A 263,101-nucleotide genomic window follows, 5' to 3' on the forward strand; every position below is an offset into this window, starting at 1 on the left:
GACACGTTTAGATGCCTTGTCAGCCACTGGATGGCTTCCATTTGCAGGATCTGCCATTGCGGCTGAAATGGGTATGTCAATCAGACGCTTACAATCACTATTGCATGTTGTAACACATGAACTGGATATAGCTATAACAGCATTACAAGAGGAAATTGATGATACAGCGAGATATGCAATGCACACACGCATGGCGGTGGATTTCATGTTAGCCCAATCTGGAGGAGTGTGCAGCATAGTGAATGATACATCGTGTTGTTCACTTATTAGAAATCAATCAATAATTGTGAAAAATGCAATGCAGCGCATCCTTTCACTGGCAAGAATTGAAGTGAGTGATTATAGGGGAATTTTAGACACATCTTGGTGGGATTCAATAACCGGATGGTTTGGATCCCTGAGCCCATGGTTAAAGGGTCTTGTTTCAGTTACAATGGTCTTCATAGTTGTAATACTGTTGTTGCTTTGTCTTATCCCATGCTGTATGAAACTATGTGGGAACATGATGACAAAGATAACAAATACTACTATGATAACACATAGGGAACATGTTAACATATATCCAGGACATGGACAGACAAAGGAAAGAATGGCATGTAATAAAATCTATTCAAAGATTAACCATGAATAACACTTGACAGAAACTGTATGCTAGCTATGACGGCCTCTAGAAAGGGAGTAATGAGAAATACTACATCCCTATAGAGCTCAAACATGCTAGACATACTATAGTGTTTGCCTAAATATGTGAACGCTGCATACAGCGTTCAAGGGAGGATTGTATATATTAAAACTGACAAAATGGAGTCACAAATATAAAATGGACTCCAGAAGTGCAGCTGGAATAGCTGACACTGAAAATCTGACATTATAATAACCTTTATTAAGAATGTGCTGAGAGTCCTGAGAAAGAAGGGAGTAGAGTAACAGGATGTCTACAGCATGACCATGAGATGAAAGTAAGAACAGAGGTTGGCAAGACATGTGAAACTTGTGTTCGATAGTGCAGCATGAAGAAAAAAAAGGGGAGAGAAAGTTAGACGCCAGAAGGTTTGAGATAGACTAGTAATGAAGCCAAATAATATACAAAGGATGTGTGATGATGCCAGAATTATGTGTATATAAGAAAGGAGACATTTGTATTAGTAAGCAACTCCTAAACAGGCAACTTCATCTCTGTATTTGATGAGATTGTTCCTATACTTGCTTCCTATGTAATATTCTTGCATAGCTCTGTCATCCAAATGGCAGTTGAATAAAAAGAAAAATTATACAGATTTTTTGCTTTCATTTCTTTATTTTATTCTTTATTCTTTTTGGTGAAGATACTCAGTAAAAAGTTTAAACGAGGAGGTTTAAACATTACATGTTTTGCTTAATCAGTCATTTACATATGTTATGGTCAAATTTAAGATATGGGATAATGTAACTATATTTATCATTTTTCCCTTTTAAGTATGTATGTATGTGGTTTATGTTGATGCAGAGCAGTTACTGGGCAGAGCAATCCATCATCAAGTGCATTCTAAGGCATTATTTTGTAGTATCCCAAGAAACACTACTCATACCTATATGCATAGTGCTAGTGCCCACCCATATTAGCTCTGGGCCCACCCAAAAATTCAGGTCTGGCTACACCACTGGCCGGACGGGATCCACCCCAGAATACTGAGGGAGCTCAGAGAGGTTCTGGCGGGTCCTCTTAAAGATTTGTTTAATAAATCCTTGGAGACGGGAGAGGTTCCGAGGGATTGGAGAACGGCGGAGGTGGTCCCTCTTCACAAAAGTGGGGATAGGGAAGAAGCTGGAAACTACAGGCCGGTAAGCCTCACTTCGGTTATTGGAAAAGTAATGGAAGCCATGCTGAAGGAAAGGATAGTGAATTTCCTGGAAGCCAATAAGTTGCAAGATCCGAGACAACATGGTTTCACCAAAGGGAAATCGTGCCAAACGAATCTCATTGAATTCTTTGACTGGGTGACAGAAGAATTAAATCAAGGACGTGCTATGGACGTCATCTACTTAGATTTCAGCAAGGCTTTTGACACGGTTCCCCACAGGAGGCTCTTGAATAAACTAGAAGGGCTGAAGATAGGACCCGAAGTGGTGAACTGGATTAGGAACTGGTTGACGGGCAGACGCCAGAGGGTGGTGGTAAATGGAGTTCGCTCGGAGGAGGGAAAGGTGAGTAGTGGAGTGCCTCAGGGATCGGTGCTGGGGCCCATTCTGTTCAATATATTTGTGAGTGACATTGCCGAAGGGTTACAAGGTAAAGTTTGCCTTTTTGCGGATGACACCAAGATTTGCAACAGAGTGGACACCCCGGAGGGAGTGGAAAACATGAAAAAAGATCTGAAGAAGCTGGAAGAATGGTCTAACGTTTGGCAATTAAAATTCAATGCGAAGAAATGCAAAGTGATGCACTTAGGGAGTAGAAATCCAAGGGAGGCGTATGTGTTAGGTGGGGAGACCCTGATAGACACGGATGGGGAGAGGGATCTTGGGGTGATAGTATCTGAGGACCTGAAGGCGATGAAACAGTGCAACAAGGCGGTGGCCGTAGCGAGAAGGTTGCTAGGCTGTATAGAGAGAGGTGTGACCAGCAGAAGAAAGGAGGTTTTAATGCCCCTGTATAAGACGTTGGTGAGGCCCCACCTAGAGTATTGTGTTCAGTTTTGGAGGCCGTACCTTGCAAAGGATGTTAAAAAAATGGAAGCGGTGCAAAGAAAAGCTACGAGGATGGTATGGGAGTTGTGTTCCAAGACGTATGAAGAGAACTGTTACTCTGGAGGAAAGGAGGAACAGGGGTGATATGATACAGACGTTCAAATATTTGAAAGGTATTAATCCGCAAACGAATCTTTTCCGGAGATGGGAAGGCGGTAGAACGAGAGGACATGAAATGAGATTGAAGGGGGGCAGACTCAGGAAAGATGTCAGGAAGTATTTCTTCACGGAGAGGGTGGTGAACGCTTGGAATGCCCTCCCACGGGAGGTGGTGGAGATGAAAACGGTAACGGAATTCAAACATGCGTGGGATAGGCATAAAGGAATCCTGTGCAGAAGGAATGGATCCACAGAAGCTTAGCTGAAATTGGGTGGCGGGGTGAAGAGGGGTTGTTGGTTGAGAGGCTAGGATAGGGGAGGGCAGACTTATACGGGGTCTGTGCCGGAGCCGGTGATGGGAGGCGGGACTGGTGGTTGGGAGGCGGGAAATACTGCTGGACAGACTTATACGGTCTGTGCCCTGAAAAAGACAGGTACAAATCAAGGTAAGGTATACACATATGAGTTTATCGTGGGCAGACTAGATGGACCGTGCTGGTCTTTTTCTGCCGTCATCTACTATGTTACTATGAATAACTTTGTGTCGTCAGCAAATTAATTACCTCACTAGCTATTCCCATCTCTAGATCATTTATAAATATGCTTAAAAGCAGAGGCCCCAGCAAGGACCCCTGGGGAACCTCACTATCTACCCTTCTCTATTGAGAATAGTGACCATTTAACCCTACTTTATGTGTTCTATCTTTTAACCAATTTTTAATCCATAATAGGACACTACCTCCTATCCCATGACTCTCCAATTTCCTCTGGAGTCTTTCATGAGGTACTTTGTCAAACACCTTTTGAAAACACAATATCAACCGGCTCACCTTTATCCACATGTTTGTTCATCCCTTCAAGGAAATGTAATAGATTTAGTGAAGGGAAATCTTGCCTCACCAATCCATGTTAGCTTTCAGGGGCATTTTCGAAAGAAAAGGGTGTCCAAAAAGCAACACAAAAGGCACATGGGTGTCCCCGTGAAAGAAGGTCGCCCAAATCCAATAATCAAAACTGGGCCGTAAGGGCGTCCTCAGCGTGAGGACACCCATCTATGGTGGTCCCCACAGGGGGCGTGTTAGGGGCAGCATTACGAGATGGGCGTCCCCAGTGTATAACGGCTTACAAAATGGTTTCGCATGGCTCGGAACATGGGCGTCCTTAGTTAGACCTGAAATAAAAGCGACCAGGCTAAGGGGGGAAGTCGTCTTTAGACGCATTCGCAATTTTGTGTTGTTGGGAGAGAAAGCTGAGAGTTTGTTGAGTACCTGTTACCTTTGTCTGTATGCCGTAGTCGGAACGTTTTCACCCTCACCTGCCTCATATGTGTTTTACCTTTTCAGCTTTCCCTACTCCTTCTAGCCCCCAAACCCAGACACCACTACTCCTTCCTCTATCTCCCCATCCCCTCCCCCTATCCCTCTCCATTCACTGTCCCCAAGTTCATATTTCATTCCCTTACCTGTTTGTAGTCTCTGTTTGTCTTTGTCCTGTGTACTGCTGCAACCTGTTTGTGAAGACTGTCGTTTGCTGCTTGGAGAGTGAGTGGCTAGAGGATGTGGCAGGAGAGTTTGTAGTTGGTCAGAGTGCGCTTGCAGTGTGTCTCTGCTGTGTGTGACCACATTGTTTGTCGGAGTTGGGAAAGTGAGTAGCAGCTTCTGTTTGTTGATGCTGTGTTTCACCAAGTTGGTAAGGAGAGGTGAGCACTGGTGGAACTGCATTGCACCTGTAGTGTGGGGAAATGGAGGCACTAAATGCACAGGTGGCTTACATGTTGGAGGAAAAGGGGAGGCACCTCAGGAGGTACTCACGCCCCAGAGTTTTCAGGCCCCGTAGCAGTTTCCTCGACCTCACTGACCTGCAGTGTCTCACTAGGTACCGCTTTGATAGGGCTGCCATTCAGCACCTTTGTGACCAGCTCCAACCCCTCCTGCAGCCCAGGACCCGTAGGAACAACCCCATCCCTGTGCACCTAAAGATCACTGCTTCTCCATCTTTTCAGGCCACTGGGAGTTTCCAATCTGTCCTATCTGTGAACAGGGACCTCAGTTCCTTGATGCCTTCCTTACCCACACCTCTTGAGTACATCACCTTCCCCACCACCCCCCAGGCCCTGCAGAACAACATGGCTGACTTCTACGCTTCCCCGCACACATGTCGCACTCAGACCCCCTCTCCCCCCCCCGTGTACGAGAGGTCACTTATAGTAAGAGGAAAGCATTCCACTCACTCAATATGCAAGTTGTGTGTGACGCCCATGGGGAGATTCTAGATGTGTGTGCCTGATACCCAGGTTCCACCCATGATGCCTATATATTGCAGCACTCAGGAATCTTCCGCAGGTTTGAGCGAAGGGAGATAACCGGTGGATGGCTCCTAGGTAAGTGCAGCATGGATCTGACCAAACTATACCTCCTCCACCGGGCAGCCCTCAGCACTGTGTCCCTCCAGCTCACTCCACAACCCACTATTCCAACCCCCCACCTCCACAAGGTACCCGCTCCAAACAATACTCATCTTTCTCATCCTGCTTCTCCCCAAAGGTGACAGAGGCTACCCACAGTGGAGTTGGCTCATGACCCCCATAGTGCACCCACAAACAGGGTCAGAGGAGAACTACAACAGTAGACATCGGACCACCCGTGGCATCATTGAGCGCACCTTCGGACAACTTAAGAACAGGTTCCGATGTCTGGACCGTTCTGGAGGGGAGCTCCTGTACAGCCCCTAAAAGGTGGCAAAGATATTCCTGGCCTGCTGCATGCTACATAATTTGGCAAAGCGCAGAGGACAGGCCCTCCCAGAAGAGCCACAGCCACCACAGCAGCAGGCCCCAGATGAAGAGGATGAGGAGCCCCCTCCACCTCCCGCCCACAGAGCAGAGCAGAGTGCACACCAGCTGGGGGTCAGAGCCAGGCAAAGACTGATCGACAAGTTTTGTGTGAGAGGAAGTTGACATTTATTTCTATCACTGTGTATTTACACACCAACACCACCACCCCCTCCCACCACCATCACCCGCTCTGTGCATATTCCCCTCCCTCCAACCCTCACCCCCCCCCCCCCCCCCCCCCAGCATGTCTCATCACTTTCCCCGCCCCCTCCCCTGGCCCCGTCCCCTCTTACCCCTCCCACCATGTTCCTTTGCAGCTAGTGCTGCAGGGGAACTCTGTTGAGAGTCCTCTGATGAGCTCCCACTCTCCTCCTCTGTGTCCACAAGGCAGCCTGCTGCCTCACCTGCCCTGTGGAAGTCTGGCTACCTTGCGCTCTGTGGCTTGCCCTGCAACCTGGGCACAGGACCCAGAAGGGGAGCTGGTGTGGTGGCTGCTGGACCAGTGGCTGGGGAGGCTGAGGATCTCAAGCTCCTCTTCTTAACGAATGGTTGCTGTGCAGTGGTGGAAGTAGACGCCAGTTGTTGTTGCTGCATCAGGGCTGTGTACTAGGTGCTTTCAGGTCACAGCATTGGCCCTCGATGCTGTGCTTCAGCCATTGGAGCTGCTGTACTACATCACGTTGGGCCTGTACCACTTCCCGTTGCACCTGGAGCGCTTCCCTTTGCACGTGGAGTGCTTCCCATTCCAGCTCCAATTTCTGGCGCTGGTAGTCTTCCATCTGCACTTTCTGGCCCAGCAGTTGTGTGGTGAGGCGCAGTAGCTGCCTCCTCTGGCTGGATGGCCTCTGCTGAGGAGGTGCCCCCGCTTCTGCAGCTTCTTCTTCTTCTTTGCCACCATCGGCAAAGACTAAGGGTGTTGGAGGGAGAGCCTCTGCTGCAGGTGGTGGAGGGAGTGCCTTTGCTTTGGGTGGTGGAGGGAGAGCCTCTGCTGCAGGTAGTGGAGGGAAAGCCGGCGCTGCTGCTATTGGGTCCTGTGGTTCCACCCCATGGTCCTGTGTGGTTTCTTGTACAGGCCCACTTGTTTGCTGCTGTGTGTGCTGGGGCTGGTGGCCACTAGGGCCTGCTTCTTCCTCAGACTGGCAGTCATCACCTGCATACAAAAGGGAAGGAAGTGTGTTGGTCAAAATAACCCACTTTTGTTTTTCAGCATTCATATACATATCCCCGCAGGCAAAGACCCAGCAAAGAGATGGTGAGGAATGGGATTGGCAGGCAAGCCACAGATGTCATTGTACATGGTACAGAGCTGGAGACAAAAAGTGCAGTGTACTACAGAGACTGATGTGCAAGAGAGCCACATAGGCAGGTGGCTAAACATAGAACTGTGGAAGGAATGCAGAGGACAGAGTGGCTACAGCACAGAGATGTGGGAAGGAGATATACAAAGTTTGGTGATGGGGAAGGCCCCCAAAGCTGTGAAACAGTGGTAACCTACACACACATTGCTGGAAACCCTCCCCCTGCTACTCCCTGTCTCATGATCTGTAATGAATAGTGATTTGCATTGCATGTGGTGTTCTCCCCCCTTTCCCTACTGAGGAGCACCACACTGTCCCCCCACTTGTGTAAAACAGAGTGTAGTAGAGCACAACAGATACCCCAGCTTCCTAATGGTCAACCTACCTGAACCCTCAGGCTGTGCTGATGTGTCAAGGGACCCAATGCCATGGATCCCCTTCTGGGGCAAGAGCCCATGAATGATTCTCAATGTCATCTGCTGGGGGGTTGGCACCAGCCTTCCTCCTGACATCACGCCTCAGCCGGTGCCACTTTCATTTGCAGTCTTCCACATCCCTGCCACAGTGGAATACCGCGTTGAGCCGGCCCCTTACTTGCTCCCATTCTCTTTGCTTAGTTGTAGCAGTTAGCCTGTGGCCCGTGGGAGCAAAGAGATGCATGGGGTGGTATTTTAGCTTCAGTTATAGTAAACCTTGTTTTTGCCACTGTATGCTTTTGTACACCTGTTTGTTTTTTTTGGGGGGGGGGTTGTCTCATCTGCTGGGTGGTTGACGCCAGCCTTCCTCCTGACAACACCGCCACTTCCGTTTGCAGTCTTCCACATCCCTGCCACAATGGAAGGCCGGTTGAGCTGGTCCCTTACTGCCTCCCTTTCTTTCTGCTTCATTGTAGCAGCCAGCCTCTGGCCCGTAGGAGTAAAGAGATGCATGTGCATCCTCTGGATTTCCTGAACCAGCAGTTCAGTTTCAGGGTCGCTGAAATCAGTGGCGTTCCTAGGGGGGCGGACACCTGGGGCGGCGCCCCGCCCCCCCCCCCCCCCCGATGCAGCGCAGACCCCCCCCCGGCGAAAGACCCACCCCCGCAAAAGAGCCCCCCCCCCCGGGTGCATGCCGCTGGGGGGGGGGGTGCCACAGCGCGCGCCTGCTGCGAGTTTACTAGCTTTGCTCGTTCGCTGCAGCTCCCTCTGCCCCGGAACAGGAAGTAACCTGTTCCGGGGCAGAGGGAGCTGCAGCGAACGAGAGCGAACTCTCGCAGCAGGCGCGTGCCGCGGCACCCCCCCAGCGGCGTGCACCCGGGGCGGACCGCCCCCCCTTGGTACGCCACTGGCTGAAATTACCCTTGCCAGTGGGTGGTTGCTTTGGTGCCATTGTACCACAACTTCAAGGTAAGCTCATACCTCTCAGCCACCTCTTCCCTTTCTGCTATGTAGGTGCTAAACAAACACTTCTTGCATCTTGCAGGACAGCTGGTCAAATAATACACTGCACTCTGAGAGCCATGATTGTTTCTACCCAATTCATTGTACAGATGTCTTGTTCTCTGTTGGACACACTCAGTTGTGGCTGCCTGTGGGGTGGGGGAGGGGGAGAGGCCCTGAGAATGGATGTATGCATCCCTCATGGTCAAGGGCTCCCCATTCTCTATATGTTCTCTGCATTCAAATCTTACCTCTATTTTCAACAAGTTCACGGGCATCCGCAGCAGGTAGTTTTTCTCCTGCTTTCCACCTCATGTGTCTCCCTGCTAGGTTCCATCCTTCTTTATGTGGTGAACCCCAGTCCCCTTTTATGAAGTGCCCACCCATTCTCAAGGTTGCTGGGGGTGGGGAAGGGGGGAGCATATATGCACTGAATGTCTTTTCCACATTATTCAACACAGTCCATAGTTATGGAATAACAACATTTCTAAGTTCTATCCTGCAAACTATTTTCAAGGTGGCCACAGGTGCGTGCCTACCACGGCCTTGAGCCCTTAAGTCATGGTGAGGGAGAGGGGTTCTGGTTACAGTTCCTATTCTAAATTACCTGCAGGTGGCTACAGCCCGCTGCCTATAATTCCCCTAGCCTGTGCCCTTCTGCACCTGATGTATTATATTGCAATTGTGATGAAGTAAACATCCATCTAATGCTTTTACCATTGTTTTCCCTTTTCTCCTCAGCACTATATACCATTGCTGATACATTCAATGTGACAAAGATGACCCAGCTGTTTGTAGCTCCTTCCTGGCCCTCACCAATGTGGTTTGGTTGTGGGTAAGGGTGTCTGCTGATCAGAGAGCAAACATCATCTATGCGCTACCTATGGTTATCTCCAAGTTTGTACTTGGCAGATCACTAGTGCTAGACAACATACCTATTATTTACACAACTCTGTGCTGTGGGGTTCTATGGTAAGGGGGGAGGGGGAGAGTCTGGATGGGCATTTATGTTCCTCAACAGAAATGCCCACCCAGCTTCCCCCCTCTTACCGTACAGCCATGCAGTTTGGAAGGAACAGGTGGCCTTCTGTATGGCCACACTTATCACACATATGTACCAAAGTTTCTCTGTCACAGTTCACCTGTCATGCAACCCAGATTGCTGCCTCCTCTCAAATCAACCCCAGCATTTGATAATATGTAGTGCACAAAGTAGAAACACACACACTGTTATATCAAAAATATGAAACATATTTAACAAAACAAAAAATAGAACTATGTACAATTTGTTTTTACAGTGTTTCTCAAGGGAGGCCATGTCCTCCTCCCTGCATGGCCCTCTGCAGCAGGCTAACGAGCAGCACCAGGAGCAGCCTCTGCACCCTGAAGTGCTGTTCGTTAGCCTGCCACATTGCTGACATCTCCAGCCTGATCGCTGACACCTCCTGCAGCAACTGGGTTTGGCTATTCACCAGTTGCTGCAGGAGGCGCAGTGCTGGGGTTGGGGATGGGGATGGGGATGGGCTGGAGAGGGCGGGTGGTATTGGGCCCTCATCCCCCTCAAGGGGAGGCATGTCATGCCAGGGGTCTGGCCCTTCTGTTGTTGTTGCTGCCGCCTCTGCCTCCTCCTCCTCCTCCTCCTCTTCCACCACTGGTGCTTCCTCCTCCTCTTACACCACTGGTGCTGCCTCAGATTCCTCCTCTTCCTCCTGCTGGTGCCCTGTGTATGTAAAAGGATTGTCCTTGAAATCAGCACATTCAACATGGCTTACATAGTGCAGGAGCTGGCTGGCTGGCATAAGGCAGGAATGGGGAAAGGTGGGGTCAGTGGTGAGCCCTAGGCTAGACACATGAGGTGTGAGATGCATGAGATGACATGACAAGGATCCCTGGAAGCTGATCTGAAAAAGGAATACACTATAAGGTGTGTTGGCAGGGAACACTCATTCCTCATCAGCATGTTAGCATTGGGGGGGGGGGGGGGAGCACTATTTCTTTACATTACTTTCAAATCATGCTATGACATCCACTAGGAGCAGGACATCAGGCAAGAATACCATGAAACCATATCCACCCCAGAAAGGGGGATACAGAAGTGAGGCATGTCATCTCATTCCTCTCAGAGGAGGTTACTTGGAAGTTACAGCCACACTCATGGGAGGGTAGCTGCAACCTCAGGCCTTGATCTGGGACAGAGGTGTTATGACTTACTAGTTGCCTATTAGCCACATAGAAACTGATATTGTACATGACATTTGCATTATTAAATAAATACATTTACAAATGAGTACAGGTGCCCTGTTTATAATACTTACATCGAGCCCTGAGGCGCCGTCTCAGTGCCCTGATCATGTCAGGGCTCTCCCTCTTGATTCGGCGGAACCTCCGCTGGAGGGACTGAGGTCCCTCCGAATGCCAAATCTTCTGCAAGATGTAAGTTTGTACACCAGGAGTCAGGGGATGGCCCTTCTTGCCTTCAGCACACAAATTCATTTGGAAATCAAATAGGAGAAACTTTGGGGGGGGGGGGGGGAACATTACATTGGTACAGATGATGTCATTGAGGTGGACATGAGGACAGAGAGCACAGTTTGTGTGCAGTATTGTAGGGATGTGGGAATGTTTTTCCTTTCTAGTACATAGATTCTATTAATAAACTAGTAAAAAAAGGCCCATTTCTGAGCACAATGAAACGGACGCTAGCAAGGTTTTCCTTGGAGTGTGTACGTTTGAGAGAGTGTGTGTGAGAGTGACCTTGTGAGAAAGAGAGAGAGTGAATGTGCGAGTGTGTGTGTGTGACTGAGAGAGACTGAGACTGGGTGCGAGTGTGTTGGTGAGAATGTGAGTGTGTGTGAGAATGAGTGTGTGGCAGGTTCCCCACTCCCCCCTTCCTCCTTTCTCCCGTCCAGTGCCAGCCCCCTGTCCTGCTGCCCTCGCTGCAACGCCATGCCCCCCCATGTTGCCGCCGCCGCTGCTCACCCCTCCACCATCCCTGAGGTCGCCACTTCCTCCCCCCCAAGGTGATCCAACAGCCCCCCCCCCAAACTGCCTGGAGGTATCTCCCTCCTCCGAGTGTCAGGGTCCCCCTCCCTTCCTCCTAGATCCCCGATTTTCAGGGTCTTCCTTCCACTTCCAGTATCCCCCCCTGTCTCCTCTGTCCCCTGCCCCCCTCCAGCCACTCAGTGATTCTTCTCTCTCCCCTGCTCCCCCTTCATGCACCCAGTGATTCTCCTCTGTCCCCTGCCCCCCCTCCAGCGATTCTCCTTTCTCCCCTGCCCCTTCTGTAGTCACCCAGGGATTCTCCTCTGTCCTCTGCCCCCCCTCTCCAGCCATCCACCGATTCTCCTCTCTCCCCGCCCCTGCCGCCACGCCTCCGCAGAGGTCACCACCGCTCCCCCCAACCTCCCCCCCGATGTCACTGCAGCTACTGCACCCCCCTTCCAGCCCCACCCAGGTCGCCGCCGCCGCCGCTCCCCCCTCTGCGTCCGCCCACCCACCCAACAGACCTGCCCAAGTCTCCAGGCAGTGCAAGCTCCGATTTCTGGCCACTGCTGCTTCTCCTATTCAGCAGCAGCGGCCACTACAAAAACACCAATAGCTGATTTTAGGAAGCAAGAGGGCACCACAGGCAGCCAGCAGACATTGGGTGTTGGCTTTGCAGCTGCTCCTCTCACCTCTCATGTTGCTGCGCTCATCCAGGGTCATCCTCCAGGGGCAGTGACGTGACAGGCAAGAGGAGCGGCTGCAGAGCCAACACGCTTGCTTCCTGAAATCAGCTGTTGGTGTTTTTGTAGCAGCCGCTGCTGCTGAATAGGAGAAGCAGCAGAGGCCAGAAATCAGAGCTGGCGCCGCCTGTGACGCTGGAGACTTGGGCAGGTCTGTAGGTGCCATTACCATTTCAGTCTTCTTGATAACGGGCGGCGACGTTGGGCACGTACTGATGCTGGTGGGCGTGGCGTAAGATATTCTTCGATTCCGTTGTGTTTTGTGGTGCTTTGTTCTGGTTGGTCACAGCTGCTTGTGACGTACAAGGAAGTACTGACGTCAGTCCATGGGATGTATAGCACGAATGCCTCAAGGTTAGTGCCACGCAGTCAGCTTCAGAACGTTGGCGGTGCTTTTTATTATATAGGACTAGTAAAAAAGGCCCGTTTCTGACACAAATGAAACGGGCGCTAGCAAGGTTTTCCTCGGAGTGTGTATGTTTGGGAGAGTGTATGTGAGAGTGACTGTGTGAGAGTCAGAGTGAAAGTGTGAGTGAGTGTGTGTGTGTGAGAGAGAGAGTGAGTCTGGGTGTGAGTGTGTTTGTGAGAGTGTGTGTGTGAGAATGAGAGTGTGTGCAAGTGTGTATGTGAGACACAGTGTGAGAGTGTGTGTGTGTGTGCGAGAGAGAGAGTGTGTGTGAGACACAGATTCTCTGTGAGAGTGAGTGTATGAGACCAAGCGAGTGTGTGAGTGACTGTGTGGCACATAGAGAGTGAATGTGATACATTGTGAGACAGAGTGTGTGAGAGTGAGAGTCAGAAAGACATTGTATATGAGAGAGAGAGTGTGAGCCTTGCCCTCCCAATCCATGCCCATCTGTCCCCTGCCCCTTCCATTCATCCTTTTCCAGCAATTCCCCTCTCGCCCTGAGCCCTGCCATCTCAATCCATGCCCATCCATGCTTCTCTGTCCCCTGCCCCCTCCATTCATCCTTTTCCAGCAATTCCCCTCTGTCCCTGAGCCCTGCCATCTCAATCCATGCCCATCCATGCTTCTCTGTCCCCTGCCCCCTCCATTCATCCTTTTCCAGCAATTTCCCTCTCTCCCTGAGCCCTGCCATCTCAATCCATGCCCATCCATGCTTCTCTGTCCCCTGCCCCCTCCATTCATCATTTTCCAGCAATTGCCTTCTCTCCCTGAGCCCTGCCATCTCAATCCATGCCCATCCATGCTTCTCTGTCCCCTGCCCCCTCCATTCATCCTTTTTACAGCAATTCCCCTCTCACCCTGAGCCCTGCCATCTCAATCCATGCCCATCCATGCTTCTCTGTCCCCTGCCCCCTCCATTCATCCTTTTCCATCAATTCCCCTCTCACCCTGAGCCCTGCCATCTCAATCCATGCCTATCCATGCTTCTCTGTCCCCTGCCCCCTCCATTCATCATTTTCCATCAATTCCCCTCTCTCCCTGAGCCCTGCCATCTCAATCCATGCCCATCCATGCTTCTCTGTCCCCTGCCCCCTCCATTCATCCTTTTCCATCAATTCCCCTCTCACCCTGAGCCCTGCCATCTCAATCCATGCCCATCCATGCTTCTCTGTCCCCTGCCCCCTCCATTCATCCTTTTCCAGCAATTCCCCTCTCACCCTGAGCCCTGCCATCTCAATCCATGCCCATCCATGCTTCTCTGTCCCCTGCCCCCTCCATTCATCCTTTTCCAGCAATTCCCCTCTCTCCCTTCCATGACCCCCCTCGCATCCATGCTCTTCTGTCTCCCATGTCCCAGCATGTCCCGCCCCCTTCTTCCCCCCCTCCTTCGCATCCTTGCTGTCGTTTCTCCTCTGCTCTCCCGCTCCCATTGTTCAACTGCCCACCCTCTTCTCTTCCCCCTACATCCCTTTTTTTTTTTTTAAATTTACCTCCGTGGCGGCGGTTCCAGCAGCGCAGCGTCAGGGAAGGAGGCGGCGCTCCCGACGTCTAGCCTTCCCTTCGTTGTGTTCCGCCTTCTTCTGACGTCATCCTTGACGTCAGAAGAAGGCGGAACACGGCGAAGGGAAGGCTAGAGACGTCGGGAGCGCCGCCTCCTTCCCTGAAGCTGCGTTTTGTTTTGGGGTTTTTTTGTGCCGTCGACGTCATGACGTTTGCCCTGGACGTCATGACGTTTGACGCGAGGGCGGGGCAGAGACGGCTGGCAGCCTGGCTGGCTTCACACCACGAACGCCACGAACCCTTCAGGGAGTGTTTTAGTGACTTCAGAATGTTGTCCTCATTAGAACGTTCACGGTGCGTTTTATTATATTAGATGTGCATGTGCACATATCACTGATTACCCTTGAATGTAGACTACAGTTTGTGCTTACATTATTGAGGGAGCTCTTATATGTGTAGCTACAGGAGGGGGGGGGGGGGGAAGCAAACGCTTACCTTTCCAACCTATCACACCAGGCTTGGATGGAGACAGTCCTGGGGGGCAGGTGGTGTTGGTGGTGGCAAAAAAAATGTGCCGGTGCTTCATGCACGGGTGCACTAGGCACAAAGTTTCAGCCTCGCTGAAATTTGGCTCGCGCCTTAAAGCCATGTTTCTCAGTGAATAACCGTTGGAAAACGTTCATCGCCTTATATGGACGCCCATGCGTGATGGACGTCCTTACGTGCACAGTTCCATATATGGACGGGTCAGCACGTGAACATCCTGGCCCCATATATGATGGGTCAGCACGTGGACGACCATGAGGTGCATGGACCATCGTCAAGCGTGCGGGGCTTTATTTGTATGAGTACGTGTTCACACGTGCGGAGTCTTTCTTATAGTGTGCGAACCTCTTCATATATATGTAACCCTAAGGGGTTAAAATAATCTTACCTTGGCTCCTCCAGAGGAAAAAAAATAAGGGTTCTAAAGTGACATCACTATGGGACAACAGCTGAGCAAGCTGAGTCCCTGTTAACAGCTTGCTGTTCAGATAAAAGTTGGGCAGAGAAGAAGCAGACGAGGGAGAGGTTGTGTGCTGCAGTGTGAGTGAGACTGACTGGCCCTTGTAGGAGTGTTTAAGTCACTAATTGACAGTAAGAGGAGTTTGGAGTGAGGGAAAGGAGTTGTGGTGAGAGCCTGAATTCCAGTTTCCTGAGAGCTTGAGTGTATTTTTTTGTTTTGAATTGAAAACTAGGAATATTGGGTTATGTATGTATGAGTGGTAGCAGGGTAAGAATGGTAGAAGGGAATGGATGTGATTTAGTGGGGGATTAATTATGAGGGACCTTAATCTGGTCTCCAGTGTATTTAAAGGTTAAAGCAGTGTTAAAGTGCTTGTGTAAAGGGAGGGGGACTGTAATAGAATGTTATGAGAGCAGGAATGTATAGGGAGAATGCTGAAACAGAAAGAGTGTGAATGCGCTTCAGACCTGCTTCTGTAAGAATAGGGTAACTAAGTGAGATTAGGATTTACAAGCAAGGGTACTTGATTTGGTTTTTTTCATTAGCAAGAGGCCACAGTGTTTGATTAAATAAATGTAATGTCACATGCAGGGAAACGCTATTTTAAGATAGGGAGTGAGGGTATTGCCTCCTGTTCATTTTATTAAGATAGGTTTAGGAAGAAGAAAGGAGTTCTGCAGTGCTGTCATCTGGAGAGGCTCTGGGCCCTCACGCAAGAAAGGTTTTCACCTACACCAACAAAGAGACTGAGTTCTCCGCAGCTAAGTAACATCTGCCTCACCACTAAAAAGAAAGAGAAAGAAGGAATACTTACCTGATACTCTGGTTGGGGAATACATTCCTGATGTCCGAAGTGTATGGTTCTGTAAGACAAAAGTGATTGCCAAGGAATCAAATTCTTGGTGTAGTTACAAAGAAAAAAAACAATTGCAGAATTTGCTGACAGTAAGGGGTTACAAAGTGGGGAGGTTGCATAAGAGAAACAAAAATATGTATCTGATGCTAGTTGTATCTTTCAGCTGGTAAAGCGATCCTGTGTAGAAACAAAGAAACAAATGTTAATAGTCACAGTGTTTATTCTTGAAAAGGTTAAGAGTTGTTAATAGAAACAAAATTGCATTGAGAAATAAACATAGTAGCTTAAGTGACGTTTACAATTTTAAGCATAGAGAACAAGCAGTGAAATACCATTTAGTGTGTATGTTATAAATTATTGAAATGTTGGGTTAGTAATTGTCCTAAATAATAAAAAAAAAAACCTTAAAATCAGCTCCATTTCTCTAGCTTTCTTTTTATTTTCTCTCTCCTTCCAGTGGCGTAGCCACAGGTGGGCCTGGGTGGGCCAGGGCACACCCAATTAGGGCTCAGGCCCACCCAACAGCAGCACATGTATTAGCGGTAGCAGGTGGGGATCCCAAGCTCCGCCAGCAGAAGACGTCCCCCTGATGGTAATGAAAACGCTATTCTCCAGGATACCAGCACCTGCGCATGCTCACTTTTCAGCTTCAGCGCGTGCCTACTGCAGACTGCTAAGGTGGAAAGAAGCGTTTTCTCGCCAGCTGAGATTTTTTTTGGTGGTGAGTGAAGGGGAGAACACTTGGTGCCCACCCACTTCTTGCCTAGGCCCACCCAAAATCTGTTGTCTGGCTACGCCCCTGTCTCCTTCTGGGTAAGGTGTTCGTGGTACTCAGCATACACTATTTCCAACAATTCAACCACAACACATTGGTACGTTCAGCTTAACCCAGGAGTGGGGGTGGGGCCTACAAATACACAATAAAATATGCATGTTCCTTATGTTTCCCATAGCTGCTGAAGGACGTCCTTCTTTCAGGCCTGCTGTCCTTCGGTGGGGCTTGCAAGATGGACATCCTTCGGCAGTTCTCTGAAACACACGTCCTTTATATTTTCCATATCTGGATGTCCGCAACTACATGCACTGTACTTACGGAACAACCAGGTTCATCAAAGAAGTCCAAAGTATAGTAATAAGGACGTCTTTCTCATAGAACCGCCGAAGGACGTCCCTGTTACAGGGTCGCTGTCCTTAGGTGGGCCTAGTAAGATGAACATCCTTCGGCAGTTCCGTGAGAAACACGTCCTTGTTACTGTACTTTATACTTACTATATTTTATACATTTAATGTTTTAAGGACGTCTTTGCAGTATTTTTCCTATAATTTGGGCGTCCATGTGTAATGGTATCAGTTTATTACTGAAATATGTAGCATGATATTTTGCTGGATCATATATAGCAATACAAATATACAGCTTTAAAAATATATTTGAAGATGCAACTGGCTTTCATTCCAAAGCCCTCTTCCCCCTCCCTTTGGGGAACTTTTAAAAGACATTTAAAAGACAAAAGGTACTGCTGACCTCACCCCCTTTCCCCCCCCCCCCCCCTCTTTAACAAAAGACTTCTCGAGTAAGAGACTGCCTCAAGGTTAAATTGACTCTCTTCCTTTGATCAAAAAGCCTGGCTGATCAACACAACAAATATCAAAGGTATCCAGTAGAGGCAAGGAGACAGGCAGGTGGGAAAGGTGTGAAATACAGCTACTAAAAACAAAGGACACCTGCTGGCCGCCCCAGACAAATCTTATCAGAATATTTATCACAGAGATTCAAGCAGGGAAAACCCTGCACTACAATAAACCATTTGTCAGCAAAATCCAGACAGCAAGTCTTGTGATGTCATAAGACATGAGACCAAAATACCACAATGCTTTGCAACTACTCCGGGTTGTGTGCAAACCAGGAAACCAAGACAAAGATTCACATGACATGTCTTCCTGCAGCTTGCAAGAGTATAAAAGATAGAAGCTGTTCCAGACAAGCAGATGCTTCCCTTCAACTGCAACACAGATTCTTCTCTACAGATTCTCTCTTCCTGGGACCTGTAGCCCACCTGCCTGCTATGAGGACCTCTTCTGCAAACATGTGCTTACCTCATGCTGTTCATACTATGTAACAAGGACTTGTAAATAACATAACTTTTGATCTAGACCTGCTACTTTACTTTACTTAAGTACAGATTATCTGTAAAGATCTCTTAAAAGAACTATCTCTCGTTTGTGCTAGCCTTATATGATTGCATTAATCATATTGTAACTTAATAAACCTTTTTGAAACTAAAAATATAGTCTCTTTGTGTTCTGAGTATATGATATCTGTTAAGGTTATACTGATAGCGCATGGACACTTTTAAACTTAGTGCCATGCTCTGAGTACATGCTTTCAAATCTTGCAGTACAGAATACTGCATTTCAACAGAGATATATACTTAATTTATTTAATTATTGCAGTTATCACCTTTGGTGATTGGTGGAGAAATTAATATCCTAAAACTTATAAATACAGCGCCTGCTCTTAAATTATAAACAGTAGTGAGTGCTTTAGAGTAGGCGTTTTCAACGGCAATAATGGAATGTCTAAGGACGTCCATACTATTTTTCCATTATACCTACCTGATTTTGGCCGACTTTGTGAGGGCGTCCTCATTCATACTTGGATGACCTTTCAAAAATGCCCCTCCACGTCTCTTTAATCCACGCTTTTAATATGCTCTGTAATTTTGTTCTTTATAATAGTCTCTACTATTTTGCCCAGCACTGACGTCAGGCTCATCGGTCTATAATTTCCCAGATCTCCTCTGGAATATTTTTTTTTAAATCAGCGTTACATTGGCCACCCTCCAATCTTCTGGTACCATGCTTGATTTTAAAGATAAATTACATATTACTAACAATAGTTCCACAAGTTCATTTTTCAATTTTATCAGTACTTAGGGATGAATACCATCAAGTCTAGGAGATTTGCTACTCTTCAATTTGTCAAATTGTGCCACTACACCCTCCAGGTTTATAGAGATTTCATTCAGTTTCTCTGACTCATCAGTTTTGAATACCATTTCTGGCACCGGTATATCTCCCAAATCTTCTTCGGTGAAGACCAAAGCAAAGAATTAATTTAATCTCTCCGCTATGACTTTGTCTTCCCTGATTGCCCCTTTTACTCCTCGGTCATCCAGTGGTCCAACCGATTCTTTTGCCGGCATCTTGTTTTTAATATACCTTTAAAAAATTTTATTATGTGTTTTTGCCTCCAACACAATCTTTTTTTCAAAGTCCATCTTTGCCTTCCTTATCAGCGCTTTGCATTTGACTTGACATTCCTTATGCTGTTTCTTTGTATTTTCAGTCAGTTCCTTCTTCCATTTTCTGAACAATTTTCAGTCAGTTCCTTCTTCCATTTTCTGAAGGATTTTCTTTTAGCTCTAATAGCTTCCTTCACCTCACTTTTTAACCATGCCAGCTGTCATAGAGGGGCATAATCGAACGTCGCCGGCCAAATAGATCACCGGCGATCTATGTTGGCGGCGGCGCTACAGCTGGCCAGAACCGTATTATCGAAAAAGAGGCCGGCCATCTTTTTTTTCGATAATACGGTTTAGCCCGGCCAAATGCCGTGGAGTTCGCCAGGTTTGAGATGGCCGGGTTTGTTTTTCAGCGATAATGGAAAGTTATGTCGGCCATCTCAAACCCCGGCCAAATTCAAGGCATTTGGCCGTGGGAGGAGCCAGCATTTTTAGTGCACTGGCCCCCCTGACATGCCAGGACACCAACCAGCCACCCTAGGGGTCACTGCGGTGGACTTCAGAACAGCTCCCACGTGCATAGCTCCCTTACTTTGGGAGCTGAGCCCCACAACCCCCCCCCCCCCAAACCCACTACCCACGAATGTACTGCACCCACTAAAATTGCTCCAGGGACCTGCATACAGCCTCTAGGACTTATTGGCACAGCAGTTCACACCTGAAGACTAATCTCTCTGAAAAAGTTGTTTCTTGAAATAAGCACGTTTACTCACAGTTAACTGCAGATCAGAGGTTGTGCCCCACTGGCAAAGAGTCCCCTGGTACTAAGATTAGCAGTAGGTCAGAGCTGGCACAATGGTGTACAATGCCCTCTTTCAGCACCATTCAAGGTAAGAACTACGTTCTCTAACGTGGGTAACACAGGAAAGGGAACTAAAACTGGCTTACAAAAATGGCCATTACCGCATGGACTACAACAGGAAACAAAACAGGGCACACTCTGACCCAGTTAGCAGGGGGGAAAAGCACCATGGGAGTACAGCCCAGTACCCTACACCCACCACAATGCATTGCTAATGTGACTCTGCAGGGCACCTAACAGAAAAGGTGTCACACTCACCCGAGAGCCACATCGCAACCAGGGAAAGGCTGTTGGAGGATACAACACATTCTGCTGTCATGGAGGTGGGTACGGCATTTGAGGCTGGCATACCGGCTGGCAAAAAAGGTTTTTAGTTTTATTTTTTTAGTTTGGAAGGGGATTGGTGACCACTGGGGGAGTATGGGGAGGTCATCCCCCATTCCCTCCAGTGGTCATCTGGTCAGTTGGGGCACCTTTTTGAGGCTTGGTCGTGAAAATAAAAGGACCAAGTAAAGCCGGCGAAATACTGCTTAACGCCGCTTTTTTGTTTCCATTATCGGTGAAAGCCGGCCATCTGGTAGCCACTCCCATGCCTGCCCATGTCCCGCCTTCGCTAATCTACCAACACGCCCCCTTGAACTTTCGCCAGCGAAGCAACGGGAAAGCGGCGATGCTGTCAAAAATCCCGCTTTTGATTATACTGATTTCGCCGCTTTTAAGAAATCGCCGGCCATCTCCCGATTTGTGTTGGAAGATGGCCGGCGATCACTTTCGATTATAAGCTGGATAGTAACATAGTAGATGACAGTAGATAAAGACCTGTACAGTCCATCCAGTCTGCCCAACAAAGAGATGCAAACTAAAAACAAAAATATTATAATCCCTCTGTTTCGGTCCATGCTGTGAGCTCACCTTGATTACTGCACTCAATTCTGGTCACCGTATCTCAAAAAAGATATAGTGGAATTAGATAAGGTTCAAAGAGCGATCAAAATGATAAAGGGGATGGAACTCCTCTCCAGGGCCGCCGAGAGACTGGGCCGGGCCCGGGACAAGGCCGTTGTTGCCCCCCCCCCCCCCCCCGCTGAGGGGGCCCGGCCCCACAGTCCCACCCGCCTCCGCCACTGGGCCGGGCCCCTTCCACCCGAACCCCCGCCAGCAGAAGTGCAGTCTTCTGACCTGACTCCGGCGTGCGCGGCCCACACAGACGCTCCTCTCAGCTGATCTTCGCTGTACTCTGCAGGGCTTCTGTGCGTCTGACGTCCTGCACGTCAGACGCACAGGCGCACAGAAGCCCTGCAGAGTACAGTGAAGATCAGCTGAGAGGAGTGCGTCTGTGTGGGCCTCGCACGCCGGAGTCAGAACAGAAGACAGCACTTCTGGTGGGGGTTCGGGTGGAAGGGGCCCGGTGGCGGGTGGGACTGCGGCGCCGGGCCCCCCTGGAGGCCCGGGCCCCGGGAATTTGGCCCCCCTGTCCCCCCCTCTCGGCGGCCCTGCTCCTCTCACTTCCTACTATTCCATGGCACTTTCCCTGAAAATAAAGTTTCTATTAACCTAACACCAATATAAAAAAACAATTCAATCACCATAATTGATGTAACAAACTAAAATCCAGTAGCCTCCATTCCTTTCATGATAAAGGTGATGGAAGGAATAGTAGCAACACAAACTATGGACTACCTTTCACATTTCTCCCTACTACACAAATCACAATCAGGTTCAGACCATGCTATAGCACTGAGACTGTCCTTACTACCCTAGTATCAAATCTCAGAAAAGAAATTAGCATAGGGTCTAAGATCTTAATAATGCAGTTTGATATTAGATGTAGTAAATCATAATATTCTACTAAACATACTATGCAACTTTGGTATATGTTGCACAGTCCACAAATAGTTTCAAGGATTCCTGAAATCAAGATCTTACAAAGTGAAAATGAAAGGAACCTTATCCTCTCCTTGGTCACTGGACTGTGGCATCTCTCAGGGTTCTCCATTATCGCCCATTCTGTTTAATGTAATGATGTCACCACTAGGCAACAGACTAGAAACAGCAGGATTCAAAACATTCATACAGTATATGCTGACGATGTTACCATATACATAACCTTCAAAAAGAACATTAAAGACAAAAGGCAAAACTTGGCTTAAATTTGATGGAAACCTGGGCCTCAAAATCCAAACTAAAGCTAAATAAAGAAATTCATGGTCATTACCAACCTATTTGACCAAAACAACTACAACAGTTTCACAATTGACAACACTTCATTCCCCATTGACAATAATCTGAAAATTCTAGGTATAATTATAGATAAACATTTGATACTCAAGTTTCCTCAGTAATCACAAAATCTTTCAGGTCTCTTTGGAAACTAAAAAGGATCAGATCCTATTTCTCATCAGAAACATTCAGACTATTGGTACAATCATTAACATTATCCCAGTTTGATTATTGTAATGCCATATATGCTGGCTTTAAGGAGTACCTGTTGAAAAAGCTCCAAACAGCACAAAACACTGCACCAGGTTCATATATAAGTGCCATTTGGTCTTCCTTGCTCCTTTTTAAATACACGGAATATATTTGGCCTTTGCTTCCAGGATGGTATTTTTGAACAGCATCCACACCTGATGTAAATTTTTCACTTTTGCAGCTGCTCCTCTAAGTTTTTTTTCACCATTCTTCTCATTTAATCAAAGTCTCCTTTTTTAAGTTAAATCCTAACGGATTGGATTTCCTATGTGTACTTACTCCAAAGCCGATATCAAATCTGATCATATTATGATAAACTGTTATTAAGCAGCCCCAGCACCATTACCTCCTGCACCAGATCATGCATTCCACTAAGGACTAGGTCTAGAATTTTTCCTTCTCTTGTTGGCTCCTATACTAGCTGCTCCATAAATCAGTCCTTGATTTTGTCAAGGAATTTTACCTCCCTAGCATGCCCTGATGTTACATTCACCCAGTCAATATCGAGGTAGTTGAAATCACCCATTATTATTGTGTTGCCCAATTTGTTAGCCTCTCTAATTTCTGATAACTTTTCTACATCTGTCTGTTCATCCTGGCCAGGTGGATGGTAGTACAATCCTATCACTATCCTTTTCCCCTTTACACATTCCCTTTACACATGGAATTTCAATCCATAGGGATTCCAAGATGTGTTTTGTTTCCTGCAGAATTTTTAGTCTATTTAATTCAAGGCCCTCTTTAACATACAATGCTACCCCTCCACCAATTCGATCCACCCTATCACTATGATATAATTTGTACTACTACTACTACTACTACTACTACTTCTCTGCTCATATCCAGCAGACCGCCAAGACCTGTCGTTTCTTTCTTTACAACATCCGTAAAATCCGCCCCTTTCTTTCCGAGCACTCTACCAAAACCCTCATCCACACCCTTGTCACCTCTCGTTTAGACTACTGCAATCTGCTTCTTGCTGGCCTCCCACTTAGTCACCTCTCCCCTCTCCAGTCGGTTCAAAACTCTGCTGCCCGTCTCATCTTCCGCCAGGGTCGCTTTACTCATACTACCCCTCTCCTCAAGACCCTTCACTGGCTCCCTATCCGTTTTCGCATCCTGTTCAAACTTCTTCTACTAACCTATAAATGTATTCACTCTGCTGCTCCCCAGTATCTCTCCACACTCGTCCTTCCCTACACCCCTTCCCGTGCACTCCGCTCCATGGATAAATCCTTCTTATCTGTTCCCTTCTCCACTACTGCCAACTCCAGACTTCGCGCCTTCTATCTCGCTGCACCCTACGCCTGGAATAAACTTCCTGAGCCCCTACGTCTTGCCCCATCCTTGGCCACCTTTAAATCTAGACTGAAAACCCACCTCTTTAACATTGCTTTTGACTCGTAACCACTTGTAACCACTCGCCTCCACCTACCCTCCTCTCTTCCTTCCCGTTCACATTAATTTGATTTGATTTGCTTACTTTATTTATTTTTTGTCTATTAGATTGTAAGCTCTTTGAGCAGGGACTGTCTTTCTTCTATGTTTGTACAGCGCTGCGTATGCCTTGTAGCGCTATAGAAATGCTAAATAGTAGTAGTAGTAGTACTACTATGGTCTCTTTTGCAACCTCACTATCAGGATACCCTATCTTCCCTGTTTTGGTGATGTGTTTGAAAGATGCCTTGTTCCGAACCATGCGCTTGGTGCTCATTTTTTTCACTGCCCATATGTGGGTGCCATTTATAGAATCTGGCCCATACTCTATATACGTTATTCAGTACCTATATATGTAACATATGTTTAGCCCAGATGCTTCAAGTTATATCTGGTTTTGCTCATCCAGGTCAAACATATAAGCTACACATACAGGTGCTGAATATCACTACCTACATGTGTAAAGTGTATGTGTACTTGGAGCCACCTTGGAACATCCCTTCCTTGCCCTATTATCCTGACATATGAAACTATATGTGCATTTTCACTAACAACGGTTACCCAAAGATACTTGGATATTTGGCACCATGCCAAACATCCAAGTGCCTTTTGAAAATTGATCCCAGTGTAACCTGGGAATATGTTGCTTTCTTTTTTCTTGGGAAAACCAGCTGCCCAGTGTTGAGTGATCTGCAACTGGGTCTCAATAACTGTGTGGCTCAGGGCACCTCAACCCTTTGAGCCAGACCTGCAAATGCCACCATGTAAAATGAATCTTAAACTTAGAAAATGAGCTCCCATGTCTTAGAGATTTTGGAGTAGCATTCCTAAAAAGTTGAGCCAAGATATAAAACACAGAGGTGCATGTGTCCTCCATGAGCAGGTGATGGAATAGTCAACAATCGATCATGCTGCAACCATAGAGAGGAACTAGCCAGCCAACATTTAAAACCATTTAACCAGCCAGGAACAGCACCCAGCCAGTTAAATGATACTTAACTGGCTATCCAGCGATACTCAGCGGGAGAGAGCTGGCTATTTCCCACTGAATATGGCCAGCTATATCTTAGCAGATAGCTGGTTATATTGCAAGATATAACCAGCTATCCGCTGATATTTAGCACATTGCCGACTAAATTTGGCTGCCAAAATAACAGGTATATCTCTGGCTGGTTTAAACAATTGGATTCTAAAGTGAACTGATAAACAGTGATTTTCAATAAGTGATGGTGTAACCTTAACAACTAGATTAGAAGGGACTGCTGGAAATATTGGATTGTTAATAATGTAAGTTCTGCCCCTTGAGAGCCAGCCACACCTTACTTTTACCCTTAATCAGTAGTTGATTGCAGATACCTCAGGTGCAACTCTCCCTTAAAAGGACGATGACTTCCTAGAAAAGGGGATAATGGGAAGGAAATGAGTAAGGAAAAATAGGAAAGTTCAAGGAAGAATAAGATACATTTTACTGTTCTTACTTTAAACACTTAAGTAATACTCAGTGACATAAAATACTCAGTGTTTTGGAAAACAAAAGAGAAACAACAAAAACAAGAAAAGAAAACCTATACTACGAGAGGCAAAATAGACCCTCTAACATTCTGGCAACAAATATATACTGAGGAATGGACCACAACTACAGAATCACCCCAATTTCTACAAGAATGGGACAACAGATGCAGAACAGTGCTAGACAAAATAGCACCGCTCCAAACGAGAACCTCACACAGGAACAACTCAATCCCATGGTTTAACGAAGAACTGAAAGAACTAAAAACACAGGTCAGAAGACTAGAAAGGGCATGGAGCAAAAAAAAAGATGATCACACACTCAAAGAGTTGAGACAGGCACAAAGAAAATACAAATACAAAATCAGACATACCAAAAGAATGCACTACAAAACTATAATAGGACCAAACTACAAGGACACGCACAAACTCTTTTCACTTGTAAACAACCTCCTATACACCACACGGGTCACCTCGAATAGCACAGACACCCCATCAGCCACCAACTTAGCGAACTATTTCAATGAAAAAAATCACAAAGCTCTGACGCATGATACCAAGCAATACCATTGAGTATACAAGCATCCTGGAATGCCTAGACCCAAATCCTGGGGAATACCCAGCTGATCGATCATGGACCAATTTTGACCTGATTTCAATAAATGAACTCACACACTGGCTCAGTAAATATGCCAAATCTCAATGCAAACTTGACATTTGCCCTACCAGCCTAATAAGATCCGCACCTAAACAATTCAAACAAGACCTCACAAACCAAGTAAACTATAGACTCATAAATGGACTCTTCCCCACGGAAAATGGAAATATCCTACTCACTCCACTGCCTAAAGATGCCAAGAAAAGCACAATGGACTTAACCAACTACCGACCAGTCGCTTCTATCCCACTCACAACAAAATTGATGGAAGGCATAGTGACGAAACAACTCACGGAATACCTGACCAAACACTCAATTCTACATGAGTCTCAATCAGGATTTCGATCAAATCATAGTACTGAAACTGTACTAGTGTTGGCAATGAATACATTCAAAAAAACGATCGCAACCGGCAAGAACATACTCATACTACAATTCAACATGTTTAGTGCCTTCAACATGGTGGATCATGAAATACTATTACACCTACTAGAGTACTTCGGAATCGGAGGCCCAGTTCTCAAATGGTTTGAAGGATTCCTCACCACCAGATCCTACCAAGTAATAACGAGCACGGACAGATCGCCACCCTGGAGACCAGAATGCAGTGTTCCTCAAGGATCCCCCCTCTCACCAACTAACTTCAACCTAATGATGATACCATTAGCCAAACTCCTAGCCAATCAAAACCTCAACCCTTACATATATGCCGTTTCTCCCCATCCATATCCAGCATTTCTCCTCACTCACTTCCCCTCCATCCATGTGCATCTACTTCCTCTGCCTTCTCTCCCCTCCATCCATGTCCAGCATTTCTCCTCTCTGCCTTCCCCTCCATCCGTGTGCATCTCCTTCCTTTGTCTTTCCTTCCCTCCATCCTTGTCCAAAATTTCTCCTCTTTTAACTGCCCTCCACTCCATGGAGTGGAGGAGTGGCCTAGTGGTTAGGGTGGTGGACTCGGGACTCTGGTCCTGGGGAACTGAGTTTGATTCCCACTTCAGGCACAGGCAGCTCCTTGTGACTCTGGGCAAGTCACTTAACCCTCCATTGCCCCAGGTACAAATAAGTACCTAAGCCACATTGAGCCTGCCACGAGTGTGAAAGCGCAGGGTATAAAAAAGAACAACAACAATCCATGTCCAGCATTTTTCCTCTCTTCCCTCTCCTCCATCCATGTGCATCTCCTTCTTGACTTCCCTCCCCTCCATCTATCCATGTCCAGCAACTCTCCATTCTCCCCTGCCCTCTCCTCCATCCACCCATATCCAGCAAATTTTCTCTCCCCTGCCCCCTCCATTCATCCATCCATGTCCAGCAATTCTCCTTTCTCCCCTGCCCTCTCCTCCATCCACCCATATCCAGCAAAATTCCTCTCTCCCCTGCCCCATCTCATCCATCCATGTCCAGTAATTCTCCTCTCCCCTGCCCTCCCCTCCATCCATCCATGTCCATCAATTCTCTTCCCTCCCCTCCATCCATCCATGTCCAGCAACTCTCTATTCTCCCCTGCTCTCTCCTCCATCCACCCATATCCAGCAAAATTCCTCTCTGCCCTGCCCCCATTCATCCATCCATGTCCAGCAATTCTCCTCTCCCCTGCCCTCCCCTCCATCCATCCATGTCCAGCAACTCTCCATTCTCCCCTGCTCTCTCCTCCATCCACCCATATCCAGCAAAATTCCTCTCTGCCCTGCCCCCATTCATTCATCCATCCATGTCCAACAATTCTCCTCTCCCCTGCCCTCTCCTCCATCCATCCATGTCCAGCAATTCTCCTCTCTCTCCTTCCCTCTCCTCCATCCACCCATATCCAGCAAAATTCTTCTCTGCCCTGCCCCAATTCATCCATCCATGTCCAGCAATTCTTCTCTCCCCTGCCCTTCCCTCCATCCATCCATGTCCATCAATTCTCCTCTCTCCCCTGCCCTCCATCCATCCATGTCCATCAATTCTCCTCTCTCCCCTGCCCTCCATCCATCCATGTCCAGCAACTCTCCTCTCTCCTGCCCTCTCCTCTATCCATCCATGTTCAGCAAATTTCCTCTCTCCCCTGACCTCATTCATCCATCCATCCATGTCCATCAATTCTCCTCTCTCCCCTCCCTCCCCTCCATCCATCCATGTCCAGCAACTGTTCATTCTCCACTGCCCTCTCCTCCATCCACCCATACCCAGCAAAATTCCTCTCTCCCCTGCCCCCATTCATCCATCCATGTCTAGCAATTCTCCTCTCCCCTGCCGTCCCCTTCATCCATCCATGTCCAGCAACTCTCCTTTCTCCCCTGCCCTCTCCCCCATCCACCTATATCCAGCAAAATTCCTCTCTCCCCTGTCCCCCTCCATCCATCCATGTCCAGCAATTCTCCTCTCTCCCCTGCCCTCCCCTCCATCCATCCATGTCCAGCAACTCTCCATTCTCCCCTGCCCTCTCCCCCATCCACCCATATCCAGCAATTCTCCTCTCTCCCCTGCCCTCCTCTCCTCTCCATGTCCAGCGATCTCTTCTCTCCCCCTGCCCTCCCCTCCATGTCCAGTGATCCCTTCTCTCCATGTCCAGCGATCTCTTCTCTCCCCCTGCCCTCCTTTCCTCTCCATATCCAGCGATCTCTCTCCCTCTGCCCTCCCCTCCTCTCCATGGCCAGCGATTTCTTCTCCCCCCTGCCCTCCCCTCCTCTCATGTCCAGTGATCTCTTGTCTCCCCCTGCCCTCCCCTCCCATCGATGTCCAACGATTTTCCCTGCCCTCCTTCAGCTCCCCGACAGCCCTCCTCTTCGTTTCTTCCCCCCTCCCCCCCCCCCCCCCCGGGCACATTTAACCTTTTTATTTTCAGTGGCAGCGACAGCAGGGAAGAAGAAAGCACTGCAAGCTCGCCTCCAGCTTCTCCCTTCCCTCACAGTGTCCCGCCTTCTGCGATGATGCATTTCCTGTTTCCATGAGGGCGAGACACTGTGTGAGGGAAGGTAGAAGCTGGAGGTGAGCCCGCAGTGCTTTCTTCTTCACTGCCGTTGCTGCCACTGAAAATAAAAGCCCTTTGTCTTCATGCTGGGACAGAAACTTGCTGCGTGCCCTTTTGATTTCAACAGCAGGGTCCTGCACCCCATTCAGGGGGTCTTCCTTTTGACAGCCTTCCTTGGATGTGGTTTTGAGATCAATGGGGGGGGGGGGAAAGGAACACATTTTATAGCCATTTGTGATGTCTGTCATGTTCCTATTGTTTTGTTTCGGGGTTCTGTCTGGTACTGGAGCTCAGCTGTCCAGTGGCACAGAGAACCCCCAAGAAGGCTAGATTGACCTTCAAATCTGACTCCATCTCTAAATAGTACTAGTACTGAGGTAATCAAGAGGTTGTGAAGTTCTAAAAGGAATTGCCACTGAGAGAGACGTTAGTCCGCCTCTCAGCATTGGCAAGGAAAAGATACCAGCCTTATGACAAACTGGATTTAGGCTACAGGTTATACAATGCGGCGAAAGAAAGCCTGGTAAAGCAGAAGCATTTATACTTACAGCCTTTGATCATTAAGTGAAGCCCACAGAAAATCATTTGGGATGAGCAGTTTATTTGCCAAGATACAAGTCAAATCAGTGATTGACAACAACAGGCATGTACAATCAATTAGTTATAGGAATATAATAATCCAGCTGCAAACAGGTGCTATCTGAATCTTAGTCTTTTATAATTTCTTTTTACCAATCAAAAGGTTTTTTTCATGGGAAAGCAATTAGGCAATTTGTCAATTCTGCTGGTCACATTGGTTTCCCCTGGAGAGAGTGAGTGGCAACCCTTCTCTCTAGCTTAAACCAGGAAATACACTAACTTTTATAGGTTCATAGAGGATATCAGTAATATGACAGTAAGCCCATCTGATTGGATCTAATTTATGTCATGGTTGTCACTGATTGGCTTATGCTAATGAGTAGCTTCATCTCGTGAACATGTTCTCATCTTTAGCTTGCTTAACCACAAACTTAAGCACGACCTTACACCTAGTTTGAGGAGCCATCTGTATCCTGTTTATGAGGTTTCTGCACCCTAACTTCTTCCTCATTCTGCTGCATGGTCCTTCCCCATTTAGCTCAGGAGCATGCTGGAACTTCAGAGTTCAAATTTCGGCTAAAGGCCTGTACTTTTCTTGTCATTTTTAGAGCCTGAACTTCCAAATAATTATACACTATGTATTGTTTTTTCAGGTTCAGCTGTATGACATCAGTTCCGGTGAAAGTCTTAGGGGATGGTTTTTTGATAAGGGGTGACAGGAAGCAGAGTGGGGAAGGGTTAGTGGTTGGAAAGAGAGGTGTGTCTGAATGGTGAGAAGTCAGTTGGTATATTTGTGGAGCATTCTGGGGGGTTTTCTGATGGGGTACTGAGAGAGTAAGAGCGGTGGAATGCATTGATCCCAGTACACATTGTCCTTTTGCCTACTGCTCGTTTACTGCTCTTCTCTTCGGTGTAACTGCTTATAGAGTACTTCTTTTGGTGTCTCGCCCTAAGCCTGCTTGCACCTTGTTACATGAGGGGTCCTTCTGGGAGGCCTCTCAGATGCAATACACCTAACAGAAATTTCTGCTGTTTTATCATCTCCCAAAGTTGGGGATTGGTTAGCCTAAAACTTTTATCCCTCAATGTAGATGGAGTACACTCACCTGTAAAGTGCACTAAGGTCTTGCAGATGCTCAAAAGGTAGCGTACTGACATAGCTGTACCTCAAGAAACTCATTTGGGGAAAGCTGAACAACTTAAATTGAAAAGAGATGGGGTGGGAGATGTCTGCATTGCAGCCTACAATCATAGACAGCGAGGAGTATCTATACTGATATGGCATAATCCTGCTTATTTTCGAACGAGAAGGCCGGCCATCTTCTGACACAAATTGGGAGACGGCCAGCCATATCATGAAGCCGGCCAAATCGGTATAATCAAAAGCTGATTTTGGCCGGCTTCAACTGCTTTCCGTCACAGGGCCGACCAAAGTTAAAGGGGGCGTTTCGGCAGAGTATGGAAGGCGGGATGGGGGCATGGTTTCGAGATGGCCGGCTTCGGCCGATAATGGAAAAAAGAAGGCCGGCTCTGACGAGCACTTGGCCGGCTTCACTTGTTCTATTTAATTTTAGGACCAAGCCTCCAAAAAGTACCCCAAATGACCAGATGACCACCAAAGGGAATCGAGGATGACCTCCCCTTACTCTCCCAGTGGTCACCAACACCCTCCCACCCCCACCCCCAAAAAAAATTAAAATTCATTTTTTTGCCAGCCTCTATGCCAGCCTGAAATGTCATACCCAGCTCCATGACAGCAGTATGCAGGTCCCTGGTGTAGTTTTTAGTGGATGCAGTGCACTTCAGGCAGGTGAACAAAGGCCCATCCCCCCCTACCTGTTACACTTGTGGTGGTAAATGGGAGCCTTCCAAACCCCCCCCCCCAAAACCCACTGTACCCACATGTAGGTGCCCCCCTTCACACCTAAGGGCTATGGTAGTGGTGTACAGTTGTGGGGAGTGGGTTTTGGGGGGGATTTGGGGGAGTCAGCACACAAGGTAAGGGAGGTATGCACCTGGGAGCTATTTTTGAAGTCCACTGCAGTGGCCCCTAGGGTGCCTGGTTGGTGTCCTGGCATGTGAGGGGGACCAGTGCACTACAAATGCTGGCTTCTCCCACGACCAAATGCCTTGGATTTGGCCGGGTCTGAGATGGCCGCCATTAGTTTCCATTATCGCTGAAAACCAATGCCGGCCTTCTCTAAAGCAGGCCTAAATGTTGAGATTTGGCCGGCTCTGACCGTATTATCAAAACAAAGGTTGGCCGGCCATCTTGTTTCGATAATACAGTCGGGACACTGCTTTACAGGGTCGGCCTTGAAGATGGCCGCCCATATAGATGGCCAGCCCCGTTCAATTATGGCCCTCAATGTCACTTTCTTCATGCATAGATTATACCAGGACCCAGATGGCTGCTTTTGGTGGTGTCGGGGCTTTTGCAAGGGGTCAAGTAGCCCTCTATAGTATATATACACCCAACATTTACTCACACAAATTTTTCATACTCTTAGCAGCCCGCTTGACAACTTTTGATGACTATCCTTTTGGGTGGGTGGGTGGTTGGGGGGAATTTCAACATTACCAGCGACCCCCTGGTGGACTGTAAGCCCCCCCAAGAAACCTACCAGAGATCATCAAGGGACGGGTATTAACCTGCTTATAAAGGACTCAGAGATCATAGATGTTTGGTGACTCCTCCATGTGAATATGCATGATTATACTTTTTTTTTTCTCATCCAAATGGGCTCCACGTACTTTTAGATGATATTCTCTTATCTCACACCTTGGTCCGCAAATTAGAGCCGACTAGTATTGGAGTGGCAGACATTTTGCACCATTTGCTGGTGTGGATGGAACTCCAGGGGGGGGGAGGGGGAGATTCCTGGTACCTCTAGATGGCGCATGAGCCTTGCCCTGTATCAAAACAGGGACTTTCACATGTATCTTTGCCAGGTCTGGCTGGATTACGAGGCTGAGATTTACTGGGAAGTGGCTAAGGCTGTTATTCAGGATAAGCTCATTGCTGTTAAGGTTCTGGGTGGCTGTCTCAATAGTGAGCCCTTGGGCTGTCATTGGTTCTGAAGCCAGGAGGTAGGGGAACTCCAAGGATGGCAGACAGTCACCTCCAGACTAGACTGGATACAGGATATCCAGAAGAAGCACCACAGAGATGAAGGCTGGAAATCAGGAGGCTGGAACACAGGAACAGAGCTGCGCACTGGAACTCAGGAACAGAGCTGAAGACTGGAACTCAGGAACAAGGCTTTGCAGGAATCAGGAATAGCGTAGGGGCCAAGCAACTCACAGCAGAAGAACAACTGTTGCAAAGGCAAAGTATGAATGTCCCAAGGTTGGTTTATTTATTTAGGTATGCATTCTTGTATCCCACTGTTATCCGAAAACAGGTTTTGGTTCAAAGTGGCTTACAGATTACATTTAGGTGAAATTACATTTACATTTATTGTGTAGGGAGATCATCAATAGCTAAGATGGCTAGCGCTGCGTACGTCTAGTAGCGCTTTAGAAATGATAAGTAGTAGTAGTAGTTAAAGAGGATACGTTTTTAGTTCTTTTCTGAACTGTAGATAGTTGGTGATACTGTTATGGTTTTTGGTATTGAGTTCCACCATTTGGAACCCAGGTAGCTAAATCCTGCTGTGTAGATGGTTTTGTGCATTATATTTCTGTAGTTGGGTAGGTGGTTTCTGGGTTTACATTTCTTGGAGTTAATTCAATCATGGTTCCTTATAAAGGCCCTCGCTGATGATGTCACAGTCTCTGGTGCCCGGGAATGAGGCTTGAACCACACAGAAAGAGGCAGCAGGGCACCAGAAAGAGGCTAGACTGCTGAAACACCAGAGTGAGGATTGAATAGTTTCTGGAATGAGGCTAGAATGCTAAGGCATCAAAGTAAGGCTTAGAACACAGGAGAACTGGCAGCAGAGGCATCAGTGCAGGGAGGAGGCAGACTGGAGAAGCCATGGAGCCTGATCACTGGAAGGAAAGGTGTGTCTGGATGCTGGGGCACAGCCACATCTGTAACAATTGTGTACACAGCATCTTTAAATAAATGCAGAGACAAAGACCTTTTAGACATGGTGGCCAGACTTGAGGAGTTTACTTATTCTTCATCCTTCAAAGCAAATGCATAGGGCCCATTTTGAGGTTAAAAAACAGATACAGGCACTGCTTGATGCCCGAGCCTCATATAGTGTCAAATTGTAAAAATACCACATGCATCAATGGGGCAATAAGATGGGCAAACTGCTGGCTTCCTTGGTGAAGCAGAGATTGGCTAAAAGATCTCTCTATATAAAACGCACCACCAACGTTCTGAAGCCTCACTTTTCCAACGTTCTAAATGTGAGGCGCCAGTGATCAATTTTTCATCCATGACTGTCTGCCCCGCCCACACGTCAAACGTGATGACCTTGTGGGCGGAGCAATGACACTCACAGACCGTGTAGCACGTCTGATTGGCTGAGTTGGGTGAAGCCAAGGATGACGTCGCCAGCACAGCTGCTCCACAAAAAACCAAGGAAAGGGGGAGGAGTAGGGAAACACGTGTAGCGTGTTTCCCTACTCCTCCCCCTGCCTAGGAATTCATGCAACTCAGCACCCCCCCTTCCGATACAAACACAAAACAAAACTCCCCCCCCCCCCCAATGCATCTCATTTTACAACTACAGTCAACGCGCAAACACGAAGATCAGCCTCCTTTCCTTTCCAGGGTCACAGTTCAAATTCCTCAACTCCACCCATGGATCTCATTTCTCATCTACAGGCAAAGCACGAGCACGAAGATCCGCCTCCTTTCCATCCCAGTGTCAGAGTTCAAATTCCTACAGCTCACCCACAACCCCCCCTTCCGATACCACAACTACTACTTATCATTTCTATAGCGCTACTACACGTACGCAGCGCTGTACACTTGAAACCCCTCCCCCCCATGCATCTCACTTTACATCTACAGGCAACGCATGAGAACGAACATCCGCCTCCTTTAAGTTATGACAGCAAGGAATCACCCTGACAGCAACAAATCACCCACTCCTTTTCCTAGCAACCAGGAAGAGATTTTGCAGCCAATCAACGATGGTCTTATTGTTGGTGCTCCTGCGCTTGGGGCTGACTACTACTCTGTGCTCTGAAGAATTGTTTTCGCGAGGCAGGGTTACAAATGACACAGCTTCCCCGTAGCAGATTGGGAAACACTTAACATGATCCTAAAAGAAGCAACTCCTCCTCCCCTCTTCCAACAGCAAGCAAACCAGCCGAGCAAGCTCGCTCCTGAATTGTTAACGTTGATGTGGCAATAAAAGGGTTAAGGGCTGCAGTCGCTGACACGGTACCATTGTGCTTCTGAGGGGGAGACAGGACAGAAAACACAGATTTCTTTTACATTCAATGTGTATTTCCCATGTTAACATGAAAAATACTGAGGGTTTGGTTGGCTTTTTAGTTTTCCACTTTGCAATTCACTTTGCTGTGGTTCTGCTTCCTTGGGAAGTACTGTGCATGGTAAAGCACTTTCAGCACTGCTTTTGCACTAAACCTGCAGTTCACAAAACAACATTTTTGAAAGCTTTCTTGCCTTTTACCAAATGCTTACAAACATTTAATTACTTGAAAGTAGTATTGACAATTCTTTTACCAGCATTTCATTCCTGAAATACCTCAGTCAGTAATCTCTTTTCTTCACACACACTCACTATCGGTCTCACACAGTCTGTCTCTCTGTCTTACACACACAAACACTCTGTCAAAAAGGACCGCACCTGTGGTCCTACACAGGGCCTCCTCCTTCCTCATTATACACCCTTCACTATTACTCCATCTCATTACAATACTTTAATATTAAATATTTGGTTAACAAAAAACAACTAATCAATATAACCTTGCTAGCACCCGTTTCATTTGTGTCAGAAACGGGCCTTTTTTACTAGTATATTAGTAAAATTAAGAATAGCACGGGGGCTTCTCACACTCCATTAGAGGCAATCAAATGGGAGTTCACTCAGTTTTACTCCTTTCTCTATGACAAAGGTTCCTTTTCTATCAGTCAATGCAGTGATTTCTTTACCACCTTAGATTTGCCCTCGCTATCACAGGAGCAGTTGGAACAGCTAAATGCTCCTCTACAAGATACAGAAGTGCAAAATGTTATCAAAAAGCTGAAACTGGCTAAGGCTCCTGGGCCAGAAGGGCTGGGTAAATTTTTTCGGGATTCGACATTTGGATTAAAGCCTGGTTCTTCTTCTTCTCAAGGAAGGACCACAATTGTTCAGGTTCAAAGAATATATATTTTTCCTCCTTGAATATCAACATGCATTTACACGGAAATCGTAGCTGGAAAACCGCCCCAGTAGCAAGAGATTCCTGTTTCATGTCCATCTTGCAATATCTGGAAATATAGAGACCTTGCTTCCTTTAAAATCCGGATGAATGTTTTTAAAATAAAGTCTCATTAAAGATTCTTTATCTTGTAAGAAAACAAATGTTACAATCAAGGTTGCTCTAGTCTCTGTATTGTCCATTGATTGCTCCAGTAAATTAGTTAAGTCCAGCTTCTCAGGTGAATTAGCTTTAGAAATATCCTGTTGTGGGGTAGTTTTCATTTCCAGATAATGAATTTTTTGTAATGGGGGTAAAGATTGCTCTGGGTATTTAAATACCTCTTTCAAGAATTTTGCAAACATATCCTTGGGAGTGACAAATTTAGACTTTGGAAAATTTAGCAGTCTTACATTCAGGTTTCTTGATTGATTTTCAAGGTTTTCTAGTTTCCTAGTGCCGCCAATATTCTTAAAAGTTAGCTGCATCCTTCAGGAGGGGAGCAGGCAATCAGGGGATGTGATTCTGGCCAATCTGGATACAGAGAAAGCATTTGACAAAGTAGTATGGGAGTATCTGTTCTGGGTCTTGCATCAGTCTAGTATTAGGGGACCTTTTTTGGAATTGATCAAGGTTCTTTACAGCAACCCCACAGCACAAATAATTATTAATGGCACCCTTACAGACAACATATATCTGGGCAGAGGGACACGGCAAGGTTGGCCCCTTCCCCCCTTTTGTTTGTCCTCACATTAGAACCTCTGTCCACCAAAATCCAACATAACTCCTTTTTAGCTGGTATCATGATTGGGGGATGAGAATATCACATAAATCTCTTTGCAAATGATATGCTTTTGCTTATCGATAATGCTTCTCGTACTCTTGCATGGGTATTGACTATTATTCAAGATTTGGGGTCATATGCTTGTTTGAGTATTAATTTGGGGAAATCCGAGACCTTGCCTATAACATCTGTGCACTTGTACTAATATGAGCACATTCCCCTTGTCTTGGCATAAAATATGTAGGGGTCTACCTCAGTGTTGATCTTGACTGGGTTTACCGGAAGAAAGTGATAGAGAAGTTGGATGCTGTAAGGCAGTTGTGTGCTAGATGGGCTGATCTCCCTGTAACTTTTTTGGGAAGTGTGGTGCTGATTAAGATGGTTATTCTGCCAAAGTTGATCTACCCACTACAGATACTTCCACTTTGGGTGGCTAGACAGGAGGAAGGGTTGTACAGGAGTATAGTTAGTTCTTTTATATGGCATTCTAAGAGACCCAGAATTTCTTTTACCAAGTTGACTCATAACAAGGTTCACAGAGGAGTTCGATTGCCAGAGCTGCGGTTATATAATGTGGTCGTGCTCTTCAGATGGATTGAAGTTACTCCAACCTGTCTGCCCTGCTTCAGGTAAAATAAACACAGTTCTATACAGATGCTAACAGTGTCCACCACTGCAGCAAATAGAATGCTTTATAAATTACTAAAAGAAGGAAAGTCAGACACAGAAGGCTATTATTAATATGAGAATAAGCATTTTATTAAACTTATCAATTAAGGGTACACTGGCATATGAATATTTCAGATTAGACAGTACATCAAATCAGAATAAATCAATCAAGACAGTCCACAAGCTTTTCTCATATGAAAGTGGTAAACTGGCCGCAAAGTGCGAATCCACAGTATTACTTCTCTAACTTCTAATTATTACAGCTGTCAGTTATATATCCTTTTAATCACATGCTTTTGCGTCATACATATTTCTGTTTTCATGCTTCTTGTGTAATTACTAATTTACTTAGTATCAGCATTAGTGAATTTCCATAGAATCAGCAATTAGTTACCGAAACTTACTTAATCTTATATTTACAGTAATTTCACCTATCATCAGGGTCATTCGCACTTGCAACATAAATGTCTCTTAAACCACAGGTTCTGTTTACCTGTTGGACTACCTCAAAATTCCCCTAAATCAGCAGAGTCTATAAACCATTTTATAATGAAATCATATTTCAGTTCCTTAGCAAACTGCTAGCAAACCACATTCACTTCCTTGTTAGCCTGTGTTGCAAGGTCCTCAAGAGAACATCTGTCATGTAAGCATTTCAGTGAATGTACAATTGCAAGCATTTTACTGATTGTGCTTTTAACCTTTTGAGGCCTAGCTCAACACACAATCATGCAGGCTATTATTCAGCCTGTGCTATGGTCCTATGGTCATGTCCAGCATGTCCCATATGTTCCGTATTAACATGATCCATGAGCTTCACTCAGGTGCTTGTGTCTTTGCTCCCATTGAGCTTTGGCGAAGCTGATATGTTCCATATGGCATGTTTACCATTCTAGAAGTAAAGTTTTGGGTTTGTGGGATGATGATCTATATGTGAAATGTAAGTTGTTTTCTGGCTCTTTTCTTCACTTCTTTTTGGAATGTCCTACTTTGTCCACTCTGTGGTCTCAGGCACTCTAGGTTATTGAATCTATCCTGCAATGTCATATTGAGTGGTCTTATTCAGTTTTACTGTTGGGGAGTGCGGCTTCGTTGCACAGGGAGGACTTTACTGAAGTACAATGTAAGTTGTCTTATTGGCCACTTTTTTACTTAAGAAGTGTATTTTGCAGTCTTGGACTGCTACCTTGGATTCACACTTGGTACAACCTTACGCGAGAAATGGTGGGCCTCAATACCACTACTGACCAAAACAATGGAGAGCCTTGTAGCCCAGCAACTAATGGAATACATGACACAATTCTTTATCCTTCACAACTCCCAATCAGGCTTCAGACAACAACATAGCACTGAGATGGTCATAACCACCCTGATAACGAAGTACAGACGCTTAATATGCCAAGGATAAAACATACTACTATTACAATTTGATATGTCAAGTGCGTTTGACCTAGTAGATCACACAACACGTATGACCCTGCTTGACAACTTGGGTATCAGCGGAGCAGTAGCAGCATGGTTCAATGGCTTCCTAAGGACCAGATCGTACATTGTAAAAATGTCTAACCAGATATCAGCCTCATGGATCTCTGAGTGTGAAGTAACACAGGGCTCTCGAATTTCACCAATACTGTTCAATGTAATGATGGTGCCACTAGAAAAAAAATTGGAATCAATGGTCCGCCCATTCATATATGCAGATGATGTCACCATTTACATACCCTTTCACAACAGTATCACAGAAATAATGGAGAAAATTAAAGAAGGCTTGGACCTCATGGAGAATTGAGCAATTAAAACTAAACAGAGAGAAACCCAAATTCCTGGTTTTATCCAGCCCACACAACCCAACATCTTACCAAAACTTTACAATAAACCATCAGCATACCAAATTGAAACACAACTAAAAATACTAAGAATTATTCTCGATAAACATCCATCACTAGACAGTCAAATATCAGCACTAACATCCAAAACACTATGGAAACTGAGAATGATAAGAGACCATCTGCCCAGACAATCATTCCGGATAATGGTACAATCAACAATACTATCACAACTAGACTACTGCAATACAGTATACGTAGGATGCAAAGAAACCACACTAAAATTGCTGCAAACAGTCCAAAACACGGCAGCAAGACTAATATTCAAGAAGCGGAAATATGAAAGGGCAACTCCACTATTCAAAATACTGCACTGGTTGCCAATCAAGGCAAGACTACTATACAAAATGAGTACCCTCATTTTCAAAATACTATTTGGAATAGCACCTGAATATATGCTAGACCTGTTCTATCCCCGAGAAACGCAAGTCCAGAAACCAAAGGCTATCTATCTCTTCACCTATCCAACTGCAGAAACTTAACCTGTAAATCTATCTACACAGCAGGATTCAGCTACCAGGGCTCCAAATGGTGGAACTCAATACCTAAAGCCACAAGAAGCATCATGAACTATCTTCAATTCAGAAAAGAAATTAAAACATACCTCTTCACAACATTTTATAGCTAACCAGAAAACCAATGTCCCACCCCTACAAATATACCTTATCAAAACTCATCAGACAACCACACAAACTATCATCACACCTCTATCAAGCCAAATCTCTATCAACATCGCACCTCTACAAATCACTTCATCAATACCCTTCAGACAACCACATAAATCACTGGCCTACCTCCTCAAAAATCAATGTCCCACCTCTACAAATCACCTCAGCAATACCCATCAAATGACTACATAAATCAGTACCCTAAACACCTCAAAAATATCTTTTCGAAAATCCTACAAACAAAACACAGACTACCTGCTTGAAAATTCTATAGACATATATACAGACTATCAATGTACTCTTCATATAAAAATGGAAATACTATTGTGATCCTCATCTAATATGTAAATTGTAAGTCACTTTGAACCGAAACTTGTTTTTGGATAGCAGTGTGATACAAGAATTCATAAATAAATAAAATAAATATCTGTGACACTGAAGGGACATCAGGTAAGCATTTTCAGTGCAACTGTACTTTTCCCAGTGTTAACACCAGGCATAAGAAATGACAAGTGTTATTAGTCTGTCATGTACTTTTGACACAAGATATTAGCTGTGATATAAGGCTGGCTCTGAGACACAACAGTGAAACTGTAATAAGCAGGGCCTTGGATCACCAGATCTTCCACAGATGCAGGAATGGCCACAAAACCGTGGATGCTGTTCAAAAACACCATCCTGGAAGCCCAGGCCAAATATATTCCCCTTATTAAAAAAAGAAGACGGAAGACCAAACTACAGCCGGCATGGTTAAAAAGTGAGGTGAAAATCCTTCAGAAAATGGAAGAATGAACCAACTGAAAATAATAAGAAACAGCGTAAGGAATGTCAAGTCAAATGCAAAGTGCTGATAAGGAAGGCTAAGAGGGACTTCGAAAAAAGATTGCGTTGGAGGCAAAAACATGTGGAGGGGCATAATTGAAAGGGGCACCCGAGTTTTCCTGAGGGGGCGGGGAAACCCATATTATCGAAACAAGACAGACGTCCATCTTTCATTTCGATAATATGGTTGGGGATGCCCAAATCATGAAATTTAGGTCGACCTTAAAGATGGTCGTCCTTAGAGATGGTCGTCCCCGATTTTCGGCGATAATGGAAACCGAGGACGCCCATCTCAGAAACGACCAAATCCAAGCCATTTGGTAGTGGGAGGAGCCAGCATTCGTAGTGCACTGGTCCCCCTCACATGCCAGGATACCAACCGGGCACCCTAGGGGGCACTGCAGTGGACTTCATAAATTGCTCCCAGGTGCATAGCTCCCTTACCTTGTGTTCTAAGCCCCCCAAGCCCCCCCCCAAAAAAAAACCCACTCCCCACAACTGTATACCACTACCATAGCCCTAAGGGGTGAAGGGGGGCACCTACATGTGGGTACAGTGGGTTTCTGGTGGGTTTTGAAGGACTCACATTTACCACCACAAGTGTAACAGGTAGGGGGGGATGGGCATGGCTCCGCCTGCCTGAAGTGCACTGCAGTACCCACTAAAACTGCTCCAGGGACCTGCATACTGCTGTGATGGAGCTGGGTATGACATTTGAGGGTGGCATAGAGGCTGGAAAAAATATTTAAAATGGGGGTTTTTTAGGGTGGGAGGGGGTTGGTGACCACTGGGGGAGTAAGGGGAGGTCATCCCCATTTCCCTCCGGTGGTCATCTGGTCAGTTCAGGCACCTTTTGAGGCTTGGTTGTAACAAAAAATGGACCAAGTAAAGTCATCCAAGTGCTCGTCAGAGACGCCCTTCTTTTTTCCATTATCGGTCGAGGATGCCCATGTGTTAGGCACACTCCATTCCCGCCTTCACTATGCTTCCGACATGCCCCTGTGAACTTTGGTCATCCCTGCAATGGAAAGCAGTTGAGGACGTTCAAAATCGGCTTTCGATTATGCCGATTTGGGCGACCCTGGGAGAAGGACGCCCATCTCCCAATTTGTGTCGAAAGATGGGCGCCCTTCTCTTTCGATAATAAGCCTGATGGTAACACTTTTTTTAAGGAATATTAAAAGCAGGAAGCCGGCAAAAGAATCGGTTGGACCGCTAGATGACCGAGGAGTAGAAGGGGCAATCAGGGAAGACAAAGCCATAGCGGAGAGATTAAATGAATTCTTTGCTTATTAAATGGACTTGGGAAAATGTTTTCTACTTTTTTGGGATCTTGCCAGGTATTTGTGACCTAGATTGACCACTGTTGGAAACAGGATGCAGGGCTTGATGGACCTTTGGGCTGTCCCAGTATGGCAATACTTATGTATGTAACCACCCCTTCCCACAGAATTTGAAAACAGCATGGAAAAATCAGGGTCCAAGTCAGGTCAGGAAGGCATCTCTCCTGTGCTACTCTGCAATTCCCATCCCCTCATGCTGATCTTGGTAAACAAGAGAGCAGTGTGGTAGGAGCTGTTAATTCCTTCCTGTGGTAGGCCTGTTACTAAGGCCTACCATAGGTCACACAACAGTGCATGGTTCGGGATAAGGTATCTTGCAAGGGTACCTCACAAACAGGGAAGTTAGGGTTTCTGGATAGTGAGGTTACACAAGAGACCGTGGTAGACCAGGTGCCCTTAAATACAACTAAAGATCAGACAAAAGATGGAAAATCAATAGTGTCAAGCACTAAGCATCATGCAAATAGGAACAACAAACATACTCTGAAATGTCTAAATGCAAATGCTAGGAGTCTAAAAAATAAGATGGGAGAGTTGGAATATATTACACTAAATGAAAAACTGGACATAATAGGCATTACTGAGACCTGGTGGAAGGAGGATAACCAGTGGGACACTGTCATACCGGGGTACAAAGTATATCGTAGTGATAGGTTGGACCGGACTGGTGGAGGGGTAGCATTGTATATTAACGAGAGCCTTGACTCAGATAGATTACAAATTCAGCAGGACACAAATCACACCTTTGAATCATTGTGGGTTGAAATTCCACGTATAAAAGGGAAAAGGACAGTGATAGGAGTGTACTACCGTCTGCCTCGCCAGGATGAGCAGGTAGACGTAGAAATGATAAAAGAAATCAGAAACACAAACAAAATGGGCAATGCGATAATAATGGGTGACTTCAATTACCCAAATATAGACTGGGTAAATGTAACATCGGGACACGCTAGAGAGGTACAATTCCTTGATGAAATCAAGAACAGCTTTATGGAGCAGCTGGTGCAGGAGCCGACGAGAGAAGGAAAAATTCTAGACTTGGTCCTTAGTGGAGCGTATGATCTAGTGAGGGACTTTATAGTACTGGGGCCACTTGATAACAGTGATCATAATATGATCAGTTTTGTTATCAACCTTGAAATAACTATACATAGGAAGTCAAATACGTTAGCGTTTAACTTTAAAAAAGGAGACTATGATAAAATGAGAAGAACGGTTAAAAAAAACTTAGAGGTACAACTGAGAGGGTAAAAACTGTACAACAGGCATGGATGCTGTTCAAAAGTACCATCCTAGAGGCCCAAGCCAAACATATTCCGCCAATTACAAAAGAAAGACGGAAGTCCAAAAGACAGCTGGCGTGGTTGAAAAGTGAGGTGAAGGAAGCTATTAGGGCTAAAAGAAATGCCTTCAGAAAATGGAAGAAGGAACCGTCTGAAAAAAACAAGAAGCAACATGAGTCTCAAAGCAAATGCAAGGTGCAGATAAAGAAGGCCAAGAGGCATTACAAAAAAAAAGATAGCATTAGAGGCAAAAAAAAACATAGTAAAAATTTTTTTGATATATTAAAAGCAGGAAGCCGGCAAGAGAATCGGTTGGGCCGCTGGACGACCGTAAAGGGGCGATCAAGGATGACAAAGACGTAGCGGAGAGATTGAATGAATTCTTTGCTTCAGTCTTTACTGAGGAAGATTTGGGTGAGATACCGGTGTCGGAAATGGTATTTCAAGCGGACGAGTCAGAGAAACTTACTGAATTCACAGTAAACCTGGAGGACTTAATGGGGCAGTTCAGCAGACTGAAGAGTAGCAAATCTCCTGGACCAGATGGTATACATCCTAGAGTACTGATAGAACTGAAAAATGAGCTTGCAGAGCTTCTGTTAGTGATATGCAATTTATCCTTAAAATCGGGTGTGGTACCGAAAGATTGGAGGGTGGCCAACGTAACGCCGATTTTTAAAAAAGGTTCCAGGGGAGATCCGGGAAATTATAGACCGGTGAGTCTGACGTCGGTGCCGGGGAAAATGGTAGAGGCTATTATTAAAAACAAAATTACAGAGCACATCTGTCACGGTCGTGCCCTGGTTTCAGGCTCTCAGTCATCTCGCCCTCTGGTGGCCAGGCCTGGTGGCTGCATTGGATTGTCTGTGTGCTGTTTCCCGTTCCAGAGTTCAGCCCAGTCCACTCCGGATCTTCCGGCCTGCCAGACTTGCTTGTCTTGTTTGAGCTTGCACAGCACCCGTAGCTGCCTGGTGATTGCTGGAGCTGAATCGCAGCTGCTGCTGGGCTTATTAGCCATTTGGAAAATCTCTGCTTTGCCTTTGCATCTGCCACGCTTCTCCACATATCTTGAACAGTGAGCCCTTGGACCACTACCGACAGCCGGCAGTGGCAGGAGAACCCCTTAAACAGACAGCAAGACACAGACCGGAACTGGAGCAGCTGGCCAGGAGTAGCAGCAGAGGCAACGAACTGGACCAGGCCAAGCAGGAACCCAAGTCTTCACCTGCATTTAGCCGCAATTCACCAGGAGTTGAGCCCCTGGCTGCAGGTGGCTGGCAGGACTTACCGGACAGGGCCGGATTGGACTGGAACAGAAGCACAGGCAGTGAGCAGGAGCAAAGTCCACGAAACAAACAAGGTCTGGGGCAGGCAGCAGCAGAAGAATAAGCCAGTGCACAAGCCGGGTCCTGGACAGGCCGCAGGCAGAAGCAAAGCCAGTAAGCAAGCCGGGTCTGGGGCGGGCAGCAAGCAGAAGAATCATCCAGAAAACAGGCAGGGTTTGGCTGACACGAAAAGTAGCAAGGCAGCACTGCAACAAAACTCTCACAGAACAAGACTCCTCTGAGGACCTCTGTTGCAAGGCAAAGTGGAAAGCCTCTAGGTGGCAAATAAAGGCAAACCACAAGGGAGGTCACCCGGTACGGGTACTGATTAGTTCCAAAAAGTCCCAAGACAGACTGGAGGGCAGGGGCATATCTGCGTGGGGCCACAGGGGCCTGGGCCCCCGCAGATTTCGTCCTGGACCCCCCCTACCGCTGTCAACCCTCCCCCGCTGCCGTTGTTTACCCTTGCTGGCGGGAACCCCAACCCCCCGCCAGCCGAGGTCTGCTTGCTGCCTTTAAAGATATTTCTTCAGCTGGCGGGGGACCCCAACCCCCGCAGCCGACCTGACGTCTTTAAAGTTCTTCTTCGGCCTCCGTGGCTGTGCTGTAGTTGATAGCTGTTCAATCCAGTTCAGAGTCTGAAGTCCTAGCATGTTGTACATGCAGGACAACGTGCTGGGACGTCAGACTCCGAACTGGATTGAACAGCTATCAACTACAGCACGGCCACGGAGGCCAAAGAAGAACTTTAAAGATGTCGGGTCGGCTGGCGGGGGTTGGGGTCCCCCACCAGCTGAAGAAATATCTTTAAAGGCGGCAAGCGGACCTCGGCTGGCGGGGGGTGGGGTCTCCCGCCAGCAAAGGTAAGCAACGGCAGCGGGGGAGATTTGGCGGCGGGGGGGAGGGTGGAGAGTCGTTGGTGGGAGGATCTGGCAATGGCGGGGGGGTTCTGGCAATGGCGGCGGCGGGGGGGGGTCGTTGGGGGGGCTAAAATGTGCCCCCTCCCTCTGGCTGTGGCCCCCCTACTGCCGGAGTCCAGATACGCCCCTGCTGGAGGGCTGGAAGATCCGGACCGGACTGGAGTAACTTCTGGAGCATGGGAACGGCAAGCAGTCAGTCCACAGCACCCACCTGGTCTAGCCAGCAGGTGGCAATATGAATGAGAGCAGGAAACATAGGCAATATCGTAACAGCATCACCTAAGGCCCTGGTTTGTTGGTGCTTGTTGCCTAGCTTGGTTTTTATTCTAGTTCCTTGTCTGATGCTAGTTAGTCTGTGTGTAGTTTAGCTTAGGGTTATTGTTTGTTTCCTAGACTTGTTCCTTGTTTGTCTTTTGTGTTTAGTTTCTGTTTGTCTGTGTTTCTTGTTCAGTAGCTGCCTGGCAGCTTTCAGTTCCGTTTCGTGTTTGTCAGTGGTTGTTCCCTGTTTTAGTGGCTGCTTCCAGCTTCCAGTTCCTACCCTGTCCTGTAAGTCCTGTCGGCCGCTTGCAGCCATGGGCTCAACTCCTGGGGAAGGGCAGCTAGTGCAGGTGAAGTCTTGCTGTTCCTATCTGAGTTCGGTCTTGTTCCTGGTGTGGGGTGGTTTTGCCTGCCACTGCCGCTCTCAGCAGTGGCCCAAGGGCTCACTAACCTAGTTCCTGCTTTTGAAAGCATGACAGAATGCAAAGGCCATGAGCTCGGCACGATCACCCTACCTGCTGGGTCTCCGGCCTATGACTTTTTCCTTTGTTGGCACTCCGGGGTTCTGGCCAAGGGCAGCTCCTAGTTCCAGTTCGGATTCCGGTCTCGCCTCAGTTTCTGACCTTTATTGTGGGATAACACTCCAGGATTACCGTGATAGACTTTGTTCTGACCCGGCCTTGAAAAATACTCCTGAAGCTGCTGCTGAGAGGGAATGCCTCGGGGGGCTTGGTTTCCGGAGAAACCCAGTTTCTGCCATTGATCCTAAGACCTCGCTCTTCAAGTACCGTAACCTACTTATCTCCGATCCAGGCTTGAGAGATACTCCAGAAGCTACCGTTGAAAGAAGACGTCTGAGAAGTCCCGGGTTTTTGACTCGCCTGCCGCCTTTTTGGAGGCCCAGTTTAGCTTCTGTTCTGAGTCTCGGCCAAGATGCTGAGTCCACTCCGAGTTTGAGTTCCAGCTAAGATGATGCTGGGTCCGCTCCGAGTTTGAGTTCCAGCCAAGATGATGCTGAGTCCGCTCCGAGTTTGAGTTCCAGCCAAGATGATGCTGGGTCCACTCCAAGATTCAGTTCCAGCCAAGATGATGCTGGGTCCACTCCGAGTCTGAAGTCCAGCCAAGACGATGCTGAGTCCACTCCGAGTGAGTTCCAGCCAAGATGATGCTGAGCCCACTCTGAATTGCAGTTCCATCCAAGATGCTGAGTCCCAGCCAAGTTCCGGCTCCAGTCAAGATGCTCAGCCGAGTTCCAGCTCCGGTCAAGATGCTGAGTCCCAGCCGAGTTCCAGCTCCGGCCGAGATGCTGAGTCCAGACCGAGTCACAGTTCTAGCCTAGATGCTGAGCCTAAGCCAAGTTCCAGCTCCAGTCAAGCAGCTGAGTCCAGGCCGAGTTCCAGTTCTAGCCAAGATGCTGAGTCCAGACCGAGTCACAGTTCCAGCCTTGATGCTGCGCCTAAGCCGAGTTCCAGTTCCAGACAAGATGTGGAGTCCAAGTCCAGTTTCAGTTCCAGCCAAGTTGCTCAGTCCCAGCCGAGTTCAAGCTCCAGCCCAGCTGCCTCTGGTCAGGTTTTGAAGCTCCTCCGCAGGTTTCACCATTGTTACCCATGGAGACCCGAATTCCCTGTGGAAGTCGGGGGGGCCTTGAGGAGGAGGTACTGTCAAGGTTGTGCCCTGGTTTCAGGCTCTCAGTCATCTCACCCCCTGGTGGCCAGGCCTGGTGTCTGCATTGGATTGTCTGTGTGCTGTTTCCCGTTCCAGACTTCATCCCAGTCCAGTCCGGATCTTCCGGCCTGCCAGACTTACTTTTCTTGTTTGAGCCTGTGTAAACAAAAAGGTGGGAATATGAGCCAGGCTATCCAATAATTGGACCTGAAGTTAAGTTTAAAATAAACAAAATTTAATAATATTCAAACAAATAATAATAACAAAATTCCACATTACGTGCCGTGGGATCTATTGAGTTCTCCACGTACGTGGATTCTCTTTAGACCTTGTTTGAGCCTGCACAGCACCCGTAGCTGCCTGGTGATTGCTGGAGCTGAATCTCAGCTGCTGCTGGGCTTATTAGCCATTTGGAAACTCTCTGCTTTGCCTTTGCATCGCCTAAGGTCCTGGTTTGTTGGTGCTTGTTGCACTTCTGCCTAGCTTGGTTTTTATTCTAGTTCCTTGTCTGATGCTAGTTAGTCTGTGTGTAGTTTAGCTTAGGGTTATTGTTTGTTTCCTAGACTTGTTCCTTGTTTGTCTTTTGTGTTTAGTTTCTGTTTGTCTGTGTTTCTTGTTCAGTGGCTGCCTGGCAGCTTTCAGTTCTGTTTCGTGTTTGTCAGTGGTTGTTCCCTGTTTTAGTGGCTGCTTGTAGCTTCCAGTTCCTACCCTGTCCTGTAAGTCCTTTTGGCCACCTGCAGCCAGGGGCTCAACTCCTGGGGAAGGGCGGCTAGTGCAGGTGAAGTCTTGCTGTTCCTATCTGAGTTCGGTCTTGTTCCTGGTGTGGGGTTGTTTTGCCTGCCACTACCGCTCCTCGGCAGTGGCCCAAGGGCTCACTAACCTAGTTCCTGCTTTTGAAAGCATGACAACATCCAAGGACATGGATCACTGAGACCAAGTCAGCACGGCTTTAGTGTGGGGAAATCTTGCCTGACCAATTTACTTCAATTCTTTGAAGGAGTAAACAAACATGTGGACAAAGGGGAGCCGGTTCATACTGTGTATCTGAATTTTCAAAAGGCGTTTGATAAGGTTCCTCATGAAAGGCTACAGAGGAAATTGGAGGGTCATGGGATAGGAGGAAATGTCCTATTGTGGATTAAAAACTGGTTGAAGGATAGGAAACAGAGAGTGGGATTAAATAGGCAGTATTCACAATGGAGAAGGGTAGTTATTGGGGTTCCTCAGGGGTCAGTGCTAGGACCGCTGCTTTTTAATATATTTATAAATGATTTAGAGATGGGAGTAACCAGCAAGGTAATTAAATTTGCTGATGACACAAAGTTATTCAAAGTCGTTAACTCGCGAGAGGATTGTGAAAAATTACAGAAGGACCTTACGAGACTGGGAGACTGGGCGGCTAAATGGCAGATAACGTTTAATGTGAACAAGTGCAAGGTGATGCATGTGGGAAAAAAGAACCCGAATTATAGCTACGTCATGCAAGGTTCCACGTTAGGAGTTACGGACCAAGAAAGGGATCTGGGTGTCATTGTTGATAATACACTGAAACCTTCTGCTCAGTGTGCTGCTGCAGCTAGGAAAGCGAATAGAATGTTGGGTATTATTAGGACAGGTATGGAGAACAGATGTGAGGAAGTTATAATGCCATTGTATTGCTCCATGGTGCGACCACACCTTGAGTATTGTGTTCAATTCTGGTCGCCACATCTCAAGAAAGATATAGTAGAACTGGAAAAGGTGCAGCGAAGGGTGACAAAAATGATAGCGGGGATGGAACGACTTCCCTATGAAGAAAAACTAAGGAGGCTAGGGCTTTTCAGCTTGGAGAAGAGACGGCTGAGAGGAGACATGTTAGAGGTATATAAAATAATGAGTGGAGTGGAACAGGTGGATGTGAAGCGTTTGTTCACACTTTCCATAAATACTAGGACTAGGGGGCATGCGATGAAACTACAGTGTAGTGCATTTAAAACAAATAGGAGAAAATGTTTCTTCACCCAACGCATAATTAAACTCTGGAATTCGTTGCTGGAGAACATAGTGAAGGCAGTTAGCTTGGCAGAGTTTAAAAAGGGGTTGGACGGTTTCCTAAAGGACAAGTCCATAGACCGCTACTAAATGGACTTGGGAAAAATCCACAATTTCGGGAATAACTTGTGTAAAATGTTTGTACGTTTGGGTAGCTTGCCAGGTGCCCTTGACCTGGATTGGCCGCTGTCAGGGACAGGATGCTGGGCTCAATGAACCTTTGGTCTTTTCCCAGTATGGCATTACTTATGTACTTATGTAAGGCCTACACCCGACATTGCTCCGTTTGGTTCTCACATGTTGGCCTACTAACTCAGCATCTTGTGTAACAATCAGTGCTTTCTCAGGAGCTGAGAACAGACACTTCACAGATGCACATTTGGCTGCAGCTGAGTGTGTCTTTCATATAAGGTGGATGTAACCTTGGAACGTGCTGAAAGACTTTATAGTGAGCCTAAGATGTCCAGAATGTTTCATTTGTGGGGAGACAGAGCGAGGACACAAGGTTATTATTCTATTTATTTTTTTGGTTTGTGACTATCTGCACGCTATACAGATAAGTAATTAGCCAATGGCCACCAAGTATGCATGTGCACACAACGTCAGGAGAGACTGATATACCCATATATGGCATAGGCTACCTAATGATTCTAGTTTAGGAGAAATCACATGATTTGGGAGAAACGCAACTTACTATGGGTATATATGTGATAGCTGAGAGAGGTGTTAGCTGAGCAGTCTTTGTTAGCCAGTTTTTGCATCTTGTTTGTCTGTGTGACAACCTGCTCCAGAGAGAGAGAACAATTTATTTTGTATCTGACTTAGTGATATACCAATAAAGATTTATTTCTGGTTGCACCAAAACACCTAAGTCTGCTTCTCTCTCTCTTATTTTTCTTTACAGCCCACGAGGCTGAGGTGTTTCCCTCCCTCCCAAGGGACAAGGGAGGGAGGGAATAATACACAGAGCATTCAGTTGCATCCTCCCATCTGATATCAAATAGCCAATAGCTGCTTTGAACTGTTCAGGTGCAGTTCAAATCATCATCAGTCAAGCCATGACCATCAAGATGCAGTCTGAGATGCTGTCATTGCTGTCCGGATGACTCATATTAGCATGGAAGATGAGATCAGAAGACTAAAATTAGATGAATGAGAGTGGTATGTCAGAAGGAATAGAGGATAGCAGTTTGGGGGAAGGAGGGTTGAAATATGGACTAGACTGTAGATGTATACAAGAGAGGACCTGGAAGTCTTGAGAAAGAAGGGCTGAGGAATTGGTGTGTATATGAAAGGTAGGCTGGGTGAATTGTAAGAAAAAAGGTCTCCAGTATGTAAAAGAGGAGCTTGGAGTATATGAAAGACAGACTGGGGACTTGGAGAGAGTATGAAAGGAGCTTCTGGATGGGATGTATAAAAGAGGAACTGGGGAATGCAGGTGTGTGAAAGAAACTAGGGAAGCACAGATGTGAGTAAAAGGGGCTGAAGGATCAGGGACTATGTGACAAAGGAGAAAAAGGAGAGCATTTCTGGCCTGCACACCCATTCTTCTCATTCCCTCTATATAGGCTGATACAATAGGGAAGAAGATCAGTATGCTTTGCCACAGTGAATCATCTTTTGTTCTTTCCTTCCCCTGTAATTACATATACATGTACACATTTTAAAATATTATTCCTAGTGATCCAGACCTATCTCCTGGCTACTGTGCTTGACTTCGCAGAACCCTTTAGGTCCTGCTATTCCTTGAATCTCTGGCCATCCAAGGGTGGGTTTATGAACTGGTCAAGGAAATAAAATTATCGGGTAAGTGTAATTTTGCATTCCTTAGTATAACCAGTGTGTTAAAAATACTTATATTTTTTAAATTACCTACAGTGGAGGTAATGATATCGGCTTGGGCCAGGCTGATGTTGGGCTCAAGCATAAAATGAGCAGCCAAAAACCTTAGAGAGGCAGAAACAGGAAGAGCTGCGTTTTTGGACCAAATTTCTTAAAGAGACTGGGTCTGATATTTGAAACTGTTTAATAGGGCAGAAGAGGCTCCTGTATAAGTCATGCTGGGTAATCCCTGGTTTTTTAGCAGCACATTACCAGATAGTGCCATCTGATTTGTGCAGGGGCAGTCCAAGAGTGCTGAGATTTACCTAGTTAGTGGCAATTTTCAGTCTGCTAACCCGGGAAAAGATGCAGTATACCTTGCGATAGAGCCATAGTTCTACTACAAAATACCACACAAAAAACTACCATGGCATGCTATAATCAATGAGTATGCAAATTACTGCCATGTTAAAATTGCTACAGTAATGCTCAGCTCATTGATGAATGCCAGCTTTCCTGTCAGTGTCTGAGCAGTGTTTGGCTCAGGAACTGACAGGAAGGATGGCATTTTAAAAAAAAAAAAAAAACCCTGAAACCTATCAGCATCTCCCTCCCCCTCTTCTGAACATAATCCTGTGTAGGCTGGGGCTCCCTCTGGTAGTCTAGTGGCCCATCCATTCCCTGCCTCCCTCCCCCTTATTCAATTTAAAAAAGAAAATAAATCCTTGGTGACTAGTGGTACCCTTCCACCTTGGCGCCTACCCTATCCCACTCAAGCCCACCTCACTATACCTTACAGGAGGGGTAGGAGTGATGCTCACATATTCCTGCCTCCAGCACCGCCATCTTGGAAAATGGCGGCACCCTGTCCTGCACAGTACATTCTACGGATACACCAGGTGGGGCATGCTACCATATAAAAGAATTAATGCCCACACTGAAACCCTTTCTACATTGCTATCCCACAGTAAAATTTGAGTTAACCACACAGGAAGCTCTCTGCATTGGCCCCAAGGTAAATGTATATATTGGTACGTGGGATGAGAAGATAAAGGGAGAGAAAGAGGACTAGGCTGTGGAGAGGGAGATAGAGGAGGCTAGGAACTGGGGATGATAATGTGACAGGAATTAGGTCTGGAATCACAGAAGGGATGCTTTACTATGATCTCTCAGACCCACCAAAATCCTAGAACCAACCTCTTCCCTTTCTGGATCCTCACCTTCAAGTTCCCAAAACCAGTCTTTTCAGATTTCAGTATAGCCATATCTCTCATCCCAGAACCTCCCCCTCCCCTCTTCAAAGCTCCCCAAGATCTCAGAAACTCCCATTCCTCTAATGTATATTTCCAGAATATGTTCCTGATCTTACCTTTATTGCCAATGTTATGAAGAATCTTAGGGCCAAACAATATAGCCTATAATAATAATTACTGTAATTATCTGATCCAAATGCGCCTACAAACCAGTAAGACTCTTTAAGGTCCATACAAAGGGTGCTCAGTTTATTTGTAAGGAACCCTTGACCTATGTGGAGCTATGTCAAAGACATTTCTGAAGTCCAAGTATATCACATCTAGCGCTCTTCCCTGAGCTACAGATGTAGGAGTGCTTGCAACTTCTAACTCTTAATTGGAATACACCAGCTGCATCAGCAGCCTTCCAAAGTTCAAAAGAAGCCCATGGAAGTTAACCCTGTCACAGCTGGTTTAGGCAGAGTTGGGCCGATATTCAGACCGCAGGCGGCAGCCTGGCTAACTCCCACAGTTGGTGGTGAGGCCGGATATTCAATGTCAGGCCATTTCTGGTGACCGGCATTGAATATCCGGTTTATTTTTGGCCAGTTTAAAATGCCGGCCAGATAAGTTTATAGTGGTCAATAATAGGCCTGCTATTTAGGTGGCCCGATTTGGCTGCCAAACTTAGCCAGGCTACATATTTCACTATAGCCGGTTAGCTGCTATGCGCTGGCCGTACATATTCAGTGGGAGATAGCCGGCTATCCCTCATTGAATATTCTCGGATAACCAGTTAGATAGAGCTGAATATTGTAGGGAATGAGTTTAGCGATTTCTTGTGAGTTCCACTGGCGTGGTTTAAAGGAATCCACTCCAGGTTTTTGTCCTTAGCTGTCTTAGGCTGTGCTTGAATCCCAAAACAGGCAGCACTCTGCAATCAGGAAAGAAAACTCCATAAATTGCTAAAATTAATACTCAGTTCTTTATAAATTTAAGGGGACTGTAACTTTTTTTTATACTGAGAAACCCTTCCCCCCCCCCCCCCGACACCTAGTGCACAAAGGCAACAGCAACCAAAATATATTACCTTAAAGATCACTAATCAAGAATCCCCTGAAATGTATTTAACTGCTCTGTTTTTACAGATGACCAACAACTTATATAAATTAATCCCTTCCTCAATTTATCTAGCTCTTCCATTCTAAGGACAAAGGATCTATTCACACTAATCCATGTACCTGTTCTTAAGCCCTTCACGTTTGCAACTATCTTCTTAGCTAATCACACTCTGAAATCCAGCACCTTCAGCTGATTGAAAACAAAGCTGTGAAACTCCTTTATAGCACAGAGAAATTTGATCATGTCACCCCTTTTCTATCCTGTTTGCCTGTTTAAGATTCTCATGCTAGCCCACACATCTTGGACCTTTGCTTTCCTAGGCAGTTCTTGAATTTATTTATCCCTATTCCTAGATCCTTCCAAAGCTATTTCCTCTTGATATTTATGTTTGCATTTATTTGGTACTTGATATACCACCTTTTAAACTCAACATGGTTTATAAAACTAATATTCAAAAGGAAATGGATAGAGAACTCTAATTGAAAAATAGCACAGAAAAGGAGGAGGAAGAGGAGTGGATAAAGGGAAAGAAGCAGACCATGCCTGTGCCAGCCTCCCCCAAAGTCTGAGGATGCGTGGATGCTCTGGGATAAGATTGTTTAGAACAGAGAACAACAGGAGAGGCATTCTATAAGCTAGGGGCAATGGAAAAGAAAGCTGAATCATGAGTTGACTCAAGATGAGAGCGAGAAACAGGGGGAATAACAGGATGATTTTCCATGGCACAGCATAAGGCCTAGGAGAAGATATACGGGGGAGTCATGGGGGACAAGTAAGAATGAGAGCATGGGTAGAGGGCCTTGTGGGCAAGAGTGAGGATCTTGTGCTTGATCTTGCATGGTATAGGAAGCCAATGATGTTTAGCCAGGAGGCATGATCATAGTGACACATGTGTGTTAAAAACCTAATTGAAATATTCTAGAGACAGATTGGAGCCTTTTAAAGAAGGTGAGCAGGAAGGCCTGAGTAAATCATGTTGCAGTTGTCGAGGCGGGTGGTCACAAGTGCATAAAGGAGGCTCACTCAGATTACTACAAACCAAATCTAATCAAAAGGAAAGCAGTAGAATAGAACCAGATAACAAAAGAAATCAGTGGCTCTAAAATGATCCCTCAGCCTACCAGGACCAGATTTGAGCACGCATGCATTAGTGCCTTTTGATAACTAGTTCTGTCCTTCTTGAACTCCTTGCCCAATGAGTTAGGTCCAGGAGCTGCTACCCCAGGTTTACATCTAGAGTTAAGACCTAGCTATTCTTAGGGGCCTGTGGCAGTGGATGAACCTGTTTCCAGAATTAGCTTGGCAGCCACTTACTTTATTGAGACTGTTACTTATTCTCATAAGTACATAAGTATTGTCATACAGACCAAAGGTCCATCAAGCCCAGCATCCTGTTTCCAACAATGGCCAATCCAGGTCACAAATACCTGGCAAGATCCCAAAAAAGTAGAAAACATTTTGTACTGCTTATCCCAGAAATAGTGGATTTTCCGCAAGTCCATTTAATAATGGTTTATGGAATTTTCCATTAGGAAGCTGTCCAAACCTTTTTTAAACTCCGCTAAGCTAACCGCCTTTACCACATTCTCTGGCAACGAATTCCAGAGTTTAATTACACGTTGAGTGAAGAAAGATTTTCTCCGATTCGTTTTAAATTGACTACATTGTAGCTTCATCGCATGCCCCCTAGTCCTAGTATTTTTGGAAAGCGAAAACAGACGCTTCACTTCTACCCATTCAACTCTACTCATTATTTTATAGACCTCTATCATATCTCCCCTCAGCTGCCTTTTCTCCAAGCTGAAGAGCCCTTGCCACTTTAGCCTTTCCTCATAGGGAAGTCGTCCCATCCCCTTTATCATTTTCGTCGCCCTTCTCTGCACTTTTTCTAATTCCACTATATCTTTTTTGAGATGCGGCAACCATAATTGAACACAATAATCGAGGTACGGTCACACCATGGACCATGGAGTGAAACAAAGGCATTAGAATATCCTCATTTTTGTTTTCCATTCCTTTCCTAATAATACCTAATATTCAATTTGCTTTCTTAGCTGCAGCAGCACACTGAGCATATGGTTTCAACATATCATCAACGACGTCACCTAGATCCCTTTCTTGGTCCGTGACTCCTAACGTGGAACCTTGCATGACGTAGCTATAATTCAGGTTCCTCTTTCCCACATGCATCACTTTGCACTTGCTCACATTAAACGTCATTGCCATTTAGATGCCCAGTCTCGTAAGGTCCTCTTGTAATTTTTCACAATCCTCCAGCGATTTAATGACTTTGAATAACTTTGTGTCATCAGCAAATTTAATTACCTCACTAATTACTCCTGTCTCTAGGTCATTTATAAATATGTTAAAAAGCAGCGGTCCCAGCATAGACCCCTGGGGAACCCCACTAACTACCCTTCTCCATTGAGAATACTGACCATTTAACCCTACTCTCTGTTTTCTTTTAACCAGTTTTTAATCCACAATAGAACACTACCTCCTATCCCATGACTCTCCAATTTCCTCTGCAGTCTTTCATGAGGTACTTTGTCAAATGCCTTCTGAAAATCCAGATACACAATATCAACTGGCTCACCTTTATCCACATGTTTGTTCACCCCTTCAAAGAAATGTAGTAGATTGGTGAGGCAAGAGTTCCTTTCACTAAATCCATGTTGAATTTGTCTCATTAATCCATACTTTTGAATATGCTCTGTAATTTTGTTCACAAACCTTCCTCTGTTTCTTTTATGATAGATTGAAACCTCCAATCCCTAAATCTGTCTTTACTCTATGGTCTCTACTATTGTGTTGCCTATGTTCACAATGCTTGCGTTTTTATTTCTAATGAACACCCTTCTTGGATACCTCATTGTGTAAATTGTTATGACAAATATCACTAAACTAAATTAATTTCTTGTTTTTCCCCTTCCAACCAAAGCTAAATAATTCTATGTAATTCAATATAGTAATGTAACCCTGAGGGGTTAAAATAAAATATAAAATGTAATTACCTGGCTGGTTCTGGGTCTGGGATCACAGAGGTGGGATCTGGTCGGTGGAGGTAGTGTCGTCAGGGTGGTGTTTGCAGTGGATGGAGTTCAGCTGTGGGAGTGTTGAGCTCGGGAGAGGCTGCAGTGTTCAGGGTTGTGCTGGAGTTGGGGGGGGGGGGGGGCAGCGTTCTTGCAGAGACTATGGGTTTCTTGTGAGAGGCCGAATTTGGGTTCAGTCAGGTTTTGCTGGGTTGTGGGGGAAATAGTGGTGCTGGAGAAAGGAGCATTGATCAGAGGGGAGGCAAGTGGTTTTAGACACATGCACTATTAAATGACGCTGATACTGTGTGCCACTGATATCATTCAGTTGGCACATGGCAGGAAGTTTTGTAGAAATAGGTAAAAAGTGGGATGTTTGACCACGGAAATACAAATCCTGGAGACAATATCATAAAAGCTTCTTTATTGAAGAAAAGACTCGACACAGCTGTTGTGTTTCGGCCTGCAGGCCTGCATCAGGAGTCTATAAAAACATAAATCAAATAAATCTTTCAAACAAGTACATATACAGAATCAAATAATCAAATAAAACATTCAAATAAGTAATAAATATACAATAACAGGTCAACATATAATAAAATACAACAATTAAAAAAATTGATAATAAATAATGATGAACGTAGTCTCTAAGTGACGTATACACAGATTATGCATATGTGGGATGTTATAATATCACCAAAAAATTACCAAAAAATTACACAAAATGGTCATGTAAATAAATAAATAATTGTAAGAGGGACTAATTATAGGAAGGACTAAACATTCAAAACATGTAAAAATAGATCATACTATCTTAAAATACATGCATATATGAAGGACAATAGATAAAATATCCATGAGGCATTATATGGAAACCTATATATACTAAAGCATATCATAAAAGCAGCATCGTACAAATACGCGCACAGCTTATGTTGAAACAAGGAAGACATACAGAAGTAAAACATACTGTCTTCAAAATGCAAATATAAAAGACTTTGAATAAAAAAACAAGTAAAAATCATACAACCCAACATCATGTATACAGGAGAAAACGTAAGACCAACATCATATATAAACAAAAGAAGGAAAAGCAAATAAAATATGCATGAAAAAGGAACGTGGTGTCAACTAGTGTATGCATGTGGTGGTGCCTATACCTGTGCGCACCATATACAGCCAATTGAGAAAAATATACTGTTGCCATGGCTATTTGAAAGACGTTGGACAAAAAAAGGAAAAAACCATGCAACATAAGAAAATATATAAAAATGTATATATGTGCCAAAAATATATATAAGAATATATATGAAAAATGTATATGGTAAACGAAAGAAAAATAAAAATAAAAAGGGGGTAGAGTGAAGGGAAGAAAAGGAAAAAGCGGGATCACCAAAAAAAGGCGTGGTAAGGATGTAGAAGATATGTGCCCAAATTGTACCTTACAGCTGTGATGGAGCAAGAAGCACATGAAATGGACAGAAAGTTAAGAAAGCAAACTGCCTGCCTCCCGTGAATACCGTAGAAAATGAATCAGAGTTTGTACATAAAGTGTATGGTATACACATATTATGCCTTACAGTTTTGATGAGACAAGGATTGCGCGAATTATATTTAAAATGTATTTAAATAGACGGAGCAAGTACCCACCTCCCGCTATGACGTAGCGTATATGAATCTGTTGAAACAGAAAAGCAAAACACAACAAAATCATTGTTAGAAGGGGTGGAACAGGACGCTAAATTAAGAGCAAAGGAAAAGAAATGGAAGGTGTAAAAATTGAAAAAACTAACCTGAAATGCCTGAAACACGATTTGGTCCATGTGACGAACCAAACGTAAATTGATTGGCAGTGGCTTACCAAGGGGGGGGGGGGCGGTGGGGGCGGTCCGCTCCGGGTGCCAGTGGGTGGGGGGTGCTCCGCTCCCGCCGCCTCCCGTGGCCGTTCCCGCGGTGCCGCACATTTAAAAAACCGGCGAAGCAGCGTCGCAGGCAGTGCCTCATGCCCTGCTTGTAAAAAAAAAAAATCAAATCTCCTTCCTTCTCCTCCTCGTCTTGACGTCGACTCGGGCCTTCCAATCAATTGATTGGAAGGCCCGAGTCGACGTCAAGACGTCAAGACGAGGAGAAGGAAGGAGATTTGATTTTTTTTTTTACAAGCAGGGCATGAGGCGCTGCCTGCGACGCTGCTTCGCCGGTTTTAACGGGACTGAGGTGGGGAAGGAGAGGGGCGAAAGGGACTCGGGTGGGGCTGTTCAGAGGGGAGAAGGGGACTGGGGTGGGGATCTCAGAGGGGAGAAGGGAAGGGGAGGGGAGAAGGGGACTGGGGTGGGGGTGTTCAGAGGGGAAAAGGGGAGGGGAGAAGGGGACTGGGGTGGGGAGAAGGGGACTGGGGTGGGGTCTCAGACGGGGGAAGGGGAGGGGAGAAGGGGACTGGGGTGGGGATCTCAGACAGGGGAGGGGGAGGGGAGAAGGGGACTGGGGTGGGGATCTCAGAGGGGAGAAGGGGATTGGGGTGGGGGTGTTCAGAGGGGAAAAGGGGAGGGGAGAAGGGGACTGGGGTGGGGATCTCAGACAGGGGAGGGGAGAAGGGGACTGGAGTGGGGATCTCAGAGGGGAGAAGGGAAGGGGAGGGGAGAAGGGGACTGGGGTGGGGGTGTTCAGAGGAGAGAAGGAGACTGGGGTGGGGGTCTCAGAGGGGAGGGGAGAAGGGGACTGTGGTGGGGGTCTCAGACAGGAGAAGGGGAGGGGAGAAGGGGACTGGGGTGGGGGTGTTCAGAGGGGAGAAGGGGACTGGGGTGGGGTCTCAGACGGGGGAAGGGGATGGGAGAAGGGGACTGGGGTGGGGGTGTTCAGAGGGGAGAAGGGGACTGGGGTGGGGATCTCAGACAGGGGAGGGGGAGGGGAGAAGGGGACTGGGGTGGGGATCTCAGAGGGGAGAAGGGGAATGGGGTGGGGGTGTTCAGAGGGGAAAAGGGGAGGGGAGAAGGGGACTGGGGTGGGGTGTTCAGAGGGGAAAAGGGGAGGGGAGAAGGGGACTGGGGTGGGGATCTCAGAGGGGAGAAGGGAAGGGGAGGGGAGAAGGGGACTGGGGTGGGGGTGTTCAGAGGAGAGAAGGAGACTGGGGTGGGGTCTCAGACAGGGGAGGGGAGAAGGGGACTGTGGTGGGGGTCTCAGACAGGAGAAGGGGAGGGGAGAAGGGGACTGGGGTGGGGGTGTTCAGAGGGGAGAAGGGGACTGGGGTGGGGTGTTCAGAGGAGAGAAGGGGACTGTGTTGGGGGTCTCAGACAGGAGAAGGGGAGGGGAGAAAGGGACTGGGGTGGGGGTGTTCAGAGGAGAGAAGGGGACTGTGGTGGGGGTCTCAGACAGGAGAAGGGGAGGGGAGAAGGGGACTGGGGTGGGGTGTTCAGAGGGGAGAAGGGGGCTGGAACTGGGGGCTGAAAAAAGGGGCAGAGAGAGAGAGGGGACAGATCCTAGATGGAAGGGGGAGCGAGAGGGAGGGCAGATCCTGGATGGATGGGAGAGGGAGGGCAAATGGTGGATTGAAGGGGCAGAGAGAAAGGGCAGGCAGTGGATGGAAGGGACGGCAGAGAGGGCAGACACTGGATGGCAGAGAGAGAGAGAGAGTGAAGACAGATGCTGGATGGAAGGAAGATGGTGAAAAGAAGATGAGGAAAGCAGAAACCAGAGACAACAAACTGTAAATAAAATATATATTTTTATTTTTTTTACTTTAGGATAAAGTATTGTAGATGTGTTAAATGTTTATAATAGAACATGTAAATAAGGTAATCTTTTTATTGGACTAATTTTAATACATTTTGACTAACTTTCGGAGAACAAAACCCCCTTCCTCAGGTCAGGATAGGATACACTAACAGCATTATACTGTACTGACCCGAGGACGGAGGTTTTGGCCTCTGAAAGCTAAATGTATTAGTCCAATAAAATGGTATTATTTTACTTTCTATATTTGTTTTATTTCTATTTGTTAATTTGTAAAGTGGTGATTGGTACTTGTTAGTTTTTTTCAAATTTACATCTGCTGTCTTTATATTTTGCACAGTACTAGAGGACAGTTTCTGTTTCTGTGGTGTTGCATTGTATGCAGAGTCTGGCATTGGGGGTTCAGTTTAATTTTTGTCTAAATAGAAAGTTTATGATTACTTATTCTATAGTGGATTAGGGTGTATCTGTGTTTGTGAAAAAGACATGGCTTTCAGTTGGCATTGACTGTGCAGGATCTACGATCTGTACTATTCTGTCTGGTTTCGTTTTACAATAGGTGAATTGATGTTCTAGTGCTCACTGTAGTGTTTAAGATGCTTTCCTTTTCCTTGTGTGACTCGTAGAAATGACTGCTTATGGTATGGTAGAATTGCTCTATAGGTCCTGAGTGTTTTGTATTCTCGGCATGCCTAGTACTGGATTTGGGGGGGGGGGGGGTGTTAAAAAATGACCGGCCCCGGGTGTCAACTACCCTAGGTACGCCACTGGTGATTGGCTATATTACAAAAGTGGTCTGCAACAAAAAAATATATATATAAAAAAGCAGCATTAATGAAAAATAGAGGGGAAAGAAAAGGAAACTCTTTAAATACAGCGAAGCATGAGAACCAAATGAATAACAAGGTAAACTATGAAATACCTTGAAAAAGACCTTTCGTGGTAAGCTTGTCCGTAGCAGGTCACTAGGAGCGCAGCATGGAACGTGAAAAAAATTTTCAGACTGATTGTGTGTTTTAAAAAGGAAAAAATGGCACCAAGAAGTTCTCCGCTTGATTGCGGATTTTTTTTGAAGGAAGTTTTGTAGGCCAGAGGCCCCTCATGAAGGAGCACTGGAGCGATGCTGGGCCAGTGCGCTGGGTCCAGAGAGTTGGGAGAAGAGCTAGAACAGCTCGGGACAGTGTTGCTGGGAGCAGGAAGCCTGAATGGGGAAATTTTAAAGAGTGGCAGAATTTGGGCCGGTCTTGCTGTGTGTGCATGTGCACCAAAAGTGTAACAGAGCTGCTTGCACAAGCCTGATGCCGGCTTAGCACATAAGCACATAAGCACTGCCACGCTGGGAAAAGACCAAAGGTCCATCAAGCCCAGCACTCTGTCTCCGACAGCGGCCATGCAGCGGGCTTATGTGCTGATGTAAATAAAAGCAGAAATAATGATTCAATGGAAGAAAATAAAGGTATGAAAGAACATAAATGTATTTAAAGTTGTTTAATCATTTATAATGTGAAAGTGGTTTATGTATTATAATGCTGTAAAGTTGGATTTTTTAACAGCTGATCAGAAACCACAACTACATGTCTGTTCAGCTTCACAACCTACCTCCCAACTGCCAACTGTAAAGTTTAGAACTCAGTGACATCTCTCCGCCCCAGCTTGAGCCATACACACGAGCCTAACACTCTAAAACCCCCAGTACACAATTACAGCATTTTTAAATTAAAATGGACACTTTCTACGGTTTGCCTTTTTGCGGATGACACCAAGATTTCCAACAGAATGGACACCCCAGAGGGAGTGGAAAACATGAAAAAAGATCTGAAGAAGCTAGAAGAATGGTCTAACGTTTGGCAATTAAAATTCAATGCGAAGAAATGCAAAGTGATGCACTTAGGGAGTAGAAATCCAAGGGAGACGTATGTGTTAGGCGGGGAGAGTCTGATAAGCACGGACGGGGAGAGGGATCTTGGGGTGATAGTATCTGAGGACCTGAAGGCGACGAAACAGTGCGACAAGGCGGTGGCCGTAGCTAGAAGATTGCTAGGCTGTATAGAGAGAGGAGTGACCAGCAGAAGAAAGGAGGTTTTAATTCCCCTGTATAAGACGTTGGTGAGGCCCCACCTGGAGTATTGTGTTCAGTTTTGGAGGCCGTATCTTGCGAAGGATGTTAAAAAAATGGAAGCGGTGCAAAGAAAAGCTACGAAAATGGTATGGGATTTACGTTCCAAGACGTATGAAGAGAGGCTTGCTGACCTGAACATGTACACCCTGGAGGAAAGGAGGAACAGGGGTGATATGATACAGACGTTCAAATATTTGAAAGGTATTAATCCGCAAACAAATCTTTTCCGGAGATGGGAAGGCGGTAGAACGAGAGGACATGAAATGAGATTGAAGGGGGGCAGACTCAGGAAAGATGTCAGGAAGTATTTTTTCATGGAGAGGGTGGTGGACGCTTGGAATGCCCTCCCGCGGGAGGTGGTGGAGATGAAAACGGTAACGGAGTTCAAACATGCGTGGGATATGCATAGAGGAATCCTGTGCAGGAGGAATGGATCCTCAGAAGCTTAGCTGAAATTGGGTGGCGGAGCAGGTGGGGGGAAGAGGGGGTGGTGGTTGGGAGGCGAGGATAGGGGAGGGCAGACTTATACAGTCTGTACCAGAGCCGGTGATGGGAGGCGGGACTGGTGGTTGGGAGGCGGGAAATACTGCTGGGCAGACTTATATGGTCTGTGCCCTGAAAAGGACAGGTACAAATTCAAGATAAGGTATACACATATGAGTTTGTCTTGGGCAGACTGGATGGACCATGCAGGTCTTTTTCTGCCGTCATCTACTATGTTACTATGTTACACGTATTCAAATAAACAGCTTTTTAAATTTATATGGGAAAGAGTACCTTTGTGTCCTAGAGCCCAAAAATCTTCTTTTTCTCTTCTGGCACGAGCCTCCTGCCTAGCTCCGTCACGAGCCGGCTGCTGGCTAGTGTCCACCTTTTGCACCCGGCTCCTCACTCCTCATCGGAATTGGCCGTCTTATTTAAAAACAAAAACTCTAGGGGAGTGAACCGGAGCACTTTCCCCAGCCTCCCCGGTCCCATGCCAGTCTTCTATCACCTTCAGTACCCGCTCTATTCATTTACAAGAGCCAGTTCCCTTAAGAAAAGGGAATCCTCAGGCCCTGCGTCGGAAACAAGCATCTGACGTCACCACCAATCAGAGCTCAGACTCCTCCCAGGCTTTCTCTGGCTGTCACGTCTGTGGCTGTGACCACCCTCAGACTTACCTTATTTCTGGGGGTCAGCTTCTAAGCTGGCTTCTGCCTATCCTTTCTGGAGTAGTTTTCCTTCTGTGTGCTGGCTGCTTCCAGCATGGCTCGAATTACTCCACTCTACTGCACCTGGGGGTGCTGCCTGAGTTAGCTCTACCTCTGTCTCCAGCCTGGCTCTGTTTGCTCCTCTGTGCTGCTCCTAGGTATTCTGAGTCTCTCTATGTTCTGTGTGCGCTCTGCCTGCTCCTTGGTTTGTGCTCCTCCCGCTGGTGGCCAGAGCCAGTGGCTGCCATAGTTTGTTTTGCTGTTCCTACCCATTCCAGACTTTAGCCCAGTCCGGTCCGGTTCTTCCGGGCTGCTGGACTTGTCTCTCTTGTTTTTGCCTGGACAGCTTCCATAGTTGCTTACTGATGGCTGCAGCTGCTCCTCAGGTATTGAAGGACTTTATTAATCACTTAGAGACTGCAGCCTTTGCATCGTCTAAGGTCCCTGGTAGGTTAGAGTGCTCTGTGCACTGCTACCTTGTCCAGTTCAGTGTGAGTTTCTAGCTTGTTACTAGTAGCTTGGGCATAGCTTTTCTTGTTGGCTTGTATACAGCTTTACTAGTTCTCCTGTGTGTTGTGTTTTGTGAGTTCCTAGCGTGTGACTAGTTAGCTTGGATATAGCTTTGCTTGTTAGCTTGTGTACAGCTTTACTAGTTTTCTTGTGTTTAGCTTTCTGGTTTTCCCCGTGTTTGTTTTCCTTTGCTTCTGGAGCTTCAGCCCTAGTCCTGTCCGCTGCCAGTACTCCTTGCTACTGGAGCTCCAGCCATAGTCTTGCTACTTGACCTGACCATTGCCTGAATCTGACTACTCTCTGCCTGCTGCCTGACCCGACTACTGCCTGAACCCGGATATTCTCTGCCTGTGGCCAGACCTGACTATTGCCGGAACCCGGACATTCCCTGCCTGTCTGCCTTGCTTTCACCTAGGTGCCTGGGGGCACTTCTGTATCCTGATTCCTGTTGTTCCTGCTTGCTAGTTCCAGTTCCGGTTTTCCTGTAAGCCCTGCCGGCTGCCCGAACCTGAGGGCTCAACCCTCAGGGAACGGTGGCTAAGCGTAGGTGAAGCCTAGGTCCAGTGTGTTCCTGTCCAGCGGGTTCCGGTCCCGTGTGTTCCAGTCCAGTGGGTTCCAGTCCAGTGCGCACCCGTCCGGTGTGTTCCAGTCCTGTGTATTCCAGTGCAGAACTCCAATCCAGGGTTCCAGTCCAGCCTTGCCTCGTCTCTGCTTTGAAGGTGACCTTGCCTGCCACTGCAAACCAAATGGGGATAATAAACCTCTCAAACCATCAATTATCACAGCATGAGGTCTCTGTGCTCTCCAAAGGGCTCTCATTCTGCCCATCGAGGAAACTAGATGAAATCCAACTATACTCAGACCTAGAAGAATTCTTTAGAAAAATGTGCCTTAAAACACATTTCTATAATAAAGGGACACCAAACAGACCGGAATACAGTCTTAAACAAAAGAACACTTATTTCATCCCACAGGAGGGACAAAACTACAAGCTGGATAATTACATAGAAAGTTTCAGACATAGGGTGAAATCCCAACTTTCCAACAAACAAAAGAGAATCCTGTACAATCTTACCCCACCAGAAAGAGCGGCCATAAGAACCCTACAAACTAACGAACGCATTATCATCAAACCCGCAGACAAAGGAGGCACAGTGGTAATTATGGACATACAAAAATACATTGAAGAGGGGCACAGACAGCTCTCAGACAATAAATACTACAGGAAACTAACTGAGGACCCCACACAGGATTACACAAAACAGCTGAAAGACCTTATCAAAACATTTCCTACACAAGCGCAACCTCACCTGAAGAAACTCATACCAAACCAGCCTGCTGTGGGCACATTCTACATGCTACCCAAGATCCACAAACCGGGAAACCCTGGCAGACCAATCATATCAGGTATTGGCATACTCACGGAAGAAATATCTGGATTCATAGAGGGAATTCTGAAACCTCTCGTACACAAAACTAACAGCTTCACACAAGACACCACAGACTTTCTGAATAAATTGAAAAATATCAAGCAACTACCACCTAACACCCTTCTGGTCACGATGGATGTAGAATCACTATACAGCAACATTCCACATGCGGATGGCATAGCTGCATGTGGAAGACTCCTAAAAAAATCCACACTGGACCATCAATACTCACCAGAAACTATTACAAAATTAATCAAATTCATTTTAACTCACAACTACTTCCGCTTTAACAATGATATCTATCTACAAATAATAGGCACTGCGATGGGCACCAGGACAGCACCCCAATATGCCAACCTTTTTATGGCTGAGCTGGAAGAGACATTTCTGAATACACACCAGACCAAACCTCTAAAATACTACCGGTACATCGATGACATTTTTATGATTTGGACGGAGGGTGAAGAAACTCTGAAACAATTTTATTCTGCCTTCAATACATACCATCCTACAATCAGATTCAAAATTGACTACTCCCCAGAAAAAGTCAATTTTTTGGACACCACGGTCTCAATCAGTGATGGCTGTATACAAACATCTATATACAAGAAACCCACAGACAGATGCAGCTACCTCCACAACTCCAGCTTCCATCCTTCACATACAAAAAGATCCATCATTTACAGCCAAGCCACAAGATACCACTGTATCTGCTCTGACCCAGGGGACAGAGACAGACACCTTAAAAGCCTGACTGCATCCTTCAAACAGAAAGGCTACAACCCCAAAATAATCTCCAAGAATATTGCCTCCTCCCTCAAAACACCCAGGGAGAATCTGCTACAGTACAAGGAGAAAAAATCCACAGACAGAATCCCCCTTGTAGTGACATACAATCCAGAGCTGGAAAAACTGAGGAAAATCATAAGAGATCTACAACCTATACTCCAGGAGGATGAATTACTGAAAGAGATATTCCCATCCCCACCAGTACTGGCCTTCCGACAGCCACCCAACTTAAAACACAAGCTAATCAGAAGGTAAACTTCCATCACAGACTGAAAAGGAACAGAAGGGCACACTTCCCTGTAATTTATCCAGTTGCAAACTATGCCAAAATATTTCACAGGACCCCAAAGTCATCCACAAAGGAAAGATATTCAACATAAAGGGATCTTTCACTTGCTCATCTTCCAATGTGGTATATATCATTCAGTGTAAAAAATGTAACGAAGGATGCTATATTGGAGAAACAGGCCAGATGCGTAAGACAAGATTCAATTACATAGACATCACATGAACAATACTGGTGCCAGTAGGGTTCCCACACCTGTTGGTCAGCATTTTACAGGACCAGGACACTGTACCAGTGACTTCACAGTGAGAATCCTGAAAGGGAACTTTAAAACCATACAAGAACGTAAGACCTTTGAAGTCAGAATGATTGAATATTTTAACACCCAACAGAAAGGACTTAACAAGGATCTGGTGTTCCTAGCCCATTATAAACCATAAAGCTGTATGTCTCTGTTGATCACCCCACCCCTCACCTATCCACACCCATCCTGTTAGAATATCAATGATATGCTTTGATGTCCCCATTCATACCTCCTACCCACCCCCATCCTCCCACCCTGTCAGACTGTCATAGTAATGCTTGAATGTTTTCACTTATATACACTGTCAGCTAGCACATTTGCTTATTTCCGATCTGACGAAAAAGGGCAACCTTCGAAAGCTAATCAAGAAATGTATTAAGTTATGTCCAATAAAAAAGGTATCATCTTATTTTCTTTTCCATGTTTTATTTTGTTTGATTTCTATTGATAGCCAAAAAAAAAAAGAGTGGCATTGCTTGGTGCTTTGTATGTTTAAGTAGCATATTTTCTAAAACTGTGGATGTTATTTTAGAAGCCTTGTATGGCATTTCCAAGTGTAAATGTCATTCACAAGTAAACAGTAATTCTGCAACCAGCACTAGTGTAAATCATAAAGGCCATGAAAAGGTGCAAACTATACATATTTCTAGTTTTTATTATAAGCTATTTTGCTGTTCTTGAGCTGGGAACAGATCTGGAATTGCAAGGCTGCATTTTTTCTGGTAACTGCTTTCTAAGGCTCCTCTGTTTTGGACATCTTGCATTTGGATATCTTTGTGTTTGAAAATGGCCAAAAATCAAAGACGTCCAAATTCAAGGACATCCATGGCATTTTTGAAAACAAAGATGGACGTCCATCTTTTTTTGAAAACCACCTTTTTTCCATGCCTCTGAATTTGGACATTTTACAAAGACATCCAAATTCCAACTTAGACATTTCTTTCGAAAATGCTCCTCATGGTAACCTATAGATATTAACATAGAGAAAAATTAATTTAAGAACTGTTGGTACTACTCTAAATATGTATTACTATTTGCTTCTAAAGAGAAGAATTCTGTTTATAGTGATTCTGTGTTTAATGGATTTGCCGTTATCTATAAAATGTTTATTGAACAGGGATGCTTTGATGTTCTTGTGAAAATGCAAATAGTTTGTGATTTTTCTTTTCAAAATTTTCTTTTAATTTTCTTTTTAATTTTCTCAGTAGTCTCTCATGAGGAACTTTGTCAAAAACTTTCTGAAAATCTAGAAACGCTACATCAACCAGCTCACCTTTATCCACATGTTTATTCATGCCTTCAAAGAAATTAAGCAAATTGGTGAGGCAAGATGTCCCTTCATTGATCCTATGCTAACTGTCCTATTAAACCACATTTGTCTATGTGATCCATAAATGTATTCTTTATAGTAGTCCCCACTGTTTTGCCTGGCTAACTGGTCTGTAATTTCCCAAATCACTCCTGGAACCCTTTTTATGTTTCAACGTTTTTATTGATGACACTTAAACACAGTGGTGTGCTGGAGCCGGCTCGCACCGGCTCGCAAGAGCCGGTTGTTAACTTTGCTCGGCTCTTGCGAGCTGGTTGTTGAATTGCGTGAGCCGGCTCTCTTCCTCCCTCCCAATCCAGTCCCTTACGTCAGTGACTACATGAATTCTTCGGGGTCGCTGCAAGCGCTGACTCTCCCACGCTGGCGCTGCAGGTTCGCATTTTAAAAATGGCCACCGAGACTTCCAGAGGCGGCCTCGCGAGACTTCTGCCGAAGTCTTGGAGGCCGCCCTTGTAAGTCTCAGTGGCCATTTTGAATTGCGAACCTGCAGCGCCAGCGGGGGAGAGTCAGCACTTGCAGCGACCCCGAAGAATTTGTGAAGTCGCTGACGTAAGGGACCGGATTCGTAGGGAGGGAGGAGGGAGGGAGTTGAATTCGCCGAACTCGGGAGGGGGTGGAAGGGGAGAGAAGGGAGTCACTGGGCATTTGTGAATGGAGGGGAGGGGAGAGAAGGGTCACTGCTGGACATAGGTGGATGGAGGGCAGGGGACAGGAGGGTCACTGCTGGACATGGATGGATGGAGGGCAGGGGAGAGGAGGGTCACTGGACATAGGTGGATGGAGGGCAGGGGAGAGGAGGGTCACTGCTGGACATGGGTGCATGCAGGGCAGGGGACAGGAGGGTCACTGCTGGACATGGGTGCAGGGCAGGGGACAGGAGGGTCACTGGACATGGGTGGATGGAGGGCAGGGGTCACTGCTGGACATAGGTGGATGGAGGGCAGGGGACAGGAGGGTCACTGCTGGACATGGGTGCAGGGCAGGGGACAGGAGGGTCACTGGACATGCAGGTTCGCAATTCAAAATGGCCACTGAGACTTACAAGGGTGGTTGGAGGGCAGGGGAGAGAAGGGTCGCTGCTGGACATAGGTGGATGGAGGGCAGGCAGGGGACAGGAGGGTCACTGCTGGACATGGATGGAGGGCAGGGGACAGGAGGGTCACTGGACATGGGTGGATGGAGGGCAGGGGAGAGGAGGGTCACTGCTGGACATGGGTGCATGCAGGGCAGGGGACAGGAGGGTCACTGCTGGATGGGTGCAGGGCAGGGGACAGGAGGGTCACTGGACATGGGTGGATGGAGGGCAGGGGAGAGGAGGGTCACTGTTGGACATGGGTGCATGCAGGGCAGCGGGCAGGAGGATCGCTGGGTATAGGTGCATGCAGGGCAGGGGACAGGAGGGTCACTGGACATGGGTGGATGGAGGGCAGGGGAGAGGAGGGGAGAGAGAAGAAATGCTGGACATGAATGGAGGGGAGAGAAGAGTGAGGAAGGAGATGAGATGAGGGAAAAGGAAGAGAGGAGAAAAACTGCACATGGATGAAGAAAATAGGCAGAAGCTGAAGACCAGAAAAGAAGAAGAAAGGAAGAAAGAAATAAATGGAAAGGAAGCCCTGGAAATGGAGTTAAGAGGACAGATAGCAGCAGAATCGGATACTGGGCCAGCATGATCAGAAAAACAGTCACCAGACAACAAAGGTAGAAAAAAAAAGTCATTTTATTTTCATTATAGTGTTTGGAATATGTTCACTTTGAAAATCAGGTGCTCAACATTAAAAGTTTATATTTATTTACTTATTTATGGCATTGTATCCCACATTAAACATGAATTAGATTGGAACCTGGGATCATTTAATTTTTTTTTCCTGGAGACAGTAATGCATTGCCCCCCCCCCCCCCCCCCCGGCTATAGCCAGCTCTGCAATTTTGGGGGGCGCAGAGGTGGACGGGGGGCGCAGAGGTGGATGGGGGGGGCGCAGAGGTGGACGGGGGGGGCGCCAAGGTGGACCGCGGAGAGAGCCTGTTGTTAAAAATTTACCAGCACACCACTGCTTAAACACAAAGTAACATTTCACCTTTTAAAATATACAGACTCGGTTCTGAACAGTTAAACTGAAACCCAGATATTTCTTTTAGTCATCAACCTTTTATCGTTTTATCCCCCCTTCCCCCCCTCCTTCATTATATCAACCCTATGACCTTTATTGTCCCACAAAATTTCTGATGTTACAGCAACTATCGGTGGTTATCCAGCTTATAATCGAAAGTGATCGCCGGCCATCTTCCGACACAAATCGGTAAATGGCCGGCGATTTCTTAAAAGCGGCGAAATCGGTATAATCAAAAGCGGGCATTTTTGGCAGCATCGCGCTTTCCCGTCGCTTTGCAGGCGAAAGTTCAAGGGGGCGTGTCGGTAGATTAGCGAAGGCGGGACATGGGCGGGCATGGGCGTGGCTACCAGATGGCCGGCTTTCGCCGATAAAGGGAAAAAAAGCGGCGTTAAGCAGTATTTCGCCGGCTTTACTTGGCCCTTTTATTTTCACGACCAAGCCTCAAAAAGGTGCCCCAACTAACCAAATGACCACTGCAGGGAATGGGGTATGACCTCCCCATACTCCCCCAGTGGTCACCAATCCCCTTCCAAACTAAAAAAATAAAACTAAAAAACTTTTACCTTGAATGGTGCTGAAAGAGGGCATTGTACACCATTGTGCCAGCTCTGACCTACTGCTAATCTTAGTACCAGGGGACTCTTTGCCAGAGGGGCACAACCTCTGATCTGCAGTTAACTGTGAGTAAACGTGGTTATTTCAAGAAAAGACTTTTTCAGAGAGATTAGTCTTCAGGTGTGAACTGATGTGCCAAAGTTATACAGCAGCAATGTCCTACAAGCTGTATGCAGGTCCCTGGAGCAATTTTAGTGGGTGCAGTACATTTGTGGGTAGTGGGTTTGGGGGGAGGGTTTGAGGGGCTCAGCTCCCAAAGTAAGGGAGCTATATGCACGTGGGAGCTTTTTCTGAAGTCCACCGCAGTGACCCCTAGGGTGGCTGGTTGGTGTCCTGGCATATCAGGGGAGCCAGTGCACTAAAAATGCTGGCTACTCCCACGGCCAAATGCATTGAATTTGGCCGGGGTTTGAGATAGCCGACATAACTTTCCATTATCGCTGAAAAACAAACCCGGCCATCTCAAACCTGGTGAACTCCACGGCATTTGGCATTTGGCCGGGCTAAACCGTAGTATCAAAAAAAAAGATGGCCGGCCATCTTTTTCGATAATATGGTTCCGGCCAGCTGTAGTGCCGCCGCCAACATAGATCGCCAGCGATCTATTTGGCCGGCAACGTTCGATTATGCCCCTCTATATGGTCCTGGAACCCTTTTTAAAACTTAGCATTATTTTGGCCACCCTCCAATCCTCAGGTACTACAGATGATTTTAACAACAGGTTATAGGTCAATTAACTACATATCAGCAATTTCATATTTGAGCTCTTTCAGTACCTTGAGGCAGTGGCGTAGCTACGTGGGGCCTGAGGGGGCCGGGGCCCCCGCAGATTCACCCCAGGACCCCCCTCCCGGCGAACCCACCCCCCGCCGCCGCCTACCTTTACTTTTGCTGGCGGGGGATCCCACTCCCCGCCAGCCGACGTCTTCTCAGCCCTTCCTGCTCTTCAATTTGTTTGCTGACGTCCTGCACGTAATTGTACGTGCAGGACGTCAGACTCAGAGAACATCTCTGAGTCTGACGTCCTGCACGTACAACGTGCAGGACGTCAGCAAACAAATTGAAGAGCAGCAGGAAGCAACTGAGTAGAAGACGTCGGCTGGCGGGGAGTGGGATCCCCCGCCAGTAAAAGTAAAGGTAGGCTGCGACGGCGGCGGCGGGTTCGCGGCGGGAGGGGGGGCGGCAATGTCGGCGGTGGGGGGGCGGCGCCGGGGGGAGGGCTAAAATGTGCCCCCTCCCCCCGGGCTCTGGCCCCCTCCCCCACGGAAGGCTGGCTACGCCCCTGCCTTGAGGTGTATACCATCTGGTCTAGGTGATTTATTACTCTTTAACTTGTCGATTTGGCTCAGTATGTCTTCCAGGTTCAGCAAGATTTTTTTCAGTTCCTCCACATCATAACCCTTGAAAACCATTTCTGGTACAAGTTGAAGAGTTATGCTAGCCCTTGCTCTCAGTAAAATACAGGCCAATGGCTCATAATAAGAGCTAGGCTTCTTAAAATCAAAATCATCTCTGTTTCTCAGGCAGTATATAAGAATTACTGGCAACAAATCTGAATACCACATGAGCAAGCTTCTCTATCTAATGTCATTCCAGATCAGTGTATCATCTGCTGTATACCTGTACCTACTGGTCACTTGTGCAAGGGCCAGGCCTATACTGATTTTACAGATATGCAGATACCTGTGACAGATAAAAGGTACCTGCTTGTCTGCATAGATGCTTTCTAAAAAATTTTTTAACAAAATAATAATAATAAATAGAAGCTTATCCTTGCATTAAAAAGATTATTCCTATATTTGGCAATCCCTGCAAAATTACTACAGACAATGGTTTTCATTTTTGATGAGTTCCTAAAGTATTTTATTCCTGTACTAAGTATTTCACATCATACTATTTGTATTTACGAACCTACTGGCAATGGCCTAGTTGAGCACTACAATGCACTTTAAAAAAACTAAATTAATACAACTTCTGGTAAATTGAATTAACAATTGGCTCAATGCTCTGCCGCTTGCCTTGTTAGCTCTTCAAGCCACCCCATCTGCCTTTTTAAAGCCAATCCTGATAACAACTTGCCTGCCAATATTCTGTTTATTATCATTACTTTTTCTGTCTTTGATTTTCACAGGAAATCTCAGTCAGAAGAGGGGAGGGGTAATGATAGCCCTTCCCCTGCCACCGGTTATCCAAAAGCTCTCAAAGTTGGAGATTTGGTTCACCGGAAGTACTACATCCCTATTTACGTAGAACCCTTCCAAATTAGTCACACAAGACCACACATCCTGGGTCCACCTAAAAGATATCCTCATCTACAAGGCTCCTGATTCAGTCCCTTTCAAGCCATCCCCACCAGCTCAGTAGTTACCACTGGTTCTGCAGCCTCCGCCACCACTTCAAGTTGATGGACTAAAAGAACATTTTCCAAGCATCTGACAACTACAGACATTATCACCTTACCTGAACGGAACATTGCACATCAAAGAGAGCCTACTACTGCACTTGCCATTTTTCCAGTGGAACCGGGTGATGCAAGTCCAACTACCCAGAAGAGGACACTGTACTCTGTACTCCAACAACTGTATTGGGACTTGTTGTACTTATATTATTCCTAATTTTGTTTCCAGGACTAATCTATTATACATTTGAAAAGACTCACAGGTTTTTTCAGTATACATAGTAATAATCACAAAAATCCACCCTAGGTACCCCAACAGTTGATTTACCCAGTGGCGTACCTAGGGTAGTTGACACCAGGGGCCGGTCACTTTTTAACACCCCCCCCCCCCCAAAAAAAAATCCAGTACTAGGCATGCCGAGAATACAAAACACTCAGGACCTATAGAGCAATTCTACCATACCTTAAGCAGTCATTTCTACGAGTCACACAAGGAAAAGGAAAGCATCTTAAACACTACAGTGAGCACTAGAACATCAATTCACCTATTGTAAAACGAAACCAGACAGAATAGTACAGATCATAGATCCTGCACAGTCAATGCCAACTGAAAGCCATGTCTTTTTCACAAACACAGATACACCATAATCCACTATAGAATAAGTACCGTATTTTTCGGACTATAAGACGCACTTTTTTCCCCCAAAATTTGGGAGGAAAATGGGGGGTGCGTCTTATAGTCCGAAGGTAGCGAGTTTTGGATCGCCGTCCCCTACTTACGCGATGCCATGTTCCCTGGTGGTCTAATGACGTCGGGGCAGGAAAGAGCCCCCTCTTTCCTGCCCATCGCGCTGCTCTCCGTGCTCCTGACTGCTTCCTGACGGTCTCGGCGATATTCAAAATGGCCGCTGAGATTCTCGGCGGCCATTTTGAATCTCGCCGAGACCGTCAGGAAGCAGTCAGGAGCACGGAGAGCAGCGCGATGGGCAGGAAAGAGGGGGCTCTTTCCTGCCCCGACGTCACTAGACCACCAGAGAACATGGCATCGCGTAAGTAGGAGACGGCGATCCAAAACTCGGACAAGACGCACCGGAGCACCTAGGTTTTAGAGGAGGGAAAATGGAAAAAAAAAATTTTCCTATTTCCCTCCTCTAAAACCTAGGTGCGTCTTATGGTCCGGTGCGTCTTATAGTCCGAAAAATACGGTAATCATAAACTTTCTATTTAGACAAAAATTAAACTGAACCCCCAATGCCAGACTCTGCATACAATGCAACACCACAGAAACAGAAACTGTCCCCTAGTACTGTGCAAAATATAAAGACAGCAGATGTAAATTTGAAAAAAACTAACAAGTACCAATCACCACTTTACAAATTAACAAATAGAAATAAAACAAATATAGAAAGTAAAATAATACCATTTTATTGGACTAATACATTTAGCTTTCAGAGGCCAAAACCTCCGTCCTCGGGTCAGTACAGTATAGTGCTGTTACAGTATCCTATCCTGACCTGAGGAAGGGGTTTTTTTCTCCGAAAGTTAGTCAAAATGTATTAAAATTAGTCCAATAAAAAGATTACCTTGTTTACATGTTCTATTATAAACATTTATTAACACAGCTACAATACTACTTTATCCTAAAGCAAAAAACAAAAATATATATTTTATTTACAGTTTGTTGTCTCTGGTTTCTGCTTTCCTCATCTTCTTTTCACCATCTTCCTTCCATCCAGCATCTGTCTTCGTTCTCTGCCATCCAGTGTCAGCCCTCTCTGCTGTCTCCTCCATCCAATGTCTGCCCTCTCTCCCTGCCCCTTCCATCCACATCTGCCCTCTATCTCTGCCCCTTCCATTCACTGTCTGCCCTTTCCCTTCCATCCACTCCACTGTCTGCCCTTTCTCTCTGCCCCTTCAATCCACCATTTGCCCTCTCTCTCCCATCCATCCAGGGTCTGCCCTCCCTCTCGCTCCCCCTTCCATCTAGGATCTGTCCCCTCTCTCTCTGCCCCTTTTTTCAGCCCCCAGTTCCATCCCCCTTCTCCCCTCTGAACACCCCCACCCCAGTCCTCTTCTCCCCTCTGAACACCCCCACCCCAGTCCCCTTCTCCCCTCCCCTTCTCCTGTCTGAGACCCCCACCTCAGTCCCCTTCTCCCCTCCCCCTCCCCTGTCTGAGACCCCCACCCCAGTCCCCTTCTCCCCTCCCCGTTTCCCATCTGAGATCCCCACCCCAGTTCCCTTCTCCTCTCCTCCTCCCCTGTCTGAGATCCCCACCCCAGTCCCCTTCTCCCCTCCCCTTTTCCCCTCTGAACACCCCCACCCCAGTCCCCTTCTCCACTCCCCTTTTCCCCTCTGAACACCCCCACCCCAGTCCCCTTCTCCCCTCCCCTTCTGTCTGAGACCCCCACCCCAGTCCCCTTCTCCCCTCCCCCTCCCCTGTCTGAGACCCCCACCCCAGTCCCCTTCTCCCCTCCCCTTTCCCCTCTGAACACCCCCACCCCAGTCCCCTTCTCCCCTCCCCTTCTCCCGTCTGAGATCCCCACTCCAGTCCCCTTCTCCCCTCCTCCTCCCCTGTCTGAGACCCCCACCCCAGTCCCCTTCTCCCCTCCCCATCTCCCATCTGAGATCCCCAACCCAGTCCCCTTCTCCCCTCCCCCTGCCTGAGATCCCCACCCCAGTCCCCTTCTCCCCTCCCCTTTTCCCCTCTGAACACCCCACCCCAGTCCCCTTCTCCCCTCCCCTTCTCTTCTCCCGTCTGAAACCCCCACCCCAGTCCCCTTCTCCCCTCCCCCTCCCCTGTCTGAGACCCCCACCACAGTCCCCTTCTCCCCTCCCCTTTTCCCCTCTGAACACCCCCACCCCAGTCCCCTTCTCCCCTCCCCTTCCCTTCTCCCGTCTGAGATCTCCACTCCAGTCCCCTTCTCCCCTCCCCTGTCTGAGACCCCCACCCCAGTCCCCTTCTCCCCTCCCCTGTCTGAGATCCCCACCCCAGTCCCCTTCTCCCCTCCCCTTTTCCCCTCTGAACTGTTGGATTATTTGTAGTAAATAATTAGCAGAATTTTATACACACAGCTTCAGCTTTAGAAATGTTAATTTCTTTTCTTCATCTCTCTCACATACACCCCAGAATAATTCACTGCTGAGTCACTTTAAAGTTGAAGTAACAAAACATCTGTTTACTCACAGTTTGTAGTTAGATTATATTCAGACAGGCTTATATATACATAATACTATACATTTGGATTATCAGCTCTTTCCATGTGCTTAGATGGTAATGGATGCTCATACCATAGATCCTCAGGTTAGAGAGACCATTAGAGCTCCATGTGCTGTGCCTAACCCCTGCTTGCTTCCACAAGGTGATTTCTGCTTGTGTAAGTGAGGACGTGAGGGTAGAAGAGAAGTCGGAGGTTAGGGATTCAGAGGTTACAGGAGGAGTAGGCTCGTTCTGAGGACACTGCGGTACTGGAGATAAGGGAGGTGTAATGATGGGAGGAGTATGAAAAAGGGGTGGGGTATTTGGAGAGGAGGAATCAGATTGTGTGGAATCGGAAGGAGTTGAAGGAGGCGTGTCAAGAAGTGGTGCTTCGGACACAATGACCGGAAGTGCCGCATCGGCAGCGGTTCCGGAAGGAAGACTGGAAAGGGAAGTAACCTCACGGGCTAGTTCATCAGCAGCATGGTTGCCGTTGATGGCGAAAGAAAAGACTGTCTCCTGATGTGCCTTTATCCAGGAGATACTGGTGCGGAGGCCTTTTTGATGACGCTGCTGCAGCGCGTCAAAAAGAGCAGTCCACAACGGTAAGTGACTTAGGGGTTGTCCAGTTGAGGAAATCATACCCCTCTGGTTCCATTTGCGAACATGGGAGTGCAAGGAAGCAAAAACATAGTCTGAGTCAGTGACAATGCTCAAATCTGAGTGTAGTGCTTTGAATAGTAGAACGTACAAAACAGCAGCAAGTTCAGCAGTTTGGGCGGTGAATGCCTCTGGCAGTCTAAATTGTACAGGATCGAGTATATGTGCTTCGGGTGTGTAGCGTAGGGCGGCAAAACCAGCTACCCCGTTTTGCTGAGAACCATCTGTAAACCAAATCTCGCCACTCTGCAAGATTTCTGAATGTACATGGAGAGATTCGGGTACAGATAATTGGGTAGTGCACTCATGGGGAAAGATAGCATTCTGTGCTGTCTCTGTTACAGTGAGCAGTGGATCCAGACGTTGAAGGTCAGTTAAGGTTAATGGGTGAATGGAGTGCACTACACTAAACAAAAGTACTTGATACTTTTGCAAACGGCAGACAGTCATGTGACTAATCTGTTTGTCTAATAGATATTTAACATCATGGGACGTGTGAAGGATCACCGGAAGGTGAGGAATGTAGCTGTATAGTTTGGTAACAGCAGTACTGGCGGCAACAAGACCTTTCTCACAAGTTGCAAATGCTCTTTCAACGGGTGAAAAAGTTCCTGAAAGGTAACCACATGCGAGATCATCGTGTTCTTGTGTGATTAGGCAAGACCAAGTATCCTCAGTATGCACAACCCAAAGGTGCACATCCTGAGAAACATCAATAGTTGCCAATGGTGAGGAAAGCATAACATCTTTCACAAGGGCCATAAGATCAGCTGTTTCCTGAGCTGTAAAGTGTAAGGGTTCATGTTTCACTTTCTGTTTACCTTGTAGTTTCATGTAAAATGGCTGAGTCCGGGCGGAATAATTGGGTATCCAAAGGCGACAGAAGTTTAGCATGCCAAGGACACCTCTGAGATCAGAAACTGTTGTGGGCATACGCAAAGAAGAAACGTGTTGCAGGGTATCGGGACCCAGGCCCTTCTGACGGGGGCCAATGTGATGGCCAAGGAAGGTAACATGTGTCTGAGCAACTTTTAATTTCTTTCTGTTAACTTTGTAGCCTTTCGTAGCAAGAAAGCCTAGAAAGTCACAGGTGACTTGAACACAAGTGTCAAAGTCAGGGCATGTAATAAGCATGTCATCCACATACTGAACAATAGAAGTATGTGGTGGGAGAACATACCTATCACGTTTAAATTCCTGTATGTGTTCTGCTAGAGTTTGGGAAAAGATGGTAGGACTGTCTGTGAATCCCTGGGGAAGACGAGTCCACTGATATGTTGTGTTATTGAATTGGAAGGCCGTTAGCGGACGGCTTACAGGGTCGAGAGTGATGGAAAAGAAGGCGTTGGATAAATCAATAGTGGAATGGTATGTCTGCAAGGAGATGCTATTGAGGAGAGTAGTCGGGTTTTCCACATTTGGGAAAGTAGCGTACGTGAGGTCATTTAGCGCTCGTAAGTCCTGCACTATACGGAAGGTTCCAGGATCCTTCTTTGGGACAGGGAACAATGGAGTGTTGTATGGTGAATTACATTTTTCAATAATACCCTGCTGTAACAAGGAATCAATTTGTTCCTGGGCTCCAGCAATAACTTCAGGCTTCAGTGGATATTGGGCAATTTTGGGGCCTGTACAGCCAGGTAAGAGCTGGATACGATGGGGAGGACCTGTTACTTGACCATAGGGCTTATCAGGTGTGGCCCAAAGGAAACCCGGCAAATAATTCAGCGCTACCTCTATTTGTTTCTCAACCATAGAAGTGACAGCCATCATGAGTGAAGTGCTTTCATTAGGGGAAGGATCAAAATGAATTTCAAAGTGAAACAATGTCAACAGATCTCTTCCCAGTAAATTGACAGGACATAGTGGAGCATACAAAAAAGGAGCCGAAAGTTGTAGATCGGCATATTTAGTGGGCAGGGGTTCAAGCAGTGGTGTGTCCGTTGGGACACCATCAAATCCTGTGGTGGTAATGTTGTCTGGAGAAACTTTGAGAAACTTCTGCAGTTTGTGCGGAACATGGGCAAGCACAGAGCGAGAAGCGCCTGTGTCAATTAAAAAGGGAACGGGAACATCACAGATTAGCAAGGTGATCATAGGATCGTCCAATCCTGCTGTAGTGTGGACCACGCCTAGTCACTGTGGTCGGCGTTGATCTGGGTTCCATAGAGGGAAAGACTGGCGTTCTTGCCGCTCTTGCCGTACTACATGTCGGGGTCTGTTTTGTAATGGTTGTGGACATTCACGTGCATAATGACCGTATTCCTGACAGCGGAAGCACAGGACATCTGGAAAGCGATCAGGACTAGGCCGGGAACGGTAGTCTCTGGGTCGTCTATTGGAATCAGGCGGACCCCTTGGGGGGCCTCTTTGAGGTTGAAAGCGGCGACCACGTTCTTCAGGGTAATCAGTTCTACGGTCTGGACGGTAGGGTCGTGGGCCCTGATTTCGGGTGTTATTGTCATAGCGTTGGTCAGCATACATAACAATAACAGGGGGAGAGGTCTCGGGGGTATTGGGGTCTGTGTCAGAGCTCTTGGAGGCTCTTTTCTCTTTGAGATCTTCAGTTTGTAGCACTTCTAAGTTAGTGCGTACTGTCTTACGATGTTGAGCTTCATCTTGTTTGCTTTTAATAAGCCGTCTGCAATGATGAAGGATGTGTTCACGAATCTTTGGCCATTTTTCTAGTTGGAGACCAACTGTGTTTTCTAATTTATTTTTAATCTCTGCAGGTAAGGTTCCCTTAAGTAAATGGTAGAACACTGGAAGGGCATTATCAGAGTCAAATTTTTCCTCCGTCTCTTCTTTAAAGAGGTCTTGGAGTCTGAGCAAGTAAGCCTCAATAGGCTCTGAATCCATTTCCCATCTTTGGGAAGTGATAACTGAAAAATCTTTAAGAGCCGGATACATGGTCCGGATTTCCTGAAATACTTTGGTCTGAATCTCAGTTAAAGGGTTGCCATCATACTGGGTATCGGTTACAAATTTGGCATAACCTGATTGAGTGAATATGTCAGTGACACTGGCGTGTGGGGTTCTGCCCAAAAGCGCTTTCATATCACCGACTGACAGGGTGGTACCCAGTGTAATGTCCTGTAATTTCTTTAACCATCGGTTGCCTCCCATTGCAATATCTGGTAGTTGTAGTATGAGGCTATTCAGTTCAACAGCTGAAAGTGGGGTGTACTCCGTATGAGGGACACCACCTGACATTTTATTTAACAAGGGAAAAAGTTTGACATTAGGCTGAGTGACAGGTCCGGTAGTGACAGTTGGAGGAAATTGATTCTCATACTTTTTCCAAACCTGAAGACCCTGGATTAGGTAAAGGGTTGTTTGCTGATCCCAATGGGGGTCAGGGTGGTCATAAATAAGATCTCGCACCAGCGAGAGCTTGTCGGACCGCAAGGATCCTTCACGTGGGAAGAGGGCAGACTGGGGCTGGAGAGCCTCAGACCATCCTGCAAGGTTATCAATCCATGGCTGAACATAATACCATGAGTTCTCATGTAATGCCACATATTGGGCGGGTGTACCAGGCGGACTAGATAAGATAGGTTCTGCACTGATATTTAGACCTGTAGGGTGACGGGGACTGCCAATGACTGCAAGGCAGCGGCTGGATCCCTCATTAGTAAGATAACTTCGAGGGTGGCGCTGTCTGGTATGATGAGAAATAACATCATGTTGTTGGGGTAGTTGTTGGGGTAATTCGGATTTTGGTGCAACAGATGCAACAGTGTCCGGGATATCAGGGCGCGGTTGTGTTGACAGGGACCTGCGTAAGGAACGAAGTCCCTCTGAAACAAACGCGAGGCCATCTCCCATACTGGCCAATGCACGACCATATTGTGGCATAGGTCTTTCTCCTGAGGGGACTGGGGTAGTAAGGGGAAGAGCCTTAGGTAAGGTGAGACGAGGTGAATCGTCTGCAAAGGAAGGGATCGCTTCACTATCTTGAAGAGAGGAAAAATCGAGCATCGGAGGAGGCTCGTTTCGAATGTCCTCCATATCAGATTGGGTTGGGAGTTGTTGTTTTAAAACTTCCCATGCTTCTTCTAATGGGGAGGGTCTTACCTTTGGTTGCCCCTCTTTAGCCGGTATCTGAACCTTTGGCCGTGCACCTAACGTGTCCCATCTAGGGGGAGTAGAACATTCAGGTGCAAGAATGGGCATGGATGGATTATCCGAGTCAGGGGGTAATTTTACATAACCCTGATCGTATAATTCCTGACAAATTGCTCGTGCCTGTGTGGCAGGACTGCATGGAACAAAACCCATCTGTCGTAACTGAGACAGAGTAGGGCATGGCAATGATGGCGGGGGCAGGGGACCAGTTTGGGCAGAGGAGTCCAAATGTGGTGGTGGGGGTGATGTCTGAGTTGTATGTCCCATATATGGGTAAGTAGTCGTTTGGGTGGTCATGTGTGAGGCCTGACCTTTACCCAGTTCGGGGTAGGCAGTTGTCTGGACCGCGGTATCTAATCCTCTATTACTTGGGGGATGGGTAATGACCGGAACCGTCGGGTTCTGGACACAAGGATAGTGTTCAATAATGGGGGGGGGGGGGGGTATCTCAATCTCATAACCGTCGATAGTACGATAGACATGACGTGTCTGGGGAGTAAGGGTCTGGGTCTGGGTAGTTGCTTGCATCGTTGGAGCAGTAGCGACAGTGGGCGACTGAGTGATAGTCTGAGTCACTGGTATTGTTGCAGGGGTTACGGGCGGCTGAGTTGGTTCCGACCCTAGGGACATGGGGAGAGGGTTCTTTTGAGATGAAAGAGGAGATATATCGACAACACCAGCAATATGCACAGTGGTAGGTGGGTCGAAAATCGCAGGAGCTAGCGAAGGTGTCACTGTTTGAGAGCCCTGGGATGAGGAGGTCCCCGTCTGAGATCCCCGGGAATTCTGTAGCAGAGGATCGGTGATAGGTTTATCACAATATCCTGGGGGTATAGGGGTATATCCCACTGCACATGGTAGCAGCTTAGTAGTGCTTGCGGCAGCAGCTGCGTCATAAGGTGGTGGGGCAGTAGGTGTGACTGGATCTTGGTAAGGGGCTTGATCGGTATCAGACTTACCTAAACTCCTATCGTGTTGGTTTCGTGCAATAAGTATAAACTTATTAATAGCAGCTAAATGTTTATCCCTAGATTTTCCTGTTTTGTTGGACTCATTGTAACAGACCAAGGCTTGGAGTTTGCCCTGATCAAATGAGCCCTTTGATGGCCATTCCAGTCCTTGATCCTTAGCGGACCAAGCGGTATGCCAGGTTTGACATAAACGGGTAAGTTCTTTTCTATCCGCGGGAAAGAAATTAAGGACTCTTTCCAGGGGACTGGGGGATGAGGAGGGGGACATAGTGGGATCTGAAATAGGGGGAAGACAATCCACATAGGAACTCATAGAAGAGTGTATTCAATATAATGCAATATCTATAAGTGAGATGGTTCAAGTCAAATTTCTGAGATATATATTAGGGGCAACTAAAGTATACAAACAACAGCGTGCAAGGGAAAATTATCTAAACAAAAAAACATGCATCATGCGTATACAAAACACTTTTATACTCACGCGTCTTCAAGAGCGTCCCGGTGGCGGAACCTAGAACAGAGATTACTAATTGGCGGAAAGCTCAATGCTTTTGCCGCAGGTTACATGAACAGAGAAATGGAAGTAACAGGATAAAAGCAGTGTTTAAGAAAATAGTGCTAATGTGAATAGTGTCAGCTTTTATATATTTATACTACTCTACCCCTAATTAATGAAAACTACTCTCCAGAGTGTGCTTCTAAAAACAGGAATAAATCTCGGTTTCTACTGCCTGCCAAGAATTTTCTCGGTTACAATCGGCCATGGGCTAGAACCCATGATAGAGCCCCTAAGGAGGGACGTTGCAACCACTCCCAAAAAGAACCCATAAAACCCGCGAATAAGGTCTTCTGAGTCGAAGAGCAGCGGTCCAATGGATTTCCGCAGATTAGGAATCTTCTCTTTTACAACTAACCCCTCCAATGGACCTACAGTGGTTTGGAATGTTTCTCGTTTACAACAAAACACTGACAAATTTATGGTGAGGAATTTTCCCTGTTACCACTAACCCAACTAAAACATTGGAAGACTAGGAATTTTCTCTGTTACCACTAACCTTTCAAAAATATTTGAAGGCCCTAGTCAACTAGTCCAAACTCGCAACGAAAAGCGTCAGACGTCTCTATATTGCTCCCACGCTCATCTGTACTAGGTAACTCATACGTGGGCAATAACGCCGAATCCGCAGGCCACTCCGAAAATGGAATGGAAGTCTGCTCAAAATCTACTAATTAAGATACCGTCATCCATTGGAGGGTCCTCTCCAATGGGTGTAAGCCCCAGGCATCGGTATCAAACCCAATGGTTATAGCGTGACACTGGTAAGAGAAATATTAAAAAAAAGGAAAAGGAAAAAGAGAGAAATAAAATAAAAAAGATATATGGCATGTTCCTAGAAAGAATCCCTGAAACCTATTCCAGCGATAGCAAGTAAAAAGAAAAAATAAAAAAAAACATGTAAGCTCTTCGGGTAAGGTACATTCACTATACACTAGATAATACACTTGCCACACATCAGACAATGAAAGGAAGACTGCGAAGCAATAGAGCGAAACAACTGACAGTAAGGGAGGTTGAGCAAGCAGTACGAAATCAATCATGCAAAACGAGCAAAGCAGAAGAAGTCTGAGAGATACTTGACATTCACTGAAGCGGGGCTTAGAGCTTGATGGACAGGCATTGTAGATCATTAAGCAAGCAGCATAAAATTTTCTCGTATGGCTGACATCCTTTGTATCGGGAAGAAAATTAAAGGTAAATATATAGACTGATTTTATTAAAGTAAAACGAGTTGTAGATGAGTGCTATGAAAATGTAAAGTTTATAGGTGTGCAGTGAAGCAGCGCTGCCATCATGAAAGTAAAACTTAAGAGTATTCGAGCACAAATGTTTTTGCAAGAAAGAGCTTGTGTCTATTAAAACTAAAGAACATACTGCATAGAGAGAAATATAGCAGGGAACTAGGTTGAATGCATGGCTTGGAAACAATGCTATACACCCTTTTTCATAGAACACCAGCACAATATGATAGCATTTAAAAAGGAGAAAAACAGCAGCTTAAAGGCAAAATAAAACATGTGGTAAAATATGCAGCGGGCATCCTAAAATACTATCGGTTAATCGTTCAACCGGAAATAAATGCGTATCCAGCATACTGCGGATTAGTAAGACATGTATCTCTACAGGGCAAAAGAAATGTAACAAATCCAAAAAGGCCCACTTTAGAGTCGGTAGAGCATCAGAGATGAGGGCAGGGGGGGGGGGGGTGTTTCAAAGTCTAGGGATTCAGAAATATGGGCACCGCAAGCTCTCAAAGTATGAGAAGTACTTGCAAAGTAAAGACACGGGCTGACAATACTTAGAACTAGTAACAGACCTGTCACAGGGTATCAAAGAAGATGATAGGGCAGAAGAATCAGTGACAGAGACAAGAACATAACTTTGCTAACATGAGAGCAGGAAATATAGCATAAAAGAAAAGGGATATTCCGTCGCAGGAACCAACGGAGGTCAATACTGAGTAGAAGCAGGATTTAATAATAGATTCCAAACATAGAGATTAGCAGAAACTAGACTGTGCATAGAAGAGGAAGAGAGACAGCTGCACATTACACATTACGCCCTTATAAATTATAAATTAAATTATAATTATAAATTAAGAAAGCATGGCACATGGGGTTTTCTTTTGTGCAAGGATAGAATATAGAAAAAAATGAGAAATCACATTAACAAAACACTGGCAACCTCTAAATAGCCGGTGAGAGGAACCAGGTGCTTCCTACAGTTACTAAGATGAGAAATAAGAAAAGCAGAGGTGGAACAGCTTACAGTAGTCTCACTGAAGAAGGAAAAAAGTACAAATGAGACGGTGTTTAAGAGACATATAGAAAGATGCAAGAGGGAGCGGAGACGCCCACGGACAACAAGATGGGCACATACCGTAACAGTAGTTAAAAAGGGGAAATAAGAATTACTACGCAGTTTTTTATTAAAGACCAGGAAATGTGTGTATCAGCTGAAAAGATTGCAAAGAAGCATAAGATTGAAAGTCTAAATCTTTCACAGAAGCACTGCAATATTGTTGCAAACTGGCATGAGGAGAAAACCACAGTGAAGGTTTCAGTGCAGCGCAAAGAAAATGAGCCGACGTATTTTTAGAGTAGGAAGGAGGGGGGGCTGTGGGCTGTTTAGAAGGCACACAAACCAGAATGATTCGTTAGGAGATATAAGATTTCAGGGAACAGCCGTGAACAAGGGTTCAGGCAAAAGCACAAACATGTGATCAACAGATAGGGATAGCAGAGAACTTAAGGAACATAAACTTAGCCTAGAAAGACAAAGGGAGGGCAGAGACTTAAGACACGAAATGTCAAGGCGTTAGGCAAAGAATAGCCAGCATAAGACCGCTAATGACAATCGTGGTGAAATAAGAAAAAACAGCCAGCATCTGCTAGGCGTGGTCTCCCAGCCTAGAAACTAGATGCCATTCGTACCCTTACACACACCAAACACTCAAAAGGGACAGTGTATAGGTAATGAAGAACAGAAAAGATATGACAGTTATCAAATGGACAGAATCAGAAAAGGACAGGAACAGAGAAACAGGTGTGTCAGTCCAGCGCAATAAATAAGGCGTGCAGGGGACAGAAGAAGAAGGCAGAAAAATAGAAAGGGAACAGAGGAGGAAGATAGAAAGATAGAAGAGTAGTGGCGGGAGGGGTGAGAAAAAGAACGGTCAGAATAGCAGTGCCCAGTACCCCTCAAATGGGCAATGTCCGTGAGAGGCAGGAAAAGAAAAATAAGGAAAGGCAGAGAAAGAACATCATAGGGATATTAGAAAAAAAAGGACAGGGACGTGGTCCAAGTAATAGGTGGAAGAGGGAGGTCAGGGAGATAAAAAAGGGGGGGGGAATATGAGAGAAAAAGAGAAAGAAATATTGAGTGACAGAAAGAAAGCATTGAACGCACAGATTAAGGTATCCCCTCTTGCATTCAAATGACGGGCGGGAAGGTAAGCGGTAAATCAGCGTTCGGGAGTCACCAAATGTAAATTTTAAAGGCCCTCATTGCGCCCCAGGAATACCGTTCTCCAGGGACAAAGGGTCTGCGCTTCCACTATGTGTTGGGCTGCCTGCCTAAATCCTTTTGATATTCCATCCCAGTGATATCTGTGTTGTGTAGATACCAGAAGGCGTAAGTCTAGGATAATGTCCATGACCATGGCCTTCTGTCTATCAGGATCTAAGTGAATCCTTGGTCATCTATGTAGTTGCATGTATTCTATTAAAATGCCACAGTAATTTATATAGACATAGAGTGTTAGTTATGTGTGTGGCTTAGTTTGTAGTATCAATGAAAGATGAAGAATACTTGAAAATAAAGACAGAGATAGATTTCAGAGAGAAAGCTTTATTCTTACCAAGTTTTTCAAAGTACAGACATCAAACAGATGCTGGGTTCAACAGCACAGGGCCCTGCCGTCCGAGAAGAAGCGTTGGGGAGGACTCCAACTTTCTCTCAAAATCTTATCCCTTTTATAGCCCCAAGTCCCAATACAAGTCTATTGTGAGGTACATTTTTTTTCCTAATATTTCTCAATTTCTGAGATCATACTTTCGTATCCGGCCAGATGTACATCTGTACCCAACTCTCTTTCGTTCTATCTATTTCTAGAGTTTCCACACTTCCGTAGATGTCAACATGTTTTCGAACATTTTGTTTTTCTCGTTTACTAAAATATCTTTATCAGTTTCACATCTTCCTCTTGTAATACCTTTCATAACATCTTATGATCTCTGTGCCATCTGATGGAAAATAAGTCCCACTTTAAAAACCTCATTTTATTCCTTTTACCCATTATTATTATTATTTCATTATAGGTGCTATATTCAATTAGAAAGTTGTACCTGGTTGTGTTAAGACCCATTGTTCTGACCTGCTTTTTGCAGATTCTCAAATATGATATCATTAGCTTGTTATTTGGCCTAGTCAGTACTTTTCCAGTTGCTCTAGCCTGTGTAGCTTAGCCCACCACTATTCCAGTGGTAGGTCTGAAGCCAGGCCACATATTAACACCTTCTTATCTAATGTAGATACACTAAGCATATTGCAAACTGCTTGGGGAATATACAAGACATCACTTACAGGAATTTCTTTAACTTCATTAGACACTTTGCATTTTAAGAATCCAATGCCTTTTGCTTGGATCTGAGTAGTCCCTGCGTTTGCAGTATGAAGAATTCCTTCTTCTGGACTCACTTCCTGAAAGAAATCCTTACAATTGGTTAAATGGCATGTGCTCCCCGAATCCAAAATCCAAGTACTTTCATTTGAATTATTATTTACCATAGTCAAAGATTTTTCTGCCATTAGAAAGCTCTTATGTTTATCATTGTCTTTTGTACATGTCCTGCTTGGAAAATTCTTTTGTTCCATTGGCTTAGGTGAGCTAGAGGGAGTGTTTTGTGTTTCCTTACACCATTTAGATACATGTCCCTCCTTTCCACATGAATAGCAAATCAGCTTGCCCTTGGGTGGAGTTTTCCCATAGCTCCGCCTTCCTCTATTCTTTGCCAAGAAATTTGTTTCATTTCTCTCTGACTTGCTTTGAGAACACATCTCCTCAGAATCATTAATTATGCATTCCTGCCTCAGTTTTGATGCTGCCTGTTCAAAAGATTGCCCTTCAATGGCTTCATTTACAGACCTAAAAACATCAAACTTCTTTGATAGTGAGGTAAAAAGAAATGCTCTTTTCAATGCATCACACATGGGAATTCCAGAAAGTTCTAACTTTTGAAATGAAGACATAAGATGCATAATGTGATCATTACAATTACTTTTATCCCTTAATTTGGTCTCATTCAACTCTGCTAACCAAATTGGTTGCTGTTTTGCATATGTAGTTGCATACATAGTTCTCAGTTTATATAAAATTTCGTTTGCTGTATCTTTTGCCTCCACCAATATGGCTTGTTTCTCTGAGAGAGCTTCAAAAAACATGCACTTCACATAATAGTTTGCATTGTCCCATTCAGCCATATTTTCAGCTGTTCTGTTTTGGTCTAAACATATACTTAATTTCTTTGCTTGAAGGAAACATCTGAATCTTAGTTCCCACTGCTGATAATTAAATGCAGTTAATTTAGGCACCTTGAGAGAGTGGAAAAATGGTGAATTTCCTCCCTCAGCCATTTCTTAGCCTTGCCTTCTGTTTAGTGTGTGGGGGGGGGAGAGAGAGACAGACTGAATCTTTCTTTTAAAACTTAAGAGAAAAAATTTGGCTTTTTCTCTGCCTGGTAATATTTCTCTTCTTCCTTTTTCAATTCCTGGGCTGGGCCCATAACCCTTTTTGTTGGATTATTTGTAGTAAATAATTAGCAGAATTTTATACACACAGCTTCAGCTTTAGAAATGTTAATTTCTTTTCTTCATCTCTCTCACATACACCCCAGAATAATTCACTGCTGAGTCACTTTAAAGTTGAAGTAACAAAACATCTGTTTACTCACAGTTTGTAGTTAGATTATATTCAGACAGGCTTATATATACATAATACTATACATTTGGATTATCAGCTCTTTCCATGTGCTTAGATGGTAATGGATGCTCACACCATAGATCCTCAGGTTAGAGAGACCATTAGAGCTCCATGTGCTGTGCCTAACCCCCACAGGAAGTTGCATGGGTGTGACCTCTCTAGGTAATTCACATCAGAGGTCACAGAGTAATCACAGAGAAAAAATTGGTGACAGGCAATGCATGTAAAATACAATACATTATTCCAACATGAACACCCCCACCCGAGTCCCTTTCGCCCCTCTCCTTCCCCACCTCAGTCCCGTTCTCACTACTGTCTGAATTGGCGAAGCAGCATCGCAGGCAGTGCCTCGTCTGCCCTGCTGCTTGTGAAAAAAATCAAATCTCTCCTTCTCCTCATCTTGACATCGACTCGGGCCTTCCAATCAATCACTATGTCTCGCCCTCCTCTAAGGTAACTTCCGCGAGGGCGGGCGCCGGGCGGGACATAGTGATTGATTGGAAGGCCCGAGTCGACGTCAAGACGAGGAGAAGGAGAGATTTGATTTTTTCACAAGCAGCAGGGCAGACGAGGCACTGCCTGCGATGCTGCTTTGCCGATTTTTGTTTAAAGGAGGAGGCGGCGGGAGCGGAGCACCCCCCACCCACTGGCACCCGGGGCGGACCGCCCCCACCGCCCCCCCTTGGTACGCCACTGGATTTACCCTGTTTTAATTGAAACCCTATATCTAATCATTACTTGCCCTTTTTAATTCTATTTAATTCTATTATTCCTGACAATGCGAATCATCATTTGTTTTGTTTGATAACTTTGAAATTTTTCAGGGATGTGGACAAATTAAAATTAACAGATTACACATCCAACAATCAGACCCTCTATCAGAGAACCTGTATATTTTTGGTATGCCACTTATAACATTGATTAAAGTGGGTGGCATCCTTGATTTTTCATCCTCTATTGTCACTATCAAGAGGGGTACTTGATCAATTTAAAGCCAGAAATCATTTTTGTACTTACATTCCCAGTAATACTAACACTGATGATTCCATTATAAAGGCATTATAAGACCTTTTTTGCCTTAGCCTACAAAATTAACTACTAAATCAGGTGTTGATACTGTTATCTGGTGCATTATTCCCTATGTTCAGAGGTTTGTCTTAAGCCTCCTTGTTATTACTCTCAGTACAAGACAAACTACATTTCCACCATAAATGTAGGACCACTGCTATTTATTTTTCCTATTTTTACTTTAATGCCTGTAACGCAAGTGTACCTCTTTTATTAAGGAAGATATTTATTCTGCTTATGCTGTTTAATCGAACTATCATATGTTTCTTTCTAGTTTGTTACATTTTGCTAATTTGTATAGACAGGTTTAGATTGTTTTCTCTCCATTTTTTAAACTGTTAGACCTTTCATCACTATACCTCAAATAGTAACTAAGCAGACTGTTTTCTACTGTTGATGATTTCTTATTCATCAAGAGAAAGTGAAGCAGATCAATTCATTTCTTTAACACATATTTGCTTCATATTCTGTATAAAGGAACAAGAAGATTATGTTCCTATGTATTTTCCAAAAACACTATAACTCAATAGTGCCTTCATATATGATCTAGATCCATTACACCTAGCAGTAAGATAATGACAAAACTATTATCTTGCTCATAATTACAAAACTATTATCCTGCTCATAATTATAAGACTACTGCAGGTTAAGCAGCAGGCCCTTCATATATAATGTAGGCCTATGACACCCATAGCTCTTACCCATTGCAATACTTGTAATTATAATGCGCATGAGTTTGCAGTAGTTATTCATTATTTGGCCAATATTAATCCTTTTTAAATGCTAAAATGAAATATTTGTTCCCTATTAACACCAGTTTTAGCTATATTTACACATTCAAAGTTTGACTAATGATAAACTTTGATTGAAAATTTTCTTTCTCCTGCCTTCCAACATCAGCTTTGTAATCATGATATATTAATCAATCACAATCATATGCACTTGACCTTATTGATTCCATTGTATGGTACCTAGACTTAATTGACTTCACATGTTTCCAAGTCTAGCTCCGCCCTAGAGGGGTGGGTGTAAGATAGTTAGGCCCCTTGGTTATGATAAAAGGGGAAACCTAAAGCTGCATTTCATCCAGCATATAATTATATATCCACATACTGACTCTTGCTATGGCCTTGTCCCTTATTGTGCCAGAGCACCCCTGTCACCTCAATCCTATACATTCCCCCCCACAGAACTCTAAGAGCCCTCTGGAAAGGACGGCCACACCCACTAGTAGTCATGTGTGCCAGCCCCCTCTGAGGGGCCTGGCAAGAGGGGAATGAAGAGTTATGCTAGCCCTTGCTCTCAGTAAAATACAGGCCAATGGCTCATAATAAGAGCTAGGCTTCTTAAAATCAAAATCATCTCTGATACAAAAGAGAGCTAGCTTGTAAAAATCAGAGATCACCTTTGACACAGTTACATTTCACTGTGGCAAGTACTGAAATGAGGTAATTGAGAACTGGCAAGGGTGGGGGCAATCTACTCTATAAACATGCCTGGGACTGGCATCAGTGAAGAGTCATGAAAGATGTTTTGGGCTAATGAAAGTAGATAAGGGGGTAGATGTAGGTAGTTAGAGAGTACTCAGAGGGAGGGGGAGCTGAGAAGAGCTGAGAAGAGCAGAATGACCGATGAAGTCATCTCGCCACCTGTGCTTTGCACCCCTTTTGTGTATAGTTGGAACCTGGGACCTAATGAAGTCACCCTTATCGGTTCCTTATCAACTGATAAGGCATAGCAAGTTCTGCTGACAAAGCTGGATCCCATTGGAATCCATTGGGTTGAGACAGTATAAAGGAAGCACCCCGAGAAGTGTAAGATGCAGAAGGAGAGACAGAGAGAGAGAGACAGACGCAGATGCTGATGGAGGAGAGAGACAGAGTACCACCGAGAGCTGATGTGTCGTGTGATTCTGTTCCACTGTATGATTGACTGAATTGCTGGTATCCTCATTATTGGGTAATGTATCAATGCTAATTAATACTAATAAACTATCCAGCTTATAATCGAACGAGAAAAACGCCCAAGTTCCGACCTAAATCGGGAGATGGGCGTTTTTCTCACAAAAACAAATAAAGCGGTATAATCGTAAGCCAAACTTTGGACGCTTTCAACTGCACTCCGTCGCGGATGCGGACAAAGTTGACGGGGGCGTGTCGGAGGCGTGGTGAAGGCGGGACTGGGGCGTGGTTATCACCCGAACAGAGATGGGCGCCTTTCGCCGATAATGGATGCGTTTGTAGCTAGAATTTAGGGCACTTTTCCTGGACCCTGTTTTTTCACGAATAAGGCCCCAAAAAGTGCCCTAAATGACCAGATGACCCCCAGAGGGAGTCGGGGATGACCTCCCCTGACTCCCCCAGTGGTCACTAACCCCCTCCCACCACAAAAATATGATGTTTCACAACTTTTTATTTTCACCCTCAAATGTCATACCCTCCTCCCAAGCAGCAGTATGCAGGTCCCTGGAGCAGTTGTTAGGGGGTGCAGTGGACGTCAGGCAGGTGGACCCAGGCCCATCCCCCCCCTACCTGTTACAATTGTGCTGCTTAATGCTACTAGTCGTCCAACCCCCCCAAACCCACTGTACCCACATGTAGGTGCCCCCCCTTCACCTCTTAGGGCTATAGTAATGGTGTAGACTTGTGGGCAGTGGGTTTTGAGGGGGATTTGGGGGGCTCAACACACAAGGGAAGGGTGCTATGCACCTGGGAGCTCTTTTACCTTTTTTTTTGTTTTTGTAAAAGTGCCCCCTAGGGTGCCCGGTTGGTGTCCTGGCATGTGAGGGGGACCAGTGCACTATGAATCCTGGCCCCTCCCACGAACAAATGCCTTGGATTTATTCGTTTTTGAGCTGGGCGATTTCATTTTCCATTATCGGTGAAAAGCAAAAACGCCCAGCTCACACCTTGGCGAATAAAACATGGGCGTCTATTTTCTTTTGAACATACGGTTCACTCCGCCCCTTCACGGACCCGTTCTCGGAGATAAACGCCCATGGAGATAGGCGTTTCTGTTCGATTATGCCCCTCCACATCTCTTTAACTAATTAAAACTGGGTTCCTCTTTAATTACAGTCTTAGCTACGGCTGAGCCTGTACTGAACTGCCATGAGCAGATTCAAGGTTGGGAAAGCTAGATATTTGGAGGGCATATGTAACTTTGCCCAGAGAGATGAGACGGGCCACTGCTTCCGCTGCCTGATTAGCAAAGGCAGATTCTGAGAAAATAAACAAAGTAAATCTCTTCTTCTGTAAAGATCGAAGCAAAGAATTAATTCAGTCTCTCTGTTATTGTCATGTCTCCTACCTCAATGCAAGCGGCGTCCTCGAGCTGCACAGGGTCCCGTCGACATGCACACTTGACTGGCACAGCCCTGAGCCATGTGTGTGTAGTTCTTCTCTGGCTGCAGGCTCCTTGGTTCCTTTGCTTCCATCGGGGCCGTGCAAACCCGGTAAGCAGGGTAAGCACGGCAGGGGGGCGCTTGCCTTCAAGGGCGCCGCGCTGTCTGCACCAATTGTATAAAAAATAACATACCGCATTGGCGCGTCGGCGCCTATACGCATGCGCTGCTGCAGCCTTCCCGCGCACAACGCTAGCTGTTTGGCACGCCCAGCTCTTCCCACTGTTCTGAGAATTTTGAGAGGTGCTTTTTGAAGAGGGGCTGATACTAGAAGTCTTTAGATATAGGAGGATAAAAGACAGGATCGGCTTAGCCTGTTCTGGTGAGCTGGAGTTAGTTGTAAAATTAATGGCAGTATTCTGAGTGTCTCCCAGTTGAATTTGTCAGTGCTGGGGGATCTCCAGTGACCACTGGTGCATCTTAAGCAGTTAGAGGTAAGAGCAAGTAACTTTTCTTTCGGTTGTAAAACAAATAGATAACATTAATACTAAACAGAGACCATTGCGTCATGGAGCAGAAGTCTCTCCACTTTTGCAACAGTTTCTTTCTGGAGTGTTATGTTGAACTTCTCAAGGCTTTAAAGGGTCCTAGATTTTGTTTGTTTTTGAAAGTGTCCCATAGGGAGGACAAATTTGAACTTAGTCAAGTTTTTTTTCTATATTTTTAAAAATGCCCTTCGCTTAAAATAGAACATGGAAGACTGTGAGAATTCTTTGCATATCCAGCACTGACTGAGCAAATGGAAACAGCATTTGGAGCACAAACCAAACTCTTCCCTTTTTTATTTTTTTGCATTGTTTGGAATGATGTCATGATGAAATAGGATGGCTCATTATCCGCTGGGTTGTCCAATCAGACTTTAGGCTGCTTTTTCATTGTTTTGCCTGGTTCAACGATAACAAGCAATGCCATCTTAAACACAGAGGAAAGGAATGCAGTTTGTTTTGTAAGAAGAGAGTTGTGTCTTGTACAGCACAGTCATTTTTTAAAATCATTTCTGGTAATATGTTACGTTAAGCATCACATCATTGGCACTTCCTTGGGGTTTCTTTGGAAAGAACTACAGAGTAGTATGTTGAAATCTGCTTTTATTCTTGTAGACAACGATAGCCCTAAAGGAAGTTTGTTCTGGTAATGTAAACAGCCAATGCATTGCATCAGAAAATTCTGTTCTATATTCAGGTTCTAGACCTGGGAAAGTCAGTGTGGCAAGTGGTGAGCGATCATTTTCACGGTTAAAAATCATAAAAAATTATTTGCGATCAAGTATTTCACAAGGAAGGCTTGAAAGCCTTGCCATGATTGCTATTGAGAATGATATATGTGCCCAGTTAGATATCAAAGATTTAATTACTAATTTTGTGAACATGAAAGCACGAAAAGCTAAGTGGTTATAAACCCTCTATTTGTTCAGCAATCCCACAAAGATGCACTCCATCTTTCAGCTCCTATTTCCTTTGCATCTTGTGCCACACGGGGGGGGGGGGGGGGGGGCAACTGATAGCCCTGGCTTCCTTGCACCTGGCTCTGCTCTCTCTCTCTCTCTCTCTGCCTGGCTTCCAGGCTCCTTGATTGCTTTGCTTCCCTTGCTTCTCTCCTATTGGTCTTCTGGTTCCTCCTTCCCCTGCTCTTGTCATATGTCTGTGCCCCTTCTCACTGCTGATGTCAGACGCCAGCACTTTATCAGCTGAGCTCTCCCTAGACTCCTTGCTTCTACTTTGGTAGGTGTTACTTGCTCAGTAGTGTGCTTCTCCCCTACTTTGTTCTTCGTTGCTGACTTAGCCTGTACCTGGATTAGTCTTGTGTATGCTGCCTGCCTACTGACTCTGCCTGTACCTGGATTACTCCTATGTCTGCTGCCTGCCTACTGACCTTGCCTGTACCTGGATTACTCCTATGTCTGCTGCCTGCCTCCTGACCTTGCCTGTACCTGGATTACTTGTGTCTGCTGCCTGCCTCCTGACCTTGCCTGTACCTGAATTACTCTCTTGACCTGCTGCCTGCCTACTGACTCTGCCTGTACCTGGATCACTCTCTTGCCTGCTGCCTGTCTGGCCGTCACGTTCATCACCCCACTTCCTGCTCCATCTCGTAAGCCCTGCAGGGCGCCTGCACCTAGGGGCTCAACCTCTGGGGAACAGCTGTCAGCGCAGGTGAAACCTGGGGTTGTCCAGCCGCCAAGCAGAACCTGTTCTGAGAACCGGGCTCGGCAGCGCTCTACTTGGTACAAGAACTCACAGGTCTGACAGTTATTGCCTTGTCCTCCCTGAGTACCCCTTATGCTCCTTGCTGATCTAACGGTCCCATGGATTCCCTCACAAGCTTTCTGCTTCTGATGTACCTGAAAAAGTTGTTACTATGAGTTTTTGCCTCTTTGGCAAGTTTCTCTTCATTTACACTTTTAGCTTTCTTTATAAATGCTTTGTATCTAGCTTGCCAATGCTTATGTTGTTTCTTATTTTCTTCATTCAGATACTTTTTCCATTCTTTGAAGGATGTTCTTTGGCTCTAACAGCCGCTTTCACTTCACCTTTTAACCATGCTGGCTATTGTTCGCTCTTCTTTCCACCATTGTTACACTTCAAGCCTTTGAAGCACCAGAGTAGTTCATCTCACCCCCTTTAGTCAAAGCTAATTTGCATATTTTTGACAGGTGGCAATGCCCACTTCTGGTCCCAGCAGAAAATCAGAAGCAAGAACATATCCAAGCCCCACCTACTTCTTGTCTAAGCACCACCCACTCCCTGCCCACTTCCTGTCCCTCTGATATCACCAGATGTGATGCCACAGCCCTGTTCCTTTTGCATAACCCCGCCCCTAACCCATTTTATTTCGATAGCCCTGCCCCAAACTCCATCTTTTTGCATAACCCTGCCCCAAACCCCACCCCTTTTAGTGACATCAGAGCCATGTTCCTCTTATGAGATAGCAGCCACCACAGGACACACTACATCACTTTCTGTTTCTACTGCTGGTCACCATCTTGGATGGGGGTCACGTGATGGGAAGTGATGTCAAAAAACCCCAACACCACCCCCTACAGCTATGGAGGAATATGCACAGCTTAGCCTTTTTTTTTTCTCACAGGAAAGAAAAAATAGGCATGTGTTTTCTTTTTCTTATATTTTTCTTTCAAAAGGATACCTTGTGTTAATTTTTAAGCTGGATTGAGTTAGGTCCGTCTGTTTCTTAAGAATGACAGGTTGCTGAATGACAGCCATTTTAGCTTTTAAAACAAGAGGATCGACCCCTCCTCCTCCTGCTTCTCCTCTTTGCTTTAAAGGGCATCTATAGACAAAAGCTAAGCTGTTTTAAGATTAACATACACAAGAAATCATAGGGGGTCATGGCTTGTTAGGCTTTCACATCTGTTCACACAGGCAGAAGAACCCTGTGAGCTGTGCCTGCAGCCAGCTTGAATGGAAAAAAAAAAAGCAAACTGTGTTGAATATTTAAAACAAATCTACAATATATTATTTAGCAAAGCCATTTTTTGGAGTTGTGTCCTATTTTATATAAGAGAATCCACAAATCCTCCCCACACACCCCTCCCCTTTTTCCTATAGACAGCTGTTTGTACAGGACAGAGCCTCCCAATATGCACATCTACCCCTCCCACACACCCCTCCTGTTTTCAAGATATCTATGTAAGATCGTGCCCTACAGAGCTGGTTTCTGTAGCCAGTTCTGTGACATCTGACAGTAAATGAGACTCCCCTACAAACACACACAGAGCCATATCCTAATCTGTGACTTTTAGGATACAGGGAGAGTAAAACCAGCAGCCCAACCAGCTGTAGTCAGACAGAAAATGTTTTTTTGTTTTGTTTTTTAATACAGGGGTTGTTTTGCATTCCAGATAAGCAAACTTACAGGGATCTCTCTGCTTTTTTTAAGAGACCATAATGGCACTGTGTGAGGTGTTTAAAAAAAAAACCAGCATCTGGTTTAAGCTGTTTTGCGTTACAGATAACCAAACGTTTTTTTTCCGTTTTAAATGTTTTATTTTGCTGTAGCAGTGTTAACTTTTTTAAAAGCTTGTTTGATTCTTGGATTAAGTACAGCACCAGTACAAGAAATAGCTATGGAAAAATGCCAGAACAAATACATTATACAGGGGATTGCTTTACCCTAACAGTATTCATTTAGAAAGCATACAATGTTTTAAAAAAGTTAAGTAAAGCATATGGAAAGAGTAGCCATAAGGCAAAGTGTTAAAATTTTGAATCACAACCTGTTTATCATATACGACCCTTTGAATTTCTTTAAGTACATGAGATTCAAAGGGGTGGATATTTTAGTTTGTTCATTTGGTGGCACCCTTGGATTGTAATCCATAACTATCTCCTTTAGACTGCAAAAAAATTTATTTTTTTGCTCTTTCATAAAATGATATACATTCTGAGCAGAGCAGCGTTACCTAAACCTTTAGATCAACTGGACCACATGGTATAAACCCCAGGGTACTGAAAAAGCTCAAATATGAAATTGCTGATCTGTTAATTGATCTATAACCTGTTGTCAAAATCATCTGTAGCACCTGAAGATTGGAGGGTGGCCAATGAAACTCTAATTTTTAAAAAGGGTTCCAGGGGTGATTGGGAAATTACAGACCAGTAAGCCTGACGTCAGTGCCAGGCAAAAAAGTGGAAACTAAAATAAAGAATAAAATTATGTAACACTTAGACAATCATGGTTTAATGGGACAGGTCAGCATGGGATCAGTGAAGGCAAGTTTTGCCTCAATAATGTGCTTCATTTCTTTGAAGGTTTGAATAAACATGTGGATAAAGGTGAGCTGGTAGATGTAGTGTATTGTCAGCTGGTCCCTCATCCAAGGTCTGGCCTAAGTCAGCGCTGCTTAGCTTCCTCAGATGCAGTGCCAACTACACAGGTCTGCCACACTCTGGTCCTTGCTTAATTCTTTCTTCAGCTCCAGTCCTTTCTGCAAGAATTGCTGCTCTTTCTATCTTCACGACTATCCTCTCCACAAATGCACACCAACTGCAAGACTTCTTATAAATAGAATAGTATTTAGTCAATCCATTCTGGTACTGCTTACAACTTCACAGTAGAACTTCTTTCTCATCTCAGTCCTGCACACAGCTGGAGGAAGCTTTACTGTGCCTTTCCTTTTCAGACACTATTTTCAAAACTCTCAGTAGTTAATGTGCTTCTCAGTGCTTTTTTTGTGCCGGTACGCAATGGTACGGCGTACCGGCACCTTTTTTTTTGTCCTGCATCGCGCCATGGTTACCGCCACTTATCTTCCCGCCCTGGCGCCCTCTTCTCCCCCCAAGGATCCTTTTTCTTTTATTTTAAATTTACCTAACCTCCGTCCGAGTCCGACCGCAGGGGCAGCAGCGTCACTAAAAGCGCTCCTCTCCCGAGTCCCGACGTCTGTAGCAGAAGCTTCCTGATTCATTCATTCTCAGTGTCCCTCCCTCGAGGGCAGGACACTGAGAATGAATGAATCAGGAAGCTTCTGCTACAGACGTCGGGACTCGGGAGGGGAGCGCTTTCAGTGACGCTGCTGCCCCTGCGGTCGGACTCAGAGGTCAGGTAAATTTAAAATAAAAGAAAAAGGATCCTTGGGGGGAGAAGAGGGCGCCAGGGCAGGCAGGCAGGCAGTTGGACATGGGAGCGGGAGGGCAAGGGAGAGAAGACCATCTGGACATGGATGGCAGGGCTCAGGGAGAGAGGGGAATTGCTGGATAGGGATGAATGGAGGGGGCAGGGGACAGAGGAGCATGGGAGGGCAGGGCTCAGGGAGAGAGGGGAATTGCTGGATAGGGATGAATGGAGGGGGCAGGGGACAGAGGAGCATGGATGGGAGGGCAGGGCTCAGGGAGAGAGGGGATGGATGCCTGGAGGGGGGCAGGGGAGCCAAGGGAATCGCTGGGTGGGTATGGATGGCTGGAGGGGGGGCAGGGGAGCCAAGGGAATCGCTGGGTGGGTATGGATGGCTGGGGGGGCAGAGGAGCCAAGGGAATCCCTGGGTGGGTATGGATGCCTGGAGGGGGGCAGGGGAGCCAAGGGAATCACTGGGTGGGTATGGATGCCTGGAGGGGGGCAGGGGAGAGAAGAGAGTTGCAGGACATGGATGGAGGAGAGGGAAGGGAGAGAGAAGAAATGCTGGACATGGATAGTGGGGAGGGAAGAGTGAGGAATGAGATGAGATGAGGGAAAAGGAAGAGAGGAGAAAAACTGCACATGGATGAAGAAAATAGGCAGAAGCTGAATCCAGTGGACAGCTTTTACTTACGGATGTAGAACAAGAAATGAAGAAAAAAGGCGGAAAGTAAAGAAATAAATGGAAAGGAAGCCCTGGAGTTAAGGGAACAGATACAGAGCAGCAGAATCAGAGACTGGGACCAATATGGAAAGAAAAACAAAGTCACCAGACAACAAAGATGGAAAAAATCATTTCATTTTCATTTTAGTGTTTGAAATATGTCCAATTTGAGAACTTACATCTGCCGTCTTATTTTGCACTAGGTATACTGGAGCTGTAACAGCTTACAGAAATTATTATAATGAAAAAAATCACGTTATTTTGTTCTCCTATACTAGTATAACGTTTTCAAGTTTATATGCGCCCATAGCTGGTATAAGGGGTGTGGCTAATGTGGGTGTGGTTATCATAGGGGTGGAGCCATATGTGGTGACCCGCCCATAATGAGTACCGGCACCTTTTTTTCTACAAAAAAGCACTGGTGCTTCTACACCTTTACAACATCAGTATATTTCTTCACATAGTCACAGTTCATCAAACAAACAAATCTCTTTCATTTCTGCTACTCCGGTGCTTAATCTCTGCAACACCCCTTTCTATTCTCTGAGGCCAGGTAGCACATCTTTCCCACAGGTTTTTCCCCATTGCCTCAACCTTCTTTCTCCAGTCTTCCACAACTGGCTGAGCGTGGCCACCAGGAAACCTCTCACTGCATTCTCTTTAGTTTGAGCCAGAGCTGCAATCTCCATACCTTCCTCCCCCAGCTCCTCAGCACCTCCATTTTATCATAATCCCTAGTCCCCTCCTCCCGCTGGCTCTCCCACCTGTTCCTCATCACTTTCATCAGAAATCATTTCCCAATCCCCGCCTCCCAGCTCCTGTGTGACTTGTCTAGGAAGAGAGGGTTCTTGGGACTGGTAGTTCCTTCCCCTCTTCAATACTCGGGCTGGTCTCTCGGTCACTAGGGGGCGAACCCTCGGTGTACTGGGAACTTGATACTGAAACTTTCTCTTTCTGTAACCTCCTACCTGCTTGAGTCCCTGTTCCCGTATTCTTTTGCTCCAATTATTCCCTGCCCCCTTACAGTATCTAGATTTTCAGAAAGCTTTTGACAAAGTTCCTCATGGAACTTAGGAGAGACTCCTAATAAAATTAAAACGTCATGTGATAGGAGGCAATGTTCTGTTGTGGATTAGGACTTGGTTATTGGACAGAAAACAGTGGGTAGGGTTAAATGGGAAGGGAAATGGGACTTGATATACCGCCTTTCTGAGGTTTTTGCAACTATGGTTTACATACATTTTACATACATACAAAAGCGGTTTACATACATTCAGGTACTTATTTTGTACCATGGGCAATGGAGGGTTAAGTGATTGCCCACAGTCACAAGGAGCTGCAGTGGGAATCAAACTCAGTTTCCCAGGATCAAAGTCCACTGCACTAACCACTAGGCTACTCCTCCACTCCCGGCCATTTTTCTGAATGGAAAAGGGTGAATAGTGGAGTGTCGCAGGGATCTGTACTGGAACTGGTGCTATTTAACATATTTATAAATGATCTGGAAATCGGAATGACAAGTGAGGTGATTAAATTTGCAGATGACACCAAACTATTCAAAGTCGTCAAAACACATGCGGACTGTGAAAAATTGCAGGAAGACCTTAGGAAACTGGAAGACTGGGCTCCAAATAGCAGGTGGAACTTAATGTGGACAAATGCAAAGTGATGCACGTTGGGAAGAATAATCCAAATCATAGTAACCTGATGCTAAGGTCCACCTTAGGAGTCAGCACCTCTCTATCGCTCCATGGTGCAACCTCACCTTGAGTAATGCGTTCAATTCTGGTCGCTGTATCTCAGGAAAGATATAACAGAATTAGAAAAGGCTCAAAGAACCTTTGATTCCACTGGGATGATGCCTACCAATGCTCCTGATTTAGGACAGTGCTGGGGTTGAGACAGGCACTGGTAGTAATAGCTGTTAATTTGAGACATCCAGGCACAGTGGTAGAGAGACAGGTTGTACAGAAAGTATTGGGTTAATCATTTTTTACATATACAGCTTCTGACCTTGTGTGTTACCAGAAGAACTGAAGGTTCATAAAACTGCTTTAAGCCTAACTTGGTATTGTGGTGTTCGTGAGTATCATTGTTAAAATTCTTTTAACACAGGTGTTCCTAATGATCCCAGGGACGCAGAAGCAGGAGCTGGCAGTGTTGAGGTCTTGCTATTTGCTTGTTCATGAGATTATTGACATATCACCTTTCTGTGATACAAGCAAAGCGGTTTACATATTACATACAGGTGCAGAAGATATTTTCCTGTCCCTGGGGCAATGGATGGTTAAGTGGCTTGACCAAGGTCACACGATGCCACAGTGGAAATCAAAACCAGTTCCCCTGGTTCTCAGCCCACTGTGATAACCATTAGGCTACTCCTCCACTGCAATGTTAGTGAGGGATCGTCTGCCTTGAGCTCTTTCTTCTCTTCCCCTAGGACTGTTATCTCCTGAGAGACGGTCTATATGCTGTGGACTAGCTTCTGAGTAAGCTCCAGCTGCCTCTCCTGCATCGCCAGCTTACATTCATGTTGCTAGCAAACTCTCATTCTGGTCAAGGAGCTAGGTGGTCATTATTTCATGCAGCTGATGTTCTGATGCATGTGGCTTCTCTGCAGCCTCTGGCTTTTCCAAGCAGAAGGATGGTGATGGTACTAGTTCCTCTGGGTCCCCCACATACACATCCCTTGCTGGCCTATGTGCCTCTGCTCCAGTAGCCTGATGGTCTTTGTCCTCCAGGAAGAACACTGGTCTCTTATTATCACTGGTCTCTTATTTCCTCATGTGCTCTGCAACACCCTAAGGTCCATTATGTATGTCACCAAAAGCCCAGACTGCAGAAGTGCACTGCAGGTGCAGAACCTGACTGACAGTTTTATAAGCAATAGGCTCACCCAGCTTAGTAGAGGGACAAGACAGAGAGACATATCCGCTCATAAGGCCACATAACATCTAATCTTATCATTCTCACTCATCTAATCTTATCATTCTCACTCTCAGACCTCATATCCTGTCCCACCAGTTTTTCCTCTCTCCCCCTCCCCTATCCAGTCATCACCAACTTTATCTTCCTCCCCTCAACCCAGTATCTCTTTTCCATACAAAATTTGTTTAGGAATCTTAAAGTTCCTGCTTGCCTGGACAGATCCACAATCACATTAATGCCTATTAAACCTCAGTACAAGATACTTTTTAAAAGTCACTGCATTTAACTTATGGTATAGTCTTCAATTATTAAAGGACTATAGTCTCTCATATACTTCAGCTGTTTAGTAAATGCTTGAAAGGTGAAGGAATCAGGGAACAGCAGTGCACAGTTTCCTTTTTTTTAGTGTGAATATTAGGTTTGATTACCTGTCTTCCCAAATCCAAGCTGAAGATGCATTAAGTACAGTTCAGTTGGTAGGTTCCTTCCCCAGAGGGCTTACAGTGAAATAGTAATTTGTAGGTCTGTCTGTATATGGCAATCCAGTTTAGGCTAGGCTGGAAAGGGCTTTAATGGCAACTTCAGTAGCTGGAACCAAGGACAGTGCTGGGCAGACTTTTACGCTCTGGGTCCAGCAAATGACAAGACAGATTTGGAGAGGCTGGAGTGAGCTTTGATGGCAACTCCAGTAGGTGGAACATAAGGACAGAGCCGGGCAGACTTCTACGGTCTATGTCCCTGAAATGCCAAAGAAAGACTCATGATAAAGTAAATAATATCACATTCATTGTTGATTTAATCATGAATCATTAATGAGAGAGACTGTTGGGCAGACTGGATGGACATTCAAGTCTTTATCTGTAATCATTTAGTATGTTACTATGTTTTAACACAGGATGCCTGAGCACACCCTGCAATATGGTATGCTTTGCTGTGATAAGACTTGTAAAGGGGCTCCTTATTTTGAACCCAGAGCAATGGAGGGTTACGTGAATTGCCCAAGATCAGAAGGAGCTTCAGTGGGATTTAAATCATGGCTTCCCTGGTTTTCAGCTCATTGTAGTGCCAGTCAATCAGGCTATCTCAAGCACATTTTTGCCCATCTTGAAGAGGTATATCCTAGTGGTTAGAGCAGTGGGCTAAGACACATAGAAGCCAGAGTTCATATCTCACTTATGTTCTTTGTGATCTTGGGCAAGTCACTTAACTCCTCATTGCTTTGGGTAGAAACTTAAATTACAAACCTCCTGGAGACAAGGAGATACCTATTATACCCACATGTAAAACATGCTTTGAGTACTACTGACATACAATGCACTTCTGTTTGACTTGATTAAACTGATACCACCAAAAAAACCTTGGCTGGGTTGAGAGGTTTGTGGGAGCTGCCAGTGGCTCACAGATGTTGAAATAATCATGCCTAGCCTCCATTGTTCCTTCGTTTACCCCCATTTACAGGGGCCCCCAGCTCTCCATTGCTACTGGTACTAGGTTTCCACTATTTCCCTGCCTTAAAATGTGTCCCTCAGCAGATCTTTCCCCTTTCTCAAACCCAACCCACCACATCTTCCCTCCTCAAACCTATTTTAACCACAGCTGTACCCAATGGCTTTAAGAGTCAAATGAAGCACATGGAAGGTACTGGCTTTTACTGAGCCATGGAGCATTTGTAGTACTTTTTTTTTTCTTTTCTTTTCTCATATGACATCAGGAGTTGTCTTCTGTCCTTTCTTTTAAAAATCCCCTGACTGCTTTCTTCTGTATCAATTCTGTGGCCTGGGGGAGGCCAGAAGACTAGCAGTCCACTTCACATAAGAAGTAATATTAAAGCCAGAGGAGGAGGGAGAGGGGAAGTTCTCCCCCTTCTCAAGTAGAGGGATGTGGTAGCCGTGTTAGTCCACTTTTAAAGGTAATAAATAGAAATAAAACAAAATAAAACATGGAAAAGAAACTAAGATGATACTTTTTTTATTGGACATAACTTAATACATTTTTTGATTAGCTTTGGAAGGTAGCCCTTATTTCCGATCCCCTTCTCAGTGTCTAAGTGTCATTTTGAGTAGCAGCAGATCTTTTCTCCTTCCCAACAGGGGTCATGTAGCAGAGGCAATTTATTTTAGTCTGTCCTTATGCCAGCCCTGCAACCAGAACCTTTTTACATTGGGTGAATCTCTTCATAAAGGCGGTTATTAATACATTCCAATAAATAAATAAAATTGTTAGTGCATTGGCTATTTCCTTCCCCCCCCCACACACACAATTTTTTTTTAGATAGTCACCCTTACATAGTTCTTTTGTGTAGTGTAAAAGAAAAATCACCTTCTTATCCCAGCAGCAGGAGAGAAGCATTCTATGAGATGAAAGGGAAGGAAGGAAGGAAGGGCGGGAGTTAAATATGCAGACTCTCCCTATCAGCTGCTTGTCCTGGCTCCCCGTCGGTAACCAATGTTGCAGAGTGCATAAGATCTTAAATGAAAGGTAAGAAAAAGAACGGAAATCGTTGTTTTTTTTCTGCGCTGAATGTTTTATTTTCCTGTCTGCTTTCTGGACAATATGGCTGAAAATAAAGCGAGGTTAATTTTTTTTAGGCTTTCCAACCGAACACAAACGGGAAAGATTTAGGCTTTAGCGGTTAAGACCGGTGCCAGCCTCAGCGTATCTCTTACCCTGAGAAAGCCTTCAGCCGTAAACACCTGTACCCGAGACCTGAGGCCCTCCCCGGCTATGTCCAGCATCTCTTCTTCACCCCACCCACCAGGTGTCCAGCGGCTTTTCCTCGAGGTGTTTGGAATCTCCCGTCACTCCTTCCCCTCTGGTATTTAATACTTCTCAGCGGGTTGTCTTTCCTGAACCCCCCTCGCCCGGCCCCCAACTCTCCCCGAGCAGCGTCAGCGAGACAGTCACTGTTCCCAGAGCCAGGCCATGCTACTTACGCAGGAGGGGTTAGTCGCTCCCCCAAATAAACAGACTATTTGGAGGGGGGTGCGAGTGCGACCCAGCAGTCCTTAAACATGCACAGATGCGTAAGGTCTCCCTCCCTTAGCAGCGAGTCCACGTCCACTCCAAACCTGCTGCTCTACTTTTCCATTCGGTAGATAGTAACGAGTAACGTAGCAAATGAAGGCAGAGAAAAACCATAAGAACAGCCAGACTGGGTTATACCAATGGTCCATCTTGCCCAGGCCAGTATCCTGCTTCCAACAGTGGCAATGTCTGGTCACAAGTAGGTGGCAGAAACCCAAATAGTAGCAACATTCTATACTACCGATCCCAGGGTAAGCAGTGGCTTCCCCCATATCTATCTCAACAGCAGACTTCCAGGAACTTGTCCAAACCTTTTTAAAATCCATATATGCTAATCACAGTTACCACATCCTCTGGCAACAAGTTCCAGAGCTTAACAATTCTATCAGTGAAAAAATATTGCCTCCTATTTGTTTTAAAAGTATATCCATGTAATTTCATTGAGTGTTCCCTAGTCTTTGTACTTTTTGAAAGAGTAAAAAATTGATCCACTTTTGCCCATTTTACACCACTCAAGATTTTGTAGACCTCCTTAATATCCCTCCTCAGCCATCTCTTTTCCAAGCTGAAGAGCCCTAACCTCTTTAGCCTTTCTACATATGAGAGGATTTCTGTCACCTTTGCAATTTTGGTCACTCTTCTTTGAACCTTTTCTAATTCTGCTATATCTGTTTTGAGATTTGATGACCAGAACTGAACACAGTACTCAAGGCGAGGTCACACCATGGAGCGATACAGCTGCATTGTGATATTCATAGTCTTATTTTCCAACCCTTTCCTAATAATTCCTAGCCAACTGTTTGTTTTTTGTCTGCTGCTGCACACCGGGAAGAAGATTTCAGTGAATTCTCTATAGTGACTCCTAGATCTTTTTCTTGGGTGCTGACTCCTAAAATGGACCCTAGCATCAGGTAACCATGATTTGGATTATTCTTCCCAATGTAAATCACTTAGCATCTCTCCACATTAAATTTCTTCTGCCATTTGGATGCCTAGTTATCCAGTTTCCTAAGGTCTTCCTGCAAAGTTTCACAGTCTGCATGTGTTTTAACAACTTTGAATAGTTTTGTCTCATCTGCAAATGTAGGGTCTCTTTTACTACACTGAGTGGTCCTTTTACTAAGGTGCGTTGAAAAATGGCTTACGGTAGTTGGGTGCACGCTGATCCATTTTTCAGCGCACCTGTAAAAAGGCCTTTATTGCCGCGTGTCCATTTTGTGTCTGAAACCTTACCATCAGCCATTGACCTAGTGGTAAAGAATCCGGGCATCTGAGAATAAAAAAAAGTTTTCAGACGCGTGCCAAAAATGAAATTACCACAAGAGCCATGCGGTAGTCGGGTGGTAACTCCATTTTGGCGTGCGTTGGGCACGCGTAGATGCTTACTTGGCTTAGTAAAAGGGCCCCTAAGTTAGTGATTCCTCGTGCTGTGTCGCATTTGCTGCACAAGAATCAGCATGATTTAGTAAAAGAGGCCCTTAATCGCCTCACTTGTTCCAATTTCTAGATCATTTATAAATATGTTAAATAGCACTGTTCACAGTACAGATCCCTGCGTCACTTCACTATTCACCCTCCTCCATTGAGAAAAATGGTCATTTAACTCTACCCTTTGTTTTCTGTCCAATAACTAATTCTAAATCCACAGAAGGACATTGCCTCCTAGCCCATGACTTTTAAATTTTCTTAGGAGTCTCTCATGAGGGACTTTGTCAAAAGCTTTCTGAAAATCTAGAACACTACATCAACTGGCTCACCTTTATCCACGTGTTTATTCACGCCTTCAAAGAAATGAAGCACATTGTTAGGCAAGACTTCCCTTGGCTGAACCCATGCTGACTCTGTCCCATTGAACCACATTTGTCTATGTGTTGTTCTGTAATTTTATTCTTTATAATAGTTTCCACTATTTTGCCTGGTATTGAAATCAGGCTTCCCAGTCTGTAATTTCCCGGATCACCCCAGAAACCTTTTTAAAAATCGGTGTTATATTGGCCACCCTCTAATCTTCAGGTACTACAGATGATTTTAACAATAAATTACAGATCACTAACAGCAGATCAGCAATTTCATATTTCAGCTCTTTCAATACCCATATGATCCATTGAGTTTGTCCAGTAGTTGTACCTGCCATGCAGTGCAGGTTGTTTTCCTCATGCTTGTATTGTCAGAGTTGATGCACAGTGCAGGTTACTTCTGCAGGAGGGCATTCCAGCCATCCACTTTTGCTTTGACTCTACCTCCTGGTAGCTTCATATGCAGTCTACTTAGGCCGTTTTAAGTCTATTTTCAAAAAATTGCAGACTGTTCAGAATGTAGCAGCCAGACTGAGGGGTTGAGTATAAGCTCTGTAATATACACTGGGCTGACTTGAAGAGAGTCGCTGAATATTCTGGAGCATGGAGGCAGAAAATGGGATAGAGATGAGGGAAGGGGTACTACTGCAGGCTAAGGACAAAAAAGCTGTTGCCTAAGGACAAAAATGCTGTTGCCAACTGCAAGAACTCTATTTGATAACACGCAGAAAGCATATGCAGAAAGCTGCTGTGCCCTGCAATGGCAAATGGAAGCAAGTGCCTATTTTTACTGAAGCACATTGCAGGGCAGTACTGTGTGCTGCAGCAAGTGGTTAACGAGCAGTCTACATGCTTGTTATGGGCTGCAGGATGCAGGAAGGGTCTCAGTGCTGAAGTTGACTCACATTGTAGACATTGGCGCACAGCATGTTAAAATATATGGTAAGGAGACTTTTTTTTTTAGTAATCTGTAGCAATGTAAAAGCTGGTGTTGTTTGCTGTGCCAGCACAATTCTAAAAAAAAATACCTCCAGGTCTGAGGCAGCATGGGGGACTCATTTGAGTCCAACAGTACTGTAACTTTCCATATCAGCCCCCACCACATCTGCTTGACCTGACCCTCCCCCCCAACCCAAATAACCCTAGTCAAAGGTGGTCAACCCAACTTGTTCCCTCCCCTCCCAATAATTCCTGGTAGTCTAGTGGCCCCTGACCCATCCCACCTCGATCCTGACATTAGAAGAAGGTGTGTCTAGTGTGCCCACTTCCCTTCCAGGAACCTCCCCAGATCCACCACATGCACCTCAAGACTGGAAAGGCAAGAATGATGACAGCTCCTTATCCCTACTGATGCATTATGACATAGGGTGTCAGCCTACCAAATATGGCATTGCTAGATAAAACATTAATGTTTCATACACAGTGAGGTCCTTGATCGGATGTGATTTTGTTTTAAAATTGAGACTAGCTAGGTTACATGATCTTCTTACGCAAAAATTATAGAATGGTGATTCAAAATACAATAATGCCTCACTTTGATTATTGTAACGGCTTGTACTTAGGCCAAGTAGCATAAAGTTCTACAGCTAGTCTGGTTTCCAAATGTTCAAAGTGAGAACATATTACACCTATCTTGTTGGAACATATATTTGCTTCCAATAATTTGGAGGAGTGTGGTAGCCATGTTAGTCCACTCTTAAGGTTATCAATAGAAATCAAACAAAATAAAACATGGAAAAGAAAATAAGATGATACCTTTTTTATTGGACATAACTTAATACATTTCTTGATTAGCTTTCGAAGGTTGCCCTTCTTCGTCAGATCGGAAATAAGCAAATGTGCTAGCTGACAGTGTATATAAGTGAAAACATTCAAGCATTACTATGACAGTCTGACAGGGTGGGAGGATGGGGGTGGGTAGGAGGTATGCATGGGGACATCAAAGCATATCATTGATATTCTAACAGGATGGGTGTGGATAGGTGAGGGGTGGGGTGATCAACAGAGACATACAGCTTTATGGTTTATAATGGGCTAGGAACCCCAGATCCTTCCCACACCTGTTGGTCAACATTTTACAGGACCAGGACACTGTACCAGTGACTTCACAGTGAGAATCCTGAAAGGTAACTTTAAAACCATACAAGAACGTAAGACCCTTGAAGTCAGAATGATTGAATATTTTAACACCCAACAGAAAGGACTTAGCAAGGATCTGGGGTTCCTAGCCCATTATAAACCATAAAGCTGTATGTTGGAATAGTTTCTTCAAGTCTTTGTAATCCGGTCCTATTTTAGTTTTGTAATAAGACCTTTTGGTCTGTCTTATTGCATATTTGTATTTTCTTTGTATTTGTTTCCATGCATTGAGTGTATGTTCATCTTTTATTTTTTTCCATGCTCGTTCGAGTTTCCTGGATTGTGTTTTGAGTTTTTTCAGTTCATCATTGAACCATGGTATCGAGTTTTGTCTTCTTGATATTCTTGTTCTTAAGGGTGCTATTTCGTCTAGTACGCTTCTGCATCTTTCGTCCCAGTCAGAGAGGTAGTGTATGGAGTCCGGTCGTGCTTTTTGGTCTTTTTGGCCTCTTGTGTTGTACGTTGTGTGTTCTTGTATACGGTATGATCCCTTCTTCTGCCAGTTTAGGGATAGGTTTAGTTTGTACTGATTGGTCCAAGGTGTTTCTGTCCATTTGATATCTGTTATTAGTAGGTTGTGGTCTGGGGACAATTTATGTGAGAAGAGATCCAGTGTGTGCCCTTTGACGTGGGTAGCTTGCATGTGTGGCCATTTGAGATCCCTTGAGTGGAGGAATTCCTTACATTCTCATGCATTGGTGGAGTTTGCGTCTTCTAGGTGAAGGTTTATGTCACCTAGTATTAATATGTTGGAGTTGGTTACACAAGTGTTTGAGATGAAGTCCGTGAAATTAGACTGGCTTTCATTCCAATTACTGGGTGTTCTGTAAAACAAGACTCAGTTCAGATGATCAAGCAGGGATTTGTTGTGGATTCTGATTGAGGCAATTTCAAGTTGGGTTGTTATGGACTTGGTAGTGGTTTCGGTGGTGAAGTGGGAGCGGTAGATTAGTGCTGTACCTCCGCCTCTTTTTTTCCTTTCTGGTCCAGTGAGTGATTTTGTATCCTGGAGAGCATAGGTCAAGGATTATGGGATCCTTTTGGTCATGGATCCAAGTTTCAGTGAGGAAGAGTAGGTGGAGGTTTTCTGACATGATCCAGTCTGTTAGTATTGCTGTTTTATTTACAGCGGATCTGGCGTTGACGTAGCCCACTTGGATTGTTTGGAATGGGTCTTCTGCATTTGGTGTTAAGTGGACTTTTGTTAGTTGTCGTTTCTTTGTTGAGGTAAGTTTGTTTGGGCCCTTCTTTCCCTTCTGTTGTGGTTGTTCGCATGTAAATGTTTTTCCTTTATTTAGGTTGTTATCAGTTTGGTGAGGTGTGGTGTATTTGATCAATCTATGATGATTGTGTAGTATGGGTATGATGTTGTTTTCTGCAAGTGGGGTGGTTAGTGTTAAGTGGATCAGTGTTAAGGAGTAGATTATTAGGAGTAGTTTGAGGGTATTCATTATGATATATATTTCCTGTGGTTACTATTAAGACCGTGTTGCCCCAATCTGCTCTCTTCACAAGCCTACCTTCTCCGGTTGGTCAAATGCAGTGCAAAAGGCTCCTTCTTAGGCACGCCCGTCCTGCTGAAGGTGTCTTCAGTTCACTAGCAATTATTGAGGGGTAGATGCACTAACAAAAACGTTAAAGCCCTTCCCTTACCGATTCCTTAGCGAATCAGTAAGAAACGGGCATGCATCAAGGAAATCGCATGCACATGAGCTGCTCGCTGCTAGCTCATTTGCATGTGATTTCCTTCCAAGCCAGTCTGCCAGCTCTCGAGGCAGGAGTGCGCGTTCCGGTGTAGCTTGGGCTGGAGGACACGCAGCAGGACGCTGTGTTCCCCATGGCCAGTGCTCGCTACCTCCCTTGCCAGCGCAGGGAACCGGAATAATCCAACAAGGACACCAAAATAAAAATAAAGACTAACAACCATCTCCGTCTCCAGCAGCAGCGGCAGCAGCAGCACACAAAGGAAGGCGAGGGAGCGCAGAGCCGTGCCTGCAATCAGAGCCTCCCGTGGGGGATCGGGCGTTGTCTGAGCCGGCAGGCATCAGGCGGAGGGGGGCACCGGGAGCTTCCTCCCCTCCTGGGTTAGTGCTGGCCGGGACACATGTCCTGACCCGTGCGCCGCCTCCCTAGCAGTGGCTGCGCACAGACAGCCGCATTCTCGCCACCTGCTTCCGGGGCTTTGCAGCTGCTGCTGGGTTCGCCTTGTCTTCCTTCTTCTCTGATTCTTTGCTCTTTCCTAGTGCACAGCAAAGCTTATCAACAGCAGCCCGGGTGCTGGATTTCAAAAAGGTTCCAGTTCAAGGGGGAGGTAACATCTGCGAGGGGCCACCGAGCTCAGCGCAGGGCAGGCTAAACTGTCCCCCTCCCCAAACCCTACCATGGATAGGGGACGATCACCCCGGGGCCTGGGAAACAGGCAAATCAAACGTAAGTGCCGAGCAGATCAGGGTATCTCTTTTTTTTTTTTTCCTTCCTAGTCCCTCACAGCAGCCTCAACTAGAGGTGCAGACCTCCCGTTAGGTTTTCCACGGTAAGGGGATCGGAAAACAGTAGTGCATCTCATTGTAATACGAATTATACACATCCTATATAATAATTCTCACCTCCAACGTTCTGTGCTTGGAACCATGGCTCCCTGGAGGTGGTCTGCTAGGCAGACACGCACTGACGTCACTGACGTCATGACAGCTGATTCCAAGGCAAGGGGAGGAGTGTTTCCCTACTCCTCCGCCTGCCTAGGAATCATCTGTCATCCCCCGCGCTACGGCCCCCTCGACCCCCCCCTCCCGCGAACCTGTCGACCCCCCCCCCCCCGGCCCGCCAAAAACCGCCCTCCACCGCCGTTGTGGACTACCTGTGCCCTTTGCATTGCTTCCTTAATCATCTTCTCTGCAAGTTTCTCTGCGTGCATCTGATGTCAGACGCACGCAGAGGAACTTCCAGAGAAGATGATTGAGGAAGCAATGCGAACTTCGTGAAGGGCACAACAGCACTTCGGCTGTCGGGGGTTTGGGCCCCCATCAGCACAGGTAGTCCACAACGGCGGCGGGGGGCGGTTTTCACCGGCACGGGGGAGGTCGAGGGGGCCGTAGCGCAGGGGGGGGAATTGCCTGCCTAGGGCCCGTTTCCTTGCCTTCAGAAACGGGCCTTTTTTACTAGTTATTATACTAATTTGCTCATCTGCATTCCGTTTTCGTTAGCTGCTACCGTGACAGGACAATTCCCTTTTGTGCATGTCCTGGTTTACTACTTGCACGTTAAACTGGCTAGAACCAGTTTAAAACCCACATTACTGGCTCGTTTATTTTAGTGCATCTAGCCCTGAGTTTTTACTTTGGTTTTTACTGTCAGGCCTTTCAAGCCTTGTCAGTTGTAAAGTCTCAATATCTTGAAATATAATAGGCACTTTACTCACGGTCTGGTGATCGGACGCATTGCCCAGGGCACAGAAACTCCACAACCCTGGCAGCTGTGTCTATGTTGGATGAGTTTTACTGTAAGTTTGCCATAAATCTATGAAAGTGAAATCCTTGGTCATAGGTGTGGCAGAACTTGATACTGCTCAAATCCAGATGGTACCAATAATTAAGCAGTTGTATAAATACTAATTAAGCAGTTGTACAAACCAGTTCAAGTAGGGTAAGAATGTTAGAGAGTTGCAGGAAGGACACTGCCAAAGAGACAGGAGATACAGAAAAAGATCCCTGTCTGACTTTATTTTTGTTCAGATCTTTCATGCAGATATTGTAGCTCTTCGGGAGGAGTTGAAGGCAAGTTCTCAGAGTTTCTACATGCTGTTCTATTGCAGGAGGTTGAGATCATCCCTCCTTTGTTTGGTTATTACTCCGGTTCTGGGGCACTTGTTCACTGTGAGGAAAGTTTACGTTATTTTACCTTTCTTTCTCACTCTGCTTTGGAAGTTTCATATACTGAAGGCAGAAGGGGCTAGCCGTCAAAGGTCACTGTGGTTTTCAGTGTTCTCTATCTCCACCTGCTGGTAGGCAGATACAACCCAACAGTTAATGGATTCATCTGCTGTGACTAAAGGAAAGAAAATTACCAAGGTAAGAACCTAATTTTCCCTTTTTAATCCACAATAGGACACTACCTCCTATCCCATGACTTTCCAATTTCCTCTGGAGTCTTTCATGAGGTACTTTGTCAAACGTCTTTTGAAAATCCAGATACACTATTGGGCTCATTTTTGAAAGAGAAGGATGTCCATCTTTCGACATAAATCGGAAGATGGACGTCCTTCTTCCAGAGACGTCCAAATCGGTATAATCTAAACCCAATTTTGGACGTCTTCAACTGCAGTCTGTCGCAAGGACGTCCAAATTTCAAGGGGGTGTGTTGGAGGCACAGCGAAGGCGGGACTTGGGCGTGCCTAACACTTGGACGTCTTTGACCCATAATCGAAAAAAGGAAGGACGTCCCTGACGAGCACATGGACGTTTTCACCCGGACGTGGTTTTCTTATGAATAAGGCACAAAAAGGTACCCGAAACGATGAAATGACCACCGGAGAGAATCGGGGTTGACCTCCCATTACTCCTCCAGTGGTCACTAACCCCCTTCCACCCTCAAAAAACATCTTTAAAAATATGTCATGCCAGCTTCTATGCCAGCCTCAGATGTCGTACTCAGGTCCATAACAGTGCATGAAGGTCCCAGGAGCAGTTTTAGTGGGTACTGCAGTGCACTTCAGACAGGCGGACCCAGGTGTACAGTTGTGGGTAGTGGGTTTTGGGGGGCTCCGCACACAAGGTAAGGGAACTATGTTCCTGGGAGCATTTTATGAAGTCCACTGCAATGCCCCCTAGGGTGCCCGGTTGGTGTCCTGGCATGTCAGGGGGACCAGTGCACTACAAATATTGGCTCCTCCCACATCCAAATGGCTTGCATTAAGACGTTTTTGACATGGACATCTTTGGTTTCGAAAATCGCCGAAAGTCAGAAACGTCCATGTCTAGGGATGTCCAAATTTAAGGATTTGGACGTCTCTGACAGTATTTTCGAAACAAAAGATGGACGTCCATCTTTTTTCATAAATACAGGTTTACCTGCTCCTGGATTTCGACATTTTGCAAAGACGTGCAAATCGCAACTTGGACGGTTCTTTCAAAAATGCCCCTCTATATCAACCAGCTCACCATTATCCACATGTTTATTCACCCCTCCAAAGAAATGTAATAGATTGGAGAGGCAAGATTTCCCTTCACTAAATCCATGTTGGCTTTGTCTCATTATTCCATATTATTATTCCATATTGCAGGCCACTTCAAATATTTCAACCTGATTTCTGATGTCCTTGCCTTTACTCAGCAACCTCTACAAAGTACCTCTACAAAACTTTTAATAGATAATCTTACTGTTTTTGATAAATTCCCTAGACCTCCTTTTTGTTAAACACCATTCATTAAAACTAACTGTTTAAAAGCGCTGATCATCAATGACAAACAGGAGTCCTCGTTTGAAGCTTCTAGGAAATTGTTACCTATTCCAGTTCCAATAACTATGCCTGTGAATTCTCTTGTAACGTCTGTTGTTCCTGTGGTTTCAGATCAAGTTACTTTGAAGGATATTTAGACTCTACGCTCCAGTAGCAATTAGTTGCTGAAGGGTTCGACTGGACCAGACTGTGAAATTTTCTAATGGAATAGCTGAGAAAATGTGTGAAGTAGATGGTAGACTTAATAAGATTGAAGACACCTGTGATGTTTTTCCCTCTCAATTGTTTCCCTTATAATCTCTAGGAGCAGCAAGAGTTAAGGATAACGTTATTCTTCACAGGCATGTAGTATTAATTTGTTTATTAATTTTAAACTTCTAACAAGAGTACACTTGTCATTTGCAATACAGCCAAATACATATCAGAAAGAAAGGAAAATTACTAAAATTTAAGAGAAATATTCTCATCAGAAAATTACACTGAAAGAAAAATTTGCTTTTCACTTTATAACATATTGTTCTGCTTTCTTAGACCACAATCTCTTGGGGGTGATAATTAATTAGAGAAGATTACAATGAATAACAGTTATAGCTTAACAAGGCTTTGTGTCCCCCCTTTAACAGTTATTTCAGTTGTTTCAAATCCAGAAAAGATTTCAGCTGATCAGGAAGATAGAAAACATATTTCGTCTGACCTAACCTTACAATACATTTACAAGGATAAGCGAGAAAAAAAAGTTCCTCCCACTTCCATCGTCCTTGTTTTCATAGCCAAAAAGGCTTTTCTCTTCTGTTGAGTCATCTTTGTTACATCAGGGTATATCCATATTTTCTCACCTCCAAAGTGAGAATTTGCATTTTTGAAGTAATTTCTCAAAACAGAATTAAGATCTTGTTCATAAACAAAGGAGACTTAAGAGTGATACCCACTGTGTTACATTATCTAAAGACTGTTCCAATATAGCAGATATGTTATTAACATCAAGGTTCACATTTTCTGCGTTTCTTATTTCTCCTTCTCCCCCTTTGGGGCTAATAGGTAGATTGAAAATCTTGTTTATTGGAGGAATAGCTTCAAGTGGTATTTTTAAGTTTTCTGTTAAGTATCTTTTAAATAATTCAAGTGGACTAGTCCCTGGGAGTTTAGGGAAGTTCAGAAGACGCAAGTTCAATCGTCTATTAAAATTTTCTATCTGCTCAATTTTTCTATGAATATCCATATTGTCTTTAGCAGCAACAACTTTAAACTCTTGAAATTGTTCAACATCTTTCTGTAGATTTGTAACTCACGTAGCGAGTACTTGTTTAACTAAATCAACTGTATTTTTTAAATCTTCAAATTTAACATAAAGAGCATTTACTTCATCTGAAGATTTCTGCAAGGTTGAGTCCATTTTAATTAGAATCAGCCAAATCTTCTCAAGATTAACCTCCGAATTTTTCCCTGAGGTCCCAGGAAATTCCTGGGTCTCGGTTCTCAGCGACTTCTGCAGCAACTGTAGTCCCCCATTAGGTATCTCTACCGTCACACTTCCGGTGTCATTCTGAGTTCCCTCTAGGGCAGCTGCCGATGCTGGACACGGAGGAAACAGTGATGATGACGGAGGGGAGAGGGATGTTTCATCTCCCCGTGGGGGCTCCGCTTCACCGGACACCTCTACTATGGGACTCGCTCCCCTCAATACCTGGGAGGTACCGGCGAAGAAACGCTCCAAACTTGGCTGAATCGGAGAAGAAGTTGAGGTAGGAGGGGGCACTGTCCTCAGTATCCCCTTTCGCTTAGTATGAGGCATAATTACAGGAAAAAAACTATTCTCAGAGCCTAGTAGGATTGTCTCACAATCCGTCCGGTCACGCTGTCTTCACAGGCATGTAAAAGGTTTGGAGAATTCACTAAGGTGAAATCTTAGGTTACTGAATTTTCCAAAAACCCATCTTTTGACACCAAAGATACAGTTTAGGAATTATCTTAAGCCAACCCTTTAGTAAATGGGCCCCTGTGTTTTTAATGACCCTTCTCAACTGAAAGCTTTTCTCATGAATAAGTAAATACAGTTTCTCCTTTTCTATTTTCTTGGGGGGGGGAGGGGGAGGGCGATATACATTAACCTAATTTGTTTTGGAATTTTCTCTCCTTTTTCTGTGTTAGAGTTGGCTTCTGTAATGTGGTGAATTGAATAATTTTTTTTCCTTCCATTATGGTTATAATGGTACGTTTAATTGTAATGTGATTTTTTTATTGTATAGTATTTTCAAAATTTAATAAAATAAAATTTTTAAAAAAGTGTTGATCATGGGATCTATTAGACCAGAAGAAGCCCAAGTGGAAATATGTTTAATGATGGTCTTATCTGATGGCTTTATCTGTCACAGCCTTTTTTTATCACAGAAAACACTTTGGGCCCTGTTTACTAAGCAGCGATAACATAGTAACATAGTAAGTTGCTCATAGGAATATATGGGTGACTCTAATGTTTAGCACGCAGTAAAAGCACTAGTGCAGCTTAGTAAATAGGGCCCTTTAAGCTAAAATGATCTAATAAATCCCTCAAAATGTATATGAAATTGGAATACATCAAAGAAAGTTGCTGGAAGAAAAGATAACCCATGAGCTAATAACTGTTCTTCACCACACGTCAATAATCTGTACGAAAGATTAATTTTACTGACTTGTCTTCTTTTGGGACCTTACCACTAGAGGAACCATCGCTTGAAGATAAATATTCAATAGTCATCTGTTAATACTGTTATCATGTGGATAATCGTTCCTCAACTGATATTTCTTGTATATCCAGGGATGAACCTTATTATTTAAGTAATCCTTGTCACCCCTATGAAACTTTTTAAAATACTCTTATATTAATTGTGTCTAGTTTGATGTTCTTTCTCAAATTCCTCAAGCGTGGATTCTGGTTGGACCCATTCTTTTGTTCCGTTCTATGTAAAGTGTCTTTTCTTTCTTGCACTTTTGCTCTTCCTTTCTAATTTGTCTCTGATATCACCCAGAGATCTCTCTCTTTGGTTTTGTAAGCCACATTGAGCCTGCATGTTTGTGGGGATAATGTGAGGTATAAATACATTGATAAATAAATAAATGTTATCTTTAAATTTTTGGTCTATAAAGAAAGTAGGACAGGACAGGTCCAATACAAGAGGTTTATTGATAAAACACCACAATATTGAACAGACCAGACATGGAGTCATGTTTCAGCGAAGGTCACCTGCCTCAGGGATCACAGAATCTACATATCAATAAATAAAAAATGAAAACAGACATATCATCCAATAAATAAATAAATAAATTAAAATGGTTAAAAATGTTATAATTCTATAATGACAACAAAATAATGAATGAATAAATAAAGAATTAGAAAATGATTCAAAAACCATATGATAAGATGTAAAAAAAACAACCTAAAATAAACATAACATTGACGCTAATACAATTACATGTCTAAATGATAAGATGAAAACATCAAAAAGCTCTAAAAAACAAAACAAGAATTCTAACAAAATAAAACTAAAAAATGACTATGGTGTGGAGAAGGTACCTACGTAAATGTATCCCTATATGTTGATTGTTAAGCATAACGTACAACCTGAAATAGTTCCATCATTAGATGGAACAAAAATATAAAGTGGATCAAAGATATTATTGACTAAATTGTGAACTAAGATGCTGTTTAAACACAGGACATGGGTAGATTCTAATAGGATAGTACCAGGTATATAATAGTTTGAGCAAAATGAAGTAATACTGCAAAGAGGCGAATGATTGTAATATATAACAAAAGTATTAAAAAGCACATATTCTAAATGTACATGAAAAGTATGCATAAAACATTAACCTACCCTTTAATATACTGTACATCTTCAAATATAAAAGCCAAAAATATAATATCTAGTGGCATTACTTGATCTTAATTTTGAAAAAACAGCATTTTGTCACTATATGTGTATATATATATATACATATATATATATGCATATATATACATATGTATCTGTGTATATGTATATCTATATATTATAGCATAAACAGGGCTTCTATTATCTTTTGAAGCTCTGGGTATATTTATTTGGTTATCTGCCAATTGCAATTAATTATGTAAACTTTATTTGTAACTGCTATAATGGTATTTTAGCTAATGACAAAATACCTTAAAAATTTGCATTTATTTTATTATCTACCAGTCACAATTAATTATACAAATGGCATCTTGAATAGTGGCAAAGGATTAACAGGGCTTTAATTCACATATATATGTTTCTCACATCAGCATTCATTTAATAAAATGTCTTCAATATATCTTTTAAAACATAGCAAAGATGATTTTCATAAACAATAAAATACTGACTTTCATTTTAACTCAAGTGTCAAAAGAAAAAAATCTGTATACCTCAAACTATATTGCCAAACAGAAGGGTTTCAATGAGTATAACAAACCATAATGCCACAGACATTACCAAAAAGATTGTGCAATTGATAAAAGTTGTTAAATCATGAGGCAGCAAATACTATAGTGCCTAACTTAGAAACTTCCTACAATTTATTGTCATGACAAAAAACTTACCCCCACGTCTCACGTAGCAAAAGTTATAAAGCACCAAGGCACCTTCACTTTCTGTATCCAAATGGATGAAAAGCTGTGCTCTCAAAAGGCTCTGCTTTTAATACCACGTCACACAGGGTGGAGACATTTTTTGATTAACTTAAGTGAAAACACCTAATCTTCACAAAGCATTAACCTTTATCCTATCAAATGAATTTAGGTGGTTACTGGGTCTAAAAGCCTGCCAGATATGCAGGAATCATTTACTGGGTCCTAAAGCCTACATTATTAAAATGGCCATTTGTTTAAAATATATATAAAATAACAGGATATTGAGTAATTATCAAAACAATTAACTAACTATATTGCAATTTTAATCTATTTAGCAAATCTATAAATTGTATCTTCAATTAACTCTTTATATTCCAATTTGTTATCTACTCTTAAAATGAATATTTATCAAATATTAAATGACCAAATTTAAAAAGATTTTCTGAACAAATATGAACTTACCATACCCCAATTTTAATTTACTAACCTGCTTATAATCGAACGAGAATAACGCCCAAGTTCCGACCTAAATCGGGAGATGGGCGTTCTTCTCACAAAACCGAGTAAATCCATATAATCGAAAGCAATGTTTCAGTGCGTCCGTGTCGCTCGTACGTGGACGTAAAAACGCCCAAATAAGAGGCGTGTCGGGGGCGTGTTAGGGGCGGTGATACGACGTGGACGGGTACAACGTATAACGAATAGCGAAATGGCTCTGGTTGAGCGGGAAGATGGGCGTAATCTGATGGACCCGAAATAAAAGCGACCAGAGCAAGGGGGAAAGCGTCTTTAGACTCATTAGCGATTGTGTGTAGTTGGAGAGTGGCGATATTGTTGGTGGAAGAGCTGAAGTGGTGGTTGCAGAGAGAAAGCCGAGCGTGTTGAGTACCTGTGACGGTCGTCTGTGTGCCCTGCCTCTTTTTGTGTCTTACCCTTTCACCGTTCCTTACTCCTACTCCTTTGCTCCATCGCCCCCTTCCCCCTCCCCCTATCCTTCCCCATTCACTCTTCCCACGTGTGTACTCTATTCCCTGACCTCCGTTTGTCTCTGTGTGCCTGTACTGTTTGGCGAGTGAGTGGCCAGAGGGCGTGGTGGCTGGAAGTGACAGATCTGTGTGTGTTGCTGTTTGACTACTAATCCTAATACTTGCACTGGTGGTGGGGATATGGATGCACTTAATGCACTTGTGGCATTCATGCTACACGAAGAGGCCACCCACCGCAGGAGGTATTCACGGCCCCGAGTGTTTAGGCCCCGCACCACCTTCCTACAACTCACTGACCAGCAGTGTCTAACAAGGTTCAGGTTTGATAGGGCCACCATTCGTCAGCTGTGTGAGCAGCTGAAACCCCTCCTTCAGCCCCAGACACGTAGGAATAACCCCATCCCTGCCCACCTCAAAATCACTTCCGCTCTCTCTGTCCTGGCCACTGGCAGTTTTCAATCCGTATTAGCTGCTAACACAGGCCTCACCCAGGCTTCTATTTCACACTGTCTCACCCAGTTCCTGGATGCCTTCATAACTCACACCTCACACTACATCACTTTCCCCACCACCCCCCAGGCTCTGCACAACAACATGGCCGCCTTCTATGCTGTTGCTAGATTCCCCTCGGTCATCGGTGTGATAGACTGCACACACGTAGCCCTCAGACCCCCCCGGGCACACGAAGCCACCTACAGAAATAGGAAGGCATTTCATTCTATGAACATGCAAGTTGTATGTGATGCCCAGGGGGAGATATTAGACGTGTGTGCCAGGTACCCCGGCTCCAGCCACGATGCCTACATCCTACAGCACTCGGGCATCTTCCGCAGGTTCGAGCAAGGGGAGTTCACTGGTGGATGGCTACTAGGTAAGTGCAACATGCATGTACCACCCATACTAGACCTCCTCCACTGGGCAACCCTCCGCCCTGGCTTCCTCCACCACAACCCACTATCCAAATCCCCCCGCCCCCCCTGTACCTGCTCCAAGCGATACACACTCATCTATCTCATTCTGCTTTTCTGCAAAGGTGACCGAGGCTACCCGCAGAGGACATGGCTTATGACCCCCCTGATCCACCCACAACCAGGGCCAGAAGAAACCTACAACAGGAAACATCGCAGCACCCGGGGGATCATTGAGCGCACCTTTGGTTTATTGAAAAACCGCTTCCGCTGTCTGGACCGGTCTGGAGGAGAGCTGCTCTACAGTCCAGAAAAGGTGGCCAAGATCTTTGTGGCGTGCTGTATGTTACACAATTTGGCCCAGCGCAGAGGACAGCCTCTCCCAGAGGAGCCACAGCCACCACCAGAAGAGGCCCCAGATGAGCTGGAAGAGGAGCCCCCTCCACCCCAGCCCACAGAGCAGAGCTCAATGCCTACCAGCTTGGTGTAAGAGCAAGACAAAGACTCATTGAAACAAGTTTTAGGTGAATGTAAGTGAGCATTTATTATTTACATACAGTGCATATGTGTTTGGTCAACCCCACCACCACCACCACCACCCCCCTCCCTCCCACACCCACCCCCCTCCCACCAACCCTCACCCTACAGCATGTCCCATCATTTTCCCCTTCCCTTCCCCCGTCCCCTCCTACCCCTCCCACGCCCTTCCTTTGCAGCTGGTGCTGCACGGGAAGTCTCTTCCCCCTCTTCGGAGCTGCTGCTCCCAGTGTCCTCCTCCCTATCCCCACGGCAGCCTGCGGCTTCGGCTGCACCGTGGAAATCGGGCCACCTTCTTGGTTGTAGTGGTCTGGCCACAGGACCCAGAATGGGAGCAGCAGGAGTGGGTGCAGAGGCTGAGGAGCGCAATGCCCACCTCTTAGCTGGTGGTGGTTGCTGGTGGTCAGTGGAGGAGGAGGTTGATGGCAGGGGCTGCTCCAGCAGCACGGGGGCTGGAGTAGGCGCGGTGCCCTGAGGGTGCAGGTGTTGGATGCTCTGCTCCAGCCGTCTCAGTTGCTGGAGCACCTCCTGGTGGCCTTCACGTTGCGCCTGGAGGAGTTCTTGGTGTGCTCGCTGCTGTGCCTCCAGTGCTTGGCGCTGCAGCTCCAGTTTCTGCTGCCGGTACTCCTCCAAGCGCACGTTGTGGCGGAGTAGTTCCGTGGCCAGCCGCAGGAGTTGCCTCCTTTGGGCGGATGGCCTCTGGCGGGGAGCTGGGCCCTCCTCCTCCTCACCAAAGTCCTCCGGTGCTGGAGGTGCGGCCTCTGCTGGTGCAGGTGGTGGTGGTGGTGGCAGAGCCTGGACAGCTGGTGCAGGTGGTGGTGGTGGTGGTGGTGGCAGAGGCTGGACAGCCGGTGCAGGTGGTGGTGGTGGTGCTGGCAGAGGCTGGACAGCCGGTGCAGGTGGTGGTGGTGGTGCTGGCAGAGGCTGGACAGCTGGTGGTGGTAGAGGCTGGACAGCTGGTGCAGGTGGTGGTGGACGCGGAGGATGCACAGCTGGTGCAGGTGGTGGCGGCTGGACTGCTGGTGCTGCAGGCTGTGGAGGTTGAGGCTGGACAGATGGTGTAGGGTGTTGGCCTTGCAGGCCACTAGGGCCAGCCTCCTCTGAGTCTTCACCTGTATAGCACAAGAGTGAGGAATAGTGTTGGTGCAAATAACCCACTTTTGTCTTTCAGCATTCATATACATTGGTATGTCCCCCAACCTGATGACCCAGCAAAGAGATGGTGAGGAGAAATGGAATTGACACGGGTACGAAAGAGAGAGGCCCGCAGGCAGCTGGGTAGAGGTGGTGGATGAGCAGCCAAGAGAAGGACACCACTCACAACGTTGTGCACAAGCTGTTAGTTGTATAATTGTTAAATTGAACAACATTGCAGCATGTGTTGTGTTACTACTGACTTGCTAAACTGCATAGAACTGCTTTATGACCCCCATTACAGGCTCCTTCAGTTGAATGCATGTGGCCCACACTCAGTAGAGCACAGAGGTCACAGGAGGAACTAGGCATAGTTTGGTAATGGGAAAATAGGAGGGAGTAGTAGGGAAGGACGGCCCCCAGAGTTCTGCCACAGTAGTAACCTACACACACCCATAGGAGCCAACTGGAAAGTAGTATTGGGGGTGCTAAGCCCAGTGACCAACACTCCTCCCTGCACAGCTACATGATCTTTCCTCAATATTGGGGGTGCTCTCACACACACACAGCACCCACCCTGTCTGCTTGCTCCTATAACACACATGACCACTACCACTACTCAAATAGAGCTTACAATTAATTCTATAAATATGGGCACACAGGACAAGTAAGAGGAAACCCAATGACAACGGTAGGGATAGGGAGTAAGGGTAGAGAGCTAGTGAGTAGGGGTTACCAGGTCACAACAGCATCATAAAGGTGGCCTGTTAATATACAGAAAGACAGCCAGAGATACTCCCCCCCCACCCCCACCCACACCCACACCCACCTCCCTCCTCCTGCCCCCCACTCCTCACCTCCCTCCCCCTGACCCCAACTTCTATAACACAAGTGTACTGCAGCACAACAGATACCCCAACTGCATAATGAAACACCTACCTGAGTCCTCAGCCTGGCCCGAGGTGTCCATGGAGCCAATCCCGTGGATGCCCTCCTGGGGTAGGAGGGAGTACACCATCAGCTCCATTGGTGTAAGGTTGGCAGTGTCATTGCCTGGGGGATTGGCCCCTGCCTTCCTCCGAACATCCCTCCTCAGCTTCCGCCACTTCCTCTTGCAGTCCTCCACGTCTCTCCCAGCATGGAAGACAGCATTCAGGCTGTCCCGTACTGCCTCCCATTCCCGCTGCTTTACTGTTGCTGCCAGCCTCTGCCCTGTGGGAGCAAACAGACTCCGGTGCCGCTGTACAATTTCTTGTACCAGGAGCTCCACCTCTGCCTCGAGAAAATTACCCTTCCGGGTCGGCGGCATGCGTGGTGGCATTGTACCAATGGTGTTTTCGAAAATACGGAGTGGGCGTTTATATAGGCGCCAAGAACGCCCATTGAGACGGGGGAATAGGCGTTTCTGATTTGGGCGCTACTTTTTCAATTATACACATAATTCCTAAGCGTGCCCAGCTCAGATAGCGATTAGGAACACATGGTTTTGATTATGAGTAGATAAGTATGGGCGTCTCCACCTGCCTTCCCTTTCTTCATTGCCATTTTACCTGCCATTTCCTGCACTGAGACCTTGCCGGTTGTTCGTAATAATCATTTACAGGGTTTTACCCTCACTTAGCATGCTTGGGTACACCTGTGTATTTAGGGGGTGGGGGGGAAATAATTGTTGGCCCTCAGCCACCACGCCTTCCGTTTCCTGTCTTCCACATCGCCTGATGCTCCCTTCCTTTCTCCCATTCTCTCTGCCTGGTTGTAGCAGGCAGTGTGTGGGGGCCACGAATTTGCTACACTCACCCCAAATCAAGCACCCCTCGGTAAGGGTCATTTCAATCAGGGAGATGTGCAGCTAATGTTCCAGAAGATAAAAGGCGCACTACACAGTCTTGAAACAGACGTTCATGGTAAGCTCTCGTTTGTCTGCCACCTCTTCTCTTTGTGCTCATAGTCAAGGAGTGTGCATTCACTGTATGTATGTAGTCTGGAGTCAGATGTTAGGTAGCTCTGTTTTCACCAGGTTCCTGTGCACTGTACTGTGGGGTTGGCAGGTCCTCAGTGGTGTGGGCCAGCTGTTGGAGGTGCTGTATTGGTTCCCGGTAGCTTCCATCTTCCTTGTTTATGTGGTGTACCCCAGTCCCCATTTATGAAGTGGCCACCCATTCTCAAGGTCCATAGGCGGGGGAGGGGAGAATGATTAATGCAATGGATGTGTATAGCACTTTATGCAACACCTTCCTAAATTGCTCCATAGGTAGTAGGGTAGGGAACATGCACATTACATTGTTTTTAATCGGTAGCCTGGACAAAATGATCGAGGTGGCTACAGGTAGTGCCACTGAGGCCTATGACGTGGTGGTGAGGGAAAGGGGTGTGTGTACAGGTACCAACCCAAAGTAACTGGTGGTGGATAAAGCCTGGTGGCTGCTGTGGCCTAGTGGTTAGAGCACCAGCCTTATAATCATAAGGTTGCTGGTTCAAATCCCACCTAAGGCAAGTCACTTCAGAGACAAAGTTGGACACAAACCCAGAATACTTGAATGTAACACACCTTGGTTCACTACTGGAGAAAGTGTGATCACACCTGCAAATAATGAGCACCATTGTTATTTGTGCCCTTCCCTAACACAAGTATTACATTGCAACTGTGATGAAGTAACCATCCATCTATTGGGTTTCCCATTGTTTCCCTTTTGCTCCTCAGCATTATATACCATAGCTGATGTATTCAATGTGAAAATATGAGCCAGCTGTTTGTAGGTCCTTCTTGGGCCCCCCCCCCCACCCCACCAATGTGGCTTGTGGGTAAAGATATGTGTCCATCAGACAGCAAACACTGTGTATGTGGTACCTGGAGTTATGTGGAAGGGTGTACCTGGCAGATCACACGTGGTACAATATTCATCTCTTATTGATGGCACTCTGTATTGTGGGTCAGTATGGTGGAGGGGAGGGAGGAAGGGAGAGAGAGATGCTGGCTGGCCATTTTTATTCATGAACACAAATATCCAGCCAGCCTCCCCGGCCCAACCCCCCTGCACATATATAGCCATGCAGGTTGGAATGAACAGGTGGCGTTCTGTCTGGCCAACATTCTCAGACATACATCACCTTCTCATTCACACAGCACATTTAATGCTATGCATATTGCTGCCTCCTTCCTCTCAACTCAACAGCACCATTTGGTGATATGTAATGCACAAGGGAGACAAACACACACACACACACCCTGATAGTTATATTATAACAAACATTTATTTGCCCCCCACCCCCACCCCCACCCCCACCCCTACAAAATAACCCCAACAATGCCCTCCTCCCCCCCCACAACTCCCCACACACCCCAACAATTCCCTCCCCCACCCCCCACAGAACCCCCAACATTTCCCTCCCCCCACACACACAACCCCAACATTTCCCTCCCCCCACACACACAACCCCAACAATTCCCTCCCTCCCCCCACACACACAACCTCAACATTTCCCTCCCCCCACACACAACCCCAACATTTCCCTCCCTCCCTCCCTCCCTCCCCCCACACACACATCACCAACAGGCCCCCCTATTTAAATTAAGGGTGGCCACGCCCTCTTAGTAAGGCCCTCTGTAGCAGGGCAATGAGCAGCCCCAGCAGTACCCTTAGTGGGCCCTGGAGCTGCTCATTGCCCTGCCGTAGGGCTCTCACCTCCTGCAGCAGCTGGTGCTGGCCAACTATAATCTGCTGCTGGCCATCTACCAGCTGCTGCAGGAGGCGCACTACAGTCACCGGCCCAAAGGCTGGAGGTGGCCCAGGGGACACGGACGATGGCCCAGGGGATGGAGGTGGGCCAGGGGACATTGAAGATGATGGCCCAGGAGATGGAGGTGGGCCAGGCGATGGCGCTGGCTGAGGCGATGGAGGTGCCTCAGGGGATGGAGATGGCTGAGGGGAGGGAGATGCCTCATATGGAGGTGCAGGTGGGGAGGGGTCCTGATGTATGTCCTCATCCTCATCAATGATGAGGACCCCCTCCTCCGAGTCCTCCTCCTCCTCCTCCTCCTGGTGGCCCGCCTCCTGGCCTGGCTGCTCCTCCTCCTCCTCATCCAGGTGCCCCTCCTCTTGCTGTTCCTCCTCCTCCTGCTCCTGCTCCTCCTCCTCCTCCTCCTCCTCCTGGAGGTGGTGGCCCTCCTCATCTTGGCGCTCGGCTTCCTGCTGGTGGAGCCCTGTGTATGTAAAAGGAGTGTGATTGAGATCAGTGCATACAACATGGCTTGCATAGTGCAGTAGCTGGGTGGCGTGAGGCAGGGGATGGGGCAGGGTGTGGTAAGGCGTAGCCTATGCCCATGGGGAATGAGCTGCATCAGATGACATGACACAGAACCCTGGACCCTCCTCTGATACACACCACGCAGGACATGTTGCCATACCAAATTCATTGCTGACCAGCATGTTTGCATTGTGAGATGCAACGAGGGGTTGATGGGCAGTTGTTGTAGGAGTTATTGGGGGGGGGGGGGGCAGTGGGAAGGGTGTTGAGCACAATTCTTTTATGTGAGTTAGGCCATAACATGCAGTAAAAGTAGGGCCTCAGGCAACTGTACCAGGACACACTAATCAGCCACCACAGTAAGGGGAATAGTAAAGTGTGGCATATCATCTCATTCATCTCGGGGGGATGGTGGGACGTTGCAAGCACGCTCATGGGAGAACCCCTGCAACCTGCATCCTTGATCTGGGACAGATATGGTATTACTAGGTGGCTATTAGGCACATGGGAAGTGATATTGTACAACACATTTGCTTTATTCATGAAATGTATGTAGTAATCTGTACAGGTGTCCTGTTTTTGAATACTTACGGCGAGCCCTGAGGTGCCTTCGCACCGCCCGGATGAGGTCGGGCCTCTCCCGCCTCACCCTGCGGAACCGCCTCCGCAGGGACTCCAGGTCCCGGTGGACTCCAAAGCGTCTGTAAGATATAAGTTTGGAGAGCAGGGGTCAGGGGTGTTGGTCCTTTTTGTCCTCTGCACACATTCATTTGCTATTCACATACCAGAGAGAGAGGGTCTACAGTGTTGGGGGGGGGGGGGGGCACCTCCATTGGTAGTGAATCATAGGAGCCACCTTTTTTCCATTTTGGGGGGTGGAACCCCCAGTGGAGATGACCCCTCCCTCCATACATATTTGATATTGGGGGTGGGGTGGTGAAGCACCCACAGCAGCCACCGAGTTGGTTCCTATGCAGATGATGCCAGAGAGGTGGCCATGAGGCCAGACAGTACCGTTTGTATACATTATAATGTATGCTTGTTAAACTACTTTATATGTGTTATCATGACCATGTTATAAAGTATGGTATAGGTTTCATTGGTCTCATGCTTCCACTATTCGGAGGCTCCAAAGAGGGGTTGGAAAATGTGGCCTTCACATAACTAACGAAATTGTCACATAACACTAATATAATAGTCACATACCTAACCTAACGAAATACATTCTTGTAGGGATGTGGGAATGGTGGTCGTTTCAATAACATACAAATTATTGGTGATTGTGCATGTTCCTATATTACTCATGATCCTTGCATGGACACTCCAGTTACTGCTGGTAACATTGATGACGGAGCTGTTATATGTGTAGGTACAGGAGGGGAGGGGGGTTGGGCCATAACCTTACCTCTCTAACCGTTCCCGGATGCGGGACCAGGCTCGCATGGCCTGCAGCCTGGGGGGCAGATGGTGGTGCTGGATAAATAGGCGATGTCGGTGCCTTAGGCACAGCCGGACGAGCATCAAGCTCTCCTCCTGGCCAAAATTGGGCTCTCGCCGTTGTGCCATTTTTCCACGTGTTGGAAAAGAAGTGCCTTATATAGACGACCTTGCGTGAGGGACGTCGTTTCATGCACAGCTCCATATATGGATGACCATTCCATATATGGCCCCTATCAGCACGTGGACGCCCTCGTAAGCATAGACGTCTTTGACGTGCACATGCCTGCAGGAGTGTGAAACGTGCCTTCTATAGATGTGTATGACGCACCCCACCCGACCCTTTTCACATATACACAATATACATTTACTGCATGTTCAGTAGGTGTACAGTGCATGCAGATCCGCACATTCAGATGGGCACATATGATGAATGTATGGGTGGAGCAGCATGATATGTCTGTAGTTGACACATATATGCGTTCGTCATATATTTCCGTACCTGGATGGCCTGAACAACATGTACTGTACTTGCGATACACCTATGTACATTATTTTACACACCACGTGATTTGGTCGTTTGCACCTGCAATAGTCGACCGTGTTAGGGCGCCCAATTTAGTCACGCTTATGCGCTCGTCATTTGATTGTTTTCTTACAGGGATAATCGATTGTCGAAAAACGCCCACACTATTTTTCCATTATACAGGTCTATTTTTGGACGTTATCGTAAGAACGCCCTAATTCGTACTTGGACGATCTTTCCATTTTGCCCCTCCATGTCTATTAATTATATTTTAAATTTAACTGTTCATATACTATTTTATTATGTCATTAAAAAAGCTTGTAAATGCTAAAATTGAGTTTAAACAGCACTTCATTCTTATAATTGTATGTTTATATTGTGCCATTATTATCTACCTTGTGAGTCTATAAATTACATTTATAATTAATTATTAAATTCTAAATATAAACTTAAATAATATTACAAACATATGGTTTTATCATTAAATGTACCAATATATTCTAATGTATTTACTATATAAAATGATTATTAAAAAATGAATTAAAATTAATTAAAAAATTAATGAAAAACATTTTTTGAAACCTTAAAAACTAGAATGAAACGTGAGTGGCATTACAAATCTGTAGTTTTATCATAATGTTATGTTGAATATACCCATGCAATCAGATGTTAAACTTAAATAAGTACATGTGTGAATCATTTGTTCATAAATACATGACATCAAACAATCAAAAATATGCTTTAAACCAAGCATATCATACATCCATTAGTCACATATATAAATGTTCCTTAAAGTGAACTGCAAAGAACATCCTTCCAATGTTTGAAAGGAAAGAAAACAACATAGTTTAAATATTCATTGAAAAACAGACAAGTCTATCTCTAGATTAAGTCCTGCAGGAGTTACTGTATTGAATTCAAAAATAGTTCTTTGTTCTCGTTGTAACAAAAGCAGATCAAGGTCACCACCACGCCACGGCTTTTTAACCACTTGATAGACAAAAAAACAGAGATCAGACGGGGTATGCGATTGTTCCATATAATGTTGCACAAGTGGGGCAGTAAGATTACCCCGATTGATATTACTCCTATGCTCAATTATGCGCGTCTTGATTTTTCTCTTTGTTTTACCCACGTAAAGTAATGAGCAAGGGCACATAATAACATATACGACATGTGTGGTATTGCAGTTAGTGTGGTTCAGCAGTTTATAAATTTTGCCAGTCTGCGGATGTTCAAAGGATACAATATCCATTGACAACTGACATACCGAACAACTCTTGCATGGATGATGGCCAATAGCAAAATGATCCAGTTCTAATCGTTGATCATTGTTAGTTTGAGGCAGTGATGATGGGGCAATAATTTCTTTTAAATTCCTTCCTCTAGTGTGTGCGATTGTGACTTTTTTATCTTGAAAGCAACTGTGTTCTTCAAGGATATGCCAGTTGTTATATATAATTTTCTGAATGTCTCTTGAATAGTTTGAGAACTGTAGGCTGCAAACAATATCTGGTGTTTTTCTATCATCTCGTGGTTTGAGTAATTTTTCTCTGTCAGATGTTCTAGCCTGTTGAAAGCCTTTAGTAATACATTTTGAAGGATAACCTCGATCCTGGAATTTTTTCTGTAGAGGTTTGGATTGTTCTTCAAAATCATTTATTTGGCTACACAGTCTCCGGAGCCGTAGGAACTGTGATCGTGGAAGATTCTCCTTGAGACTTCTACTATGGAAACTGTCAAAGTGCAAAAACTGGTTTTTGTCAATCGGTTTCTTAAAAATTGTTGTATCAAACCTGTCCATATTTTTAATGATATTTATATCCAAAAAAGCAATAGAATTCTGATGGAGTTGCATTGTAAATCTGAGATTAGGATCTAGGGAATTGAGCCAGGTATAAAAGGTTTGCAATCTTTCAAGATCTCCCTTCCAAAACATCAAAATATCATCGATATAGCGTTTCCACAGTTTAATTTCATCTTGAAATGGATTTGTTTCCAAAAATTCTTTTTCAAATTGCGCTACATAGAGAATAGCGATGTCTGGGGCCATAGTTGCACCCATTGCAGTTCCCTTTATCTGTTTGTAGAATTTTCCTTGAAAGCATAAAATTTTTTTTTTTTTTTTTTTAATGCTAGTGTTGCTAATTCAATAATAAAGGATGTTGGAATCCGCATGTTGTCTGTGCGATTATCAAGAATATCCTTTAAAATATTAAGGGCCTTATCCTGAGGGATATTTGTATACAGACTTTCAATGTCAAAGGTCACTAATATAATGTTTTCATCATAACCTTCAAACTCGTCCAGAAGTTGAATCACATGTGCAGAATCTCTTATATACGATTTAACATATGGAATAAAAGGTCTCAAAAAAACATCTACAAATTTAGACAGAGGTTCTAAAAGTGATCCAATAGCAGCAACAATCGGTCTCCCAGGAGGATTAAGAAGTGTTTTATGCACCTTAGGTAACATATAAATTGTTGGTGTAATCGGATATGGCACACTTAAAAAATCTTTCTCTTTATTTGTTAAAAAACCAGACTCAAAACCAAATTTTATCCAGAAATCTATCTCTGCTTTTAATTCCATAGTGGGATCATTTTCTAGAAGTTTATAGAAATTAGTGTCAGACAATTGTCGTATTACTTCTTTTATATAGTCTGTCGAGTTTTGAATAACAACACCTCCTCCCTTGTCTGCAGGCTTAATGACAATTTCACTGTTGGATCTTAGAGATTGTAACGCCTCTTTCTCATTCTTTGTTAAGTTGTAAAAAAGTCTTTTCTTTTTCTTCTCTAATACTGTCAAATCACGCATCACACAACTCTGGAAGGCTTGTATTAATGGATCAGTGATACCTGGTGGAGTCCATCGTGATTTATTTTTGATGACACTGTTGTCTTGATAATCAACCGATTGTTCTTGAAAGTAATGCATGATCTTTAATTTCCTTTCAAACCGGTATAAGTCAACTCTTGTCTGAAACGGGTCATAATGATTCGTTGGTACAAACTTAAGACCTTTTTGTAAAACATGTGCTTGATCAGTGGTCAAAGTGTAGTCTGATAAATTGATCACCGGAATGTCGGTGGTCTGTTGTGCTACTGATTGAAGCTGGACGTTCTCTGTCCTCGGCCCCTCCATATTCCTCCTCTCCCTCTGCCTCGTCCCCTTCCACGGTAGGGATAAGTCGGATACTGATATTTTCTGTTGTTTGTTGTTGAATATCGGTTCTCTCTGTTGTTCTTCACAGGTTGGTTCATGTCCCAAATCTTGTCTAAAAAATGATCTTGCTGACTCTCCTCAATTCTTCTGTTAATAACAGTTGAATTCTGTCTTGGAGTTGAACAAGGAGATGTAAATAGTTCGTCTGAGTCATTTCTAATTCTTTTCCTTGATTTTTCTGGGGGCATCCTGGAAGTCCCTTCATCAGCTTGTATGTTATCTTGATGTGATGTCAGATCCACCCTGTGACTCAGTTTACGTCTATTGGCTTTACTAGTGTATTTAGGAACAGCCCACGGGTATATATTACCACTCTTGTAATCGTTCTCGTCACGTTTAAATTTGTCATATTTGTGACGTTTAATATCTTTTCGAAAAGTGTCAATCTTCTTTTGTAAAGAAGACATGTGTTGATCGAAGTTTGAATCTTCAACAGACAACACATCAGTTCTAATTTGAATTTCCTTTTTCAAAATGTCAACTCTTTCTTTGGATGTTTCTATAAGTAAAATCATTAGATCTAGCGAACATTTATTCAAAATTGCACACCACCATTACCATTTTTGTTTTGATTAATTATCCATTTATTTTCAAATTACTATATAATAATATATGAGAATGTTAAATTATTAAATGCAATGTTAAAATATTAAATGCTTTAGGTGTTTATATAGGCTTATATATGTATGCTTGATGAGTCTAAATATTATTTTTAATTCTTGGTTTTATTCATTATATGTTAACAATTTTTAAAAATATATTATTTCTATGTTTTGTATTTTATGTAGACCCCTGACGCAGGTGCTAGTCACCGAAACACGGCCCGTGTCGGGTCAAGGCTCATTCATTAAAGAACTTTGTTCCATTTTAAAGGCCCGTGGTGCTGTTTTTTTGTTAAGAGAGATAGTGAGTCAGAAGGAATGACAGTGGACATGGAGAGAAAAAAGTCAAATAGGAAGTAAGCAGAAGATGGGTATGGATGACGAACAGAGAGAGGAGAAATAAAGATGGGGGGGGGGAGATACTGGAATGCATATGTAAAAAGAAAAGAGGAAGACACAGGCAGAAGGGAAAGAAAGGGCAGGCAGTGGATGGAAGGGGCAGAGAAAGCAGACAGATGCTGGATAAAAGGGAGAGAGAAGAGAAGAAGAGGAAAGCAGAAACCAGAGACGACAAAGGTAGAAAAAAAGATTTATTTATTTGCTTAGTATTGTAGCTGTGGTGATAAATAGAAATGAAAATAAGGTGATCTTTTGTTGGACTAATTTTAATACAGTTTTAATACAGTTTTGACCAACTTTCAGAGACCAAAACCTTCATCCTTAGGTCAGCACAGGACCGTAACAGCAGTACTGACCTGAGGAAGGAGGTTTTGGCCTCTGAATGCTAATTGAAAAAGTATTAGTCCAATAAAATGGTATTAACTTATTTTCTCTGTTTTGTTTTATTTCTATTTTTTAATTTGAAAAGTGGTGATTGGTATTTGTCAGTTTTTTCAAATTTATGTCTGCTATCTTTATATTTTGCACAGTACTAGGGATATGCATCACTGTTTCTGTGGTGTTGCATTGAATGTGGAATCTGGCCTCTTGGGGGTTCAGTTTAATTTTTGTCTATATATTTCTATTTTAGTTTGTGGTTACTTATTCTATACTTGGTGAGGATGTATCTGTGTTCTATGTGTTTTTGATGACTTATTCTGTGCCAAAATAGAAATTTGAAAACTGGTCGTTAATAAAAGGAGCTCATTGTGAATACCATCCACCCTAAAATGATGTTTTGTGGCTGTACATGAGAATTGTGATATGATTCCTTGTTTCATATTGTTGACGGTCTGCATTTTCCATATGGGTGGTATATTGGTGTATTAGGTTCTGCCCAGTGTAATATTTATGGTACAGTAAGGTTCTGAGTGTGTTTTTGGACAAAGTTGTGCATAGTGTTTTGCAGTTGAGCGATTGTGGTTAGGATATACTTTGAGCAACCACTTTATTCTTTGACATATGATACATATCTAATATCTAAATTTAATAAAAGGTATTAATTGTGACTTTTATTTTTACTTTTAGCCTCCCCAAACAGTTGGGCCACCGACCGCCTATGATAACAGATAGCTGTTACAGAAATACTCCTAAAAAATATAAAAATCAAATATGTTTAAAAATGTGAGACTGAGAATAATGAAAAGTTGTGTGATTATAAAGCATGAAAGAAAGAGAGGAACATAAAGTACGAAGGAAAGAGAGGAACAATAGGATCCACGGGAGAGGACATAAGGTGAAAATAAGAAAGGTAAAAACATCAAAAAGTACAATAAACAAAGAACAGAATGGGAGAAGAGGGAAATACTATAGCAAAAGAAGAATGAAGTTAATGTAGCCAAAGGTGAAATAAAGTATTACGTATATTGTGAATCTTCACTGAAATGTTACTGTCTTTGGTATTTATCCTGAGAACTGTTCAGTCTATTCTTGTGTGAACCGCCTAGAACTAGCTTGGTAATGGTGGGGAGGGGGGGGGGGGGTGGAGTATAAATGCAATTTGTAATGTAATGTGATTTCACAAACTGCAAGACAGAATATGTCATTTATGTGGTACAGGGTCCATGTCCTCTACTGCATGTTGATCTTTGAGGACAAGAATGACTGAGCATATATCAAATTTGAGACACCACAAGGTGAATGTGCCTATGGTGTCACATTGTGTAATGTTCTCATAGATTTGACAGTTTTTGAAATGCATTGCAATTATGAGCCAGCTAGCAAGTGAGGCAGAGATCGGATGAAGAGACTGCAACAATGAGAAGCATGGTGGATATATAAATCGAACTTATTAGAACCCAGTGGATTAAATAACTTTATAGACTGGAATATGTTCCTTTGATAGAGTGGCATTTGTCATCATATGCCACAGAAGTTTATAATCTGACAACAATTCTGGAAGTGACGTCACTGAATAATATGTCCATTATTGGATATTATGCAACAACAGAAGACAGGGTCAAAGTACGCACAACAATGAAGATATAAAAAAGCACCAAGGGCCATTCAAACATGGGATAGTCAAGTCCTTTATTAGACTGACACTGGCCGTGTTTTGGCAACAAGCACCTACATCAGGGGTCAATAGAATCAATCTATTTAAAATAATCAGCTAAAAGCCCATAAAATCAGCAGACCAAAGCAAGTTAAAAGTGTAATAGCCACAGAGAATCAAAATGCATCATAGCACTCTGGCATGCTAGGTTTGGCGCCAACTTCAGGATTCCAGAGTGCTATGACAAACTTTGACTTTCCGTAGATATTACACTTTTAAAGTGCTTTGGTCTGCTAATTTTATGGGCTTTGAGCTCATTATTTTAAGTGGATTGATTCTGCTAACCCCTGACACAGGTGCTTGTCACAGAAACGCAGCCCATGTTGGATCTAATAAAGGACTGTTGACTATCCCATGCTCGAACGGCCCTTGGTGTGTTTTTTTTTGTATCTTCACTATTGGATGTTCTGTCCCCTGACAGCCTGGCACTAGTTATAATGTGACCCTGAAATGTGTTAATGTCTTCACTGCTAGGATATGTGTGTGAGCAATGCATTGTGTGTAATGTAGTTCACAGACAACGCAACCCCACTTGCTTGTCTGTATAAGATCCGTTACTACTGGTTGTGATGCTGCTTAGATCACTCCTCTGTCTCAGCCAAGCTTGGCTTCTTTGTTTACGTGCCAGCACTTCCTGGCCATTCTTACTATCTCTGTCCTGGGAGGTCAGCCAGCTATGACCATTTCCTCCAATCAGGGGCTGCCCCCTAGAGCTGCCCTTGCCACTCGAGGGCAGGCTTTGTCCCTATTGACCTTTCTACTCTTTCTTCTCTGAGTCTGTATGAGCTTCTAGCTCCCCCCCCCCCCCCTGTCCATGAGGAGGACAGGATCCATTTTGCTCCAGGACAAAGCAATGATCCTGTTGTAGCTCTGGAAAAGCACTAGTCATTTCACCCCGAAAATACCTTCCTAGAAGAGGGTACTACACTCCCAAACACCTAACTCTGAGCTGCCTCTATCTGTGGAACTACTTTTCTTATGTCTGCAACTGATACAGCTCATGAAACTACAGGGTTCCTTTATGCTTATGAACATCTAACTGTAAGTAATCATCTATGTTATTCAATAAAGGAACTTCAGAAAAGAACAAGAGATTTAGGTGTGTTGATGTGCTAGGGGTTTATACTTCAAGATATTGAGACTTATAGCTAAATAACTCTTAAGAAACAGCTATACAAGTCTCGAGAGACTTGACAGTGAAAAGACTAATATAACAGCCAGAGTTGCAGCAGGATAAAAATGTGCAGCAGCTAATCAAACAGGAAAGTTAAGCTTGTGGAGAGGCTAAATGTGTGAGCTAAGCTAGCCAGAAAAAGGAAACCTGTTTGTAGTACTATGGACACTAATCTGGATGCAGAGGAAACTAGCTGAAAAAGGCAACTTTGAATCTGTTGAAACTATTAGAAGCACTGAATCTGGGAAGAAAGCATAAGATAAATAGAGGTTTAAAACCAGTGACTGTCTGCCTTCCCTGTACAACCACATTTGCAAGGAGCAATTAAGTGAGAAGTACCCTTCTATTGTTCGTCAAGCACCTTTCCCCATCTCAAGAGCAAGCTCCCCTTCCCCTCTGCTTCCAGCCAGAGCCAGTAATTGGAGCCCTAAAGTTTCTCAGGACAAGAAGGGTGGGAAGCAATTAGTTGCTAAGAGACAGATCAAAGCTATACCCTGACTTGAGCCACTCCTCTCCCCCCCCCCCCCCCCCTCACCCTCAGCAACTCTGCTCATTAACTTATAACTGAAATTGGATACAGTCCTGGTGTGAACAGCTCAAGAAAAAGATCTCCCTCTTTTGAGTCAGTGAACAGAGGGAGGCAAGTTTAAAGGAGCAAGCAGGCACAGCTTCACTCAGAGTGAGCCCCCACACATCTAGCCCCCCCCCCTACACAAAGAAGATAATGGCAGACCTTAATGCTTCACAGACTACCCCAGAGGCAGCAGCCCTTGAGCCAGACACACAAGGGCGGCCAGAGAGACAGGCGGAATCAGCAGACCTCCTTCCTCCTCAGGCCCAACAGGAAGTAACAAGAGCCATAGAGGAAACAGCGAATGCAAGCGTAGATATACGAGACAACACCTCCCTGTGCTCCCACTCTTCGAAGCACACATCCAAGAGCTCAAGATCCTCCAGGTCACGCGCATCAACCCGCTCCAATCTGTCGGCAGCTGGCTCAGCAGGGCATCAGGCACGGATTGCAGCGGCGATGGCCAAGTCTCACCGTCACCACATTGAACAAGAGGTTGCCCTGAAGCTAGAATTGGCTGACCTAGAGGCGGAAGATGCCCGCAGGAGGGCCGAGGCGACACGCGAGAGGGCTGCAATGGCGGCTGAAGTGGCAAGAAGAAGGGCCAAGCTGAACATTAGGCTGGAGGCACTCCAGCAAGACAGAGAAATTGCTAGGTTGGAAGCGAAAGCCAATGCCTTCGGAGAAGCGGTGGAATTGAGTGTCGCAGCGGAGCGACTCAGCCACCTCTCCGCTGAAGACCCTGCTCGAAGAACTAAAGCTTATGTGATAGTACACACTCCAGCACCTAGCAGAGCAGCGATACATTCAGAGCCAGAGGAGCCCTCCAATCTTGAAGAACCAAACTTACCCTCAGCACTGGGAATGTGAACCCAAGAAAGAAAGCCCGAGGTGCGACACATCACGGAAGCTGACTCTCAGCGCACCGACGCGCATGTATATATACGCTCTGATGCACCACCACCACCTCCAGGGGCATCATTTCAACACTCCGTAGGCAATCAAGAAACAGCAAAGTGGTCACATCCCACGTATATCCCTACAGAGGGCCAGACCAATCCACCAGCAGCGGCCACCACTGCTCAACCCAAAACCTCAACAGGAGACGAGCTAGTGAGATATCTGGTGCGCAAGGATCTGGGAGGCTCGGGACTTACCCAATTCGACGGCCGCCCCGAGCATTACCGGGCATGGAAGTCAGACTTCAAGGACGCCATCGCGAACATGAGGCTCTCTCCCAAGCAAGAGATGAACATGATGCTACACTGGCTGGGGAAGGAAACAGCTGTACGCCTAGAGGAATTGAAGCACTCCTATCTGAGCGACCCATCTAAAGGGTTAGAAGAGATGTGGGAAAGACTTGAGGAGTACTACGGGAGCCCAGAAGCCATAGAGAATTCGTTGTTCAACAAGTTGGATAGATTCCCAACGATATCCATTAGAGACCACTACAAGTTGCAAGAACTGGGAAACCTCCTTCACGAGCTGGAAGCAGTCAAGGCCGAGAACGGATTTCCAAACCTCAGCCAGCTAGACACGCCTCAGGGCACCAAGAGCATCTTAGGGAAGTTACCATACGACATAAGGGAGAAGTGGTCAGTAGTCGGCACACGATACAAGGCAGAGAACCAAGGGAAGTATCCTCCTTTCAGTATCTTCACAAGTTTCATAAGGGACATAGCCAAAAGGAGAAACGACCCCTGGTTCATGGTAGAACCATCTGAATCGGGACCGTCCTGGGAAGGGAATCCGTCCAGAACATACAGGAAACCCATTTCTGTGCATAAGACGGAAGTATCATCCTCAACGCCTGACACTCTTCTCAAAATGGAGAATGCAGAGGTCCCCAACGAGCAGTGTCCGATACACAAGGTGCCCCATCCGCTCAGAGAGTGTCGGTGGTTCTTGAGGGTGCCTTTGAAAGAGCGCATGGAGCTGCTTACGAGGTACAGATTCTGCTACAGGTGCTGTTCTTCCTCAGACCATCTCGCCAGAGACTGCAGAGCCCCTGTCCGGAGCGCAGAGTGTGGCAGTAACCAACATATCTGTGCTCTACATCCCAGTGGAGCAAAGCCGTGTATCAACCCCGAAACAGATCACGGCGGGGAGACGGAAGAAAGGGAGGTGACGACGCTCCAGTCACACCAAAGTGGATGAGGGTGTATGGGAAGACCTGCGAAGGGAGGTCTTGCACCAAGATATGCCTAGCCAAGGTGTATCCCGAAGGGCGACCCGAGGAAGCATTAAAAATGTACGCTATCATAGACGAACAGAGCAACCGGTCCCTTGCAAGATCAGAGTTTTTCGACCTGTTCAAGCTCCATCAAGCCTGTTCCTCTTACAGCATTAGGACGTGTACAGGAATCATGCAAATGTCGGGAAGAGTGGCGAGCGGTTACGTGATAGAGGCAATAGATGGAAGCGCCAAGTCACGGTTGCCCACACTGATCGAATGTGACCAGATACCAGATGACAAGGATGAAATTCCAGCACCAGAGGCGGCATGGGACCACCCACATCTAAGACCCATAGCCAACCAGCTCAGGCCTGTGGATCCAGACACTGAAATCTTACTCTTGCTGGGCCGGGACGCGCCAGAACTCTTGTGCATCCATGAATACCCTTCACACAGGGTATGGGCAAAAGAGACTGGAGCAGTCGCTCTCAAGCAGGATATTGGTTGAACTCCCTTGGTCTAAATCAGAGGGAGCCGGACAGCCACACTCCACATCAGGCGTCGGAAAGGCGCAAGCCAACCAACCGGCAGCGACGTCAGCTGCTCGACTTGAAGCCACAGCAAGAGATGAGCCAGTAGAGTATCTGACCAGCAAAGATCTGGGGAGCACGGAGCTTACCCAGTCCAGCGATCGCCCTGAGCGCTACAGGACGGAGAAATCCAATTCCGAGAAGGCCATAGCAAGTATGAAGCTTACTCCTAAGCAAGAGAAGTACACAATGCTGCACGGGCTGAGAAAGGAAACAGCCGCACGTGTAGAAGAATTGAATCCAGATCATCCCGCCAAAGACGGCGAAGTACCTATCAAGGGTACAGAACATGGTCCCTCCGAATGCCAAATCTTCTGCAAGATATAAGTTTGTACACCAGGAGTCAGGGGATGGCCCTTCTTGCCTTCAGCACACAAATTCATTTGGAAATCAAATAGGAGAGACTCACAACACTGATTGGAGGGGGGGGGGGAGGACATTACATTGGTACAGATGATGTCATTGAGGTGGACATGAGGACAGAGAGTACCGTTTGTGTGCAGTATTGTAGGGATGTGGGAATGTTTTGCCTTTCTAGGACATAGATTCTATTAATGAATGTGCATGTGCACATATCACTGATTACCCTTGAATGCAGACTACAGTTTCTGCTTACACTGCTGAGGAAGCTCTTATATATGTAGCTACAGGAGGGGGCCCTGATAGCCTGGGGGGGGGGGGGGAGCAAACACTTAACTCTCCAACCTGTCCCTTATCTCACACCAGGCTTGGATGGAGACAGTCCTGGGGGCAGGTGGTGGTCTTGCCGAAAAAGAATGCGCCTTTTCTTCAAGCACAGGTGCACTAGGCACAAAGTTTCCTGCTCACTAAAGTTTGGCACCCGTCTGAGAGCCATGTTTCTCAGTGAATAACCGTTGGAAAACGTGCATCGTCTTATAGGGACGCCCATGCGTGATGGACGTCCTTACATGCACAGGTCCATATATGGACGATCATCCCATATATGGACTGGTCAGTACTTGCACATCCTGGCATATATAATTTATTTTATTTATTTGTACATTTGTACCCCACATTTTCCCACCTATTTGCAGGCTCAATGTGGCTTACATAGTACCGTAATGGCATTCGCCATGTCGGTTGATAACAAATACAAGGTTATATTGTGGTCTGATGAGGTAGGTGTGTGTCAGGCACCATGAGGGTCGTAGGGAATGTAAATTGTTTATTGTTCCGTACGATCATTGGTTATGCTGTGTTGCTGGGTATGGTGATTTACGGTGGATAGGTGGGGTAAGCCTTTTTGAAGAGGTTGGTTTTTAGTGATTTCATGAAGTTTAGATGGTCATGGATTGCTTTCACAGGTTTGGGGAGTCCATTCCATAGTTGTGCGCTTATGTAGGAGAAACAGAGGAGTGTGGTAGCCATGTTAGTCCACTCTTAAGGTTATCAATAGAAATCAAACAAAATAAAACATGGAAAAGAAAATAAGATGATACCTTTTTTATTGGACATAACTTTATACATTTCTTGATTAGCTTTCGAAGGTTGCCAATGATATGCTTTGATGTCCCCATGCATACCTCCGACCCACCCCCATCCTCCCACCCTGTCAGACTGTCATAGTAATGCTTGAATGTTTTCACTTATATACACTGTCAGCTATCACATTTGCTTATTTCCGATCAAACGTAGGAGAAGCAGGATGCGTAAGTTGTTTTGTATTTAAGTCCTTTGCAATTTGGGTAATGTAGGTTTAGATATGATCGTGATAATCCGATTCTGTTTCTGGTTGGTAGATCTATGAGGTCTGTCATGTAAGCTGGGACTACGCCGTACATAATTTTGTGGACCAGGGTGCAGATTTTGAAGAGGATCCTTTCTTTGATTGGGAGCCATTGCAGTTTTTCTTGGAGGGGTTTGGTACTTTCAAATCGTGTTTTACCAAATATTAGCCTGGCTGCTGTGTTTTGGGTGGTCTGGAGTTTTTTTTGTGAGTTGTTCTTTGCATCCTGTGTAGATTCCGTTGCAGCAATCTGCATGGCTTAGGACCATTGATTGTATTAGGTTTCGAAAAATTTCTCTCGGGAAGAAAGGCTTTAATCGTTTGAGTTTCCACATTGAGTAGAACATTTTCTTTATTACGGAGTTTACTTGGCTCTCAAGGGTAAGGTTGCGGTCGATTGTGACTCCGAGTATTTTTAGGCTCTCTGAGATAGGGAGGGTGTGTTCTGGGGTGTTTATGGTTGTGGGTTTGTACTTGTTATGCTGGGATGAGAGGATGAGGCAGTGTGTTTTTTCAGTGTTCAGTTTCAGTTGGAATGAATTTGCCCAAGAGTCCATGATGTTCAGGCCATCATTGATCTCATTGGTTATTTCTGTTAAGTCCTGTCTGAAGGAAATGAAGATTGTTATATCATCTGCATAGGTGTATGGGTTAAGGCCTTGATTGGATAGGGACCTTGCCAGTGGGATCATCATTATGTTGAAGAGTATTGGTGATAGTGGTGATCCTTGGGGTATTCCGCAGGCTGCTTTCCACAGTGGTGATATGTTTGAATTTGATTTTACTTGGTATGTTCTGGTGGTTTAGAAAACCCTTAATCCAGTTAAGTACGTTTCCATCGATCCCAAAGTGGCCAAGAAGTCTTAGTAGAAGTATACTGTGGTTTATCATGTCGAATGCGCGCAACATGCCGAATTGGAGAAGTATGCTTTTACCTGTGGCTATTTCCTGTTTGAATTTCACCAGGAGAGTGACTAGGACAGTTTCAGTACTGTGGTGGGGGTGGAATCCTGATTGTGAGTCGTGTAGTATTGAGAACTTGTCCATGTATTCCGTAAGCTGTTTGGTCACCAAGCTCTCCATCAGTTTACTAGTGGGATAGACGCCACTGGGCAGTAATTGGCTCCACACATGGACAGCCATCACGCATCACGTCATGCGCGCGGGGCCTTATCTGGATGAGTACGTATTCACACGTGCAGAGCCTTCCTTATATGGATCATTATCAAGTGTGCGAACTTCATATATACACAATAAAATATGTATGTTCCTTATATTTCCCATAGCTGCATGTTCCGGAAGTACAGTGCATGTAGTTGCGGATATGCAGGTACGGGGAAAATATAAGAAACACTGAGAAGTACAGTAACAAGGACGTGTTTCTCACAGAACTGCCGAAGGACGTCCCTGTTACAGGGCCACCGTCCTTAGGCCGGCCTAGTAAAATGGACGTCCTTCAGCAGTTCTGTGAGAAACGCGTCCTTATTACTGTACTAAGGACATCTTTGCAGTATTTTTCCTATACATTGGGTGTTTTCAACTGCGATAATGGAATGTCTAAGGACGTCCATACTATTTTTCCATTATGCCTACCTGATTTTGGCCGACTTCGTGAGGGCGTCCTCATTCATATTTGGACGACCTTTTGAAAATGCCCCTCTTTGTATGCACATCAAGTTCATACATATTCATTGTGGATATCCTGAAAACCTGACTGGCAAGGGATAGACTTGGGAAACGCTGAGCTACAGCACCCTTTCAAGTGTGGATGAATAGCTTAATGACTAAACCACAAAGTATTTCTGTCTCTGGGGCAGCTGTTTCTATTGTGTTTGCCTGCTCCTATCCATCTGCTCCAGCGTGTTCCATCTGCTCCAGCGTGTTCCATCTGCTCCAGTGTGTTCCAGCTTCTTCCAGTCCTCCTATCCATCTGATCCCAGCTCGTTCCAGTCCACTGATCCAGCCTTCCCCCTGCCGTCCAGTCCACAGATCCAGCCTTCACCCTGCGTGTTCCAGTCCATCGACTCCAGTGTGTTCCAGTCCGCAGACCCAGCTTTCCTCCTGCGTGTTCCAGTCCATCGGCTCCAGTGTGGTCCAGTCCGCCTGATCCAGACTCTCCATCCATCTGCTCCAGCGTGCTCCAGCGTGTTCCAGTCCTCCTGTTCCCAGCTTGTTCCAGCCCGACGATCCAGCTTACCCCCTGCTTGTTCCAGTTCACCGGCTCCAGTGTGTTTCAGCCTGCTCCAGTCCGTCTATTCCAACTTGTTCCAGCTCATCTGCTCCAGCCTTCCCCAGCATGTTCCAACTTGTTGTTCCAGCTTGTTCCATCCGTTCCTGCATGACCCGCTTGTGTCAGTCCGTCTGTTCCAGCGTATCTGTTCGAACTTGTTCCAGCTTGTTACGACTTGTTCCAACTTGCTCCGGCTTGTTCCAGCTTGCTCCTGCCCATCTTCTTCCTGCTTGTTCCAGCGTGTTACGACTGGTTTCAACTTGTTCCAGCTTGTTCCAGCTTGCTCCTGTCCATCTACCCCAGCTTGTTCTTGACCGCTTGTTCCAGCTGCTACCCGCCTGCCTGTCAACACATCGAGTAACCTGCCTGCCTGCTCGCAAGCTTCTCAGCCATTGACTTACCTACCTGCCTGCTAGCTTCTCAGCCATTGACTTACCTACTCGCCAGTCCAAAACCCAGCTTTCCAGCTCTATCTATCTACTTAACACCTCAGTCACCTCAGTCACTCCATAGTCGCCTGTTAACACCTGTTAATTGCTTATCACCTCAGTCACTACATAGTCACCTGTCTCACCTCAGTTACTACTTATGGCCCCTGTCCACGTTCTCTTCCTTGCCCTGTCCCTTCCTAATCTTCTTTCCCTCCCACTCCCACTGTCTACCACTAGAACCCGCTGCCCTCCCGCCCTACCCGCCACGGCAATACCCTATTCACCCTCATCCCCCACCACCTCACCATCCCTCCTGTCCCCCACCTCCTTCCTAGCTCTTAACCTTCAACACTTCCTTCCTGCCATTAACCCATCCCCATTCCTCCTTAGTACACCTCGTCTTCGTCGCCTTCGCCGCCCGACCTCCCCCACCCTCCTCCGCATTCTCCTGCTCCTCCTCCTGCTATCTGCGGGAGACATTAACCCTAATCCAGGTCCCCCTCGCCTGTCCCCATCCTATCCATGCAAACGATTCCGAGATGTCTCCAATCTCGTCTCTATTCCCCTCCCCCCCCTCTTCCCTCCCCTTCTCATGTGCCCTGTAGAATGCCCACTCAGTCTGTAACAAACTGCCCTTCACCCACGATCTCTTCATCCCTCGCTCCCTTCAACTGCTCGCCCTAACCGAAACCTGGATCTCCCCGGAAGACTCGGCCTCAGTCGCGGCCCTCTGCCATGGAGGTTATCTCTTCTCCCACACTCCCCACCCAGTTGGCCGCGGTGGAGGCGTTGGGCTATTACTCTCGCCCTCCTCTAGTTTCCAACCCCTCCCCCTACCGCAGTCTCACTGCTTCTCATCCTTTGAAGCCCACTCCATCCGGCTATTCTACCCGCTGCCAATCAGAGTCGCAGTCATCTACCGCCCCCCTGAAAAATCCTTCTCTTCCTTCCTCACCGACTTTGATGCGTGGCTCTCTGTCTTTCTTGAACCCTCAACACCGTTCCTCATTCTCGGAGACTTCAACATTCACGTTGATGACCCATCCAACTCTAATGCTTCTAAGTTCCTCACCCTAACATCCTCCTTCAACCTCCAGCTGTGCTCCACCACCCCCACTCACCGTGACGGCCATTGTCTTGACCTAGTCCTCTCCTCCTCCGGCTCACCCTCCAATTTCCACGCTTCTGCTCTCCCTCTCTCCGATCATCACCTGATCATATTCACACTTCTTCACCCCCCCCCCCTCTGCCCCATCCAACTTTAACCACCACCTCCAGGAATCTCCAGGCTATTGACCCCCCCACTCTATCCTCTAGTATCTCTAATCTCCTCCCCTCCATCATGTCCTCTGAGACTGTAGACAAAGCAGTCTCCGCTTACAATGCCGCTCTCTCCTCTGCTTTGGACACCCTCGCTCCATCCACCTCCCGCCCCACAAAGCATACTAGTCCCCAGCCTTGGCTGACCCCTTGCATCCGCTACCTTCGCTCCTTCACCCGATCCGCTGAACGCCTCTGGAGGAAATCTCGTACCCATTCAGACTTCCTTCACTACAAATTCATGCTATCCTCCTTCCAGTCCTCCCTATTCCTTGCAAAACAGGACTACTACACCCAATTGACCAATTCTCTCAGCTCCAACCCTCGTCGTCTCTTCACCACCCTTAACTCCCTCCTCAAAGTGCCCCCCGCTCCCACTCCCCCTTCACTCTCTCCTCAATCACTGGCTGACTACTTCCGCGACAAGGTACAAAAGATCAACCTTGAGTTCACTACCAAGCCACCTCCTCCTCAGCCTGTAGCCCTATCCAACAACCAACCAACCATGGCCTCTTTCTCCTCCTTTCCTGAGATCACCGAGGATGAAACCTCCCGCCTTCTTTCCTCCTCGAAATGCACCACCTGTTCCTCCGATCCCATCCCCACCAACCTACTTAACACCATCTCCAATACTATCACCCCCTCCATCTGTCACATCATTAACCTTTCTCTCTCCACTGCAACTGTCCCTGACACCTTCAAGCATGCAGTAGTCACACCTCTCCTAAAAAAAAACCATCACTTGACCCTACCTGCCTCTCCAACTACCGCCCCATCTCTCTCCTCCCCTTCCTCTCCAAAATACTTGAACGCGCCGTTCACAGTCGCTGCCTTGATTTTCTCTCCTCTCATGCCATCCTAGATCCACTTCAATCCGGCTTTCGCCCTCTACACTCGACAGAAACAGCACTCTCTAAAGTCTGCAACGACCTGCTCCTCGCCAAATCCAGAGGCCACTATTCCATCCTCATCCTGCTCGATCTATCCGCTGCGTTTGACACTGTCAATCATGAGTTACGTCTTACCACATTGTCCTCTTTTGGGTTCCAAGGCTCTGTCCTCTCCTGGTTCTCCTCTTATCTCTCCCACCGCAGAGTACACTCTCATGGATCTTCCTCCACCCCCATCCCACTATCTGTTGGAGTTCCCCAGGGATCTGTCCTTGGACCCCTTCTCTTCTCAATCTACACCTCCTCCCTAGGCTCACTGATCTCATCGCATGGTTTTCAGTATCATCTTTATGCTGACGACACCCAGCTATATCTCTCCACACCAGACATCACCGCGGAGACCCAGGCCAAGGTATCGGCCTGCTTATCCGACATTGCTGCCTGGATGTCCAACCGCCACCTGAAGCTGAACATGTCCAAAACCAAGCTCCTCGTCTTTCCACCTAAACCCACCTCTCCTCTTCCTCCACTCTCCATCTCAGTTGATAACACACTCATCCTCCCCGTCCCATCTGCCCGCAACCTCGGAGTCATCTTCGACTCCTCCCTCTCCTTCTCTGCGCATATCCAACAGACTGCCAAGACCTGTCGCTTCTTCCTCTTCAACATCAGCAAAATTCGCCCTTTCCTATCTGAGCACACCACACGAACTCTCGTCCACGCTCTCATTACCTCTCGCCTTGACTACTGCAACCTACTCCTCACCGGTCTCCCACTTAGCCATCTATCCCCCCTTCAATCCATTCAGAACGCTGCCACACGTCTTATATTCCGCCAGAACCGATATACTCACACCACCCCTCTCCTCAAGTCACTTCACTGGCTTCCGATCAGATACCTCATACAATTCAAACTTCTCCTCCTTACCTACAAATGCACCCGGTCTGCGGCTCCTCACTACCTCTCTACCCTCATCTCCCCCTATGTCCCCGCCTGTAACCTCCGCTCACAGGACAAATCCCTCCTTTCAGTTCCCTTCTCCACCACTGCCAACTCCAGGCTCCGCTCATTCTGCCTTGCCTCACCCTTTGCCTGGAACAATCTTCCTCAACCCCTACGCCAAGCTCCCTCCCTACCTATTTTCAAATCTCTGCTTAAAACTCACCTCTTCAATGCTGCGTTCGGCACCTAACCTTTCGTGAAATATAGTATTCCCTATCAGACGGACTCCACACGTCTTTAGATTGTACACCTGTCTTTTAGATTGTAAGCTCCTTGAGCAGGGACTGTCCTTCCATGTTAAACTGTACAGTGCTGCGTAACCCTAGTAGCGCTTTAGAAATGTTAAGTAGTAGTAGTAGTTGTTTGCTGTTATTGGTTAGCAGGATTTCTACTTTGTTTCTTACCACAGTACAATCAAGCTTATTTTGCTATTGCAGCTACTGCTCAGTTTTCTTAGGCTTACTTTACTATTTTTGCCTTCAGTATTTGTGCTCCTACTCTGTTGGTTGAGATGCCGTTGCAGTTTTTTAATGGTCTAGCAGTTCTGAACACACTCTTCCCTCACTGTGGTAACAGTGACCATAGTAACTCTCTCTCCCGCCATTTTTGCCGGCACTCCATTAACCTTACCTTTTGGTTGTTAGTGGTCTGAGGTGTTTTTTTCATCAGGAGTTACAAGCTAGCTCAGGTCTTTAGATTACAGGTTTGTGCTTTATTTTACTCTATACATTTTATCACATGAAAAGCTTTTTGTTTTCTTTTGTCTCTCACACAGAATGTGCCTCCCATAAAGTGGTTTTGTTTTTTTTCAGCTTCCTTCTACCCTCCTTAGGACAGCCTTCTCAGCTTTCATATGTAGGTTGTATAACTGTGTGGATGTGCTGCCTGAGTGTCACAACTGTAGGCATCTGCCTGTCTTAATAGTTTTTGTTCTGTGCAAGTTTTGGACTCTGACTTGTCTGTTACCATGGCTTATAAGCCAGCTTGGTATGTGTTTCCTGTTTGGAAGCTCCACTATAGCAAATGTGCAAGATCTACACGCAGATATGAAGTATATCAAATACCGGATGCAAGCACAGCAAGATAAACCCCACATGTTATACAAATCCAAGTTCTGTCAGTCCTAGAGCTGACAAGCAAAAAACACCAAGCCAATTATTATAAAAATAAAGGCTATTTACAAGCAAGTGAAACAAAAGTGAAAACATGAGTAGCTAAAAATTATTTGCAAATGCAAGTGTAGCTGTTACCGGAAATAATTTAAATGTTCTTAATATCCATTAAAAATGTTACAAAATTGTCACAGTCCTAATATAATATTTAAGAACAAAGAGCAGGGGAATATTTTAAGAGCACTCGCTAAAATTTCTCCACCACTTACCCACAAGGTAAGAACGATTCAAGAATAAAAGGAATTAAGTGTACTTATTGGATTGCATTAACCTGCATTACCAGGTCTAAAGGACAAGAACACTATATATTTAGATTCAAAAAGTTTATTATTTTACAATATGATTAATGCAATCATATAAATAAGGTTACAAACGAGAGATAGCTTTTAAAAGGATCTTAGAACAGAGAATTTGTGCGTAAAATAGAACAAAGTAATAAGTAGGTTAACTTACAGTCTTTGTTACAAGCATGCTGTGGTCCAGCTGATTGATGAGCACATGGTCAGGAGCAAGGCATCAGCAGACCCCAAAGAGAGCAGCAGGTCCCAAGAGGAGGCAGGTCCCAAGAGAGCGAGCTGGGCTGTTTCCAGGCCTTTTATAATGTTAGCAGAGAAGCATGGTGTGTGCATGTCCTGGATATTTTGCAAGGCATTATGGTTAATGTAGTCTGTTCACATGATCACATTATAAGTCCTTCATTTCTGCACATGCCCTGGCGTCCATTTGTCTGACAGCCGATGGGAGGGGGCAGGTATACCTCTGATGACAGGCAAATGTTTTGTTTATGCTTTTCCTCTGAAGTCTTTGTCTTCAATGGGGTCTCCAGACTTTCTGTCTCTTGGGTCTTTGGTTTTCGGAGATGTCTGGATGAGCATCCAGGTACCCACCTTAGTCAAGCTTTTGTTAGGTGGGAGGGCAGAGGAAGCTATATATCTCTCTTTTGTCTTTGTTAATTGTTTGTAATTGACTATCCCTGCTATCAAAAGTCCCCAGGAGAAAGGGAGGGGGAGAGAGGGGCTTGAAATGAAACTATTTTCTCTGCTGTAGTTTAAAACTGTATTTCTAAAGCTGTATGTTTGTATTGCTATATATGATCCAGCAAAATATCATGCTACATATTTCAATAATAAACTGATACCATTACATAGCTACCCCTTAGTTTCAGCGCTGCTCTTTCTTGAGGGTCATGGTAGATGTGGGCCTTTCTTTTTCAGCTCATATCGCTACCGTGATCTCCAAATGTTTCTATAGGCTATGTAAAATAAGGTCGCTCCGTTCTTTCTTGTAGATCAATGCCCTTCAAATTCTGATGCCTGCACTAGTTCTTTCTAACACTGTCTATTGTAACGCTTTGTTTAATGGACAACAAAGAGTTCTTTCAGATAGTGCAGAATACAGCAGTAAAGCTTACGTTTGTGGAGGAAACAGTGAGCTCTCCAAAACCCACTGTACCCACATCTAGGTGCCCTCCTTTACACGTAAGGGCTATTGTAGTGGTGTACAGTTGTGGGTAGTGGGTTTTGGGAGGGGGGTTTGGGGGGCTCAGCACACAAGGTAAGGGAGCTGTGTTCCTAGGAGCAATTTCTGAAGTCCACTGCAGTGCCCCCTAGGGTGCCCGGTTGGTGTCCTGGCATGTTAGGAGGACCAGTGCACTAGAAATGCTGGCTTCTCCCATGACCAAATGGTTTGCATTTGGTTGTTTCTGAGATGGACGTCCTTGGTTTCCATTATCGGCGAAAATCAGAAACGACCAAGTCTAGGGATGACCAAATTTAAGAATTTGGATATCACTGACGGTATTTTCGAAATGGAAGATGAACGCCCAACCCCTGGATCGGGACGTTTTGCGAGGATGTCCATATCAAAACATGGACGTCCCTTTTGAAAATGCCCCTCAATGTTTTCTCTTTCGGGTCCTGTTTTTTGGAACAGTTTCCCTCCAGACTTACTGCAAGTATGTGTCACGTCCTTCTCTCCCCCAGTCTGCTCCTCCCCTGGAGGCGATTCCCAGGGAGGAGCCCCCGCAGTCATGGGCGGCTTACCTGGTCCCTGCCCCAATGGCCGGCCATCTCGGTCGCGGGAAAAGCCGGCCTGTGACCGCGGCGATGGCCGGCCTTTCCGAGACCGCAGCTAGGGGCCAGGATCCGTCGCGGTGATGGCCGGCCTTTTCGAGGCGGTGTCCGGAGGCCGGCGTTCACGGTCTCCGTATCCCCATTGCCGGCTATGGAGTCTGCGGCCGGACTGACAAGGAAGATGGCGCCGAGATGCAGGAGCCGGCGTCTTCCCCACATCCTGGGCGCAGGAACTAGAAACTCCGCCCTGGAGGACCCAGATTGGGATGATGGAGTGGAGGCTCCGCCTGCGGACCAGGGGTGAATCAATCAGGGAGATTACCTAGGCAACGTCTTCCGAAGTGGCCGCCCCTGTCAGCTGGGGTTCTGCTGCTGATAGCTGACAGTATTTAAGGAGCAGGTTCCTGGCAGGACTTTGCTTCGGCTTCTGTTTCCAGAGGTTCCAGCCTGTGTGTGCAGTCTTTTGTTTTCGTGAATTTCCCTGACGCTCTGTCTTGACCATTTGCCTGTTCCTGGACTTTTCTGCTTGCCGCTCGCCTTGACCATTTGCCTGTTCCTGGACTTTTCTGCGTGCCGCCCGCCTTGACCTTTTTGCCTGTTTCTGGACTACTCTGTTTGCCGCCGGCTTGGATCATCAGCCTGTTCCTGGACTGTTCTGCTTCCACCTGCCTGGACCCGCTGCACGGCTGCTGTTTGTGATTTTGGTCCCTTGGTGCCTGGTCAGTCCGTCAGCCCCCCGGTTCCGGAAGCCCCGCTGGCCGCCTGCAGCTGGGGGCTCTACCCCCGGTGAACGGCGGTCGCCGCGGGTGAAGACTAGGGGTTGCTCGGCTGTCCTGTGGGGAAGATGACTGTCCCCTGCGGGACCCAAGGGCTCACAAGGTCATCAAACAGGACAGGAAGCCGAAGCCATGAGCTCGCCGACGCAACCTGATCTATGGGATCTGGCGAAGATCCTACAGCAGCAGCAGGAACAGTTGAACGCCCTGTCGGGGGCGCTTCAGAATGTCTGCTCCCAACTGACCGCAGTCCAAGCTCAAAACCAGGCCGCTGCAGCGGCTCCCCGTCAGGGAGGGTCCTTCGCGGGACCTCGGTTTCCTGAGCCTACCCGGTTTGATGGAGCTCCTGGAAGCTGCCGGGGGTTTCTGAATCAGTGTAATCTGTACTTCGCTATTCAACCAGAAACATTCGCCTCGGACTGGGTGAAGGTGTCCTATGTCATCTCCTTATTGACCGGGCCAGCGCTGGCCTGGGCTTCCCCACTCTGTGAACAACGGGATCCAGGAACAACGGGAACTATGAGGAGTTCCAGTGCCGGTTCCGCATGGTTTTCGATATTCCTGGAAGACCCTCCTCCTCCGCTTCTGAGCTGCTGCGGATTTAGCAAGGTGAGGGGACGGTGGGTGCCTACACGATCTGGTTCCGGACCCTGGCCACCAAGCTTCGATGGAATCAGGAGGCCCTGTCAGCCATCTTTTGGCAGGGTCTCCAGGACCGCATCAAGGATGAGCTGGCCGGTCGGGATGTTCCAGGGGATCTTGATGCCTTGATATCCCTTTGTATTCGGGTGGACACCCGATTTCAGGAGAGGGCCCGGGAGCAAGCCAGCAGGCGACGGGCACACGGAACCGGGGTCCGAACGAGCTGGGCAGCTTCCCCCCGGCAGGCCACCAGAGGGTCGGGGGAGGCCTCCGAGGAACCCATGGTCATTGGCCGTCAGCACGTCCGTACAGTGCTCCAGCAGTTGCGACAGTATCGATTATTTGCTAAGCTTAGCAAATGCTCATTCCATCAGCAGACCTTGCCCTTCCTGGGACACATTCTCTTACCCGGGGGCCTTCGAATGGATCCGGATAAACTCCGCGCTATCCAAGAGTGGCCAAGACCCCAGGGATTGAGGGCACTGCAGCGGTTCCTGGGGTTTGCGAATTACTATCACCAGTTTATTCCCCACTACTCCCAGTTGACGGCTCCTCTGACGGCGCTTACGAGGAAGCATGCGGATGTCAGGAACTGGCCGCACGAAGCGCATGCGGCCTTCGCCTGGTTGAAGAAGGCTTTCGAATCAGCTTCCATCCTTTGGAGTCCAGACCCCAGTAAACCCTTCGTGGTAGAGGTAGACGTCTCTGCGTTGGGCGCCGGAGCCGTCCTCTCCCAAGTGAACTCCAAGGGAAGGCGCCAGCCTTGTTTTTTTTTCTCCCGGAAGTTTTCCCCAGCGGAGCGAAATTACACAGTGGGGGATAGAGAACTATTGGCCTTGAAATTGGCACTCCAAGAATGGAGACATCTATTGGAAGGGGCGGAGCATCGATTTACGGTGATTACTGACCACAAAAATCTCCTGTATCTACAAGAAGCCCAGAGGTTGAATCCACGGCAGGCCCGTTGGTCACTGTTCTTCGCCAGATTTCGGTTCCAACTGGTATTCCGCTCCACAGAGAAGAACACCTCGGCGGCAGGGCCGGTCTTAGCAAGTGCGGGGCCCTATGCAGACCAATTTGGTAGGGCCCCATCCTAGCCTCGCCCCAGCTCCACCCCATTGATTATTAAATTTTTAGAACATTTTTTATTTATGAAATTTCAAATAAAGACAAATGAAGCTAAATTTGTACAGAAAAACTAATTGAAATAATAAGCACAATGCTATCATGACCCCCCCCCCCCCCCCCGAAATTATTCAGTTCAAGTCCACTACAATTAGTAGTTCCAATTCTCATAATCCCGGGGGGGGGTCAGAGGTGCGGACACACAATCTCTCCACTGCAAAACACTGTACACAAACTTGTGCAAAAACACTCATAACCTTACCAAACTATAACAGCACTAATTCCAAGGACAGGACGAGCTACAACCTTATGCGTGGAAGGGCAGAACTGTAATTACACCAGGCTCTAAAACACCATTACACTACCTCGTGAAAAAAAACAAAAAACAAAAAGGGCTGCAAATACTGCACTTTGATCACACATGAAAAACACATGACACAACAGATATGAAGGCAAAATACTGAAGTGGAAAGTTACCTCAAGAAGTCAGACTCAGCATGCAGCAATACTAGAAAAATTGAAACTTACATGCAAAATATCATAGATGCACATTTCCAAAAGCTAAGGAGGAGGTGATCCACCAAGGTGGATGAACACTAACTCCCACGAAAAATCAACAGTTAGGGGGAAGTGGGAAGTGGACCAATGACTCCAGGTGGATGTGGTAAATGCCAATGTATGTACCTAAGGAGATATATATACAAAAAAGGGGCATCAATTGATACACTGATATGTAAAAAATATATATATACAGAAAAGGGGGCATCAATTCATGCACTGATATGTAAAAAAATAATAAATGTACCCAAAGAAAAGGCATCCATTGATACATTGGTGTATATATATGAATGTACCCAACATATAATTGGAAAAATATGTGAAATGGCATCAATGTAAAAAGCATGATGAATCTCGTATACCTAGGGAAATGAAGTACATGAATGCTGATGTACTAATGAATCCTGTATGTGATAACAACATAAAGTGCTGAATGGAAAAAAACCCCACATAAAGTACTGAATAGAAAAAACGTGGTAGGGCTGAGTTAAGTAGAACACATGACTGCACTTGATCTGCTGAAAAATGCTGGAATAGAGATCATTGTTCAGTGTGTTTGTATAGATACGATTTATGGCATTATCTCATCAAGGGAAGAAAAGTTTAGACCAACCGTTCTTAAATGATTCTGGTACTCGGAAGTACGGTCTGCAGGTTAAATGGTCTGGAAACAAATAAACATTGAGAAAAAAAGCCATGCCGGTACAGCAGAGAGCAGGGTAGGAAAAGATAAACAAAGAATGTCTGGCTAAAAGAGCATGAGTGTATCGCGGAGCAAGGTGTGAAAGATCTAAGTGCAATGAAAGAGATTCGAAGGAATAAATGAAACGGAGCATGAACAGATGCAAATAAACAAAACCATGGACAGAAGCAAATAAAAGAAACTGAGCAGCATGGACAGAAGCAAATAAAAGTACCAGTGGTGTGAGTACCGTTGCAGGCAGGCAGCATCAGTGACAACGCTGTCTGTCTGATGTCCCACCAGCCTTGCCTTCCCTTTGCTCGTTCGTTCCCTCTCAGTCAGTGTCCCGCCCCCAAGGAAATGATGTCAGAAGGCGGGGCACTGAGGGAACGAACCAGCGAAGGGAAGGCTGGTGGGACATCAGACAGACAGCGTTTTCACTGACGCAGCCTGCCTGCAACAAAGGTAAATTTAAATACCGCCGGAGTGAAGGAGGCTGACTGAGGCGCGCTGCGCGGGGCCCCCTTAAGCGCGAGGCCCTATGCAGCCGCCTCGGTCGCCTCGGCCTAAGACCGGCCCTGCCCGGCGGATGCCCTTTCCAGAGCTTTTGAGGCCCTGGAGGACGTCGAGGAACCTCATCCTATGTTGGATCCGGCCTGCTTATCTGCGGCACCGGGAGCGGTCACCCCGGTGCGGGAGTTTGTGCCTCCGCAGAACCAGGGAAGCGTGATGCACTGGGGGCACTCGTCCGCGTTGGCAGGACACTTCGGGTTCCGGAAGACCCTCCGCCTGATCGCTCGGCAATACCGATGGCCTCAGATGACCCAAGATGTCCGCCAGTTCGTCGTGGCCTGTCCCACCTGTGCTCGGACCAAGTCAGTCGTGGGGCGACCCTGGGGGGGATCTGCAACCCTTGCCAGTACCTGCGGCACCCTGGGAGGAACTTTCCATGGACTTCATCACTGATCTTCCACGCTCCCAGGGACACACGGTGATTTGGGTGGTGGTGGATCGGTTCTCCAGAATGGCGCACTTTGTTCCCCTGTCAGGTCTCCCTTCGGCCGCGGGGTTAGCCAACCATTTTATCCAGCATATCTTCCAGCTCCACGGGCTGCCAGCCAGGATCATTAGCAACCGAGGGGCACAATTTACTTCGCGATTCTGGAGGACCCTGTGTTCCACTCTGGGGGTCGCTACCCATTTCTCCTCTGCCTACCATCCCCAAACTAATGGGATGGTAGAACGAATTAATCAGACTCTTAAGAGTTTTCTTCTGGCTTTTGTCAACAGTCGACAGGACAACTGGGCCTCTCTCCTCCCATGGGCAGAGTTTGCATACAACAATAGCGAGCATTCCGCCTCCGGGCAATCTCCATTCTTCATAGTATATGGCCAGCATCCGCGGTTACCACCGCCTATGCCAACAGACTCCTCTACTCCCCTTGTGATGCAAACTCTTGTTGACCTGCAGAGGGTCTGGAACACAGTGCGGGAGCAGCTTCAGAAAGCAGCCGCAAGGTACAAGACGTTCGCAGATCGGCACCGGCGCCCGGCTCCAATCTTCCAACCGGGGCAAAAGGTATGGCTGAGCACAAAATATCTGCAGCTCCGACTGCCTTCCCGGAGGCTGGCCCCGCGCTTCATAGGGCCGTTCGTGGTCCAGTCTCGGATTGGAGCTGTGACATACCGCCTCCGGCTACCGGGAACCCTGCGGATACATAATGCGTTCCATGTTTCTCTGTTGAAGGCCTTCCAGGGATCCAAATGGCATTCGCAGAAGGGGAAGCCAACCGTCCCGGACGCAGAACCTGATCCCGAATATGAAGTCGATGAAATCCTAGACTCTAAGAGACGCCGGGGGAAGTTGCTCTATCTCCTTTCATGGAAGCATTTCGGCCCAGAGGACAATTCATGGGAGCCGGCTACCAATGTACATGCCCCGGATTTGGTACGGGCCTTCCATGCCCGCTATCCTCAGAAACCAGGACCCTGGGGGGGGGGGGCATCGGGGGAGGATACTTTCACGTCCTTCTCTCCCCCAGTCTGCTCCTCCCCTGGAGGCGATTCCCAGGGAGGAGCCCCCGCAGTCATGGGCGGCTTACCTGGTCCCTGCCCCAATGGCCGGCCATCTCGTTGCGGGACAAGCTGGCCTGTGACCCTTCGCGGCGATGGCTGGCATTTCCGAGACCGCGGCTAAGGGCCAGGATCCATCACGGCGATGGCCGGCCTTTTCGAGGCGGTGTCCGGAGGCCGGCGATCACGGTCTCCGTATCCCCATTGCCGGCTATGGAGTCCGCGGCCAGACTGACAAGGAAGATGGCGCCGAGATGCAGGAGCCGGCGTCTTCCCCACATCCTGGGCGGGGGAACTAGAAACTCCGCCCTGGAGGACCCAGATTGGGACGATGGAGCGGAGGCTCCGCCTGCGGACCAGGGGTGAACCAATCAGGGAGATTCCCTAGGCAACGTCGTCCGAAGTGGCCGCCCCTGTCAGCTGGGGTTCTGCTGCTGATAGCTGACAGTATTTAAGGAGCAGGTTCCTGGCAGGACGTTGCTTCGGCTTCTGTTTCCAGAGGTTCCAGCCTGTGTGTGCAGTCTTTTGTTTTCGTGAATTTCCCTGATGCTCTGTCTTGACCATTTGCCTGTTCCTGGACTTTTCTGCTTGCCGCCCGCCTTGACCATTTGCCTGTTCCTGGACTTTTCTGCTTGCCGCCCGCCTTGACATTTTTGCCTGTTCTGGACTACTCTGTTTGCCGCCGGCTTGGATCATCAGCTTGTTCCTGGACTGTTCTGCTCCCACCTGCCTGGACCCGCTGCACGGCTGCTGTTCATGATTCTGGTCCCTCGGTGCCTAGTCAGTCCGTCAACCCCTCCGGTTCCGGAAGCCCCGCTGGCCGCCTGCAGCTAGGGGCTCTACCCCCCACGGTGAACAGCGGTCGCCGTGGGTGAAGACTAGGGGTTGCTTGGCTGTCCTGTGGAGAAGACGACTGTCCCCTGCGGGACCCAAGGGCTCACAAGGTCATCAAACAGGACAGTATGCTCTCATTTAGAATTCAAAACCTCTTAAAACATATTTTACTAGACCACTGTATGGGCCTATTACATAAACTTGGGCCTTGCCTGTGGCCTCTTGGTGTGGTGTCTACCGATTGGACACTAGAAGGGGCATTTTCAGTATGACGTTCAAGTCTGACCTTTGGATGTTTTGTGCTAAATCCAAATAGAAAACATGACCATTTTTGAAACCGCAAAATATCTCTTTTTTTTTCTTTTGAAAATACCGTTTATAAAAAGTTTTTGTGCTATGTGAGTTTATCTTTTCAGGCCATTTTCGGAAAAAAATTACAAGTGAAAAATGTAGAAAGTCGGCCAGCATTTTACCCAGGAGAGCAGTGGGGTACCCTAGGGGGCAGTGCTGTGGACTTCATTTAAAGGCTCCCAGGTGCACATCTCACTGTTGCGCCCTTATCTTGTCTGCTGAGCCCTCCAAAACCCACCCACTACCCCCAAATGTACCCCACTACAATAGCCCTTATGGGAGAATGGGGGCATCTGTATGTGGGTACAGTGGGTTTATGATGAGTTTTGGAGGGCTCACGTTTCCACCACAAGAGTAACGGGTATGGGGAGGTATGGACCTGGGTCCACCTGTCTACAGTGCCGTGAACCAACCATTAGACTACTCCAGGGACCTGCATGCTGCTGTATTAGACCTGGCTATAACATTTGAGGCTGTCATAGAGGTTGTTAAGTACTACTTTTCTTCATGTTTTGGGGGGTGAGAGAGGGTCAGCGACCACTGGGGGAGTAAGTGGAGGTTATTCCTGATTCCCTCCAGTGGTCATCTGGTCATTTAGTACACCTTTTTGTGCCTTATTAGTTGTAAAAACAGGTCTAGACCAAAGTGTTTAGATTTTCACCCTAGACGTTTTCATTCCATTATGACTGTAGAACTTCCAAGTGTTAGGCACACCTTAAGCCCGCCCTTGAAACGTCCCCAACACATACCCTTGTGATTTGGATGCATTGCAGACAAATTGCATAGATAGGCGTTTGCAAAACAGGTTTTGAAAAAACTGAGTTGGACGTTTTGAGAAGATTTTCATCTAAATGCTGCTTTTATTACACTTTTTTAACGTTTTTCTCTTTCAAAAATGAGTCCCTAGGCCTATTGGTGTCTAGCTTCTGATATAATTTTAGTTGTGAACTCCTGTGTCTTCCCTCTCTTTTTCTTTACTTTCATTGTTTTGTGGCCTACTATGATTTCTTCTATTTTATTGTATTGTTGTAATCCGCTATGATGGAAAAACAAACAAAAAAGGCAACAGTCTCCTTACTATGATAGAATAATAGTAAAAAAAGTAGACTAATAGAAAACATAAACATATGAAATAATTTATTGGTGTGAATCAAAAAACAAACCCGACGTGGCCACGTTTTGCCCTCAGGCTGCGTCAGGGGTCAAAACTAAGAAATAAAAACATAGATATCAAATCATCAAACATAATTCATATATATCAGCTTTCATTATAAAACATTCATATGTGTCATATTTTCAAAATAATTTCAAATAAATAACAAACAACATCAATATAGATATACAGTCAACCATGAATATCAACCAATTATATGAAAAACTCATATGTGTCAATCATGATAAACATTCATGTACGTCATAAAATATTGCAAAAATAGCTTAAAAATAAATGACAATAAATAATTAAAAAATCACATGTAAAAATTCATCAAAACATGCATAATCAAAACATAATTGTCAAAAAAACATATGGAGAAAGGAGGTGAATGATCAAAATATGTGTACATACCTAAAAAACAAGGGGTGATGGAATTCCCCTTCTTAAATACTTTTATTTAAAAACCTATAATAAAAATAATAGAACAAATTCCTTAGAGTTCATTTCACATATATAGCTCATCCAAAACACAAAACTATTCCCTATCATCCTGCTATGATCCAATATAGTATCTTTATCAACTTTCAAAATATGCAGTCAGTTATCCTTTGTTCTCAAAAACCCTTATACATATATATAACTACTCCAGAAACAGAAGACTAAATCCTCATTTCCATCTAACCCCCTATCACAATCTACAACCACTCATTCAAAGCCAGAATGACTACTTCTCAATTTCTCTTAAAACAAGTCCTTCTCTCTAAACAGCGTTAGTGTGGCTGCAATCCACAGCCATTCATTCAAAAGCACAACACCTCTAATCCTTTATTATTCTTAAATTTCTTACAGTGCTTGTCCCTTTGTTCCTCGTTTCAAAGTGAGTGTGTTTACAAACAGCATGTACTGTAAATTTTTGTGCCCTTTTGTTTAAAGATTTCATGCCAATGATGGCTGTATCACTCTTGGCCCTGCTTTTGGTTTGCTGTCTGTCAAGGATGATCTGGGATTGCGGCTCCCCTGGGGTCTGCCTCTGGATCCGCTGCCTTCAGGGGGGGCCTGCTTTGAGCAAGAGAATAAGCAATTTCGTTTCAGCCCTAGAAAGTGGATCCATCGTGGGGGAATGTGGAGCATTACACCAGGCAGCAGCAGTTTCTGTAACAGATTAAGTACTCAAACATGATGCCTCATTTACTGCTTTAGTATCTGACTAGCACTGCCCGCTTGCTGTAGGCGGGCCCATCCATGCGGAAAGGGGGCATAACATAAGAGTAGCCATACTGGGTCAGACCAATGGTCCATCTGGCCCAGTATCCTGTTTTCCAAACAGTGGCCAAGCCAGGTCACAAGCACCTGGCAGAAACCCAAATCGTGGCAACATTCAGTGCTACAAATCCCAGGGCAAGCAATTGCTTCCCATGTCTGTCTCAATACAGACTATGGACTTTTCCTCCAGGAAAAGTCCAAACCTTTTTTAAACCCAGATACGCTAACCACTGATACCACATCCTCTGGCAAAGAGTTCCAGAGCTTAACTAGTCGTTGAGTGAAAAAATATTCCCTCCTATTTCTTTTAAAAGTATTTCCATATAACTTCCTTGAGTGTCTTTGTACTTTTGGAATGAGTAAAAAATCGATTTACTTCTACTCGTTCTACACCACTCCAGGGGCGTATCTGAGGTTCGGCGGTAGGGGGGGCAGGGGCTAGAGTGAGGGGGCACATTATAGCCCCCCCCGGCCGCCGCCGCTCCCCCTACCGCCGTTAACCCTCCCTCCCTCCCCCGCCCACCGCCGTCACCTACCCCCGAGGTCCGCTTCCTCCTGCCAGCTTTTTAAAATATTGCTTCAGCTGGCGGGGGACCCCAACCCCCGCCAGCCCAGCCGCGGTCTTCTTTAACTTCTTCATCCTCGTCGTGCTGTGAAAGCTGCCTGCATGCATCCTTAGTTCCAGTTGGATGGAGTCTGACGTCGCAGTACGTTGACATTACAACGTGCTGCGACGTCAGACTCCGTCCAACTGGAACTAAGGATGCATGCAGGCAGCTCTCTCTCACACAGTCTCTCACACTATGTCTCACACTCACTGTATCACATTCACTATCTGTGTGTCACACAGTCGGTCTCACACTCAGTCTGATACACTCTCTCGGTATCACAGAGTCTGTGTATTGCACACATACTCTCTCACACTCTGTCTCACACACTCTCTCTCTCTCTCTCTCACACACACACTCTCTCACACACAGTGTATCTGTGTGAAACACACTCTCACAGTCACTATGTCTCACATATGCATTCTCACACACTCTCATTCTCACACACACACTCTGATTCTCACACACACACTCGCACCCAGACTCACTCTCTCTGTCACACACACACACACACTCACACATTCACTCTCTCACACACACTCTCTCAAACATACACACTCCCAGGAAAACCTTGCTAGCACCCTTCATTTGTGCCTTATATACACACTGTCACTCTCTCTGTACCCCCAACTTTTCCCCGCACCCTTTCAAGCACTACACATTACGTTCATCAAATTTTACATTATATGTCAGAAATAAAAAATATTGCCCGTTTTAATGGGCTTAATGGCTTGTATTGCACTAAATGAAAAATTAGATATAATAGGCATCTCTGAGACCTAGTGGAAGGAGGATACCCAGTAGGACACTGTCATACCGGGGTACCAATTATATTGTAGTGATAGGGTGGATCGAATTGGTGGAGGGGTAGCATTGTATATTAAGGAGAGCCTTGAATCAAATAGATTGAAAATTCTGCAAGAAACAAAACACATCTTGGAATCCCTATGGATTGAAATTCCATGAGTAAAGGGGAAAAGGATAGTGATAGGAGTGTACTACTATTCGCCTGGCCATGATGAGCAGACGGATGCAGAAATGTTAAAGGAAATTAGGGACGCAAACAAACCGGGCACCACAATAATAATGGCTGATTTCAATTACCCCGATATTGACTGGGTAAATGTAACATCGGGTCACACTAGGGAGGTAAAATTTATGGAGCAGCTAGTACAGGAGCCGACGAGAGAAGGAAAAATTCTAGACCTAGTCCTTAGTGGAGCGCATGATCTGGTGTGGGAGGTAATGGTGCTGGGGCCGCTTGATAACAGTGATCATAATATGATCGGAGTTGATATTAGCTTTGAAGTAAGTATACATAGGAAATCAAATACATTAGCGTTTAACTTTTAAAAAGGAGACTATGATAAAATGATAAGAACGGTGAAATAAAAACTTAGAGGAGCGGCTGCAAGGGTCAGAAATTTACATCAGGCGTGGATGCTGTTCAAAAGTGCCATCCTGGAAGCCCAGGCCAAATATTCCGCATATTAAAATAGGAGGACGGAAGACCAAACGACAGCCGGCATGGTTAAAAAGTGAGGTGAAGGAAGCTATTAGAGCTAAAAGAAAATCCTTCAGAAAATGGAAGAAGGAACCAACTGAAAATAATAAGAAACAGCATAAGGAATGTCAAGTCAAATGCAAAGCGCTGATAAGGAATGCTAAGAGGGACTTCGAAAAAAATATTGCGTTGGAGGCCAAAACACATAGTAAAAAATTTTTTTAGGTATATTAAAAGCAGGAAGCCAGCAAAAGAATCAGTTGGACCGCTAGATGACTGAGGAATAAAAGGGGCAATCGGGGAAGACAAAGCCGTAGCAGAGAGATTAAATTAATTCTTTGCTTCGTTCTTCACCGAGGAAGATTTGGCTGAGATACCGGTGCCAGAAATGGTATTCAAAGCTGACAAGTCGGAGAAACTTAATGAATTCTCTGTAAACCTGGAGGATGTAATGGGGCAGTTCTACAAACTGAAGACTAGCAAATCTCCTGGACCAGATGGTATTTATCCCAGAGTACTGATAGAACTGAAAAATGAACTTGCGGAGCTATTGTTAGTAATATGTAATTTATCCTTAAAATCGAGCGTGGTACCAGAAGATTGGAGGGTGGCCAATGTAACGCCGATTTTTCTTAAAAAGGTTCCAGAGGAGATCCGGGAAATTATAGACCAGTGAGTCTGACATTGGTGCTGGGCAAAATGGTAGAGATTATTATAAAGAACAAAATTACAGAACATATTCAAAAGCATGGATTAATGAGACAAATTCAACATGGATTTAGTGAAGGGAAATCTTGCCTCCCCAATCTACTACATTTCTTTGAAGGGGTGCACAAACATGTGGATAAAGGTGAGCCGGTTGATATTGTGTATCTGGATTTTCAGAAAGCGTTTGACAAAGTACCTCATGAAAGATTCCAGAGGAAATTGGAGAGTCATGGGATAGGAGGTAGTGTTCTATTGGGGATTAAAAACTGGTTAAAAGATAGAAAACAGAGAGTAGGGTTAAATGATCAGTATTCTCAATGGAGAAGGGTAGTTAGTGGGGTTCCCCAGGGGTCTGTGCTGGGACCGCTGCTCTTTAACATATATATAAATGACCTAGAGATGGGAGTAACTAGTGAAGTTATTAAATTTGCTGATGACACAAAGTTATTCAAAGTCGTTAAATCGCTGGAGGATTGTGAAAAATTACAAGAGGACCTTACGAGACTGGGAGACTGGGCATCTAAATGGCAGATGACGTTTAATGTGAGCAAGTGCAAAGTGGTGCATGTGGGAAAGAGAAACCCGAATTATAGCTACATCATGCAAGGTTCCACGTTAGGAGTCACAGACCAAGAAAGGGATCTAGGTGTCATCATTGATGATACGTTGAAACCATCTGCTCAGTGTGCTGCTGCGGCTAAGAAAGCAAATAGAATGTTAGGTATTATTAGGTAAGGAATGGAAAACAAAAATAAGGATGTTATAATGCCTTTGTTTCGCTTCATGATGCGACCGCAACTCGAATATTGTGTTCAGTTCTAGTCGCCGCATCTCAAGAAAGATGGGGGGGGGGCTCATTTTCAAAGCACTTAGCCTTACAAAGTTCCACAGATTACAATGTAACTTTGTAAGTCTAAGTGCTTTGAAAATACGCCTCATAGTGGAATTAGAAAAGTTACAGAGAAGGGCAACGAAACTGATAAAGGGGATGGGACGACTTCCCTATGAGGAAAGGCTAAAGCGGCTAGGGCTCTTCAGCTTGGAGAAAAGGCAGCTGAGGGGAGATATGATAGATGTCTATAAAATAATGAGTAGAGTGGAACAGGTAGACATGAAGCGTCAGTTTACGCTTTCCATAAATACTAGGACTAGGGGGCATGCGATGAAGCTACAATGTAGTAAATTTAAAACGAATTTGAGAAAATTTTTCTTCACTCAACGTGTAATTAAACTCTGGAATTCGTTGCCAGAGAATGTGGTAAAGGCGGTTAGCTTAACAGAGTTTTAAAAAGTTTTGTATAGCTTCTTAAAGGAAAAGTCCATAGACCATTATTAAATGGACTTGGGAAAAATCCACTATTTCTGGGATAAGCAGTATAGAATGTTTTGTACTTTTTTGGGATCTTGCCAGGTATTTGTGACCTGGATTGGCCACTGTTAGAAACAGGATGCTGGGCTTGATGGACCTTTGGTCTTTCCCAGTATGGCAATCTTATGTACTTATGTAGTTGGTCGCTCTTCTTTGAGCCTTTTTTGAGATACAGCTACCAGAACTGAACACAATACTCAAGGTGCGGATGCACCATGGAGCAATACAAAGGCATTATAGTATTTTCGGTCTTATTCACCATCTCTTTCCTAATAATTCCTAGCATCCTGTTTGCTTTTTTGGCCACCGCCGCACTATCTACAACAACACCGAGATCTTTTTCTTGAGTGCTGGCCCCCAAGGTGGACCCTAGCATTAGGTAACTATGATTCGGATTATTCTTTCCAATGTGCATCGCTTTGCATTTGTCCACATTAAATTCATCTGCCATTTAGATGCCCAGTCTTCCAATTACCTGAGGCAGAGTTTCAACCTTTTTCATCTCACGGCACACTGACAAGGCGCTAAAATTGTCAAGGCACACCATGAGTTTTTTAAGGATATATGTCCTCTCCACCCCCTTCTTACCCTGCCTCTCCCCTTCGAGTTGCTCCTCCCCCCCCCCACACACACACACACACAACTTAAAAAATAAACTAGTCTATAATATTGTTTCATAAAGGCAACATAAAAATTTTAAGAGTGCCTAAGAATTGAGAAAAAGGAAGAAAAATCCAGAAAGAGGCTTCAGCAATAGCTTTGATTGGCACTTCATTTACCCTGACCCAGAGAAGAAAAACCATATGTCTTCAGCTGGTACTCTGCACATATGCGAAAACTGAGCATGCGCAGAGCACCGGCATTGGCGGCTCAGGAAGCAGCTGCTGACTGCTGAGCTGTTCTTAGGAGCTTCTGGACGCTTTTAGGGACATCTTCCGCTGGCGGGATTGAAGATCCCTTCCAGCTACTGAGAGTCTCACAACACACCTGCAGACCGAAATCACTGACCTAAGGTCTTCTTGTAATTTTTCACAGTCCACATGTGTTTTAACAACCTTGAATAGTTTTGTTTCATCTGCATATTTAATCACCTCATTGGTCTTTCCAGTTCCCAGATCATTTATTTATAAATATGTTAAATAGCACTGGTCCCAGTACTGATCCCTGTGGCACTCTACTATTTACCCTCCATTGAGAGAAATGACTATTTAACCCTACCCTCTGTTTTCTTTCCAGTAACCAATTTCTAATCCACACCAGAACATTGCCTCCAATCCCATTACACTTTAATTTTGTCAGCAGTCTCATGAGGAACTTTGTCAAAAGCTTTCTGAAAATCTAGATACACTACATCAACCGGCTCACCTTTATCCACGTTTATTCATGCCTTCATGAAGCAAATTGGTGAGGCAAGACTTCCTTTGACTGAACCCATGCTGACTGTCCCACTAAACCATGTTTGTTTATGTGTTCCGTAATTTTATTTTTAATAATAGTTTCCACAATTTTACCTAACACTGACATCGGGCTTACCAGTCTGTAGATTCCCGGATCACCCCTGGAATCCTTTTAAAAATTGGCATTACATAGGCAACCCTGCAATCTTCAGATGATTTTAACAACTGATTATACACTACTAACAGCAGATCAGCAATTTCATTCTTGAATTCTTTGAGTACCCTTGGATACATGCCATCCAGTCCAGATGATTTACTACTCTTTAATTTGTCAATTTGGCAGGTCTCAGCAGTGCAGCAGCAGAGAGGATGGTTGGTAGAAATCTGAAAAGGTGGTAATTCAGGTCAAATGGAAAAACCAGTACTCTTTGGTTTCCAGCGCCTCTTTATACGGTTCTGGTTGAGGCATTATCCTTGAAAATAAGCAAGCTCCTCCCTATGTTCTGAACATTCAGTCCTCAGAAACCACATTATACATCATTGAAGATACAGTTCTTGGAATTCAGGATAGTCCCCAAACCCAGGCACCAGAGTGGCAGGGTCAAGCTGATCTCTGCACAAGAAATTCAGGACACAGAGACTGAGCAATAATGACATCAGCTAAGTAGTCCAGTTCCAGCTAATGAGTGAATTCAGGCTAAAGTTCACCCTGCATTGGGCTCTGTTCTTGCAGGAGGTTGTCACGCTTTGCATTACAGCTATATAGACAAGGGGCCTGCACCCCTTACACCTCTATTGTGTTCTTTCTCTTGTATGTCCCTTTTGAGGGACCTGCTGTTTATGAGCTTGGAAGTGTCTCCTGTTTTTTCCAATACCATCCCCCCCCCCCCCCAAAAAAAAAAAAAATAAAGTGAGATACCAAACAAATAAAGGACAGCATTTACATTCAGCACTTAAATATGTTCCTTTTTTGATGAAGTTTACTAATTACCTATTCATTTTGGCATTTTTATTTTATTTGTTACATTTGTATCCCACATTTTCCCACCTATTTGCAGGCTGAATGTGGCTTACATAATACCGTAAAGGCGTTCGCCAATTCCAGTATGAACAAATACAGTAATGTTGTGGTACAATAAGGTTTGTGTGTACAGACACATTAGAGAATCGTAGAGAGGAAGAGTTATTATATGTCCATTATGAGCTTTGGTTTCGTTGTGTTGCAGGGTACAGGCATTTAAGTTGAGTCAGTAGAGTATGCCTTTTTGAACAGGTTAGTTTTTAATGATTTCCGGAAGTTTAGGTGATCATAAGTTGTTTTCACGGCTTTTGGTAATGCGTTCCATAGTTGTGTGCTTACGTAGGAAAAGCTGGGTGCATAGGTTGATTTGAATTTGAGTCCTTTGCAGCTTGGGTAGTGGAGATTTAGGTATGTTCGTGTTGATCCTGTTGTGTTTCTGGTTGGTAGGTCTATGAGGTCTGTCATGTATCCCAGGGCTTCGCCGTAGATAATTTTATGAACCAGGGTGCAGATTTTGAAAGCAATACGTTCTTTGATTGGGAGCCAGTGCAGTTTTTCTCAGAGGGGTTGGCGATTTCGAATCACATTTTTCCAAATATAAGCCTGGCTGCCGTGTTTTGAGCGGTCTGAAATTTCTTTATAATATGTTCTTTGCATCCTGCATAAATTCCGTTGCAGTAGTCTATATGGCTTAGTATCATTGATTGTAACAAGTTGCAAAATGTTTCCCTCAGGAAGAATGGTTTCACGCGTTTGAGTTTCCACATTGAGTGGAACAGTTTCTTTGTTGTAGATTTCACTTGGTTCTCTAGTGTGAGGTTACGATTGATTGTAACGCCGAGAATTTTAAGGCTGTCTGAGATAGAGAGGGTATAATCTGGGGTATTTATGTTTGTGGGTTTGTTCGTATTGTATTGGGATGAGAGAATGAGACAGTGTGTTTTTTCTGTGTTGAGTTTTAGTTGAAATGCATTTGCCCATGAGTCCATGATATTCAAGCTGATTTTGTCTTTGTGACCAGTGAATTTTAAGTGGGTCTGCTTGGGGTCTGTTCTGCACCCTTGAGTTTTATTGCTGCCTCCATTTCTCTTTATAAAAAAAAAACACTCATGGCAGAGAGATCCAGCAACTCAGCTGTCACCGAGCTTCCTTTCACCGGTTTCAGCTGTGCACCATTGTACTTGCCCCTATGGCAGCTTATGTTGCTTAGTAGGTTGGAATTATCTCTCTATGGCAGTTGAACAGTCTGCTTTATGGGGTCTAGAGAATCTCTGCTTCATGGGGGCTAAGAAGTTTCAGCCTTATGATAGCTTGAGTATGTCGACTGCATGACACCTTGTCTGAATCTCCTTCACTATAGGGCCGGTGATCAAATTTCCCATGCTGTTCTGAACAGTGCTGAAAAATTTGCGCCAGAACAGCGTGGGGAATTAAAGCCCTGAAGATCAAACCTAATAGCATGCAAATTTATGCATGCTATTAGTTTTGATCATGGGGGGACAATCCTCCCACAGAAGAGTTGTTTGACAGGTCCGGGCTGTCAAAAAAAAAAGCCCAGAACTGTCAAATAAACCACCAGACACCCCCCCTACCCATCCCCAAACACAGAGCTGGAGGTCGGGTGGACTTCTAGACCCCTCACACACACACACAACCCCCCTACTTGTACGCTGGAGGATAGAAACTCTCTTATATGGTAGGGATGCCCCACCCAGTGCATCCCATGATGCACCAGGCAGGGTGCTGCCACTTTGAAGGCAGTACTCACAAGAGGATGGAGTGCTACTCCCTCCTCCAGCTTACAGGGGGCTCGAGCAGGCACTAGGCCATCAGGGCAGGTGGAGGGGGGGCTGCTAGGGTCTCAGTGGACCACCAGGGATTTGATCTGCATTGCGGGAAGGGAGCTACTAGGGTCACACTAGACTGCCAGGAACTTTATCTTTTTTGGGGGAGGGTGTCTGGAGGGCCTTCAGACCTCCAGCCCATTTTGTGTGCCAGCAGAGGACCTGTGAGCATGCGAATGCATGCTGGACAGGGTCTCCCCATTCTTTCCCAATATCCAGGCAAATCCTAATGCCAGCTCAGAACTGGCGTTAGGGTTTGCCATGGGATTAGTGCCCTTATTTGGCATGCTGCCCGCTGAGCATTGGGGAGGAATAGGTGCCCTGTTTAGATTGCATTTGCATGCTGATTGCGTTCAGAGCCAGCGAGCTTATTACACGCGCTCACCAGCTCTGATCATTGGGCGGAAGCAAATGCAGGGACTAGTACGGCGCTATTGGCCTCTAGTATCCATGTTTGCTTTTGATCATCTGCCCCTCAGTCCACTGCATAACACTGTGTCTGTATCTGTTGCTTAGTGGCTTGGATGTCCCTGTGGCATGGTAATTTGAGCATTCCTGCTGCTGAGCTCTCCCATACTGCAACTGGTATGTGTCACCTACATGGCTGCAGGGTAACTTCAGTCTGTCTGCTCTGTGGAATCTTTGGTGAACCAAATGCATGACAGTTGGAGTTGTGCTGATGCAGGGCTCCAGTGCAGTGTGAGAGTAACTGCTCTGCGGCTGCGTATCAAAGTCTCCTATAAGTCAGTGAGACTCAATTCCAGGACAATGTGGAAATATCATCTTCTGGTTCCGTGAAAGTGGATGCTGCAGCACTTTAAAAAAAAAAAAAAAGAGGAGGAGGTTGCTGTATGCAATAGTTTTTGCTGTGGGTCAGCGTTAGACTGTCTACTGCAGAGTGACATGAGTGTGTCTGCTGCACAGCAATGTAAGAGTCTCTAATATAGAGATGTCTGTTGCAGAGCAGTGTATCAGTCTCTGCTGTAGCCCCACCTAGCAGTGTCTTCTTCAGAACTTTGTGACACTCATCACGTTGTGCAGAAAAGATGAAGTGTCTTCTGCAGAACTCTGTGAGACTGTCTTCTACAGAAGTCCATAGCAGTGTTTTCTTCAAAACGGCATGTGAGTGACTTCTGTAGGACACCTTGAGGGTGTCACCTGCAGTGCAGGGTGAGAGTGTCATCTGCAGAGGTCTGCTATATATGTCTGTTCACTGGTTAACAAATTGTCTGTCTCTCCTATAGCATGGATGTTTATTCATAACAACTTGAGAATTTCTCCTACACAGCATCTAGGAGTTTTGGGCTCCATGGCAGCTTGCACATAGGACTGCGTGCTAGCGTGATGATATATTGATTGGCACGCTTGATGTATTTGTCATGGTGCATAGGCGCCCGGTATAAGAGGCTTGGGGAGGCTATGCCTCCCCAGCCACAGCAGGATGGATCAGCTGTTTCTATAGAAATGCTAAACAGTAGTAGTAGTAGTTCTCTGACGAGTCCTTTCCCGCTGCTCTGGGGGATTTAAATAGCAGCAGGCTGCAGCTACAGTGAAAGCCTTCTCAAGCCTTTTGTAACCAGTTGTAATTTGATTACCTGCTGGGAGAGCAGAGCAGGGGGGGTTGGCTGGACTCGTCCTGGGTTGCCATGGAGATATTTAACTAGGCTGAATATGAGCACTTCATACCAAAGAAATTTGCACTGACCCCTGAAATTTTAAAAGTGCTAAAAATAAGTTTTAAAAGTATTTGAAAGATCATTTTATTTTCATTATAGTGTTTGGAATATGTCCACTTTGAGAATCTGGTGCTCAGCATTAAAAGTTTATATTTATTTATTTACTTATGTATGGCATTTTATCCCACATTAAACATGAATTAGGATGTTTTGTGGCTCTACATGAGAATTGTGATATTATGATCCCTTGTTTCATATTGTTGACGGTCTGCATTTTCCATATGGGTGGTATATTGGTGTATTAGGCTCTGCCCAGTGTAATATTTATGGTATAGTAAGGTTCCGAGTGTGTTTTTGCACAAAGTTGTGCATAGTGTTTTGCAGTTGAGCGATTGTGGTTAGTATATGCTTTGAGCAACCACTTTATTCTTTGACATATGATACATATCTAATATCTAAATTTAATAAAAGGTATTAATTGTGACTTTTATTTTTATTTATTTATTTTTTCTGTGTGTTATCAGACAATTATGGATTTAAGCTCCACCCCTGGCCCCACCCCTAACCCCGCCCCCTTTAGCCTCCCCAAACAGTAGGGCCACCGACCGCCTATGTCATGGTGGCCTCATGGAGTTAGCTGCAAAACATTTAGTTATATCCTCAATTTTTCTACATAGTGGTGTGAATTCTCTGCTGTGTTTGTTTTCAATCTATCACTTTTAAAGCTCTCTAGATGTCTCATCTGTGTGATAGCCTGAGCATATTTTACACCCTGTGGTATCAACTGGTGTATGTCCTGGGGCTGTCATTTATTTTGTAGTGTAAAGATGTCCAGGACTGTTGCTGTCTTGAGCATCCTACTGCTCTGATTACTTGAAGATATCAGAGGTCTGACACCCTACAGTGAACGAGTAGCCTATTGGTTAGTGCAGTGGCCTGAGAACCAGGGGAACTGGGTTCAATTCCCACTGCAGCTCCTTGTGATTCTGGGCAAGTCACACAGCCCTCCATTGCCCCAGGTCCGAAATAACTACCTGTATATAATCTATAAAACACTTTGATTGTAACCACAGAAAGGCAGTATATCAAATCCCTCTCCCTAAGTGTTCTTCCTCTTAGACACCCATCAACATTTTACCTTTTTCATAGTTAAGAGGTAATTCTTAGTCACCTTCGACATTTTTTTTCTGCCATAGCTCCTAGATTTCACATCTGTATCAGCCCGAGGGTGTTTCTCTAGACCAGCCTAAGTATATCACATGCCTGAGCACCTCTAAGTTCAGCGCAATGGCGGCTTATCACGTTAACGGTTCTACTCTTTCAAGCAGCCAGTGGCTGTGGGGAGTGCATCTCTCCTATCTTGTGCCATCTGAAAAAAAAAATTGGGGAAGGTCAACAAACGGACCAGAGTACCTGAAGGGAGTGCTGCTGAGGCATATCTACTATAATAAAACTCACCCTCAACGTTCTGAAGACAACGTTCTGAAGTCACTCAGTCACTCATTGAAGGGTTCATGGATTCATGGTGGTGAAGCCACAACACTGGCCATGTCTCTCTGCCCCGCCCTCGCATGACGGCCCAATCAGAAAAAACACCCTCAACATTCTGAAACACAAAGGACCATCACAACACTAGGCAACGTAAGACGGACCAATCAGAGGAAACTACTTGACAATAAGGGAGGAGCATTCCCCAGCAGAATGGCTCATTATCTGTGCAGCACGGAGAGCACAGAATAGAGAGTTGCACGGGGACAGAAATCCTACCCATCCCCGCCCGTCCCTGCTGGAATCTTACCCGTCCCCACCCATCCCCGCTGGAATCTTACCCGTCCCCACCCATCCCCGCAAAAATTAAAACCATCCCAACCCGTCCCCACCCGTCCCCGCAAGAATTTAACCCATCCCCACCCATCCCCGTAAGAATTTAAAAGTTCCAGTCAGCTCCCTTTCTGGATTTGAGCCACAGCACTGTAGGCAAGGAAGGAATAGAAGTTGGAACTTGGAACACTCTGGTGCGCACATGTAAGATTTGTCTCTGATTCACTGGCAGTGTGTGCTGAGGATGAGTCCATTCACGCCACATGCACGCGCCAGTAGGTCAGGTGACATCTGATTCTCGTGCCTGTGTCAGAGCTGAGGTCTGTGCACCAGCCTGGGAGCAAAGAGGATTAACAGTAACATAGTAAGTGACAGCAAATAGACCTGAACGGTCCATCCACTCTGCCCAATAGTCACACTCATGATCAATTCATCATTAAATCAACGAGTGTGATATTATATACTTGATTATGGTCTTTCTTTCGTGTTTCTGGAACAAAGACCACAGGAGTCTATCTGGCCCCATCCTTATGTTCCAACTGCTGGAGTTGCCATCGAAGCCCACTCCAGCCTATTCATGTTCTCATTTGTGGGACACAGACCGTAAAAGTCTGTCCAGCACTGTCCTTATGTTCCAGCCACTGAAGTTGCTGTCTAAGCCCTTTCCAGCCCATCGTACACCAGATTGCCATGTATGAGACACAGACCATACAAGTCTGCCAGGTATCAGCTCTAGTTCACCACAGCCAGAGTCGCCATCTAAGTGTCACTTGACATATCCACACACATGCAGCCATTTAAGGTTAGCTTTTATATAACTTCCATTTTCTAATTAGAGATCCTCTGTGTTCATCCCACGCCTTTTTGAATTCCGTCATCATTTGTGACTCTACCACCTCCTTAATGGAAGACTTTCCACATTTATGCTGTTAAAGCAAGGAAGAAGAGGAGGAAGAGACAGCACTCAAATAAATTGGTATTCGGTAGATGAGAGGCTGGTGCAGGTGCAGCTTACACTTCCACGGGAAGCCCACAGAACTGGTTCCATCCCCGCGGGAACCCCGCAGAACTGCTTCCATCCCCGCGGGAACCCCGCAGGAACTGCCTCCGTCCCCGCGGGAATCCCGCGGGTTCCGCGGGATTCCCGCGGGGACGGAAGCCGTGCAGCTCTCTAGCACAGAACCACCGCTGGAACGAGAGAAGAATATTCCTGCTGTGGGTATGTGCAAAAATAGACCAGGGGAGGGGGGGGGAGAAATTTTTAAATGCCTAATGCCAGTACTGAAGAGTGCCAGAGGGCCTATAGCACAGACTACATTTGGGATCGCTTGACATGGAGTCAGAGGAGCCAGAAAACAACGTGCCCGTCACCATCTGGGACGTGGGCGAACAGGACAAGCTGTGACCCAGCTGGAAGGATTACCCGCGACCCAGCCAGCAGCAAACAGCGACCAAGGAAGGGGGAGGAGTACTCCTTCCCTGCCTAGGAATCGCTGGAGACTGGCTGCCAAACTAACGAAACAACCGCACACCGACGCACCACCTCCATCATTCGAAAGGCATCCACTCTTTCTTCAACAGAAATGCAAACTAATAATGCAAAACAAACAAAGAATACATGGTTTCTCAGGCGGCTGCAGGTAACTCCCTACTCCCTTCCTCTTCCCCTTTTGCCGAAGCGGCCAAGGACATGCCCAACCATCCCCAGCCTCAGGCAAGCTGTCTCCCACCTCGGGGATTCCCCGAGCACCCGGAAAAAGATGGCGCTGATTCCTGCAGCGCATAAATGTTCCAGCATTCCCCTGCAGCCGGCCTGAAATGGACCAAACATACCGGATCACCCCCCGACGGCCCGATACCGTGCTCTTCTCCCTTCTGCCAACTTAAAACAACCATCCCCGTCCTCAGGCAAGCCGTCACCCACCTCCCGGATGCCCAGAACCCCAGCCCAATGGAAAAAGATGGCGCTGCTTCCAACAGCACATTTTTCTTCCAGCATTCCCCTACAGCAGCCCTGAAACGGCCAAAAAATACCGACAGACAAAGAACGTGCTCCTCTACCTTCCGCCCATCTAAAACAACACTGCTGCCTCAGCACAACACAAAAAAAAAAACATGGAAAAAAAAAACAACACTCAACAAAGACTGACCCCCTACAACCACATTTACATTTCACCAACAGAAAGACCCCCTCCACAAACCTCCTTGACAGACAAAACCACACACACACAATACAACAGAAACACACCCTCAAAGCCACACACCAATCCAACCCACTTTGCCAGCACAGCACAGCACATCCCCCAACCCCCAAGCAAAAAACAAAACTAAACTAAAAAAGATACACATCAACAACCTGCACACACACCGCACCCTCACACACTCAAACACACACACACACACACACAAAATAACTCTGTGACACATACACACACACACAAAAAAAACCACATGCTAGCGCCGTTTCATTGGTTTCGGAAACGGGCCTTTTTTACTAGTCTATTTATAAATAATGGGGTCAATATTCAGCGGGGCACAAGCATTGAATGTCTGGTTATACAGAGCTGTGTAGCACTTATCCAGTTAAGTGTGATATTCAAAACTTAACTGGATAAAGATAGGACTGTGCTTTATGTGGTCCTGTTTACCCGGTGTTATGAATTGAGGGGTCCAGAGCCCCCCAAGAAGGCTGGAGTGACCTTAAATCTGACTCCATCTCTAAATAGCACTAGTACTGGGGTAATCAAGGAGTTGTGAAGTTCTAAAAGGAATTGCCACTAAGGGAGACGTTAGGTCTAAGGAAAAGATACCAGCCTTATGACAAACTGGATTTATGTCACAGGTAATACAATGCAGTGAAAGACAGCCTGATACAACAAAAGCATTTATACTTACAGCCTCTGATCATAAAGTGAAGTCCACAAATCATCATTTGGAATGAGGAGTTTATTTGCCAAGATACAAGTCAAATCAGTGATTGACAACAGGCACGTACAATCAATTAGTTATAGGAATATAATAATCCAGCTGCAAACAGGTGTTAATTAGTTCCTGTCTTGTCTCTTTTGTTGGTGAGCCCTTAGGTTACCTAAGGCCCCGAAAGACCTCAGAGGACAGCTGTGCAACCCCGAATCTTCACGTGGGTAGTATCAATACTGTCTCTGGATAGCGGCCAGCAAGGCGGCTAGCAATCCGTGTTTAATATCAGCACAGTCTCTGGATGGCGGCTAGCAAGGGCGGCTAGCAATCCGTGGTTAATATCAACACAGTCTCTGGATAGCGGCTAGCAAGGGCGGCTAGCAATCCGTGGTTAATATCAACACAGTCTCTGGATAGCGGCTAGCAAGGGCGGCTAGCAATCCGTGGGAATATCAGCACAGTCTCTGGGTAGCGGCTAACACGGCGCAACACGAAACCACTGTGCCAGCTTCGGAAACAGAACCGGAAGCGCCGATGTCCGCCAGCCCCAGAGTTAAATATCGCGCCTTCCCGCCTCCAATGGCGAGTCTCTCCAATCCGGTCCTGGGAGTCGGCAGGGCCCCTTCGGATAGGCTCTGCCTGAACTCCCAGGCGGAGACTTCCCCTGGTCCTCCAATCTGGTGCAGGGAGGCGGAGCTCCAGAGCCCTCCGACTCTGGGGCGAAGAGGACATCGGCCCCGCGCTCCAGCGCCGCCATTTTGGGCGGCGTGGGCCTCATCCCGGCTCTCCTTCCCGAGAGACCGGCGGTCGCCATTGCCGGCCGCCGGCCGCCGATCCCGACCTGGACCGCCTGTCCCGCGGCGGCGCTGGTCCCCCTGCAGGGGCCGGTCGGCCGTCCTCCTGCGCCGTGGCCACTGACTCCCGCCCCCCGCAGCGAGAGGAGAGCAGGTAGGCACGTAAGACGCGACAGTTCCTAATCTTTTATAATTTCTCTTACCAATTAGAGGTTTTACAAGGGAAAGCAATTAGGTAACTTGTCAATTCTGCTGGACACATTGGTTTCCCTTGGAGAGAGAGAGTGGCAACCCTTTTCTCTCTAACTTAAACCAGGAAATACTCTGATTTTTATAGGTGCCCTCAGGATATGGATAATATGACAGCAGATATACCTGATTGGATCTATGCTAATGTCATGGTTGTCACTGATTGGCTCATGCTAATGAGTAGCTTCTATCTTGCTAACATGGTTTTGTCTTTAGCGCGCTTGACCACAAATCTTAAGCAAGACCCTGCATCCAGCTACACCTTTCCTTTCTCACACCATGGCTGACCACAATCCTGCTCACAGGAAAGTCTCATTTCTCAACTTGTTTTTCTAACTTACATTAGAGAAATTTCCACTTTGTAACAGATACAGCTTCCATTTTGTGCTGAAATCCTCCATTTTGTTTCCATATCTATTGACCTAACTTTTCTTAATTTAGCTTATTTAGGCCTCAATCCGGGCTACAAACTAGGCCATACTTTTCCAGTAAGCTCCCAGTTATGTCAGCCATCAGATTTCTGACTCAGCCAAGGTCTGTAATGGCCTGAGCTCTATGACTGGGCCCGCCACCATTCCAGTGGGGGGGTCTCTGGCTGTACCATAATTATACATTCCCCACTTGTCACCCCATCTGGGGGGGGGGGGGTGACACAAAGCTCATCAAGCTTGTCATCATCCATTCCAGAAGGTGGCAAGCTATCAAACGAGAGGGCGAGTTTTGGTCTTACAAATTGCTAGAAGGTATGGTGCAAGATAGGAAACTTCATTCTCAGGTGATATATTATTTGGGGCGTATGGAATTCCCGTTATATTACCCAACCTCTTGGGCCTCAATCATGATGTCACCCCTCTTGAGACTTGCTCAAACCTGTAGTGAGAAAGGTTTTATGAATGGGACAAATCCATGAGTTCATCTACAAAATCTCATGAAGTAACGGTATGTGTGTAATAGCAATTTCAGGTGGATCATACTAATAAACACTTTCAGGTCTTTCTATGGCTTCTAGTGTATCTGTTGCATAGTGCATGGGGAGATAATCTAATGTATCTGTCTCAGTGGTCTTGGGAAGGAATAGTGGTTTTGATTAAGCATTGTTATGGGCTCAACAAATATATGGTTAGTACTCTGATTGCAGGCTGTTTTAGGTTGTAGTTATTCAGAATCCTTAAACAGGTCGGAATTCCTGGACCTTACTATTACTCATCAATGGCATCCAATCATGAGCACTAAAAAGTGGATAGCAAGTATGAGGTTGCCTCATACAGCAAAAATGATCAATCCTAGGAAAATTTATATTAACAAAGGTCATGCATGGATCTTGACATATGCATAATGACCTGGAAGTATGGGAAGCATTTTATATATTCGTTACCCCACTTGGAGCTTAGTCAAACCTACAGAAAGACATGCAGCTTAAGTAAGCCTACACCAAAGTTAAACAAATGCATAACTGGTTGATACTAACAGGGTTTACACCTACATTATGATATTAGCCAGTATTAGGGTTTGATGTTACCCCTGTGTCTGAGCAATATCAACTTCAATTTAAATTACATAAACAGAAATATATATATAGACAGGATTACTGCTAAACTGAAAATAAAACAAAATATGAATCTATAATGTCCATAAACAGCAACAGTAAATCTCAAATTAAGTATCAGTTGGTTCTGAATTCTCTTTCCTCGATCATGGTTGAGGTGGAGGAAGCACTGAAGAATCTGGACGGAGATCTGGAAGATCTAACAGGGCTGGATTTTCACAGCGACTTGGGCAAGGAATCAGTAGAAGTGACAGTCTTAATACTAGGCATTGGGATTTGCAGAATGTATCCCCACTTCTGGCTTGCATAATGTGCAAGACAGATTGGTAATTACTACTAAGAGATGATCAAATAACAATAGTTAAGTATATGGAACAAAAGAAAAGGGTACCAAAAAAACAATAAAAATTAAAATTTTGAGATGATGTTGATTGTTCAAGTTATTGATGTATGGAGGGTCAGGAATATGGTGCACAAAAATAGTCAAAAGGCATGGGCAATGCGTTGCAATCTATCACCAGTAGGTATGGAATCTTCACCTGCGATGATTACCATTCACCAAGGGTTGGGCCCTCAGCTGCAGGAGGCCAGCAGGACTTACGAGTTAGATGATTCAGAAAGAAGGGTAGCTTAGGAAATAGTCATAGTCAAAGCAGAAAACTAATGTGCAGAAATTTAAAACTCATAACTAGTCCAGGTGATGGAAGTATCTTCTGGAATCACGGTCGCTGTCTGTTGTAACAGAGAGCTCATACGTAAAGTGCCATGTAGGTTCTGAAAAAGATGAGCAGCCTGCAAAAATATTTAACACAATAGAATATTTAAGAGCATAACCAAGAAGGTCTAAATTAATGACATCATTTGGACAAAAGAAAATTCTCATTGGAGAAGTTGGCGCTTCTTTTTCTTGCCAGAGGTCAGTTGTAGCAGAAGTACCAAACTGGAATGGAGGCGGTAGATCAGGAATGGGATTAGCAGTCTTCAGTCAATCTACAGTACTTAATAAATAGAGCTGATATAAGAAGTAATATCTAGTAGTCAAATCTCAGCACAGGACCATTAGAAAGAAAAGTCAAAGAATGCATTGTTAGTTCCTTGGGGCACCAGTAGGTGGAGCATAGTCTCAATATATAAAATCACAAGTTACAAGTAGAAAAAAAAAAAAAATTTCTCTACTGTAGATTAGATGTTGCTGGCACAGGAAGTCAGCAGAGTCTGAGGAAACATTGTGGTCAGAGACTGCTCCAGGAAAATACAGCTTTTAATATGATATTTAGAGAAATAGAGAAAAGCCAATATCAGAAAAGAAAGATGTAAAAACTATATATTTCTATGAGGCCTCCTCACGTGACCTTTACAAGGTTTAAATAGGTCAAATGAGAAGGACAATAACCTATAGTCATAGGCGTAGTTTGACTGTTTCATTTGGGGGGGCAAAGGAAGGGGCGGGCATATTAGCATATTCATTTGCATATATGTATATGCAAATTATGCTAATATGGAGGAAGGAAGGGAGCAAGAGCTGGCTTTTTTGGGAATAACCAGTGTTCGTTTGACGATGGATAGCCACTGAATCGGAGAGGCAGCGGGTTTGGCGGCAGGCAGTGGTGTGCTGGTAAATGTTTACCAACAGACTCTCCCCCCCGGTCCCCCTCTGCGCCCCCCCCCCCCAAATTGCACAGCTGGCTTTAGCCGGGGAGAGAGCCTGGGGGGGGGGGGTATAAATAAGTAAATATAAACTTTTAATGTTGAACACCTGATTCTCAAAGTGAACATATTCCAAACACTATAATGAAAATAAAATAATTTTTTTCTACCTTTGTTGTCTGGTGACTGTTTTTCTGATCATGCTGGTCCAGTATCTGATTCTGCTGCTATCTGTCCTCTTAACTCAGTTTCCAGTGCTTCCTTTCCATTTATTTCTTTCCTTTCCTCCTTTCTTCTTCATTTCTGGTCCTCAGCTTCTGCCTATTTTCTTCATCCATGTGCAGTTTTTCTCCTCTCTTCCTTTTCCCTCATCTCATCTCCTTCCTCACTCTTTCCTCCCCTCCATCCATGTCCAGCATTTCTTTTCTCTCCCCTGCCCTCCATCCACCCATGTCCAGCGACCCTTCTCTCCCTTTGCCCTGCAAGCACCCATACCCAGCGACCCTCCTTTCCCCTTCCCCCATGCCCAGTGGCCCTCCTTTCCCCTGCCCTCCATCCACCCAGTCCACCAGTGACCCTCCTCTCCCCTGTCCCCATGCCCAGTGGCCCTCCTTTCCCCTGCCCTCCATCCACCCAGTCCAGCAGTGACCCTCCTCTCCCCTGTCCCCATGCCCAGTGGCCCTCCTTTCCCCTGCCCTCCATCCACCCAGTCCAGCAGTGACCCTCCTCTCCCCTGTCCCCATGCCCAGTGGCCCTCCTTTCCCCTTCCCTCCATCCACTCAGTCCAGCAGTGACCCTCCTCTCCCCTGTCCCCATGCCCCTCCTTTCCCCTGCCCTCCATCCACTCAGTCCAGCAGTGACCCTCCTCTCCCCTGCCCCCATGCCCAGTGGCCCTCCTTTCCCCTTCCCTCCATCCACTCAGTCCAGCAGTGACCCTCCTCTCCCCTGCCCCCATGCCCAGTGGCCCTCTTTTCCCCTTCCCTCCATCCACTCAGTCCAGCAGTGACCCTCCTCTCCCCTGCCCTCTCTTCATCCCACCCTCTCCCTGTTCCTTCTCTCTCTCCCCCCCCCCCCCCCCGCAGCGAGCCAGTTCTCCTCCCTCCCTCCGGATCCATCCCTCACCAACTTGATCGTCGAATTCTTCGCCTGCCCGCTAGCGCTGACTCTCCCCTGCCGGTTCGCGCTTCAAAATGGCCGCCGAGACTAAGTCTCGCGAGGCCGCCTCTGGAAGTCTCGGCGGCCATTTTTAAAGCGCGAACCAGCAGGGGAGAGAGCGCTAGCGCGCTGGGCAGACAAAGGATTCGAAGATCAGGTCGGTGAGGGGCGGATCCGGAGGGAGGGAGGAGAAGGAACGGGGAGAGGGCGGGGCGAAGGAAGAGCTGCCTGGTGCCGGCCCTGCGTTTGGGGGGGCATTGCCCCCCCTCGCCCCCCCCCCAGTCTACGCCCATGCCTATAGTCCTCTGTAATAGTTCAGAGCCAATTTGGAAAATGAAAATTATATTAAATTCTAAACTGATCATTTCTATGCTGTCACAATTTGGGCCCTAAATTATGATAGCATATCAAGATTCACATTCAGAGGGATAGCTAAAAATAAGCTTATATATTCCCAGGAATCAATTTACAATTTAGAGTATATTTTAAATTACAGAGGAGACAAGTAGGAGCTTTTCTTAAATTAAGAATATAATCACAAATCTTATTAAGCCAATAAATGCACACAATTGACCATTAGGATATGTTCATATAGACCAGCGTGATAAACGGAACAGCTTTTAAGCTTACATTGTAAATTGAATTCTAAACAAAGAGTAGCAAGGATAACACATAAGTACATAAGTACATAAGTAGTGCCATACTGGGAAAGACCAAAGGTCCATCTAGCCCAGCATCCTGTCACCGACAGTGGCCAATCCAGGTCAAGGGCACCTGGCACGCTCCCCAAACGTAAAAACATTCCAGACATGTTATACCTAAAATGCGGAATTTTTCCAAGTCCATTTAATAGCGGTCTATGGACTTGTCCTTTAGGAATCTATCTAACCCCTTTTTAAACTCCGTCAAGCTAACCGCCCGTACCACGTTCTCCGGCAACGAATTCCAAAGTCTAATTACACGTTGGGTGAAGAAAAATTTTCTCCGATTCGTTTTAAATTTACCACACTGTAGCTTCAACTCATGCCCTCTAGTCCTAGTATTTTTGGATAGCGTGAACAGTCGCTTCACATCCACCCGATCCATTCCACTCATTATTTTATACACTTCTATCATATCTCCCCTCAGCCGTCTCTTCTCCAAGCTGAAAAGCCCTAGCCTTCTCAGCCTCTCTTCATAGGAAAGTCGTCCCATCCCCACTATCATTTTCGTTGCCCTTCGCTGTACCTTTTCCAATTCTACTATATCTTTTTTGAGATACGGAGACCAGTACTGAACACAATACTCCAGGTGCGGTCGCACCATGGAGCGATACAACGGCATTATAACATCCGCACACCTGGACTCCATACCCTTCCTAATAACACCCAACATTCTATTCGCTTTCCTAGCCGCAGCAGCACACTGAGCAGAAGGTTTCAGCGTATCATCGACGACGACACCCAGATCCCTTTCTTGATCCGTAACACAGAATCATAGAATAACCCATCTAGTTATTAAAAATCTGAAACACGTAATGAATTCCTGTATCATATACTGAGTTCAAAAATGAACTTTAGAGAACATAAGAACTACAAGGGTTAATCTCTGTCATTCGGTCCTAGGGAAATCACGAAATAACGGTGTTTCCTGTGTCTAATTTGAGTTTACTGCTCACTGCAAGCATTGGCTATTATGGTGACTGAAAATAGGACTATACATCAAACAAAAACTGTAAGTTTAAGTTTTCGTATTAAAACTTCATGCTGGTGTAATTAGTCTTCATAGAATTAATACTTCAGGAGAGGAAAAGAGGAGAAGGTTATTACTTTATCTGCTACCAGAGGTACGGTTCTCAATAAAAAGGAAGTTGGCAATTGTAGCTAGTCTTATCTGAACATAGCTCTGAAATAATAGCAACCTGAATTTATTTAGTTCTGATTTACCAGTTAGTTATGTTATGCAAGGGTTAATCTCTAAACCCTATTGCATAGGTAATAAGGTAGGCACTGTAGTATTATGGAATCCGGAAATGAAATTTAACTGCGCCAGTTGGGGTTTGAGAACCAACAATACTGAAATTCTATACAATAACATATCTTAAAACTATAAATCTTTAAGAGGCAGGGAAGGAAGTTTGAAAGTAGTAGATAAGACGTGAAAAGAAAAATTAAAACAGTTAATTCATTATTACAGAACACATCCCCAATAGAGAGCCAGGAAGTGAACATCAGCACTAGTTATTTTAAACGATGTCACAAATAAACAGTGTTTTAGATGGCATATAATATAGAACCTTTTATAGTAAATATCTGGAATAATTATGCAATTTTCAAAGAACACATACACGGACGCACACCTATAAAATTAAAACTGTAAGTGGATCTCTTTTACTAAGAAGTCTGTCATATGATACCTGAATAAGAATGACAAGTATGTCTGGTATATCTGTCTTATCCAGATTTAGAATCCGGATGTGAGTACCGGAGCTAACAAAGATAAATTATCGAAAACCCTTAATCTATTTATAGCTACTATAACTAAAAAGTGCTTGCATTTCTAGTGAAAGCAATTTACCGGAAGTAAATAACAACAATCTATTTAATATCATGTCACAAATTAAACAAACATTGCTTAAATGAAATAATATACAATCCTGGAAAAAAAACACTCCTTTGAGATTTACTACCACTGTAGTTGATAGGCAATCTCGCGGGGTAACCTTAGAGCACTAATTTAAAACTAAAGAAATGATTCCTTAATAACTAGCTGGTTTAGTTTATGCCATTTATCACAGGACACACAGGAACATACAGACATAAAATTAAAACAGTAACCTAATCCTGATACGTAGAAAACTTAAATCTTAGAAGAGGAAGCGAGATATTTCTAAATGTAGTTCAAAACCAATCATTGGAATTGTGCACGGTTGTTTAGAGTTTCAGAATAAAAGATCCCAAAAATAAATATTCCAGTAGCCAATCACAAGTCACAGCACACAGACAGAATAGAAAAGGAAAACCACACTCATACACATACACAGTTATTGTCCCACATACAGAGGTATCCCTGTGTATTGAGGACAAAATCTTAATCCTAAATTTGATAAAATAAAACATTTAAATTAGAGCTAATCTTGATGGGGAGAAATGATAAAATAGACTTTTACTTCAGCAGATTTAGCCCATACGCAGCAGAGCTTTAGAAGTGTTAACTCCCATTTTTTTGTTCTCTCTCTCTCTTTCACACAGACTCTTGAATAAAATATTCAATTACTCTCTCTTCTTTAACTTCCAAACAAAAAATGATGTTTACTTACAGTTTCTTCAGATAACTATTTACATCATACTTGCAGTAGACATGGTAAAACTACTGAATACAAAAATTCTGTCAGTTGGTTATCATACAGCTGGAAGAGAGATTGCTAACACCATCTTATGCTGACACAGACTGACTCACTCTCAGAGCAACTAGAGTGACTCAGACACACCCACAAGACATTACACTATATCCAATGACATTATAGCTCATAGAATTGTTGACAGTTAATGCATGCAGCACTTGTCTTTCACATATTCCTACATACCCCTTCACATGCATTATTGTCCAACAATTCAATTCTTATATATTTATTTATACACATACAGTCCTAGCTTTTCTCGTAGATTTTCAAAATTTCTTACAGCTAGCGGTTTCGTCAAGATATCAGCAATCATTTGGTCAGTTTGTTTATATTGCAAACTTATTACTCCTTGCCTTGACAATTCTCTGACATTATGGAATTTTGTTGCAATATGTTTTGTTCTAGACTGTACCCTGTCATTTATTGACAACCTTATACAGCTTTGATTGTCTTCAAAAATCTGTATCGGTCTCTGCTGTTCTATACCAAAATCTGTACACAGTTTTTCTATCCACATTAGTTCACGACATGCTTCAGACACAGCAACATATTCTGCTTCTGTGGATGATAAACTTACAATGGTTTGTTTATGACTTGCTGCCTCAGCACAACACAAAAAAAAAAACAACACTCAACAAAGACTGACCCCCTACAACCACATTTACATTTCACCAACAGAAAGACCCCCTCCACAAACCTCCTTGACAGACAAAACCACACACACACAATACAACAGAAACACACCCTCAAAGCCACACACCAATCCAACCCACTTTGCCAGCACAGCACAGCACATCCCCCAACCCCCAAGCAAAAAACAAAACTAAACTAAAAAAGATACACATCAACAACCTGCACACACACCGCACCCTCACACACTCAAACACACACACACACACACACACAAAATAACTCTGTGACACATACACACACACACACAAAAAAAACCACATGCTAGCGCCGTTTCATTGGTTTCGGAAACGGGCCTTTTTTACTAGTCTATTTATAAATAATGGGGTCAATATTCAGCGGGGCACAAGCATTGAATGTCTGGTTATACAGAGCTGTGTAGCACTTATCCAGTTGTGTGATATTCAAAACTTAACTGGATAAAGATAGGACTGTGCTTTATGTGGTCCTGTTTACCCGGTTAACTTATTCAGTTAGGTTTAGGTGCTGAATAATGACTCTTAACTAGATAAGTGCCAACACCACCCACAAAATAGCTGGTTTAGGCTTAGGTGCAAACTGGGTATATTAAGTGGCAATATGTGGTTAACTGCCACTGAATATACCCAGAGAAGTGGTATAAATGGCCAGGAGTCTCTTCCAGCCATTTAAATTGCTTTGGCTATTGGCCCTGTCATTCTGTCTGATCAGGGCCGGTCTTAGCAATTGTGGGGCCCTGTGCAGACCAGTTCAGTGGGGCACCCCCACCTAGCCCCGCCCCTTGTTGGCAAGATATGTTTTAAACTTTTTTTTTCTTTCAAATAAAGACAAATCAAGCAAAACTTGTATAGAAAAACTAATTCAAACGTAAAATTCTATAATAGGAAACCTTTGGGTTTAAAAAGCAAAACCATGTGCATGTAAGGACTGGATAAATTAATTAAAACAAATCCCCTTAATATGTAATACTTGGTAGCAATAATGAAACAGTGATTGAATATTCAGATAGAAAGCAGCCTGAGCCAACAGATTCATTTTCCACTGAACATAATTAACTTTTGTATAAATATGGTACAGGCCTGAGGCCTACTACCCAGCTTGGGACCTGCTGGAAGAACTTTGCCCAACCTAAGGGTCGCTGGGTAAAACAGGCCAAGGGAAGAATTGGTTTTAAAAAGTACATTTTCTAAGCTGACTTTAGTTTGATAGATGGAAATAGATTCTGACCACATAACAGGTGCATGGAAAAAGAAGTGAAAGAACATTGTGGCTAGAAGAAGACTGGCCATCTGCGGGAAAGAGGTGGAAGTCTTGTTCCAAGGGTAAAGATAGCAAAATCTGTGGTTAAGAGAAAAAAGTGTGTCATCCGGCCACCTGGGCTACTTACGTAGGAATAGTTTTTTTAGAACTCCAATAGAACCTAATGGAAGAAAAGGGTATAAATATGGTTGACATTTGGCATGTAAAGGAGACTTAGAGACTAGAGGCTGACCTGTGTCATCTCTGTCAAAGACCTCTTCATAAGAATACCTTGCTCCATTTCTATGCATATGTAACCTGATTTGGGTGAGTAATAAACTCTCTAACTAAACCTGTCTATGATCTTCCTTATTTCTTACCTATGGGGAATTGGTTAAGTTGATACAGACAGTAAAAAGATTAACTGGAATAAAATGACAAGCCTTCTGGGTCTGACTGGGGAAATGTTTATCCCTGGACAGACCTCTGGCAGAGTTATCTGGTCCATGCCTGGTCCATGGTTATTTACTTTAGATTAGACGTTAGTGGGTTCAATGATTGGAGTCAGATGGGGTTACTAACAGCCTTCCCCACATAAGCCTAAATTCAGGGGACCTAGGAACCCCATTTATTTCACTTTGTATAAACTTGGCTGCTAATAGTGTGCTGAACTGGACAATGTTGGCACATTTAGCCACACCCTTTTACCAGCCATGGCATATATAAACAGTAATCATTGAAAATATTACACCAGTACAGGAGAAGAAAAATAACATGTGTTTTTTTTTCAATATAAATAATTTCTATAAGCTGTTACAGTTCCAGTATACCCAAAATGACACAAACCAAATTAGCATACAGACTCTACATGTAGCACAATACCAGAAAAACAGAAAGAAACACATTGCTATACATTGCAAAATAAGTCAGCAGATGTAAACTCTCAAATTGGGCATATTCTAAAATGAAAATAAAATTATTTTTTCCACCTTTGCTGTCTTGTGACTTTGTTTTTCTGATCATGGTGGTCCCAGTCTCTGATTCTGCCAGGGCCGGTCTTAGGCAGAGGTGACCAAGGCGACCGCATAGGGCCCCGCGCCTAAGGGGGCCCCGCACGGCACGCCTAAGGGGGCCCCACGCAGCGCGCCTCAACTCTGCCTCGCTCGTGCCTCCGCTCCGACCTCCGCCGCTGCTCGCCTCAGTTGCCTGAGATGATCCCCATTCCCGCGGCTTGGCCGCTCTGCTCCCGCCACCACCGGCGCGGCGCCCACCCCAAGCTTGGGCCCACTGAGCCCGCTGTCAGCTCCTGAGTCCCCGGACCCCGGCAACTAACTGAGCGATGCCAGCGAGCCAGCCCAGGCAGCGACGGCCCCGCCCCCGACGGCGATGACAGACAGTTGCAGCGTGACGGCTCACCTCCAGGCTCCAGCTTCCCGCTCAATGTCCTGCCTTCTGATGTATTTCCTGTTTCCGGACGCGAGGGTGGGAGTCACTGAGCAGGAAAAGCTGGAGCCTGGTCGGAGGTGGTGAGGACGTGAGGTGAGCCATCGTTGCTGACGCCAACAGTTGTGCACTTATGCCAAATCGAAATCGGATTCCATGCAGGCAGGAGATCAGGAGACATGTCTCTCTCATCTAACGATGCTTGCGGACAGTGCAAGGGTTGGAAATGTTTGCCTCCCTGAGAGGAATTTGGCCCAACAACATTAGTTGCTGGAGAAGCTGAGCAAGTAAGATCTTCTGGCTTAGAAGAGGCTGTTTCTAACATATCTGGGTTATTTTCACATAGATCTGCAGATATTTCTCCTGATAAAAATTTGGATGGCAATAGCAGATTTAGCTAAAACACTGCTTCCAGAAATTAATGATATGACACCTCGAATTAATCATTTGGAAGCTAGACTGCAATCACAGGAAGAAAAGATTACTAAGCTAAAATCTGAGAATGGAAATCATGAAGTAGCAAAATCTGATATAAAGTAGATACAATCAGTTCAAACTATTTTTAGTAACTGATGTGGCTACTTGCCTCTCTGGTTTGATGGGTTACAGAGTAATAGGGGAATTTGAAAGTACTGGATCTTTTCTTAATAAATTTTCCCTTTATTCTCCTTTTTTATGAGAATTGGAACTACTAATTGTAGTGGACTTGAACTGAATAATTTCTGGGGAGGGGAGGTTTCATGATAGCATTGTGCTTATTATTTCAATCAGTTTTTTGTACAAGTTTGCTTCATTTGTCTTTATTTGAAATTTCATAAATAAAAAATGTTCTAAAAATGGAATAATCTTATCAATGGGGTGGAGCTAGGGTGGGGCGGGGCTAGGATGGGGCCCCACCAAATTGGTCTGCATAGGGCCCCGCACTTGCTAAGACCAGCCCTGGATTCTGCTGCTCTATATCTGTTCCCTTAACTCCACTTCCAGGGCTTCCTTTCCATTTATTTCTTTAATTCCTCCTTTCTTCTTTATTTCTTGCCCTACATCCATAGGTAAAAGCTGGGTCCTCCACGGACTTGACTGGAGGAGGTATAAAGTGGATCCAGGTTTTGCCTATTTTCTCCAGCCATGTGCAGTTTTTCTGTTTTCCCTTTCCCTCATCTCTGTCAGTATGCATCTCCTTCCTCTTTCTTCCCTCCCCTCCATCCATATGCATCTCATTCCTCTCTCTTCCCTCTCCCCCATCCATGTCCAGCATTTCTCCTCTCTCCTTCCCTCCATCCATGTTCATCTCACTTCATCTCATGTCCTTTCTCTTCCCTCCCCTCCATCTATGTCCAGCATTTCAACTCTCCCCTCCCCTCCATCCTTGTCCAGAATTTCTCCTCTTCACTAAATCCATGTGCATCTCCTTCCTCTGTCTTCCTTCCCTTCCATCCATGTCCAGAATTTCTCCTCTCTCCCCTAAGTCCATGTGCATCTCCTCCTCTATCTTCCCTCCCCTCCATTCATGTCCAGCATTTCTCCTCTCCCCCTCCATCCATGTGCATCTACTTCCTCTGTCTTCCCTTCCCTCCCCTCCATCCATGTCCAGCATTTCTCCTCTCCCCTTTCGTGTTCATCTCCTTCCTCTGTCTTTCCTTCCCTCCAACATTTCCCCTATCTTTCCTGCCCTCCACCATCCATGTCCAGCATTTCTCCTTTCTCCCTTCCATTCATGTGCATCTCCTTCCTGTCTTCCCTCACCTCTATCCATGTCCAGCATTTCTCCTGCCCTTTCCATCCATCCATGTCTAGCAACTCTCCTCTTTCTCCTGCCCTCCCCTCCATCCATGTCCAGCGATTCTCCTCTGCCCTCCCCTCCCATCCCTGTCCATCAATTCTCCTTTTCTCCCTGTTCTCCCCTCCCATCCACATCCAGTGATTCGCTTCTGTCCCCTGCCCTCCCCTCCCATCCATGCCCAGCGATTCTCCTCTGAACTCCCTCCATGTCCAGTGACTTGCCCCAGCCCCACCTGCCCGCCTTCAGCTTTCCAACAGCCCTCCTTTCCTTCTAGCCGCCCTGCATTTAAAAAGTCACAGCGGCTGCAGTGAAAGTAGCAGGCTCGCCTCTAGCCTTCCCTTCTCTCTCAGTGTCCCCCCCTTGCGGAAACAGGAAATTGCATCAGAGAAAGGTGAGCCTGCTACTTTCACTGCCGCCACTGCAACTTTTTAAACGCAGGGCGGCTGGAAGGAAAGGAGGGCTGTCAGAATGCTGAGGGCGGGCAGGTGAGGACCGAATGGCAGGGAGTAGGAGGAAGCGCCGCGGGGCCCCTGGAGGTGCGGGGTCCTGTATTACCGCTCCTGTCACCCCTGCCTAAGACTGGCCCTGTGTCTGATCCTCTGGTATTCTTTGCCACTGTGGCTTAAGCATTTTCTACAGTCATGTCATCAGGTACGGCACTACTCAACTCTAGGCATACCCTCTTAATGCTCTGATTTCCAGTTTCACTGGTGACTTAACAACAGGCCTGGAGATTGGAGTAGTCTGTAGTATTCAAGGATGAATTCTTACTTCCTCTTGGCATTTGCTTCCAAAGATTTTTAGGACTTGAACTGTGCTGTCCAACACATGCTCTTTAATTTTGTGTCCTGAGATTCTTTACATGCTTCTTTTAGTTTTTATGTTTCCCTGCTCTGACAGTTTGCAGTTCATGTTTTCGCTTTCCTTTAGCCTCTTCTCTGTTGCAAGCAGTTCAGTTCATACCTGCTGCATTGAATTCAGCATTCACTAATATTCCTAATGTTTGAAAGTGGCTTTTTTTTCTCACTACAGGCTGTTATATGGAAATTTCAATGTGCCTCTTATCCCAGTAATTCTAGCCTCTGTGCTGGCATCCATTTCTGTTGCTTCATTATCTTCTGCCCCCAGGCTATGGGTCATCCCTTTGGGTTTCACCCACGGCTTCTCGGGGAAACTATGTAATCTGTTTTCTTTTCATTTCCGCTATTTAATTGGAATTTGGTGCCATCTAGATATAAAGAGCTCTCAAGTGCATTCCTCTCTTCCTTTTCCCTGTACTTTGACCCCTCATGTTCATAGTTGGGAGTCACAGGAAATGCTGCTTGGATCCTTTGCTTCTGATTCTATAGGCAACTCGTCTCCTATTTTACAACTTATTTGTATCTCAGAAGTATCCTTGGGGCTAGGCATTGTACATTCTCTAGCATATATTACCGCCCGCTTTGGGAAACTCCCACTTGTTCTGGATTGGTCTGGTATGAATGCTAAGGAAGGAGAAATTATGTCTTACCAGATCATTTTCTTTCCTTTAGTTCTAGCAGACCAATTAGAAACCCTGTCTCTTGGATATTGCCTTTCTTTTCCACCTGTTCAAGTTTGTCCTTCTCTAAATATTTTACAGGACAATCACTTTCCCCCAAATTCTATATATGGCGCCTTAAGTTCTACACGCTAATTTGGCCGCATGGCCAAATTGTGTGCACCACTTAATTGACTAACAGGCCAGTTTTCCATATATACAAATGTTCAGTGCTTTTTTTGTGCCGGTACGCAACGGTACGGCGTACCGGCACCTTTTTTTTTTGCTCCCCCGCCCCGTGAGTCCATGTCCCGCACGCAGTGCCAGCCCCCATTTCCGGCCGCTGCTGCTTCTCCTGTTGAGCAGCAGCAGCGGCCACTACACAAAGAAAAAGATTTTAAAAATAACTTCAAAACCTGGCTGAAACGCGGTACCCCGGCACTGTAGACAGCCATTAGGCATTGGCTGTTGCCCCGCAACCGCTCCTCCTCTTGCCTCTACGTCACTGCGCTCCTCCGGGGTCTTCCTCCAGGGGCAGTGACGTAGAGGCAAGAGGAGGAGCGGTTGCGGGGCAACAGCCAATGCCTAATGGCTGTCTACAGTGCCGGGGTGCCGCGTTTCAGCCAGGTTTCAATTTTTTTTTAATCTTCTTTTTCTTTGTGTAGCGGCCGCTGCTGCTCAACAACAGGAGAAGCAGCAGCGGCCGGAAATAGGGGCTGGTGCCGCGTGCGTCGCGTCTTCGCGCCGTTCGCGCCAAACTTGGCAGGGAGAGGGAATCCAACAGAGGGAAGGATTGGGGAGAGAGAGACAGAGGGAAACCAACAGAGGGAAGGATTGGGGAGAGAGAGGGAAAACAACAGAGGGAAGGATTGGGGAGAGAGAGAAAGAGGGAAACCAACAGAGGGAAGGATTGGGGAGAGAGAGAAAGAGGGAAACCAACAGAGGGAAGGATTGGGGAGAGAGAGAAAGAGGGAAAACAACAGAGGGAAGGATTGGGGAGAGAGAGAAAGAGGGAAAACAACAGAGGGAAGGATTGGGGAGAGAGAGGGAAAACAACAGAGGGAAGGATTGGGGAGAGAGAGGGAAAACAATAGAGGGAAGGATTTGGGAGAGAGAGGGAAAATAACAGAGGGAAGGATTGGGGAGAGAGAAGGAAAACAACAGAGGGAAGGATTTGGGAGAGAGAGGGAAAACAACAGAGGGAATGATTGGGGAGAGAGAGAAAGAGGGAAGGATTGGGGAGAGAGGGAAACCAACAGAGGGAAGGATTGGGGAAAGAGAGAAAGAGGGAAAACAACAGGGAAGGATTGGGGAGAGAGAGAGAGAGAGAGGGAAAACAACAGAGGGAAGGATTGGGGAGGGAGAGAAAGAGGGAAAACAACAGGGAAGGATTGGGGAGAGAGAGGGAAAAACAGATGGAAGGATGGGGAGAGAGGGAAAAACAGATGGAAGGATTGGGGAGAGAGGGGAAAACAGATGGAAGGATGGGGATAGAGAGAGAGGGAAAACAGGGAAGGATTGGGGAGAGAGAGAAAGGGAAAACAACAGAGGGAAGGATTGGGGAGAGAGGGAAAAACAGATGGAAGGATTGGGGAAAGAGAGAGGGAAAACAGATGGAAGGATGGGGAGAGAGAGGGGGAAAACAGATGGAAGGATGGGGAGAGAGAGAGGGAAGATGCTGGATGGAAGAATGCAGAAAGAAATAGGGGAGACACTGGAAGGATGGGGAGAGAAAGCAGAGCTGCTGGATGGAAAAGGGGAATAGAGAAAGACTGGAGAATAAGAGGAAGGGGCATGGGGAGAACAAGGGTGAGGAAAAGATGAAAAGCCACAGGTAGATGAAGGAAATTAAAGAATGGATAGTAAGAATGAATTAAATCTGGACAGAGAGAGAGCCTGAAAAATATTGAAGAAAGCAAAGAAAAAGGAGACAAAAATGACAAATGGCACAGAAGAGTTAAGCGAAAAGAAAAGAAAGCAGAATCACAGACTGGGACCAATATGGAAAGAAAAACAGTCACCAGACAACAAAGGTAGAAAAAAATCATTTTATTTTCATTTTAGTGTTTGTAATTATGTCCAATTTGAGAATTTACATTGGCTGTCTTATTTTGCACTGGGTATACTGGAGCTGTAAGAGCTTACAGAGATTATTTATAATGAAAAAAATCACGTTATTTTTTTCTCCTATAGTACTATAATATTTTCAATGATGTCTGTTTATATGCGCCATGGCTGGTATAGGGGGTGTGGTTAATGTGGGTGTGGCTATCATAGGGGTGGAGCCATATGTGGTGACCCCGCCCATAATGAGTACCGGCACCTTTTTTTCTACAAAAAAAGCACTGCAAATGTTTAGAACACTCAGGTATTGCTGGACCTGACAGGTATTGTGACTCCTGACACAAATATCCGTACCAAAACATGGCCGTGTCGAGTCTGATACATACTAGGCGATTGGATATCTTTGAAAGTTTTGACTGTATTAAAGGTTTTTTGAATCCTCCTTTTGTGTTGCCTCACTTTTTCGGTCTTGCCTTTGCACACTTAGATAAAGACCACATGACTTGTCAAGTCTGCCATCCATACCGACTACAAAGCTCTACAATCCCTTCCTCTCCACCCGGTGCCTGACCCATGCTTCCTTCAATTCAGATACAGTCCTCATGTCTATCACCTCTGCTGGGAGGCCATTTCGTGCACCCACTACTCTTTCCGTAAGTAAATATTTCCTTAGATTACCCCTTTAATCTATTCCATTTTACCCTTATCTTATGCCCTCTTGTTCCAGAACTTCCTTTCAAATAAAAGAGGAGCGCCTCCTATGTATTTATGCTGTGGAGGTATCTCTATTATACCTCCCCTCTCCCACTTTTCAAAGTAAACATATTGAGACCTTTAAGTCTGTCCCTATATGCTTTATGATAATTGTTGATCTTTTTAGTAGCCACCTTCTGGATCAGTTCCATCCTGTTTTGTATATTTTTGATGGTACAGTCTCCAGAATTGTACACAGGACTCCAAATGAGCTCTCACCTTAGACTTTTATACAAAGGCAGTGTCGCCTTTTTTTTTTTCTGCTGGCCATTCCTCTCTGTGTGCATCCATATATGTTTCTGACTTTTACTGACTCCTTTTGGCTATCTTCAGATCACCTAATAGTATCACTTCTAGGTCCCACATGTCTTTTGTGCATAAAAGTACTTCACCCCCTATACTGTACTTTCCCCTTTGATTTTTGCAGTCAAATGGATGAATTTTTTAGTTGGTGCCTAGACCATTCTTCAGTCTTCACTAGATCTCTTGTCATATTATTCACAGTATATGGATTTATATTTTAGCCCTTTGCAGTTAGGGTAGTGGAGATTGAGGAATGTGCGTGCTGATCTCTTTGCGTTTCTGGTAGGCAAGTCTATAAGGTCTGACATATACAGTCTATGTGAATGGCTTTTGGATGGTGTTTGATTCAGTGTGCAGCTCAGGCTTATCTTTCTGAGTTGGGAGCGGAGATATCTTCTGCTTTGTGGGGGGGGGGGGGGTTCTATAAGTTTGGATCTTGACATCAATTATGCACCCTGGACTGTCAGATTTACTGTTAGCGCTCAAGTATTACTGCAGGAGCCATCAGCTAACTTATGTACTATTTAGTTGTTTTATTTAACACTTAACTATTGTTTACGTTGATTCTGATGTTTTGCAGTGCTAATTTTCACTGGATTATATTTGGAGTACTGAACTGGCATTGTATATGGTCGGATGAGGTGACCTAAAGGCATATAAAGAGACTCTGTCAGCTTTCCACACCTGAGAGTGGGTTTTTGCTGTGGATACCTTGAAAGGGAGGGGAAGGGGTTAGGGAGGGAGAGAATCTGCACAGGTGGGATAATCAAATATTTGGGAGGGATGAGAGGGGGGGCGGCCTTTTTATTGCTGTTTTTTGTGAGTCTCTCTGTGGGAATTCAGCAACGTTTAGCATTTTTACCCTAATTCTATATATGGCACCAAAAATTGCGTGTACCCAATTTGCATATGACCCTGACCCATAGTCAGAAGCTAAATATCCCTACTTAGTTAGTTTGGACACTGCTAAAGCATTTGATAAGGTAAGCTGACCTTTTATGTTTCACATGTTATCCTATTTAGATATACAGGACTGGTTTCAGGATGCTATAAAAGCGTTATACATCCATCCAAGGGCATCATTGCTAGTGAATGGCGTTCATACAGATTCTTTTCCCATTGAGAGAAAAGATAATTGCCCCCCATCCCCCCTATTATTCTCAATTTAGAACCTTTGTTATGTACCTTAAGAGGGGGAAAGAGAGAGATTACAGGGCTACAGATTGGCCAACAGTATGAAAAATGTTGGCCTTTGCTGATTACCTTTTACTAATTTTGACTCACCCACAGAGTTCTTGTTGAGCTCTCAGAGTATGGGTTTGTATCAGGATTTACTCTGAACTATAACAAATCAGTAGCTTTGCCAGCCATCCCAGCAACGCGTGATTTCTGGGTGGGTATTTTTCCGCTACAGTGGCTGCTGGAAGTTTCAAATATTTGGGTATATGCATTCCCTCTGATTTGTTCACCTTATACAATTTGAATGTGTGCCCCTTGCTGCATGCTACTAAGTGTAAAGTACTGCTTTGGTGAGCTTATCCTATATCTCATCCTATATCCTCCGATGGGTAGAATTGTTTTTTTGAATATTCTAATAATACCTTGTTGATTGTATGTTGCCGCTGTATTTGAAGATCAAGGATGGAAAATGTTTACATTGGCAATTACAGATTTATTTTTGGCAAGGGAAAAGGGCCTGCCTCTCTTTGAAAACTATTGCCTCTCCTAAGGACAGGGGAGGCTTGGGTCTTTTAAACCTGAGATACATGACAATCAGTTGTGGAATGCAACATATAAATGACTGATGTCAGCTAAATGCAGTGTGATTTGCAGACACTTCTGTGGCTGGCAGCTACTGTGTGCAGAGCTGGCTCTGGCTGACAAGAAGCTGTAGAGGTAAGTGCAGCTGGGTGGTAGAAGCATGTAGCTGCATGGCCAGAGGTTGGCAGGAAAAAAAATGCTTGGATCTGATATCAGAGCAGTGATGGCGAACCTATGGCACGCGTGCCAGAGAGGGCACACAGAGCCCTCTCTGTTGGCATGCGCGCCGTCGCCAGGGGCGTAGCCATGGGCGGGCCTGGACGGGCCCGGGCCCAACCACTTTCCCTCCAGGCCTGCCCACCCAACATCCCCTCGCATGTCCTCCCCGCCGGCGCTGATTACCTCCTTCGAAGTAGCCACGTCTTTGAAAGCCCTGCCCATCTCTAGCCTTTCCTTCGTGAATTCATTCCCTCAGAGTCAGTCCCGCCTTCTGACATCATTTCCACGAGGGAACGAACTCACGAAGGGAAGGCTAGAGACGGGCAGGGCTTTCAAAGACGTGGCCGCTTCAACGGAGGTAATAAAAAAGATTTACATGCAGGGCATGGATGGGAGCAGGAGGGGAGAGCAGGGAAGAGAAGAGAATCGCTGGGCATGGCTGGATGGAGGGGGGCAGGACAAGGGAGAGAAGAGAATTGCTGGGTATGGATGGATGCAGGGGGGCAGGACAAGGGAGAGAAGAGAATTGCTGGGTATGGATGGATGGATGGATGGAAGGCAGGGGAGAGGAGAGTTGCTGGACATGGGTGGATGGAGGGCAGGGGAGAGGAAAGTTGCTGGACATAGGTGGATGGAGGGCAGGTGAGACAGGAGGGTTGCTGGACATGGATAGATGGAGGGGAGGGGAGTTATCACCATACATGCAACAGCAAGACTCACATTAATTATTCAAAAGCATGCCAAATGCTTTTAAAGTTCTGTTATTCAGGTTAAATTGCCCTGTTGGCACTTTGCGATAAATAATTAGATTTTGGGTTGCTGTTTGGGCACTCGGTCTCTGAAAGGTTCGCCATCACTGAGTTAGAGCCTTCTTGGGAAAGGAGGTGGGGTGTGGCTCTAGGAACAAACTCTTTGAATGCGACTGTCTTGCAGAAGTGTTTATTAAGCGTGGATTGAAGGTTCTTCACTATAGCAGGGATTTTTATTATGAACTGGTTGCTTCTGTGTCTTTGATGGGGCAATCTATCTTAATATTTCCTTACTAATCTCATTCCAACAGTCTGCTGGTGATAATGGCCATTTATACCACAGAGCTATTTCTAAATTTGTTTTTGATCAGATAACTAATTCCTCTTATTTTACCATGTGTTGTAATGTATTGAATCTGTGTATTCTTTGTCTCATAATTTTTTCTTTTTCCAATGACTGTGAAATGAAACATATAGTGATCTGACCAAATAATAGGGGAGGGGACCGTCCTAAGTTCTCAATCTTCAGTATATCAGTCTCTGCTTTAGTCAAGCCAGAAAGTCTAGCTGGCATCCTTTCTCATGGGTGGGTTGATAGGAAGTTATATGCATGTTCATGTTATCTAAAAAAAAAAAATAGAATCTCAATAATTGCTACCTCTTCTGAATCATCTAAATGAACATGTAAATATGGTTTTGAATTTTTAAAAATAGAGAAAAAAATAAATTGTGTACTTTAGGGGGGTTGTTTACTAAAGCTTAGCTTGAGTTATGTGCAACAGGGCCTATTTTATTTCTATGGACCCTGCTGCAGCGCTGCGTGTGTCTGGTAGCGCTAAACAAATGCTAATAATAATAATATCAAAAAATATATTTAAACAATGTAGCACGGCCAGCATTTAATAAACTAAGAAAAATGGAAGGTGTTAGGTCAACAGTTTTATTTACAATTGCAGAACATAGATAAAGAAAGGGATCCAAGATGGCGACGGTTCGAACAGACTAAACGGACACATTCAGATTTTGCTCACAGGCTAATCTTGCGCGATCTTACCTGATTTCTGATGGGTAAGAGGAGAGGCAGAGTCCGAGAGGCTCCCCTTGTCTCGGGAGGAATGCCCCAATCGCGCCAGACGACACTGGAACATTTTCGGGTAGGATCCGGTCCCGAGCTGGCGTCGACTCCTTCTGCTGGTGCTGGCGCTCTGACGCTAGACGGCAGTGTAGATGGGGCTTCCCTGAGCCCTGTCGAGCGTACAGCACCCCCACAGCCCAGAAGGGAAGCTTTCACTGCAAGCCCTGGCGCCATGGCCTCTGGACGGGGACCAGGTGAACAGGGAGGGAGCCTGCACGAGCTGACAACTGGAGCCCAAGCTGAACCAGGATTAACAACTGCTCAAAGTCTGGAGAAAACAGTGAGTACCCTGGAACAAGCTTCTAAGGCCCCTCTCCCCGACTTTTTAGTGGGAAAGTTAGAGAAACCTGCTGTAGTGACATTGGAGTCACTGTGGGACTTTAACTTCGTCCACCCAATCTGCTTTACAAAACTTGATTTTGAAAAACATGGAGACTATTAAAATTCTTTCAGAGACTGCTTTAAATCAGATACAGATAAGTGCACTCCAAGCTTCTGAGGTCAAGAGGCTGTCAGAAAAAACTGAAAAATTGGATCTTGTGGGACAATTCTTAATTAAAGACAGAAACTATACTTTGGGACGCTTGGAGTACTTGGAAAATCAATCTAAAAGACTAACTTTGTGGTTTATAAATTTTCCTAGGTCTCCTCTGGTGGTACCAATCCAAATGCTTAGAAAATACCTAATGGAAATTCTGGGAATGCCGGAGAATTCTCTGCCGCCTATAACTCATGCTTATTATATTCAAACTGATGGGAAACTATCAGGTAATTTACAACAAGATGCACTGAATCTCACGGCATTCCTGGAATCTTCCCTTGAGGTTATTACTCAAAGAACTACACTTTTGGCAACTTTTGCAATGGAGATGGACAGGGATGCTGTCCTTAGACTTTCTCTGAGACATTTAGACTCTCAATTTTTGGGTTCGAAAATTAGAGTTTTTCCTGATTTGGCTCGTGAGTCTCAACAGAGACATAAGAGTTTTTTATCCTTACGTCCTCAAGTAATTGCTATAGGCGCATATTTTCTTTTAAGATTTCCATGTGTGTGTAGAATAAAATTTCAGTCTAAGCAATTTCAATTTTTTGACCCAAAACAATTGGAAGACTTTTTATTAAGCAGAGAAGAGGTTGATGTACAAGTTTAGTCACATGTGCAACACTGTATAGCAGATTAGAGTTAGCCGCTCGGAATTAAGCTGTTCTTTTTGATTTAATTCTTTTTGTCTGCTTAATGTTTAAGTATGGAAATTTATTTCTATGTCTTGGATCGATTACCTTAACTTGTGGTCGTTAGTTAGGAATAATACTATGGATTGAATATTTGTTTATTTTATTTGAATGTTTCATTTCAGTTTGGTGTATTATCACTCATAAGTATATTATAAATGTTAAAATGATAAATAAAGAATTTAAAAAAAAAACAATTGCAGAACATATGAACCACAATATTGAAACAAGGTGGTCAAGGTGACAGTTATTTAACACAGAACAATGGAAGGTGTTTGGTTCTTTAAATTGTCAAAACATAAATATCAGTAGTAAAAAAGGCCCGTTTCTGACACAAATGAAACGGGCACTAGCAAGGTTTTCCTCGGAGTGTGTATGTTTGAGAGAGGGTGTGTGAGAGTGCCTCTGTGAGAGAGAGAGAGAGAGAGAGTGAATGTGGGAGTGTGTATGTGTGACAGAGAGAGAGTGAGACTGGCTGCGTGTGTGTCTGTGAGAGACAGAGTGTGTGTGTGTGTGTGTGTGTGTGTGTGTGTGTGTGTGTGTGAGAATGAGAGTGTGTGTCAGGACCCCCCTCCCAGTTCCAGGGCCCCCCCTCCCTCCCTCCCTCTCTTTGAGTGCCAGGGTCGTTCCCTCCCTCCCTCCCTCCCTCCAAGTTCCAGGGTTGTCCCCTCCCTCCAAGTTTCAGGGTCCCCCCTCCCTCCCTCCCTCCCTCCCTCCCTCCCTCCCTCGCTACTCCTCCTCCTTGGGTGTGCAGTGAAAAGAGCCAGGTCGGCGCCGGAGGAGCAGTGAAACTGTGCCTCTCTGTGTCATCTGGACCCTCAAGTGCTGGTTAGTCGCTGTGTTTCCTGGAAGTTATTGATTGGGGATTTCTCCATGTGTTTCAGCTGCCGCCTGATCAGGACTACTGCTAACCCCGTCCCTTGTGTGATCTCATCCTTGGGCACGTGGTGAAAAGAGCCAGGTCGGCACTGGGGGCGCAGGGCATGTGTTAGGTGTAGCCGGTCACTCACCGGCCCCTGCAGGCAACCTCCGGCTGGTCAGACTCCCACCCTCCCTCCGAGTTTCAGGGTCCCCCACTCCCTCCCTCCTTTCCTCCCTCGCTACTACTGCTACTCCTCCTTGGGTGTGTAGTGAAAAGAGCCAGGTCGGCGCCGGAGGAGCAGTGAAACTGTGCCTCTCTGTGTCATCTGGACCCTCAACTGCTAGTTAGTCGCTGTGTTTCCTGGAAGTTTTTGATTGGGGATTTCTCCATGTGTTTCTGCTGCCGCCTGATCGGGACTACTGCTAACCCCGTCCCTTGTGTGATCTCATCCTTGGGCGCGTTGTGAAAAAAGCCAGGTCGGCACTGGGGGCGCAGGGCATGTGTTAGGGGAACAGGCATTTAACCTAGTGAGCGTCCCCTCCCTCCTTACCGTTACTTTGTACTTGAGCGCGATGCCCTGCACAGCGGTAACTCTGGAGGGAGGCTGTTGATCGTGTCAGTGGTGTTTCGGGAGGGCGGCTGTTGAGCGTGTTAGGCAGTCTCAAGCCTTTTCGTTTTTTTGTGCTGTCAAATATGTGCGTGCCAGTTTGGGGGGGGGGGGTTGGATCAGCTGTGAGTTTTTTTTTTCCTCCCGTGTTCTCGTCATAATGGGTCCAGTGACGTCAGCCTGAGCTACGGAGCCTAGCAGACCAACTCTGAAGAAGCCACAGACACAGGCAGCAAGACACATAGAACATTGGAGGTGAGAATTATTATATAGGATAAGCAATGGTTCCATGTGTTCATAAGATAACATATGCTGTGGGTTGTTTTATTGGTGATTCTCATCTCTTGGCAAGAACCTTATAATACTGGGCTATACCCTACTTGCTAACTGAACCAACAATACTAACAGTATAAATCTCTCTGCCAGGTAATTCATTTTTAGAAAATACCTTTATTATTTATTTGCTTACAAAACCTAATACCTTAACATATCATTCCTTCATACACACTCATGCACACTCACTTACAAATGTACTCTCATACACATTTCACAATAAAACCTTAATGGAGCAAACCCACTACTACTACTACTTATCATTTCTATAGCGCTACTAGACGTATACAGTGCTGTACACTGAACATGTAAGAAACAGTCCCCGCTCACCTGAGTTTATAATCTAATCAAGACAGACAAACAGAACAGTTAAGGGAATTACTTAAGGTGGGAATGATAAAACAGACATGGGTACTGAACAAGTGAATAGGAGTTAAAAAGCAGCCTCAAAAATTTGGGCTTTTAGCCTAGATTTGAAGATATTCAGAGCTAGAGCTTGACGTACTGACTCAGGAAGTCTATTCCAGGTGTATGGTACTGCAAGATAAAAGGAACAGAGTCTGGAGTTGGCAGTGGAGGAGAAGGGCACAGATAAGAGAGATTTACCCAATGAACAGAGTTCCCAGGGAGGAGTGTAGGGAGAGATAAGAGTGAAGAGGTACTGAGGAGCTGCAGAGTGAATGCAGTTGTAAGTCAATAAGAGGAGTTTGAACTGTATGCGGAAACAGGAAGCCAATGAAGTGACTTGAGGAGAGGGCTACTATGAGCATAGCGACACTGGAAGAATATAAGTCATGCAGCAGAGTTTTGAACAGATTAAGGGGGAGAGAGATGGCTTAGTGGGAGACCTGTGAGAAGCAAGTTGCAGTAGTCCAAGCGAGAGGTGATAAGAGTGTGGATAAGGGTTTTGTTAGTGTGCTCAGAAAGGAAGGAACAAATTTTGATGATGATATAGTGAAAGAAACGACAGGTTTTAGCAGTCTGTTGGATATGTGCAGAGAAAAAGAGAGACCCCAAGGATACGAGCTGATGAGACAGTGGAAGAGTTGCACTTTGTGGTACAAGTGCTGCAATGTCACCTTTGTGCCAGCATTCCAACCCACCTGCCAATCACACATCTTTATGCTCCATTAGGAACCTCTGGTGACTTTCCCACATTAGGAACTGCTTCAGTGCTTGATTTTCTACAGTGTCACTTGTGGTCAGTACTGGTGGTACCTCTGAAGCATCACAACTACCAGGACCCACCAAAGTTAAAGTAGGTTGGCTCTCATCATCCCCTTGGTGGTCCCTAGGTGACCCCTCGTCTTCCTCTTGAACAGCAGCTGGCTAGCCCTCTACGTCTGTCCCAGCTGCAGTCCCCTCCTGCAGACACAATCCTGCCAATAAAAGTAAAAGAAACGGTTAAATAATGCTTCCCAACAGCTACTCACCCACTTCTCTATCTGTGCACATCTCGGATGTGTCTCAGCTGTGCAACATTGAGCCTGCAAAAAGGTGGGATAATGTGGGGTACAAATGCAATAAATAAATAAATAAACAGGCTATCAATTACTTCTGGCTGTATAGTCACCAACACCAGTTTGTCAAGTTCTGTCAGCTGCAGTGAATATGCAGGCCTCTCCCCCTCCCTCTCCCCCTCTGAAGGCAGGATCACAGAAATTTGGCTGCCTTTGTCTTCACTATGCATATCATGCCAGTGATAAGTATCCTCATTGGTGTGCTGGCTCTGGTTGTTAATTTTAGAGCAATTTTGCCAGCAGGTTGTTGTGCTCTCAGGCATGAGTTTTTTGTTTTTCACAAATTTCAGCAGGAGGCTGGAGGCATGCCCAAAGAACATGATAGCAGTGAGGTCACCTGATATTGGTGCAGCACTGGAGCAAGTAGATTTCAGCCGCCTGCTGCTCTTCACTTCTTTACAGCAGCCTGCCTGAGCTGAAGACCTCAGGATGAGAGAGTACACTTCACTATAAGAAATTGTCTGCAGGGCTCCCAGCTGGCTTACTGACATTCTGCGGTGCCTCCATGCCCCCCTACCCCATGACCTGAGTGAGGTTGAGAGCCTTGGCACAACCAGAAATCTTGCTGCAGAAGTGCACTATTTACTGGTAAGAAGCAAGCGGTAGACAAGAGCAGTCTAACAGTCAGATAATGAGAGACTTTGGGACTGGGCCCAGGGGGGGGACAAATGGAATGGTTTGTGGGAGTGAAAGAGGCATTTCTCCTCCCCCCCTCCAAACACTGCTGCACCATGCCTGATTCTCTCCTCCCACCCTGCTCCATGTGTTCCATTATCTCTCTCTCCTCTTTCTCCTTCGCTGTTCAGCTTTGTCCTTTCTTGCCCCCTCCGCCTCGCGAATCCTGCATCTCCCGCTGCCTCTCCTCCCCCCCTCCAAACACTGCTGCACCATGCCTGATTCTCTCCTCCCACCCTGCTCCATGTGTTCCATTATCTCTCTCTCTTCTTTCTCCTTCGCTGTTCAGCTTTGTCCTTTCTTGCCCCCTCCGCCTCGCGAATCCTGCATCTCCCGCTGTCTCTCCTACCCCCTCCCCCTGCGAGTCCTCCATACTTCAACTTTCCAGGGGCCCTTCTGCTGCCACATCCCACCTACTCTGATTCGATTTCCTGTTTCTGCATAGTCAGGATGCGGCAGTGAAAGGACACCATTGCCTACTGGCAGCCTGTATGTCCTAATCGCTGTTGCTGTCTGCGAAGTTGAAGTACGGAGGACCATCGGGGTGGGCAGGAAGGGAAAGCAGCCCCTCCGAAGGGACACCACCTTGTAAGTGGTGGAGGGGCTTCCGTGTTTCAGTGACTCAGAGGGCTATGCTGAAGGGTTACCCATATCAGACAGGCCTCTGAGGAGAAACCAGACAAAGAGTGTCCCAAACTGGAGGATCCAAGATGGTGTCGAGGGAGGATGTACGTTAGTTGAGTTCCCGTTTTACACCAGAATACCTGAAGAAGTAGGCGCGCTCCCCAGAGAATGGGGAAGAAGAAAGGCAAAGCCGTGGTGTTGTCCTTCTCGAACACGGCTGGGGTTCTCACCACTTCTCAGTCTACTTTGGAGAGATTCGGGGTCATAACGTTGGGGATATCGGTTCCTGCTTCGGGGAACAGCAAGGCTTTATTGCCGAATCTCAGTGGAGAGGGAGTGACTTTGAGTCCCCCTGTTGGCATGACCTCTCCAAGACCCGGAAACAGTAACGCTTTGCTATGGAGGTTGACAGTGGAAACGCCCGAAGTGGGTTAGGATTTTCACGCGATCCGAGGAGGTCCTGGCGCAGCATTGACTCCGGATATTAAACCAACTGGGGGATTGGAGAGTGAGCTCTTCCCCCCAAAGATATCTGGAGCAGTTTCTGTGGAGAAATTGGACCTGGTGAAGCTAAACAATGTCACAATGGACGCACTATGGGAAGTGCTGCAGAGTGTGAATAACTCTCTTCTTCAGATGTCAAATTTTTTTTAGGAATAAATATGTGATTATATCAATACTTATCTAACAAAGTGGAAGTCCAATATAAAAAAATAAAGACTTTGTTTTCGGAAATGGTTTCTCTACGAAAATCAGTTAATCTGGTAATGAAGGACAATTATGTTTCTTGTAAAAATTTGGAACTTCTGGAGAACCAATTAACAAAAAATAACTTGAGAAAGATACATTTTCCTAAAATACCCTGTATATAGAGTTATATTATTAGTGACTTTTGCCTTTGATTTAGATAGAAACAATGTTTTGAAATTGTATTTCCGACATATGGCTGATAGTTTTTTTGGGTTCAAAGATAAATATATTTCCTGACATATCAAGGGAATCGCAGACTAGGAGGTGTGAACTCTTGGCTTTTAAGCCAAGAATCATTGCCCTAGGTGGGACCTTCCTGGAGCGATTCCTTTGTAAGTGTTTTATTTCCTGATTACTTATTTGTTGAACCCAGGAAATTATAAGAGTTTGTGGAGTTAAAAGAACAGATGAAGAACCCTCTGCAGCAACTTCCTTTAAGTTACCACTGTACCGGCTGCAATTACCGATTAACCTTCCTCCCTCAGAAAATATGAATTGTAAGATTAACCATTCTGTGTTTTTCTTATTTTCTTTGAGATTGTTTTCCTGATCTTGTGGACTAACAAAGATATTTTTCCTTAATGTTTGTTTTAATTGATATTTTCTCTTTTCTTTCCCATTTATGTATTGGACATAAATGTAATATAAAATGAATAAATAAAATAATTTAAAAAAAAAGGAAGGGAAAGCAGGAGATGCAGAACTCGGTAGGAGAGGGAGGAAGTAAAAGACAAATCAAGAGAGATGCCAGAGTGAAGGATAGAAAAAGAGGGACAGAGCTGCTAGACTACTGGGGAAGGGGGAATAGAGGAAGATGCAGGGTTCATGAGGAGAGAGAAAGTTAAAGTGAGGGAGAAGCTAGAGTGGAAGACAGAAAGAGAGAAACAGAGCTGTTAGACTACAAAAGGGAGGGTCGGTGTGTGCACAGCAGAGGAGAAAAGGTGAAGGGAAGAGAGAGGAGAAGCTGAACATAGGGATGAACAAAGACATAGAGAAGAGGTGCTGGACAGATAGAGACCATAAAGACTGGGAGGCAAGAGGGTCAGTGCTGGAAGGGGAATGGAAGATAGGGACACAAAGGAGAAATGCAGAATAAAAGGGGGGAGAGATATGGTCACTGAGAGGGAACATGGGGGGATTGGATAAGGACAAGGGAACAGAGGGGAGAGACTAGAAAAGATGTGAGATACCAATGTGTAGTTTGGCCAAAGGTGGGGCAGATCTGCATTGTACATACTTATTTTATAAAATACATGAGTATTTACAAAGCTGTGGTAAAAATGGTGGGTACCCAATGGGGCAGTGCTGGAAAAGGGGGGAAGGAAGATGGGGACCCAGACCAGAGGAACAATGCTGATAAATAATTCTAATAGGGATACTTAGAGGACAAGTGATGAACATGTGAAGAGGATAGAGACGGGGATGCAGAAGGGGGGAGGGGTCCAGAGGGGCAATGCTCAAAAAGAATTTAAATAGGGATACTGACAGGGCAGATGATGAACATGGGGAGAGGATAGAGACAGGGATACAGAAGGGGGGTGCTGGACAGGATGGCAGAGGGAAGATGGATGGTGGACATAGATAGAGACTAAATGAACAGGAGACCCTGAAAGGACAGGAAGAAAAAAACAGAAGAAAGCAGAAAAGAGACATTAGGACCAAAGTGAATAGAAAAAATTAAATGCTCAGACGGTAAAGGTAGGAAAAGGTATTATTTTGAATGTGTCAAATGGACACATTCTGTTGCAGAACAGATAAAACACATGACACAAAAATACAGGATTATTGGCAAAACAAAACCTTGTATGGAGGAGGAGGGAGATAAACATCAAACACAAAACACACAAGACAAATGGTTCCCTAGAAATGTCTGTGTGTACAGACTACCTAACCTTATATACATGCAAGCATTCACCAAAAACTTTTTTAGTACTTTCTTGTTTTCTGGCATTATTGGAAATGCAGTATTTATAAACACTGGGGGAAAGAAAGCCAAATCAAACTAAGTACATATCCCTACAGATGTATAAATCTAATATGTATGATTTATTTATTTATTTTATTTGTTACATTTGTATCCCACATTTTCCCACCTATTTGTAGGCTCAATGTGGCTTACATAGTACCGGAGAGGCGTTACAGACTCCAGTGTAAACAAATACAAAGTGATGTGGTAAAATAAAGTTCATGCGGTTCAGCCACACTAGGGAATCGTACAACGGAAGAGTTGTGTTATGTCCATTACGAACTTGTGTTGCAAAGATCAGGCATTTATGTTGGATCGGTAGGGTATGCCTTTTTAAACAAGTTAGTTTTGAGTGTTTTCCGGAAGTTTAGGTGGTCGTTCGTAGTTTTCAAGTCTTTTGGTAGTGCGTTCCACAGTTGTGTGCTTATGTAGGAAAAACTGGACGCGTAAGTTGATTTATATTTGAGTCCTTTGCAGCTTGGGTAGTGCAGATTTAGGTACGTTCGTGTTGAATCGGATGTGTTTCTAGTTGGTAGGTCGATCAAGTCTGTCATATATCCCAGAGCTTCACCGAAGAGAATTTTGTGAACCATAGTGCAGATTTTGAAAGCAATGCGTTCTTTGATTGGGAGCCAGTGTAGTTTTTCGTGAAGGGTTTTGCACTTTCAAACAGGGGCGTAGCCAGACAGCAGATTTTGGGTGGGCCAAGGCAAGAAGTGGGTAGGCACCAAGTGTTCTCCCCCCCCCCCCCCCCCCCCAAAAAAAAAATATCTGAGCTGGTGGGAAAATGCTTCTCTCCACCTTGGCAGCCTGCAGCAGGCATGCGCTGAAAACAGAGCATTCGCAGGTGCCAGTATCGTGGAGCACACCATTTTCATTACCATCAGGGGGAAGTCTTCAGCTAGTAGAGCTTGGAATCCCCATCAGCTACTGCTAAACATGTGCTACTGTTGGGTGGGCCTGAGCCCTAAGTGGGTGGGCCCCGGCCCACCCAAGCCCACCTGTGGCTATGCCACTGCTTTCAAATCACGTTTTTTTCGCAGATAAGCCTAGCTGCTGTGTTTTGAGCGGTCGGGATTTCTTTAAGGTTTGTTCTTTGCATCCCGCTTAAATTCCATTGCAGTAGTTTACATGGCTTAGTACCATTGATAGTATCAGGTTGCAAAATTTTCCCCTCAGGAAGAATTGTTTCACGCGTTTGAGTTTCCACATTGAGTGGAACATTTTCATTGTTGTGGATGTCACTTGGCTCTCTAATGTTAAGTTGTGGTCCATTGTAACCCCGAGGCTTTTCAGGCTGTCTGAGATAGGGAAGCTGTAATCTTGGGTGTTGATAATAGTGGGGTTATCCACGCTGTGTGGGGATGAGAGGATGAGACAGTCCTGCTTATAATCGAAAGAGAAAAACGCCTATATTGTGACCCAAATCGGGAGATAGACGTTTATCTCCCAAAAACGAATAAAGCGGTATAATCAAAAGCCGAATTTGGACGTTTTCAACTGCACTCCGTCGCGGATGTGGACAACGTTGATGGGGGCGTGTCGAAGGCGTGGTGAAGGCGGGACTGGGGCGTGGTTATCTGCCGATCAGAGATGGGTGCCTTTCGCCGATAATGGAAAAAAAATATGCGTTTTTAGCGAGAATTTAGGGCACTTTTCCTGGACACTGTTTTTCCACGAATAAGGCCCCAAAAAGTGCCCTAAATGACCAGATGACCACTGGAGGGAATCGGGGATGACCTCCCCTGGCTCCCCCAGTGGTCACGAACCCCCTCCCACCACAAAATATGCCGTTTCACAACTTTTTATTTTCACCCTCAAATGTCATACCCACCTCCCTGGCAGCAGTATGCAGGTCACTGGAGCAGTGGACTTCAGGCAGGTGGACCCAGGCTCATCCCCCCCCCCCCCACCTGTTACACTTGTGCTGGTAAATGGGAGCCCTCCAAACCGCCCCCCAAACCCACTGTACCCACGTGTAGGTGCCTCCCTTCACCCCTTAGGGCTATAGTAATGGTGTAGACTTGTGGGCAGTGGGTTTTGAGGGGGATTTGGGGGGCTCAACACCCAAGGGAAGGGTGCTATGCACCTGGGAGCTGTTTTACCTTTTTTTTTTTTTTTTTTGTAAAAGTTCCCCCTAGAGTGCCCGGTTGGTGTCCTGGCATGTGAGGTGGACCGGTGCAGTACGAATCCTGGCCCCTCCCACGAATAAATGTCTTGGAGTTATTCGTTTTTGAGCTGGGCGTTTTCGGTTTCCATTATCGCTGAAAAACAAAAACGCCCAGCTCAAAAAAAGATAAACGTCCATGTTTTTTCGAAAATACGATTCGGTCCGCCCCTTCACGGACCCGTTCTCGGAGATAAACGCCCATGGAGATAGGCGTTTCTGTTCGATTATGCCCCTCAGTGTGTCTTATCTTTGTTTAGTTTTAATTGAACTGCATTTGCTCAAGAGTCCATGATGTTCAAGCTGATCTTGATTTCATTGGTGATTTCTATCAGTTTAGATTTGTAAGTAATGAATATTGTGACATCATCTGCATAGATGAAAAGGTTAAGGCCTTGGTTGGAGAAGGACTTGGCTAGTGGGGTCATCATTAGGTTGAAGAGGATCGGTGATAGCGGTGATCCTTGCGGTACTCCGCAGTCTGCTTTCCACGGTGATGATATGTTTGAGTTTGATTTTACTTGATTTGTTCTTGTGGTTAGGAAACCCTTGATCCAGCTAAGTATGTTTCCACCAATCCCGAACTTATCTAGTAATCTTATTAATATATTATGGTTAACCATGTCAAGTGCACTAGACATGTCGAATTGGAGGAGGAGGATGTTTTTGCCTATTGCTATTTCCTGCTTGAATTTGGCTAGGAGAGTGAGTAGTACTGTTTCTGTGCTATGGAGGGGGCAAAAACCTGACTGTGATTCGTGTAATATTGAGAATTTGTTTATATAATCTGTAAGATGTTTGGCTACCATGCTTTCCATCAGTTTGACTGACAACGGAATGGATGCTACTGGATGGTAGTTAGTGATTTCATTTGATTTTTTCTTGGTGTCTTTTGGTATCGGAGTGAGTAGGATATTGCCATTTTCCTTAGGCAAGAGACCTTGCTGAAGCACATAGTTTAGGTGGGATGTGAGGTCTGCTATGAAGCGATCAGGGATGGATTTCATTAGGTAGTTGGGACAGGTATCTAGTTTACATTGAGTGCTGGAGAACATGCTGATCGCCTGTGCAACTGCATCAATGGTAAGGAGGGCGAATTTTAACCAGGTTCGGTCAGCCGGGTATTCTCCCATGGTTGAGTCCAACTCATTAAGGAAGATTTCAATGTCAGTGTTGTCCTGAGGTAGCGTGTTTTGTAGGTTTGCAATTTTGTCATTGAAATACTTGGCAAGCTTGTCTGCAGATGGGATGTCTGTATTCGATGTAGTGACCAAGTTGGTGTCTAGGAGTTTGTTCACGAGTTGGTATAATTTCTTCATGTCTTTGTAATCTGTCCCTATTTTAGTTTTATAGTATGATTTTTTTGGTCTGTGTTATTGTGTATTTGTATTTTCTTTGTGATTGTTTTCATGTATTGAGTGTGTGTTCATCTTTTGTTTTACTTCATGCTCGTTCGAGTTTCCTGGGTTGTGTTTTTAGCTTTTTCAGTTCATCATTGAACCATGGTATCGAGTTATGCTTACGTGAAGTTCTTGTTCGTAAGGGTGCTATTTCATCTAGTATGCATTTGCATCTTTTATCCCATTCCACTAGGTAATATATGGAGTCTGTTTGTGCTGTCCATTCATTGTTGTATATCTGTTGCCAGAATGTTTTCGTGTCTACTTGTGCTGTAGGATGTGTGTTCTTGTATTTGGTGTAATCCCTTCTTCCACCAGTGTAGGGATAAATTTAATTTGTAGTGATCAGTCAAGGGTGTTTCTGTCCATTTAATATCTGTTATTATTAGGTTCTGGTCTGTTGAAAGTTTGTGTGAGATAAGATCAAGTGTGTGCCCTTTGACGTGGGTTGCTTGCATTTGTGGCCATTTGAGATCCCATAGGTGGAGGAATTCCTTACATTCTCGTCCGTTGATTGAGTTTGAGTCTTCTACGTAAAGGTTGATGTCTTCTAATACTAGTACATTGGAGTTGGTTACACATGTGTTTGAAATGAAGTCCATGAAGTTAGGCTGGCCTTCGTTCCAATTACCTGGAGGTCTGTGGAACAAGACACAATTCAAATGATCACGTAGGGTTTTGTTGTGGATTCTGATTGAGGCAATTTTAAGTTGAGGTGTCATGAGCTCGGCAGTGGTTTTCGGTGGTAAAGTGGAATCAATAGATTAGAGCTATGTCTCCGCCTTCCTTTCTGGTCCAGTGTGTGATTTTGTATCCTGGAGGGCACAGGAATAGGATTATGGGGTCCTTTTGGTTGTGGATCCAGGTTTCATTGACGAAGAGTAGGTCAAGGTTTTCTGCCATGATCCAGTCTGTTAGTATTGCTGTTTTGTTTACTGCGGATCTGGCGTTGATGTAGCTCACTTGGATTGTTTGGAATGGGTCTTCTGCGTCTGGTGTTGTGTGGACTTTTATTAGTTGTCATTTCTTTGTTGAGGTGATTTTGTTTGGACCCTTCTTTGCATTCTGTGGTGGTAGTCCGCATGTTGGTGTTCTTCCTTTGTTTAAGTTGTTGTCAGTTTGATGAGGTGTGGTGTATCTGATCAATCTTTGATGATTGTATAGTATGCATGTAATGTTACTTTCTGCAAGAGGGGTGGTTAGTGTTAAGTGGATCAGTGTTCAGGGGTAGGTTATTAGGAGTAGTTTGAAGGTATTCATTTTGGTTTCTTTTCGCTGTGGGCTACTAATAAGACCAAGTTTTGATGACTGGATGCGTGATTAGACTTTTTTTCTTTGGTGTGGGATCTGGTGTTCTTGTCTTGTGTGTTATTTCAGGCTTAGTCTTTGGTTAATATCGTGGGGTTAAATGTGAGTGTGCATGAGGTTAGTGCATGACTTGGTTTAGATGGAATGGATCCATGGAATCTTAGCGGAGATTAGGTGGTGACGCCAGTAATTGGAAAGCAAAACCGGTGCTGGGCAGACTTCTACGGTCTACGCCCTGATCGTGACTGAATAGATATGGATGGGCTGGAGTGTAAATTTTAAGGGGTTTCGACATTAGCTTCAGAACTTAGTACAAGAATAGTGCTGGGCAGACTTCTACGGTCTGTGCCCTGAGAATGGCAAGGACAAATCAAATTCGGGTATAAAGTATCACATACCATGTAAAATGAGTTTATCTTGTGTGAGAGTGCAGGTGAAAGGGGATCCGGGAAGGCACGAAGAAAGGGGGTGCAGGGAGCCGGGGAATCCCAACGGGCAGATTTCATGTGCACAACACCCACATTCAGAAAGCTGGGCTACCGGAGGCAGAGAGGTTGGCTGGGTTAAGGAAGAAGGGGAGGAACTACCAGTCCCAGAATCCTTCTCTTCCCCACCCGGCTGTGCAAGAGTTGGGGGAGGAGATAGAAGATTGGGAAATGGTCTCTGAGGAAGGTGATGAGGGCCAGCTGGAGAGATTGGGGGCGGGGGAAGTTGGAGAGGAGGATAAAATGGAGATTACTGAAGGGCTAGGGGAGGAACAGATGGAGATTGGAGCCCTGGCTCAAACCCAAAAAGCTGCTGTAAGAGGGTGGCTAGCTGTACCTTGGATAGACTGGTGGAAGACCCGGAGGAGAGAGGCTGAGGCACTGGGGAAAATCTCTACTAAAGAGGAAACAGGTGCAGCCTGTGGGAGAGAAAGAGAGCTGGGCACAATTGAAACCCCAGCCTGAACCAGGTGGGAATAAAACTGTGTAACCGTGCTGTAAGAAAGTGCAAGAAAGACTGTGTAAACTGTTGCATACTAAAAAGGTCTGGGCTGCAACCTACCAAGCTATTGGGTTTTTCTCTCTGATAATGTACTGTTCCCTAAGTGACATAATCTGAGCTAAAGTGAAGTGAAGTTATATGGACTGTTTTTAACCTGAATTTGACTGTGTTGAACCTGAGTTGTGCTCTGGGCTGCTGGCCTAAACAACCTGGAGTGAAGGGTGTTTTGTTTGATTTGAAGCAAGAAAATAAAAGCTCTTACTTATAAACATTGGACTTTGAATGGGCCTCTGTGAAAGGAATGGAGGGAGGAGGGAGGAGGAAGTCCTGGGAGTTCGCAGGGCCTGGAGCCAAGGCTCAGAGGAGCCAGATTGCTGTGGAGTGAAGGCAACAGTCGTGTGGAGGAAGAGGCAGCTAAGCAGGGTTGAGCCTGGCTGGTTCCTGGATGGGCAACCTAGCTACACTTGTTGTGTTGCAGGAATTGATGCATGAATTTATGATACTTCAGGAGTCAGACAGCACACCAGAATGAGAGAGAAATCTTCTTTATTTGCCAGCAAACAAAGTAGAACATCAGCATTAAGTCTCTTCTTCTCTTTCTCAGCTCTCTGTGTCTTTGTGGCTTCTGTCTCAGCTGCTTCTCTTCTTATGCTGTCTTCTCCTTCTTCTGTCTGTTCCTTCTGTCCTTCTCTTTCTTCTGAGCTCCTTCTGACGTAAACTGCTTCTTCTCCCACTTAAATACAGCTCTATCTAGCCTAGCCTAGCCCCCTTACTCTCCAATTGGTTAAGGAATAGATTGATTACCTTGCCTCAACCAATCAGCTTTATACAAATATCAGTTACATAGGTTCCAGACATCCTAAACTGACCTATGACCTGGGGGCCCCTCAAGCTAGACATTTGGGCTCCAGAACTCCTACATGTTATTATGATTGATTTCTCATCTATAGCTTAACCTGGGTTCACTTAGAGGATAATGGATATTCTTACATTTATTATTCTCATATTCCTAGTACTAACTGCTAACTAAACTCTGGCATTCATTAAAGGGGTCAAGGGCCAGTCTTACTTAATGGCATACATATCAGTTATTACTTTCAAGACCATTTCTACATTTTACCTATAATTAATCAAGGAGAAGAGAGCTGACTAGTCCTGACCTCTTTTCACCTATCAGCTCCATACATCAAATCAGCCAGAACTATGGCTAAGTCAAACCATATGTTGATCTCTTCAACTACAGTTTTGCTTAGAAAGTCAGACAAAGAGTAATACAGAATTTAACAGACATTCTACACAGAAACAAAACTTATTAATTTACACAGAATACAGCATATTCTAAAGTAAGCATCCTTATAAGACATATTCTACATACTTATAATGGTCTCTATATCTATATCTAAGCTATCTCCTTATAACAAAATCTACATATCAAGAACTTCTGAAATTATTTCAGCCTATTCCTTAAACTACAATATGTCATATGTCTGGCTCATGCCTGCTTGCAAAACTATTCAATATGCCTAATAGTATACAAATGTTGAGCTAGCCTTCATCATTCACAAGGGACAGAGTTTCATTTCTCACTGACCTTTCTAACCTTTGGCTTAGCCAAGCTAGACTCTAATAATCTGAACCATCTGGCATTCCTTCACTTTAGTTGCAAGGTAAAAAATTGAACTTTTTAAACACCAGACTTTTAATATCATTTCTTTGTCCACTGCCTCAGTTGGGCAGACTGGATGGACCATACAGGTCTTTATCTGCTGTCATTTACTATGTTAGTATTGTAAACATTTACATGCATAACTGGCATATAAATGTTAGTGTCTGCTTCACAAAATTACCCTGTTGCTGTGCAGAATTCATCACAGACACTAGCAGCAGTGGTTCTCCTCTGTCCCTCCTCCCTTCCCCCAGAGCAGGGGCGTAGCTACGGGTGGGCCTGGGTTGACCCAGGCCCACCCAATCTTGGCTCAGGCCTACCCAGTCTTTTGTGACCCTTTTCATCCACTCACCATGCAGCACAAGATCCCTCTTGTTGGTCCTCGCTAATAAACAAACAGGCGCAGGACCGCAGCTCTCTGCCAGCCGCTACTGCTTCCTGTGCCAGCCAGAAGTTTACCTCAGAAGAGGCAGGACAGCTGGGCTGAACTTGCTACAGAGGTGCACAGCAGCATTACCCTCGACCTCTGGTAAGAATTGCTGCCCTTCCCGCATTGCTCCATCCGTTGAACTTTTTGCCCGCTTTTCTTCCCTCTCGCATCCGCTCCTCCCTCCCTCAACCTCGTTTCCCCCCCACCCCCCATCCCACAGTCCTCCGGACCGAACCAAACCATTACCATACCGTTACCATCGTACCTGCAGGCAGTGGTTAGGACAGGATGCCGGCGTCAGGGCCCTTCTGCTGCCACGTCCCGCCTACTCTGATTCAACTTGTTTCCACGTAGGCAGGCAGGACGCGGCAGTCAAAGGACACCGTCGGGACCAAGGAGGTTTGAAGTGATCTAGTCTATGTTAAGCAAGGAAGCCAATTTGGTTAATCTCTGTTTTCAGTTGGAGTTGGAGAGGCAGAATGCAAGACATGGAATCTAGAAGGTATTAGAATAATCAAAATCCTGAAAAAATTAGCACCTGAAGAAAAGTTACAATTGAATAAAGTGCATAGAAATTATGAATGCCATAAATGCTGTGAAGCTTGAAGTGTGTGATTCTGACAAGGTGAAAGATGGAAAAAGAGCAAACTTGCATGCAGAAATGAAAACAGTAATACAGAAATGTATAGCATTGATATATTTTTGGATGGTACAATATAGATTGAAGTTAAACAGTGGAGGAGTGGCCTAGTGGTTAGAGTGGTGGGCTTTGGTCCTGAGGAACTGAGTTTGATTCCCGGCACAGGCAGCTCCTTCTGACTCTGGGCAAGTCACTTAACTCTCCATTGCCTGCCGCATTGAGCCTGCCATGTGTGGGAAAGCGTGGGGTACAAATGTAACAAAAACAAAACAAGTTTCTATTATTTGATAATAATAATCCAGATCCATTATTGGATCATATGATCGTCGATCAGACCTAGTAGTATTCACTCTCTGCTTTGGTTAAAAGCTCTGTTTTTCTTTTAAGAAATCTGAGATGTGCTGGGTAATTCTTCAAATTTGAGCAATTTTGGTTGCTGGTACAATCACTTCTACTGGCTAAATTGGATTATTATAATCTCATATACGTTGGTTCTTCAAAACAAGTTATTTGAAAATTGTAGACTGTCCTGAACACTTCTGTGAGATTAATTTTTTCCTTGCAGAAATATGATAAAATTTCTCTTTGTTTTGTAGAACTCCATTAGCTACCTGTAGAAGTAATTTGTTTAAATTTCCATGTGTACTGTATAGGATCATAAATGGTAAATGAACAGAGTATTTATTACATCATTTGTTGTTCACGACTTCAATTGTTGACCTAAACTAAATCTTAACTATTCTTAATGTAAAAACTGAAAATAACTAAAATGCAATTAAGCCTTAAACACTAAACCTTAAACAGATGTAATAAGCAAATGATTAATGCTGAAATGAGTATGAAGCAACTAATGAGTCCATAAAGTTTATAAATTTAAAAAGTAAGTTGTCTCTGTTCACTTGCTATGTCCAGGTATTGCTGTGTCTTCAGTACTCCTTGACGCTGCTCAATCTGTTGGTTCTTTTGTGAGTGTATCACTTGGAGTGGTATTTCCCGACCATCTACCCTTCCGGAAGTTGCTAAAAACTTACCTCTTCAAACAAGCCTACCCAAATTACCAGACTTAACCTATGAACCCACCCTACACCACTCCCACCTCTCCTACCCGTACATCCCCTGCCCATTTCACCTATCTCAACCTATTTCCTAACAACCACATCATACCTTTACTATTGCTACAGCTGTGTTCTTTCTGTGATACTATGTAATTCCATACTATGTAAGACGCACTGAGCCTGCTACCGAGCGGGAAAGAGCGGGGTATAAATGCAATAAATAAATAAATTAGATCTATAACAGCATTACATAATTCTCCCTTTGCTTTTCCTATTTCAAGAGCTGTTAAAAGATTTAAACTGAGAAACTGCTTGCTTATTAGGCTTCCAGAATTTTGAAAGAACTGCAGCTGTGGTTTAATGTTTTGTCTAATTTCCCTTCATTTAAGAGAAATATGAAGACTTTTAGGTGCATTTTTTATGTTTTGCTCAAAATGGCCAGAATCCGAATAGTAAATATCGCCATTTTCGAAACAGCAAAACGTCTTTTTTTTTTTTTTTTCAAAAAATGACCACTTGCTATATGTTTTTGTGCTCTATGCATTTATCCTTTTGGTCCATTTTCAAAAACAAAAAAACATCCAAGTGAAAAATGCACAAAATCAAGCCATTGAGATGTAGGTGGAGCCAGAAGTAGACTGGCCACACTGACATCCCAGCAGAGCAGTGGGGCACCCTAGGGGGCACTGCAGTGGACTTTACCTAAAAGCTCCCAGGTATATATATCTCACCATTACTCCTTTATATTGTATAGTGAGCCCTCCAAAATCCACCAAAAACCTACTGTACCCTACTGTACACCACTACAATAGCACTTTTGGCTGCAGGTGTCACCTATATGTGGATACAGTAGGTTTTGGAGGGCTCACATTTACCATCACAAGTGTAAATATGTTTCTCTGAGGACAAACCGGCTGCTTGTTCTCACGACTGGGTTGACGTCCACAGCAGCCCCCACCAACTGGAAGAAAACTTCGCGGGCGGTCCCGCACGCAGGGCACGCCCACCGCGCATGCGCGGCCGTCTTCCCGCCCGTGCACGACCGTTCCCGCTCAGTTATTTTTCTATTCCACGCTGGAGAGAGACGTGCGGCTTTTTTCTGTTTAGCGTACGCATTCGCGTATTTTTTCTCTATCGAGTTAAAAAAAAAAAAAAAAAAAGAGTGTCCTCGTCGTTCTTAGCTGCGAGGGCACTTCGTTGCGGCCCTGTGGCCGCACGGTCGTTTCTTTTTCGGGTGTGCTTTTCACCGCCACCATCGACGACTTTGACTTCACCGACGCGATATTTCCATCGATGTCCTCAAAGGTCCCGAGCGGATTCAAGAAGTGTGGTCGGTGCGGCCGGCAGATCTCGCAGACCGATACTCACTCTTGGTGCCTCCAGTGCCTTGGGCTGGAGCATAATTCCAAGACGTGCACCTTGTGTCTCGGCTTGAGGAAGCGGACACAGGTGGCGAGGCAAGTTCTTCGGGACCGTCTTTTCGGAACTTGCGCCGGCCCTTCGACATCGACCTCGACGGCATCGGTGTCGACGGCCGGGTCTTCGGTACCGGTACCAATGTCGACGAAATCGGCGCCGACCCTGGCACCGACCCCAGGAGTACAGGTACCGTTGGCCCGCCGGCCTGCCGGTGACGGCGGGGGTGAGCGGCTGCGTGGGCAGTCGGCCCCGGCCACTCCCTCTACCCAGGGCCATCGGGACCGAACCCAGTCGGATCCGATTCCTCGAGGCCGGGGGGGTTCTACCTCCTCTTCGTCTCTTCCGCCAAGCGCCGATGACGGGCATCGAAAGAAAACAAAGAAACACCGTCATCGGTCGCCCACGGCGCACGGGACTGCCAGCTCCGGTACCTCGAGGGATGACTCGACGCCCAGGAAGCGGCAGTGCCGGGAGGAGCATTCCCCCTCAGTTGAAGAGGTGTCGCTGCGTCAGTCCGCGGGTACTTCGGTACCGTCTCCTGGACCCGAGCAGCTTTTGGCACCGACGCCCACTCCGGCCCCCCTGCCTTTCCCGACAGCGGGCCTCGACGAGTGCCTCCGAGCCATCCTTCCAGGGATCCTGGAAGGGCTGATGCGCCAGGCTCTGCCAGCACCAGGGGTGCTTGCGCCCCCGGCGCCGTTGATGGAGGCTCCGGTGTGCTCTGGCCCAATGCCGAGGCCGCCGATGCCGCTTGTCGATCGCCATGCAGGTGAAGTCCCCATCGACGTCGATGGAGGGAGCTTCGTCCCTGCCGGCGCGGGAGTCCACCGCTCGATGCCATCATCAAGGACGTGGTTCCTCGCAGTCGAGACGGGCCCGGTTGAGGTCTGAGCTGAAAGAGCTCATGTCTGACACCGAGGAAGAGGAGGCCTCGTGGGGGGAGGAGGAGGAGGACCCCAGATATTTCTCCTCAGAGGAGTCTGTGGGCCTTCCCTCCGACCCCAGTCCTTCACCAGAGAGGAAGCTCTTGCCCCCTGAGAGCCTCTCCTTTGCCTCCTTTGTCAGGGATATGTCTATTTGCATTCCCTTCCCCGTGGTTACTGTGGATGAGCCGAGGGCGGAGATGCTCGAAGTCCTCGACTATCCATCACCACCTAGAGAGTCTTCCACAGTGCCATTGCACAATGTCCTTAAGGAGACACTGCTTCAGAACTGGCTGAAGCCACTATCTAATCCCACCATCCCCAAGAAGCGGAGTCCCAATACAGGATCCACTCAGACCCAGAGTTGATGCGGCCTCAATTGCCTCATGACTTGGCGGTCTTGGACTCTGCTTTCAAGAGAGCACGGAGTTCGAGGGATACCGCCTCGGCGCCCCCTGGGCGGGAGTCTCGCACTCTGGACTCGTTTGGGAGGAAGGCCTACCAATCATCCAATCTCGTGACCCGCATCCAGTCATACCAGCTCTACACGAGCATTCACATGCAGAACAATGTGAGGCAACTGGCGGACCTGGTCGACAAGCTCCCTCCGGAGCAGTCCAGGCCTTTTCAGGAGGTGGTCAGGCAGCTGAAGGCGTGCAGAAAGTTCCTGTCCAGGGGTATCTATGACACCTGTGATGTGGCATCTCGAGCTGCGGCCCAAGGTATAGTGATGCGCAGACTCTCCTGGCTGGGTGCCTCTGACCTGGACAACTGCACCCAGCAGCGACTGGCGGATGTTCCTTGCCGGGGGGATAACATTTTCGGCGAGAAGGTCGAGCAGTTGGTGGACCAACTACACCAGTGGGAAACCGCTCTCGACAAGCTCTCCCACCGGGCGCCTTCAGCATCCACCTCTGCAGGTGGACGTTTTTCCCGGGCCCGGCAGGCTGCACCCTACGCCTACAGCAAGCGTAGGTACACCCAGCCGGCCCGAAGGCCTCCTCAGGCACAGGGACAGTCCCAGCGTGCTCGTTCCCGTCAACAGCGTGCGCCTAAGCAGCCCCCTGCGCCTCCACAGCAAAAGCAGGGGACGGGCTTTTGACTGGATCCATGGGAACATAGCCGCCATCAAAGTGTCCGTGCCGGACGACCTGCCGGTTGGGGGGAGGTTGAAAGCTTTTCACCAAAGGTGGCCTCTTGTAACCTCCGACCAGTGGGTTCTCCAAATAGTGCGGTGCGGATACACCCTGAATTTGCTCTCCACCCTGCCAAATTGCCCACCGGGAGCTCCAATCCTTCAGCTCCCATCACAAGCAGGTACTTGCAGAGGAACTCTCCGCCCTTCTCAGCGCCAATGCGGTCGAGCCCGTGCCACCCGGACAGGAAGGGCAGGCATTCTTTTCCAGGTACTTCCTTGTGGAAAAGAAAACGGGGGATGCGCCCCATCCTAGACCTGAGAGGCCTGAACAAATATCTGGTCAAAGAGAAGTTCAGGATGCTTTCCTTGGGCACCCTTCTACCAATGATTCAGAAAGACGATTGGCTATGTTCCCTGGATTTAAAGGACGCTTACACTCACATCCCGATACTGCCAGCTCACAGACAGTATCTCCGATTCCGTCTGGGGACACGGCACTTTCAGTATTGTGTGCTGCCCTTTGGGCTCGCCTCTGCACCACGGGTGATCACGAAGTGTCTCGTGGTGGTTGCGGCGTATCTACGCAAGCTGGGGGTGCACGTGTTCCCGTATCTTGACGATTGGCTGGTCAAGAGCACCTCAGAGGCAGGAGCTCTTCGGTCCATGCAGTGCACTATTCACCTTCTGGAGCTGCTGGGGTTTGTGATAAATTACCCGAAGTCCCATCTCCAGCCAGTCAAATCTCTGGAATTCATAGGAGCTCTGCTGAATTCTCAGACGGCTCAGGCCTTTCTTCCTGAGGCAAGGGCGCAGAATCTTCTGTCCCTCGCTTCCCAGACCAGAGCGTCTCAGCAGGTCACAGCACGGCAGATGTTGAGACTCCTGGGTCATATGGCCTCCACGGTTCATGTGACTCCCATGGCTCGCCTTCACATGAGATCTGTTCAATGGACCCTAGCTTCCCAGTGGTGCCAAGCTACCGGGAATCTAGAAGATGTCATCCGCCTGTCCGTCAGTTGCCGCAATTCGCTGCACCGGTGGACAATTCGGACCAATTTGACCCTGGGACGTCCATTCCAAATTCCGCAGCCCACGAAGGTGCTGACGACGGATGCATCTCGCCTGGGGTGGGGAGCTCATGTCGATGGGCTCCACACCCAGAGACTGTGGTCCCTCCAGGAACAAGATCTTCAGATCAACCTCCTGGAGCTCCGAGCGGTCTGGAACGCACTGAAGGCCTTCAGAGATCGGCTGTCCTACCAAATTATCCAAATTCGGACAGACAATCAGGTTGCAATGTATTATATCAACAAGCAGGGGGGCACCGGATCTCGTCCCCTGTGTCAGGAAGCCGTCGGGATGTGGAGTTGGGCACGCCAGTTCGGCATGCTTCTCCAAGCCACATACCTGGCAGGCGTAAACAACAGTCTGGCCGACAGGCTGAGCAGAGTCATGCAACCGCACGAGTGGTCGCTCCATTCCAGAGTGGTACGCAAGATCTTCCGAGAGTGGGGAACCCCCTTGGTGGACCTTTTCACCTCTCAGACCAACCACAAGCTGCCTCTGTTCTGTTCCAGACTACAGGCGCACGGCAGACTGGCGTCGGATGCCTTTCTCCTCCATTGGGGGAGCGGCCTCCTGTATGCTTATCCTCCAATACCTTTGGTGGGGAAGACCTTGCTGAAGCAAGACCACGGCACCATGATTCTGATAGCGCCCTTTTGGCCCCATCAGATCTGGTTCCCTCTGCTTCTGGAGTTGTCCTCCGAAGAAACGTGGAGATTGAAGTGTTTTCCGACTCTCATTTCGCAGAATGACGGAGCGCTTCTGCACCCCAACCTTCAGTCTCTGGCTCTCACGGCCTGGATGTTGAGGGCGTAGACTTTGCTTCGTTGGGTCTGTCTGAGGGTGTCTCCCATGTCTTGCTTGCTTCTAGAAAGGATTCCACTAAAAAGAGTTACCTTTTCAAGTGGAGGAGGTTTGTCGTTTGGTGTGAGAGCAAGGCCCTACAACCTCGTTCTTGTCCTGCACAGAACCTGCTTGAATACCTTCTGCACTTATCAGAGTCTGGTCTCAAGACCAACTCAGTAAGGAATCACCTTAGTGCGATTAGTGCTTACCATTATCGTGTAGAGGGTAAAGCCATCTCTGGAGAGCCTTTAGTCGTTCGATTTATGAGAGGCTTGCTCTTGTCAAGGCCTCCTGTCAAGCCTCCTGCAGTGTCAAGGGATCTCAACGTTGTCCTCACCCAGCTGATGAAACCTCCTTTTGAGCCACTGAATTCATGCCATCTGAAGTACTTGACCTGGAAGGTCATTTTCTTGGTGGCAGTTACTTCAGCTCGTAGAGTCAGTGAGCTGCAGGCCCTGGTAGCTCATGCTCCTTATACCAAATTTCATCATAACAGAGTAGTACTCCGCACTCACCCTAAGTTCCTGCCAAAGGTGGTGTCAGAGTTCCATCTTCACCAGTCAATTGTCTTGCCAACATTCTTTCCCAGACCGCATACCCGCCCTGCTGAACGTCAGTTCTCCGAGGACAAGCAGGCTGCTTGTTCTCACTGATTGGTGACGTCCACGGCAGCCCCTCCAATCGGAACATTTTCTAGCAAAGTCCTTTGCTAGTCCTCGCGCGCCGATGCGCACCGCGCATGCGCGGCCGTCTTACCGCCCGAACCGGCTCGTGCCAGCCAGTCTTCTTTTGTCCGCGCTCGGTACGATCGTGTTTCGCCGTTCGCGCCCCAAAGTTGACCTCGCGCGTCGTTTTATCGACTTTGTTAAAAAAAAAATTTAAAAAAAGGTGTCAGAAGGAGACCTTTTTGGTTTTCTCCCTTCCTGTACTTCCAGTCTTCGCCCCGGTAAGTTTTCTTTCGTCGTCAGGGTAGGCCCTATTTAGGCCTCGGTCGAAGTTTTTCTTCCCCCTATTTTTGCGGTGCCATTTTCGCCATTTCGAGTTTTGATCTCGCCGGCGCGATTTTTCCGCCCATGACATCGAAGTCTTCCAGCGGCTTCAAGAAGTGAACCCAGTGCGCCCGGGTAATCTCGCTTACTGACAGGCACGCGTTGTGTCTTCAGTGTCTGGGGGCTGGGCACCGCCCTCAGGCCTGTAGTCTGTGTTCCCTTTTACAAAAGCGGACGGGTAGCGAGGTTAGCCCAGTGGAACATTTTGTTCTCGGGCTCTTCGTCGGCATCGGCACCGGGAGTATCGACTGCTTCGACGTCGTCGGCGCCTGGACCTTCATCTTCACCCCCGATTGCATCGAGTGCATCGAGGCATCGGCCCTCTGCATCGGGGCGACATCGGAAGGCTGCATCGGCGTCGGTATCAAGACCTCCTCGGCTGCTGATGTCGTCGGACGGTGGTGCTTCGTTTGGAGTGCAGGTGAGGGCTGTCCATTCCCCTGCTGGTGGCGGTGAGCCTTCGGGTGGGTCTCCCCCCATTCCGAGGGCTCCTGCGGTACAGCCCCCCCGAGACCGACCTCCTTCGGTCTCGGCCCCGAGGAAGCGACGGCTGGATTCTACGTCCTCCTCGTCGGTGCCGGGAAGCTCCGGTGACATGCTTCGTCCCAAGAAGTCGAAGAAGCATCGTCACCGGTCCCCTTCCCATGTCGGCACCGAGAGCTCTGGGTCGCCGAGGGAGTCGGCACCCAGTAGGCTTCGGCACCGAGAGGACCGCTCGCCCTCTGTTCAAGAGGTGTCGATGCGCTCCCCTTTGGACAGCCCGGAACAGCCTCCACACCCGGAACAGACTCTGACGTCGACGCCTGCATCGGCTTCCATGCCTTTTTCTACAGCCGCTCTGAACGAGAGTCTCCGGGCCGTTCTCCCAGAGATCCTGGGAGAGCTGTTGCGCCCTACCCCTCCGGTACCGGGGGTGCTTGCGCCACCGGTACCGTCGAGCCAGGCGCCGGCTGGCCCATTGTCCGGGGTGAGGTCTCTGACATCGGTGCCGCTTGCGGTACCGACTGCGGTAGCCTCCCAGGAAGGCTCCCCGACTACGTCGGCGGAGGGATCTTCGCCAGTGCGGGCGAGGGAGTCTACCTCTCGACGCTCCCACCGTGGCCATGGTTCTACGGAGTCGAGCCGGGCACGGTTGCAGACACAGGTCCGTGAACTTGTGTCTGACACCGATGGTGAGGCCTCGTGGGAAGAGGAAGAAGACATCAGATATTTCTCTGACGAGGAGTCTGAGGGTCTTCCTTCCGATCCCACTCCCTCTCCTGAAAGATAGCTTTCCCCTCCTGAGAGCCTGTCTTTCGCTTCCTTTGTCCGGGAGATGTCTACGGCCATCCCCTTCCCGGTGGTTGTGGAGGACGAGCCCAGGGCTGAAATGTTTGAGCTCCTGGACTATCCTTCTCCACCTAAGGAAGCGTCCACAGTACCCATGCATCATGTCCTAAAAAAGACATTGCTGGCGAACTGGACCAAACCATTAACTAATCCCCACATTCCCAAGAAGATCGAGTCCCAGTACCGGATCCATGGGGACCCAGAGCTGATGCGCACTCAGTTGCCTCACGACTCTGGAGTTGTGGATTTGGCCCTAAAGAAGGCCAAGAGTTCTAGAGAACATGCTTCGGCGCCCCCGGGCAAGGACTCTAGAACCTTGGACTCCTTTGGGAGGAAGGCCTACCATTCTTCTATGCTCGTGGCCAAGATTCAGTCCTACCAGCTCTACACGAGCATACACATGCGGAACAATGTGCGGCAGTTGGCGGGCTTGGTGGACACGCTCCCCCCTGAGCAAGCCAAGCCATTTCAGGAGGTGGTCAGGCAGCTGAAGCCGTGCAGAAAATTCCTGGCCAGAGGAGTGTATGACACCTTTGATGTTGCGTCCAGGGCCGCTGCTCAAGGTGTGGTGATGCGCAGACTCTCATGGCTGCGTGCCTCCGACCTGGAGAATAGAATCCAGCAGCGGATTGCGGACTCACCTTGCCGTGCGGATAATATTTTTGGAGAAAAAGTCGAGCAGGTGGTAGAGCAGCTTCACCAGCGGGACACCGCATTCGACAAGTTCTCCCGCCGGCAGCCTTCAGCCTCTACCTCTACAGGTAGAAGATTTTTCGGGGGAAGGAAGACTGTTCCCTACTCTTCTGGCAAGCGTAGGTACAATCCTCCTTCTCGACAGCCTGCGGCCCAGGCTAAGCCCCAGCGCGCTCGCTCTCGTCAGCAGCGTGCGCCTCAGCAAGGCCCCTCAGCTCCCCAGCAAAAGCAAGGGACGAGCTTTTGACTGGCTCCAGCAGAGCATAGCCGACATCCAAGTGTCAGTGCCGGGCGACCTGCCAGTCGGAGGGAGGTTGAAAGCTTTTCACCAAAGGTGGCCTCTCATAACCTCCGATCAGTGGGTTCTCCAAATAGTCCGGCAAGGATACACCCTCAATTTGGCCTCCAAACCTCCAAATTGTCCACCGGGAGCTCAGTCTTACAGCTTCCAGCACAAGCAGGTACTTGCAGAGGAACTCTCCGCCCTTCTCAGCGCCAATGCGGTCGAGCCCGTGCCATCCGGGCAAGAAGGGCTGGGATTCTATTCCAGGTACTTCCTTGTGGAAAAGAAAACAGGGGGGATGCGTCCCATCCTAGACCTAAGGGCCCTGAACAAATATCTGGTCAAAGAAAAGTTCAGGATGCTTTCCCTGGGCACCCTTCTCCCCATGATTCAGGAAAACGATTGGCTATGCTCTCTGGACTTGAAGGACGCCTACACGCACATCCCGATACTGCCAGCTCACAGACAGTATCTACGATTTCAGCTGGGCACACGTCACTTCCAGTACTGTGTGCTACCCTTTGGGCTCGCCTCTGCGCCCAGAGTGTTCACCAAGTGCTTGGCTGTAGTAGCAGCGGCACTTCGCAGACTGAGGGTACACGTGTTCCCATATCTCGACGATTGGCTGGTGAAGAACACATCCGATGCAGGAGCCCTGCAGTCCATGCAGATGACTATTCGCCTCCTGGAACTACTGGGGTTTGTGATAAATTACCCAAAGTCCCATCTTCTCCCAGTGCAGAAACTCGAATTCATAGGAGCTCTGCTGGATTCTCGGACGGCTCGCACCTATCTCCCAGAGACGAGAGCCAACAACTTGTTGTCCCTCGTCTCGCGGGTGCGAGCGTCCCAGCAGATCACAGCTCGGCAGATGTTGAGATTGCTGGGCCACATGACCTCCACAGTTCATGTGACTCCCATGGCCCGCCTTCACATGAGATCTGCTCAGTGGACCCTGGCTTCCCAGTGGTTTCAGGCTGCTGGGGATCTAGAAGACGTGATCCATCTGTCCACGAGTTTTCTCGAATCCCTGTATTGGTGGACAATTTGGTCCAATTTGACTCTGGGACGTCCTTTCCAAATTCCTCAGCCACAAAAAGTGCTGACCACGGATGCGTCTCTCCTGGGATGGGGGGCTCATGTCGATGGGCTTCACACCCAAGGAAGCTGGTCCCTCCAGGAACGAGATCTGCAGATCAATCTTCTGGAGTTACGAGCGATCTGGAACGCTCTGAAGGCTTTCAGAGATCGGCTGTCCCACCAAATTATCCAAATTCAGACAGACAACCAGGTTGCCATATACTACGTCAACAAGCAGGGGGGCACCGGATCTCGCCCCCTGTGTCAGGAAGCCGTCAGCATGTGGCTCTGGGCTCGCCGTCACGGCATGGTGCTCCAAGCCACATATCTGGCAGGCGTAAACAACAGTCTGGCCGACAGGTTGAGCAGGATTATGCAACCTCACGAGTGGTCGCTCAATTCCCGTGTAGTGCGACAGATCTTCCAGGTGTGGGGCACCCCCTTGGTAGATCTCTTCGCATCTCGAGCCAACCACAAAGTCCCTCAGTTCTGTTCCAGGCTTCAGGCCCATGGCAGACTGGCATCGGATGCCTTCCTCCTGGACTGGGGGGAGGGTCTGCTGTATGCTTATCCTCCCATACCTCTGGTGGGGAAGACTTTGTTGAAACTCAAGCAAGACCAAGGCACCATGATTCTGATTGCTCCTTCTTGGCCGCGTCAGATCTGGTTCCCTCTTCTTCTGGAGTTGTCCTCCGAAGAACCGTGGAGATTGGAGTGTTTTCCGACCCTCATCACACAGGACGAAGGGGCGCTTCTGCATCCCAACCTCCGGTCCCTGGCTCTCATGGCCTGGATGTTGAGAGCGTAGACTTTGCCTCTTTGGGTCTGTCAGAGGGTGTCTCCCGTATCTTGCTTGCTTCCAGGAAAGATTCCACTAAGAGGAGTTACTTCTTTCTGTGGAGGAGGTTTGCCGTCTGGTGTGACAGCAAGGCCCTAGATCCTCGCTCTTGTCCTACACAGACCCTGCTTGAATACCTTCTGCACTTGTCTGAGTCTGGTCTCAAGACCAACTCTGTAAGGGTTCACCTTAGTGCAATCAGTGCATACCATTACCGTGTGGAAGGTAAGCCGATCTCAGGACAGCCTTTAGTTGTTCGCTTCATGAGAGGTTTGCTTTTGTCAAAGCCCCCTGTCAAGCCTCCTACAGTGTCATGGGATCTCAATGTCGTTCTCACCCAGCTGATGAAACCTCCTTTTGAGCCACTGAATTCCTGCCATCTGAAGTACTTGACCTGGAAGGTCATTTTCTTGGTGGCAGTTACTTCAGCTCGTAGAGTCAGTGAGCTTCAGGCCCTGGTAGCCCAGGCCCCTTACACCAAATTTCATCATAACAGAGTAGTCCTCCGCACTCACCCTAAGTTCTTGCCAAAAGTTGTGTCGGAGTTCCATCTGAACCAGTCAATTGTCTTGCCAACATTCTTTCCCCGTCCTCATTCCTGCCCTGCTGAACGTCAGCTGCACACATTGGACTGCAAGAGAGCATTGGCCTTCTATCTGGAGCGGACACAGCCCAACAGACAGTCCGCCCAATTGTTTGTTTCTTTTGATCCCAACAGGAGGGGAGTGGCTGTGGGAAAACGCACCATATCCAATTGGCTAGCAGATTGCATTTCCTTCACTTATGCCCAGGCTGGGCTGGCTCTTGAGGGTCATGTCACAGCTCATAATGTTAGAGCCATGGCAGCGTCGGTAGCCCACTTGAAGTCAGCCACTATTGAAGAGATTTGCAAAGCTGCGACGTGGTCATCTGTCCACACATTCACATCTCATTACTGCCTGCAGCAGGATACCCGACGCAACAGTCGGTTCGGGCAGTCAGTGCTTCAGAATCTGTTCGGGGTTTAGAATCCAACTCCACCCCCCTAGGCCCATGTTTGTTCTGTTCCAGGCTGCACTCTCAGTTAGTTGGTAAATTTTTTAGGTCAATCTCAGTTATGTCCTCGCCGTTGCGAGGCCCAATTGACCATGGTTGTTGTTTTGAGTGAGCCTGGGGGCTAGGGATACCCCATCAGTGAGAACAAGCAGCCTGCTTGTCCTCAGAGAAAGCGAATGCTACATGCCTGTAGAAGGTATTCTCCGAGGACAGCAGGCTGATTGTTCTCACAAACCCGCCCGCCTCCCCTTTGGAGTAGTGTCTTCCCTTCTCTTTGTTTTGCTACATATGAGACTGGCCAGCACGAGCCGGTTCGGGTGGGAAGACGGCCGCGCATGCGCGGTGCGCATCGGCGCGCGAGGACTAGCAAAGGACTTTGCTAGAAAATGTTCCGATTGGAGGGGCTGCCGTGGACGTCACCCATCAGTGAGAACAATCAGCCTGCTGTCCTCGGAGAATACCTTCTACAGGTATGTAGCATTCGCTTTGCACACGTTGGACTGCAAGCGAGCTTTGGCCTTCTATCTGGAGCGGACACAGCCCCACAGACAGTCCGCCCAATTGTTTATTTCTTTCGATCCCAATAGGAAGGGGGTCGCTGTCGGGAAACGCACCATCTCCAATTGGCTAGCAGATTGCCTTTCCTTCACTTACGCCCAGGCTGGGCTGGCTCTTGAGGGTCATGTCACGGCTCAAAGTGTTAGAGCCATGGCAGCGTCAGTGGCCCACTTGAAGTCCGCCACTATTGAAGAGATTTGCAAGGCTGCGACGTGGTCATCTGTCCACACATTCACATCACATTACTGCCTCCAGCAGGATACCCGACGCGACAGTCGGTTCGGGCAGTCGTTGCTGCAGAATCTGGGGTTTGAATCCAACTCCACCCTCCAGGACCCGATTTATTCTGTTCAGGCTGCAATCTCAGTTAGCTGTTCTTCATAGGTCAATTTCTGTTATGCCCTCGCCGTTGCGAGGTTCAATTGACCGGGGTTCTTGTTTTGAGTGAGCTTGAGAGCTAGGGATACCCCAGTCGTGAGAACAAGCAACCTGCTTGTCCTCAGAGAAAGCGAATGATACATACCTGTAGCAGGTGTTCTCCGAGGACAGCAGGCTGATTGTTCTCACCTACCCTCCCTCCTTCCCTTTGGAGTTGCGTTTTACTCCTTCTTTTGCTTATCATTCAACTGAGCGGGAACGGTCACACACGGGCGGGAAGACGGCCGCGCATGTGCGGTGGGCGTGCCCTGCGTGCGGGACCGCCCGTGAAGTTTTCTTCCGGTTGCTGGGGCTGCCGTGGACGTCAACCCAGTCGTGAGAACAATCAGCCTGCTGTCCTCGGAGAACACCTGCTACAGGTATGTATCATTCGCTATGTGGTTATGTTGATTCAGGGCAGCTGTTGGGCAGACTACTTAGAAATCCATTATCAAGGGCATTCTAAGGCATTATTTTGTAGTATCACAAGAAACACTACTATATACACAGTGCCCACCCAAAATCTCAGGTCTGGCTACGCCACTGCCCCTCCCACACTAAAAAACACAATTATAAACATATTTTGCCAGCCTCTATGCCAGCCTCAAATGCCGTACCCACCTCTGTGACAGCAGAATGCATTCTATCCTTTGACAGCCTTTCCCTGGTTATGATGTGGCTCTCAGGTGAGTGTGACACCTTTTCTGTTAGGTGCACTGCAGAGTCACATCAGCAATGCATTGTGGTGGGTGTAGGGTAGTGGGCTCTACTGCCATGGTGCTTTTCCCCCTGCTAACTGGGTCAGAGTGTGCCCTGTTTTGTTTCCGGTAGTCCATGAGGTAGTGGCCATTTTTGTAAGCCAGTTTTAGATCCCTTTCATGTGTTACCCACGTTAGCACCTTGAATGTTGCTGAAAGAGGGCATTGTACACCATTCTGCCAGCTCTGACCTACTGCTAATCTCAGTACCAGGGAGACTCTTTGCCAGTGGGGCACAACCTCTGATCCAGTGGCGTAGCAAGGGCAGGGCGGTGGGGGCAGTCCGCCCCGGGTGTCAGCAGGTGGGGGGTGCTCCATTGAGAGCCGACAGCTCTCGTCTCCTGCCACCACCCTGCCTTTTTTTAAAAAATCCATGCAGCGACACAGGCAGTGCCTCGCGTCTGCCCTGCGTGTGCTGTGAAAGGAGAAAATTGCCTCGCTGGCGTCGGGCCTTCCCTCGCTGTGTCCTGCCCTCTTCTGAGGTAACTTCCTATTTCCTCGCGGGTGGGACACAGCGGGGGAAGGCCCGACGCCAGTGAGGCGATTTTCTCCTTTCACAGCACACACAGGGCAGACGCGAGGCGCTGCCTGCGCCACTGCATGGATTTTTTTTAAAAAGGCAGGGTGGTGGCAGGAGAAGAGGGCTCTGTCGGCTCTCGACGGAGGGGGGACGGGACCAGGTCGGGGGGCTCAGAGGGGAGAAGGGGATTGGGGAGGGTGGGGGAGCTCAGATGGGGGAGAAGGGGATTGGGGAGGGGTGGGGGAGCTCAGAGGGGTGCTCAGAGGGGAGAAGGGGATTGGGGAGGGATGGGGGAGCTCAGAGGGGAGAAGGGGATTGGGGAGGGTAGAATGGGATTGGGGAGGGGTGGGGGAGCTCAGAGGGGTGCTCAGAGGGAAGAAGGGGATTGGGGAGGGGTGGGGGAGCTCAGAGGGGAGAAGGGGATTGGGGAGGGGTGGGGGAGCTCAGAGGGGTGCTCAGAGGGGAGAAGGGGATTGGGGAGGGGTGGGGGAGCTCAGAGGGGAGAAGGAGATTGGGGAGAGTAGAAGGGGATTGGGGAGGGGTGGGGGAGCTCAGAGGGGAGAAGGGGATTGGGGAGGGGGAGGGGAGCTCAAAGGGGTGCTCAGAGGAGAGAAGGGGTCTGAAGCTGGAACTGGGGTCTGACAATGGGGCAGGAGGGAAAATGGGTCCAAGCCTGGGGCAGGTGGGAGAATGGGTCTGGGGCTGAAAGGGGGGATGCAAGGCATGTGGTGGATGAAGGGGGCTGGAACTGGGGGCTGAAAAGGAGGATAGTTGGGAGAAGGGGGCTAGTAATGGAACTGGGGGCTGAAAAGGGGCAGGGGCTGAAACTGTGGGGACTGGGGGCTTTAAAGGGGACAGGGAGAACTGGCTGGGGCTGAAGCTCGGAACTGGTGAGAGAAAAGGGCTGGGGTTGAAACTAGGGGCTAAAAAGGGGACAGGGAGAAGTGGCTGGGGGCTGAAGCTCGGGATTGATGGGAGAAAAAGGCTGGGGACTAGTGGGATAGTGGGGCTGAAAAGGGGGGCAGGTGGGAGATGTGGGCTGGGGCTGGAACTAGGGGCAGGTGGAATAAGGGGGCTGGAACTGGGGGCAGAGAGAGAGGGGACAGATCCTGGATGGAAGGGGGGAGCGTGAGGGAGGGCAGACCCTGGATGGATGGGAAAGGGAGGGCAGACGGATTGAAGGGGCAGAGAGAAAGGGCAGATGGTGGGTGGAAGGGGGAGAGAGAAAGAGGGCAGACTGGGGCAAATGGTGGATGGAAGGGGCAGAGAGAAAGGGCAGATGGTGGGTGGAAGGGGGAGAGAGAGATGGCAGACTGGGGCAGATGGTGGATGGAAGGGGCAGAAATAGAGGGCAGATGTGGATGGAAGGGAGAGAGAGGGCAGACAGTGGATGAAAGGGGCAGAGAGAGAGGGCAGACAGTGGATGGAAGGGACATTAGAGAGGGCAGACACTGGATGGCAGAGAGAGAGCGAAGACAGATGCTGGATGGAAGGAAGACAGTGAAAAGAAGATGAGGAAAGCAGAAACCAGAGACAACAAACTGTAAATAAAATATATATTTTTATTTTTTTGCTTTAGGATATAGTAGCTGTGTTAATAAATGTTTATAAATAGAACATGTAAATAAGGTAATCTTTTTATTGGACTAATTTTAATACATTTTGACTTAACTTTCAGAGAACAAAACCCCCTTCCTCAGGTCAGGATAGGATACTGTATTGACCTGAGGAAGGAAATTTTGGCCTCTGGAAGCTAAATGTATTAGTCCAATAAAATGGTATTTTTTTATTTTCTGTATTTGTTTTATTTCTATTTGTTAATTTGTAAAGTGTTGATTGGTATTTGTTAGTTTTTTCAATTTTACATCTGCTGTCTTTATATTTTGCACAGTACTAGGGGACATTTTCTGTTTCTGTGGTGTGGTGTTGCATTGTATGCAGAGTCTGGCATCGGGGGGTTCAGTTTAATTTTTTTCTAAATAGAAAGTTTATGATTACTTATTCTATAGTGGATTAGGGTGTATCTGTGTTTGTGAAAAAGACATGGCTTTCGGTTGGCATTGACTGTGCAGGATCGACGATCTGTACTAATCTGTCTGTTTTTGTTTTACAATAGGTGAATTGATGTTCTAGTGCTCACTGTAGTGTTTAAGATGATTTCCTTTTCCTTGTGTGACTCGTACAAATTACTGCTTATGGTAGGGACGGGTAGGGACGGCCCCTGCCTGAGCGGCACGCAGAAAAGCAGCACACCTGAGCGGCTGACCACCCGAGCCGCTCAAACATCCCTGCCCGCGACCTGATCGAACGTTGGGATCTGAGCGATCCCATCGGGAATTCGCCAACAAAACCACCCAATCACCCCGAGGAGGTGGAATACCATCCTCGGTTGATACCGCAACCCAGCGCAGCCCGAGAACGGCGATCGAGGTTCAAGGACGGAGATCCGGGAACCACATGGAAGACAGGCCCGGGATCCCGACCCGCTAGGAACCACGAACCGACCTTCCCCTGCCACCCAACTGCCACAGGAAGAGCGAAAGCAAGGACAGCCGATCCCTCGTTACCCGAAGTAGCGACCATGGCAGGAGAGGACTGAATCAGCGAGAACCCAGCTGACGAACCGAGCCAATATCACCTGACTGTCGCCCAAGAAGGGAAGGCAGGCAAATTCCCCACAGAGGCAAACGCCGGAGCCAAGACTAGATCGATCCCACTCAGACCAGCAGACCAACATACCAAACTGCTCCCGCCTCACCCCCACCTCGCCGCTCAGCCACCTGGACCAGCAACGGCGAGAAGAGAACTCTCCCTGAGAACCATACAACAACCTCATTATCACTGCCGCATTGAATCCCTCGCTGGCCCTTTCCATGCCGATCCGGCGCGGGGGAGGCCCGGGGCTGATCCTAGCTGTCTGCTGCCGCGTGGCTGCGGCCTATCCCCTTTGCCGTCGGCCTGTGCTTGCTGCACTGGTCGTGCCCCGAGGTCCTGTGCGCTGCAGCCGTGCTCCCTGCCGGAACGGCCTGGGCATGGATCGCGGACCACGGGACCGGGACCCATCCTGCGGTGGTGTCGGGGTGCGACAGGAGCGGGACAGGAGCTAAGGAGGCCGAGAGGAGGCAGAGTCCACCAGCCCCAGCTTGTTCTAGCCCGCCCATCCAGCGACCGGGCCGACTGGGTAAGAGACAGAAGCCGAGCCCGCCTGATCCAGCTGCTTCTCCCTGCTCGTTCCAGTCCATCTGCTCCAGTCGCTCCAGCCCGCCTGATCCAGCTTCTCCCTGCTTGTCCCAGTCCAGCTTGCTCCAGTCCACCTGATCCAGCATCTCCAGTCTGTTCCGGTCCGCCTGATCCAGCTTCTCCCTGCTAGCATGTTTCTGCCCTAGTGTGTTCCAGTCCGCCTGCACCAAGCCTACTCCTGTCCGCATGATCCCATCTCGTGATCCCAGCTTGTTCCAGTACGCCGATCCCAGCTTGTTCCAGTACGCCGACCCAGCTTCCCCTGCTTGCTCCAGTGTTCCAGTCAGGCTTCTCCCTGCTTGTTCCAGCCCATCTGCTCCAGTACACCTACTTGCTCCAGTACACCTGCTCCAGCCTGCCTACTCTGGTACACCTGCTCCAGCCTGCCTACTCCAGTACATCTGCTCCAGCGTGCTCCGATCCACCTGAACCAGCTTCTCCCTGCTTGTTCCAGTACACCGGCTCCAGTCTGCCTGAACCAGCTTCTCCCTGCTTATTCCAATACACCTGCTCCAGCCTGCCCGCTCCAGTACATCTGCTCCAGCGTGCTCCGATCCACCTGAACCAGCTTCTCCCTGCCTGTTCCAGTCCATCTGCTCCAGCCTGCTTGCTCCAGCTTCTCCCTGCTCATCTGCACCAGCTTGTTCCAGCCTGCCTGCTAGCTTGTCAGCCCTTATCTGCTCTCCAGAATCTCCCTGCTCGTTCTTGTCCACCGGTTCCAGCTTGCCCCAACCCGCCTACTAGCTTGTCAACCACTGATTTACTTGCCTACCTACTAACTTGTCAGCCATTGACCTACCTACCCCCCCAGCCTCTCCCTGCTCATCCCTGTCCATCCGCACCAGCTTGCTTCAGCCCGCCTGCTAGTTTGGCAGCCACTGCCTCACTTGCCTGCCTGCTAACTTGTCAGCCATTGACTTACCTGCTCTCCAGTCCATCTATCCCTCCAATTCCAAGCCTCCAACTCTCCGCTCTATCTATCTACTTCTCACCTCAGTCTCTACACTTACACCGCAATCACTACTTATGGCCCCTGTCCACATCCTCTTCCTTGCCCTGTCCCTTCCTAATCTTTTTCCCCTCCCCTTACCGCTGTCCACTGCTGGAACTCATTGCCCACCTGTGTTCCCTCCCAACCTGCCCACTACGGCAATAGCCTATCCACCCCCATCCCTCACCACCTCACCATCTCTCTTGTCCCCCTCCTCCTTCCTAGCCCTTAATCTTCAACACCTCCTTCCTACCATTAACCCTTCACCATTCCTCCTAAGTGCACCCCGTCTTCATCGCCTTCGTCGCCCGACCTCCCCCACCCTCCTCCGCACTCTCCTGCTCCTCCTCCTGCTATCCGCAGGAGACATTAATCCTAATCCAGGCCCCCCTCACCTGTCATCCTCCTATCCACACAAACGATTCCGTGACGCCTCCAATCTCGTCTCTATTCCCCTCCTCCCCCCCTCTTCCCTCCCCTTCTCATGTGCCTTGTGGAATGCCCACTCGGTCTGCAACAAACTGCCCTTCATCCACGATCTCTTCATCTCTCGCTCCCTTCAACTACTCGCCCTAACCAAAACCTGGCTCTCCCCTGACAACTCTGCCTCAGTCGCTGCCCTTTGTCATGGAGGTTATCTCTTCTCCCACACTCCCCACCCAGATGGCCGCGGCGGAGGCGTCGGGCTACTTCTCTCGCCCTCCTGTAGTTTCCAACCCCTCCTCCTGCCGCAGTCTCACTGCTTCTCGTCCTTTGAAGCTCACTCCATCCGACTATTCCACCCATTACCACTCAGAGTTGCCGTCATCTACCGCCCCCCTGATAAGCCCCTCTCTTCATTCCTTACTGACTTCGACGCCTGGCTCACCGTCTTTCTTGATCCCGCATCTCCATCCCTCATTCTTGGTGATTTTAACATTCACATTGACAACCCATCCAACTCCTACGCTTCTAAATTCCTCACTCTGATATCCTCCTTTAACCTCCGACTATCCTCTACCGCCCCTACTCACCGTGATGGCCATTGTCTCGACCTCGTTCTCTTCTCTTCCTGCTCACCCTCTAATTTCTGCACCTCAGTCCTTCCTATCTCAGATCATCACCTAATCACCCTCACACTTAATCACCCTCCCCCTCAACCTCGCCCAACTATAACCACTACCTTCAGGAATCTCCAAGCTGTCGACCCCCCTACCCTATCCTCTCACATCTCCAATCTCTTCCCGTCCATCTCGTCTTCTGAATTTGTCAACACGGCTGTCTCTACCTACAATGAAATTCTCTCCACTGCCCTGGATACCCTAGCACCATCTGTCTCTCGCCCCACTAAGCGCATTAATCCTCAGCCCTGGTTAACCCCATGCATCTGTTACCTTCACTCCTGCACCCGATCTGCTGAACGACTCTGGAGGAAATCTCGCACCCTGTCAGAATTCACCCATTACAAATTCATGCTATCCTCCTTCCAGTCCTCCCTATTCCTGGCCAAACAGGAATATTATTCTCAATTAACCAATTCTCTTGGCTCCAACCCTCGTCGCCTCTTCGCAACCCTCAACTCCCTACTTAAAGTGCCCTCCACTCCCACCCCCCCTCACTCTCTCCTCAAACATTAGCTGACTACTTCCGCGATAAAGTGCAGAAGATAAACCTTGAATTCACCTCCAAGCCTTCTCCTCCCTGTGACTTCTTAACCCACTCCCTCAACCAACCTAACCTGTCCTCCTTCTCCTCCTTCCCTGAGATCACCGAAGAGGAAACTGCTCGCCTTCTTTCTTCCTCTAAGTGCACCACCTGTTCCTCTGACCCCATTCCCACCAATCTGCTTACCAACATCTCTTCTACAGTTAACCCCTCAATCTGTCACATCCTCAACCTCTCTCTCTCCACTGCTACTGTCCCTGACACTTTCAAGCATGCTGTAATCACTCCACTTCTTAAAAAACCATCACTTGACCCCCATCTGTCCCTCCAATTACCGCCCCATCTCCCTTCTACCCTTCCTCTCCAAATTACTTGAACGCGCTGTCCACAGCCGCTGCCTTGATTTCCTCTCCTCTCAGGCCATCCTTGATCCGCTTCAATCCGGCTTTCGCCCACTACACTCAACAGAAACAGCTCTCTCTAAAGTCTGCAATGACCTGTTCCTTGCCAAATCCAAAGGTCACTACTCCATCCTTATCCTCCTCGACTTATCTGCCGCCTTCGACACCGTCAATCATAATTTACTTCTTGACACACTGTCCTCATTTGGATTCCAGGGCCCCGTCCTCTCCTGGTTCTCCTCGTATCTTTCCCAACGCACCTTCAGAGTATTTTCTAATGGCTCTTCTTCCACCCCCGTCCCGCTCTCTGTTGGGGTTCCCCAAGGATCTGTCCTTGGACCGCTTCTTTTCTCAATATACACCTCTTCCCTGGGCTCACTGATCTCATCACATGGTTTCCAGTACCATCTCTATGCCGATGACACCCAGCTCTACCTCTCTACTCCCGACATCACAGTCGAAACCCAGGCCAAAGTCTCGGCCTGCCTCTCAGATATCGCCGCCTGGATGTCCAACCGTCACCTGAAACTGAACATGGCAAAGACTGAGCTCCTTGTCTTCCCACCCAAACCCTCCTCTCCTCTTCCCCCACTCTCTGTCTCTGTTGACAATGCCCTCATCCTCCCCGTCTCGTCAGCCCGCAATCTCAGAGTCATTTTCGACTCCTCCCTCTCCTTCTCTGCCCATATCCAGCAGACAGCTAAGACCTGTCGCTTCTTCCTCTATAATATTAGCAAAATCCGCCCATTCCTCTCTGAACAGACCACCCGAACCCTCGTCCACTCACTCGTTACCTCTCGTCTTGACTATTGCAACCTTCTCCTTGCTGGTCTCCCGCTTAGCCACCTATCCCCCCTTCAATCTGTCCAAAATTCCGCTGCACGTCTTATCTACCGCGTGAACCGATACTCTCATATCACCCCTCTCCTCAAGTCGCTTCACTGGCTCCCGATTCACTACCATATTCAGTTCAAGCTTCTCCTAATGACCTTCAAATGCACTCAATCTGCAGCCCCCCATTACCTCTCTACCCTCCTCTCCCCCTATGTCCCCACCCGTAACCTCCGCTCTCAGGACAAATCACTCCTATCTGTACCCTTCTCCACCACCGCTAACTCCAGACTCCGTCCCTTCTGCCTCGCATCACCTTATGCCTGGAACAGACTCCCTGAGCCCATGCGCCATGCGCCCTCCCTGCCCATCTTTAAGTCCTTACTCAAAACCCATCTCTTCTCCCTTGCTTTTGGCGCCTAACCACCTTCCCCATTCATGATACACTGACTACACTGACTACATAGTTTGTTACTTTTAGATTGTAAGCTCTCTTGAGCAGGGACTGTCCTTCCCCATGTTTTAACTTGTACAGCGCTGCGTAACCCTAGTAGCGCTATAGAAATGCTAAGTAGTAGTAGTAGTAGTAGTATTGTAGAATTGCTCTATAGGTCCTGAGTGTTTTGTATTCTCGGTATGCCTAGTACTGGATTTGGGGGGGGTGTTAAAAAATGACCGGCCCCGGGTGGTCAACTACCCTAGCTACGCCACTGCTCTGATCTGCAGTTAACTGTGAATAAACATGCTTTTTCAAATAAAGGACTCTTTCAAAGAGATTAGTCTTCAGGTATCATCTGGTTTGCCAAGGTTATACAGCAGCAACACGTCCTAGAGGCCTGCGTGTATGCAGGTCCCTGGAGCACTTTTAGTGGGTACCGCAGTGCACTTAAGTCAGGCGGACCCAGGCCCATCCCCCCCTACCTGTAACACTTGTGCTGGTAATGGGAGCCCTCCAAAACCCACTGTACCCACATGTAGTTGCCCCCTTCACCCCTAAGAGCTACGGTAGTGTTGTACATGTGTGGGTAGTGGGTTTGGGGGGGGTTGGGGGGCTCAGCACCCAAAGCAAGGGAGCTATGCATGTGGGAGCCTTTTCTGAAGTCCACCGCACTGACCCCTAGGGTGCCCAGTTGGTGTCCTGGCATGTGAGGGGGACCAGTGCACTACAAATGCTGACTCCTCCCACGACCAAATTCCTTGGATGTCGCCGGGTTGGAGATCGCCGGCATTTTTTTCCATTATCGCTGAAAAACAAAACCGGTGATCTCAACCCCGGCGAACTCTGGCATTTGGCCGGGCTAAACCGTATTATCAAAAAAAAAAAGTGGACTAACGTGGCTACCACACCTCTCTATGCAATAAAGGAAACTTCAGAAAATAAAGAGACTTCAGGTGTGTTCTGGTGTGCCAAGGTTATACTTCAAGATATTGAGACTTTACAGTTAACAAGTCTTAAGAGGCTTGACAGTTGTTGCTATTCGGATTAGAGCATCTGAATATTGAGACCAGTGGAAGGTTTTTTTTGCTTTAATAATAATATAAAATGTTGACAAATAATTTGGAGGGGTTTGTGGCCAATAATTAAAAAAAACAGAAAAAAAACTGTGTGGGACATCAAAAGTAGCAGCACAGAAGAGGCTGTTGAAGATTGACCATAAAAAAATTTCATCAAAGATCAAACTTTTTTCCTTATTAATGTAAACCAGATGTTAATATACAGCACCATGTAAAACATCATTAAAAAGTGATCTGGCAATGTTTAGGTCTTTGCCTTGGAGTAAAAACATTTAGTTGGGGGTGAAGCTGGGGTGGAGCTTGACCCCCCCCCCCCCCCCCCCCCCCTCCCAAAGAAAAAGATGTTCTGCTACCTGGCCTGATCTAAGCTGATCTGATAGCAATGGATGACAGTCTCTTGCATGATTTGAACTTTATACTCCATTATGCATTTGAAGTGATTGAGTGTGTAGAAAGTTTTAGATTTTATTCGATAAACTTAGTAGACAAAAATTATGAATTGGAAGCTGAAGCTCAGACTCCGTCTCATTTGCCACAAATCCTTTGAATACTGATGGAATAATTTAAGCCAGATTCTGAAAGGGATGGGAGGATAATACAGAGCATGACTTTTCGGCACTGCTGTTTGTGCGCATTCATGACTTTTGGGTACTGCCATATTGGCACCAGACTTTTGGACACCCCAACAGGCAGCATCTAAAAGTCCTCTGAGATGGGAGCCGGCAGAGGCACAGTGCTGCGGGCGGGATGCTGCTTGGAGCATAAAGGAGATTATAGCTGCCCCAGGAAGTGCCTGTGAGAGAGGACGGAACAGGCAGCGTCCTCCCTCACAGGCACTGCCTAGGGAACTATGATCTCCTACTCTGAGGATCACTGCTCCAAGGGAGATTATAGCTGCTCCAGACAGTGCCTGTGAAGGAGAATGCTGGCCCATCCTCTCTCACAGGTACCACCTGGGGGACAGCTAAGATATTATACTCTGAAGACCGCCTGCCTGCACCACTGTGCATCTGCCAGCTCAGATGGCCTCCGGCTTGAATCGCAGTCAGGACTTTTAGACATCTCCCATTTGAGGGCCCAAAAGTCCAGTGCCAATGTGTGTAGGTGCCCAAAGGGCCGTGCCAATGTTTGTAGGTGCCCAAAGCAGTGCTCAAAGTCCTGCTTCAAGGATAGTGAAGTTCTCTAATAGCTGTTTATTGGCAGATATAAGTTATTTTCTTCTGTAATTTGTCTTTGTCTGTTTCAGATGGCTCAGCGTAAGGCTACAGGCATCTTCACAGTGGTGCTGCTCCTTACTTGTCTCTGCTTATACATTGAACTGAATTCTGTTGATTTCTGCATATTCTGCTACAAGTCAGAAGTGGTTTCCTTTTCTCTACCCTTCTACAATAAGAGTGACGCTTTTTTGCTTTTACCGGACATTGATTGCCAGGAGATTCCTCCTTTCTTGGTTATTCTTGTTACTACAGAACATTGGCAGCTGGAAGCTCGGACAGCGATTCGCCAGTCTTGGGGGAAAGAGAGAATAATTAGGGACAAGCGGGTGGTGTCCTTTTTTCTCCTGGGAACCCTGGTGAAACAGAACAAGAAGGCAGAAGCCAACATTATTAGTGAAAGCTTGGAGTATAAAGACATCATCCAGAAAAATTTCATAGACTCCTACAACAACCTGACATTGAAGACTTTGATGGGAATAGACTGGGTTCACCACTTCTGCCCACAATCCAGCTTTGTGATGAAGACAGATACTGATATGTTTATCAATACATTTTACCTCACAGAACTGCTTGTAAAGAAAAACAGAATTACCAATTTTTTCACTGGCTTCATCAAATCTGAAGAATATCCCATACGATTCAGGTTTAACAAGTGGTACACAAGTAAGATTGAGTATCCAGGAAAGAGGTATCCTCCTTTCTGCTCTGGTACGGGTTATGTTTTTTCTACTGACATTGCCAATCAGATCTATAAGATTTCACCTAGTATCCCTTATTTTAAGCTGGAAGATGTTTATATAGGGATGTGCCTAGACAAGCTGAGAATACAATTAGAGGAGCTTCACACCAAACAGATATTTTTCCCAGAAAAAGTGAAGTTCTCTGTCTGTCGCTTTAAAAAGATTGTGACATGTCATCATGTCCGGCCCTATGAGTTGTTACTATACTGGAACACCTTGCTGAGTTCAAAGGATGAAGAGTGTCTAGGAAAATAATGAATGAGATGCCAGTTCTATGGAGCTAAAATAAAGCCTCTAAAATTACTATATAGAGGTGGGTTGTGTAACTCTAGATTAAGTACTAGCACTGTTTTTTAATTAATGTGTATTCAGCAGCTTCGGCCATTTAACAAGGAACAGCAAAATATATATACAAGTAACACCTGTGTTGCAGCTCTTACATATAGGTTAGGCCTGTTTTTTTCACTGGCCTTATTTATGTGTATGAGTTTTATATTCAGTGGCTGAATATTGTTGCTCAGTATAGAACTTTTTTTTATACCTACTTCAGCCCACCTCAGTTCTAGCCTTCCAGGTTATGGATATGTTTGTGTGCAACCTCATTTTACATTGAGTGTAGAGATCAGAATAGAGACATGCAGGTTGAGATCTCATCTAATGTGAACATTTATATTCCGCTTAACCATGGAATGGCTCAAGGCAAATTGCAATAAAAAAGCAAGTTGAGCTATAGTCCCAAGAATACATAAAACATTTAAAATATATATATATAAAGGACCAAGAAAGAAGAAAAGTCAACAAAGTTAAGATCATAAGAGGTATTGTTCCAAAAGATATGTTTTCAGGCATCATCTGAAGGCAAGGTAGTTTTCGATTTCTCTCTTTGTGGAAGCTTGTTTCATAAATCCGGGTCTGTCTACAATTGTTCATGATCTTGTAGTTGCTTTCCTACAGAGTGAATTAGAAGAGATAGACAAGTGTCATGAGATGAACGTGGGGACTTTATTGGGGAATACAAATAATTAGTGTACAAAGGTATTCAGGTGCTAGACCATATACAATTTTTACAAACGATAAAAGTTCAAATTTGATTCTTACGGATGCCAATGCAATTTGATAATAAATGAGGTAACACAACATCTATTGCCAACCCCCCCCCCCCCCCCCCCCCCCCACACACACACACACATCAATTTTGATGCAGCATTTTATGCAATCTGGAGTTTATGAAGCTGGTGATCTGGGAGACCCAGCAGAACAATGTTGTAGTGCTTAGTTCCAGTAGGTATTTTAGAAAAGACTCTGCTGATGCGAATCCTTTTCTAAAATAGCTGCAGGATTATATATGTATTTGCTGGCATGTGCAATGGAAGCAAATATTCTACAAAACCAAAGAGAAGAACTAATAAACTGCAACTAGCCCTAACTTAAATTTTATCTTTCTCCTCACACATTATAGTGTAAAACATGTTCACAATATGGTATGTTCTTATATATATATATATATATATATGTGTGAAAGGGAACCCTCGGAAAATACCACTGATCGGCACTATCATGAATTCTTATGCCTAGTGGCATAGCATCTCTTCATTGGGCTATCCCTTGATTCAATTTTATGGTGCTATTGCAAACACATAAGAAGTGCTCAAACTACATGTGCTCAAAACAATAAACTTATCTTTCTTAAAGTCGTGTCCGTGTCTCCTGCTGCTGAAATCCACTTAGGCTTCCCCTTATTGCGCCCGACGCCGCGGGTTTCAATGCTTTCGTCAGGGACTCGGGTTAATTGCCCACAACAGATGCACAACGGTCTGTAAACTGAGACATCGGCGCTGAATACTTGTGCTGCACTCGTCAGTTCTTTGTAGGCGCTTTTTAAAGGCTACCAACATCTGTCGCTCCAATGTGACGTCACTGTGAAAACAGAAATCCTGAACTAATAAATATAGTCCAACCAGACCCCATGGATAATGTCGTAACTGAACCAGATGGATCTTATCCCGCTACAAAAGGCTTCTCAATATGTTCTCTTTCAGTAGCAGGGATTAAAATAAAAATGAAAATAGATAGTATTAGTCCTAATCAATCACTCAACATTATAAAAGAATTGACTCAAATCATGGAATTCCATTCCACAGTTTCATTCAAGCCCTGTGGGCTAATAGTTTGTAACCTATGTATCCACCACTGCTCTCTCCTGGTTAGAATTGAAATGCGGTCCCGCCCTCCATTTGGCTCTGAAACCTGCTCTATTATGAACCATCTGAGGTCTGAAAACACATGATGATATTCTAAACAATGAGAAACCAATGGAGCAGTTAAAGTCCTTGTAGTTAAACGGCTTTTGTGTTCCACCAGACGTATTCTCATAGTTCTAATTGTACGTCCTACATAATATAGGGAACAAGGACAATATATGATGTACACAACGTACGATGAAAGACAAGTAGTCCGTTGTTCCATCCTAAACGTACATTGAGTACTTGCGTGAGTCCATTGGGACAAAGTCATAGTTTGGGTACAAAATTGGCACTGACCACAAGGTTGATGACATCCTTGATCTCTTGTTCTAAATGTCGGGGGAAAATTTGTATGAACTAACTGATCCTTAAGATTTCTACCCCGAGTGTAAGCAATACAGGGGTGTTCACGAAAGACTGGATGGAAAGTCAACACCTGCCAATGCTTATGTATTAGATGTGCCACCTCAGGGGCCAGGGTGGAAAAGCCCAATACACAAACTGTTTGTTCCATTTGTTCTTTTTGTTTATCCAATAACAGTAATGGGCGCTGGGCATACCAAGCTCTTTTATATGCTTGTTGTATACATTTCTGAGTATGCCCCCTCGCTTGCAATTTCAACATAAGGATAGAGGCTTGAACTTTAAATGCTTCATCAGTGGAACAAATTCTTCGGAGACGTAAGAACTGACCCACCGGAAGTGACCATTTCAATTTATATGGGTGATGGCTATTCCATGCGAGAAGGGTGTTGCGGTCAGTAGGTTTATGGTACACTGTTACCTGTAATTGGTCATGTACCTTGTATACCCAAGTATCCAAAAATGAAATGTTGATATTACTACTACTCATAGTAAATTTTAAATTACTGTCGATGTTATTCAGCCATTGCAAAAATGATTTTAATTGATCCTCCGTCCCATGCCATAAGAAAAAAACATCATCAATGAAACGGAGCCAATTCGTAATATTTTCAATGTACCAGTGTGACTGGTATAAATTATTTTCCTCGAATTGACTAACATATAAATTGGCCACACTGGGGGCAGCTGCAGTGCCCATAGCAACTCCCTTCTTTTGCAAATAAAATGTCTGGTCAAACTTAAAATAGTTGTTCTTTAATACCAAAGATGCAAAAGCCATTAATAAATCAATGGAAATTCTGTGCTCCACTGGACGATCTCCTAAAGTCCTCTTTACTATCTCTAAGGCAGCCTCTTGTGTTGGAATACAAAGCCTCAATGTCCATCGTAACAAGGATCACCGTCGATGAAACTTTCCCAATTACATCAATATGCCTCAAAAAATGGGCAGTATCTTGTATATAGGATTTGGCTTGCTTGACGTGCGGTTGGAGAAAGAAATCCAACATCTTTGACAATGGTTCCAAAATTGTTCCTGTGAGGGACACTATAGGGCGGCCAGGAGGTTGTGTTAAGCTTTTGTGCACTTTAGGGACCGTATAAAACACGGGAGTTCGTGGATCAGGCGGTTGTAAAAATCTAGATTCAGCCTTAGTTAACATAGCTTGTTGGACCGCAGTGTCTACCAACTTAGAAATGGTTATTTGAAGAGCCTCTTTAGGATCCCTAGGCAATACTTGATAGAACTCTGAATCCAAAAGTTGACGTAAAACTTCTTGAACATAAGTTTGTTTATTTTGAATAACTATCGAACCACCTTTATCAGCCGGACGGATGACAATGTCCGGATCAGTGGATAATTCATGTAATTCATTTTGAGTGGTTTCAATCATGTGCAATGGAAGCAGCATTTAGAAATAGAGACATTGAAAAAATGTAATGTCACAAACCTGGCAGGTTCCGTGTGGTCGCAATTTTAATCTTCATTTTTCACCTCTTACCCGTCTAATAGCTTTTTATCTTCCATTCTCACTTCTCCCCAGTCAGCCCATCCCCCCTGTCTTTCAGTCAGTCTTTAAAACTCCATTTCCAACTGCCTGTACTCAAATATTTCCCCAGCCTTCATGTACATTTCCTCCTTCTCTGTCACTAATCCCTCCTTCTTGGCTTCCAAGCCCTTTATTATGTCTCTTATCCCCTACTAAGCTTCCCATACCTCCTTTCTAGCTCCTTTATTTCCACCTCTCATTCTGCCACAGATCTGGCCTTTTACCCCTCTCCCAGTGCCTCCACGACCTTTACAGTTTTAGATCATTTCTCTAACCCCAACTTTCTGTGGCTTGTCTCTAATACGCCAGCCAATCTAACAAACCTTTACATGTGCCTTGGTCTCGCACAATCCCCAAATCCCTACCCAGTTTTTCATTCCCCACTCTCACCAGCTCCATTCCCTTGAGTTCTTATGTAATCTTTCACTCCCTACTCTCCCTCATTTCCAAGTCCCCACTTAATCTCAGGCCTGAAAACTATTTTATTTGGAGGGGGGACACTTGCCACTCCTACGGTTCCCCTCCACAAGTGATACCACTGCACTAAGCTCATTCCTTTTCTCTCATACCCTCCAGACTCACCCTCAGGCTTATTTTCGAAAGAGAAGGGCACCCATCTTTCGACACAAATCGCAAGATGGGCGTCCTTCTCATAGAGTCGCCCAAATCGGCATAACCAAAGCCGATTTTGGGCATCCTCAACTGCTTTCCATCACGGGGATGACCAAAGTTCACGAGGGCGTGTCGGAAGCATAGCGAAGGCAGGATTGGGGCATGCCTAACACATGGGCGTCCTTGACCGATAATGGAAAAAAGAAGGGCATCCCTGATGAACACTTGGACGACTTTACCTGGTCCTTTTTTTCTTACGACCAAGCCACAAAAATGTGCCCTAAATGACCAGATGACCACCGGAGGGAATCGGGGATGACCAAAAAAATTTTTAAAATATTTTTCCAGCCTCAATATCATACCCAGCTCCATGACAGCAGTATGCAGGTCCCTGGAGCAGTTTTAGTGGGTGCAGTGCACTTCAGGCAAGCGGACCCAGGCCCATCCCCCCCTACCTGTTACACTTGAGGTAAATGTGAGCCCTTCAAAACCCACCAAAAACCCACTGTACCCACATGTAGGTGCCCCCCTTCACCCATAAGAGCTATGGTAGTGGTGTACAGTTGTGGGGAATGGGGTTGGGGGGGGTTGGGGAGCTCAGCACACAAGGTAAGGGAGCTATGCACCTGGGAGCAATTTATGACGTCCACTGCAGTGCCCCCTAGGGTGCCCAATTGGTGTCTTTGGCATGTCAGGTGGACCAGTGCACTACGAATGCTGGCTCCTCCTACGACCAAATGGCTTGGATTTGGACATTTATGAGATGGGCGTCCTTGGTTTCCATTATGGCCGAAAATCGTGGACAACCATCTCTATGGTCAACCTGAATTTCGCGATTTGGGCGTCCTCAACCGTATTATCGAAACGAAAGATGGACGCCCATCTTGTTTCAGCAATATGGTTTTATGTATATCCCCTCTCTTTTCCTTTTCAGATATGCCTTTCCCCGCTAGCTTATCTTTTAAAACCCACCCTCTCTACCCAGTTATCAAAGCTGCCAGAAGGAGGAGGAGATTGGGAAGGAGGAAGGGAGTGTTCCTCAGGCCAACAACTCCTTTTCTGTGGTCGGCAGTGACAATGATTGTAGCCACAGGGAAGGAGCAGGACCCCCACATTTCTTGCTAGGCAGGTACAATGATCACAGTTATGGGGGGGAGGGGAAGCTAGATGTAGCATTTAAATCCCAGGCTGATGGCACCATTGATCATGGTAGAAGCACAGGAGGGTTCAGGATATTATGTTACTGATTGCCAGTTGGGCGGGGGGGAGTGGGGGAGAGCAGACCAACATTTCTGGGTTGGGCTAGTAGCAATAATAATCAGGGGTATGGGGGAAGCAGAATTAGGGAGAGATTATGGGGATTTCAAGTACCTGGCTCCCTGTTTTGCATGCTCCCCAACCTGCAGGCCACACGTTGAGAACCACTGCTCTACTGTAGTTCAAGTGACCTCAGTCAGCTTACCAGACAAGACCTCTTAACTAATACATCTTTAAATTTGGATTCTTTCAATAACCTATCTATAGTAACCCAAGTCAAAGTCTGGAATATTTTGCTCCGTGCATCTTTAGACTTTTTAGCTCCCATTAAAACACAGTCTGTAAACAGTACCAAATGACGAAGAGAGCCAGGGTTCACACAGTCCCAACATCACATGAAATGCCAACTTAGACAGACTAAAAGGTGCTGGGGACATATGCCATCCTCTACCACCATAGCAAATTACAAAGATACGGCATGATCCTATAGACTTGCTTTACAAACTGCTAAGAAAACATTCTATACTGCTAAAATCGCTAAAGCTCCTAATTCTACTATATTTTATCAGACAATGAAGGTACTGACTAGTTCTTACTCTTCTAAGCTGTCAAGCACTAAACTCCCCTCTAGCCAGGATTTGGCTGACCACTTTTTTCATAAAGTCATTTTGCTACAGACCGATTTACCTTCAACCACAAGAATAACCAAATTCCAAGAGACCTCTTATTTAACACTACCTTTCAGTACTGTCTCCACATTTCACCTACCAACTACTACACAATTGAATAACTTACTTTCAGGAATGTATCTCACTATAACTTCAAATGATGCTATACCCTCATGTCTTCTAAAACAATTTTTCATTCAGTTTAGCCCTTATTTGCATCAAATGATGTCTACGACCTTTTCCTCAGGGGATGGTTCAAGATGACTGGAAAATCGTGACTATCACACCTAGAGTTAAAGATATCTCTAAACCCATGGGTAGTAGTAACTACCGACCAATTGCTAACCTTCCATTTCTTATAAAAATCATTGAGAAAATTGTATTTGACTAACTTCAGGACTTTCTAGATAAAGCCAATGCTCTTCATCTGAATCAATCGGGATTTTGTGCATATCACAGCACAGAAACTACCCTTTTGGGGATCACTACTTATATTTGTCATCAATTAGACTTCAATAGCTCTGTCATCATGCTGTCTCTGGACTTTTCTTCAGCGTTCAATCTGGTAGATCATGACATCCTATTAGATAGATTACATCATTTAGGAATACATGATACAGCTTTCAATTGGTTCCAATCATATCTCTCAAACAGACTTTACGTTATCCGTTTTCAGAATGATACATCATTTATTTTATCTCCCATGCTATTCAATATTTTTATGACACCTTTTTTGACCTTGGCTCAATCTTTAGGCTTTACAGCATTCATCTATGCTGACGACATTCAACCTCTACATCCTTTAGACTCTCTTTGTCCCAACTTGGTTTCTGGCATTAGCTCTAAGGTGACCTCATTAACCACTTGGTTTAACAGTAATAGGCTTGTTCTTAATCCTGATAAATCAAAATGTGTTTTATTTTCAAATTCTCTAAATACTGTTTTGCCACAACCTCTCACTCTTTCTTCAGTACCAGTTCCCCAACATTCTGCTGTAAAGGTATTAGGAGTATCCTTGAATGAGACATTATCTTTTCAACTACAGATTAACGCTGTAATCTGTAGATATTTCTTCCTTCTGAAACAAATTAAATCAATTATATCTTTAGTCTACCCACACAAACTAAACATCCTGATTCATTCTTTTTTCCTGTCAGCTTGATTATTGTAATGCATTATATAATGGTCCTAGCTGGAAAGATATCTGTCATCTACAATTTGTGCAAAATACCGCTATAAAACTGATTACTGGTTTGAAATAATTTGATCATGGTTCTCCACTTTTCACAGAAGTGCATTGGCTTCCAATACCACATAGAATTACATACAAAACTATGCTTTTGGTTCACAAGATCAAAGTTTCTGGCGAACCCCAATATCTTCCTTGCCTTCTAAAGCCATATGTTCCTTCACGAATGTTACGATTGGCGACTCAATCCCTTTTGGTTATTTTATCTTTCCAGGAAATCTTCCATGAGCACACACGATCTGCTATATTCTCGGTCCAAGGCCCGCAAAACTGAAATAAACTCCCACAATCGCTGAGGGAACACACAAAGCTTCAGGATTTCAAAACTGACTTAAAAACGTTCCTTTTCTGGGATGCCTATGGTTAGAGTTGTTGCATACATAATTACTTTCTCTTCTCAGATGTGGGTCTGGAATGCAGCACACCCTTCCTTTGCACCTTCCCCTGCTGTTTTATTAATATTGTAGTTCTGCCCTTCTCCCTTTTGTGTCTGACTTTTGTTCATCCCTTTCTTGATTTTTCTGTTTTTAGCATGTAAGCCACCTAGATGTAATTGACGATGGGCGGGATAGTAAACCAACAATAAACTTGAAACTTCAGACCCCGCTGCTGCTCCTTGTGATCTTGGGCAAGTCACTTAACCCTCCATTGCCTCAGGTATGAACTTAGGGCTCCTTTTACAAAGCTGCACTACTGATTAGCGGAAAGCTGAATGCAAAGAAGCCCATTATGGGCTTTTTTACATTCAGTGCACGCTAATCAGTAGCCATTTCGAGGACACCGATCTGCAGCATTGCACTTTTATTTTCTAACATGCAATGAGGTGTATGTTCAAAGCACTTGGACTTACAAAGTCCATTTTCAAAGTACTTTGAAAATCCTCCTCTGTGTGATTAAAAAGCTTTGGCTTTTAACTAATTGTGCTGTAACATTACATTTTGAATCATTTTTAATAATTCAGATCAATTCTATTGACCCCTGAAGCAAGTGCTTGACGTCGAAACATGGCCCATGTCGGGATCATCAATAAAGGTCTCTTAATTGTCCCTTGCTTGATGGCCCTTGGTGCTGTTTTTGACCCCCACATCATAAATAAGCCACAACTGGAGCAGCACAACTCCTCCTTTCTCCTGCTCTATCAATAAACCTCCGCTAACGCATTACATTCCCTCCACTCCCTTCATAATATTGGTGCAGTGCTGCTAGTAGTGTTATTCAGTCAAAAGCAGTGCAGGAAGCAGGAAGGCTTTGCTGTCTTCTGCCTATGAAAACCTCACATCCTTTGCCAAGGGAACTGGGGAGCTTAGGGTAGCTTTGACATAGAGCGAGACTTTGATGATTTTTATATGGAGATTGGACTTTTGGGGTTCTGAGCGCCATGGGAGGCTGATTACTTGTATTGAGAGTTAAGGGAATAATTCTTTTGATAGGACTGATTCTGTCAGCAGGAGAGAAGAAACCCCTGTGCTATTTGTTTATTTATTTGGCTGTAGCTCACACCTTTTTGGTAGTAGCTCAATATGAGTTACATTAAGGTACACAAGGCATCTCCCTGTCCACAGGACTTACAATCTAAGTTAATCCTTGAGGTAATGGAGACAAGTGACTTGACCAAAATCACAAAGAGCAGCATTGGGACCTGAACTGGACCTTCCGGGCATAGCGTATTTCAACCTACACTCTATACAAAGATAGCTAACACCAGGTCCCAGCTGGAATTAACTATGGGCTGTTTTTGTGAGGGCTTGTTATATAGTGTGGACAGTGAACATAACCATGCCATTTATCAAGAACTTTCAAAGCCCTTATTTGCATGTAACATGCCTTCATTTGTCTGTTGGGGTCTCACAAAGTTTTACAAGCCCACACAAATGTTTTTCTGGGCTCTTTAACTTGCCTTGTAAAGGAGGCCATTTTCTCTGTTTGTTTAGCCTGTTTTATGGGTGGGGAAAAAAAGCTTTTCTAAAGTCACACGGATATGCACACTGACAATAGCATGCATACTTTAATGCATGCTGTCCAATAGGCATAACTTAAATGGTATATTATTTGAATTTTATATATAGGAGTAGACTGAACTGTACTATATTTTTTGTGTTTTGCTAAAATTCACTGCATAGGCCCCTAAATCTAGCTATAACCCAAATGAGAAAATTCAGCCAAAATTCCCCTAAATCAGTTTCCCCCTAAATTAGTTGGTGTGACAAAGACAGTTTTAAACAACCCTTTAATGATGAGATGATGCATTTATTTTCTTGTTAGAATTATGTAAAGGAAAGTTAAAGATAAACTTAAGAAGAAATGCACTGGATTTTCAGGAATATATTATATTTATATGGTTAGATAATATGTACAAATCTCCTCGATGCTCAATAGCGTCCAGGTAGTCTAATTCTCAGCTTCTCAGAGAAGGTATTAATTGTAATATATTTTTATGTGATAAAAGTCTAAACACTGAAACATACCAAAATATGCATTTTTGTGATATACTGGTAATGTATGTGTGTGGTCCATTATGTGCTAGCCTGTCTTTTACACATCATTAGTGAAAGAGGCTTATAAGAAGAAAGTTGGGTGCTCAAATTTCCAAGTAACGTGCAAATTTGGGCATGCAATTTATAGAATAGTGCCAGTTGCATGCGTAACTTTGGGGTCCTTTTACAAAACTGCGGTAAAAAGTGAACTGCAGTAGTGTGGGCACATCTTTTTGGTAGGCGCTGGGCCACATTTTACCTCTGTTGGGGGAAAAGGCCATTTTTAATGGACCAGGAAATGGACATGCACAGAAATTAAAACTAGTGTGTGCCTATTTATGGCCTAAGCCCTTACCGCCAGCCCTTGACCTAGCAGTAAAGGCTCATGCGCTACCCACATGGTAGCCACGCAGCGCATGCCAATGTGGCTGTGCTGCCGATTACTGACGGGAATGCCCCCTGCGGTAGAAACATTTCTACCGTGGGATTTGGCATATACAAAACTCGAAATTACCACCAGATCCAATTTGGTGAGTGTTAGCCCTCCCTCGGCTTTGTAAAAGGGCCCCTTTATTGTTATTTTAGGCACTGATTTGTAGTTTTGCATGCAGCTGCACTGAAGGGCCCTTTTACTAATCAGCGGTAGGGCTAACGTGTGGATAGCACACGCCACATCGGCACCACCACCGGGGTAGCGCAGGCACCTGTAATTCTGAATTTGGCACGTGCTGTTTTCCGTAGTAGAAACTAATTTTCTACCATGAGGGGCATTCCCGGCAGTAATCAGCAGCACGTGAGCCCTTACCACCAATGAAATAGGTGGAGGTAAGGGCTCAGGCAGTAAATAGCCGCACCCTACTTTTAATTGTAGTGCACAGCCATTTACTGCCCGCAACATCGTTGGGGTATTGCAGGCGCCTGGTGGTAATTTTAAATTTGGCACGCGCTGTTTCCCATGGTAGAAAATAATTTTTTTATTTTCTACCATGAGGGATGTTCCCGTCGGTAATCGGCAGAGAGTGAGCCCTTGCTACGTTTAATTTTGATGCACGGCCATTTACTGCCCCATTTTTTTAAAAGGCCTTTTTACCCGCCGTGGTTTAAAAATGGCCCAGTGCGCACCAATTTCACGTGTCCAAACTACTACAGGCCACTTTTTACCACAGCTTAGGCACTATTCTGTAAACATGGCACCTAAATGCTGTAGCACACGACTACAAAGGGGCAGGCACGTGGGTAGGTCAGGGGCGTGTCTGGCAGTTGCAGAATACTATTACCTGCACAACTGCCAACCTTAGGCGCCAGGATTTATACCGGCCTTTGGCATGGCTTAAGTGCTCACTCCTAAAGTTAGGCGCATGCATGCCAACATATGCCCTCTTCTATAATGGCAATTTTAAGTGCAATTTCTTCTGCAGTATATTTCTGGCACCGAATTTTTGGCATCCTTTGTAGAATCTACCCCTTAACATCTGTTACCAGAGTATATCTATGCAGATATTTTGGTTACATACAAAAATCTTCAGAACTTTCTTTAACCATATGTATATATAATTAATTAATTAATTAATTAATTAATTAATTAATTAATTTCAGTTGTATTATTTTGTATAATCAAAAGGGATGTTGTTACTCTTGTTTGTAAGCCATCATTCAGTTTTAGTGATTTACCTTCAGATCAGCTAAAGAGTTTAAAGTATTAATTCTCCATCACTTCCACAGTGGACTACTGTAATGGTCTTGACCATGAGCTTGCCTTGAACTGTATTTACATTTTCTATCTACTAAAGAAAGGCAACTGAGACTTTTGCAGCTGGAATACATGAGATGAGAGAGTATAAAGATTCATTGTGAAAGCATTTTTGATAAAGACCAGAGAGATAATAGAGCCACATCTTGAAGATCAACCCCTCATTGGACTCTTGTCAGTGTTCTATGTTTTTGTATATCTGCTGTAACAAGTCTCTCATTCTGAAGAATAAATGAGATTCAGTACATGGAGTTTTGGTATTGATTGACATTTTGGGGGCAGGAATCAATGGATTTTAACATGGGTAAACATGTTTTACCCAGATACAAATTCATATATGGGTACCTATATTGTTTTGAGAATGAAAGTTTTTATATCTCTTTTGCACTTATATTGCATCTGCTTCCATGCAGGTGCAAATGGTGTAGGTGCAAATATACCTGACTTGTGCAAGTTGGCCATATTTTGAAGTTGCAGCCTATGTTTGAACAAACATTAAAATGCACTGATATACAAGTTGGGCATTTCTAGTGCAGCCATTGTTCTGTATGTGCACAGATTTCGATGGGGATGTACTTCCTTTTCCTACATAGAAAAGCCTGAATCTTCCCTCTGTCTCCTCTTCTATATAGCACCAATTAATGGATAGTTGACAATAGTTTTCATTCTTCATGGGTTCTATGTAATATAAATATCGATCAAATGGTTTATTTATGTTAATGACTAAAACGGGATGATTTATTACACTAATTATATAGCGAATGAACATTTGAATTGTATTGATCCAAACAAATCTTACTGGGTTAGATTCTGTATATGGCACTGAAAATTAGGTGCTAGGAAGATCCGTGCAAAGTCTGTATTCTATAAAGGGCACCTGACCTTTTTAGAACACCAGCAGTACGCGCAGGTTGCGCCTAACTTTGGGCTCTGAACTTAAGCCTTGTTCTATCAGGCATATGTCCGGTGCCCAAAGCTAGGCATGGGTAGGCATTATTCTCTAACATGGCGCCTAACTTCTGGGAATGCCCATGCCCCTCCCATGGCCATGCCCCTTTGGGGTTAAATGTGTGAAAAGTTAGGTGGCATGTTATAGAACAGCACGCGGAGGATATCCGTGTGCAACTCCAATTAAGTGTTTGTTAACACCAATTGAGTGCCTTAACCAGTGCTTTTTATCACCCATTATTCAAGTTGCACGCAGATCTCAGATCCGAGCACTAATTCTGGTGCCTAACTTTGGGTGGCCTATATAGAATCTGGGGGACCATCTATGGGGGTAATTGTGAAAGCAACTTGTGTGCAGAAAGTTGTTCTAAATGCATGCATTTGCTCTTTATAAAACTGCAAAGCACCAAGAAGAGAAAACCAAAAGACAACCCACAAATCACAGGGCGTAGTAATATACAGTGGGAAAAACCAGACAAATGAGCAAATAGTCCTAATAGAGCAACTCTTTATTGTAGAAACTTGCAAATGGGTCTCAACACGAGTCATGTTTTGGCACCCCTGCCTTCCTCCGGAGTCCATAGAATCCATACAGTACTATAATGATGTCTAAAAATAAAGAGCTGTATCAGATAACAAAATAGTGATATATTCAACATGCAGTGCAGTATCCTTGATGCAAAAAGGATATTGCATTGCATGTTGAACGTGTCACTATTTTGTTATCTGATACAGCTCTTTATACAACTGCCCTATGCATATATTTATTTGGATTTTGGTCACACCTTTTTCAGTAGTAGCTCAAGGTGAGTTACATTCAGGTACTCTGGGTATTTACACACACAGCCTACACTGTAAACCCTCTGAGACAGAATGTAAGTATTGCCTGAATGTAATTCACCGTGATCTTCTACTGGAAAGGTGTGAACTAAGTCAAGAGTATGCATTATCTATGCATAGGAAAAAGGGGTAGGAATGGCCACACAAAAACCCGCAAATGTTGCAGGATTAAAACCACAGCCTTTATTCCAAATAGGTTTTCAGTATATCCACAATAAATATTAATGAGATAGATTTGCATGCAGTGGAGGCAGTGCATGCAAATCTCTGTCATGAATATTCATTGTGGATATCCTGAATACCTGACTGGCTGGGGTGCCTCCAGGACTTGGTTTGGGAACCACTACCCAATGGCAGTGGTGTAGCTACGTGGGGCCTGGGTCCCCCCAAATTTCCTCTGATCCCCTGGTTTTGCTGGCAGGGATCTCCAACCCCTGGCAGCTGAAGCCTTGTCCAGCGCCGGTGTCCTGCACCACCGCATTGCCTGCCCTGCTCTGTCTTCCCCTCACATCCGGTACGCTCCTTTTAGTGAAACTGAGCACTGGACATGGCTTCAGATGGCGGGGGTTGGGGACCCCCGCCAGCCAAGATATTTGCTGTGGTACTGGGTGGGGAGTGGCAGTGCGACGAGGCGGCGGTGGCAGGGTGGCAGACCAAAATGTGCCCCCCACCTCGGGCTCTGGCCCCCTCCCACTGTGAGGTCTGGCTACACCCCTGCCCTAGGGCAAGGTAGTCATCTCAATAATGAATCTCCTGAAGGTAAAGTTAGAGGGTTTTCAGCAATGAAATGGATTGACATCAGAGGTTCACATTCCTCTACAAGGAGAATGCTTGCATGCTAGCAATCCTATGTGACCCATGAGTGAAAGGGAGTAACATCCACCAGGGTGTGATCCAGTCAGTGTGTGATTCACTGGAGAATAAGCTGGTGATTCAGGTGGAGGAAAAAGAACACCAGAGGTACAGAAGCAGAGGGGATGCAGCAAGAGAAAGAGTAGACTCCCTGGTAATCAGTATTGTGAGCATTAACAGCTCCCTCTCAGTCACCATGTCAGATGTACACAGATAACAACCTTTTGGAGTGTTAATTGGGGAACCTGACAGTATAAATTATAAAAAGAATGGGTCTCTAGCAATGCTCCAGCATAAGAATGTAGTGTCAGAAGTAAATGTGTTCCCTCTTATCTTTAGATCCAAGCTCACAACGCCCAAATAATAAACAGAACAAACTCCATCACCAAGTATTATAATAGTAAGGTATTTATTTACAATAGATGCAAAGATAATATGAAATGGCAAGAATGAAGACAATGAAAGTCTTATCATAGAGATAGTTCAGAGTCAACGCACTGAAATCCCTAAGCTAGACTCCTACGTAAGAGAGTCAACCTAAACCCCCAGCAATTATAAAAGACTATGGGGCTCATTTTCAAAGCACTTAGCCTTCCAAAGTTCCATAGGTTTCTATGGAACTTTGGAAGGCTAAGTGCTTTGAAAATATGCCTCCATATATGGTAACTATACAACCTGATGCAGATGTCCAGCAGGTCATCTGAGTGTTCCTCAGAAAGTCAGTCAGATGGACAGCAGGTCTGCTTCTCAGATGGAATGCAAACACAGCAGCCTTTGTATCAGATATGAACCCCTTTTTAATCACGAGCTGCAGCTGGGCTAATGACTTGCATTCTGGCCTTTGGGGTGACACACATATAACTTTGTTTGTCCCCAAATATTGTGGCTTGAAGGACCACATGATTGTCTCACTGGCACTATGTTGAAGGGATCACCTTGATAATGAGCCAAAGTTTCATAAACAATGTGCAATTTTGCCAGCCACAGCATCTCTCCAGCTGCATGGAGACTGCAAGAGTACTTGGCTGGCCTGTCCATAATGTCAGTGCTGATGACAACATTGTTATTTTGGTAAATTTGTGTCCTTGGCAGCATTCTTGTGTCTGTATGCAAGATCGGGGCTCATTAAATAATAGGCTTTAGCAGTGAAAGATGAAAAGTCAGGGTCTGTCTTTTGAAGTCAGATTGTTAATACTGGATAGCGCCATGTATAATCTTACATGTCCTTGTTATATTGAAACTCATATAGTGCTTCAGCTTGTTTTGCTCCTACGTTCTGCCCCCTCCACCCATTTCAAGGGTTCAGCTCTAAAAGGAGCTGAGCAGTTTGAAACACTAGCTAAACAATGTGTTTACTCAATAGCAACAAATGAGTAATAGGCAATATTGTAAATAAGTAATAAGCTTACAATTATGAAAATGTGAAATACTTGAATAAATGATTATGCAATGATGCACTGCAAATTAAATTGCATGCAATGATGTTCATCAGAAAATGTGGTTAAGTGACATAGAGATGCACACGTAAATGTCCTTATATGTCAAATGTCTTTGTCACTTTGTAGCAAACTGAGTGTTGACCCACAGCATTGAAAGTAGTGTTTGATACACTACTTTAGTGTCATTTAATGTCCACAACATGGGCTGCAGGCAGTGTATAGCTGTGCATACAGTCTAAAAGAAACAGTTCATTGAATGCAGCCCTTGAAATGCAGGGCATTACACTTAAAACTTGCAACCAGTAATAAACAACGCTGTAACAAGAATTGAGTGTGGCATACAACACACTTCTTTGAGTGAGTTGTAAAGTCCATGCTATGGTATACATAGATACTCATGCTTATAAGTCTTTGGGAAATGTATGCAGTTTAGAGCTCATGGAGGAAAAGTATACTACATGAAATAGCATTACAATAAACATAAGCAATAAAGGAAATGCACAAAGTCTGTCATATAGCAGTACAGGTGCATTAAAGTATCAATAGCTTATAAGTATTGCACCTTCATCTCATCAACCAGTGAATGAAAGACCAGACACTGACCACCAAAGTGCCATCAAAGATGCAGAACTGCAGGTCATCAATGACAACGTGGAACCACCTAGCAGCTTCAACACAAGACACTTCTTCAGCAGAGCCATCACTGAGCCAGTGATCCACACCACTCCAGAGACTCAGAGACATTTCTCTCTCTTATGTGTTGTTTATTTGTTTGTGTTGTCTATCTCTCGTTTCAGCGTCTGCGATAGAACAGCCACCAGAGCAACAGTGAACCAGAGTCAAGCCTGGAGTTGTCAACCTTCAAGAACCAGTTTTATTTATGGACTTAGTGGTATTGATAAGTTTCAGAAATTAAATAGTGTGTCACGTCTGTGGCCGTGACCACCCTCAGCCTTACCTTCTTTCTGGGGGTCAGCAGCTCTGCTGGCTTCTGTCTGTGTTTGTGTTAGTCTTGTCTCTAGTCTCTGCGCTGATTATCTCACTAGACCTCACCTGTGTGGGCTATGCCTCCCTGCCTGGCCAGTTTCCAAGATGGCTTCCATCTGTTCTGTTCCAGCTTCCAAGATGGCTCCTGCTTGTCTTTCCTGTGGGCTCACTTCCTATGTGTGTCAAGCCTCTCTTTGGGGTCAGTGTACTTCCTGCTTTTGTCCTGCTGCTGGTGACTCATCAGTGAGAGCCTTCATAAGGAAGTGCTGTGCTTGCAGTCAGGGCCTTTGCATAGTGTTATGCTCTTAGGCCAGGTCAGGTTAGTAAGTGTCTGCTGCACTACTGCTTAGCCTCTCTCTGGGTTCCTGCCCAGCTTCTTTCTGTGTGTCTGTGTCTGTTGTCCGTCCGTGGGGGGTCTTCCCTGCCACTGTCTGTCCGTGGACTGCGAGTCCTTCCTGGCTTACCCTGAGTTGGGGTGAAGCCTCTGTCTGTGGACTGCGGGTCCTTCCTGGCTTACCCTGTGTTTGGGGTGAAGTCTCTGCTCCAGGCTTACCCTGTGTTGGGGTGAAGCCTCTGTCCCTGGCTTACCCTGGGTTGGGGTGAAGCCCTTGTCCGGGTTTGTTCTCTGTCTGTATGTGAAGCCTCAGCCTTTGTGAGTTCCCCAGTGAGTGTGTGGAACGGCTGTGGCTTCAGACCCTTGGCCTGTATTCCTGGTTTACTCTGTTTGCTCTGCTGTCTGCCCAAAGACCCTTGGCCTGTTATTCCTACTACTACTACTACTACTAACTAGCATTTCTAAAGCGCTACTAGGGTTACGCAGCGCTGTACAATTTAAACATAGAAGGACGGTCCCTGCTCAAAGAGCTTACAATCTAAAAGACAAGAGAACAATCTAAAGACAAGTGAACAATCTAGAGGACGAGTGAACAGTTAATCTAATAGAGGGGATAGATTGGGGCATTCTGTCTATCTAGAGCGGTTAGGCGCCGAAGGCAGCATAGAAGAGGTGAGTTTTAAGCAGAGATTTGAAGATGGGTAGGGAGGGGGCATGGCGTATGGGTAAAGGAAGATTGTTCCAGGCATAGGGTGAGGCAAGGCAGAATGAGCGGAGCCTGGAGTTGGCAGTGGTGGAGAAGGGTACTGAGAGAAGGGCTTTGTCCTCTGAGCGGAGGTTACGGGCGGGAACATAGGGGGAGATGAGGGTGGAGAGGTAGTGAGGAGCCGCAGACTGAGTGCACTTGTAGGTGAGGAGGAGGAGCTTGAATTGTATGCGATATCTGATTGGAAGCCAATGAAGTGATTTGAGGAGAGGGGTGATATGAGTATATCGGTTTTGGCGGAATATAAGACGTGCAGCAGCGTACTGAACTGATTGAAGGGGGAATAGATGGCTGAGTGGGAGGCCGGTGAGGAGTAAGTTGCAGTAATCAAGGCGAGAGGTAATGAGAGCGTGGACGAGAGTTCTGGTGGTGTGCTCAGAGAGGAAAGGGCGAATTTTGCTGATGTTGAAGAGGAAGAAGCGACAGGTCTTGGCAGTCTGTTGGATATGCGCAGAGAAGGAGAGGGAGGAGTCGAAGATGACTCCGAGGTTGCGGGCAGATGGGACGGGGAGGATGAGGGTGTTATCAACAGAGATAGAGAGTGGAGGAAGAGGAGAAGTGGGTTTGGGAGGAAAGACGAGGAGCTCGGTCTTGGACATGTTCAGCTTCAGGTGGCGGTTGGACATCCATGCCGCGATGTCGGATAAACAGGCCGATACCTTGGCCTGGGTCACCGCGGTGATGTCAGGTGTGGAGAGGTATAGCTGAGTGTCATCAGCATAAAGATGATACTGGAAACCATGAGACGAGATCAGCGAGCCCAGGGAAGAGGTGTAGATTGAGAAGAGAAGGGGTCCAAGGACAGATCCCTGGGGAACTCCAACAGATAGTGGGATGGGAGTGGAGGAAGATCCATGGGAGTGTACCCTGAAGGTGCGGTGGGAGAGATAAGAGGAGAACCAGGAGAGGACAGGGCCTTGGAATCCAAAAGAGGATAGCGTGGCAAGAAGTAAATCATGGTTGACAGTGTCAAACGCGGCGGAAAGATCGAGGAGGATGAGGATGGAGTAATGACCTCTGGATTTGGCCAGGAGCAGGTCATTGCAAACTTTAGAGAGTGCTGTTTCTGTCGAGTGCAGAGGGCGAAAACCGGATTGAAGTGGATCGAGGATGTCATGAGAGGAGAGAAAATCAAGGCAGCGGCTGTGAACGGCGCGCTCAAGTAATTTGGAAAGGAAGGGTAAAAGAGAGATGGGGCGGTAGTTAGAGGGGCAGGTAGGGTCAAGTGAAGGTTTTTTTAGGAGAGGTGTGACAACAGCGTGTTTGAAGGTGTCAGGGACAGTTGCCGTGGAGAGAGAGAGGTTGAGGATGCGACAGATGGCGGGGGTGACAGTATGGGAGATAGTGTTGAGTAGGTTGGTGGGGATGGGATCAGAGGAACAGGTGGTGCATTTCGAGGAGGAAAGAAGGCGGGAAGTTTCATCCTCGGTGATCTCAGGAAAGGAGGAGAAGGAGACCTGGGTAGGTTGGTTGAGGGAGAGGGTTAAAGGGTGAAGGGGAGGTGGAGGTTTGGTCGTGAACTCAAGGTTGATCTTTTGCACTTTGTCGCGGAAGTAGTTGGCCAGTGATTGAGGAGAGAGAGAAGGGGGAGTAGGAGCGGGGGGCACTTTTAGGAGGGAGTTAAGGGTGGTGAAGAGACGACGAGGGTTGGAGCTGAGAGAATTGGTCAATTGGGTGTAGTAGTCCTGTTTGGCACGGAATAGGGAGGAGTGGAGGGAGGATAGCATGAATTTGTAGTGGAGGAAGTCTGAAAGGGTACGAGATTTCCTCCAGAGGCGCTCAGCGGATCGGGTGCAGGAGCGAAGGTAACGGATGCAAGGAGTCAGCCAGGGCTGGGGATTGGTGCGCTTTGTGGGACGGGAGATGGATGGCGCGAGGGTGTCCAAAGCAGAGGAGAGAGCGGTATTGTAAGCCGAGACCGCTGTGTCGACAGTTACGAGGGACGTGATGGAGGGGAGGAGATTAGAGATAGTAGATGATAGGGTGGAGGGATCAATAGCCTGGAGGTTCCTGGAGGTGGTGGTTAAAGTTGGACGGGGTGGAGGGGGGGGGGAGTGAAGAAGTGTGAATGTGATCAGGTGATGGTCGGAGAGAGGAAGAGCTGAGACGTGGAAATTGGAGGGTGAGCCGGAGGAGGAGAGGACGAGGTCAAGACAATGTCCGTCACGGTGAGTAGGGGTGGTGGAGCACAGCTGGAGGTTGAAGGAGGATGTTAGGGTGAGGAACTTAGAAGTATGGGGGTCGGATAGGTCATCAGCATGTACGTTATTCCTGGTTACTCTGTTTGCTGTGCGGCCTGCCCAAGACCCTTGGCCTGTTATTCCTGGTTTGCTCTCTTTACCCTGATTCCTGCCTTGCCTAGCCTGTGTGCCTACCCTGCTTGTATATCCTGAGTGTATATCCTGTATCTGTCTAGCTAGTGTGTATTTTCGGGGTGATTATTCCAGTATCCTATCTCCACTTAGCTAGAGGGTTTACTCTTTGGATATTCCCCGATCCCCGTTCTGCCTAGTGTGTATGCTGCCCTAGTCCTTGCTCCTGCTAGCTTCTGTACGCCTCGTGTTCCTTGGTCTGTCTTCTGGGTCTTGCTAGTGGCTGTGCAGCAGCACACTGTCTGTGTTTAGTTCCTAGTCTAGTCTCCCTCGTGTTTCCTAGACCCAGGGTGGGTCCTCTAGTTCTCCAGGTCCGGCCCTGTCCTGCAAGTCCTGCCGGCCACCTGCATGCTGGAGCTCAACTCTAGCGGAACGGTGGCCAAGCGCAGGTGAAGCGGATCCTGTCCTGCCGATTCCAGTTGCCTACTTCCAATCCAGAGTTCCAGTCCGGTCCTTCCGTATGCCCAGCTCCAGGGTGGTCTTGCCTGCCGCTGCCGCTCCTCGGCAGTGGCCCAAGTGCTCACGAACTTCAGTTCCGCCTCGAGAACCTGATAGAATGCCAAGGCCCTCGAGAACGCGACATAGTGCCACTGCTACCAATACCAGAACGGGAGTGTACTGCCCCCATATTCATAGACACAAAAAGCCATTATTGCATTACTTCTCTTTGCTATTTCTGATGGTCCACAAAATTATTTTGAATTGAGAAAGGGAACTGTTATGAAATAAAAAATAGAAAGGAGGTATAAATGAATGTCATCCAGAAGATGTATAATTTAATCGATATATGCTGGGACTTTTTGTGTTGATGCGTAACTGAAGAGTCCAGCAGTAAGAAGGTACCCTATATTCATGGAGGCAGGTTGCATGTTGTTTATATGTATATATTGAATATTGCTATAGCCAGATTTTGTCCCCATTCCTTTAAATAGGATAGGACTACAGATTCTATATAATTTTGTAGTTCTCTCTGATTGGGTCCTTAAAATCACATGTACAGCTCCCTGTAGTTTATGGGAAGCTTCCTATTGGTTGCTTCCCTTCTAGCATGCTGGGCTTATAGTGCTTGCCCTTCTTCTCTTCTTCTCTCCCCTAAGAGCATGGTGGTAGCAGCCTTCTGACGTAGCATATTGTGTATGCCTCCAAAAATAACTGTAATTCCATCAAGTCTTTTTACCCTTTATTGTTAACCCTTTACTAGTATCCCTGTACCAGGGGCGTATCTGGACTCCGGCGGTAGGGGGGGCCAGAGCCAGAGGGAGGGGGCACATTTTAGCCCCCCCAACGACCCCCCCACCGCCGCCATTGCCAGAACCCCCCGCCATTGCCAGATCCCCCCACCAATGACTCTCCACCCTCCCCCCCGCCGCCAACCCTCCCCCGCTGCCGTTGCTTACCTTTGCTGGCGGGGGGTTGGGGTCCCCTGCCAGCAAGGGTAAACAACAGCAGCGGGGGAGGGTTGACGGCAGTAGGGGGTCCAGGACGAAATCTGCGGGGGCCCAGGCCCCTGTGGCCCCACGCAGATATGCCCCTGCCCTGTACTACCTCTACAATTTACCTTTACAACCTTTAATCTACTGCTATTGCTGCTCAATATTCTCTCTTAGCTCTCCCAGTTCCCTGAATTCAGGGCACACT

General features: G+C 46.0%; 1 protein-coding gene across 3 annotated transcripts; it reads left to right on the forward strand.

The window, feature by feature from the left end:
• The first annotated feature begins 105,206 nt into the window (after positions 1 to 105,206).
• LOC115470567 (beta-1,3-galactosyltransferase 5-like) lies at positions 105,207 to 241,866 on the forward strand. 3 transcript variants are annotated; one of them, XM_030203829.1, is made up of 2 exons: positions 105,207 to 105,258; positions 240,049 to 241,866. In XM_030203829.1, exon 2 carries the CDS (start codon positions 240,049 to 240,051, stop codon positions 241,012 to 241,014), a length of 966 nt encoding a protein of 321 aa, XP_030059689.1. In that variant the 5' UTR covers positions 105,207 to 105,258; the 3' UTR covers positions 241,015 to 241,866. The 3 variants fall into 3 exon arrangements, with proteins under 3 accessions (XP_030059689.1, XP_030059690.1, XP_030059688.1); XM_030203830.1 differs by lacking the exon at positions 105,207 to 105,258 and adding an exon at positions 186,542 to 186,607; XM_030203828.1 differs by lacking the exon at positions 105,207 to 105,258 and adding an exon at positions 193,686 to 193,739.
• Positions 241,867 to 263,101: the final 21,235 nt, after the last annotated feature.

This window comes from Microcaecilia unicolor, chromosome 5, assembly GCF_901765095.1.
Source record: "Microcaecilia unicolor chromosome 5, aMicUni1.1, whole genome shotgun sequence".
Taxonomy (NCBI): domain Eukaryota; kingdom Metazoa; phylum Chordata; class Amphibia; order Gymnophiona; family Siphonopidae; genus Microcaecilia; species Microcaecilia unicolor.

Coding starts and splice junctions, on each gene's coding strand:
- LOC115470567 (XM_030203828.1), top strand. CDS start 193,689: ATGTCTATCACCTCTGCTGGGAGGCCATTTCGTGCACCCACTACTCTT. Junction 193,740..240,048: donor GTGCACCCACTACTCTTTCC/GTAAGTAAATAT, acceptor TGTCTGTTTCAG/ATGGCTCAGCGTAAGGCTAC.